We start from the raw sequence: 288,358 nt of genomic DNA, 5'->3' as shown, positions 1-288,358 counted from the left end.
ATGGATCTTTATTTTAAACACTATTCTTCATATTTTCCCTGCAGCAAACGTTGCTGCAGGGATGATATGAATCGCAGCTTCAGCACCATGCAGAGTGGGTACCACACGCTCCGTGTGGTACCCACTCGCCATACGGGCGGCACACGTGTGCCGCAGGTATGGCCTCCGTGAGTTCCCAGGCACACGGACACGGATAACTCCGGTACCGATTTATTCCGGTACCGGAATTATCTGGACGTGTGGGTCAGCCCTTATGGACTTGGATCCCGGGCTCACCTTGGCCGGTCACTGCTGTACTATCACTTGCTGCCATTTTACACTGTTTAATGATATTTTAACTTATCGCTTTATTTTTGTGACAGCCTTCAGCTTACATCTAATCATGGCTTTGTTATAAGACCGTCGTTATCGACTGAAGTGACAAGACCGTCCGATACAAATCTCCCAATCCTGACTCTCCAGCACAGATATTGACGATGTGACTGATGTAACCTATTAATCCCTTTCATGTGAGGGACGTACGGAACCTGGATATGATTCATTATCAAAGACGATGGATTTTTATGAGTTATATTAACATTTATTGATTTTCTATTTCTGTGTACGAGGTAGAGAAATACGGTCGTATTGAATTCCTGTCATAAAGGTCTTCTGTCTAATTTCATTCTTAACAGTGAGTGATGCGAGGTTCAAGGAGAACGAGAGGAAAAATTATGTACAAAATACATCCTAAGTCTATAGGATTTATCCTAAGGCTTGTATAATCCTCTACTATCTGCAAGACATTCGGTTACTTTAACTTTTATTAATGGATCTCAGGCAAAAGGATGTTGGCAGGATAGTACTTCTGTGTGACATTAAGGTTTAACTGGAATGAAAGTAGATTGGAGCAGAAATAGGCTGAGGAGTTGTGCAGTAGAGGGTGAACCCTTGTTTAAAAAGCCTGTTAGCCAAAGCAGGGAGGAAGATTTAGCATACAGTAAGTACATATCATACTTTAAGGCCTCATTCACATCTGTGTGTTTAAACATGTACGTAAAAAATGTTACCGCTCTCATCAGTGTTGTGGATCAGTGTGTCATCAGTGTTAGGTTCACTATTACTATCAATGTGTCATCAGTGTTTGATCCCTTTTACCATCAGTGTGTCATCAGTGTTAGGTCTTTTTTACCATCAGTGTGTCATCAGTGTTATATCCATTTTTACCATCAGTGTGTCATCAGTGTTATATCCATTTTTACCATCAGTGTGTCATCAGTGTTATATCCATTTTTACCATCAATGTGTCATCAGTGTTATATCCATTTTTACCATCAATGTGTCATCAGTGTTAGGTCCGTTTTACCATCAGTGTGTCATCAGTGTTAGGTCTATTTTACCATCAGTGTGTCATCAGTGTTAGGTCTATTTTACCATCAGTGTGTCATCAGTGTTAGGTCTATTTTACCATCAGTGTGTCATCAGTGTTAGGTCTATTTTACCATCAGTGTGTCATCAGTGTTAGGTCTATTTTACCATCAGTGTGTCATCAGTGTTAGGTCTATTTTACCATCAGTGTGTCATCAGTGTTAGGTCTATTTTACCATCAGTGTGTCATCAGCGTTATATCCATTTTTACCATCAATGTGTCATCAGTGTTAGGTCCGTTTTAGCCTCAGTGTGTCATTAGTGCTAGGTCCATTTTTACCATCAGTGTTTCATCAGTGTTGGGTTCATTATTACCATCCGTGTGTCATCAGTATTTGGTCCATTTTTACCAACAGTGTATCCATTTTTGCCATTAGTGTGTCATCAGTGTTAGGTCCATTTTTGCCATCAATGTGTCATAGACACATGGACACTGAAATCTCCGATACTGATTTTACGATGTTGAAATATCAGGACGCGTGAAACAGGCCTTAGGTCCATTTTTGCAATCTGTGTGTCAGCAGTGTTAGGTTCATTTTTACCATCAGTATGTCATCAGTGTTAAATCCATTTTTGCCATCCGTGTGTCATCAGTTTTTGATCCATTATTACCATCCTTGTTTCTTCAGTGTTGGGTCCATTTTTACCATCCGTGTGTCTTCAGCGTTGGGTCCGTTTTTTTACCATTAGTGTGTCATCAGTGTTTGGTCCATTTTCACCATGTGTGTGTCATCAGTGTTAGGCCTCTTTCACACGTCAGTGTGTCCATTATGTGTGATGACAGTTTTCACACATACCGGAGTCACTTACACACGCAGACTCATTCAAGTGAATGGATCTGTTCCCATGTCAGTGTGTTTCCAAGGATCGTGTGTCGGTGGGCAAAATACACTGACATGTCCATTTTCTAACAGCAGCATGGGCCACAAAAGGTCCCACAAATGTGCATACTGATGACACACGTATGATATCCCTGTGTCATCAGTGTGACATGTACTGGGTGCAGAAGATCGATCACATCATTCTCCCCTGCTCTGCTGTGATCAGTCGAGCAGGGGAGAATGATAAGAGTTGTATTCAACTGATAACAGCGAGAGCAGGCGGCGGCTGATGGAACTACTACTCCCATCAGCCTACATCTGCTGCTGTTATTAACAGTGAGAACAGGTGGCGACCGATGGGCATATCCATCAGCTGCCTCCTCTATTAGCAATTAAAAATTTAATTTAAAATTTAAATGTACAAAATGGAGTAGGTTCCCCTGTATTTTCGATAACCAGCCATACAAAACTGACAGCAGTGGGCTGCAACCCTCAGCTATCAGCTTCAGCATGGCTTGTTATCAAGAACAGAGGGTTTTTTTAAATTATTTAAATAATTTTAGAAAATGTTGTGGGGTCACCGTAGATTTCTCTGAACTCACTGAGCTGAACTGTGCTGAACTCAGTGACTTTCTCTCATGGTGCTAAGGTCACCGCAGTTCAGTGTGGCTGGTAGTGCAGCCTCTTTGACCATCGGTAACCTCTCGATGAGCTTACAGCTGGTCGCTGATGCTGCGCATGCAGCAGCTCATTCATTAGTGGTTCTCAGCCTGGACAGTTGCATCTTGTCTTCGTCCAGGTTGAAAACTATTTATCCCCAGACATGTATTACTGTGTGGGATGGAACGTCAGACAAGTGAGGGATATTGTTGTTTTTTTTATTTTTGTTTTATGACAGAAAACATTGGCTTAAATGGAATAGGCGTTAGGTGAGTATAATTGTTTGTTGCTTTTAAACAAAATGGAAAAGTGTATTTCAAATAAAAGATTTTATTCTGGCTGTGTGTTTATTTATCATGTAACTATAGGATTAGTAATGGAAAGGCGTCTTATAGACACTTCTCCATTACTAAGCCATGGGCTTGATGTCACCAGACAATACAAAGATGGCATCAACCCCACCAATTTGAACCCCACTTGCCACCACTACAGGGCAAGTGGGAAGAGCCCGGCAAACCGACGGAATTGGAGCATCTAATAGATGCACCTTTTCTGGGTGGTTGCGTGCTGCTATTTTTAGGCTGGGGGGGTCAATATCCATGGCCCCTTACCAGCCTGAGAATACCAGTCCTCATCTGTCTGCTTTAGCAAAGCTGGTTGTCAAAAATGGGAGGACCCAAAGTGTTTTTAAATTATTTATTTAAATACTTAAAAAATCGGAGTAGGAACCGCTCTGTTCTTCATAACCAGCTTTGCTGAAGCTGACAGCAGTTGAGGGTTATAGCTCGCAGCTGTCAGTTTTGCCTGGCTGTTTATCAAAAATACAGGGGAATTTGTTTATTTATTTATAGCGCAGGCGGCGACTGATGAATACTCCCATCAGCCGCTGCCTGCTCTCGCTATTATCAATTGAATATAACTCTCAACATTCCCTCCTTGAGCTGATAGCAGTGCTGGCAGGGGAGAATGATGTGAATGGTCTTCAGCATCTGGCGCCGAGGAACAGCGCTAACTGTGCAGCTGCTTCCCAGGCGCCTGTACGTGTGGTTCTCGTGCAGCACCCAGTTGCCACATATATGCCACAAGTACAACCCACACAGACACATGGACACATATCTCCAGCACTGATTTTTCCGATATCGAAATATCAGGACACGTGAAACAGGCCTTAGGTCCATTTTTGCCATCTGTGTGTCATCAGCGTTAGGGCTCGGTCCCACTTGCCATTACATTTGAATATTCAGAAACTTTCCCACGCTACAGTTCATATGAGTTCATGCCGCCAGACTGTGGAGCTTCAGTGATGTCACCGCTAGTCACCAAAGCTCCGCCCCCTGCATTTCATTAATTCCCCAGTCTTTTACAGCCAGGAGCAGTAGCATTAGCAGCGCTCCTGGTTGTAAGTGAATTTAACCCCTTGAGATGGATTACTGCGTGGGACATGACTGTACGGCAAACAGGTATGGGATATTGTTGCTTTTTTATTTGTTTTTTTTTTACAGGAGAACTAGGGTCTTCGGTTGGATTGAGCGTACAATAAAGATTTTAAAACCTGTGTCTTTCTTTCTTTCATTAAAAGACTATTCTTAATGTGTGTGTGTATTTTTAACCCTTTCCTACTATTGGATTAGTAATGGATAGGTGTCTCATTGACACCTCTCCATTATTAACCAGGATTGATGTCACCTTACAATAGCAAGGTGACATTAACCCCTTATTACCCCATATGCCAATGCCACAGGGCAGAGGGAAGAGAGAGGCTAAATGCCAGAATAGGCTCATCTTACAGATGCGCCTTTTCTGGGGTGGCTGGGGGCAGATGTTTTTAGCCAGGGGGGCAATAACCATAGTCCCTCTCTAGGCTATTAATATGTGCCCTTTGTCACTGGCTTTCTCTCTCTGGTGGAGAAAATTGCACAGGAGCCCATGCTGTTTTTTTCCGTGAATTAACCCTTTAATTTAACACCTAGAGCTCCCAAATTATACACACAAACACTACTAACATTATTAGTGAGGGATATATAAAAATATAACGGATATGCATGCAATGGTTTACTGTATGTAAACCATGTCTCATATCCTGACGGGTATTATTTAGCAAAAGCCGACAATTGAATTAACGGCTTTTTTGCTATCTAGCGCTGTATGAAATATAAATATATATGTGTGTCAATGACACACATATATATATATATATATAAATATCCCTATATTGTGTGTAGACATTTATTTTATCTATTCTATTTTAACTTGTCAGTGTGATTTTACTGTACACCTCACTGAATTGGCGGCTTTTCTATAGAACACCGGTGCGTATTTCTCGCAAGTCACACGTGTGGTCCGTGTATAATCCGTATTTTTCTTGCCCCCATAGACTTGCATTGGCGTATTTTTGGAGGAATACGCTGACAATCGCAGCATGCTGCGATTTTTTCAGCCCGTAAAATACGTCCGAGAAATATACGGCTGATGGGAGCTGCCCCATAGAGAAACATTGGTCCGAGTGCAATGCGTTGTTTTTGCACTTCTCATACGTCCGTATTTCTCTCTGGTGTGACCCCGGCCTTAGAGTGTGACAACAGCCCAACAGAAAAAAAACAATTTAAATCTCATATCGCTGTAATCGCACCAACCCAAAGAATAAAGTCGTCTAATCACTTATACCGCATGAGGAAAAGCGTAAAAATTAAATAAAACCAATTATTCACGTGCTGTTGATCTGTCATTCTTCCTCCCAAAGATTCCAGCTCATGATTCATTGTGTGCTCTGCATTGAGAGCTTACACTGGGGGTTTCCATGTAAATCTCTGAAATACGTGATTCAGACAGAGCCTCCGGTGCAAGATATCCTATAATGCAGCAGATGGAGGCACTGTGGACGCTGTATGGCCTATGATCCGGCAGTGTCTGTCTTTTTAAGACTTTTTTTTTTGCATAAAGGCACTGTTAGCCTCGGTTTTGTGCACCTCTGAAAAGAAGGACACTGCTGAACAGAGGCCAGATGGGGTCCAGAGTAATGCTGGTGCCTCATTATGGTGAATAGATCTCTCAGGGGTTTAATCTGAATCATGTAATATGGAGATTTAGATGGAAACCCTGATGTAACTGATCAGCGCAGAGCGCAGATACAAAATGTTATGTAAAATATCTCCAGTAAAAGTTTCAACTCAATCCACAAAAATCCCCACTCAGGTCCATAATCTGTCAATGGAAATATAGGGGGCTTCCATGCCACTGTTAGTGTAAGATCAGGTGACAATACTCCTGAGAAACCCCGGAACTGTGTGTCATCGGTGCGAGAAGTCTGCCACCTACTGTCCGGTAGGGACCATGTGGAACTAACAAACAGGAAAAGTTGCACGGGCGAAGAGTTAAAATGTAACATCCAATCAGGTGCCATTGATGACGAACTTCCTGAATATAAAGGGGCTGTGTGCGAAATCGAAGCAGTTTTTGGCATCAAAAGTGACATGCAGACGTGCACAGAAGTAGACAGGGCTCAGCAGGAAACGTGTCCCAGCAGGGTGCTGGCTGCTTCCAGACAGGACACAGATGACACTAAGCCAGATCCAGAGCCTTGACTTCGCCGGTCAAGACCCGAGGACCCGATCTACGCTGTTCAAGACCCAAAACCCACACTGTGCCAGTCAAGGCACGGATGCCAGACCTGCGCTGGTCAAGATCCAGATCGCAGATGACGCCAGTCAAGAGCCAGAAACCAGACCTGTTATCTCCAGACCCAGGAGATACCCACTGTCGGTCAAGCACTGAAGATCCGTAAGGAGACTTCACCCTGAATAGGATACCTACGGTGGCGGAAGGAAGACATGAGTGAGCAGAGCCGTCTCTTCCAGCACTGACATGCGGTACAGGGGTCTTCCTGGATTAAGACAGTGGACAGGGTGGGGAGCGATTGGAGCGAAGGAGGCTCAACATACTTTGGTAGACTATCAGGAGGACTTGCGGCCTAGCGGGAACACCCGGTGACCACCGTTAGGGCCTTTGCTTCAGAAGCAGCCAACTTAGTAGCTCTCACAGTAACGGGTATGTCACCTCTATGAGAGGGAGACAATTGCAATCCCTAAGAGACTTCTTTATTGTTAAACTGAACTCTAAGATTCATTATATGTTCCATATTGTATAATTTACTTGTTATCATTATTCTCTTTCATACTGTTTAACTGTTTCTAAGCTACCTAAAGTTCCTGCCATATTGGAGGAAATAAATAGTTCATTGATGACTGTTCCCACCTCGTGTCTATCTGCGTATTGCATCTGGCACCTGCTTTACAGTAGTGCAAAGGCTCGGAAAAGCACTGTGACTCCTTGTCTCCCAAAAGAAATCCAGCAAATTCATAGCTCCCAAATCCAAATGTCCCCATCCCTTCTGAATCCAATAGCATGCCTAAACCGCATTTAGCGTCCATATGTTTGGCATTACTGTAGTGAGGCGAGACCGCTTCATTTACGGGGTCCATGTCTACAGAAGCAAGTGCTGGTCATGATGTATTGGTACTACAATGTATGGGCACTACAACGTACTGGTCACTAGAATATACTGGGCACTACAATGGCAAATTTGCAATTTTCACTCACCAACATCCACTACTGCTTTTTCTGGAAACAACCATGGAGTCAAAATCATTACTACACCTGCAGATTAATTAAGCAGTACTGTACAGTCACATACGGGGTATTGCCATGTTCAGCTGAAGTTGTGTCACTTGTGTGACAAATTTTGGTGCTGTTTTCCCCATTTCCCCATGTGAATATGTAAAATCTGGGTCTGAAACACATTTTTTGTAGTAAAAATTTAATTATGTTTTCTTCACTGCTCAATGATATAACATTGTGTAACACACCAGTAGTGTCATTATGATCACTGCACTCCTAGATGAATTCATTGAGAGATATAGTTTGTAAAATGTGGTCACTTATAAGGGGTTATGCTGTTTTTGTGTGGAAACAATGGTATATTTCCATTTACTTAGCCCAGTGTTATACAATTCTGTGAATTGCCTGAGAGTTAAAAATGCTCACTACACCCCTAGATGAGTTCCTCGAGAGGCAGGGCCGTATTTGCCACTAGGCACTTGAGGGCACGTGCCTAGGGCGCCAGGATGCGGGGGGCGGCACCTGAGCAAGGTTTTTGTTTTTTTTTTATCCGGGCTCACCGCCAACACCACCCCCCGCCCCCCCCCCGCACCCCGCCTATACCGCCTCCCCACCTCCTGGAACTCAGCGCTGGCAGCTTCTTCCTGTGCTGAGCGGTCACATGGTACCACTCATTAAGGTCATGAATATGGATGCATATTCATGACCTTAATGAGCGGTATCACGTGACCGCTCACTCAGGAAGAAGCTGCAGCGCCGGGACCCAGGTGCAGGGACTTTCGGCGTGGTGTGACTGAGAAAGGTGAGTATGAGGGAGGACAAAGGAGAACGGAGGAGGACGACGGGGGAAGGACGACGTTGGGGAGGACGACGGCGGGGAGGATGATGGGGGAGGAGGGGGGATGGATGGGGAGGAACAGAGCCATCAGCCATGCATACAAGATGGGACTGGGGGGGAACAGAGCCATTCATACAAGATGGGACTGGGGGGACAGAGCCATGCATACAAAATGGGACTGGGGGGAACAGAGCCATGCATACAAGATGGTACTGGGGTGTGGGAACAGAGCCATGTATACAAGATGGGACTGGGGGGAACAGAGCCATGCATACAAGATGGGACCGGGGGGGAACAGAGCCATCCGCCATGCATACAAGATGGGACTGGTGGGGGAACAGAGACATGCATACAGGATGGTACTGGGGGGGTAACAGAGCCATGCATACAAGATGGGACTGGAGGGGGGAACAGAGCCATACATACAAGATGGGACTGGGGGGGACCGAGACATGCATACAGGATGGTACTGTGGGGGTAACAGAGCCATGCATACAAGATGGGACTGGGGGGGAACAGAGCCATGCATACAGGATGGGACTGGGGGGGAACAGAGCCATGCATACAATATAGGACTGGGGGGAACAGAGTCATGCATACAAGATGGGACGGGGGAACAGAGCCATGCATACAAAATGGGACTGGGGGGGAACAGAGCCATGCATACAAGATGGGACTGGAGGGGAACAGGGCCAAGCATAAAGGATAGGACTGGGGGGGAACAGAGCCATGCATACAAGATTGGACTGGGGGAAACAGAGCCATGCATACAAGATGGGACTGGAGGGGGCTAAAGAACCATGCAAACATGATGGACTGGGGGAGGAACATAGCCATGCATACAAGATGGGACTGGGGGGAACAGAGCCATGCATACAAGATGGGCCTGGGGGGAACAGAGCCATGCATACAAGATGGGACTGGGGGGGAACAGAGGCATGCATACAGTATGGGACTGGGGGGGAACAGAGCCATGCATACAAGATGGGACTGGGGGGGGAACATAGCCATGCATGCAAGATGGGACTGGGGGGAACAGAGCCATCAGCCATGCATACAAGATGGGACTGGGGGGGAACAGAGCCATGCATACAGGATGGGACTGGGGGGAACAGAGCCATGTATACAGGATGGGACTGAGAAGGAACATAGTCATGCATACAAGATGGGACGGGGCAGAGCCATGCATACAAGATGGAACTGGGGGGAACAGAGCCATGCATACAGGATGGGACTGGGGGGGAACAGAGCCATGCATACAGGATGGGACTGGGGGGAACAGAGCCATGCATACAGGATGGGACTGGGGGGAACAGAGCCATGTATACAGGATGGGACTGAGAAGGAACATAGTCATGCATACAAGATGGGACGGGGCAGAGCCATGCATACAAGATGGAACTGGGGGGAACAGAGCCATGCATACAGGATGGGACTGGGGGGGAACAGAGCCATGCATGCAAGATGGGACTGGGGAGGAACAGAGCCATGCATACAGGATGGGACTGGGGGGAACAGAGCCATGCATACAGGATGGGACTAGGGGGAACAGAGCCATGCATACAAGATGGGACGGGGGGCAGAGCCATGCATACAAGATGGGACTGGGGGGGAACAGAGCCATGCATACAAGATGGGACTGGGGGGAACAGAGCCATGCATACAAGATGGGACGGGGGGCAGAGCCATGCATACAAGATGGGACTGGGGGGGAACAGAGCCATGCATACAGGATGGGACTGGGGGAACAGAGCCATGCATACAGGATGGGACTGAGAAGGAACAGAGTCATGCATACAAGATGGGACGGGGGCAGAGCCATGCATACAAGATGGAACTGGGGGGGAACAGAGCCATGCATACAGGATGGGACTGGAGGGGAACAGAGCCATGCATGCAAGATGGGACTGGGGAGGAACAGAGCCATGCATACAGGATGAGACTGGGGGGAACAGAGCCATGCATGCAAGATGGGACTGGGGAGGAACAGAGCCATGCATACAGGATGAGACTGGGGGGAACAGAGCCATGCATACAGGATGGGACTGGGGGAACAGAGCCATGCATACAGGATGAGACTGGGGGGAACAGAGCCATGCATACAAGATGGGACGGGGGGCAGAGCCATGCATATAAGATGGGACTGGGGGGAACAGAGCCATGCATACAAGATGGGACTGGGGGGAGCAGAGCCATGCATACAAGAGGGGACGGGGGGAGCAGAGCCATGCATACAAGATGGGAGGGGGGAGCCGAGCCATGCATACAATAGGGGGAGCCACACAGAGCAGGACAGGATGGGGGAACCACACATACTGGGATAGGAATGAGGGACAATAGATACCCAGCTTATAGTCGAGTCAATAAGCTTACCCAGTTTTCTGTGGCAAAATTAGGTGCCTCGGCTTATACTCGGGTCGGCTTATACTCGATTATATATGGTATGTAATATATACACATGTATGTGTGTGTGGTTATATATGTATAGCTTTGTCGCCATAAAAGGAGGGGGTCCCAGACACAGTTCTTGCACAGAGGCCCCAAGCTGTCAGTGTCCGCCCCTGCCCAGGGATCAACTGTACTCGCATCTTTCAGAAATGAGTGCAATTGAGGCTCTGACTGCCGGGTCAGAGTGACATGAGCAGCATGATCAGATCATGTGATCACACTGCAGATGTCGCTCACTTGCGCTGCAGAGGCCAACACTGGTGATAAGTGCTCCAGTGGAGCAAAAGACACCGAAGATTAAGTGCACGGGGGGAGGGGAATTGGAGTGGGGATGGGGAGATTTATTATGTGTGGAGAATTTGAGTGGGGATGGGGAGATTTATTGTGTGGGGATGGGGAGATATATTATGTGTGTGGAGAATTTGAGTGAGGATGGGGTTATTGTGTGTGGGGAGATTTGTAGTGGGGATGGGGGGCTTTAATGTGTGGGGGAGATTTGAGGACACAAAATGAAGAGCAAAGGGGGAGGTGGGGAAACAGTACAGGGGAATGGGGGGCATGTATGAGGAAACAGTACTGGGGAATAAAGGGCATGTATGAGGAAACAATATGGGGGAATGGAGGGCATGTATGAGGAAACAGTACAGGGGAATGGGGGGCATGTACGAGAAAACAGTATGGGAGAATGGGGGGCATGTATGAGGAAACAGTACTGGGCAATGGGGAGCATGTATGAGGAAACAGTACTGGGGAATGGAGGGCATATATGAGGAAAAAGTACTGGGGAATGGATGACATGTATGGGGAAACAGTACAGGGGAATGTGGGGCAAGTACGAGAAAACAGTATAGAGGAATGGGGGGCATGTATGAAGAAACATTATGGGGCAATGGGGGCATGTATGAGGAAAGAGTACAGGGGAATGGGGGGCATGTACGAGAAAACAGTATGGAGGAATGGGGGGCATGTTTGAGGAAACAGTATAGGGGAATGGGGGGCTTGTATGAGGAAACAGTATGGGGGCATATAGTAGAAAACAGTATGGGAGAATGGGGGGATGTATGAGGAAACAGTACTGGGGAATGGGGGCATGTCTAAGGAAACAGTATGGAAGATGGGTGCAGACAGTATGGGGAGTGAACGGGGGAATGTATGTGGACACAGTATGAGTAGTGATGTGAAAAATGTATGTGTACAGAGTACGGTGAGTGAGGGTGATGGGATGTGTGCAGGCACAGTGTGGAGAGTCAGGTGAGCAGGCAGTATAGAAAGTGAGGGGGGTAATATATGAGGCAGTATGGTGAACAGGAGGGATGTGAGAGGAGACAGTATGAAGAAGGAGGGGAATAGTGTGAGGAGACAGTATGGGGGGAGAAAAGTGAGTGGGCACAGAATAGAAACTGATTAGTGGAGGCGTAGCATGGGGGGACAGTGTAAGGGCACAGCCAGGAGGGGACAGTATACCTAGGAGGGGAGTGTGATGACAGAGTACAGTATAAATACTGGGCCCTATAGGGGGGACACAGTGTAAGAGGACAGTGTGAAGAGGGGGCCGGTATGGAAAGGAGAGGTCAGTGTGAAGAGCATGAACCATAAGAGGGACTGTGGGGGTCATATTTTGTGCAGACAATATAGTGAGGGGCAATTTTTTATTCAGGAGCATTATAATGACACTTGTATCTTTAACCCCTTCACCCCCAAGGGTGGTTTGCACGTTAATGACCGGGCCAATTTTTACAATTCTGACCACTGTCCCTTTATGAGGTTATAACTCTGGAACGCTTCAACGGATCTTGGCGATTCTGACAATGTTTTCTCGTGACATATTGTACTTCATGATAGTGGTAAAATTTCTTTGATATTACCTGTGTTTATTTGCAAAAAAAATGGAAATTTGGCAAAAATTTTGTAAATTTTGCAATTTTCCAACTTTGAATTTTTATGCCCTTAAATCACAGAGATATGTCACACAAAATACTTAATAAGTAACATTTCCCACATGACTACTTTACATCAGCACAATTTTGGAACCAAAATTTTTTTTTGTTAGGGAGTTATAAGGGTTAAAAGTTGACCAGCAATTTCTCATTTTTACAACACCATTTTTTTTTAGGGACCACATCTCATTTGAAGTCATTTTGAGGGGTCTATATGATAGAAAATACCCAAGTGTGACACCATTCTAAAAACTGCACCCCTCAAGGTGCTCAAAACCACATTCAAGAAGTTTATTAACCCTTCTGGTGCTTCACAGGAATTTTTGGAATGTTTAAATAAAAATGAACATTTAACTTTTTTTCACAAAAAATTTACTTCAGCTCCAATTTGTTTTATTTTACCAAGGGTAACAGGAGAAAATGGACCCCAAAAGTTGTTGTACAATTTGTCCTGAGTACGCCGATACCCCATATGTGGGGGTAAACCACTGTTTGGGCGCATGACAGAGCTCAGAAGCGAAGGAGCGCCATTTGACTTTTCAATGCAAAATTTACTGGAATTGAGATGGGACGCCATGTTGCGTTTGGGGAGCCCCTGATGTGCCTAAACATTGAAACCCCCCACAAGTGACACCATTTTGGAAAGTAGACCCCCTAAGGAACTTATCTAGAGGTGTGGTGAGCACTTTGACCCACCAAGTGCTTCACAGAAGTTTATAATGCAGAACCGTAAAAATAAAAAATCATATTTTTTCACAAAAATTATTTTTCGCCCCCAATTTTTTATTTTTCCAAGGGTAAGAGAAGAAATTGGACCCCAAAAGTTGTTGTACAATTTGTCCTGAGTACGCTAATACCCCATATGTGGGGATAAACCACTGTTTGGGCGCATGGTAGACCTCGGAAGGGAAGGAGCGCCGTTTGACTTTTCAATGCAAAATTGACAGGAATTGAGATGGGACGTCATGTTGCGTTTGTAGAGCCCCTGATGTGCGTAAATATTGAAACCCCCCACAAGTGACACCATTTTGGAAAGTAGACCCCCTAAGGAACTTATCTAGAGGTGTGGTGAGCACTTTGACCCACCAAGTGCTTCACAGAAGTTTATAATGCAGAACCGTAAAAATAAAAAATCATATTTTTTCACAAAAATTATCTTTTCACCCCCAATTTTATATTTTCCCAAGGGTAAGAGAAGAAATTGGACCCCAAAAGTTGTTGTACAATTTGTCCTGAGTACGCTGATACCCCATATGTGGGGGTAAACCACTGTTTGGGCGCATGGGAGAGCTCGGAAGGGAAGTAGCACCATTTGACTTTTCAATGCAAAATTGACAGGAATTGAGATGGGACGCCATGTTGCGTTTGGAGAGCCACTGATGCGCCTAAACATTGAAACCCCCCACAAGTGACACCATTTTGAAAGTAGATCCCCTAAGGAACTTATCTAGATGTGTTTTGAGCACTTTGACCCACCAAGGGCTTCACAGAAGTTAATAATGCAGAGCCGTAAAAATAAAACAAAAATTTTTTCCCACAAAAATTATTTTTCTGCCCCCAGTTTTGTATTTTCCCGAGGGTAACAGGAGAAATTGGACCCCAAAATTTGTTGTCCAATTTGTCCTGAGTGCGCTGATGCCCCATATGTGGGGGGAAACCACCGTTTGGACGCATGGAAGGGCTCGGAAGTGAAGGAGCGCCATTTGGAATGCAGACTTAGATGGAATGGTCTGCAGGCGTCACATTGCGTTTGCAGAGCCCCTAATGTACCTAAACAGTAGAAACCCCCCACAAGTGACACCATCTTGGAAAGTAGACCCCCTAAGGAACTTATCTAGATGTGTGGTGAGTGCTTTGACCCACCAAGGGCTTCACAGAAGTTTATAATGCAGAGCCGTAAAAATAAAACAAAACTTTTTTTCCCACAAAAATTATTTTTCAACCCCCAGTTTTGTATTTTCCCGAGGGTAACAGGAGAAATTGGACCCCAAAAGTTGTTTTCCAATTTGTCCTGAGTGCGCTGATACCCCATATGTGGGGGGAACCACCGTTTGGATGCATGGGAGGGCTCGGAAGGGAAGGAGCGCCATTTGGAATGCAGACTTAGATGGAATGGTCTGCAGGCGTCACATTGCGTTTGCAGAGCCCCTAATGTACCTAAACAGTAGAAGCCCCGCACAAGTGACCCCATTTTGGAAACTAGACCCCCCAAGGAACTTATCTAGATGTGTTGTAAGAACTTTGAACCCCCAAGTGTTTCACTACAGTTTATAACGCAGAGCCGTGAAAATAAAAAATCCTTTTTTTTCCCACAAAAATTATTTTTTAGCCCCCAGTTTTGTATTTTCCCAGAGGTAACAGGAGAAATTGGACCCCAAAGGTTGTTGTCCTATTTGTCCTGAGTACGCTGATACCCCATATGTTGGGGTAAACCCCTGTTTGGGCACACGGGAGAGCTCGGAAGGGAAGGAGCACTGTTTTACTTTTTCAACGCAGAATTGGCTGGAATTGAGATCGGACGCCATGTCGCGTTTGGAGAGCCCCTGTTGTGCCGAAACAGTGGAAACCCCCCAATTATAACTGAAACCCTAATCCAAGCACACCCCTAACCCTAATCCCAACAGTAACCCTAACCACACCTCTAACCCTGACACACCCCTAACCCTAATCCCAACCCTATTTCCAACCGTAAATGTAATCTCAACCCTAACCGTAACTTTAGCCCCAACCCTAACCCTAACTTTAGCCCCAACCCTAACCCTAGCCCCAACCCTAGCCCTAACCCTAACCCTAATGGGAAAATGGAAATAAATACATTTTTTTTATTTTTCCCTAACTAAGGGGGTGATGAAGGGGGGTTTGATTTACTTTTATAGCAAGTTTTTTAGCGGATTTTTATGATTGGCAGCCGTCACACACTGAAAGACGCTTTTTATTGCAAAAAATATTTTTTGCGTTACCACATTTTGAGAGCTATAAATTTTCCATATTTTGGTCCACAGAGTCATGTGAGGTCTTGTTTTTTGTGGGACGAGTTGGCGTTTTTATTGGTAACTTTTTGGGCACGTCACATTTTTTGATCGCTTTTTATTCCGATTTTTGTGAGGCAGAATGACCAAAAACCAGCTATTCATGAATTTCTTTTGGGAGAGGCGTTTATACTGTTCCGCGTTTGGTAAAATTGATAAAGCAGTTTTATTCGTCGGGTCAGTACGATTACAGCGATACCTCATTTATATTATTTTTTTATGTTTTGGCGCTTTTATACGATAAAAACTATTTTATGGAAAAAATAATTATTTTTGCATCACTTTATTCTCAGGACTATAACTTTTTTATTTTTTTGCTGATCATGCTGTATGGCGGCTCGTTATTTGCGGGACAAGATGACGCTTTCAGCGGTACCATGGTTATTTATATCTGTCTTTTTGATCGCGTGTTATTCCACTTTTTGTTCGGCAGTATGATAATAAAGCGTTGTTTTTTGCCTCGTTTTTTTTTTTTTTTTCTTACGGTGTTTACTGAAGGGGTTAACTAGTGGGCCAGTTTTATAGGTCGGGTCATTACGGACGCGGCGATACTAAATATGTGTACTTTTATTGTTTTGTTTTTTTTTATTTAGATAAAGAAATGTATTTATGGGAATATTTATTTTTTTTTTTTCATTATTTTGGAATATTTTTTTTTTTACACATTTGGAAAAAATTTTTTTTACTTTTTTACTTTGCCTTAGGGGGGGACAATACAGATCGGTGATCTGCCAGTTTGCATAGCACTCTGACAGATCACCGATCTGCGAGAAGTGCAGGCTGCTTCACAGTGCCTGTTCTGAGCAGGCTTCTGTGAAGCCACCTCCCTCCCTGTAGGACCCGCATCCGCGGCCATCTTGGATCCGGGTCTGGAGCAGGCAGGGAGGGAGGTAAGACCCTCGCAGCAACACGATCACATCGCGTTGCTGCGGGGGGCTCAGGGAAGCCCGCAGGGAGCCCCCTCCCTGCGCGATGCTTCCCTGCACCGCCGGCACATCGCGATCATGTTTGATTGCGGTGTGCCGGGGGTTAATGTGCCGGGGGCGGTCCGTGACCGCTCCTGGCACATAGTGCCGGATGTCAGCTGCGATAGGCAGCTGACACCCGGCCGCGATCGGCCGCGCTCCCCCCCGTGAGCGCCGCCGATCGCGCTGGATGTACTATCCCGTCGGCGGTCATACGGGCCCACCCCACCTCGACGGGATAGTACGTCGGATGTCAGGAAGGGGTTAAGGGTATCATGTGGAGATTTTCTGCAAAAGAGCGGAGAAGATGGAAGTCTGCAGAGATGGCTGTGGATGACAAAACTCATCATGGGGTCTGGACAAGATGAAGTCATCTATAAGGTACCTGGATGTAAATGTTATTTGTGATACTGACTAACTCTCATGTTTTTATTTATGTTAGGAGCATTAAAGGGGATGTCCAGGTTTGTAATGAGTCTGCAGTCATTCTTTGTGACTGCAGACTTCTGACTTCTCACAGTGCACACTGCATGCTGTCAGGATTCTCTCATGCTGGCGATCTACATACATGCAGTCACGTGCTGACTAGACATGTGTGGCCTCACTCAATGAAAATGAACTGAGCGAGGCCGGGCAAGTCTAGTCGGAATGTGATCAGAAGTATACAAATCGCATGCTTGTGACTGTCCACCGGCAAGGGAGAATCCTAAAAGTGAGCAGTGCAATAGTTGTGAGAATTCAGAAGCTGCGATGTCAGGATTCAGCTCTGCAGGTTCCAGTAGTCGTCACATGGACACTTCACTCATATGTGACTTTCATACTTATGGTCCTGTGACACCGAGCTTCTCTTCCTGCTTCTCTGTTTTTACTGAACATTGAGAGCATTAGGGAGAGGAGCTCGTGGGCACATTACTAAGTGTGAAAATCCCATATGTCCTTGGCGGTGGGGGGTAGGCCAAAATGAATTATTTCCCTGGGTGCCAGAAACCCTAGATACACCTCTGCCAGAATGCTACTGCGAGCGTTGATTACCGGGTCCGGTGGAGGGATGTCTGTGCACAGGGCAGTACAGGCAGTGAGGCAGGAACTGAGGGTGTGCACAGAGAGAGAATGGAGACCCGGAGACTGCCTGTTCCTGTCTACGCCGTAGCCTGAAGCCCTCATTATCGTAGGAATATGTCAGTTAAAGTGTTTTTCTAAAGCTTTATAGTGTAGTTTTAGGTCAGAGATGGATGGTTAGGGATGACAGGGCAAGGTGCAGGGACAGTTAGTGATGGCTACTTGCGGACATGTGCGGCACTTGCAGTTTTGCACTTGCGGTGAGACAAAAAAACACTGCTAGTAGCATTTTTTTTCTATTGCTGCAAGTACTGCATTTGCCGGATCGCGGCAAAACCGCAAGTGCTGCACATGTCCGCAAGTCCCATAGGGAATGAATGAGGCCGGACGCAGTGTTGCCGTAAATGATCCGTTACATGGCAGATGCGGAAAAACTGCCGGATCTGCTGCAAAAGGCGACTTTCACCTCAGAGATTATTGCCAAAGTCACTGCCGATAGTGTCATACTCACCAAAGGGGGAGGCGGCACTTAAAGTGCCTAGGGCAGCAGAAACTCTAAATACGGCCATGTCGAGAGGTGTAGTTTCCAAAATAGGGTCGCTTGTGGGGACTTCAGCTGTTTTGGCATGTCAGGGGCTCTTCAAATGTGACAAGGCAACTGCAATCTTTTAATATAAAATTTGCACCCTAGAATTGAATTGGCGCTCCTTCCAAGCCCTGCTGAGCAGTATCTGTGTACTCAGGAGAAATTGCACAACAAATTATATGGTTCATTTTCTCCTACTACCCTTGTAAAAATTATTTTTACATTTTCAGGGCTCAACGTTAAAAATTTTTGTGAAGCACATGCAGGTTTAAGGTGCCCATCACACCTCTAAATAAATTTCTTGAAGGGTGTTGTTTCCAAAATTGGGCCACTTTTTAGGGGTTTCCGTTATTCCTCCTAATTCCTTCAATTCCCATGAAGCACTTAAAGGGTTGGATGTGGTTTTGAACACTTTGAAGGGTGCAGTTTTTAAAATAGTGTAACTTTTTGGACACATAGACCCCTCAAAGTCATTTCAAAGAACCCCAAAAAAAATTGGTTTTGTAAATTCTGTTGGAAAAATGAAAAATTGCTGATCAACTTTTAATCCTTCTAACTAACAAAAAAAAATGGTTTAGCCCCTTACTGCCATCGGATGGAATAGTACATCCGATGGGAGTACCCCTGCTTTGATGCGGGCTCCGGTGGTGAGCCCGCATCAAAGCCGGGACATGTCAGCTGTTTTGAACAGCTGACATGTGCCCGCAATAGGCGCGATTGGAATCGCGATCCACCCGCACATATTAACTAGATAAATGCCGCTGTCAAACTCTGACTGCTCTGTCAGAGTTACAGAAACAACATAGCAGAACGAGCTATGATGTTGGCATAACTCCCGAGTTGTTGACATAGGTGTGCTAGGTTGTTTCCGTAACGTGCACTCAATTCTTTGGGAGCTATGTAAACAGCGCAGGGCAGCTGCACTCATCTGTTTTTGTAACTCCACCTCAGATGGCAGGGACCTAGAAGCAGCTAATCCCATCTTGGTCACAAATGGCATAAATGGCAATAATCTTTTAAAAATTGTATGCAACCAAAGTACTGCTACCAAAATACTGCTGCCAAACTACTGCAGCCTAACAACTGCCACCAAACTACAGCTACCAAAGTACAGCTACTAAACTACTGCTGCTTAAAAACTGCTGCCAAGCTACAGCTACCAACAGGGTAGGACTGGCCTGGCGGAGTATCGGGGAAATACCCTGTGGGCCCTTTCAGTGGACCCAATAGAGGAGGGAAGAAGACATGAGGAAGAAAAAAAAGTCTGCGGTTTTTAGGGCCCGGGCCCTTTACAAGCACAGGCAGAGTATGTGCAGGGGCGTGCGCGCGCAGCGTTCATTACCTGAACTGCTGCGGTGCACGTCCTGATGAGAACTGCCTAATGTGCCCCTGTCGTCACTGGCGTATGACGTCAGTGTCATGCACTGCATGTCCCGGGTGCCCATACACAAGTCAGCCGTCGGCCTCTGCTAGGTCGGGGGCCATCTTAATATGAGCCTGCAGAGGAGGACGCCACCCGGCGCCAGGAGCGCAGGTAGGTAAGAGGATTTTTTCTTAATTATTTGTGCATGCGGCATGGTACAGGGGCCAGGATAAATATATATGGGGGGGGAGCAGGACAAGTGACTAGGTTGGATTTATGGGGGGAGCAGGACAAGGGGCCAGGATGAATATATATGGGGGGAGCAGGACAAGGGGACAGGATGGATAGGGAGGGCAGGATGGATTTATGGAGAGGCCAGGATGGATATATAGTGGGGAGGCAAGATGGATATATAGGGTTAGCCACGATGGATATACGGGGTGAGCCACAATGGATATATAAGGGGTGAGCCACGATGGATACATAGGGTGATCCAGGACAGCTATGTGGAGGAGCCAGGATGGATATATGGGGAGGGGGTGCCAGGACAAGGGACCAGGATGGATATAGGGGGAGATTCAGGAATGTATATATATGGAGGGGCCAAGATGGATATATGAAGAAGCCAGGATGGATATATGGGGGGAGCCAGGATGGATATATGGGGAGTGGGTGCCAGGACAAGGGACCAGGATGGCTATATAGGGGGGGGGGGGTTAGGACAAGGGGCAAGGATGAATATACTGGGGGAGATGAATATATGTAGGGGCCAGGATGGTTATACAGTGGGGAAGCAGGATTGATTTATGGAGGGCCCATGATAGATATATGGGGTGAGCCAGGATGGATATTTGGGGTGAGCCAGGATGGATATTTGGGGTGAGCCAGGATGGATATTTGTGGAAGGGGGTGCCAGGACAATGGCCCAGAATGGATATGGGGGAGCCAGGATGGATATATGGGGGCGATCCAGGATGGGTATATGGGGTGAGACAGGATGGATATATGGGAAAGGGGCTGCCAGGACAAGGGACCAGAATGGATGTAGGGGAAGCCAGGATGTATATATCAGGGGTGTTAGGACAAGGGACCAGGATGTATATATGGAGGGGTCAGGATGGATATATTGGAGGAGCCAGGATGGATATATTGGGGAGCCAGGATGGGGTGGGGATGGGGCGTTTCAGGATGAGGGACCGGGATGGATATATGTAGGGGGCAAGATGGATATATGGGGGCCAGGATAGATATATGGGGGGCAGTACAAGGGATATATGGGGCCAGTATGGATAGCTGGGGGGTGGCAGGATGGATATCTGGGGCCCAGGCTGCAGATATTGGGGTCAGGCTGGACAAGGGATATAGGAGGCCATGCTGGGGCATAATATAAAATAGAGGGTGCCAGGCTGGGCGAGATTATAAAGGGGGCCAGGATGAGGGACTTAGATACTGTTTGGAAGCCAGAATGAGGAACATGATGTATTAGTTTATGGTGACATGTGGGGAACATAATTTCTTTAGGGTCCAATTAGGGACATTATTACTATTGTAATATAATTAACATTTTAGGAAACTGTTTTCCATGGAGGGTAGAAAAGGAGGGTCCTGTTACTGTGCAGGGAAGCACTACGTTGTTTTATTTCTTTATCTGACATAGTGTAGAAGTCAGGGAAAAAGTGGGGAATGAGCTCTGGAAGCGATCAGCTATTGATGACTGTGTGTTATTTTTTGCAGAGACGAGTCCTGGCTGGAAGAAGTGATGACTGTCTGTGCTGCATGAAGAAAAAAAGCGAAGATGAAGAATTTCAACTACAGATGTCACTGGTGAGTCAGTGTATTACATGTACATGCACACCAAACACTATATACTGTGTACAGAGTTCCTGTGATCACTGTATTACCTTACCTGTACAATGACACTATATACAGAGCTCCTGTATATAATGTCACTGGTGATGCCTGTATTACCTGTATACAATATACAGATCTCCTGTGTATAACGTCACTGGTGATCACTGTATTACCTGTATACTATATACAAAGCTCCTGTGTATAATGTCACAGGTGATCCCTGTATTACCTGTACAATTACACTAAATACAGCGTTCCTGTGTATAATGTCACTGGTGGTAATAACGGTGTTGTTAGTATTGTGGTTTGTATTCATGAACAGTATTGTAGTATTTGATCACTATGTGGTGGTAATTTGTGGTCTGATCACAGTGTGGCAGTATTTATCCCTTGTATGTGGTATTATTCGATCACTATGTGGTGGTAATTTGTGATCTGGTCACAGTGTGGCAGTATTTATCCCCTGTATGTGGCATTATTCGGTCACTATGTGGTGGAATATGTAGTCTAGTTATGGTGTGTTGGTATTATTTGGTCGCTATATGCTGGTAAGATATGGTATTATTCGGTCACAATGTAGTGTGGTTATGGTGTGGTATCATGGGTCTTGGTTTAGTGGATTGTACGGTGTATGGCGGTCATTTGTTCTCTCTGATATTAGTTAGGAGAACTTTCTTTATTTCCATTAGATTAAATACTTGGTACACAGCGGCAGAAATGCACTTACAGGGGTTCTCCTGTGAAAAAAATAATCACTTTTCCACAGGATAAATGATAACATATTGATTGAGTTCAAGCAGTCAGACCCCCACCAATTGGCAGAATGAGGAGCTTTTATCCCCAGTAGACTGCAGTGGCATGTTCGACTTGACCACTGATCCATTCATTCACTCAGTGGCTGCGCGCCCTGCTCTTGTTTTTTTCTGGAAGCCGCAAAGAGAATGAAAGGAGCTGCGGTCAGACATCCCACCTGCCGCTGCATTTTAAAATGTCCTATCAGGGATAAAACTTCCTCATTCTTCTGTTTCATGCTATTTCTAATGGTCAGACCTAAGCGATCACCTATCCTGTAGAGTCCATGGATCGGTGATGACTTGTTTTAACCAAATAACCACTTTAATGTAAACTACCATAATTGTGCATCACAGTTATGGTGGTATATATGCAGGAGCCGCTTGTGTTTTACAGTCGATTCTCCATTATAACAGGGATAATGGCTTATAGATATTTGCATACACCAGTAGGGTGGGCCCCTAAGGTCAATTCCTCCTGTGGACCCCAGACACCCCAGTCCAACCCTGGCTACCAAAGTACAGCTACCAAACTACTGCCAGCAAACTGCTACTGCCTAAAAACTGCTGCCAAGCTACAGCTACCAAACTACTGGCAGAAAACTACTGATGCCAAGCTATTGCTATCAAACTACTGCCAGAAAACTACTGATGCCAAGCTATTGCTATCAAACTACTGCCAGAAAACTACTGATGCCAAGCTATTGCTATCAAACTACTGCCAGAAAACTACTGATGCCAAGCTATTACTATCAAACTACTGCCAGAAAAGTACTGTCAGAAAACTACTGCTGCCAAGCTGTCAGGCTATAGCTACCAAGCTACTTACTACTACCATACTACTGCTGCCAAACTACTGTCCCAAACTGCTGCTGCCAAACTACTGATACCAGACCACTGCCACAAACTACTGCTGCCAAATTGCTGATGTCAAATCACTGCTACCAATCAATGACTCCAAAATTGATGCCAGCAAACTACTGCTACCAAACTATTGCTACCAAACTACTGCTGGCAAACTACTATTACCAAACTACTGCCCCTAAATTGCTGCCACCAAACGACTGCTGCCAAACTACTCATGTCAAACTACTGTTGTCCAACTACCGCTACCAATGATGGCATGAGTAACATGGCTTTAACTTACCAGGACATGCAGAAGTTGTGTAAAGTAGCATAGTGTTCGCAAGACTTTTTCTAATACGTCTTTCTTCCTTCCCTTCCCTTTTAACAGCTATACCTATGTGTACACACATGTAGATCATGATTTGCTTGGGGGCTAAATATCATTTCTGCAATTTGGTTTCTTTTAAAAAAAAATTGCCTTCAATAACATTTTACAGCCTCTGTGTTGCATGGTCTTTTTCTGGCTTTTAGAATGAGTTAACTGTGAATACATAAGTAATCTTATTCTGACTGTCTGACAGAGATTGTAACTCTTTTATCTTTCTTTTTCTGAGCTTTTCTCACCTGCTCTGCGACAACCGACCACATCGAAGTTGATACGCAGAAAAATTAAGAGCCTGTGAAAGTCAAATGATGTAACAGTATTAACGAAGCTCGATTTCAAAAGTGATTTTCAACCTGAAATAATGCATTTAAGTAAAAAAAAATGTCCTCAAAGGTGGAAATCACCTTTAAAGCAGACTGCTGCAGATCTCAGCAGTGAGCTACCCTGTGATCAAATTATTGTAAGGAGACCCTCCACATAAACAGGGATAGCCAATAGCAGAGAGCCCCTTTTAGTTCTAAAGGAAGAAATTACATGATAACGAGTTATTCTTTGTCACATTCTAATATTTCCTTACCGATATGATGACTATCTAATTCAGAAAATGACTTTGAGAAAATATGCAGTGATGTTCCCTAATGTGAATGGATGCTTCCTAATAGGCCATAAAAGTAAAATATATCAATGTTCCCTGCTCGCGTCACATTAATTGCAGAAGAAGGCAGATCGTGATTCATGTTGTAAAGCGTTAGAACAATGACAGGTAGAAAAGTGCTTGTAGTGAGGCCGTAATCATTCATCACTACATACTTGTAAGTCAATGCTCCATTCTCCTAGGGAACCAAGTCTCTGTATCATATTACTTCAATGGAGAGATCCAAATGACTCTTTGCCAGGTCTAATATATGCAGTCACATTCTGGATCTGATTTAAAGTGCACCTGTAATTTCAGGCATATTTTTGGAATAATCTGTCCTGTGTATGTCCCTGAGGAATAACACATAAGTCATTATATGGCTTGTATCCTGCATTTTTAAGCAGTGTCCCCCTTTGCAGGCTTTATCTCAAATTTTCAGTTCTCTCTGAGCTAGTGAGTGGAGACAGGCTGCCATGATGTTTCCCATACACAGCGCACACAGAGACAAATTACTGCTCCTCTTTCTCTGTATCACGCAGAAGCGGCAGCAGCATGGAGGACATTATACAGAAGTACTGAGCTGTGTGGCTGTGAATCCAATATGTATGCAGGAAACACCTCACTGACTTGGCAATTTACCTTTCTTTGAGCATTTTACAATTTAAACATTTTACAATTTACACATTGTGATGACAAAGCGTGGTTGAATTATTCTTAATTATGCCAGTCAAATTGTAGTTTGTTCAGTAGGTACAGGAACATGAGCAATTGCTTCATATGAGTCTGTCTGTTAACCCTTGTTGTATGTTAATTTGTGGAATGCCTGCTGATTACATACTGTATCAGTCCACTGCAGACAAGTCTACACAATTTTGGACAAATATGCAGGTTAATTGAACAATCAAACAATGAGGGATTACCTCCCCCACTTTCCCCCAATCCTGTGGGAGAATTCCCTGCATGGGAGCTGTGGGTATAAAAGGTGTATGTCTCCCTCGCAAGAGAGACTCTAAAAGATCAGCTCAAGGGACCATGGCTCCTGCTTGTAGAATACAGATCTGCTACACTGCCCATCACTGAACCCACAAAGATGTTTGGAGAACCCCAGATGGGACTGTACTATATGTAGTTGATGGCTGGAGCTGGATATATGCTCTACAGCCGTGGTATCCCTCATCTTGAGAAGCATGAGCTGTGACTGCAGATTATATTGGCAGAAGATACAAAAGCTGTGGACCAACTAAAAGTTGGTAGACAGTGGGTATCGTCTGGTACAGGGGCAGTCATCATGACCAAATATTTTGAGACTGACGCAAATTTTTGATTTTTACAAAGTTTGCGGCTTCATTGTTATTAGATCTTTTAGTCTGTGTCACATCTGTCAGAGACCAAAGATTCAAAAAGGCTACCTCAGACAGTCTAGGCACAAGCCACACCATCTGGCAGATTCCAGAGAAATTATAAACATCACCCACTGGTGGACACCAACGGAAAAGGGCCCCTGGCAAAAGCAATATATGGGCCCTTTGAAGTAAAATAGCTCCTAATAATGCATAATTCCACCTATTTTGGAGGAGAAAATGGGTCCCTGTTCCCTTGGTCCTATCTGCGGCAGCACAGGTTGCACCAATGATATGTCCGTCCCTGCCTTTATCCCTTAACCGATGTACAATGGGGGCCACTGGTTTACTTCCACAGAAATGATGCTGGCAGGAGAAGAGAGGTCATCATGCAGGGTCAGTACGGAGAAGACATGTCAAGGACAAAATCAGAAGTCAAGCGGGAGTTCAAATCTGAAGCCGGAGTTAAAACATGGGAAATACAAAACAGCACACAGGAGCCAAGTAACAGAGGTCCTATGTCTAGCTAAACTAATAACTAGCAACTAGAGACTGTCTGCCGGGTTTTAAATATAAGGGATCCCCGCCCATAGCTGCCAGAAGAGCTAATTACCTACCACAAACAGCCGCTCAGTGGGGGTGCCGAGGGTAGGACCTCCACCTATCTGATATTGATGCCCTATCTTAATGGAATTTAGTCATCAGGTTTTTAAGACCTAATCTGAGAATGGCATTATGTAGGGGTCAGATACCCCAATTCCAGTGATGTGTCACTTACTGAGCTGCTTGCTGCAGTTTGGATAAAATCACTGTTTTATCAGCAGGAGATTATCATTAGAGAACTAGTAAACTTGCTGCCATATAGTCCTCTATGCTCATGAGCTCTGTATAACCCCTCCTCCACCACTGATTGGCTGATTTCTGCCAATGTACAGTGAGCACTGAAGGCCGCCAATCAGTGGTGTGGGCGGGGTTATGCACAGCTCAGCATTCAGAGAACTGCAACAGAGAAAACATTGAATTTTATCAAATCTATAGAAGCAGCTCAGTATGTGATACATCACTGGAATCAGGGTCTTTGCCCTCGCTGCTCTCACAAGGGGTAGCAAAATGCTGATGAAAGATTGATATTTTAAGTCATCAATACCAAAATCCTGGACAATCCCTTTAAGTATGAGACTACACATTTGAAGCTCTGTAGCATAATAAACTGAGCTCCAGCCCCTATAACTATATGCACAATAAGATATTTGTCATCGCAGAATTTTGAAGCCTAAACTAGACGTGATAAAAGAAGTAGAGTCACTTTATGTCTGACTAGTGATATTTAAGTTGTCACATGTAATGATATAAAGTAACTTCATTGCCATCAAAGCAAATTATAGTAAACTATTCTGAGCACTCAGAGTAATCAACGTAATCATGCTGCAATCAAGGAAATGAGAATCGGACCAGCGCATGGCAAGAGTTGTGCAACAGAATAATGTAATATTTGCTACACAAATCCCATCAGTCAGGTATGAGCTGCATTCACAAATTATATACCTGGTAAACCAGTTAATGGGTCCTCATCATTTCTGACACTGATGTTATAGCTCAGAATAAATTATATGAAATATTCCGGAGAAACATCTTTTGCTTAAATAAACTAAACAAACATTAAAGGGGTTTTACTGTTTTGGAATAACACCCCCTTTTTCCAGCTGCAGTTTGCTTAAGAAAGAAAAAAATGCTTTACCAGGGGTGTAACGATCATGGCCACAGAGAGTGACAAAGACCAAGCCTGTCCGGAAAGGGAGCCAGTACCTACTTCAGCTGGATGTGCGTCTGAGGACTCACATTCAGTTGAAGTGTACAGCAGAAAGGGGAGCCTCGGGCTCCCTACACTGTAATGCATGTCCATGGCCAGTCAGGGGCAGCTGACGTTGGCATGGCAGTCACAAGCGGTGCACGGCAGTGACATCATGCGCTGCCCGTGCCGACACACTGAGCTACAAAAGAGGACGCCGCACATCGTTGGAGTGGAGGAAGGTAAGAATAATTTTTATTTATGTTTCAGAAAAGAGAACAGACATTATACCAGTAAGGACCCCAGGATGTGGGTCATTATATGAAGAAGGGGCTCAGGATGAGGGCAATTATACCATAATGGGACTCAGGACGGCGATCATTATACGAGGAAGGGGCCCAAGATGATGCACATTATTATAGGATGAGGGACAGTGTATCAGGAAGGGGTCCATGATGGGGGATATTATACAAGGTTGTGGATCATTATACAAGGAAGGGGCTCAGGATAGGGGTAATTATACCAGAATGGGATGCAGGATGGGGATCATTATACAAGGAAGGGGCCCAAGATGGAGGACATTATGCAAGGATGGGGAACATTCTTATAGTCATGGGCCAGGATGGGCATATTATTACAGTTAGGGGCCCAGGACAGGGGACTTTATACCAGGTAATGGGCCAAGGATGGAGGAGACACAGTATACTACTGGAAGGGGCCAGGATGGGGACATTACATCAGGGTGGGGGAAATTATTTCAGGATGGGGGACATTATTACAGAAAGAGGCCAGGACAGGCAACATTATTACAGAAAGGAGCCAAGTATGGAGGACTTTATTACAGGAAGAGGACAGGATGGGAGATATTAGTACAGAAAGGGGCCAGGACGGGGGACATTATTACAGGAAGGTGCAATGATGGGGACACTTACACATATGTCTTTATAGGATCTTAAATACTGCAAAGGCCCTTACATCTAACCAACATGGAGGTGGGAGTCTAGGTACAAATTTTGCACTAGGTCCCGTGGAGATCTAGTTTTGCCACTGTCCAACACTGAGTCTCAGGCTGTCGTCTTGTCAACAGTGCTGTAGCCAATTACTGATATCAGCTCTGCGGCTCTGCTACTGAGCTCAATTATTGGGTGCTGCGCTGTTGACATGACATCAGTGCTGCAGACAGCGCCAGTAACGATGGAGACTCAGCGCTGGACCCACGGAGAATGTGTAAAGCAGTTTGTTTTATTAAACCAAACTGCAGCGGGGGGACAGGGATTTTATGTACCTGGAAAACCCCTTTAAGAGTTACTTGTATTCATGAGTAGATGAGTTGGCAACTTAATGTTTTTACTTTTTCTGCATTATACTCCCTCAAACAAGCAAGGTAGTGGGAAACGTCTAAATCTGGGTGATTGTCGAGGAGGTCACCCAGACTTTTAGGTACCTTTTTACTCCTTTGATAAAGTGCTGTTAAACTCGGAACTGTGGTTCCAGAACCTATGGTTTTCTACATTGCTTTCATTGACTGTGGGTCTGCAGCCACCTTCTGGTTCTTAAATTTGGTTTAGGGACAGTTAGATTAGAGAGACCCATTAAAATTGTCGCCATTGACAGGTCACCGTTCTCCAGAAATTCACACTTAGTGACAACACTTCCCCGCAGTCCATCTCTTGCTTTGTTTTGGACAATTTACCTGCAGGATTGATATTGGGTTTTCCATAGCTGCGCATTCACAATCCTGTTATCAATTGGTGTCAGAAGGAAATTGTTAAGTGGAGCCCCAATTGTCATAAGAAATGCATTAGTTCTGTACAAATTTGCTCCGCTAGATGAGTTCTCAGAAAAAGAGGCAGATATACTACTTCCCCATCGTCCTTATGATTGTGCTATTAATCTTATACCTATTGTAAAATTACCTAAAAGGTCACCTGTACAATTTGTCAGGACCTGAACGTACCACCATGAAAGAATATGTAAATGAAGATTTGCGGAAGGGTCATATCCGTCCTTCCTCCTCGACTACAGCTGTTTTGGTATTTTTGTTAAAAAGAAATATGGGGGTCTCCGTCCTTGCCTCAATTTCCGTGAATTTATCAAAATTACAGTTAGGGTATGGGCACACGTTCAGGATTCTTTGCATTTTTTTTGCGTTTTTTCATCCGTTTTCCACGGAAAAGACGCTAAAAAAACGCATAAATAAGCATCCCATCATGTTCATTAATTTTGCGGATTTTTTGTGTTTTTGCCAATATATTATTGCATTGGGATGCTCTGGAAAAAAATGCGATTTCCTGCAGAAAAAGTCCGGATTTTCTCAGGAAAATTCTGCACACTTTCCTGAACGTGTGCACATAGCCTTAAGAATACTTACCCTCTTCCACTCATCCCCGACCTATACAAACAGCTTACTGGTGCTAAATGGTTTTCTAAACTTGATCTTAGAGAGGCTTATATTTTGATACACATCTGGAAGGGTGATGAGTGGAAAACCAGGGTCTGAGGGTTTATTTGAAAATCTTGTCATGCCTTTTGGGTTAAGCAATGCGCCAGCAGTTTTTCAAAACTTTATGAATTACCGTATATCTTTTCTAATTTTATTGGAAGGTTTATTGTGGTTTACCTTGATGAAATCCTATTTTCTCTTGGTCTGGATTCGCACTATGAACATGTCCGTTTTGTGTTACAAATGCTTTCTGTTCAAGAAATATCGTTCCTGGGGTTCATTGTATCTGGTGAAGAGTTTAAGATGGATCCAATGAGGTTGCAGGCTATAACTGATTGTGTTTGACCTTGTGATCTTAAAGTATTGCATTATTTTCTAGGATTTGCCAATTAATGTAGAAATGTATTAGGTGTTTTTCCCAGATCGTTAAACCTCTTACTGATCTTACACATAAGGGAGCGGATCTTAAAGTTTGGTCACTGGATGCTATTAGGGCCTTTATTAAATTGAAAGAGTGTTTCATGTCCGTTCCAGTTTTAATCCAACCCGATCTCTAGAAACTGTTCATTCTGGAGGCGGATGTCTCAGTGGTTGGGGTAGGGGCTGTTTTGTCCCTAGGTCCCAAAACTCTGACCAACTTGTGGCCATGTGCATTTTTCTCAAGGAAAATTTTCATCTGCTGAGAAACATTATGTTGTTCGGAATCGCAAGGTTCTTGCTGTCAAACTAGCTTCTGAAGAATGGAGACATTTTTTGGAGGGAGTTATTCATCAGGTCATTGTTGTGGCAGATCATAAAAATTTAACTTATATTGAATCTGCTAAAGGTTTAACCCCCAAGACAAGCCAGATGGTGCTTATTTTTGTTATTTGTTTCAATTTTTCTATCATGTTTTGGCCTAGGTCAAAGAATGTGTGTGGATGTTTTATCATGCAGCCTTGATTCAGATTCTCCCAGAGACCCTCCATCCTCCATTCTAACTCAAGGTATGGTGATTTCTTCGGTATCCTCAGTGTTGGAAGCAGAGATCCGCGAAGTTCAGTCGTTGGCTCCTTCTGCTACTTCATGGTTCAAATTATTTGTGCTGGTGTATCTAAGATTATGTTTGTTGCAGGAGTTTCATGATTCTGTCTGACTCTTGAGTGGTCTTCTTGGGGTCAGAGAAACGCAGAAAGCTATTGCTAGACTCTTTTGGTGGACATCCATGCCGAATGATATTAAAGATTTTGTATCTGCTTGTGATGTTCCTTCATGCGCTAAAGTCTGTCATAACCAGCCAGTCGGGGTTTGCTCCATTGGCAGCTCCAGATTTCATGACATTGCTATTGGTCGATACCAGAAGTAATTATCCCCTTCTTTACTTAAACATCCCCATATTTTTCGATGAATGACCCACCAAAATAACGACAGACTCCAAACTTGCATAATAATTGGCCACAGTGGCCTTTATTATAAACATACAATAACAGTAAATAACGTAGGGAGGAGTCCTTGAAGCTCCAAACTGGTGGTCAACCATAATAGAGAGTGGACAAAAACATACCATAAATTTACTCCCAGCCGTTACCACCCAGGCTCGGGAGCACCAAAATACCCCGAAGGGTTAACCATGTCCGCTTAAAACCTGGGAATCCGGCCCACTGTTGCCAAGATCCCCCCCGAACCACCAGACCCGAAACCAAAGTTTACACCAACTGAAGAATCCGTACCCCGACGGATCCCACAGGCCAATTTATCACCAACTCCAAGGACCCCTCCCACCACCTTGAGCCACTATGACCCCAAAACAACTACCCGAAAAAATACACAATACAAAAACACAAAAAACAGGGCGGGAGGGCAGGATCATCCTGAGGCTTCCAGAGCGGGAACTGGTAAGCCCCACCCCCCCTTACCTTATAAACCCCCTCCTCATGCATACGGCCCTCCTCCCATAATTAACCCCTACCTCTTCTGACCTTCTGCTCCCAAACCCCTGTCATGACGGCCTGCACGTACGCCGTCTGTGGGGGAGGGGTCGGCTCGCTCCGGCCTGCTCTTTATGGATTTGCCTTTGTCTGGAGGGAAGGCTGTTACATGGGTGGAAGTTAACTGATTAGGTGAACAGGTTAATTTTGTTACTTTATCAGGGTTACCAATTGCTGAAACACTTTTCAGGTTGTTTATCAGTCATGAAATCCCTCTGAACATTGTGCCTGATATGTGGGTACAATTTGTCTCCAAGTTCTGGAGAGCGTTTTGTAAGAAATTGGGTATTCATTTGTCATATTCCTCTGCCTATCACCCTGAAACCAAAAATCTGAAAGAAAGGTCAAATCAATTGTTAGAACAAATTTTAAGTTGTTTTGTTGTGTTTCAGCAGGAGAATTGGTGCTCATTTTTACCTCTTGTTTAGTTTGCCTTTAACAGTTGGCTTAAACAGCCCACTGGAATCTCGCCTATTTTTGAAATTATGGTTTTCATCCCCATTTTGGTGAATTCTCTGATTAGTTTTGGTTGTCCTGGAATAGAGATTGCTATACAGAAACAGAAGGCACATAGGAATTGTTCAACGGGTCCTATATTCAAAGTAGGTGATAATGTATGGTTGTCTTTCAAAAATATTAAAGGAAACCCGTCACTCCCAAAATCGAAGATGAGCTAAGCCCACCGGCATCAGGGGCTTATCTACAGCATTCTGCAATACTGTAGATAAGCCCCCGATGTATCCTGAAAGATGAGAAAAAGAGGTTAGATTATACTCACCTGGGGGACGGTCCGATCTGATGGGCGTCGCAGTCCGGTCCGGGGCCTTCCATCTTCTTACGATGACGTCCTCTTCTTGCCTTCACGCTGTGGCTCCTGCGCAGGTGTACTTTGTCTGCCTTGTTGAGGGCAGAGCAAAGTACTGCAGTGCGCAGGCACCGGGAAAGGTCAGAGAGGCCTGATGCCTGCGCCCTGCAGTACTTTGCTGTGCCCTCAACAGGGCAGACAAAGTACGCCTGCGCAGGAGCCGCAGTGTCAAGACAAGAAGAGGACGTCATCCTATGAAGATAGGAGGCCCCGGACCGGACCGCGACGCCCATCGGACCGGACCGCAGCGGGAACGCCCCTGGGTGAGTATAATATAACCTCTTTACATCAGGGGCTTATATACAGCATTACAGAATGCTGTAGATAAGCCCCTGATGCCGGTGGGCTTAGCTCATCTTCGATTTTGGGGGTGACAGGTTCCCTTTAAGTTGAAAGTGCCATCAGCAAAGTCGGGTCCTGAAGTTCATTGGCACGTATGAGATTTGGAGGTAGTTAATCCAGTGGCCTTTAGATTAAAACGCTCTTCATCTTTTCACATTCCAAATGTGTTCCATAAGTCACTGCTAAAGGAGTTTGTCCCTTAGGTTTTGTCTCCCTCATCCCCTCAGGTTTCTGTCAATGACAGTTTAGAGCAGTGTTTCCCAAACTCCGTTCCTCACGGACCCCACAGGTCATGTTCTCAGGATTTCCTTAGTATTGCACAGGTGGTGGAAGTATCATCAAGCCCTCGGGAATTTTCTCACCTGTGCAATACTATGGAAATCCTGAAAACATGACCCGTGGGGTCCGTGAGGACTGGAGTTTGGGAAACACTGGTTTAGAGTATGAGGTACAAAAAATTAGAAAGGATACAGACTAGAGGAGAGATTTTGGGTGCCAGCTCGAACCGTGAAACCCAATCATCTGGTCAGGGCCTTCCATCATAGGTTTCCTGAGAAGCCTGAGAGTCCAGTGGCCCCTTAGAAGAGGGGGTACGGTCACGATTCCACCACTCAAAGTGTTGTATGGATGTTGTGAAAGACAACCCTATGGAATCAATTGCTTGCTGAGCTATCAGGATTGTGAGTGAAAGCTCAACCGCCAAGTCTGAGGCAGAGGTGTGAGTATTGTAGATGAGAGCTCAGCTGTTCTATCTGGCTGGGTCTGTGGGATCACCTCCAGGTGTCATCCATTCTGGGTAAATAAGGCTATTTTGCACTCTGACAATTGTCAGACCATTGCCAATTGTAGCTTTGCTCAAGTGATGTGTGTTTGCTTTGTGCTCTGAGTTGTATTCTGATCTCCATTGCTGACCTTGGATTTACCTTTTGACTTACTCCATTGTTTTGATCCCGCTACCTTCCTGATTCTCTGACCTTGGAATGAGACATGACTACGCTTTTATCTTTAGCCTTTATGTATTATCAGCCCTCTTGGTACCCAGACCGGACCTCTTGACTATCCTGCCTCACGGTAAATCCTTGAGTAATGATTAGAGTCACATTGAGTAGTGACTAGCATCAAAGAGACATCTATATTTGCCACCGTTATGGGGCATTTGTACCTGACACAGTTAGGGGGGACATCTATATTTCACAAGCTAGATTGGGGGCATTTGTACCTGGCACACTGCCATGGTGGGACATCTATACTTGACACACTGGTTTGGGGGCATTTGTACCCGGCACACTGTCATGGTGGGACATCTATACTTGACACACTTGTTTGGGGGCATTTGTACCTGGCGCACTGTCATGGTGGGACATCTATACTTGACACACTGGTTTGGGGGAATTTGTACCTGGCACACTGTCATGGTGGGACATCTTTACTTGATACACTTGTTTGGGGGCATTTGTACATGGCACACTGTCATGGTGGGACATCTATACTTGACACATTGGTTTGGGGGAATTTGTACCTGGCACACTGTCATGGTGGGACATCTATACTTGACACACTTGTTTGGGGGCATTTGTACCTGGCGCACTGTCATGGTGGGACATCTATACTTGACACACTGGTTTGGGGGAATTTGTACCTGGCACACTGTCATGGTGGGACATCTTTACTTGATACACTTGTTTGGGGGCATTTGTACCTGGCGCACTGTCATGGTGGGACATCTATACTTGACACACTGGTTTGGGGGAATTTGTACCTGGCACACTGTCATGGTGGGACATCTTTACTTGATACACTTGTTTGGGGGCATTTGTACATGGCACACTGTCATGGTGGGACATCTATACTTGACACACTGGTTTGGGGGAATTTGTACCTGGCACACTGTCATGGTGGGACATCTATACTTGACACACTGGTTTGGGGGAATTTGTACCTGGCACACTGTCATGGTGGGACATCTATACTTGATACACTTGTTTGGGGGCATTTGTACATGGCACACTGTCATGGTGGGACATCTATACTTGACACACTGGTTTGGGGGAATTTGTACCTGGCACACTGTCATGGTGGGACATCTATACTTGATACACTTGTTTGGGGGCATTTGTACATGGCACACTGTCATGGTGGGACATCTTTACTTGACACACTGGTTTGGGGGAATTTGTACCTGGCACACTGTCATGGTGGGACATCTATACTTGATACACTTGTTTGGGGGCATTTGTACATGGCACACTGTCATGGTGGGACATCTTTACTTGACACACTGGTTTGGGGGAATTTGTACCTGGCACACTGTCATGGTGGGACATCTATACTTGATACACTTGTTTGGGGGCATTTGTACATGGCACACTGTCATGGTGGGACATCTATACTTGACACACTGGTTTGGGGGAATTTGTACCTGGCACACTGTCATGGTGGGACATCTTTACTTGATACACTTGTTTGGGGGCATTTGTACATGTCACACTGCTACCTTTAGTTTATTCTTGGAGACAAAAATCCTTTGACATAGTTTAAAATTCACAAATTTAACATTTCCTCTGTTTCTAACAATGGATGTCATGTTTGCTCAGAACAGAATTGTTCCATGTCACTTTCCCATTTTCACGTCGTCATGGGACATTATGTTTTATTTATGTCTGTTAATAAAAAAAATCCAGTCCTGGAGTCTTTTCCACTTTTCATCCTGAAATATGAATTTTTAACCTTGTTTTGTGACCTGACTATTAACCCTTGCTATGAAATCAATCTGATACTTGACCTTCATCGTACATTGGAGTGTTTCTCATTCATTTTACAGGTCTGTTGCAGTCTTGAGGGAAATGCTTGAATTAACCGTGTCTTATTACTATTGCTGGGATTTAATTAGGATTAAAGAGGGAACACAGGTACCGTAAAAATGCAAATATTGCGTGTAATTACATCTAGTATGCAGAGGAATGGGGAGAGATCCTATTACAAAATGCTACAATAATGGTTGCACCATAGCAGCATATGGTATAATGGGACACAGGGTATCTCTACACTACACAAGTAATAAAGGATTGCGATATTTTCACAAATGCAAAATCCCTTCCCCGACAGACACAAGAGACAAAACATCCAGCACATGAAACACGTCAGATAGGACACCAATGTGCTGCCTACCTTTCTTTATGGCGTTTATTTTATTATACATAGGAATAAAAGAATGGAAATGTTACCACGTGCACTGGGTTTTCCATTTCTTCTCCTGTGATGCCTGCACTCGCCAAAGGTTAATCACAAGCCATATAGAAGAGGTGAGCTGGTGTTCAAAGTCTGCAGAATCTGTCAGTAGATTTGTTCTATGCAATCCGACAGCAGCATGATGTAGGGGCAGAAACCCTGATTCCGATGATGTATCACTTAGTTTACTGCATGCAGCACTTGTGATAGAATCATAGTTTTTTCTGACGCAGATCTCTAGCTGCTGAGCTCTGTATCACCCGCCCACACCGCTGATTGGCAGATTACTATGTACACTGTATAGTGACAGAAAGCTGATAAACAGTGTCTATCCATGGTTGGACCAGGAGGCATGAGACACCGAGTCCTGTAGTGATAATCTCATGCTGATAAAACATTGTTTTGAAACAGCGAAACACAGCCTAGTAAGTGACCCTAACTCCAGTGATGTATCAGTTACTGGACTGCTTGCTGCAGTTTTGATAACATCACAGAGGTTTCTTTGCTTCACATATACCAGTTCTCTTAATGCTGAGCTGTGTATGACCCCGCCCACAAAACTGATTGGCGGCTTTCTGTGTACACTGTGCATAGGCAGAAAACTGCCATTCAGCGGTGAGGGTGCGGTTATACAGAGCTCATGATTATAGAGGCAGCAGGTTTACTAGTCGTCTGATGATAATCTCCTGCTGATAAAACAGTGATTCTATCAAAATTACAGCAAGCAGCCCAGTAAATGACACATCTCTGGAATCATGGTCTTTATTTTTACATTATGCTGTATCTCAGGCACAGGAGATTTTTCTGCAGAAATGCCAGCACCATTAGGTTGCTAGCAGTGGGGGTAAGTAAGCTCTTTCTACTATGGTGTGCCATCCTGGAGCTTATCCATGTAGGATCATATGAAAAGTTGTACGGTCTAGTCCAGGCGAAGGAGACCAGTCTACCTGCATAAGAGAGCTACCATTAGGCTATGTGCACACGTTCAGGAATTTTCGCGTTTTTTTGCTTTTACACGCTATAAAAATGCATACATTAAGCATCCTATTATTAGAATGCATTCTACATTTTTTGTGCACATGTTGCGTTTTGTTTCACTGCGGAATCACATTCCGGAAAAAACTGCAGCATGTTCATTCCTTGTGCGGAATTGCGGGGATTCCACACACATAGGAATGCAATGATCTGCTTACAGTACTTTCTGCATGTGGCTATGCCCACCATGTGGGAAGTAAGCGGATCATGTGGGGTTGGTACCCAGGGTGGAGGAGAGGAGACTCTCCTCCAGACCTTGGGAACCAAATAATTGTTTAAAAAAATAGAATTAAAATATAAAAATTATTATATTCTCACCTTCCGGTGTCCCCGGCAGTCTTCCCGCTCCTCGCGATGCTCATAATTTGGCGTAGTCGGCAGGGTACGCAGAAGGCTCAGAAGTTTTTTATAAAAATTAACAGGACCCTGTGTGACAGTGTGATATTGGCGAAAATTTTGCAAATTTAGCAATTTTTAAACGTTTAGTTTTTATGCCCTTAAATTAGAGTCATATCATACAAAATAGTTACTAATTAACATTACCCACATGTCTGCTTTACATTAGCACAATTTTGGAAACATAATTTTTTTGTTAGGAAGTTATAAGGGTTAAAAGTTGACCAGCGATTTCTCAATTTTTACAACAGAATTTGCAAAACCATTTTTTTAGGAACCACCCCACACTTGAAGTGACTTTGAGGGGCATATATGACAGAAAATGCCCCAAAGTGACACCATTCTAAAAACTGTACCCCTCAAGGTGCTCAAAACCACATTCAAGAAGTTTATTAACCCTTCCGATGCTTCACAGGAATTTTTGGAATGTTTAAAAAAATTGAACATTTAACTTTTTTTCACAAATTTTTTACTTCAGATCCAATTTGTTTTATTTTACCAAGGGTAACAGGAGAAATTGGACCACAAAATTCGTTGTACAATTTGTCCTGAGTACGGCGATACCCCATATGTGGGAGTAAACCACTGTTTGGGCGCATGGCAGAGCTCGGAAGGGAAAGAGCGCCATTTGAATTTTCAATGCAAAATTTGCTGGAATTGAGATCGGACGCCATGTCACGTTTGAAGAGCCCCTGATGTGCCTGAACAGTGGAAACCCCCAACAAATGACCCTATTTTGGAAAGTAGACCCCCTAAGGAACTTATCTAGATGTGTGGTGAGCACTTTGAACCCCTAATTGCTTCACTAAAGTTTAGAATGTAGGGCCGTGAAAATTAAAAAATCATTTTTTTTTCCACAAAATGATCTTTTAGCCCGCAATTTTTTATTTTCCCAAGAATAACAGGAGAAATTGGACTCCAAAATTTGTTGTCCAATTTGTCCTGAGTACCCAGATACCCCACATGTGAGGGGAACCACCGTTTGGGCGCATGGCAGAGCTTGGAAGGGAGGAAGGCTGTTTTGGATTGCAGACTTTGATGGAATGGTCTACGGGTGTCACGTTGCATTTGCAGAGCCCCAGATGTACCTAAACAGTATAAACCCCCACAAGTAACCCCATATTGGAAAATAGACCCCCAAGGAACTTATCTAGATGTGTTTTGAGAACTTTGAACTACCAAGTGTTTCGCTAAAGTTTATAATGCAGAGCCGTGAAAATAACAAATATATTTTTTTCCACAAAAATGATATTTTAGCCCCCAAATTTTTATTTTCACAAGGCTAACAGGAGACATTGGACTGCAAAAGTTGTTGTCCAATTTGTCCTGAGGACACTGATACCCCATATGTGGGGGGGAACCACTGTTTGGGCACATGGCAGAGCTCAGAAGAGAAGGAGCGCTGTTTTGAAATGCAGACTTTGATGGAATGGTCTGCGGGTGTCACGTTGCGTTTGCAGAGCCCATAATGTACCTAAACAGTAGAAACCCCCACAAGTGACCCCATATTGGAAACTAGACCCCAAGGAACTTATCTAGATGTGTTGTGAGAACTTTGAACCCCCAAGTGTTTCACTAAAGTTTATAACGCAGAATCATGAAAATAAAAAATATATTTTTTTCCACAAAAATGATATTGTAGCCCCCAAATTTTTATTTTCACAAGGGTAACAGGAGAAATTGGACTGCAAAAGTTGTTGTACAATTTGTCCTGAGTACGCTGATACCCCATATGTGGGGGAGAACCACTGTTTGGGTGCATGGCAGAGCTTGGAAGGGAAGGAGCGCTGTTTTGGAATGCAGACTGTGATGGAATGGTCTGCGGGTGTCACATTGTGTTTGCAGAGCCCCTGATGTACCTAAATAGTAGAAACCCCCACAAGTGACCCCATATTGGAAACTAGACCCCAAGGAACTTATCTAGATGTGTTGTGAGAACTTTGAACCCCCAAGTGTTTCACTAAAGTTTATAACGCAGAGGCGTGAAAATAAAAAATATATTTTTTTCCACGAAAATGACATTGTAGCCCCCAAATTTTTATTTTCACAAGGGTAACAGGAGAAATTGGACTGCAAAAGTTGTTGTCCAAATTGTCCTGAGTACGCTGATACTCCATATGTGGGGGAACCACTGTTTGGGCGCACGGCAGAGCTCGGAAGGGGAGGAGCACCATTTTACTTTTTCAACGCAGAATTGTCTGGAATTGAGATCGGACGCTATGTCACGAGAGCCCCTGATGTGCCCAAACCGTGGAAACCCCCCAATTCTAACTCCAACCCTAACCCCAACACACTCCTAAGCCTAATCCCAACCATAACCCTAACCACACCCTTAACCCGAACACACCCCTAACCCTAATCCCAACCCTAACCATAACCCTGACCACACCACTAACCCCAACACACCCCTAATCCTAATACCAGCCCTAATCTTAACCCTAACCATTACCCTAAAAACACCCCTAACCCTGACACACCCCTAACCCTGATCCCAACCCTAACCCCAACCGTAAACATAATCCAAACCCTAACTTTAGCCCCAACCCTGACCCTAACTTTAGCCCCAGCCCTAACTTAAGCCCCAACCCTAACCCTAACTTTAGCCCCAACCCTAACTTTAGCCTCAACCCTAACCCTAACATTAGCCCCAACCCTAACCCTAACCATAATGAGAAAATGGAAATAAATACATTTTTTAATTTTATTATTTTTCCCTAACTAAGGGGGTGATAAAGGGGGGTTTGATTTACTATTTATAGCGGGTTTTTATGTTTGGCAGCTGTCACACGCTAAGAGACGCTTTTTATTGCAAAAAATAGTTTTTGTATCACCACATTTTGAGAGCTATAATTTATCCATATTTTGGCCCACAGAGCCAAGTGGGATCTTGTTTTTTGCGGGACGAGTTGACGTTTTCATTGGTACCATTTTCGGGCACATGACATTTTTTGATCGCTTTTTATTCTGATTTTTGGGAGGCAGAATGAACAAAAACCAGCAATTCCTGAATTTCTTTTTTTTTTTTGGGGGGGGGCGTTTATACCGTTCCGCGTGTGGTAAAATTGATAAAGCAGCTTTATTCTTCAGGTTAGTACGATTACAGCGATATCTCATTTATATCATTTTTTAATGTTTTGTCGCTTTTACACAATAAAAACTATTTTATATAAAAAATAATTGTTTTTGCATCGCTTTATTCTAAGAGCTATAACTTTTTTATTTTTCTGCTGATTACACGGTTTGGTGGCTTTTTTTGCTGGACAAGATGACGTTTTGAGCTGTACCATGTTTATTTATATCTGTCTTTTTTATCACATTTTATTGCACTTTTTGTTCGGCAGCATGATGATAAAGCATTGTTTTTGCCTGTTTTTTTTTTTTTTTTTGCGGTGTTCACTGAACGGGTTAACTAGTGGGATAGTTTTATAGAGCGGGTCGTTATGGATACGGCGATACCAAATATGTATACTTTTATTGCTTTTTTTTTTTATTTACATAAATAAATGGATTTATTGGAAAATATTTATTTATTTATTTTTTTCTTTATTTGGGGATTTTTTTTATACATTCTATTTTTTTTTTTTACTTTATAACATTGTCACATGCTGGGACATCACCATATTACATCAGATCGCTGATCTGACACTTTGCATAGTACTGTGTCAGATCAGCGATCTGACAGGCAGTGCAGGAGGCTTTCCGGCGTCTGTTCTCAGCAGGCGCCGGGAAGCCACCTCAATTCAGGACCCAGAAGGAGCCCCGCAGCCATTTTGGATCCGAGGACTCCATGGAGAACACCGGAACAATGCGCTGTGCAGGGAGCCCCCGTCCCTGCGCGATGCCCCTCTATGTCGCTGTCACTACTGACAGCGGCATCAGAGGGGTTAAATGCCCACGATCAGCGCTAGCGCCGATCGTGGGTATTGCTGCGGGGTGTCAGCTGTCACATACAGCTTACAACCGCACGCGATCGCCGCGGTGCTCACCGTGAGACCGCGCGATCGTGCCGCCGTACTAGTACTGCGGTTTGCGGGAACTCAGTTCCCACAGAGCAGTACTAGTATGGCGCATGTCGGGAAGGGGTTAAGAAAAAGGTGGCTGTGAGTGAGTCTATTGAGATTGCTTTTTGGGAACAGGCTCCCTGTCATATTCTGGCAACCAAGTGGTCTCACAATGTTGGTTTGGGTGAAGCATGGGACAAATGTTTGAAGGATGCTGAACCTGTTGATGTGGTTGCATGCTTACAGAAAGTGAAAGTGGACAAAGGTAAAGAGTTGGGCCCTGTTGGCATGCTTGGATGGATCATGAGGAAAGAATACGTATGTTAACAAAAATACACGAATTGGAAAACCAGATGTGAGGCCTAGAATGCATTGGTTATAGCACAATGTCAGAATAAGTTATTAATGGACAAATGTGATGGATATCAGCATGTTGCAGAAAAGGCCGCCATACATGTAGCAGAGTATAAATACTGAAAGAGGCGTGAGGGAAGGTGAATAAAAAGAAAGTAGCTTTGGTAGTAGCCAAGGAAGGGATAAAGTGAAAATGGTACATTCAGGACAGAGCAAAATCGGGAGTTAGTGGGGTCTCAACACTGCATGAGAAGGTAATCAAAGTCCCTGCGGGACTTCAGTCGCAGGATATGTGGAAGTCAACTCAAGAATCCCCGGTAAAATGGGGGGTACTCTTTGAACAATTGACTCCTGGGCAAAGGAAATACGCCTGGTTTACAGATGGGTTAGCTAAGTACCAAGATATCAGCCGTATGTGGAAAGCAGTGGGCTATCAGCCTACAAGTAACAGTATGCTTGTGACCACTGGGTAAGGAAAGAGTAGTCAATATGTAGAACTATATGCGATTTATAGTGTTTTAAGGCAAGAGTCACTGAGTGAGTGTCATCTGTATACTCATGGTCAGTATCATTATAACAAGACCAGAATACATATTTGAAAAAGGAAGGGAATTTTTACACCATGTAGTGAAAAGAAACCCAAAGCCAAAGGCAAAAGCAACCCACTCCATAGTTATACTGTTATGATCTGGTGACCTTGGAGCCGCATGAAACTTTCTCTGGAGTCGGTGGAACCTGTACTGACCGCAAATCCTGAACTAACACCGCAACTAGAAGTAGCCGTGGGGTGCGCCTAACATACCCTAGACACCTCGACACAGCCAGAGGACTAAATACCCCTATAGATGGATATAGGAATGCTATCTTGCCTCAGAGCAGACCCCCAAAGGATAGGCAGCCCCCCACGAATAATGACTGTGAGTAGGAGAAGAATAGACACACGCAGGTAGAAAACAGGATTTAGCAAAAGAGGCCACTCTAGCTAAATAGGAAAGGATAGGACAGATTACTAGGCTGTCAGTATTAAAACCCTTCCAAAAATATCCACAGCAGATAATACAAAAAGTTCCACAATCTAACTAAAGACATGGAATGTATATCTGCCACTCCAGAGAATCCAGCAAGACTGAGAAAATACTGACACAATCTAAGCTGGACAAGAAAACACAAAGAATAGCACTGAATTGTGAAGCACACAACATGTGTGCCACAGGGAAAAAAAAACAGACACTTATCTTTGCTGATTTGGCAGAAAGGCAGGAGGAACCAGGCAGAGGTCCTACACCTCCCAACAACAATTGACAACTGGCAAGGACTAATGAATCCTGCACGCCTAAATACCCCAGTCAGAACTGCAATCAGCAGATACACCTGACCAGGACTGCAACTCAGGGGCAACTGCATTACCACCTACAACCACCGGAGGGAGCCCAAAAGCAGAATTCACAACATTATACTAGACAAGGAGAAAAGGGAGTATATAGGTTTAAAAGTAGCAATGCTTTATTTAATTTACAAAAAATCCATTAGTCATACATGAATAAATACATGAATCAATACAAAAGGTACAAAAGGTTATCAAATGCAGTGCATCAGAATGGTTTTAAAGAGCAGGCATCCCCCGGTGTGCAGAGCCCAATGTGTCAATATATACAAAGGCAGTGAGCTACTGATGGTATATAACCTAAAATCCCAAATAGTGCATTTATAATAGGGCAGCAGCGCTTACCGGTCGAATGAAGGGCGACAGAACACCGGACTAGAACCGTGGAATGAAAAGACCCCCGACGCGCGTTTCGCTTCTGGTGTTGTGCTTTCTCAAGGGGAATATAGTGCCAAAAGGACCTTAAAATGTGATTGGGCAGTGTGCATGTGACCGATCACGTGTTGGGTCACAACCAATGAAAACGGCACTAGCGGCGCATGCGCATGCCGATCCGCAGGTCCTACATCAGAGAACGGCATCATGCGTCACCGCACGCAAGTGGGGAGGAAAGCCCCAGTCATGTGCAGGAGGCAATGAAGACGTCGCTCGGATGCAGTGCAAAGCGGACCCGCATAGCACATGCGCACTGCCGCAACCATGATGTAAGTATGTCCCAATATCCAAAATGATTCCCCAAAATATAATCAAATATAATTAATGCCTCATATAATAGCAATTTTGTCAGGGCATAAAAGAAGGAGAATACAAGCAAGGGACAAAGCACACCCCAAAATACAACAGGGCAAGATAGATGAACATAGCCAATAATACTGCCAGTAATAAACTGACCGAATTTACCTAAAAAAGGGGGCCACCAATATGTAATAGAATATCATACATGCATCAAATTATAATAACACTATCAACAACAACATAACATCTGTAATATAACAAATATGGTTGTGCAGGAAGACATGATGCATACAAGAATGAATTCCTTGTCCTTGGTTGCTGGCCATATGGTATCCTGTAAGATGGCATAATATCCAAACCGCCCATAGGTAGACAAAGTAAGATACGTCCAATGTGGCTCATTAGAGTGAATGGAAGGAAACTACAGTATCAAATGGGTTGAGCACATGGTTACCAACTTGGACACAAAATGATTGCAGAATATATAGCAAAGAAGTATGGGGAAAAGAGACGTGGCAAGATATCTGGGCAACTGTACAAAGAAGTGACTGTGTTCCATGTTGATGCTCATTGTGCTTCAGATACACTGGAAAGACTCTTCAACTCAATCGCAGATGAAAATTCTAAAATATCAGTCGCTGAATCCAGTAAACAGACTGACACCACTGAGGGACTACTCGGATTGACTCAGTGGGCAAACCAGAAATATGGAGACCTGGGAGAAAAAGCTCTTACCAATGGACACAGAAACAGAGGAGTGCCCATTCAGTTAAATTTGATAAAGGAAACCATCAAGAATTGTCCAGTCTGCCAACATTCACAACAAAAAACAATCTATCATGTGGTGAGAGGCCAGATAGCTCGAAGAAAACTTTTCCTGGGCAAATTTGGCATATGGACTACTTTGGCCCTCTTCCACAGGATGGAGGATGTGTATACGTGTGTATGGCTGTGGATACGTATTCTGGGTATAAGTTGATTTGTCCCTGTAAAATAGCCAATGCTAACACTATTATTAAGACTTTGTAAACAATGCTATTGTTCTACGGTATCCCAATACAGATTCAAAGTGACAATGGAAGTCCCTTAAAAAATAGGAAAGTTGCAGGATTTTGCTCAAAGTGTAATATTGAGTGGATCTTTCATATTCCATATTATCCGCATGCCGCCGATTTGGTTAAATGGATGAATGGATTATTGAAACAACAATTAAAGAAACTAGGCAGTGGTACCTATAGAGGGTGGATAAAAAAAACTTGAATGAGGCTCTTAATATTCTTAACAATCGTCCAGTTGGAGAACAAGAATCCCCACTTATGCGAATGATTACCCTAAATCTGCAGATCATTCCTTTAAAAGCCATGACCTCAGAACACACACAGTAGTCTATTGGGAATTGTCGTCAGGAGCTCTAGGACCATTTAGCGCAGTGTTTCCCAAACTCCAGTCCTTACGGACCCCACGAGATTTCCATAGTGTTGCACAGGTGAGACAATTCCTGATGCCTTGATGATACTTCCACTACTTGCGCAATACTAACGAAATCGTGAAAACATGACCCGTGGGGTCCATGTGGACTGGAGTTTGGGAAACACTGATTTAAAGCTACCCCACAGGCAGCAGGACTAGACCTACACTCCCATGAGGAATTGGGATCAGAAAAAAGGAGTTGTAAAGACAATCAGGACTGCTATAGGATTGCAAGTGCCACCTGAGCATTTTGGTCTTATAGCCCCAAGGTCAGGCTTGGCCATAAAGGGGATTCAGGTAATGGGAGGAGTGATAGACCAGGATTATCAGGGAGAAATTAAAGTTCTTTTAATGAATAGTGGAGAAAGTGACATGTTAATACAGAAGGGAGAAAGGAAAGCTCAGTTATTGCTACTGTCTATTCCTAAAATGCAGGTGGTCAGAGGAAGGGCCCCTACAGTTGTGACAGTCAGAGGAGATAAAGGATTTGGATACTCGCATCCTATCAATGATGGTGAAAAATCTGGGTGAAACAAGTGGGTGACACTGGTCCTCCAGAACCTGCTGAAGTAATTGCTCGTAGAGCAGATAACTTGCTGATAGCTATGAAACCCGGACAAGAGAAGTAGGAACACATCCCACATGAGAGGTGTTTATCTCAGAGAATAATATATATTTTTCCTTTAGATCAAAATCTGGAAATGGTGCATCATTGCAGCCACCGTGTTCATGGTCCTTTCAACTTCCGTCACTACCCAAGAGATCTTCCGACCAAAAACCGAGAGACCAACCATGGACAATGGGGCTTTATGGAATACCAAACAGAATCTGTGGATTTATTTGGCTCAGGTGATGAACACTAACCATTTTTGTATGACAAAGACTACTGCTGCTATATTAGAAACCTGTCTGGTGGCGGTACCGAACCCTTTACAGTTATAGACAAAGCTGATAGGGGTATCTACTCAAGATGAAGACATACAAGAAGAAGATGTGACCCAAAACTTCACATACAATCCATATTATGCCTGTATGAACTGTACTGGGGAAAATTTTATAACGAAAGAGATGATTACCCTAAGGACTCAAAGTATTACACCAGCTGATTTATGTTATCAAATGACCTGTGATAAAAACAAAACTGCAGATGTCAACAATTAAAAATACAGAATCAGACAAAGAATGGGGAGATTGCTCTTATCTGTGGCTCTCATTCAGATAAAAAGTGCAAAAATATGAGGGCAGGAAAAGATATGAGATGTAACAATATGGTGACTTCTCCATCATATGCACAATATGTGAAGTTGCCTAGAGGGTGGATGTTTTCCTGTGGAAATGCCACTTTTAATTATATCCCGGCTAATATAACTGGTGGGCCGTGTGCTATTTCTAGATTAGGTTTAATGATGTATCCCTTATTCCCAGCTCATAAAACTCCCCGCATAAAATGGGAATTTTCCCTCTTACCTGAAAACTGCAATTATGATGTAAAATTGTTGACTGAATCAGAAAAACTAGGATTATCCCTAATAATTCTAGGAACTCCCTCTGAAACAGCATATGCTGCTAAAGAAGTAGGCCGATTGTCTTGTTTGGTGGCTACATCCATCAATACCACAAGTAGAGCCCTGGAAGACATTCTACTAGATATGCAAAGTTATCAATAGGCTATTTTGCAAAATAGAGCAACAATAGATTATTTACTCAGCGTGAATGTACAATTTTCATTGTCATGAAAATACAGAAAAGTCTTTAAATGAGAAGGTGTGTCCAAACTTTAGGTCTGTACTGTATCTGATCACAGCAGAGATCTTCAGTTCCAAATAGATCAATTAAATGATATTAATCACATCACACAAGATGACGGTAGATGGTGGGACTGGCTATTTTTGTGGTTACCTAATTTTGGATATGTGCGTTATATACTAGGAGTAATTGTACACTTCCATTATTATCTTTGTCAGTCATCCTCTTAAACCATCCCCATAGGTTATGGTACCTTGTATAAATAATGTATGGCTCGAAATAGCCAAGGGTGGATTATAGTGTGAATATAGAAATGGATATTGAAATATACAGAATGCATTCAAACCACGACAGAGCAGCATTGCTGGTCATACATTTACAGACAATGCTCATAGTGACAAAACCTTGAGAACTGTTTACTCCCTTTGTCTGAAGGTTTTTACCTCACAAATAGTCCTATGTTTATTGTTTGTTATTGTAAAACATGAAGATTAATTTAACCTCGGTCGGCTGTTGATTTATGTTATCCTTGGGAGCTTTTGAATTGTGTGGGTATATTGCCCCATTGTCTGATGCTTGCCTTGTATCTCTGATTCATCTTATTCCAAAGGCTGGCCACTGGAGAGCAAGGGTGAACGAGACTTACCACATAGTGCAAATCACTATATAAGGCCAGAGAAACATGACTATGACAGAAGCAGAAGCTGTGTACCTGTACTTTTACATGTACAGTATTGTAATACCTGCATAAGTGGGGACGCCCATGCAGTGTTGTGACTTTTCCAGGAATTCTCTGTCTTGGTTGTTGCTTCTCTGATATTCCAGACCTATGATGTTTAAAAAGCTTCTTGGTGATGATGTGAGTATATGTAGTTAATCTCTATACATACTTATTCTTTATATATACTTAACCTCTGTATGTTAAAATATACAAAACTTTACACAATCATACTATTCCTTTAATTTTGTACTTTGAAATAAAATTGTGTTATATAGCAAGTAATAGCCTTCTTTAAAGCCGTTTCTGAACCTTAGTGTTAAAAACTTGGCAATATAGGGGGGGAGGAATTAGAACTTCTGACGTAGGACCCCTTGATTTCTCATATGCCCTTGGAGGTGAGTATTACCCATCCATTAATGCAAATAATTTAATCTTACTGTTTAATCGAACTGGTATCAATGTATTTGAATGAGAGTTCCAGTGTTGGTCCACATTTGATCTCTCATTTAAATACATAGATACTAGCTTACTAGCTGGATTAAACAGTGAGATAATAATTTTAGTTCTCTAGCATCAACAAATTCCGCAGCACTTTACAATTAAGCGGGACATGTACAGATGATAAAAACATCACAAAGTAACACATAATTGAATAGTTACAGGAGGAGTGCGGACCCTGCTCTCAAGCTTCCAATCTAGGAGCAAATACGGGAAACACGAAAGGTAGAAAGTGTTCGTCATATATGGTTTAGCTATCAATATAATAAATGGGGTATAATCCTGTCATTAGCCAGTATCTGTCTAGGTAGTAGAGTTGTCCAGTGCAATTGGGTGCAAGGAGGATGTGGACTCAGATGAATAAGAGGGACCAGGTACTGAATGCAATTTGGAAAGTGGGAACAGGGAAGAGTTAGGCTGGTGGGCCAGTCTAAAGAGACGTGTTTTTAAAGACGTGGGGGCAAGGGTAGGTGATAGACAGAGATGAGGGAGGAGATATAGGGTGGTGCAGATCTGTGGAGCGCTTTGTAAGTGAGAGATAAGTTTGCATTGTATTCTGTAGTCAATGGGCAACCAGTGCAATGGCTGGCACAGTGAGATTGAACTATTTGCATTTATGTATGAGTTATACTCATCTCTTACTGGCACTTCTTGAGGGATGAGACTGAGGGGCATCATACTGTGTGGGATCCAATGTGGGAACATCATACTATGTGTTGAAGCGGCAATGTTGGGTATAGTATTGTGTGTTGTAGGAAATGTGGTGGTATCATACAGGAGGGGAACTGTGGGCATCATACTGTGTGCTGGAGGCAATGACAAGGCATCATATTGTGTTATGAAATGTGGGGGCTTCATAATGTGTGTGGCTGACTGTGGGGGCATCATACTGTGTGGGAGGCTATAGACAAATCATATTGTGTGTGGGGTCACCGTGTGGGCATTATGATGTGTCTTCGCAGACTTGTGCCTGCATGTAATAGACTGTGATATTGTAGCTGTAAATGGTATCCCACAATTGTCTGCACAGTGCTTAAGCTAAAACAGAATATTGCTAATATAGAGAAGTGACCAAGAGATGGGCTGAGACCAACCAGAGAGTGCAAGCTCAGCGGCTGAAGAACTCACACAGAGACTGTTCTAGTTTGAAGGAGGTGTTGCTGAAGAGAGTGGCAGTAAAGTGACGGAATTGTCATATTTGTAAACTGACAAAATTGTAAACATCTACCTTTGTGCAAGTCAACCTGTTACAAATTTGTTGCCTCCTTGTAAGGCCTCACGGATATTTCATGGATACCACACATACCCATTATTCCCAGGGGCTGCTCAATTCACCATGTTTTTACACAGGTCGTGTGTCCATGCAAACCACACAGAGCTGTGTCCGTTTTTCTTCTGGCAGCTCGGATGACAAGGGCCAATACAAGTCTATGGGTCTGTGAAAAACACGGATGGCACACGGATGGCATCAGTGTACAATATGTGTGCTGTACATATTTAACATTGCATAGGATAGAATAAGCTTTGTAATTTAAGTCTTTCTTCATACTGGAAAAACAATGATGACACACTGATGAAAAACACTGATTACAGCGATATCATGTTACAGACGTGTTAAGGAGGCCTAAATAACGTTCTTCAACTGACTATTGTGTATGTCATCCCTGAGTCGGAACCACTCTACTACCAGGGGCCATAGAAGGGGAATGTTCTACAGACATCAACCAAACAAATCACCGCTTACATATTATGTGCACTGCCACCATTCATCTGTATCGCTAAACCAATGTTCTTTAATTGCAGATATCGGGGAAAAATTCACTTTTCCCTCAAAGCTCTGTGTTTTGGAATTGCGTTATTAAAAACAAACCTCCAAAGAGCCATAACTTGTTTTGGTCTTGCTTACCTAATCATTATTTTAATGAGTTATTAATTCACAACATAAAAGTTATCACCTACATATTCAAAGGACATGTGGGATGCTGGGGGTCCGACTGCTAGAACTTCCATGGATCCTGTGAACAGAGAATGAATTGAAACCTAACATGACACCTTAATTTCCAGTGTTGCCTCTAAGCTCAGCACTCTGAAATGGAAAGTAGTAAAGAGGTTGTTGAGGCTTGGTGCTCAAGTCTGCAGTTACTCTGTGTGACTGCAGATTTGTGATTCCTCACAGCGCACACAGTGCGCGCTGTCAGGAATCTCCTGTCCCGGGAGTGGGCAATCATGTGACTGCAAGTCTGAAATTTGCATACTTCTGCCACATTCCGACTAGACGTGTATTGTATTAATTCACTTGTATTGAGCGTGGCCGCATCTTGTCAGCGCATGACTGCATGTATTAGAATTGAATACTTGTGGTCACGTACCTGCCAATTTCCAGCATCGGAGAATCCGACGGCCTGCACTGCGCATGCTGTGAGGATTCAAAAGTCTGCAATAACTCCAGACTTGAGCACCAAGCCTCAACAACCCCTTTAAAGGTTTATTCTCAAAGTAAAATTGAGAGCAAAAAAACAAATCAGAGCATACCATAGGATGGTACAGTTATATGAAAAAGTTTGGGCACCCCTATTAATCTTAAGCTTAATGTTTTATAAAAAATTGTTTTTTTTTGCAACAGCTATTTCAGTTTCGTATATCTAATAACTGTTGGACACAGTAATGATTCTGCCTTGAAATTAGGTTTATTGTACTAACAGAAAATGTGCATTCTGCATTCAAACAAAATTTGACAGGGGCATAAGTATGGGGACCCTTATCATTTTCTTGTTTTAAATACTCCTACCTACTTTTTACTGACTTACTAAAGCACTTTTTTTGGTTTTGTAACCTCATTTGAACTTCATAGCCAGGTGTATGCAATCATGAGAAAAGCTACTTAAAGTGGCTACTTGCAAGTTGTTCTCCTGTTTGAATCTCCTCTGAAGTGTGGCATCATGGGCTCCTCAAAACAACTGTCAAATGATCTGAAAACAAAGATTATTCAACATAGTTGTTCAGGGGAAGGATACAAAAAGCTGTCTCAGAGATTTAACCTGTCAATTTCCACTGTGAGGAACATAGTAAGGAAATGGAAGAACACAGGTACAGTTCTTGTTAAGGTCAGAAGTGGCAGGCCAAGAAAAACATCAGAAAGGCAGAGAAGAAGAATGGTGAGATCACTCAAGGACAATCCTCAGACCACCTCCAGAGAGCTGCAGCATCAACTTGCTGCAGATGGTGTCACTGTGCATCGGTCAACTATACAACGCACTTTGCACAAGGAGAAGCTGTATGGGAGAGTGATGCGAAAGAAGCCGTTTCTGCAAGCACACCACAGAGTCGGCTGAGGTATGCAAAAGCACATTTGGAGAAGCCAATTTCTTTTTGGAAGAAGGTCCTGTGGACTGATGAAACCAAGATTGAGTTGTTTGGTCATACAAAAAGGCGTTATGCATGGCGGCAAAAAAGCAAAGCATTCCAAGAAAAACACTTGCTATCCACAGTAAAATTTGGTGGAGGTTCCATCATGCTTTGGGGCTGTGTGGCCAATGCCGGCATCGGGAATCTTGTTAAAGTTGAGGGACGCTGTTATGGACTGGTAATTTAGGAGCGACATGCGACTAGCTCTGGGCAGGTGGTAACTATACAGACCGCAGTTCCTGATCTTAACACAACACTAGCAGTAGCCGTGGAATGTTCCTGTCACTCCCTGGACATCTCGTCACAGCTGGAGAACTAGCTACCCCTAAAGGTAGAAACAGTAAAGCTATCTTGCCTCAGAGAAAATCCCCAAAGGATAGGACAGCCCCCCACAAATATTGGCTGTGAGAGGAGAAGGAAATGACATACGTAGTATGAAACAAGATTTAGCAAAGGAGGCCAATTCTAGCTAGATAGACAGTAAGGAAAGAAACACTGTGCGGTCAGTAATAAAAACTAGAAAAAGTCCACCGCAGAGATATGTGTTGTGAATTTACTTTTTGCTTCCTCTAGTGGTTACTAGTTTTTTGACTCTGGTTTTTCTGTCATTCCTTTTATCCGCACCTGGGTCGTTAGTTAAGGGTGTTGCTATTTAAGCTCCCTGGACCTTCAGTTCAATGCCTGGCAACGTAGTTATCAGAGCTAGTCTGCTGTGCTCTTGTCTACTGATCCTGTTTCCAGTTATATCAGCTAAGTCCGCTTTTTGCTTTTTGCTATTTTGTTTTGGTTTTGTATTTTTGTCCAGCTTGTTCCAAATATATATCCTGACCTTTGCTGGAAGCTCTAGGGGGCTGGTGTTCTCCCCCCGGACCGTTAGACGGTTCGGGGGTTCTTGAATTTCCAGTGTGGATTTTGATAGGGTTTTTGTTGACCATATAAGTTACCTTTCTTTATTCTGCTATCAGTAAGCGGGCCTCTCTGTGCTAAACCTGGTTCATTTCTGTGTTTGTCATTTCCTCTTACCTCACCGTTATTATTTGTGGGGGGCTTCTATCCAGCTTTGGGGTCCCCTTCTCTGGAGGCAAGAAAGGTCTTTTGTTTTCCTCTACTAGGGGTAGCTAGATTCTCCGGCTGGAGCGTGTCATCTAGAATCAACGTAGGAATGATCCCCGGCTACTTCTAGTGTTGGCGTTAGGAGTAGATATATGGTCAACCCAGCTACCACTGCCCTATGAGCTGGATTTTTGTATTCTGCAGACTTCCACGTTCCTCTGAGACCCTCGCCATTGGGGTCATAACAGTTTGCCAGGCCAGTATTAAATGTTTAATGCATTGCAGAAGAGGGATTATAAGAAAGAAGATTCTGAGTTTTTTTTTTTTTTCTTCTTCCCCTTTACCTCAGAGTGGCTATGCTTGCTGCAGACATGAATGTCCAGACCTTGATTACAAGTGTGGACCAGCTGGCTACTCGTGTGCAGGGCATACAAGACTATGTTATCAGTAATCCTAGGTCAGAACCTAAAATTTTGCGTGAAAATTCTTTGTTTGTCAAGGGCTCAAAGTGTCTCTTTGGTGTACAGAAGGTTCCCTTTTTGGGGTTCATTTTTTCCCCTTCTGCTGTGGAGATGGACCCAGTCAAGGTCCGAGCTATTCTTGATTGGACTCAGCCCTCGTCAGTTAAGAGTCTACAGAAGTTCTTGGGTTTCGCTAACTTCTACCGTCGTTTTATCGCTAATTTTTCTAGCATTGTGAAACCTTTGACGGATATGACCAAGAAGGGCTCCGATGTAGCTAACTGGGCTCCTGCTGCCGTGGAGGCTTTCCAGGAGTTGAAACGCCGGTTTACTTCGGCGCCTGTTTTGTGCCAGCCCGATGTCTCACTTCCCTTTCAGGTTGAGGTGGATGCTTCAGAGATTGGAGCAGGGGCCGTTTTGTCGCAGAGAGGCCCTGGTTGCTCTGTTATGAAACCTTGTGCCTTTTTCTCTAGGAAGTTTTCGCCTGCCGAGCGAAATTATGATGTGGGCAATCGGGAGTTGTTGGCCATGAAATGGGCATTTGAGGAGTGGCGTCATTGGCTCGAGGGTGCTAAGCATCGTGTGGTGGTCTTGACTGATCACAAAAATCTGATGTATCTCGAGTCTGCTAAACGCCTTAATCCGAGACAGGCCCGCTGGTCATTGTTTTTCTCCCGCTTTGATTTTGTTGTCTCGTATTTACCAGGTTCAAAGAATGTGAAGGCCGATGCTCTTTCTAGGAGCTTTGTGCCTGATGCTCCTGGAGTCGCTGATCCTGTTGGTATTCTTAAAGATGGAGTTATCTTGTCAGCTATTTCTCCGGATCTGCGACGTGTGTTGCAGAGATTTCAGGCTGATAGGCCTGAGTCTTGTCCACCTGACAGACTGTTTGTCCCGGATAAGTGGACCAGCAGAGTCATTTCCGAGGTTCATTCCTCGGTGTTGGCAGGTCACCCGGGAATTTTTGGCACCAGAGATCTGGTGGCCAGGTCCTTTTGGTGGCCTTCCTTGTCAAGGGATGTGCGGTCATTTGTGCAGTCCTGTGGGACTTGTGCTCGAGCTAAGCCTTGCTGTTCTCGTGCCAGCGGTTTGCTCTTGCCCTTGCCTGTCCCGAAGAGACCTTGGACACATATCTCCATGGATTTCATTTCTGATCTTCCGCTATCCCAGGGCATGTCCGTTATCTGGGTGATATGTGATCGCTTCTCAAAGATGGTCCATTTGGTTCCTTTGCCTAAGCTGCCTTCCTCTTCCGATCTGGTTCCTGTGTTTTTCCAGAACGTGGTTCGTTTGCACGGCATCCCTGAGAATATTGTGTCAGACAGAGGATCCCAGTTCGTTTCCAGATTCTGGCGATCCTTTTGTAGTAGGATGGGCATTGATTTGTCGTTTTCGTCTGCTTTCCATCCTCAGACTAATGGACAGACGGAGCGAACCAATCAGACTTTGGAGGCTTATTTGAGGTGTTTTGTCTCTGCTGATCAGGACGATTGGGTGACATTCTTGCCGTTGGCTGAGTTTGCCCTTAATAATCGGGCTAGTTCCGCCACCTTGGTTTCGCCTTTTTTCTGCAACTCTGGTTTCCATCCTCGCTTTTCTTCGGGTCATGTGGAGCCTTCTGACTGTCCTGGGGTGGATTCTGTGGTGGATAGGTTGCAGCGGATCTGGAATCATGTGGTGGACAACTTGAAGTTGTCACAGGAGAGGGCTCAGCGCTTTGCCAACCGCCGCCGCGGTGTGGGTCCCCGACTACGCGTTGGGGATTTGGTATGGCTTTCTTCCCGCTTTGTTCCTATGAAGGTCTCCTCTCCCAAATTTAAACCTCGTTTTATTGGGCCTTACAAGATATTGGAAATCCTTAATCCTGTATCTTTTCGTCTGGATCTTCCTGTGTCGTTTGCTATTCACAATGTATTTCATAGGTCCTTGTTGCGGCGGTACATTGTGCCTATAGTTCCTTCTGCTGAGCCTCCTGCTCCGGTGTTGGTTGAGGGCGAGTTGGAGTACGTGGTGGAGAAGATCTTGGATTCTCGCCTCTCCAGGCGGAGGCTTCAGTACCTGGTCAAGTGGAAGGGCTATGGTCAGGAGGATAATTCCTGGGTGGTCGCCTCTGATGTTCATGCGGCCGATTTAGTTCGTGCCTTTCATGCCGCTCATCCTGATCGCCCTGGTGGTCGTGGTGAGGGTTCGGTGACCCCTCACTAAGGGGGGGGTACTGTTGTGAATTTACTTTTTGCTTCCTCTAGTGGTTACTAGTTTTTTGACTCTGGTTTTTCTGTCATTCCTTTTATCCGCACCTGGGTCGTTAGTTAAGGGTGTTGCTATTTAAGCTCCCTGGACCTTCAGTTCAATGCCTGGCAACGTAGTTATCAGAGCTAGTCTGCTGTGCTCTTGTCTACTGATCCTGTTTCCAGTTATATCAGCTAAGTCCGCTTTTTGCTTTTTGCTATTTTGTTTTGGTTTTGTATTTTTGTCCAGCTTGTTCCAAATATATATCCTGACCTTTGCTGGAAGCTCTAGGGGGCTGGTGTTCTCCCCCCGGACCGTTAGACGGTTCGGGGGTTCTTGAATTTCCAGTGTGGATTTTGATAGGGTTTTTGTTGACCATATAAGTTACCTTTCTTTATTCTGCTATCAGTAAGCGGGCCTCTCTGTGCTAAACCTGGTTCATTTCTGTGTTTGTCATTTCCTCTTACCTCACCGTTATTATTTGTGGGGGGCTTCTATCCAGCTTTGGGGTCCCCTTCTCTGGAGGCAAGAAAGGTCTTTTGTTTTCCTCTACTAGGGGTAGCTAGATTCTCCGGCTGGAGCGTGTCATCTAGAATCAACGTAGGAATGATCCCCGGCTACTTCTAGTGTTGGCGTTAGGAGTAGATATATGGTCAACCCAGCTACCACTGCCCTATGAGCTGGATTTTTGTATTCTGCAGACTTCCACGTTCCTCTGAGACCCTCGCCATTGGGGTCATAACAGATATGCAAAAATCTCCACACCTGACTAAAGGTGTAGAGGGCAAAAACTGCAGCCCAGAGCTTCCAGCTTAGCTGAATAGATCCATACTGATAAGCTGGACAAATGAACAAAACATAGAATGTGCTGAACAATAAGTCCACAACAAGTGGACTGCAAAAGGACAAAAGGACTTATCTTTGCTGAACTGGACAGAGTGTCAGAGAAATCCAAAAGAGCAGTGGCTCCAAGCAGGAACAATTGACAACTGGCATTGATTGAGGAATAAGGCCAGACTAAAATAGCCGAGCCAGAAAGACGATCAGTGGGAGCAGCTGCTGATGCTAAATCCAAGAAGCAGCTATACCACTCAAAACCACAGGAGGGAGCCCAAGAGCAGAATTCACAAAAGTGCTACTTACAACCACCGGAGGGAGCCCAAGAGCGGAATTCACAACAGTACCCCCCCTTAAGGAGGGGTCACCGAACCCTCACCAGAGCCCCCAGACCGATCAGGACGAGCCAAGTGAAAAGCACGAACCAAATCGGCAGCATGGACATCGGAGGCAACCACCCAAGAATTATCCTCCTGGCCATAACCCTTCCACATAACAAGATACTGAAGCCTCCGCCTCGAAAAACGAGAATCCAAAATTTTCTCAACCACATATTCCAACTCCCCCTCAACCAACACCGGGGCAGGAGGATCAACAGAGGGAACAACGGGTACCACATATCTCCGCAACAAAGATCTATGGAAAACATTGTGGATGGCAAAAGAGGCTGGAAGGGCCAAACGAAAAGACACTGGATTGATAATCTCAGAGATCTTATAAGGACCAATAAACCGAGGCTTGAACTTAGGGGAAGAAAACTTCATAGGAAAATGATGAGAAGATAACCAGACTAAATCCCCAAAACGAAGCCGAGGACCAACACACCGACGGCGGTTAGCAAAACGCTGAGCCTTTTCCTGAGACAATGTCAAATTGTCTATCACATGAGTCCAAATCTGCTGTAACCTGTCCATCACAGAATCTACACCAGGACAATCAGAAGGCTCAACCTGCCCTGAAGAAAAACGAGGATGGAAACCAAAATTACAAAAAAAAGGCGAAACCAAAGTAGCCGAACTGGCCCGATTATTAAGGGCAAACTCGGCCAACGGCAAGAAAGCCACCCAATCATCCTGATCAGCAGACACAAAGCATCTCAAATAGGTTTCCAAGGTTTGATTAGTTCGCTCAGTTTGGCCATTTGTCTGAGGATGGAACGCCGAAGAAAAAGACAAATTAATGCCCATCCTAACACAAAAGGCCCGCCAAAACCTGGAAACAAACTGGGAACCTCTGTCAGACACAATATTTTCCGGAATGCCATGCAAACGAACCACATGCTGAAAAAACAATGGAACCAAATCAGAGGAGGAAGGCAATTTAGGCAAAGGTACCAAATGGACCATTTTAGAGAACCGGTCACAAACCACCCAGATAACAGACATCCTCTGGGACACAGGAAGATCCGAAATAAAATCCATGGAAATATGCGTCCAGGGCCTCTCAGGGACAGGCAAAGGCAAAAGCAACCCACTAGCGCGGGAACAGCAAGGCTTAGCCCGGGCACAAGTCCCACAGGACTGCACAAAAGAACGCACATCCCGCGACAAGGAAGGCGACCAAAAGGACCTAGCCACCAAATCTCTGGTACCAAAAATCCCAGGATGACCGGCCAACACCGAACAATGGACCTCAGAAATTACCTTACTTGTCCATCTATCAGGAACAAACAGCTTCCCCACAGGACAGCGGTCAGGTTTATCAGCCTGAAATTCCTGAAGCACCCGCCGTAAATCAGGGGAGATGGCAGAAAGAATCATCCCTTCCCTAAGAATGCCAACCGGCTCAAGAACTCCAGGAGAATCAGGCAAAAAACTCCTAGAGAGGGCATCCGCTTTAACATTCTTAGATCCCGGAAGATATGAAACCACAAAATCGAAACGGGAGAAAAACAGGGACCATCGAGCCTGTCTAGGGTTCAGCCGCTTGGCCGACTCGAGGTAAATCAGATTCTTATGATCGGTCAAGACCACAATACAGTGCTTGGCCCCCTCAAGCCAATGTCGCCACTCCTCAAATGCCCACTTCATAGCCAACAACTCCCGATTGCCGACATCATAATTGCGTTCCGCAGGCGAAAACTTTCGGGAAAAGAAGGCACATGGTTTCATCAAGGAACCATCAGAATTCCTCTGTGACAAAACGGCCCCTGCCCCAATCTCAGAAGCGTCAACCTCAACCTGAAAAGGAAGAGACACATCCGGCTGACGCAAGACAGGAGCAGAAGTAAATCGGCGCTTAAGCTCCTGAAAGGCCTCAACAGCCTCAGAGGACCAATTTGTCACATCAGCGCCTTTCTTTGTCAAATCGGTCAGGGGCTTAACCACACTGGAAAAGTTGGCAATGAAACGGCGATAAAAATTAGCAAAGCCCAAAAATTTCTGAAGGCTCTTCACAGATGTGGGTTGAATCCAGTCATGAATGGCCTGGACCTTAACAGAATCCATTTCTATAGACGAAGGAGAAAAAAAACCCCAAAAATAGAGACCTTCTGAACTCCAAATAGGCACTTAGACCCCTTCACAAATAGAGCATTATCACGAAGGATCTGGAATACCATCCTGACCTGCTTCACATGAGACTCCCAATCATTGGAAAAAATCAAAATATCATCCAAATACACAATCAAGAATTTATCAAGATAATTGCGGAAAATGTCATGCATGAAGGACTGAAATACAGAAGGAGCATTAGAAAGCCCGAAAGGCATCACCAGGTATTCAAAATGGCCTTCGGGCGTATTAAATGCAGTTTTCCATTCGTCACCCTGTTTAATACGAACAAGATTATATGCCCCTCGAAGGTCAATCTTGGTAAACCAACTAGCCCCCTTAATCCGAGCAAACAAATCAGAGAGCAAAGGTAAAGGGTATTTGAATTTGACCGTGATCTTATTAAGAAGGCGATAATCAATACAGGGTCTCAAGGAGCCATCCTTCTTGGCAACAAAAAAGAATCCCGCTCCCAATGGTGATGAAGACGGCCGAATATGCCCCTTCTCTAAAGACTCCTTAACATAGCTCCACATAGCGGTATGTTCTGGCACAGACAGGTTGAAAAGTCGGCCCTTAGGGAACTTAGAGCCTGGAATCAAGTCAATAGCACAATCACAGTCCCTATGTGGAGGAAGGGAACTGGACTTGGGCTCATCAAATACATCCTGGAAATCTGACAAAAATTCAGGAACATCAGAAGAGGGGGAAGAGGAAATTGACATTAAAGGAACGTCACTATGTACCCCTTGACAACCCCAACTAGTCACAGACATCGATTTCCAATCCAACACTGGATTGTGTACTTGTAACCATGGAAAACCCAGTGCAACAACATCATGTAAATTATGCAATACCAGAAAACGACAATCTTCCTGATGTGCTGGAGCCATGCACATAGTCAGCTGAGTCCAATACTGAGGTTTATTCTTGGCCAACGGTGTAGCATCAATACCCCTCAAAGGAATAGGGCTCTGCAAAGGCTTCAAAAGAAAAACCACAGCGCCTGGCAAATTCTAAGTCCATTAAGTTCAGGGCAGCGCCTGAATCCACAAATGCCATGACAGAGAAAGATGACAATGAGCAAATCAGGGTCACAGACAGGAGAAACTTAGGCTGTACAGTACTAATGGTAACAGATCTAGCGACCCTCTTAATACGCTTAGGGCAATCAGAGATAGTATGGACTGAATCACCACAGTAAAAACACAGCCCATTCTGACGTCTGTATCCCCTCTGTTCCGCTCTAGTCAGAATCCTATCACATTGCATAGGCTCTGGACTCTGTTCAGAGGATGCTGCCATATGGTGCACCACTTTGCGCTCGCGCAGGCACCGATCGATCTGAATGGCTAGAGACATAGATTCGCTCAGACCAACAGGCGTGGGGAACCCCACCATAACATCCTTAAGGGCTTCAGAAAGACCCTTTCTGAAAATTGCCGCCAGAGCGTCCTCATTCCATTTAGTGAGCAGAGACCATTTTCTAAATTTCTGGCAGTATAATTCTGCCGCTTCCTGACCCTGACACAGGGCCAACAAGGTTTTTTCCGCATGATCCACAGAGTTAGGTTCGTTATACAATAATCCGAGCGATTGAAAAAATGCATCTACATTAAGCAATGCCGGATCCCCTGACTCAAGGGAGAATGCCCAGTCCTGAGGGTCACCACGCAGCAGAGAAATAACTATTTTAACTTGCTGAGTGAGGTCACCAGAGGAACGGGGTTTCAGAGCAAAAAACAATTTGCAGTTATTTTTAAAGTTCAAAAACTTAGATCTATCCCGTAAAACAAATCTGGAATAGGAATTCTAGGCTCTAAGGCTGGAGTCTGAACAACATAATCTTGGATACTCTGAACTCTTGCAGCAAGCTGATCCACACGAGAAAACAAACCCTGAACATCCATGTCCGCGCCCAAATCCACCCAGAGATTAAGAGGAAGGAAAAAGACAAAACAGACTAAAGAAAAAAAAAATGGCTCAGAACTCTTTTTCTTTTCCTTCTTTTGAGATGCATTCAACTCATTTTTGGCCAGTTGTACTGTTATGGACTGGTAATTTAGGAGCGACATGCGACTAGCTCTGGGCAGGTGGTAACTATACAGACCGCAGTTCCTGATCTTAACACAACACTAGCAGTAGCCGTGGAATGTTCCTGTCACTCCCTGGACATCTCATCACAGCCGGAGAACTAGCTACCCCTAAAGGTAGAAACAGGAAAGCTATCTTGCCTCAGAGAAAATCCCCAAAGGATAGGACAGCCCTCCACAAATATTGGCTGTGAGAGGAGAAGGAAATGACATACGTAGTATGAAACAAGATTTAGCAAAGGAGGCCAATTCTAGCTAGATAGACAGTAAGGAAAGAAACACTGTGCGGTCAGTAATAAAAACTAGAAAAAGTCCACCGCAGAGATATGCAAAAATCTCCACACCTGACTAAAGGTGTAGAGGGCAAAAACTGCAGCCCAGAGCTTCCAGCTTAGCTGAATAGATCCATACTGATAAGCTGGACAAATGAACAAAACATAGAATGTGCTGAACAATAAGTCCACAACAAGTGGACTGCAAAAGGACAAAAGGACTTATCTTTGCTGAACTGGACAGAGTGTCAGAGAAATCCAAAAGAGCAGTGGCTCCAAGCAGGAACAATTGACAACTGGCATTGATTGAGGAATAAGGCCAGACTAAAATAGCCGAGCCAGAAAGATGATCAGTGGGAGCAGCTGCTGATGCTAAATCCAAGAAGCAGCTATACCACTCAAAACCACAGGAGGGAGCCCAAGAGCAGAATTCACAAAAGTGCTACTTACAACCACCGGAGGGAGCCCAAGAGCGGAATTCACAACAGGACGCATGGATTCCTCTCAGTATCAGCAGAGTCCCCAGACCTGAATATCATTGAACATCTGTGGGATCATTTGAAGAGGGCTGTCCATGCTCGGCGACCATCAATCTTAACTGAACTGGAATTGTTTTGTAAAGAGGAATGGTCAAAAATACCTTCATCCAGGATCCAGGAACTCATTAAAAGCTACAAGAAGCGACTAGAGGCTGTTATTTTTGCAAAAGGAGGATCTACTAAATATTAATGTCACTTTTCTGGTGAGGTGCCCATACTTATGCACCTGTCAAATTTTGTTTGAATGCAGATTGCACATTTTCTGTTAGTACAATAAACCTCATTTCAAGGCAGAAACATTACTGTGTCCAACAGTTATTAGATATATGAAACTGAAATAGCTGTTGCAAAAAAAACCAATATTTATAAAACATTAAGCTTAAGATTAATAGGGGTGCCCAAACTTTTTCATATAACTGTATATACAGTATGTTCAAAATATGTTGAAAACTATGAGGTAGATGAAAGCAGAGGATAATAGCGGTGGTGCTCACCTGGTTTGGTTGTGCAAAGGTGCAACATTCGGAAACCTGTTTAATCCAACATATGTCTTTTGACTCAGTGAATATGACCCTGTTTATCATATCCCAGAACGAATGCATACCACATCCACCAAGCAAGTAAAACCCATACATAAAGTATTAAGTTGTTGTATGTAATAAGGGAGTATACTATGGGAGGATACTTTATATACACTGTGTTCCAAGTTATTATGCAAATTGGATTTAAGTGTCAAAACAATTTAATTGTTTTGTTTTTCAAATAAACTCATGGATGGCATTGTGTCTCAGGGCTCAATGGATCACTGTAATCAATCTTAAACACATGTGATAATTAGTTTTCCAGGTGATTCTAGTTAAAGGAAAACTTCTTAAAAATGATGTTCCACATTATTAAGCAGGCCACAGTTTTCAAGTAACATGGGAAAGATAAAGGATCTCTCTGCTGCTGAAAAGCATCAAATAGTGCAATGCCTTGGTCAAGGGATGAAAACATTAGATATTTCTTGAAAATTTAAACGTGATCATCTTACTGTTAAGAGATTTGTGGCTGAATCTGAGCACAGTCGTGTTCGTGCTGATAAAGGCATAATAAGGAAGGTTTCTGCCAGGCAAGTTCATCGGATTAAGAGAGCAGCTGCTAAAAAGCCATTACAAACCAGCAAACAGATATTTGAAGCCGCTGATGCCTCTGGAGTCCCTCGAACCTCAAGGTGTAGGATCCTTCAAAGGCTTGCTTTGGTTCATAAACCTACTATTCGGCCACCCCTAAACAGTGTTCACAAGCAGAAACAGTTGCAGTGGGCCCAGACATACATGAAGACTAATTTTCAAACAGTCTTGTTTACTGATAAGTGTTGAGCAACCCTGGATGGTCCAGATGGATGGAGTAGTGGATGATTGGTGGATGGCCACCATGTCCCAACAAGTCAGCAAGGATGTGGAGGAGTCATGTTTTGGGCTGGAATCATGGGGAAACAGCTGGTAGGGCCCTTTAAAGTTCCTGAAGGTGTGAAAATGACATCTGCAAAGTATATAGAGTTTCTGACTAACAACTTTCTTCCATGGTATAAAAAGCAGAAACGTGCCACCAGGAGCAAAATCATCTTCATGCATAACAATGCACCATCTCATGCTGCAAAGAATACGGTACCTCTGAGTCATTGGCTGCTATGGGCATAAAAGTAGAACTGTGTTGGGAAAAACTGGACAAACAAACAAGTGGAGATCTGGTAATGACCCCAAACCCTGAGGAAGGCTATCGCCGAAACGTGCGTCGGGGTGGATGCCACCCAGCTGCGGGAGTTTCTCATTACCTCCATTTACTTCAGTAAGTGCAATCATTACGTATTATTACTGGGATTTTGAACCAATATTTTTTTCTTATATGGTACTTGTGAACTTTATGACATACAGTGGGTTCGGAAACTATTCAGACCCCTTTAACTATTCTTCACTCTTTGTTTCATAGCAGCCATTTGGTATATAAAAAAAAAAGTTCATTTTTTCACATTAATGTACACTCTGCACCCCATCTTGACTGAAAAAAACATAAATCTAGTAATTTTTGCAAATTTAATAAAAAATAAAAACTGAAGTAATTAAAGTATTACACAGCAATCCATTTATTATGTTCACCTCTTGGGTCCTCCAGGCACAGAGATGCTCTTTGTTACTAGTTGTTTTCCCAGGACGTCCCCCTGACAGCACTCTGGAGGACGTCCTTCCTCCTCCTTGCAGGGACAGGAAAAACAACACGAGAGGTTAAAAGGTCCCACTCCACCCCCTTTCCTTCAGTGTTTTTCCTGTCCCTGCATGGAGGGACACACGAGAGTAGCAGAAGCTTACCGGACCGGAGGGCTCAGGGGGATCGTGCGGCTGGTCCAATATCTTTTGCCCTCGTCGGTAGCCCAGGGCAGATACTTCCCGGGTGGGAGTCCCTCTGCCCCAGAGACCAGTCGAGCGGACGAGCTCCTGGGTGAGCCGCTTCCTCCCAGGCTCAGGCGCCATGTGGGAGAAGAGGCGCCGGCACCAGGAAGGAGCAAGCGCAGGAACACACATGCTCAATGAGCATGGAGAGGTCAGCAGAACCTCCGGAGGCAGCCAACCAGCGTGTGTTCCACAGTGTGGAATGCGGAAGTAAGTGATTAGAATGGCCGTAGCATCATTTCCGGTGACGTCAGCGGACGTCATTTCCGGGGACGGCGGCAACCTAGCAGGCGTTCCACGGTGTGGAGCACAGAAATAGCCATAATAATCGAGCGCTGATCCGTGCGATAGCAGCGCATATTCGTCCAGCGTTCCACAGGAGGAGCGGCGGGTGCCAAATTTGAATTAGGTCGTGCAGACTTCCGACCACAGGGATTTGTGGTAACCCAGTCCGGAGTCACGAGGTGGCGCAGGGACTGGAGCAGAGGTTCTACAATGCCGGAGACAAAGGGTGAGTGCAGCGGTGCTGCTATAACCTTTTGTCAGGGGATGTCATACTTACCCAGGCCTGATGGTTGTTTTTTTAACAGATGATATGGAACTCAGGATTGAGGAGGCGGGGGTAAGGGCACATAGCGCAGATGCACCTACTCACATATTCCTAGACACTAAGCAGTACCTATTCTTATGCTTAGGATAAGGAGGTCCCGCAGACACCACTCCCAACGACAAAAAAGTCAGGCAAGGCATTGGCAAAGACTAGACGGTGCTCCATATGTCATGTAAAACTGCCAGAAGCATATAAGAATGATCTTTGCACATCCTGTATCTCTAAGGTTGTAAGAGAAGAACAACCAACATTCTTATCAGAGATGAGGAGTCTAATTCGGGAAGAGGTATGAAGCTCGTTAGCTACCATGACTCAGCAGTATCCTTCCAGCCCAAGTCCGAGTCGCAAGAGACCACGAATGGACCCAGAACAAGGAGATATGGATATTTCTTCTAGAGAAGAATCAGACTTTAGGAGTTCGGATCAGGAAGAAGGAGAACTGCCTCTAGGAGAACATGAACAAGGAAGGAAGTTTCTTTTTCCGGTAGAAGACACAGAAGAATTGGTTCAAGCAGTAAGAAATACGATGCAGATAAAGGAAGACCCACGTCCAAAGTCCAGGCAGGATTTGGTGTTTGGGGGTCTTATATCTCAAAAACAGACGGTGTTCCCAGTGAGCGAACACATCAAACTTATGATACTGCAAGAATGGAAGGATGCTGAACGTAGACTGGTGATGTCCTGAGAATTTAAAGGCCGTCTACCGTTTGACCCAGAGGATATCAAAACATGGGAGGAGATCCCGAAAGTCGACGTGCCTGTGGCCAAGGTTACAAAGAAAACAGCTATTCCCTTTGAGGATTCGTCAAGCCTCAGAGATACCATGGACCGCAAGGCAGATATTCTCTTGCGTAGAGCTTGGGAAACATCGGCAGCTCTGATAAAGGCTAACATAGCTGCTACGTCTGTGGCCAGGTCCATGTATTTATGGATGGGACAGTTAGAGGAACATTTGGTTAATAAGACCCCGCGGGCTGATATAATTTCTTCCCTACCCATCATAAAATCTGCCACAGCCTTCATGGCTGATACATCAGCGGAATCAGTAAGATTTGCAGCCAGAAATAGTTCCTTATCTAATGCAACCCGTAGGGCGATATGGCTTAAATCTTGGTCAGGAGATAATGCCTCTAAAAATAAGTTATGTGCCATTCCCTTTTTAGGTTCCAGGGTATTTGGACAGGCATTAGATGACATTTTAGAGTTCGCGTCGGATAATAAAAAAAGTTTTCCCGAGGATAAAACTAAGAAATTTCAGCCCTTTCAGAAAAGACCCCCACCTCGAGGTACCTATAGAGGCAAACAACCTGACTATAGAGAACAGTGGAGATCCAGCAGAGGGGCATATAGAGGATCCTATGCTTAGAGCAGAAGGGGAAGAAATTCCCTTTTTGGGTCAAGCTCTAGATCTAGGAGACAATGACGCCATAGGTATAGGGGGCAGACTCAGTCTCTTTCTGAACAACTGGAGGCGTATCACAAAGAACGCATATGTCCTCAATATAATATCCGAGGGTTACAAGATAGAACTTATATCTCACGCACCACAGAGGTGTATCTCACCGACAATGGCGGCAAACAATTCTCCAATGTTAGCAGACCTTCAGAAACTGTTCAGCTCTCAGGTCATAATATGGGTTCCCACAGCAGAAATAGGCAGAGGTCACTACTCTTCCCTATTCTCAATCCCAAAACCGTCAGGAGAAACAAGCACGATAATAAACCTAAAACCGTTAAATGTGTGCGTCAAATACAAGAGGTTCCAAATGGAATCAATAAGGTCAACCATCCACCTTATAGACAGAAATTCGGTAATGTGTACTCTCGACCTGAAGAGTGCATATTATCAGGTTCCAATCCATTCAACTTCTCAGGAACTTCTGAGGTTTTCGGTAAGATTTCCGGACCAAACCTGCCACCTCCAGTTTCAGTGCCTCCCGTTCGGCCTTGCCTCAGCGCCAAGAATATTTACGAAGCTGGTAGCAGAGGTAGTGGCATACTTAAGAAACGAAGGAATTACAATAATTCCTTATTTGGACGATTTTCTCCTGGTAGCCAGGGCAAGAAACGCTTTACTCCTACACAGAGACCGAGTTATATCAGTGTTGGAACACCTGGGTTGGGTCGTAAATCGAAAGAAGTCACACCTAAAGCCCGAGTCTCGGAAGGTATTCCTGGGAGTTCTTCTGGATGCTACCTCAAGACAATCCTTTCTGCCAAGAGAAAAGCAGGAGTCAATGAGAAAGCTGATCATAGAATTCCTGAGGCATCAGGTTACTATAAGATCAGCCATGAAGATCTTGGGAAAAATGACGGCTTGTATCACTTGTGTAAGATGGGCCCAGGCTCACTCAAGATTATTACAAAGTCAGGATCTCTCGGTATGGGATCGTCGTCAGTCGTCTCTGGACAGGATAATTCAACTATGAACGACAGTAAAGAGATCATTGCGGTGGTGGACACAATGCAACAACCTAAGAATAGGTGTTCCATGGACTTTGACCCCTTGTGTGGTGATCACCACAGACGCCATTGGGGATGGGGAGCGCATCTAGAAGGAACTTTCGTCCAGGGCAGGTGGCCCGAAGACATCAGCCACAAATCATCAAACTACAGAGAGCTTTACGCGGTTTGGGAGGCCCTAAGAAGAAATCGTTCTCGCCTAAAGAACAAGCATGTTAAGATACTAACAGACAACATGACAGCTGTATCCTTCATAAAACACCAGGAAGGTCCCAGACACAAACCGCTTCAAGAATTAGCGCAAAGGATATTTGTTTGGGCAGAGAACACAGTTCTGTCAATTACAGCAGTGCACTTAGAAGGATCTCAGAATGTCCTGGCCAATTACCTGAGCAGGAAGAAAGTCTGTCCAACAGAATGGGAACTAAATCAAGAGATCTTCCAACTATTATGTCACCGTTGGGGGACTCCCAAAATAGATTTATTTGCCACAAGAAAAAATTCGAAGGTGGCCAGATTCTATTCCCTAAACCCTGGGGACATGCCGGAAGAAGTCGATGCCTTAAGTCAAACATGGGACAAACCACTCTTTTATGCGTTTCCTCCACTAGCACTCATTCCGATGGTTCTCAGAAAAATTCAGGAAGACCAGGCAACAGTTCTGATGATCGTACCATTCTGGCCAAAAAGAAGCTGGTTTCCGTTGCTGGGATCCATGACAACAGAGAACCCAATCAAACTTCCTCTATGGAAGGACATCACTCATCAAGGTCCGGTTTTACATCAAAACCCAGAACGATTACACCTTTCAGCATGGATCCTGAGAGGGACATTTTGAAAGCCAGAGGTTTATCCGATTAAGTCATTTCAACCATTCAGGCTAGTTGGACCCAGTAACTTCAGCCATTTACTGCAAAATCTGGAAGAGATTCTGTATGGAGGGTGGCAGGTCGGCCGTGATGCCGGAGACCCCGGACGGTCCTAGAGTTCTGGATTTTCTCCAATCCGGTTTCAATATGGGACTTAGACCCAGTACCCTTAAGGTTGTCTCCCACTTGGGACTTAAATCTAGTTATCAGGGCTCTATGTAAGAACCCTTATACCCTTGAGGAAGACATGCCTATTGCGGTTCGTAGATGGAAAACAGTCTTTTTGGTAGCGATTACAACAGCCAAAAGAGTGGGGGAAATTCAAACCCTGTCTATTAGGGATCCAGACCTTCAGATTCGTGACGACCATATAATCTTAAAATTAGATCCATCATTTATCCCTAAAATAGCTTCAGTATAAAACAGAAACCAGGAAATAATTTTACCCTCCTTTTGCGAAAACTCCTCTAATGCAAAAGAGCAATCTTTATGGAGCGCCCCCACACCGCCGCAGGGCCGAGCGGTACCCGGAGCCGGGCCTCTGGGTCTCAGTCCTGGGGTTGTCACGGTGGCGAGACCCGGTCCGTGGCCCTGTCTGTCAGTGGGGGACGTCCGGTGCAATAAGTGGTGTTGTAACGGTGCAGTTGTGGGGTGCAGGTCGCGGTAAATAACGAGGACACCAGGTTGCAGTCTCTTTACCTCTTTACTGGAGATCTCTGAGTCCTCAGTCCAGAATACGGTTCACCAGGCTGCGCAAGTCCGGCCGGTCCAATGGCACCTCCAGAGTTCACTTCACAGGTGGAAATCGGTGCCTTCCTTCTTAGCGCTATGTGTTGTAGTCCTCCCTTGCTGTGCCCACGGAAAGTACCCCACAACCGTCGTGTCTGTTTCTTAAGTTCCCTCACAACTCGATTAAATGATGTTCTTCTAATCTTCCGTCCCTTCCTGATGTTACAGTTAGAACGGCACCCGTTTGTCGGATAGGCCTGGAGTTCTTCCGGGACCCTAGAGACGCCCCTCTCCCGCAATTGCCTCCCAAGACTTCATAGGTGATATGTGTTAGACAGCCCGCCTTAAACTGACTGTCCTGCCGCTGTTTAGAGTATTGCCTGAAGCTGAATGTTATAATACTCCCTCGGCGTTCCGGCCACCGGTAGTGCGCCTCAGTAGGGTGTTGCTCTGGTCTTACAGCACGACCCCTACTGGAATTCTCCTATTGCTTGATCTCGTTTCTCACTCAGCACAATCTATCTCGCTTCTAGTCCTTTCTTGGGTCCCGCCGCTTCCCGGAGCTGGCGCGGACCCGTTACGTTCTTTTCAATGCCAAGCCTCTGTCAGGATCCCACCCCTGACAGAGACCCTACTGTCTCTTCCTCCACAACACCCTCTGCCACTAGGTGTTGCTTCGTCCAATCCAGTCAGCTTTCTAATCTAACTTCCTGCCTGACCCCCAGTTTACCCACTATGGTGGGGAGTGGCCTAATGAATAGCACCCTTAGCTCCCCCCGGAGGCCCGGCTGTGAAATGTATTGGTGTCTGTGATACCTGATCAGATGAACTCCTTCAGTGCCATCGGACGCACCATAGCTCCCCATAGTGGCGGAGCCACAGTACTGCAACGACCAGGACTCTGGGGCGCTGCACTCCCCCCTGGTTAAACACAGTACTCTGGGACTGGGAAGAAAACAACAATACAAGTTTAGCAAAAAGACATACAATTTTTGTTGAGTGCAAATAACAATACGTATACTTGAACAAGCTTCCCTTTATGGGAGGTGAGGACACTTGAACGTTACAAAACATGGTTAACATTAAACATTATAAATTACAGGCTATAAATAACTCCTGTTACCCAACCGGGTCTTCTACTAAGTGCAAAAATTGCTGAACAATACTTTAACATTGCCTTTAAGGACATACACTCTGTATCCACCAAAGACCTTCCTATAATCACATTATAAGGTAAGTTAACTTTTTCATTCTCCTTCTTTGAATCTGCAGGACCGCCTGTCCTATCGGCACCAGACCTACTGCCTCTCCTTTCTGTTACAGGACCGCCCCGTTCAGCCAGGGCCTACTGCCTTTTCAACTCCTATACACAGTACAGATCATAACATTACTTTAAGTTTTAGAAGCACTGAGCCATCTACGTATGGCTCCTAGGAGGACTCACTACCTAACCCCTACGGGTTCACTTTCTGTCCTCTGTAACACATTATTAACTCTTTCTTTACAATAACTAACTTACTATGGAGGACTCAGGGTCTACCTTCTATCCCCCCTTTTCTATCAACATTATTAAATATCGAACTTCCATCTTTACTCTTCTTACTACCGACTATGCAGGACACTGTGTCTACCCCTACGGGCCTACTGCATCTTTCTTCTAGCTCTCATTCTTTCTTCTAAAGGACATTATCAACATTTCTTTGTCTTACAGCCAACTAGTTCAATACAAGTAACTTCAACATATAAGCATTATCATCACATTACTGTTCTAAAACAGTATCACTCATAAGTACACAGTTGAGCATCCCCTTTAAGAGAGGATCGAGTCTTTATGAGGTAGCGTATCTCCTCAGGCTACCAGTCCTTACTCAGCAAAGGCTCCGGTATGGTATCTTCGCAAAGAGTCTCTTTCCAAGTAAGACCAGTAGGAAGCGCCTTTAAAAAGGTGCAAACTATATACAGGAAGTTTGTATCATGCACTGTTCATGATTACGGCAGTTCTTATAACATTGTGGAACAAAAAAGCAAAAATGAAAGTGAAAGCAAAAATAAAAAGCAATAGGGATCCCGGGTAAACAAAGGGATCCCTTTAAGAGTTAACCCAGGACGGGTTTTAGCAGCAAAATAGCAAGGAAATAAACAGTTAACTATTTACAGTTTCAGGTTTCCGAGGCTTAGTTGGACGGCTTCCAGGGCTGCACCTGGCACTTAACCCTTCTTGGCCTGGGCAAAGTGAGGTCCAGGGTCGCACCCAGTGCTGGACACACGCCATTAATCCGTCTTTCATGTACGGTTAGGTCATGCACAGCGTTGGAGGTCTGCGCAGCTTGAGTATGGGCATTTGCTGCAGCAGAGGTAGCGGCTGCTGCAAGATCAGTCACTGGAATGGAGTCAGCAGTTGTGGCACTAGCAGTCACTGGAGTGGTGTCGGTTGTCAGGGCAGGGTCGTCCTTCATACCTGCTTCAGATGCGGTCCCTCCGGTACCGGTCTGCTCCGTCTCCGCTGGGGTCTGGAACGCTGTTTGCAGGGCCTTGTGCTGCGACATTGTCATCTCTGCTTGCAGCATACCCCTTTCCGGCAGGGCCTTGCTTTCCATCTTCGGAGCGCTGGGACTTCTTCTCTGCTCCGGACCAGATGAGGCTGCCGACAGATGTCCGGTGAGGCTCCTGATGATGGTCTTCTTCCACCCGGCCCCAGTGCTCAGCTGCGTCCGCCGGGGTCGGTCGCTGAGCTCGTCCACTCCGGCCTGCAGGAATTCAGCATCAGCGGTGGAGGCCTGGTTGCGGTGCCCCTCCGGGTGGCTGGGGGAGTCCTCTGCTCCGACCCCACGCTCCGGCTCCGGGCGGCTGGCCATGGCGTCCTCCATGTTGCTCGCTTCTTCTTCCTGGTCCTTTTCCCGCTCTCTCCTTCGTGGGCGGTTTCGTTTTCTCTGTCTCTGCCCACCATTGAGGATCAGGAGGCGGATCTCGGCTGCTGACGGACACGTCCTCAAGGGGCCGAGATATTTAGACTGGGCGGCCATTGTCTTTCGCGCTCTTCAGCTTGTTCACGCCCACTTCCATGCCCTTCTTCTTCTCCTGCGCTCTCCTTAGCGCTGTAATGGCGGCGGTTTTGGCGCGAACTTTTGGCGGCAAGTGACAATCCACAGTCTTTGCAATAAAGTACAGTCCAAGCACAGTAAATCACAGTTCCAAGGCACACATGACCTGATTCTTCAGGCTTAAGTAGATCCTGTTCGTGACGCCAAGTTTGGAGCGCCCCCACACCGCCGCAGGGCCGAGGGGTACCCGGAGCCGGGCCTCTGGGTCTCAGTCCTGGGGTTGTCACGGTGGCTAGACCCGGTCCGTGGCCCTGTCTGTCAGTGGGGGACGTCCGGTGCAATAAGTGGTGTTGTAACGGTGCAGTTGTGGGGTGCAGGTCGCGGTAAATAACGAGGACACCAGGTTGCAGTCTCTTTACCTCTTTACTGGAGATCTCTGAGTCCTCAGTCCAGAATACGGTTCACCAGGCTGCGCAAGTCCGGCCGGTCCAATGGCACCTCCAGAGTTCACTTCACAGGTGGAAATCAGTGCCTTCCTTCTTAGCGCTATGTGTTGTAGTCCTCCCCTGCTGTGCCCACGGAAAGTACCCCACAACCGTCGTGTCTGTTTCTTAAGTTCCCTCACAACTCGATTAAATGATGTTCTTCTAATCTTCCGTCCCTTCCTGATGTTACAGTTAGAACGGCACCCGTTTGTCGGATAGGCCTGGAGTTCTTCCGGGACCCTAGAGACGCCCCTCTCCCGCAATTGCCTCCCAAGACTTCATAGGTGATATGTGTTAGACAGCCCGCCTTAAACTGACTGTCCTGCCGCTGTTTAGAGTATTGCCTGAAGCTGAATGTTATAATACTCCCTCGGCGTTCCGGCCACCGGTAGTGCGCCTCAGTAGGGTGTTGCTCCGGTCTTACAGCACGACCCCTACTGGAATTCTCCTATTGCTTGATCTTGTTTCTCACTCAGCACAATCTATCTCGCTTCTAGTCCTTTCTTGGGTCCCGCCGCTTCCCGAAGCTGGCGCGGACCCGTTACGTTCTTTTCAATGCCAAGCCTCTGTCAGGATCCCACCCCTGACAGAGACCCTACTGTCTCTTCCTCCACAACACCCTCTGCCACTAGGTGTTGCTTCGTCCAATCCAGTCAGCTTTCTAATCTAACTTCCTGCCTGACCCCCAGTTTACCCACTATGGTGGGGAGTGGCCTAATGAATAGCACCCTTAGCTCCCCCCGGAGGCCCGGCTGTGAAATGTATTGGTGTCTGTGATACCTGATCAGATGAACTCCTTCAGTGCCATCGGACGCACCATAGCTCCCCATAGTGGCGGAGCCACAGTACTGCAACGACCAGGACTCTGGGGCGCTGCATTTACATTCTCTTGATGTCAGACAAGAGGTGCTAGACTATCTAGAAGCTACTATTACCTGGAGAAAAGATCCCAATCTATTCATCCTATTTGGGGGAAAAAATAGGGGTAAAAAAGCTTCCAAAACCTCTATAGCTAGATGGATCACAACAGTAATTGCTAAAGCCTACTCATCAGAAGGGGTAGATTGTCCAGTAGGAATTAAAGCCCATTCTACTCGGGCCATTTCAGCATCATGGGCTGAACGAGCAGGGGCGTCACTAGAACAAATTTGTAAAGCCGCATCTTGGGCCAGGGTGAACACATTTTGCAAACATTATAAACTAGACGTGTTAGCAGCCCAGCAAACGTCATTTGGGAGAAAGGTTCTCCAGGCAGTTGTCCCACCCTAAAGAAGGTTTCTTTGGTATTCTCCAGAGTGCTGTCAGGGGGACGTCCTGGAAAATGGGTATTAGACCTACCGGTAATTTGGTTTCCAGGAGTCTATCCTGACAGCACCGTTACTTCCCCCCCCCCCCCCATGTATACTATTTCATATGCTGCAATATGTTTTGGTTAATAAAGAATTCAAATTGTATCTATCCATGGTGTGGTAATTGTCAAAACACTGAAGGAAAGGGGGCGGAATGGGACCTTATAACCTCTCGTGTTGTTTTTCCTGTCCCTGCAAGGAGGAGGAAGGACGTCCTCCAGAGTCAGGATGGACTCCTGGAAACCAAATTACCGACAGGTCTAATACCCATTTTCTTCTTGCTGATAAATTATCCGTTTTATTAACTCAAAATAAAGCAAAAAAAAAGAAACATAAAAAAATATATAGTTCTACTTTGACCAATACTTTCTGTCATCACAGATTAAATTAAAAATTTGAAATCTTCATCCAGTCCTATCTCCATCATAATTACATTCTGTACTGACATGGAGCAAAAATTCTTAAAGAGGACCTCTTGCTGTAAAAATGTAATTATTATACCTGGTGCAAACGCCGCAGGAATCTGGAGTTGTTTTTTTTTGTTCCTGTACCTCTCTGTTCCTGAGATATAGCCCCCTTATCCATGCATGTAAATATTGTATTGTTAGACAAATGGCTGTGTTCTTATCTTCCTCTATGTGGGTGTATTCTTGTAGACCACACCCATATGATTTAAAAGACTACATTTACATACAGTGTGGCCATATGTCAGGAAAGGTGTCGCTATGTCAGTCTTTGGTAAGGAAGGGGGTCAAAACTGTCCCTAAAACTGGGATCCTAACTATCCTTGTCCAGAAGGTACTCTTGAAGGTAGAGAGGCCTGGGTCTCCGACCTTACTATGCACTTGTTATCCCTTGATCTGCCCCACCCCATCAGTCAAACAAGACACAAAGACAAAACAGGGATAACAGAAAGCAACAAACAAACACTCACCAAAGGTAAAGAGGTATAAAGGGAGGGATAGGAATTTACCATCCAAATGGGAATAGGGACCAGCAGATAAGCACACACATGTAGTATAGCAAACTAAAGATCACCACCGCAACAACTCCACGCCAATCACTTAGCTTTAGCATTCAGCACAGGAAGACGAATCTTCAGTAGAAAGAACAATTTCCTATTCAGCACAGTGTCACCAAATAGCTAGGAAGCAAAGCTTTCACTGGCAAGGCAGAGAGGGTCTGGCCAGGTTTTATGGGGAGAAGTAATGACCAGATCAGAGACAGCTGAAACTGGAGCTGCAAGTTTCTGACCTGCATAGAAAGGGTTGTTAACCTCTTCAGCACCAAAGGTAACCAAATCCATTTAATATGGACACAAACAGACATACTAAATGGAAGATCTGCAATTCACGATACGTAGTGATTTTCTACCCCCATATCTCCCAGGTTAGCATGACACGTTCGTAACAAATGGAGAGGAGCAGGAACAAAAGAAAAACAATGGCAGATTCAGGAGAATAGTGGTATTTATGCCAGGTTGAAAAAAAAACATATTTATGACAAACTACAGGTTCTCATTAAACAGTGCCAATGGTGTCTCTCGTTTGGGTCAAGCTTTAATGCCCTTTTTACAGGTTAGCTGTCTACAGGTGGCGCTAAAGTGACAGTATTTTACCTACCTTTTGAAATAGATCTGTTTTGCACAATTTTCCCATGGTGCATTGCAATAAAGACTGCCTAGCATCTAAATCTCCATTAGAAGACCATTAGGAGGGCATTATCCAGTAACTGCAATGGTTAACATGTTGACTTGCCACTGCATAACATTAATGAAAGTATAACTAGACCATTTTCACTTAGGCTTAATTAAATATATAAATATTTAATTAAACGTTCCCCTTCAAGCTAATTTGGTGCTGTACAATTAAGTCAGAAGAAAAAAAAAATGATTTTTTTTTTCTTTTCGTTAATGAAAATGTCTACAAATAAAAAATAGTTAATAAAAACCCGGGAGGAACATGGTATAATGCCATCATTTCATGGTCACCTCTGCCAGTACTGTACATTGTCTCTGAGGAACTAGGCTGGTGGCATAGGAAATCTGGTGCTGAAAATGGCATCATACGTACACGGAAACCTACAGGAGCTGCCAGCGTCTACCGGTGTCTCATTATCATCAGTGTCACTATCCTGCATTTATTTACACGGGTGGAAGTTGGAGTGTTTTTGTTTTTTTGCGTCAAATTTAGTGAAAGGATTTCACACAGTAACATCCATGCGTGATATAAGCAAGGATTTGTGTGAAATTTGTAAAAATGTTTGTTTCTCTGTTAAAGAGAATCTGTCACCAGATTTTTCCTACTTCATCTGAGAACAGCATAATGTAGAGACAGAGCCCCTGATTCCAGCAATGTCTCACTTAGATTACTGGGTGCAGCCGTTCTGACACAATCAGTTCTTAGGGTGCTTTCACACTGCGTTTTGCCACCCGTTCATTGGTTACATCGGGGTTCATGTCCGAAGCACCCGCAAAATGGGTGTTGGCAGGGATATAGACTATAATGAAGCCGACAGAGCTCTGACGTGCATCATTTTTGGGATTCTACACCTACTGGAGGCGGACACTCAGCTGCAGTCTATTTTTTCTAGGTGTCTGGAGCACCCCCAGACACAGGGCCACGGGGTACTCGGTACCGGGCCTCTCTGTCTCTGTCTTGGGGTTGTCACGGTGGCTAGACCCGGTCCGTGACCCTGCTAAGGGGCATCTAATGAAAGGTGATGGTGCGTGGTGCAAGGCGCGATGAATAACGAGGACACAGGGTTGCAGTCTCTTTACCTCTTTACTGAAGGCTTCGGGATCCGCAATCCAGAGCACTGCTAACAGGGCTGGCTGAGACCGGCCGGTCTGAAGGCACATCCAGAGTTCCCTTTGCAGGTGGAAATCAGTGCCTACCTACTAGCGCCTGTGTGTTGTAGTACCTCCCTGCTGAGCACCACGGGATAGTCCTCACAACTGTCGTGTATGTTTCTGTTCTTTCTCTCCGTCCCCCAGATGATATGGATAGGACGCACCCGTATGACGGGTAGGCCTGGAGTTATTCTGGGACCCTAGAGACGCCCCTCTCCCACAATTGCCTCCATTGTCTTCATTAGGTGATTTAGGTGAGACAGCCAACCTATAATTAACTGCCCTGCTGTGGGTTTGAAGTAATGCTTAGAGCCCAATACTTCCTCGGCGTTCCGGCCACCGGCTACGCGCCTCAGTAGGATGTTGCCACGATCTCGGGGCACGACTCCTACTGGTTCTCTCGCCTTTGTGCTGTGATCTCGTTTCTCACTTCTCCACAATATATTTCGCTTCGTGTCCTTCCTTGGGATGCCGCTGCAAGGTAGTGCAGGCGCGGCTCCGTAACGATCTGTCCTGTTCGCTAGGTCACTGCCAGGATCCCACCCCTGACAGAGACCCCCCTAAATCTTCCCAGTAACTCCCTCTCTCACAGGATGTTGCCTGGACAAAACCCAGTCAGCTTCTGCCTAACTTCCTATCCAGCCCCCAGTTTTACCAGAGTGTGAGGAGTGGCCTAATACATAGAACCCTTTGCTCCCCCTGGTGGCCGGAGTGTGAAGTGTAATGTGTGACTGTGATACCTGGTCAGGTGAACTCCTTTAGTGCCATCAGACGTAACATCACTCCCCTTAGTGGCAGAGCGACATTACTGAAACGATCAGGACTCTGGGGCGCTGCATGTCCATATCCAGTAGGCGTACACACCCGAAAATGATGCCCATCAGAGCACACTTTCACTCTGTTGGCATCATCATAGTCTATGGCCCTGATGGTGCATACATCTGAATCCTGTTTTGTGGGAGAGTTCGGACATAACTCCCTATGGGATCAAGAATGGGTGGAAAAATTGCAATGTGAAAGGACCCTTAGATGTAACATGAAGCAGAGCTGAGGAAGCTAACACCACACCAGGCTCTCTGTGTACATAGTCTATTGACAGTGAGCTGCTAATCAAAGGAAGAGGCGTGGTCAGACTTGGCATGAAGAAGCTATTCTGGGAAGCGATAATCTCCAGGTCATAAAACATTCATTATATGGAAACAGTACACAGTCTAATAAGCAACACATCCCTAAAATCTGTGTTTTAGCTTCTACATTATTACATAGCAAAAACGTGATGACAGATTCCCTTTAAATAGGCCACATAGCTAGAGTACAGTTCAGTTTGTGGGGCACGAGCTTTCCCCAATGCCTCAAATTTATGAAGAGAAACGCACCTTTGTGACTTTTTACTCCTGTGCTCTCTTGATTAAGACCATTGTATGAAACGGTGGTCTTCTCTATACCGTAATAATTGTCTTCTAATAAGTATGTTCTTAAAAATAAATATCCTTAAACTATTAAGAATGATGTAAAGAAAGGGAAACAATGTCACAAAAAATGTTCACTCCCTTCCTGACATTTTTTTTTATTCAACCCATTAAAAAGGACCTGTCACTAGATCTACAGTGGCCAGTTTTTTTGTCTTATTTACTTTCTGATGATCACAGTCACAACTATCTGTGACTGCAGACTTGTGATTCTTCATAATGCGCTCACTGTGAGGATTGTCTGATGCTGGGAGAAGGCGGGCACGTGATTTGCATACATGTGGTCACATTTCGACTAAACGTGAGCAGCGTTACTTAATGTAAGTGCATTCACTGAGGCTGGACAAGTTTAGTCGGAATGTGGCCAGTAGACGTATGCAAATTGTATACTTGTGGTCACATGACTACCCACTCCCTGTGAGTCGCCCGCCAGGGCCGTGGGGTACCCGGCACCGGGTCCGGTGTCCACAGGGGGTTGTCATGGTGGCGACCCGGTCCGTGGCCCTGGGCACCCATGTAAAAGGGATAATTGAGTAAACTTTATGTTCATGACGCCACCTGTGGTATTCGGTCAGTGGGGACCGACGCTGCTTTAAGGGGTCCTCTGGGGTGATGTTATGGCAGCTAGATGGTATAACTTCCCACAGGTGAAGTGTATCCCCAGGGCTCCCGGTTTGTAGATGGAAGATGGTGAATTATGCAGTAAAGAACGAGGACACAGGTTTGCAGTCTCTTTACCTGGTTTACTGAAGACTTCAGGCAGCCGCAATCCAGGGTACCAGATCACAGGGTAGGCAGGGTTCGGCCGGCTTGGAGGTGAATCCAGAGTCCCCTTTACCAGGTGGAGTTAAAAGCCTTCCTCTAGCGTGGTGGTGTTGTAGTCCCTTACTGCCTATGGCTTCAGATAAGGTCCTCACAGTTCTTCTCTCTGTCCCCCATATAGGATAAGACATAACCCGTATGACTGGTGACTTGAGCCTTTCTATAGGGACTCTAGCACACCCCGGGCTCTATATGTGTCACTGTGCCTCCTGGGTATTAAGGCGGACAGGTAACTTGCAGTTCAGCTGTCCTACCGGTCTCTGATGTAAGTCATAGAGTTTCTTACAACCTCGGTGGTCTGGCTACCGGATATCTGCACCTCAGAGGGAGGCAGCCTGCTCTTATCTGGTCTCCCCTGATATTACTCTCCTGTGCTTCGCTCTCCTGCACGCTCACTGAACAATGTTCAGCTTTCTGTATGTCTCCTTCCAGGAGCTGTAGTGCTTCAGACTACATGGCCCCTTCAAACCTTCTGACCCTCTAGGTCGGTTTGCTCCCTTCTGTCTGTGTGACAATCTAATCTCTCTTTCCCTCCAAACCTCAATATATATAGTGGAGTCACCTAGTAAATAGGATCAAAAGCTCCCCCTTGTGGCCTGGAGTGTGAACATGTTGTGTGTATGGTGGTTACCTGATAAGAGTTATCCTTCATCGCTTCCAAACGTAACATCACTCTCCCCCAGTAGCGTAGCTAGCAGGGGGGCAGAGGGTGCGGTCGCCCCGGGCCCACCACTCACAGGGGCCCACCGGAGCTATGCATTGCTACACTTAATTATATCAGCGTGCACAGCCCGCCGATATAGTTACTGTAAGCTCCGTGGTAGAGAAGAGGGAGACATGATCTCCCTGCACTACCGCAGGCAGTGGCTGAAGAGAGAGGAACAGATTCCCCAAAGCGCCCCCCCCCCATGCAGTGCCAGCACTGTACCTGACAGCTGCCTGCCTCCAGTATACTGAGGACACGCCCACATTGCACGGTGAGTGGGCATGCCATGTCTGCTGCAGAGCAGACAGGAAGGAGCATCTTTTTCCAGTGAGTGAGAGAGGAGCAGGAGTCAGGACACAGGGGTGTAAGTACAGCTCACACTTCGACTCTACTCTGCTGCTCTCCTGATAAGACCCAGCAGGATTCCTGCTCTGTATCTGCAGTTTTTAAGGCACTGAAGATTTATGGGGGCTGGTCAGTAATGTGATGTGCACTCACCCTGGCTGCAGGACCCCACAGAGGAGGATATACGGTATGTCTCTTTCCTATATATACCATATATGGGAAAGGGTCAAATATCCTCATGTGTGGGGCCCTGCAGCCAGGGTCACGTCCATGAGTGCACATTACTGACCAGTCTTGTCAGTATATATATACATATATACAGGGGCGGATTATCAGAGGGTCAATATGGGCAGTAGCCCAGGGCCCAGTGGCTTGGGGGGGCCCTGGGCCACCGCAGATTGACCCTCTGATAATCCGCCGGAGTGTGACTGAATGCCCGGCCCGCCGGCATTTATGTGCCCCGCCCCCCGGACCTGGTGGGCAGAGAGAGGGGGCCCGCATCGGGCCCCTTCTCATCTGCTCACCGGGCCCCTTCTGGCGCTGCGGCGCTTTCCTATTGACGTGCGGGCGCGCGCCCGCACGTCAATAGTTAACAACAGCCGCCAGCCAGCCAATTGGAGGCTGGCAGCTGAAGTCGGCCGCAGCGCACACGTCACCGGCGTCTGACGTCATTGTCAGTCGCCGGCGAGTGTGCGCTGCTGGAGGGAGCTCGCCGCGTGGAGCGCTGGTAAGGTGAGGAGACTGTTTTTTTTTGTTTTTTTTTATATAAGTTAACGGTGGACTGTGGACACATTGAGGGCAATGCTGTAGACACTGGGGCAGATAGCTGTAGACACTGGGGCAGATAGCTGTAGACACTGGGGTAGATTGCTGTAGACACTGGGGCAGATTGCTGTAGACACTGGGGCAGATTGCTGTAGACACTGGGGCAGATTGCTGGACACACTTGGGGCAATGCTGGAGACACTGGGGCAGATTGCTGGAGACACTGGGGCAATGCTGGAGACACTGGGGCAATGCTGGAGACACTGGGGCAATGCTGGAGACACTGGGGCAGATTGCTGGACACACTGGGGCAGATTGCTGGAGACACTGGGGCAATGCTGGAGACACTGGGGCAGATTGCTGTAGACACTGGGGCAGATTGCTGTAGACACTGGGGCAGATTGCTGTAGACACTGGGGTAATGCTGTAGACACTGGGGCAGATTGCTGGACACACTGGGGGCAATGCTGGAGACACTGGGGCAGATTGCTGGAGACACTGGGGCAATGCTGGAGACACTGGGGCAATGCTGTAGACACTTGGGCAATGCTGTAGACACTGGGGCAGATTGCTGTAGACACTGGGGCAGATTGCTGGACACACTTGGGGCAATGCTGGAGACACTGGGGCAGATTGCTGGAGACACTGGGGTAGATTGCTGGAGACACTGGGGCAATGCTGTAGACACTGGGGCAATGATGGAGACACTGGGGCAATGCTGGAGACACTGGGGCAGATTGCTGGACACACTGGGGCAGATTGCTGGACACACTGGGGCAATGCTGGAGGACACACTGGGGCAGATTGCTGGACACACTGGGGCAATGCTGGAGGACACACTGGGGCAGATTGCTGGAGACACTGGGGGTAATATGCTGGAGACACTGGGGCAGATTGCTGGACACACTGTGGGCAATGCTGGACAATTGGACATACTGGGGCAGATTGCTGGACACACTGGTGGTAATATGCTGGACACACTGGGGCAATATGCTGGACATACTGGGGCAGATTGTTGAACACACTGTCTGGGGGCAATGCTGGAGATACTGGGGCAATGCTGGAGACAGTGGGGCAATGCTGGACAATTGGACATACTGGGGCAGATTGCTGGACACACTGGTGGTAATATGCTGGACACACTGGGGTAGATTGCTGGACACACTGGGGCAGATTGCTGGATACTGGGGAAATATGCTGGACATACTGGGGCAGATTGCTGGACACACTGGGGGTAATATGCTGGACACACTGGGGGCAGGACTGGAGGCATGGGCAGAATGTAGACACGGGGCAGAATGAAAGACATGGGGCAGGATTGGATCATGGGGCAGGATGGATACGATGGAGACAGATGGGGCAGGATGGGGAGATCACATGGGGTAGAATGGATACTCATGAGGGCAGGATGGGAGAACATATGTCTGGAGCCAGGAATGAGACACACGGGGCCAGGGTGTGGGAATATTATTACCATAGGGGCTAATTAAGGGATATTATTACTGCAGTGATGTATTTATTTTATTTTTTGAGTATATATACTGTTTTAAATGGGGGGGCGGTCCTGTTACTGTGGAGAGTGACACTATATCGCCTTTTTTTCTCCATGTGATGTAATGTAGAAGTTGTGAAAAATTAAGTAATGTGTTCTGCAAGCAGAGCTCGAGATAACTGTGTTATTTCCTGCAGAAACGAGTCCTGGCTGGAAGAAATGATGACGGTCTGTGCTGGATGAAAGATGAAGGACTTCACCTAGAGACGTCACTGGTGAGTCAGTGTTACCAATACACTGACACTATACACTGTATACTATATACAGAGGTCCTGTGTACAATGTCACCAGTGATCACTGTATTACCTGTACACTATATACAAAGCTCTTGTGTATAATGTCACAGTGATCTCTGTATTACCTCTACACAGACACTGCATACTAAGTACAGATCTCCTGTGAATACTGGCACTTATGGTGATAGTATTGTGTTGTTTTTTTTAAATTACTGATCAGTATTGTAGTATTCAGTCACTATGTGGTGGTAATATGTGGTCTGGAAATGGTGTTGTGGTATTTGTCCCTTAAATGTGCTATTTGGTCACCAAGTGGTGGTAATATGTGGTCTTGACATGGTGCGGTGGTATTTGTTCCTTGTATGTGATATTATTCGATCACTGTGGTTGTAATTTGTAGTCTGGTCATGGCGCGGTGGTATTTGTTCCTTGTATGTGATATTATTGGTCAAAATATACCTAAATTGTATTGCAGATTTTAACAAATATTTAATAGGTTACAGTAGAGTAGGGCCCGGCCATTTTTCTGGAATAATCTGGTTCGGGTATCACATGACCCCCATCACATGACCCCCGTCACGTGACCCCCGTCACATGACCCCCGTCACATGACCGGGGGGGGGGGCCCACAGTGTCTGAACAGCCCGGGGCCCTGGCTACCCTTAATCCACCCCTGCATATATAAATATACGCATACGCACACACACACAACCCCAACCCATTTATATGTTCTATCCTGTAGCCTGGGTCAGGATCCCATCAGACCAGTATCTGCAGGATTTCATATCAGTAAATCTAAGGTTGTAAACATGAAAAATACAAAACACGAAATATGAAAAATAAAAGGTAAAACCTTTTATTAAAAAAAGTTGAGGATGAATATATATTTACTATATGGAGACCCGATGCTATCGCTTCGGGAGGGCGGTAATGTCACAATGGGGGCAGGCTTTGTAGTGTTGAGAATCTCCCCCCTATGTGCTCACCCACCTATCCACTCTCTCTTTCCCCCATCTGTGCTCTCTTCTTTGACCTGTCTACCCCATGTGCTATGCGCTCCTCTTGTACAAAGATGGCAGCGGTCAGTGATTCATTCGGCTGATTCCGGCAGTGGCATGTTTGCAACAGTGTTCCGCTGGTGGTACCGCGCAAGAGGATGAGTATAAAGTGTGTGTGTGTGTGGGTGTGGTGCGTATGGCGTATACTGTGTGTGTGGTGCGTACGGCATATACAGTTTGTGTTTGTGTGTGTGGTGCGTACGGCGTATACAGTGTGTGTGTAGTGCGTATGGCGTATACTGTGTGTGTGGTGTGTATGGTGTATAAAGTGTGTCTGTGTGTGTGGTGCGTAGGGTGTATACAGTGTGTGTTGCGTATGGCGTATACTGTGTGTGGTGTGTACGGTGTATAAAGTGTGTCTGTGTGTGTGGTGCGTACGGTGTATACAGTGTGTGTGTTGCATATGGCGTATACTGTGTGTGTGGTGTGTACGGTGTATACAGTGTGTTTGTGTGTGTGGTGCGTACGGCGTATACAGTGTGTGTGTTGCATATGGCGTATACTGTGTGTGTGGTGTGTACGGTGTATACAGTGTGTTTGTGTGTGTGGTGCGTACAGCGTATACAGTGTGTGTGGATGTGTGGTGCGTACGGTTTATATAGTGGGTGTGGTGCGTATGGTGTATACGGTGTGTGGTGCGTACGGCGTATACAGTGTGTGTGGTGCTTACGGTGTATACAGTGGGTGTGTGGTGCGTACGGCGTATACAGTGTGTGTATAGGTAAATGGGTGCGGGTCCATTTACATATACTCAGTCTAGACCACAAGATCCCCAAGGGGGAGAAGAGGAAAGAGGAACAGAAGAGCCAGGGGGTGTACTTTTTTCTTTAGATTGGTAATATTCTACCTCCCCCTCTTTTTTCTGGTTCCCTCATTTCCGTTTCCCTCTTTGGGTTCTTGTCCAGACAAGGGTGTTCCTTTAGGGTTACCTGGACACATTCAGGGAGCTATACCCATATGATGGCCTCTATACACACCCACTGGCAGTTTCTTCTATTTAGGTCTTTGTCATATATTTCAGGGCTGTGCAAGTATCAGCCCACAGAGAGGGACAGACAGTGACCAGAATCCAAGGAGTGGGAGCTACAGCGGGTTCCATTATACAGCGTGGAAGCTAATGCGGAGGTCATTATACAGCGTGGACACTAATGCGGGGGTCATTATACAGTGTGGAAGCTAATGGAGGGGTCTTTATAAAGTGTGGTAGATAATGTGGGGGCCGTTACACAGCGTGGGACCTAAGGCAGGAGTCATTATACAGTGTAGAAGCTAACGCAGGGGTCACTATACAGTTTGAAGGCTGCTGTCGGGCCATCATACAGTGTAGGGCCATCATACAGTGTGGGGGCCTGTAAAGAGTTTGGGGCTACCGTGAGAGCTCAAAGGAGACATTGTACTATGTAAGGGCACAGTGGTGGCATTACTATGTGATGCAGTATGAGGAGCATTGCATTTGTATCACACAGCAGGAGCAGTGAGGCTATGTGCACACTTTGCGGATTCCACTGCGGATCCGCAGCAGTTTCCCATGAGTTTACAGTACAATGTAAACCTATGGGAAACGAAAAACGCTGTGCACATGCTGCGGAAAAAGCCGCGCGGAAACGCAGCGGATTACATTCCGCAGCATGTCACTTCTTTTCTGCGGATTTTCACCTGCTCCAATAGGAAAAGGCAGATGAAAAACCGCAGAAGAATCCGCAGTAAAAACCGCAATAAATCCTCAGTAAAAACCGCGACGGGTCCACGACGTGTTTTCAATGCGGATTTTGGAATTCCGCTGCGGAAAAATCCGCAGTGGAATCCGCAAAGTGTGCACATAGCCTTATAGGGACACATACGGCAGCAGCGGCTCAGTATTGGGATATCAGCAGGATGAGGAGTTTGTGCAGGTTGGGGATAGATGGTGATGGCTGGAATATGAGAAGTGAAACGTGTCTTTGTTGTATTCTCTGCAGCTGAGTCCTGGGTGGAAGAAGTCGCCATGTCGGTCTGGGCCAGATGGAAAAGACGGGAAAAGTGAACGATTCCATCAGAAAGAACGTCAGCGGTAAGACATTATCTGTAACTGTGCAATGATCTGTTATATGTTCTGTAGGACTGGTATCTACCCCTATATGGTCACAATATGGTGGTAATATCAGTATTGGTCTTGTGGAGATGTTTTTTTTTTGTTGAAGCAGGATCATCTGATGAGGTTCTCCTACGTCCACTATTAGGGTGCATCACCATAGTTGTAATCAAAGGTTAGGGGCCCACTCAGATGTCTCGCCCCCCCTGAGATGAACCCCTAGCTACGCCTCTGCTCTCCCCATGAGGAAAGCAATGCTACTGTGACGACCAGGACCCTGGGGCGCCACACCTGACCCGGAGAATCCTCACAGCGTGCAATGTGCACGGATTCACAAGTCTGCAGTCATATATAATGACTGCAGGCTTGTATCCTACAGCCAGACAACCCCTTAAACACAAGCAACATTGCAATTTACCTACAAAATTCGATAAAAAAAGGATTTTTTATTTTGTTGTTTACTCCAAGTTGCCTAGGTTACGACTACCTCTGTTATCTATAAGAAGTGACTGATCTTCTAAGCAAGGAGCTCAGCGCTTACAAGCTCTTTCCAATACATTTTGTAGGTGCTGCTTTGAAGCTGGACAGCCCCAGTGACTCTGCGCTGCTCTGATGTGGCAAAGCCAAAGCTGCCCCTACTAGCAACAAAGGAGGTGGCAGGTGCAGGGCAGGATGACGCTGGACTAAACTGTCATTTAATCAGGAGTGCAAAAAATACGCTGAAAAGACTGAGAATACACACAAGTTGTTTTAACAGTCTGTTTATTGGTTTGAGTGTTTGGTTAACGCTTTTTCAGGCAGTTTTCGGAGATGACCCATCTGAAAAAAACATCCTGTGTACATACCCTAATTCCAGCTGCTAAATTACTCAGATTTCCCTACACTACATTCTAGAACTGACTTCTTGAACCAGATATTTTACTCAGGGCTGACCCACACGTCCAGATAATTCCGGTACCGGAATAAATCGGTACCGGAGTTATCCGTGTCCGTGTGCCTGGGAACTCACGGAGGCCATACGTGCGGCACACGTGTGCCGCCCGTATGGCGAGTGGGTACCACACGGAGCGTGTGGTACCCACTCTGCATGGTGCTGAAGCTGCGATTCATATCATCCCTGCAGCAACGTTTGCTGCAGGGAAAATATGAAGAATAGTGTTTAAAATAAAGATCCATGTGTCCGCCGCCCCCCCACCCCCTGTGCGCCCCCCCCGCTGGTCAGAAAATACTCACCCGGATCCCCCGTCGGCAGTCGCTCCTTCCTGGTCTGGCCGCGGCTTACTGTATGCGGTCACGTGGGGCCGCTCATTTACACTCATGAATAGGCGGCTCCGCCCCTATTGGAGGTGGAGCCACATATTCATGAGTGTAATCGGCCGCATACAGTAGAGAAGCCGCGGCCAGACCAGGAAGGAGCGACTGCCGACGGGGGATCCGGGTGAGTATTTGCTGACCAGCGGGGGGGGGGGGGCGCACAGGGGGTGGGGGGGCGGCGGACACATGGATCTTTATTTTAAACACTATCATTCATATTTTCTCGGTAGCAAACGCTGCTACAGGGAACATATGAATACCGGCTTCAGCACCATGTGGGGGGGGACAGCGCTTACTGTAGCGCTGTCTCCGGCACGCCACACGGACCCCAGACGGAGAATGTCCGTGTGAGGTCCGTGTTTTACACGGACCCATTGACTCTATTGGGTCCGTGTAATCCGTGCGCTCCCACGAACACTGACATGTCTCCGTGTTTGGCACACGGAGACACGGTCCGCACACGGTCCGCACAAAATCAATGACATCTGAACAGATGCATTGATTTTTATGGGTCTACGTGTGTCAGTGTCTCCGGTATGGGAGGAAACTGTCACCTCACGTACCGGAGCCACTGACGTGTGAAACCGGCCTTATAGGAAGTTGTAATGGTGAAATCCATATACAGTTGAAACATCAAGTTTACATACACTGTGTAAAAAGTTATATAGTTTGTACAGATGAACGAGGCACCTTCTGGTATCTTGAAATTGTACCCAAGGATGAGCCAGACTTGTGCAAGTTCTCTTCTTGATATCTTGGCTGATTCCTTTAGAATTTCACATGATGCTATACAAAGAAGCAGTATGTTTCATGTGTGCATTAAAATACATCCAGAGTTGTGTCTCTAATTATCTCAGATGTTTCCAAAAAACCAGAAGCTTCCAAACACATGACATTATCGTATGGGCAGTCCAGAATTGTTTAAAGGCATAGTAATCTTAGTGTATGTAAACTATTGACTTTGCAGTAAGTAATAAAAATGCCTTAAAACATTCTCTCTCTCTCATTATTCTGGCATTTGGCAAATATTATGGGATGCATAATGTATGCATTTTTTTTCGCATTTTTATAGCGAAAAAACACGAAAAATCTGCAACGTGTGCACACAGCCTTAGCCTCCGCTTTTCAAATGCTAATTAGCCCTTTGACTAGTCAATGGGGCCTTAGTTTCCCCAGAGTAGTCAGTCCTCTTTCCATGTTATCACGCTCCTGTGGGAGTGATAACATAATTTGCATGAGCCAGCGTCATTGCCAGCTCATACTAATCTCGCGCCTGCGCCCCACTCATTTCGATAGCGTCACTGCGTCTCTGTAGCCAAGTGTACGCTTTCCGGCTTCAGAGGCTCACTGCACGTGACCGTAAGTGCAAAAGATGGCTCACGGTCATGCACAGTGCGCCTCTGAAACCGGGGAGCATACACTACACTACACTACAGAGGCGCAGTGACGCTGCTGAAATGAGCGGGGCGCATGCACGAGATTAACATGAGCTGACGATGATGCCGGCTTGTGAAAATTATGTTAAATGGAAAGTGGGCCAACCAGTCTGGGGAAACCAACGCCCCATTGACTAGTCAAACTCAAAGCCCTAAATAGCATTCGAAAAGCGGAGGCTAAAACTACTTCCTTTAAACATAGATTTCAGTGATATATAGTCATATATATGTGAATGTTGCTGGGTGGGAAGGCATGGGGGTCCTGACAGGTTCCCTTTAAGATACCTGGTCCTGACAACAGGTGTTCTGATGAGCTGACTCTCTCTTTTTTCCCCTTCCCTATAACTTTTTTTTGCGTTTTTATGATGTGTTATTTATAAATCTACTTTATTAACTTTCTTACCTTAGAGGAAAAAAATATAGAAAAGTAATAATATAGTAAACCAAAAAAAACAGTAAAAAAACTGTTGTACAATTCTGTCTGAACCATACTTACTATCTACACAGATAAAAAATGGCTCAGGAATATTGTTCCTACACCTCGGTGATGCATGGTACATGGCCACCGGTCCAGGATGAGCGTCAGCTGATTTATTGTAGATTTTTATTGCCGCTCAGCCTTTCGAATGGACATATTTAATAACTGGGATTTTTTTTCAATGTTAAATAAAAAATGCTGCTGCATTATGAAGACTAAACAGCCCAGAGGTCAGGCTGCCATTAATAAAACATTGCATTTATGTGAAAATTCCATTAAAATGATGTTTTATTTAAGTGTTCCTCTAAAGATGCATTTACATTTTTGGAGGCATTTTTCTTCTGTGTCAGCAGTGCTCTTGTTTCCAGTCTCCATTTCTCCCCGTAGTGGTATGTACAAAGATAATCACCTCGGGCAGTATTACCTGCAGACGTGGGCAGTTCTGGGAAGCAGCGGGGCAACCGACATAGTGCCCAATGGGTATAACCTAATGTCTCCAGGCCCTGACGCAAAATATACAGATACATACCTCTGCACCACTGGTGGCCAAACAATCCCCAGGGTAGGGGGTCCTGGGCCCTTCCGACTCATCATTCCTCATGGCAGTTATTATTGCACTGACCTGGTCCTGGAAGAATAAGCCATTCCCGGAGAGGATTGTTGGAAGTTACTGGCATAGGCTGCTATTGATACATTATCTGTGCGCCGGTTGGGAGCAAATTACCCATAGATTAATTGGAGAGCAATAATTTGGGTATTTTTTAGGCTCTTAAGGCTATGTGCACACAGAGTTTTTTTGAGGGTCAAAAATGACAACTTTTTTAGTGGAAACCGATTCAGCCAATGTTCCTACTTTGGTAAGTTTTTGACCGATTTTTTTTTTTTTAATTTCTAAGTTGTGACAATTCAAAAAGTTTTCCAAGTGTTTTTTGCAGAGTTTTTTTCCTAATATGTTTTTTGCAGCCTTTTGGTTAGACGGGGCCTAGTTTAGAGATTTTTCCATCAGGAGACACTTCTAATAAGTGACATGCACTTTCCTATCTCCCACCAGGTGTATTTCCAAATCAGAAGCAGAAAAAAACATTCAAAAGACTAAACATATGATCCAAAGGGGTACATGTGAATAGAAAGAGTTTTTCAAGCATTTTTTTTTTTTTTTTGGTGAGTTTCCAGACGTTTTTTGGGAAAGTACTGTCCCAAAAGTCCTCTCAGAAAACTTTGTGTGACATCCTCTAATTATGTTTTTGGATGTTGTTGAACGTGAGTGTTCAAGGGAAAAAATGGATGAGGATAAAGAATTAAAAGAGCTTTCTGAAACCTTAGATGTAGGAGTATAAAATATGTTTAATAAAATATTGCAAGTTATAATTAGGGGTTAGGGGGCTTATTTTATTGCATTCTTCTTCCACTCCTGTTGCTAAATGGAAACCAACACTAAGCAGTCTAGTTGAGCCACAAAGTACGGTACATGTATTAAAGTTAAAGGGGTTGTCCGGTCCAAAACGATAAGTCTGCAGTCACCCTGTGTGACTGCAGACTAATGAATGACCTCAACGCCTGAACTGTGCGCTGCCAGGATTCGCCACTTTCTGACCAGGGACCAGAGGATATGTATGAGTTATACATATTCCCGGCCAGAGCCTGACTAGAGGGCACAGCCTCGCTCCATACAAGAAAATATCTATCTATCTATCTATCTATCTATCTATCTATCTATCTATCTATCTATCTATCAATTATCCATTTATCTATTATCTATCTATCTATTATCTATCTCATATCTATCTATCTATCCATCCATCTATCTACAGTATCTATCCCATATCTATTTATCTATAGATCTATCTATCTATTACACTGGTCAACAGCATTTTTGGTGCCAAAGATATTTCATCGAATTTAGGGTATTTTTGGGGTGCTGATTCTGAATATGTCATCAGTTTTGCCAGATTGGCTCAAGTTTTTGAGATTTTTGGTATCTTATTTATAGCACTTGTTGGTAAATGCGACGCATCATCTCATTAATTTCTTTGGATTAGTACTTGAACTGAGCAGTTCTCAATATAGTTTTGTGTTAATTAGTGTTCTAAAAGTTTGTTCATAGCTTGATTTTTGCACTAACTTTATGTTGTTGTCTGTTTTCCAGTGAAAAGCATGAACTCATCAAGAAGAAGTTGTCTTAACGATCCAGACTCATTCTGTTACATTTGTGGTGAATACACACTGCCAAAACATAGAAGAAACATAACAGACTTTGTAAAAAAAGTGTATTTTGCCTATTTTGGGGTTATGCTTGGGGACCAAGACAAGTTTTGGGCACCACACATAGTGTGCAAAGCATGTATCGAATTATTACGAAAATGGAGCAAAGGACAAAGAAAAAGCTTCAAATTTGGTGTTCCAATGGTGTGGAGAGAGCCAAAAAATCATCATGATGACTGTTATTTCTGTGCAGTGCAAGTGCAAGGATTCAATAAGCATAAGAAACGAAAATGGGAGTAACATGGAATCTGCAAGAAGGCCTGTCCCTCATTGTGAAGATGTGCCTGTACCTGTGTTTACCATAAATAACAGTCATCATGATGATTTTTTGGCTCTCTCCACACCATTGGAACACCAAATTTGAAGCTTTTTCTTTGTCCTTTGCTCCATTTTCGTAATAATTCGATACATGCTTTGCACACTATGTGTGGTGCCCAAAACTTGTCTTGGTCCCCAAGCATAACCCCAAAATAGGCAAAATACACTTTTTTTACGAAGTCTGTTATGTTTCTTCTATGTTTTGGCAGTGTGTATTCACCACAAATGTAACAGAATGAGTCTGGATCGTTAAGACAACTTCTTCTTGATGAGTTCATGCTTTTCACTGGAAAACAGACAACAACATAAAGTTAGTGCAAAAATCAAGCTATGAACAAACTTTTAGAACACTAATTAACACAAAACTATATTGAGAACTGCTCAGTTCAAGTACTAATCCAAAGAAATTAATGAGATGATGCGTCGCATTTACCAACAAGTGCTATAAATAAGATACCAAAAATCTCAAAAACTTGAGCCAATCTGGCAAAACTGATGACATATTCAAAATCAGCACCCCAAAAATACCCTAAATTCATTAAAATATTTTGGACACCAGAAAAAACATTTTTTTTTGTTGACCTGTGTTATCAATCTCATATCTATCTATTATCTATCTATCTATCTATCTATCTATCTATCTATCTATCTATCTATCTATCTATCTATCTAACAACATACCAATTTTGCAATTTTCACTTTGCAGACTACTCTAGAAGAAAATGACTGCAGCCTCACGTACGAATTCTGTAGATTATGAATTGTTGGTAAAATAACAGCTTTTCTGCTAGTAATAGATAAGACTTATTTGGAAACTCCTGTATTCAATCCATTAAACGGGTTCCATAGCTGAATGTAAGACTGCAAATCAATTCTGCAAGCCACGCCATTCATCAGCTAACCTGACTGTTCCTTGGAATCCTTCCATATCAATGTGCATTCATTAGCCGCTATACACTGCTATACACATGATATATATTATTGGAAAACCAACTGCAGCACAATGGTGGCTTTCTGACACAGTTTGCTGCAGCATATACGTATGATGATCTCTTCCTACTGTTAGAAGACAAAAAAAAGTTCCGAAAGGCAGCCGCCTCATTGCAGAACAGAATTACCCAGCAAATGACTGATCGGGGATTCAGTGCACACAGTCTTCCTGCGGTATTAATATACATAACTATTGGAAGGAGATTGCGGTTCTCTGCTGGGATGAAAAATTATTGACACTATGTTATGCTTAGGATAACCTTCCTGAAATACAGACCATTACAAGAAGGACAGAAGTTCAGCTGCTTCTCCAATGTAAAAGCTCTATAGAATTGATGGGATACTAGAATATCTCTTTTACTGATGCATACAGTGCTGCAGTTAGTCACCGCTGCAGCCAATCAGTGATCAAAATATTGGCGGTCTATTCAGCCAGCAGGACAGAGACGTGTCGGGGGATTCAGAAATGACTGTGCGGTTTCTTTTATTTAATAACACACTGAGACCATATGGCAATTAATAGAAAGCGGTGGAAACCCCATTTAAAGAGAGTCTGTCCGCAGATTTTTGCTATGTAATCTAAGAACAGCATAAGATAGGGGTTAAAACACAGATTTCAATGACGTGTCACATGTCCGGTTGTTTGCTGTTGTTTACTTATATTGAAGGTTTTATCGCCTGGTGATTATCACTGCCTGGACTGCAGCAGCTCATGCATTATAGTTTGTCTCCGCCCCATCTGTGATAAGCAGCTTATTGTCTATAGATATTGTACATACAGAGCCTGTGGTGGGCGGAGTTAGCTCTCGTTTCTGGTTTGTGATACACCTAAAGGCTCTGATTGTGTCAGAACGGCTGCATCCAGCAATCTAAGTAATACAGCATTGGATTCAGTTCCTCTTTGCCTACCTCAGGCTGCTCTCAGATAAGGTAGCAAAAACCTTCCGACAGATTCCCTTTAAAGCGCTTCACACTTCTGTATCGGCTAGTAAACCTAATGACGTAGGTATGTGCAGACACAATGTCATCAGTGACAATCAATTCCGAAACTAAACTGAATCTCTCAACACAACCCTCTGTAAATGACTGCCATTTGGGAAGGGAGAGACTCTGAGTGGAGTGACCAATGACTGATCGTTCAGCCCGACGGCATGGCTGAGACGCTTACACAAACTGCCCACTAAGTGATGTTGTTGGAAGAAGCAGCTTCAGAGGCACACAGGGGCTCTGATGCTGGCCGTAACCAGTCAATCAGCCAGCATAAGTGGCCTACTGGCAAACTTTACTGCAAAGAGCTTGCAACTGCGCACTCCTTGCTGAGAAAACCGACCACCTTTGATGTGGCCGGTAACCTAGGTGATGAGCAGTTTATTACATAATTAAAAATCCTTCCATCCTTGAGAACGGAAAGGATATTTAATAGAAGGTAATGTCACGTAGTGACTAGGAACTGTGGGCACCTACCCAATCCCTTGAACTAGGGGGCGCTCTAGGCTAACCTTGTCTCCCAGATTACCCAGGAAAGTGGAGATTCCATGGTCACATACCTTGCTATTCTCCTATCATAACCCTTATTTGTTCCCTTCCCCACCCAGGGAGGTGAGAGGCTGAAGTGTATAGGATTACACTAATCAGACTGACAGGGGTAGACAGACAGGGATAAAAGATAACTACAATCATACAAATACACTCACAAAGCAACAGAACGGGAAATGGGAGAAATGGGAAGGAGAAACCAAATGAGAGAGGATGAGGATAAACATGCAAATCAACATCACACAGAAATCTCCTGAAAAACTCTCCAACTGCCTACTCCAAACACTGAACTTCTCCTTCAACACCAACAACTAGGAAGTGTAAACCACTGGCAATTCCCAAGTACCAGTGGTGAGCATATATACGAGAGGGGAGTGGCAAACCCAGAACAGCTGAGACAATTCAGGGTGGCGAGCTTCAGGAGATCAACTGAACTGATTAACCCTTGCAATGACATAGCAAGAACAAACCTGAACTGTTTAATAGGATAGTGAAGCAGTTCTAATCAGTGCAGGAGATTGTGTAACCAGACACGGCGATCTTCTGACACATTTCTGTTGTGGTATTCCCTTGACAGGTAAGCTGCAAAGTTGCTGGTTTCTACAAACCCTTTACAGTTGTACCCATTTATTAAAGGGGTTATCTTGGACTTTGTTTTTTTTTGCTTATGGGGATAAGTACTAACTGGCAAGTAGTTGCTGACTATCTGCCTGTCCTGTCCAGTGATGATCTCTCCCAGCTCAAAGTGGTCATTAACCGCTCAAGAAGGTGATTCTGCCATGTTAGCAGGGCAGCTCCTTCTCTTCCAATCTGCTCTCTCAACAGGCATCACTGCTGATGTCATGCTGATTGACAGCCAGTAACTGCTGCCTAATTGCGTAGAGCCAGCTGTCAATCAGTATGACATCAACAGTGACTGCTGACATAACAGAGCAGCTGCTCTGACCTGTTGAACTCTCCTGTTGAGGAGAATCGTCTAACCAAAAAATAACACGTCGGACCTACTGAATGACTGATGTAGATATCGTGGTGCTCAATTGTGGTGACAATTGTATTAAATTCTTCAAAAATAGAAAAAGTGGCACTCACCACTCATAAAAAATTCTTTTATTATAACGTCATTAAAAAGGTGCTGGGGAGGAAATGGGATGTGTTATGCAAGACGGCTGTTTTGAGTGCAGAAACGCTTCTACATATCTCAATTATTGGGACAAAAGATTAGATCCTGAAGAAGCTATTATGCACGCAAAATGGCTGTCGTTTATAATGCTTCCCATTATAAACCTCCCTAAAGGAAACCTATCATGTAAAATAATGCTATTAACATGCAGATATGGGGTTCATCTGTAGGTCAATAGCGTTCTGACATTGTTTGATGCCGGCACTGAAAGAACGCTGCCGAGAAAAAATTAACTTTATAACCCCCGGCAGTGTTTGGCTTTCAGTCATAGGCGTGGCGCTGGCGTGGTTTTTGTCACCACTCTGTGTATTGAGAGCGATGGCTCTAACGCTATCCACCGGCACTGTCTGACAGCCGGCTATAATGCTGGTCTTATTGTCAGTCAGTGCTGGGAGTGCGATTACACAGAGCGGTGACTGAACCTACTTTGGTGCTACTTCTGTGACTGGGGTAAAGTTAATTTCCTCCTGGCAGTGGGGCTCTCAGTACGGTGGCTGCACGGTGTCAGAACACCATTAACCTGCAGATTAACCCCATAACTGCATGGTAATAGCATTATTTTACATGACAGATTCTCCTTAATGATGCTATAATAAAAGTATTTTTATGGCTGGTGAGTGCCACTTTTTCTATTTTTGAAGAAGAATTTAAACAGGTTGTCCAATACCTAGACAACACCTTATTATTCCCCATGTCTGGCCCCAATAAAATAAAAAAGTTTATACTCTCCTTCAATGCTGGCGCCATTCCAGCGGTAAAAGCAATCACTCTCCTGGGTCTCACATGAGATGGTTAGGACACATGAGCCCGGCTTCCAATCCCAACTGGCATCACTGTCCCCATCGAACATATTAGTAATCAAGGGGCAGTGAAAGAGCAGCTGCAGCTCTGACGTTCTTTTGATTTTGTACACGTCTAAACACGGGGACAGTGACGCCAGCGGTGATTGGGCGCCGGGCTCACGGGTCAAAACAAGCGCACGTGAGCTCCGGAAACCGCTGAGGCTATCTATGCCACCCTATCTACTAAACAGGACCTCCGCATCCAACGCCACCAGCTGCACCACACAAGTAGATCTATTGCTCCAGACCTTCTCCTCTACGCTGGTCTTGATCGTTTTGGCCACCGTGATCTTCTGCCTGGTAGTCCTTTCTCTTAGCACTTTTCACCTGCACAAAAGCAATATGAAAAAAACACAAAATAGAGAAAGCCCAAGAGGAATATGAAAGAGATCACTGCAGCCCTAAGGCAGAAAGAGGCCATATATATGACAGGATAAACAGACAACCAAGTAATAACATCCAAGACAGTGGCATCTACAATTCACCACACATCCAGAGGAAAGAACCGAGCACCCCAAAGCAGGAGCCCAGGATTACCGAGCAGCCTCACCAGGACGCCTCAGCATTGGACAGAGGGGACCTACTGCAATCTGTGGTCGTGTCATGATCCGGAGGGTGCCACCCATGGGCACTACTGTATTGTACATATTTGGTGATACCGTCCCAGACAATTAAAAGTCATAACAACAAGTCATGTCCCCTGAAGAAGGAGTATTCTGAAACGTGCGTAGGGGCGGGCGAGTCGACCACAGGGGATTCCACTGCTACCACTGTCAGGTAAGCAATGATCTGAGCATTTTAAAGGGAATCTGTCACCTCATTTTTCATTCTGTAATGATGTAGATAAGCCCCGATGTAACCTGAAAGATAAGAAAAACAAGTCAGATTATACTCACCCAGGGGCGGTCCCGATGCGGTCAAGTCGGATAGGCGTCGCACGTCAAGGTCCGACGCCTCCCATCTTCATGCGATGACATCCTCTTCCTTTCTTTCTGCTGAGGGGAGAGCAAAGTACTGCAGTGCGCAGGCGCCGGGAAGGTCAGAGAGGCCCAGCGCCTGCGCACTGCAGTACTTTGCTCTGCCCTCAACAGGACAAAGTATGCCTGCGCCGGAGCCGCAACAGGAAGCAAAGAGGTGGACGTCATGGTATGAAGATGGGAGGCCCCGGACTGGACCGCGACGCCAATCGGACAGGACCGCACCGGGACCGCCCCTGGGTGAGTATAATATAACCTGTTTTTCTTATTTTTCAGGTTACATCGGGGGCTTATCCACAGCATTACAGAATTCTGTAGATAAGACCCAAATGGCGGTGGCCACAGCTTATAGGCAAAAAATGAGGTAACAGATTCCCTTTAATATACCGTGGAATTTTTGGATTTATGTGATTGCACTGCATTTACTCTATATCTATCTACTGTATATGCTATGTATCATTACTTGGCTATGTCTGTGCAGACTATATACAGTTATATGAAAAAGTTTGGGCACCCCTATTAATCTTAAGCTTAATGTTTTATAAAAATTGTTTTTTTTTGCAACAGCTATTTCAGTTTCATATATCTAATAACTGTTGGACACAGTAATGTTTCTGCCTTGAATTGAGGTTTATTGTACTAACAGAAAATGTGCAATCTGCATTCAAACAAAATTTGACAGGTGCATAAGTATGGGCACCTCACCAGAAAAGTGACATTAATATTTAGCAGATCCTCCTTTTGCAAAAATAACAGCCTCTAGTCGCTTTCTGTAGCTTTTAATGAGTTCCTGGATCCTGGATGAAGGTATTTTTGACCATTCCTCTTTACAAAACAAATCCAGTTCATTTAAGTTTGATGGTCGCCGAGCATGGACAGCACTCTTCAAATGATCCCACAGATGTTCAATGATATTCAGGTCTGGGGACTGGGATGGCCATTCCAGAACAGTGTAATTGTTCCTCTGCATGAATGCCTGAGTAGATTTGGAGCGGTGTTTTGGATCATTGTCTTGCTGAAAGATCCATCCCCTGCGTAACTTCAACTTTGTCACTGATTCATGAATATTATTGTCAAGAATCTGCTGATACTGAGAGGAATCCATGCGTCCCTCAACTTTAACAAGATTCCCGCTGCTGGCATAGGCCACACAGCCCCAAAGCATGATGGAACCTCCACCAAATTTTACTGTGGGTAGCAAGTGTTTTTCTTGGAATGCTTTGTTTTTTTGCCGCCATGCATAACGCCTTTTTGTATGACCAAACAACTCAATCTTGGTTTCATCAGTCCACAGGACCTTCTTCCAAAAAGAAATTGGCTTCTCCAAATGTGCTTTTGCATACCTCAGCCGACTGTTTGTGGCGTGCTTGCAGAAACGGCTTCTTTCGCATCACTCTCCCATACAGCTTCTCCTTGTGCAAAGTGCGTTGTATAGTTGACCGATGCACAGTGACACCATCTGCAGCAAGTTGATGCTGCAGCTCTCTGGAGGTGGTCTGAGGATTGTCCTTGACTGATCTCACCATTCTTCTTCTCTGCCTTTCTGATATTTTTCTTGGCCTGCCACTTCTGGCCTTAACAAGAACTGTACCTGTGTTCTTCCATTTCCTTACTATGTTCCTCACAGTGGAAATTGACAGGTTAAATCTCTGAGACAGCTTTTTGTATCCTTCCCCTGAACAACTATGTTGAATAATCTTTGTTTTCAGATCATTTGACAGTTGTTTTGAGGAGCCCATGATGCCACTCTTCAAACAGGAGAACAACTTGCAAGTGGCCACTTTAAGTAGCTTTTCTCATGATTGCATACAACTGGCTATGAAGTTGAAAGCTCAATGAGGTTACATAACCAAAAAAAGTGCTTTAGGCTACTTTCACACTAGCAGTTTTTTGCATATGTCGCAATGCGTCGTTTTGGCGAAAAAACGCATCCTGCAAAGTCGTCTGCAGGATGCGTTTTTTCCCTATAGACTAATATTAGTGACGCATTGCAACGTATTGACACACGTCGCAACCGTCGTGCGACGGTTGCGTCATATTGTGGCGGACCGCCGGCAGCAAAAAATGTTACATGTAACTTTTTTTGTGCCGACGGTCCGCCATTTCCGACCGCGCATGCGCGGACGGAACTCCGCCCCCACCTCCCCGGACCTTACAATGGGGCAGCGGATGCGTGGAAAAACAGCATCCGCTGCCCCCGTTGTGCGGCGCTTGCACAGTATGCGTCGGTACGTTGGGCCAATGCAGCGCGACGGCCCCGTACCGACGCTAGTGTGAAAGTAGCCTTAGTAAGTCAGTAAAAAGTAGGTAGGAGTATTTAAAACAAGAAAATGATAAGGGTGCCCATACTTATGCACCTGTCAAATTTTGTTTGAATGCAGATTGCACATTTTCTGTTAGTACAATAAACCTCATTTCAAGGCAGAAACATTACTGTGTCCAACAGTTATTAGATATATGAAACTGAAATAGCTGTTGCAAAAAATTTTTTTTATAAAACATTAAGCTTAAGATTAATAGGGGTGCCCAAACTTTTTCATATAACTGTATTGTTGGAATATGGTGCAGTGGATCCTCTTTAATGGCGGTGAACATAACCATCTGGTAGACTGATATAACAATATAGTTGGTATCACCTGCCCTCCGCACTGCATGGCTGTGTGGTTATCCGCCTTTCCTCTTCGTCTGCCTTAACTTGTTCATTTGATTAATAAAGACAATTTGTAGTTATACATATGGACTCTATGATGGTATTTTGTCCTGGTAGTGCAGAATCGGAAGAGGTATCACAGAGCAGAATAGTGAGCATCTACTAAAATAAAAAAAATCCCACATAATCCCTTTTAAGGCTTTTAACAAAATTGAAGGGTGGACAGTACACATCTATGGAAATGATCAGCTGACCCTTGTCCTTCCATTAATGACAGATTTAGACTTTGTGTCCTTGATGGCATCGGACCCCCAGGACTTGTTCTTGGAGTCAGGGCTCGGGGATGCCCATCATGGATGTGAGAGGGGCACAGGATGAGCTGAGAGGGGCACAGGATGAGCTCAGTGCTGCAGAGGGGAGCTGCAGGGTCACCATGTGAGTCTATGAGGAGCAGCAGCTTCCCTGCCTCTCCCATTGTGCGCTGTGAATGCAGCTCCATGGGTTACACAGGACCAGGGTCTCGCAGGGGGTCTCCGGGCAGGGAGTCACCCACCGGCTGGGCACTGAGGGGGGATGCACTGCTTGCTGCAGGCGCCGCCGGAGCCATCGGGGCAGAGGCAGGGTGACGTCAGCACAGCGCAGAGCGGCGATAGGCTGCGGCTCCCGAGCTGCCCGAGCCTCAGTCGGTGCCTGCTGCAGCCGGGAGCGGCAGAGCCGGGGACTCCAGCGGCAGCGGCGGCAGCAGCCAGGACGGCTCCAGCACAGGTAAGTGCTTACATAACAGCAGGCACAGGGCTGGAGATGGACCCTGGGCAAAGTGCCTAAAAGGAGGAGGAGGACACATGAGGATGGAAAATAGAACCTATATATATATATATATATATATATATATATATATATATATATATATATATATATATATATATATATATAAATAATATTTTTGTCCTATGATGATCTATAGGCTCTAACTATACAGTGACTATACAGTGACTTTTATGTCTTTCCAGGTTGAGGACTGCAGGCAACTTCAAGATTAACACTTGTCAGCCCAGATTTCCAGCTTTGGTTCCAGTTGTAAGAGGGAGGCAGGCTGTATCCTGCCTTGTATTTTTTTTTTAAGACCCCAACCTTCTCAATGAGTTCCAGCACCTCCAAACAGCTGAGGCTATCTATGCCACCCTGTCTGCTAAACAGGACCTCTGCATCCAACGCCACCAGCTGCACCATGCAAGTAGAGCCATTGTTCCAGACCTTCTCCTCTACGCTGGTCTTGATCGTTTTGGCCACCGTGATCTTCTGCCTGGTAGTCCTTTCTCTAAGCACCTTTCACCTCCACAAAAGCAAGATGAAAAAACGCAAAATAGAGAAAGCCCAGGAGGAATATGAGAGAGATCACTGCAGCCCTAAGGCAGAAAGAGGCCATATATATGACAGGATGAGCAGACAACCAAGTAATAACATCCAAGAGAGCGGCATCTACAATTCACCAAACATCCAGAGGAAAGAACCGAGCACCCCAAAGCAGGAGCCCAGGATTACCGAGCAGCCTCACCAGGACGCCTCAGTATTGGACAGAGGGGACCTACTGCAGTCGGTGGTCGTGTCATGATCTGGATGGTGCCACCCATGGGCACTACTGTATTGTACATATTTGGTGATACCGTCCCGGAAAATGAAAAAAAAATATATATATACATATATATCAATCAATAAGTATCCATCCAAACGCATGACTGCGAGCCCACATTGCGTTCCCATTGAGTGATATAACGAGGGGTAATTATTAGTCTTTCTCTGGAGGGGAAAGGCGCACAATGCTACCAAATGTCATGTCATCTGCCTGAGGAATCCCATCCTGCTGTATATAATGACCACCCAGGAGATCACTATGAGTATGAGCTATATCGTATGTGAAACACCACTAACATAAAGCAAAACCTCCTCAACATTAAGGAACCGGGTGACGTCTTCATGGCCAGAGATGGATGAGGGTTCTGAAGAATCATTTCTGGACCACAAAATAAGAACTTTTAGGAACATAAAGAAAGCAAATAATAATGATGAATATAATGGATATTTTTCCTTTTTTGTCTTTTTTTTTCTCTTCTCTATTATAACATTTGCCTTGTGGAGCTTAAGTCAAGTATTGGTAGGTTCTCCTCCAGCTGCACCTTGCTTCTACTGCAATCCCTGCCAGGAGCTGTCCACACTCTCCCGTGCTGAAATCCCCTGCAGTCTAGTCTATGCTTCAGCTCTATGGTTCCAAGTTCTATCTTCTTCCCTCTTTTCCTGTCTTCATTTCCAATGATCCTCTGCTTCTCTTACTGTATATGAACGGTGCCGGAACACCAGAGATTACAACCTTTTGTACAATGACTGGGTGATGTGCGGTCCAGAAGTGCAGTCATACAGTGACTCCGTCCCCGGTATCGATGGCAGGATGCTACTACCAGCTCCTTATTTCATTCTGTTGGAAGAACATGTGCCCTTGTATTCTCTCCCGAGGCACACATAGGCTCTGTACTATGCACTCTTTAATGTATGCTTTTGTTTTAGTGCTACTGAGGTGAGGGGGAGGGTGGGAAACCTGCAACCCAATTCAGTGGCATGGAATTAGCTTCTCTTGTTATAGGAATAAATTTTATATCTTAAGCTATTCTGGGTACGCTGGTGTTTTATGCAGAGTACAATCTGATCGTTACATGTGGGAAGGGTTAGCAATGTGGATCTTGGATGTGTAGGGAGTATTCTCTATAGTTGTATATATGTGGATAGGGTATCATTATATACTTTATTGTATCGCTGATCATCTTTACACAGTATCAAGCTATGGAAAGCTCGAGATCTGCTGAAACAATTGGATCAGTGTGATATAATAAAGAGTTAAGGTTCCACCTTCCGTGATTTTGCAATATTTACCCGTGCACCACCAAAAACGATCATTTTGCCATTTTAGGGTATCAATATATAGACTGAGATGTTGCACCACTGAGTTCGTGTTTTGGCATAAAGAGTGATCATCATTTTATTTATTTACTAATTCAATGGTAAACATGAAAATAAGAAACTATGCAATGTATCGGAGAAATCTGCTTCTTTATCCTCCAGGATTGATCATTTGTGATCAATAATATTCTCAATTCCCGGGAAAAAATCTTTATTTAGTAAACACAGACTTTCCCATTACTGAGATAGGAGATAACGACTGGTGCTCTTAATGTTTTGTTTTTTTTAATTATTATTTTTTATTATTTATTTATTTATTTATTTATTCTTCCCCTTTCCATAAAATTTTAAAGCACCAATTGTCATCTTCTATCTCAGTAATGGGAAAGACTTCACTGAAGACAGATTTTATCAATGAAGTGTCAGTGGAAGATCTCTCTTATAAGATATATTACAGAATTGCTTATTTTCACATGTAGTATTGATTTATGAAATAAAAATTGAAAGGACGGTTACTCTTTAGCTTATTCTGGTGTCGTGCTGGGATATCTGTGGTTATTATATAGCTGCTCCATAAGCTGAACACTGTTACATTGCAAATTCAGCTCTTCTATAGCAATGCAGAGCAATGTGTATAATAACAGTAAATGGCTATATACAAAGTATATATAATTATGTGGCTCCATGTAATGATAGCTTTCTATAGGAGCTGTGCACATGCATAAGATTGTGCAGTGGGAATGGGGCTGAACAGAAATGTGCATCCATTGAGGAGCAGCAATATGTATAGGAGATGGTAAAGTGTCCGATGGATTCAGGACAAGATTATTTCTGGTACAACTTCGTAGATTACCAGATTAGAGGACCGGCACCTATTGGGTTACTGTAGACAGATGATTTTTCGGGAAGTCCAGGTACAATAGGTGCCAGTCTTCTCCTGCCATGGATTGATGGCGGACAGTTTGACAATGCTGGAGACTTGTAACTTTTATTTTATGTTTGCCAATTTTAATATCTACGATCATCAATGGAATACACTGTATTGTCACATGGATTTGTGATATTTGCCTCCTCACATGGGCTAATAACTGCTTACGCTGACATCCAGTGATCTGATCAATGGTAATATGGCCCCGGGCTGAAGACTGACGGGATTAAGAGTCAGCCGGGGGCAGGGCTCTGGGGTTGTCAGTAAAATGACGCTGCACAACACTGAAACTGTAGCGTGGTGACAAGACTCGCAAGGCTTTGCCGTAGATCCATAGACATTGATTATTGTGCAGGCTATATCTAGGGCCGGAGTAGTAGGGAATGTCACATTATTATGTGGATCACGTCTTGGCTGTGGATGCTGTGTGCTACGTGCAGCAGAGCTGGGGGACTCTGCGCGGCTTCTGCTTAATGCTCATGAATGTGGAGTAATTACACATCATTTATCACAGAGTCTTAATCCCTCATTCTTAGTGTCATGTTATCTGGACGGCTACCATTAGCCTAACCGACATATATACTACCACTTACATTGACCTTACCCTTCCCGCCTACTTCCGTCCCAGATTTTCATTTCTTTTTTTTCCTCATATCTGTTTTTACTTTCCTCCTTTCTCCCTTTCTCTCTTCTTTGTCATTTGTCTTTCTTTTTCTTTCTTTTTTCTTCCTCACTTCATCCCTTCCTTCCTGTTTGATCCCACTTTCCCATCTTCTTTTCCTTCCCTGCTAACTTCACTCCCTTTTCTGTTCTCCTTCCTCTGCATTATTTATATTACTGTCATCATCCTTTTTTCTCTCCTTTCTTCTTCCCTTCCTTCTTCCTCTCTCCATCCACCTTTCTTTGTCTCTCTTTCTCTCTTTTTTCTTTCTTTCTTTTTCTTTCTTTCTTTCTTTCTTTTCTCTTTCTTTCTTTCTTTCTTTCTTTCTTTTTCTTTCTTCCTTCTTCCATCACTTTCTTCCTTTCATCTCTCTTTCCTATCTTCTTGTCCTTCCCTGCCACCCTCACTCCCTCTTTCATTCTTCCTTCCGTCGACCCTACAAATCTCTCACTTTCTATTTTCCTTCTTCTGCCGTACTTCCTTTCTCTTCTTTCTTTCTCACTCCATCCACCCTTCCTTCTTTCACCTCCACTCGTTTCCTTCCATCCACCCTCCCTCCCTCCCTCTCTCCCGGTCTCTTATTTTATGTTATTCTGCATCGTCATTTCTCCACACCATCTTTAAAGTGGGGAAAAAAAGTATTTAGTCAGCCATCAATTTTGCAAGTTCTTCCCCTTAAAAAGATGAGAGAGGCAGGCCTGTAACTGACATCATAGGTAGACCACAAATATGAGAGTCAAAATGAGAAAACAAATCCAGAAAATCACATTGTCTGATTTGGCAAGATTTATTTTGCAAATTATGGTGGAAAATAAGTATTTGGTCACCTAAAAATATGCAAGATTTCTGGCTCTCACAGACCTGTAACTTCTTCTTTAAGAGGCTCCTCTGTCCTCCACTCATTACCTGTAGTAATGGCGCATGTTTCAACTTGTTATCAGTATAAAAGACACCTGTGCACACCCTCAAACAGTCACACTCCAAACTCCACTATGGTGAAGACCAAAGAGCCGTCAAAGGACACCAGAAACAAAATTGTAGCCCTGCACCAGGCTGGGAAGACTGAATCTACAATAGGCAAGCAGCTTGGTGTGATGAAATCAACTGTGGGAGCAATAATAAGAACATGGAAGACATGCAAGACCACTGAAAATCTCCCTTGATCTGGGGCTCCACGCAAAATCTCACCCCATGGGGTCAAAATGATCACCAGAACGGTGAGCAAAAATCCCAGAACCACGCGGGGGGACCTAGTGAATGACCTGCATAGAGCTGGGACCACCATAACAAAAGCAACCATCAGTAACACACTACGCCGCCAGGGACTCAGATCCTGCAGTGCCAGATGTGTCCCCCTGCTTAAGCCAGTACATGTCCGGGCCCGTCTGAAGTTTCTTAGAGAGCATTTGGATTATTCAGAAGAGTTTTGGAGAATGTCATATGGTCTGATGAAACCAAAGTAGAACTGCTTGGTAGAAAAAAACTTGTCGTGTTTAGAGGAGACAGAATGCTGAGTTGCATCCAAAGAACTCCATACCTACTGTGAAGCATGGGGGTGGCAAAATCATGCTTTGGGGCTGTTTCTCTGCAAAAGGACCAGGATGATTGATCCGTGTACATGAAAGAATGAATGGGGCCATGTATCGTGAGATTTTGAGTGCAAACCTACCATCAGCAAGGGCATTGAAGATTAACTGTGGATGGGTCTTTCAGCATGATAATGATCCCAAGCACACCACCAGGGCAACGAAGGAGTGGCTTCTTAAGATGCATATGAAGGTCCTTATGTGGCCTAGCCAGTCTCCAGATCTCAACTCCATTGAAAACCTTTGGAGGGAGTTGAAAGTCCGTGTGGCCCAGCGACAGGTCCAAAACATCACTGCTCTAGAGGAGATCTGCATGGAGGAATGGGCCAACAAAATATTGAGATGAACTTTTGTTAATTACCAAATACTTATTTTCCACCATAATTTGCAAAATAAATCTTGCCAAATCAGACAAGGTGATTTTCTGGATTTGTTTTCTCATTTTGATTCTCATAGTTGTGGTCTACCTATGATGTCAATTACAGGCCTCTCTCATCTTTTTAAGGGGGAGAACTTGCACAATTGGTGGCTGACAAAATACTTTTTTTCCCCACTGTATGGTTTTTTGCTCTTTTTCTCCATGTCCAGTCTTTCTTTCTTTCTTTCTTTCTTTCTTTCTTTCTTTCTTTCTTTCTTTCTTTCTTTCTTTCTTTCTTTCTTTCTTTCTTTCTTTCTTTCTCCTTTTACTCTCCTGTCACCCTAACTCTTTCTTTCATTCTTCCTTGCATTATGTCCAGTATTATCTTTCCTTTCTCTCTTTGATTTTCCTCACTCATCCACCTTTCCTTCTTTCACCTCCACTTCCTTCCTTCTTTTTCCCTGCTCTGCATTTTTTTGTTTCTCTACTCCAACTTTATTCTTTTTTCTCCATTTTCATCATTGTCATCATCTATACATTTTACTTCTCTTGTATCAGAACCCATAGTTGCTGTGTCAATTGTTGTTTTTTTTTAATTAATATAATTTTTTATTAAATAGTAAATGAATAATCCATTTTATATAAAGCTGATGTGTAAATATTGTGTTCTGCAGTTATTCTCTAGGAGTATAGCTGCATTATCAGCAGACTATATAATAGGAGTAGCAGCGTACATGCTCTAATGCCAAATGTAGACCGAGTTCAGACGCTATTAAACCATACTGTTTTGGCAGATACCAAACTAACTACGTTATTTACTGCTCCACTAATGCAGCTGTAATGTATATTCTGCACACCAGTGATTGAAAAAAAAGTTTATTAATGTCCGGAAAAGAAGGAAAAATCACACCATTTAAAATTGCATTGATATCCATTAGTCCATTAGTAACACTGGTCAACAGCATTTTTGGTGCCAAAGATATTTCATCGAATTTAGGGTATTTTTGGGGTGCTGATTCTGAATATGTCATCAGTTTTGCCAGATTGGCTCAAGTTTTTGAGATTTTTGGTATCTTATTTATAGCACTTGTTGGTAAATGCGACGCATCATCTCATTAATTTCTTTGGATTAGTACTTGAACTGAGCAGTTCTCAATATAGTTTTGTGTTAATTAGTGTTCTAAAAGTTTGTTCATAGCTTGATTTTTGCACTAACTTTATGTTGTTGTCTGTTTTCCAGTGAAAAGCATGAACTCATCAAGAAGAAGTTGTCTTAACGATCCAGACTCATTCTGTTACATTTGTGGTGAATACACACTGCCAAAACATAGAAGAAACATAACAGACTTTGTAAAAAAAAGTGTATTTTGCCTATTTTGGGGTTATGCTTGGGGACCAAGACAAGTTTTGGGCACCACACATAGTGTGCAAAGCATGTATCGAATTATTACGAAAATGGAGCAAAGGACAAAGAAAAAGCTTCAAATTTGGTGTTCCAATGGTGTGGAGAGAGCCAAAAAATCATCATGATGACTGTTATTTATGGTAAACACAGGTACAGGCACATCTTCACAATGAGGGACAGGCCTTCTTGCAGATTCCATGTTACTCCCATTTTCGTTTCTTATGCTTATTGAATCCTTGCACTTGCACTGCACAGAAATAACAGTCATCATGATGATTTTTTGGCTCTCTCCACACCATTGGAACACCAAATTTGAAGCTTTTTCTTTGTCCTTTGCTCCATTTTTGTAATAATTCGATACATGCTTTGCACACTATATGTGGTGCCCAAAACTTGTCTTGGTCCCCAAGCATAACCCCAAAATAGGCAAAATACACTTTTTTTTACGAAGTCTGTTATGTTTCTTCTATGTTTTGGCAGTGTGTATTCACCACAAATGTAACAGAATGAGTCTGGATCGTTAAGACAACTTCTTCTTGATGAGTTCATGCTTTTCACTGGAAAACAGACAACAACATAAAGTTAGTGCAAAAATCAAGCTATGAACAAACTTTTAGAACACTAATTAACACAAAACTATATTGAGAACTGCTCAGTTCAAGTACTAATCCAAAGAAATTAATGAGATGATGCGTCGCATTTACCAACAAGTGCTATAAATAAGATACCAAAAATCTCAAAAACTTGAGCCAATCTGGCAAAACTGATGACATATTCAGAATCAGCACCCCAAAGATACCCCAAATTCATTAAAATATTTTGGACACCAGAAATTTTTTTTTTTTTTGTTGACCTGTGTAATATGCCGCTGCGATAAATATTGGACAAATGTGCTGGGTATAATTGCTATTCACTAGGGTTCAGTGATCATAGTTTAATTGAAAATCGGCAGCTATAATTCATGTACAACGCCTGCAGTGTGTGTCCATTATAGCTAAAAAGACCACGGTTCAATGACTACAAAAGAAAACACAACGCACCACCAACATGTTTCACGTTCACAGCGGCTTCATCAGGGGTAGTGGTAATGATGAAGTCAGTGTGAAGTGTGGAACATGTTGGCGGTACGTTGTGTTCTCTTTCGAAGTCATTGAACCGTGGTCTTTTTAGCTATAATGGACACACACTGCAGGCATTGTACATGAATCATAGCTGGCGATTTTCAATTAAATACAACTATGGTCATTGAATAGCAATTATATCTAGCACATTTGGCCAATATTTATCATAGCAGCATATTACTAATGGACTAGTGGATATCAATGTCATTTTAAATGGTGTGGGGGGTTTCTGTACATTACAAAAATCTGACATTTATTAATGACAGAAGTGCAACATGTACATTATAGTGGAATTATTGGAGCAGTAGATAAGGTAGTTAGTTGCTCCCTTGGCAAAATGGTATGGTTTGGTAAAGTATTCAATTTGTCACTGGAGCTACTTTATGGATAACTTGATATCTCTCCATATATATTATCTCTATATATGTGTTACTTGGTGGTACCATCTATGTCTTTTCCTTTCTTAAAGGGCTGGAGACGCAGCAGAAACACTCACTCCTGTGATTAAACAGGCAGGGAAATGTGTTACCTCTGGCAGGGAAATGTGTTACCTCTGGCAGGAAAATGTGTTACCTCAGGCAGGGAAATGTGTTACCTCTGGCAGGAAAATGTGTTACTTATGGCAGGGAAATGTGTTACCTCTGGCAGAGAAATGCATTACTTCAGAAAGCAGCAGCTGTGAGACCCTGATGTAGCAAGATGACTTATTCTTCCATTCCTGGCCAGGAACTGTGGTGTGTTCTAAATTTGAACTGGGGCAGCTCTGTGCAGTCGAAGACGGCCATTACACAGTACACAGCAGGGACACATTTATAAGATGATCTCAGTACAGGAACATTTTGTTAACTTATTATTATTTTTATTTCAAGATCTATTATTAAGTGTATTTTGCTCATTTTAATTGTGTCCACCAGAAGCTGACACCATTTTGTGTAACCTATGAAATGTTTGACTGTGGCTAATTATTATGTGAAGACTTGCCCAAGACAATGGTGTGATACGGTGGTGTGATACAGTGGTGTGATATAATGGTGTGATACAATGGTGTGATACAACTAGAGCTACATTTTATAACTTTCACGCAGTTTGAGTTGGATAACTTTATTTTTTAGAAGTTGAAGGACAAAACCTATTGCATAAGAGCCACAAGTCATTCACAATTTCTTCTCATTTTTTAGTATGTAAGATGTATCTGTCTTACAAGAAATTTCACGTTCACAAAAGTTGTGGTCAGCATCTACTGCTGCCGAGGCTGAAGTTACTGAGTATATAAAGTCTCAAAACACATTGGGGGAGATTTAATATGCAAAATGAGCAATCAATCTGTCTCAAATTGCATAAAAAACTGGTATACGTGCGGTGCACCACATTTATTATGCATTCTAGACTTTTTTATGCTTTAACAGATAAGTTTGAAATCTTTCTATCAAATGTGGAGTTATAAAATTCATTTTATTTATTAAGTGGCGCAGTGATTTGGTGCAAATTACTAGTGTATTGTAATTAAGTATTGAAGAAAGCCAGCCAAGTGACTTCATAGGGAAGTGAAAAGTGTCTCACAGGAGTGTCCAACCTTGCTTGGTCCTATGGCCTCACTGCCATATGGAACCAGTTCTTAAAGCAGCATTAAATTCTAAAGGGGTTTTCTGGACAGTAGATCCCAGAAATATCTGGTAATTAGGGTGTTACATTTATTGGCTTTTACTTGTATGAAGAATTGGAATCACTTGGACATTTGATAATCTGGAGACATCAAGATGGACACATATGTGCAGCTATCCACATAGTAGCAATTCACATCCACCAGAAACTACAACTGAACTAGTGATTTTCATACACAAAAGTCATTTTTCCCATGTAATACTGAGCAAAAAGGAGAAACAAATATGGATAGATTTGGGCCTTGTGTGAAATAGCACAATGGGTCAAGTGTGGCCCCTGGGCAGCAAGTTATCCATCTTTGATCTAACATGTCTAGCCAAATGTAGGGAAAATTATCATCTAAAACGCACTACTAAATTATCACAGAATGTACACTACTAAATCATCACATAGCCTGCACTAGTAGATTATAACATATCGTACACAACTAAATTATCACATAGCACTACTAGATTATCACATAGCATGCACTACTAGATTACCACATAGCACTATTAGATTATCACATAGCGAGTAGTACCAGATTATCACAGTGTGCACTACTAGATTATCACAGAGCGAGCAGTACTAGATTATCACATAGCGCGCACTACTAGATTATCGCATAGCGAGCACTACTAGATTATCACATAGCAAGTAGTATTAGATTATCACATAGCATCCACTACTAGATTATCACAAAGCGAGCATGACTAGAATATCACATAGCGTGCACTAATAGGTTATCACATAGCGTTCACTACTAGATTGTCACATAGCGTGCACTTCTATATTGTCACACAGCATGCACTACCAGATTTTTACATAGCGAGCAGTACTAGATTATCACATAGCGTGCACTAATAGATTATCACATAGTGTACACTACTAGATTATCACATAGTGTGCACTACTAGATCATCACATAGCGTGCACTACTAGATTATCACATAGCGTGCACTACTAGATTATCACATAGCGTGTACTAATAGATTATCACATAGTGTACTGTACACTACTAGATTATCACATAGTGTGCACTTCTGTATTGTAACATAGTGTGCACTACTAGATTGTCACATAGTGATCACTACTAGATCATCACATAGCGTGCACTACTAGATTATCACATAGCGTGCACTACTAGATTATCACATAGAGTGCACTAATAGATTATCACATAGTGTGCACTACTAGATTGTCACATAGCGTGCACTACTAGATCGTCACATAGCGTGCATTACTAGACTATAACATAGCGTGCACTACTAGATTGTCACATAGTGTGCATGCTAGATCGTCACATAGCGTGCACTACTAGATTGTCACATAATGTGCACTACTAAATTACAATGTAGCGAGCAGTACTAGATTATCAAATAGTGTTGCCTTCTAGATTATCACATAACGTGCACTACTAGATTATTAATTTGTGCGCACTACTAGATTATCACATAGCGTGCACTACTAGATTATCACATAACGTGCACTACTAGATTATTAATTTGCGAGCACTACTAGATTATCACATAGCGTGCACTTCTAGATTATCACATAGCGAGTGAGCACTACTAGATTGTCATATAGTGTGCACTACTAGATTGTCCCATAGCGTGCACTACTAGATCGTCACATAGCGTCCACTACAAGATTGTCACATAGTGTGCACTACTAGATTGTCACATAGCGAGCATTACTAGATTGTCACATACTGTGTACTACTAGATTATCACATAGTGTGCACTACTAGATTATCACGCACTACTAGATTATCACATAGCGTGCACTACTAGATTATCACATAGCACGCACTACTAGATTATCACATAGCGTGCACTACTAGATTATCACATAGTGAGCACTACTAGATTATCATGTAGCGCACTACTAGATTATCACATAGCGTGCACTACTAGATCATCACATAGTGAGCACTACTAGATTATCACATAGCAAGTAGTAATAGATTATCACATAGCGTCCACTACTAGATTATCACAAAGCGAGCACGACTAGAATATCATGTAGCATGCACTAATAGAGTATCACATAGCGTGCACTACTAGATTGTCACATACTGTGTACTACTAGATTATCACATAGTGTGCACTACTAGATTATCACGCACTACTAGATTATCACATAGCGTGCACTACTAGATTATCACATAGCACGCACTACTAGATTATCACATAGCGTGCACTACTAGATTATCACATAGTGAGCACTACTAGATTATCACGTAGCGCACTACTAGATTATCACATAGCGTGCACTACTAGATCATCACGTAGTGAGCACTACTAGATTATCACATAACAAGTAGTAATAGATTATCACATAGCGTCCACTACTAGATTATCACAAAGCGAGCACGACTAGAATATCATGTAGCATGCACTAATAGAGTATCACATAGCGTGCACTACTAGATTGTCACATAGCGTGCACTTCTAGATTATCACACAGCGTGCACTACCAGATTTTCACATAGCGAGCAGTACTAGATTATCACATAGCGTGCACTAGTAGATTATCACATAGTGTGCACTACTAGATTATCACATAGCATGCACTTCTAGATTGTCACATAGTGTGCACTACTAGATTGTCACATAGAGTGCACTACTAGATCATCACATAGCGTGCACTACTAGTTTATCACATAGCGTGGACTATTAGATTGTCACATAGTGTGCACTACTAGATTATCACATAGCGTCCACTAGTATATTATCACAAAGGGAGCACTACTAGATTGTCACATAGCGTGCACTATTAGATTGTCACATAGCGCGCACTACTAGATTATCACATAGCACGCACTACTAGATTACCATGTAGCAAGCAGTACTAGATTATCAAATAGTGTTCCCTACTAGATTATCACATAACATGCACTACTAGATTATTAAATAGCGTGCACTACTAGATTATCACATAGCGAGTGAGCAGTACTAGATTGTCATATAGTGTGCACTACTAGATTGTCACATAGCATGCACTTCTAGATTGTCACATAGTGTGCACTACTAGATTGTCACATAGAGTGCACTACTAGATCATCACATAGCGTGCACTACTAGTTTATCACATAGCGTGGACTATTAGATTGTCACATAGTGTACACTACTAGATTATCACATAGCGTCCACTAGTATATTATCACAAAGGGAGCACTACTAGATTGTCCCATAACGTGCACCACTAGATCGTCACATAGTGTGCACTACTAGATTGTCACATAGCGAGCATTACTAGATTGTCACATACCATGTACTACTAGATTATCACATATTGTACACTACTAGATTATCACATAGCGCGCACTACTAGATTATCACATAGCGTGCACTATTAGATTATCACATAGCACGCACTACTAGATTATCACAGAGTGAGCACTGCTAGATTATCACATAGCGCACTACTAGATTATCACATAGTGTGCACTACTAGATTATCATGTAGCAAGCAGTACTAGATTATCAAATAGTGTGCACTACTAGATTATCACATATCAAGTAGTACTATTTTATCACATAGCATGCACTACTAAATTATCACATAGCGTGCACAACTCGATTGTCACAGTGTGCACTACTAGATCATCACATAGTGTGCACTACTAGATTGTCACATAGTGTGCACTACTAGATTACCACATAGTGAGCATTACTAGATTGTCACATAGTGAGCATTACTAGATTGTCACAAAGCGTGCACTACTATAACCCCAACAAAAATTATGGAATCACCGGCATTGGAGGATGTTCATTCAGTTATTTAATTTTGTAGAAAAAAGCAGATCACAGACATGGCACAAAATTAAAGTCATTTCAAAGGGCAACTTTCTGGCTTAAAGAAACAGTAAAAGAAATCAAGAACAAAAAATGTGATAGTAATCCTTACCTTTTTACAAAGCATAGGGAAAAAATTATGGAATCCCTCAATTCTGAGGAAAAAATTATGGAATCACCCTGTAAATTTTCATACCCAAAAATAACACCTGCATCAAATTAGATCTGCTCGTTACTCTGCACCTAAAAAGGGGTGATCACACCTTGGAGAGCTGTTGCACAAAGTGGACTGACTGATTATCAAACTCTTAAAAGAGGGTAAATCACGCAATGTTGGGAAAGATGTTGGTTGTTCACAGTCAGCTGTGTCATGATCTCCATGGCCAGAGAACTAGCATAAGCCTCTATAGGAACAAGCTCTTGGAAGATGTAACTATACTGACCATGAACTAAACCTACCGCATCATCTAGAAGTAGCCAGGTAGCATGTCCTACTTTTTATCCCTATATGCCCAGCGCCGGCCGGAGAACTAAATAATGCTAGCAGAGGGAAATATAAGACCTGACTCACCTCTAGAGAAATGCCCAAAAAAAAAGGAGACAGAAGCCCCCCACATATATTGGCGGTGATATGAGAAGAAACAACAAACGCAGCAGGAAAATAGTTTTAGCAAATTTGAGGTCCGCTTTCTAGATAGCAGAAGACAGAAAGCATACTTTCATGGTCAGTAGAAAACCCTAACAAAACACATCCAGAAATTACTTTAGGACTCTGGCATTAACTCATAATACCAGAGTGGCAATTCCTGATCAACAAGAGCTTTCCAGACACAGTAACGAAACTGCAGCTGTGAACTGGAACCAAAATACAAAAACAAAACATGGACGAATGTCCAACTTATCTAGTAGATGTCTGGGAGCAGGAACAAGCACAGAGAGGCTTCTGATAACATTGTTGACCGGCAAGCATCTAACAGAGAAGCCAGGTTATATAGCGACACCCAGATCTAATCAGAACAGGTGAACAGGGAAGATGATGTCACAAGTTCAATTCCACCAGTAGCCACCGGGGGAGCCCAGAATCCAAATTCACAACAGTACCCCCCCCTCAAGGAGGGGGCACCGAACCCTCACCAGAACCACCAGGGCGATCAGGATGGGCCCTATGAAAGGCACGAACCAGATCAGAGGCATGAACATCAGATGCAGTGACCCAAGAATTATCCTCCTGGCCATATCCCTTCCACTTGACCAGATACTGGAGTCTCCGTCTGGAAACACGGGAGTCTAGGATTTTTTCCACAACGTACTCCAACTCACCCTCAACCAACACCGGAGCAGGAGGCTCAACGGAAGGCACAACCGGTGCCTCATACCTGCGCAATAACGACCGATGAAAAACGTTATGAATAGAAAAGGATGCAGGGAGGTCCAAACGGAAGGAAACAGGGTTAAGAATCTCCAATATTTTATACGGACCGATGAACCGAGGCTTAAACTTAGGAGATGAGACCCTCATAGGGACAAAACGAGAAGACAACCACACCAAATCTCCAACACAAAGCCGAGGACCAACACGACGGTGACGGTTGGCAAAAAGCTGAGTCTTCTCCTGGGACAACTTTAAATTGTCCATCACCTGCCCCCAGATATGATGCAATCTCTCCACCACCGCATCCACTCCAGGACAATCCGAGGATTCCATCTGACCGGAGGAAAATCGAGGATGGAACCCCGAATTACAGAAAAACGGGGAAACCAAGGTGGCAGAGCTGGCCCGATTATTGAGGGCGAACTCCGCCAATGGCAAAAAAGCAACCCAATCATCCTGGTCAGCAGACACAAAACACCTCAGATATGTCTCCAGGGTCTGATTAGTCCGCTCGGTCTGGCCATTAGTCTGAGGGTGAAAAGCAGACGAAAAAGACAAATCTATGCCCATCCTAGCACAAAATGCCCGCCAAAATCTAGACACAAATTGGGTTCCTCTGTCAGAAACGATATTCTCAGGAATACCATGCAAACGAACAACATTTTGAAAAAACAGGGGCACCAACTCGGAAGAAGAAGGCAATTTGGGCAGGGGAACCAAATGAACCATCTTAGAAAAACGGTCACACACCACCCAGATGACAGACATCTTCTGAGAAACAGGCAGATCTGAAATAAAATCCATCGAGATGTGTGTCCAAGGCCTCTTAGGAATAGGCAAGGGCAACAATAATCCACTAGCCCGAGAACAACAAGGCTTGGCCCGAGCACAAACGTCACAAGACTGCACAAAGCCTCGCACATCTCGTGACAGGGAAGGCCACCAGAAGGATCTTGCCACCAAATCCCTGGTACCAAAAATTCCAGGATGACCTGCCAACGCAGAAGAATGCACCTCAGAGATGACTTTACTGGTCCAATCATCAGGAACAAACAGCCTATCAGGCGGACAACGATCCGGTCTATCCGCCTGAAACTCCTGCAAGGCCCGCCGCAGGTCTGGAGAAACGGCTGACAAGATAACTCCCTCCTTAAGAATACCTGTGGGGTCAGAGTTGCCAGGTGAATCAGGCTCAAAACTCCTAGAAAGGGCATCCGCCTTAACATTCTTAGAACCTGGTAGGTACGATACCACAAAATTAAACCGAGAAAAAAATAATGACCAGCGCGCCTGTCTAGGATTCAGGCGCCTGGCGGTCTCAAGATAAATCAAATTTTTGTGGTCAGTCAATACCACCACCTGATGTCTGGCCCCCTCGAGCCAATGGCGCCACTCCTCAAACGCCCACTTCATGGCCAAAAGCTCCCGATTCCCAACATCATAATTCCGCTCAGCGGGCGAAAATTTACGGGAAAAGAAGGCACAAGGCCTCATCACGGCGCAGTCAGAACTTTTCTGCGACAACACTGCCCCAGCTCCGATCTCAGAAGCGTCGACCTCAACCTGAAAAGGAAGAGTCACATCAGGCTGACGCAACACAGGGGCAGAAGAAAAACAGCGCTTAAGCTCCTGAAAGGCCTCAACAGCATCAGGGGACCAATTAGCAACATCAGCACCCTGTCTAGTCAAATCGGTCAATGGCTTAACGACATCCGAAAAACCAGAAATAAATCGACGATAAAAGTTGGCAAAGCCCAAAAATTTCTGAAGACTTTTAAGAGAAGAGGGCTGCGTCCAATCACAAATAGCTTGAACCTTGACAGGATCCATCTCAATGGAAGAGGGAGAAAAAATATATCCCAAAAAGGAAATTCTCTGAACCCCAAAAACGCACTTAGAACCCTTGACACACAGAGAATTAGACCGCAAAACCTGAAAAACCCTCTTAACTTGCCGGACATGAGAGTCCCAGTCATCCGAAAAAATCAGAATATCATCCAGATACACTATCATAAATTTATCCAAAAAATCGCGGAAAATATCATGCATAAAGGACTGGAAGACTGAAGGGGCATTAGAAAGACCAAAAGGCATCACCAAATACTCAAAGTGGCCCTCGGGCGTATTAAATGCGGTTTTCCACTCATCCCCCTGCCTGATCCGCACCAAATTATACGCCCCACGGAGATCAATCTTAGAGAACCACTTGGCCCCCTTTATGCGAGCAAACAAATCAGTCAGCAACGGCAATGGGTATTGATATTTAACCGTGATTTTATTCAAAAGCCGATAATCAATACATGGTCTCAAAGAGCCGTCTTTTTTTGACACAAAGAAAAAACCGGCTCCTAAGGGAGATGACGATGGACGAATATGTCCCTTTTCCAAGGACTCCTTTATATATTCTCGCATAGCAGTATGTTCAGGCACAGACAGATTAAATAAACGACCCTTTGGGTATTTACTACCCGGAATTAAATCTATAGCACAATCGCACTCACGGTGCGGAGGTAGTGAACCAAGCTTGGGTTCTTCAAAGACGTCACGATAGTCAGACAGGAACTCAGGGATTTCAGAGGGGATAGATGATGAAATGGACACCAAAGGTACGTCCCCATGAGTCCCCTTACATCCCCAGCTCAACACAGACATAGCTCTCCAGTCAAGGACTGGGTTGTGAGACTGCAGCCATGGCAATCCCAGCACCAAATCCTCATGTAGATTATACAGCACTAGAAAACGAATAGTCTCCTGGTGATCCGGATTAATACACATAGTCACTTGTGTCCAGTATTGTGGTTTATTATTAGCCAATGGGGTGGAGTCAATCCCCTTCAGAGGAATAAGAGTTTCCAAAGGCTCTAAATCATACCCACAACGATTGGCAAAGGACCAATCCATAAGACTCAAAGCGGCGCCAGAGTCGATATAGGCGTCAGTAGTAATAGATGACAAAGAGCAAATCAGGGTCACAGACAAAATAAATTTAGACTGTAAAGTGCCAATGGAAACAGATTTATCAAGCTTTTTAGTACGTTTAGAGCATGCTGATATAACATGAGTAGAATCCCCACAATAGAAACACAACCCATTTTTCCGTCTAAAATTCTGCCGCTCGCTTCTGGACAGAATTCTATCACACTGCATGCTTTCTGGCGTCTTCTCAGTGGACACCGCCAGATGGTGCACTGGTTTGCGCTCCCGCAGACGCCTATCGATCTGAATAGCCATTGTCATGGACTCATTCAGACCCGCAGGCACAGGGAACCCCACCATAACATCCTTAATGGCATCAGAGAGACCCTCTCTGAAAGTAGCCGCCAAGGCACACTCATTCCACTGAGTAAGCACAGACCATTTACGGAATCTTTGGCAGTAAATTTCAGCTTCATCTTGCCCCTGCGATAGGGACATCAAAGTTTTTTCTGCCTGAAGTTCCAAATGAGGTTCCTCATACAGCAAGCCCAAGGCCAAAAAAAACGCATCCACATTGCGCAACGCAGGATCCCCTGGTGCCAATGCAAAAGCCCAGTCTTGAGGGTCGCCGCGGAGCAAGGAAATCACAATCCCAACCTGCTGTGCAGGGTCTCCAGCAGAACGAGATTTCAGGGACAAAAATAGCTTACAATTATTTCTAAAATTCTGAAAGCTAGATCTATTCCCTGAGAAGAATTCCGGCAAAGGAATTCTCGGCTCAGATACCGGAGCATGAATAATAAAATCTTGCAAATTTTGTACTTTCGTGGTGAGATTATTCAAACCTGCAGTTACACTCTGAAGATCCATTATTAACAGGTGAACACAAAGCCATTCAAAGATTATAAGGAGAGAGAAAAAAAAGAAAGACTGCAGCATAGACAGACTGGCAAGTGATCCAATCAAGAGCACAGAAAAAAAAAAAAAAAAAAAAAAAAAAAAAAACTCTCAGCAGACTTCTTATTTCTCTCCTTTCTCAGCCAAGGATTTTAACCCTTTAGTGGGCCGGTCAAACTGTCATGATCTCCATGGCCAGAGAACTAGCATAAGCCTCTATAGGAACAAGCTCTTGGAAGATGTAACTATACTGACCATGAACTAAACCTACCGCATCATCTAGAAGTAGCCAGGTAGCATGTCCTACTTTTTATCCCTATATGCCCAGCGCCGGCCGGAGAACTAAATAATGCTAGCAGAGGGAAATATAAGACCTGACTCACCTCTAGAGAAATGCCCAAAAAAAAAGGAGACAGAAGCCCCCCACATATATTGGCGGTGATATGAGAAGAAACAACAAACGCAGCAGGAAAATAGTTTTAGCAAATTTGAGGTCCGCTTTCTAGATAGCAGAAGACAGAAAGCATACTTTCATGGTCAGTAGAAAACCCTAACAAAACACATCCAGAAATTACTTTAGGACTCTGGCATTAACTCATAATACCAGAGTGGCAATTCCTGATCAACAAGAGCTTTCCAGACACAGTAACGAAACTGCAGCTGTGAACTGGAACCAAAATACAAAAACAAAACATGGACGAATGTCCAACTTATCTAGTAGATGTCTGGGAGCAGGAACAAGCACAGAGAGGCTTCTGATAACATTGTTGACCGGCAAGCATCTAACAGAGAAGCCAGGTTATATAGCGACACCCAGATCTAATCAGAACAGGTGAACAGGGAAGATGATGTCACAAGTTCAATTCCACCAGTAGCCACCGGGGGAGCCCAGAATCCAAATTCACAACACAGCTGTGCCTAAAATCTAGACCAAATACAAACAACATGGGAAGGTTGTTAAAGGCAAACATACTGGTAGACCAAGGAAGACATCAAAGCGTCAAGACCGGAAACTTAAAGCAATATGTCTCCAAAACAGGAAATGCACAACAAAACAAATGAGGAACGAATGGGTGGAAACTGGAGTCAACGTCTTTGACCGAACTGTAAGAAATCGCCTAAAGGAAATGGGATTTACATACAGAAAAGCTAAACTTAAAAGCAATATGTCTCCAAAACAGGAAATGCACAACAAAACAAATGAGGAACGAATGGGTGGAAACTGGAGTCAACGTCTTTGACCGAATTGTAAGAAATCGCCTAAAGGAAATGGGATTTACATACAGAAAAGCTAAACGAAAGTCATCATTAACACCTAAACAGAAAAAAACAAGGTTACAATGGGCTAAGGAAAAGCAGTCGTGGACTGTGGAAGACTGGATGAAAGTCATATTCAGTGATGAATCATGAATCTGCATTGGGCAAGGTGATGATGCTGGAACTTTTGTTTGGTGAAGTTCCAATGAGATTTATAAAGATGACTGCCTGAAGAGAAAATTTCCACAGTCATTGATGATATGGGGCTGCATGTCAGGTAAAGGCACTGGCGAGATGGCTGTCATTACATCTTCAATAAATGCACAAGTTTATGTTGATATTTTGGACACTTTTCTTATCCCATCAATTGAAAGGATGTTTGGGGATGATGAAATCATTTTTCAAGATGATAATGCATCCTGCCATAGAGCAAAAACTGTGCAAACATTCCTTGAAAAAAGACACATAAGGTCAATGTCATGGCCTGCAAATAGTCCGGATCTCAATCTAATTGAAAATCTTTGGTGGAAGTCGAAGAAAATGATCAGAGAAAGTTGGAGCCAGACTGATGAAGAGTACTGTTTGACACTCATTAAGTCCATGCCTCAGAGACTGCAAGCTGTTATAAAAGCCAGAGGTGGTGCAACAAAATACTAGTGATGTGTTGGAGTGTTTTTTTGTTTGTTTTTCATGATTCCATTATTTTTTCCTCAGAATTGAGTGATTTCATAACTTTTTCCCTATGCTTGGTTAAAAAAAGTAACCATTAGTGACTACCACATGATCACATAACATGCACTTGTAGATTATCACATAGTGCACTCTACTAGATTATCACATAGCGAGCACTACTAGATTATCATATAGTGAGCACTACTAGAGTATTACATAGTGTGCACTACTAGATTATCGCATAGCGAGTAGTACTAGATTATCACATAGCGAGCGCTTCTAGATTATCACATAGTGCACTCTACTAGATTATCACATAGCGAGCACTACTAGATTATCATATAGTGAGCACTACTAGATTATTAAATAGCGTGCACTACTAGATTATCACATTGCGAGTGAGCAGTACTAGATTGTCATATAGTGTGCACTCCTAGATTGTCCCATAGCGTGCACCACTAGATCGTCACATAGTGTGCACTACTAGATTGTCACATAGCGAGTATTACTAGATTGTCACATACTGTGTACTACTAGATTATCACATATTGTAAACTACTAGATTATCACATAGCGTGCACTATTAGATTATCACATAGCACGCACTACTAGATTATCACAGAGTGAGCACTGCTAGATTATCACATAGCGCACTACTAGATTATAACATAGTGTGCACTACTAGATTATCATGTAGCAAGCAGTACTAGATTATCAAATAGTGTGCACTACTAGATTATCACATATCAAGTAGTACTATTTTATCACATAGCATACACTACTAAATTATCACATAGCGTGCACAACTCGATTGTCACAGTGTGCACTACTAGATCATCACATAGTGTGCACTACTAGATTGTCACATAGTGTGCACTACTAGATTACCACATAGTGAGCATTACTAGATTGTCACATAGTGAGCATTACTAGATTGTCACATAGCGTGCACTACTATAACCCCAGCAAAAATTATGGAATCACCGGCCTTGGAGGATGTTCATTCAGTTGTTTAATTTTGTAGAAAAAAGCAGATCACAGACATGGCACAAAATTAAAGTCATTTCAAAGGGCAACTTTCTGGCTTAAAGAAACAGTAAAAGAAATCAAGAACAAAAAATGTGATTGTCAGTAATCCTTACCTTTTTACCAAGCATAGGGAAAAAATTATGGAATCCCTCAATTCTGAGGAAAAAATTATGGAATCACCCTGTAAATTTTCATACCCAAAAATGACACCTGCATCAAATTAGATCTGCTCGTTACTCTGCACCTAAAAAGGGGTGATCACACCTTGGAGAGCTGTTGCACAAAGTGGACTGACTGATTATCAAACTCTTAAAAGAGGGTAAATCACGCAATGTTGGGAAAGATGTTGGTTGTTCACAGTCAGCTGTGCCTAAAATCTAGATCAAATACAAACAACATGGGAAGGTTGTTAAAGGCAAACATACTGGTAGACCAAGGAAGACATCAAAGCGTCAAGACCGGAAACTTAAAGCAATATGTCTCCAAAACAGGAAATGCACAACAAAACAAATGAGGAACGAATGGGTGGAAACTGGAGTCAACATCTTTAACCGAACTGTAAGAAATCGCCTAAAGGAAATGGGATTTACATACAGAAAGGCTAAACGAAAGTCATCATTAACACCTAAACAGAAAAAAACAAGGTTACAATGGGCTAAGGAAAAGCAGTCGTGGACTGTGGAAGACTGGATGAAAGTCATATTCAGTGATGAATCATGAATCTGCATTGGGCAAGGTGATGATGCTGGAAGAAAAGAGAAATGGGAATTTCCAGCACGTCCATCCAGTGTAAGTAAAATAACCAAAATTTATTAGAACATTTTAAAAAACAATTTAAAAAAAAGAGAGAGAACCCTCTTTGCCTGACGCGTTTCTGGCGCACCACAGCGCCCTTAGTCATAGGAACTGACTAAGGGCGCTGTGGTGCGCCAGAAACGCGTCAGGCAAAGAGGGTTCCTCTCTCTTTTTTTAAAATTGTTTTTTAAAATGTTCTAATAAATTTTGGTTATTTTACTTACACTGGATGGACGTGCTGGAAATTCCCATTTCTCTTTTCTTCTACTTCAGCTGAAAATCACCAGCAAGGTACGGCACCCACCAGTTACATTCATTTGCAACGGCTCTCAGATGTATGTCTCGGCGTGTCAAGCTTCAACCCTTCCCCCTCCCCCCTCCTCCCCTTTCTGAATTGTCTATGTGATGATGCTGGAACTTTTGTTTGGTGCCGTTCCAATGAGATTTATAAAGATGACTGCCTGAAGAAAAAATTTCCACAGTCATTGATGATATGGGGCTGCATGTCAGGTAAAGGCACTGGCGAGATGGCTGTCATTACATCTTCAATAAATGCACAAGTTTATGTTGATATTTTGGACACTTTTCTTATCCCATCAATTGAAAGGATGTTTGGGGATGATGAAATCATTTTTCAAGATGATAATGCATCCTGCCATAGAGCAAAAACTGTGCAAACATTCCTTGAAAAAAGACACATAAGGTCAATGTCATGGCCTGCAAATAGTCCGGATCTCAATCCAATTGAAAATCTTTGGTGGAAGTCGAAGAAAATGATCAGAGAAAGTTGGAGCCAGACTGATGAAGAGTACTGTTTGACACTCATTAAGTCCATGCCTCAGAGACTGCAAGCTGTTATAAAAGCCAGAGGTGGTGCAACAAAATACTAGTGATGTGTTGGAGTGTTTTTTGTTTGTTTTTCATGATTCCATTATTTTTTCCTCAGAATTGAGTGATTTCATAACTTTTTCCCTATGCTTGGTTAAAAAAAGTAACCATTAGTGACTACCACATGATCACATAACATGCACTTCTAGATTATCACATAGTGCACTCTACTAGATTATCACATAGCGAGCACTACTAGATTATCATATAGTGAGCACTACTAGAGTATTACATAGTGTGCACTACTAGATTATCGCATAGCGAGTAGTACTAGATTATCACATAGCGAGCGCTTCTAGATTATCACATAGTGCACTCTACTAGATTAACACATAGCGAGCACTACTAGATTATCATATAGTGAGCACTACTAGATTATTACATCGTGTGCACTACTAGATTATCGCATAGCGAGTAGTACTAGATTATCACGTAGCGTGCACTACTAGATTATCACATAGCGTGCACTACTAGATTGTCACATAGTATGTGCTACTAGATTGTCACTGAGCCTGCACTACTAGATTATCACATAGTGTCCACTCGAAGATTATCACAAAGCGAGCACTACTAGACTATCACATAGCGTGCACTACTAGATTGTCACATAGCGTGCATTACCAGATTTTCACATGGCGAGCAGTACTAGATTATCACATAGCGTGCAATACTAGATTATCATGTTTAAATCAGTACTAGATTATCAAATAGCATGCACTTCTAAATTGTCACATAGCGTCCACTACTAGATCGTTACAAAGCGTGCACTACTAGATTGTCACATAGTATGCACTACTAGATTGTCATATAGCGTGCAGTACTAGATTATCACATAGCGCGTACTCCTAGGTTATTATATAGTATGCACTACTAGATTATCACATAGCAAACACTACTAGATTGTCACAGCGTGTGCTACTAAATTTTTTGCCTAATGTGCACTAATAAATCATCACATAGCACGCACTTATATATTATCATTCAGAGTGCACTACTAGACTATCACATAGAGTGCACTACTAAATCATCACATAGCAAGCACTATTAGATTGTCATACAGCGTGCACTACTAAATTACAACATAGTGTACACTAATAAATCATTACATAGTACAACTTCTTCCTGCCATGTCTAGTTTCCTGCAGACTAACAGTAGGAAAGTAATAAGAAAACCCCTTCATTCATTGTTGTACCTACGGTAAAGCTACTTTATGAAACCCATTTTCAAATACAGTAGCAGGGAGTTCAGTGTGAATAGGGGGAACCTCCATCCATTAGCTGGAATGGAGACTGGCATTCAAAAGGCTCCAGCTTGGGAGGACACAACACATTTTGACATTACACGTCCAGATAATTCCGGTACCGGAAAAATCGGTACCGGAGTTATCCGTGTCCGTGTGTCCATGTGCTCACGTGGCACATCAGTGTGGCACATGTGCGGCAGCTGTGTGCCGCCCGTGTGCTGACTGAGTACCACACGGACCGTGCAGGAGACAGCACTACAGTAAGCACTGTCCCCTGCTTCGGGTGCTGAATCCGGAATTAATTCCTTCTTCCCAGCAGCATTCGCTGGAGACAAGGAATGAAAAATCATTGCTTTTTTTTTGTGTGTGTGTGGTTAAAATAAAGTTCCCGGTAACCTACCCCCTCCCACCCCCTGTGCGCCCGCCTGCTGGAAATAGCATAGGGGTGGAGCCGCATATTCATCACTGTAATGAGCGGTACCACGTGACCGCGCATACAGGACAAGCTGCGACGCTGAGAGGAAGCATCGAGGGAGCTGGGTATTTTATTTCCAGCAGGCGGGCGCACAGGGGGTGAGGGGCGCACAGGGGGTGGGAGGGGGTAGGTTACCGGGAACTTTATTTTAACCACAAAAAAAATAAAAAAACAATGATTTTTCATTCCTTCTCTCCAGCGAACGCTGCTGGGAAGAAGGAATTCCAGCTTCAGCACCACACGCAGGGGGGGACAGCGCTTAACTCTAGCGCGGTCTCCTGCACTGTCCGTGTGGTACTCAGTCGGCACACGGGCGGCACACGGACAGCATCCGTGTGCGGTACGTGTTTACACGGACCCATTGACTTTAATGGGTCCGTGTGATGCATGCGCTCCCACGAACACTGACATGTCTCCGTGTTTTTCAAATGGACACACGGTCCGTGAAAACACGCTGACATGTGCAGAGACACATTTATTTTAATGTGTCTACGTGAGTCAGTGTCTCCGGTACGTGGGAAAACTGTCACCATATGTACCGGAGCCACTGACGTGTGAAACAGGCCTTACATTGCAGTGTGTAATGCTCCATTTCTCCTGTGGTGGCGCTGTGGAAGAAGTGAACACTTGCTGTCAAGTTTCTCTGAGAATTTTAGCGAATCACTCCATCGAAATGTATAATGCGCGACCCATGGTAGTATAAAGGAATATTCTCTGCAGGGTAATGAGGGTTACCGTGTGGTTTAACTCTTCTCAATGGTGAATGAATCTGAATGAAAAGTGTCTGATACTGAATGCCACCCATGCCATGGTCCCACATATCACACGGTAACAGTGAGGCTGATGCGTATTGCTATTGAGTCTGATTTCCTTCAATGATTGTCGGCTATTTCTTCTCTAGTAAACAATTCATTCTTCATTCTGTGTTGGTACAATGGAGCGAGTTCTGCCTCATGATACATTATTCATTATTCCATTTTTTTCTTCTTCCTCTTCTCCAAAATAGCTGGCTTATTAACAAAATGTATTCAGCAATTTCCCGAGGTGACAAATACTGCCAAGTATTCGTCACCGAACATCATAACAACGTTGCATCCTTGTAAGCAGATATCATAGAAGATACAAATGTTTTACAGATGTGACACGGCTGGAATATGTTGTATCATCACAAATGCTTAAAGCTTCCTAAGAATAAAAAGAAAAAGGAAAACCATTATACAAACTTGCAGAAATAGAAGCATTTAATGTTATCTATAGCGTCTAAGAATAAAAGTTCTGCTTGTTACTACCAACTGCGCCACTCTTGCCTATGGGCTGAACCGGGTATTCTTAGCCAGTGGCGTAACTAGGTTCCGATGGGCCTTGATATAACATTTTTACCTGGACTATCACCTACATTTTGGTCAGATGTATTAGCCCTTGTAGCATTCTAAAGTCTAGAATGATATATGTGTTGTTTACCAATAACGTAATAATATCCCTCATCCTGTACTAATGTCACTCATCCTGGGCCCCTGTCACGGGGATACAAGGAGGGCGAGAGCTAATAACCCGGGCCCCTGCAATTTCCCTCAGACTAGGGAAACCCTGTCTGACCCTCTACCTGAAGTTTACACTGAAGGTGTGCATGTTCAGGCCTCCACCCTCACCCTGACTCCTGATTCAGCCCTAGACTGAACACCACCGCCCACCACCCAGTGAATGCAATAGACCAATACCCACAGTCAGGAATACACTATAAAGGTGCAGGGCAAAATAAATACAAATATAGGAAGGAGTAAATAAGACAAAGGAAAATACACCACCAGCAACAATTCTCCAACAACCAGCTCTCCACTCCGGACCGAGATAACTACGGATAAGACAGAACCTATAATCGGCGATGCCCAAAGATCAGGAGAACCATTTAAAGGAAATGGGCATGGCCCAGCTTCCAATCCGAGGATCAGATAAATTAACCCCGGAGCAGCCAGACGAAAACTAGCCAACGCCAATGAGCAAACAGTGGTCAAACGTGGAACTACCGCTGTCTGTCAGACGACCTGGTCTGAACAGTGTCCGACATGACAGTACCCCGCCTTCTACGAGGGACCCCAGGGCCCTCACGGCTTATAGGACCCGGCTTGTCTGGATGGCGATGATGGAAACACCTGAAAAGCCGATCCGCATGAATGTCCGAGGCTGGTACCCAGGACCTCTCCTGAGGCCCATAACCTTGCCAGTGTACCAAATATTGTAAAGTGCGGCGCACCACACAAGAGTCAACCACCCTGGAGACTTTAAATTCTGGGTTACCATCCACCAAGACTGGAGGTGGCATAGACGCCGCGTCCACAGAACCCACCACCTTCTTAAGAAGAGACCTGTGGAACACGTTGTGTATTTTATACACCGTAGGGAGCTCCAGTCGGTACGCTACTGGGTTAATGACGGCGGTGACCCTAAATGGACCAATAAACCGTGGACCCAATTTAAGGGATGGTATCTTGAGTCTTATGTTTTTTGTGGATAACCACACCCAGTCATCCACACTCAGGTCCGGACCTGGCACACGCCTACTGTCAGCCACACGTTTGTACCTAGCACCCACACTCAACAGGCGCTGTTTCACTCTCCTCCAGACTGATGACAATTGTGTTCCTAACTGGTCTTCCTCCGGAACGCCGGAAGAGCCTCTCTGACTCAATGTACAAAACTGAGGATGTAGCCCGTAAACACAAAAAAACGGAAACTCCCCAGATGACTCCTGGCGGTGATTATTGATGGCAAACTCAGCCAAAGGAAGAAAGGTAGACCACTCCTCCTGGTTATCAGAGACAAAGCAGCGCAAGTACTGCTCCAAATTTTGGTTCATACACTTGGTCTGACCATTTGACTGGGGATGAAACGCAGACGAATGAGACAACTTGATCCCCAGCCGTGAGCAAAATGCTTTCCAAAATTTTGCTACAAACTGAGTACTCCTATCTAACACGATGTCAGACGGAACTCCATGAAGCCTGACCACCTCCTGCACAAACACCTGAGCAAGAGTCTTAGCGTTAGGTAAAGAAGGCAAAGACACAAAGTGCGACATTTTTGAAAACCGATCCACAATCACCAAAATGACCGTGTTCCCAGCTGAGGGAGGCAAATCAGTGATGAAATCCATGGAGATTTCCGTCCATGGCTTACTAGGTACCTCCAGAGGAAGTAGTGTGCCAACAGGACGGGAGCGGGGCGTCTTCGCCCTAGAGCACGTGGTGCAAGCTGACACATATGAGACCACGTCCTGTCGGATTTTGGGCCACCAAAACCGACGTGACACCAACTCCAAAGTACCTCTAACTCCTGGGTGGCCAGCCAGGACAGTATCATGATGCTCCGCCAACACCTTTAGGCGGAGATGAAGCGGTACAAAAGATTTGTTGATGGGAAGCTCAGATGGTACCTCCTCCTGAGCCTCGGCAATCTCAGCCTCAACCTCGGTAGTGAGGGCTGAAACCACAACACCCTTTTGGAGAATGGGTACTGGGTCTTCCCGAGGTTCTCCCCCCGGAAAACACCTGGACAGAGCATCCGCCTTAGTGTTTTTAGACCCTGGTCTGTAAGTGACAACAAAGTTGAACCGCGTGAAAAACAGTGCCCAGCGAGCCTGCCTGGGGGACAGACGCTTGGCAGACTCCAAATACAGCAGATTCTTATGGTCAGTAATAACAGTGACCTGATGTACCGACCCCTCCAAGAAGTGTCGCCATTCCTCAAAGGCCAACTTAATAGCCAACAACTCCCTGTTGCCGATATCGTAGTTACGTTCAGGGGACGACAGCTTTTTGGAGAAATAGGCGCACGGACGCAAACCACTCAAGGATGAGCCTTGAGATAGTACCCCCCCACACCAACCTCAGATGCATCGACTTCCACGACAAAGGGTTTAGATACGTCTGGCTGCACAAGAATGGGGGCTGAAACAAAACTGTTCTTGAGAAATTCAAATGCGCGAACAGCAGCCTCAGGCCAAACGGAGAAATTGGTACCCTTTTTAGTCATGTCAGTTAGCGGTTTAGCAATGATAGAAAAATCCTTGATAAATTTCCTATAGTAGTTAGAAAACCCAAGGAACCGCTGAAGAGCTTTCAGGTTATCAGGCCGTTGCCAATGCAGCACCGCCTGCACCTTAGCGGCGTCCATTTTAAAACCAGAAGCAGACACAATATAACCCAAGAACGGCAACTCTTGAGCAAAAAATACACATTTCTCAAGTTTAGCATACAGCTTATTCTCTCTGAGAAGCTGTAACACCTGCCTGACATGATCTAAATGAGCATCACGGTCGCAAGAATATATGAGAATGTCATCTAAGTACACGATAACAAATTTCCCCAAAACATGCGAGAACATGAAAATGATGAAATGTTGGAACACTGCAGGTGCGTTAGTTAACCCAAAAGGCTTCACCAAATTTTCAAAATGACCCTCAGGGGTATTAAAAGCCATCTTCTACTCATCACCTTGACGGACTCTTATGAGGTTGTACGCCCCCCTGAGGTCAAGCTTGGTAAACCACTTAGCACCTGTCACCTGGTTGAACAAGTCCGGTATCAGTGGCATAGGGTATGGATCACGAACCGTAATCTGGTTCAACTCCCTGAAATCCAAACATGGGCGTAATCCGCCATCTTTCTTCTTCACGAAGAAGAACCCTGCTGAAACCGGCGAGGCTGACGGCCTGATGTGCCCTTTGCTCAAACTTTCAGAAATGTAATCCTTGATAATAAAGACAACACCAGGCCCACACGTTGAGCCTCATTACCTGAGGAGATCGGGCGCATACGAAAATACAGTTTGCAAGCTTCACGAAAAGAAACAAATTTACTGCGTTCCCCAGCAAATTTTTCAGGCAAAGGAGAATCCTTCCAGTAATAATATCCAACATCCAGGGCCCCTTCCTGGTATAGTGTCCGCATCCTGGCCCCCTTCTTGCTATAATTCCCCTTAACCTGAACTCCTTCCTGTTATAATATTCCCCCATCCTGAGCCTCTTACTCTAATAATGTCTCTAGCCTGACCCCTTCCTGATATAATGTCCCCCATCCTTGGCCCCTTCCAGTAATAATGTCCCCCACCTGGTATAATGTCCCTTCCTTGACCTCTTCCAGTAGTAATGTCCCCATCCTGGTATAATGTCCCTTATCCTTGACCTCTTCCTGTAATAATGTCCCCCATCCTGGTATAATGTCCTTTATCCTTGACCCCTTCCAGTAGTAATGTCCCCATCCTGGCGAATGTCATGTCCATGTTCTTAGCTCCTCGCAGTGGAATAGCGATAAACTGCATTACCAGAGAAATATCATCTAATATATTTGCTAGGGCATATACAGTCATGGCCAAAAGTGTTGGAACCCTTGAAATTGATCCAGAAAATGAAGTATTTCTCCCAGAAAATTATTGCAATTGCAGGTTTTGTTATACACATGTTTATTTCCTTTGTGTGTATTGGATCAACAAACAAAAAAGTGAAAAAAGGCAATTTGAACATAATTTCACGCAAAACCCCAAAAATGGTCAGGAGTCTCAGGACAAAATTATTGGTACCCTCCGCTTAATATTTGGTTGCACACCCTTTAGAATAAATAATTGCCATCAATTGCTTCCTATAAAACTATCAACAAGCTTCTTCTTACACCTCTGAACTGAAATTTTCCACCACTTTAATTTTGAAAATTGCTCCAGGTCTCATATTTGAAGGCGCCTTCTCCCAACAGCAATTTTAAGCTTTCTCCATAGGTGCTCAATGGGATTTAGATATCGACTCATTGCCGGCCACTTGAGATCTCTCCAGCGCTTTGTTTCCATCAATTTCTGGCTGCTTCTTGAAGTATGTTTGGGGTAATTGTCCTGCTGGACGCAAACCCAGCTTTCTTACATTAGGCACTACATTGCAACCAAAAATCCTTTGGGAATCTTCAGATTTCATGATACCTTGCACACAGTCAAGGCACCCAGTGGCAGAGGCAGCAAAACAACCCCACCAACCTCCAGCAGATTTGACTGTAGGCCTTCATTCCATTTTAGGTCAACAGTAGAATGATGTGCTTTGCCAAAAAGCTCTATCTTGGTCTCATGTGTCCACAAGACGCTTTCCCAGAAGGATTTTGACTTACGTACATTTTCGATACCTGCAGTCTACATTTTGTTTATGTCTCTATGTCTGCAGTGGGGTCTTCCTGGGTCTCTTACCATAGCATTTAATTTAATTTCATGTCATTCAAATGTTGACCGATAGCGCGCGCTGACATTGATGCACTCTGAGCCTGCAGGACAGTTTAAATGTCTTTGGAACTTGATTGGGGCTGCTTATCCCCCACTATCCTGTACTATCTTATGTTGCAACCTTTCATCATTTTTTCTCTACCGTCTACGTCCAGGGAGATTTGCTACAGTGCCATGCGTTGTAAACGTCTTGATTATGTTGCCTACCGTGGACAAAGGAACATCAAGATCTCTGGAGATGGACTTGTAACCTTGAGATTGTTGATATTTTTCAACAATTTTGGTTCTCAAGTCTTCAGGCAGTTCTCTTCTCCTTTTTCTGTTGTCCTTGTTTGGTGTGTTACACACAGACACACAATACAATAGTTAAGTCAAATTCTCCCCTTTTTATCTGGCTTCAGGTGTTATTTCATATTGCCCACACCTGTTACTTGCCACAGGTGAGTTTGAATGAGCATTGCATGCTTGAAACAAAGTTGTTTACCCACAATTTTGGAAAGGTGTCGCCAATTTTGTTTGGCCCATTTTGGGTGTTTTGTGTTAAATTATGTCCAATTTGCCTTTTTTTTTCACAGATTTCTGTGTTGTTCCAATATACACAAAGGAGATAATCATGTGTAATTGCAGTCGTTTTCTGGGAGAAATGCTTAATCTTCTGGAACAATTTCAAGGGTGCCAATACTTTGGCCCTGACTGTAGCTCTCTCGCATATTGCATACTTTTTGCCAATAAGGGAAGGTATCAACAGAAAATGACCTATTGTTTAAATCAGGTTTTGTGCTAAATGTATGGGCATTTTATTGTTTTTTTCTAATATTACTATATGAAAAAAATAAAAGCTTGCAATTTTCACACTGGTTACAGGGGCATTTTAGACTCCTACCTCCTTTTGTTTCAAGAATTCAACATGTACATTAGCATTAGTCATCTAACTCACACCCTATCTTTTGTATTAAAGCATCCTGGAGGGAGCGTGCAATGGTCATTGAGATGAGATTGGAATGAGAAGCAGCGGTGTCTGTAAAATCACTTAAGGTACCGTTACATTAAGCGACGCTGCAGCGATATAGACAACGATGCCGATCGCTGCAGCGTCGCTGTTTCGTCATTGTGTGGTCGCTGGAGAGCTGTCACACAGACGGCTCTCCAGCGACCAACGATGCCGAAGTCCCCGGGTAACCAGGGTAAACATCGGGTTACTAAGCGCAGGGCCGCGCTTAGTAACCCGATGTTTACCCAGGTTACCAGTGCTAATGTAAAAAAAAAAAAACACTATATACTTACATTCCCGGCGCTGTGCTTTCCTGCACTGACTGTGAGCGCCGGCCGGAAAGCACAGCGGTGACGTCACCGCTGTAATCTGCTTTACGGCTGGCCGGCACTGACAGTGCAGGAAAGCACAGCGCCGGGGGACAGACACCGGAATGTAAGTATATAGTGTTTGGTTTTTTTTACATTTACACTGGTAACAAGGGTAAACATCGGGTTGCTAAGCGCGGCCCTGCGCTCAATAACCCAATGTTTACCCTGGTTACCAGTGAAGACATCGCTGATTCGGCGTCACACACGCCGTTTCAGCGATGTCTGCGGGAGTCCAGCGACGAAATAAAGTTCTGCGTGTCAAACTCAATGATATCGCTAGCCAGGACGCTGCAACGTCACAGATCGCTAGCGATATCATTCAGTGTGAAGGTACCTTTAGGGCTCTTTCACACGTCTGTGTCTCAGCACGTGTGGTGACAGATTTCACACATACCGGAGACACTGACACACATTGAAATCTATGTTGTTGTGCACATGTCCATGTGTTTCCACGGACCGCGTGTCCCTGTGACCCATACGTAGACATGTCCATTTTTAATCAGCAGTACGGGCTGCGAAACGTCCCGCACATGTGCACATGGATGACACACTGGGATGTTCTGGTGCCTGAGAAGTAGCGGTACAGTAAGCGCTGTTCTCCGGCTGGCTCTCATCATTCTCCCCTGCTCTGCCGGCGATCAGCTTGAGCAGAGGAGAATGATGAGAGTTGTATTCAAGTGAGAACAGTGACAGCAGGCGGTGGCTGATAGGACTATTACTCCCATCAGCCTACGCCTGCTGCCGCTAGTAACAGTGACAGCATGAGCACCTGATGGGAGTATTCATCACCCGCCGCCTAAATAAATTAAGTAAAAACCTGCGTGGGTTCTCCTGTATTTTCTATAACTAGCCAGGCAAAACTCACTCACAGCTGGGGGCTAGTATTCTCAGGCTGGTAAGGGGCCATTGATATAGCCCCCCCAACCTAAAAATAGCAGCCCGCAGCTGCCCAGAAAAGACACATCTATTAGATGCGCCAATTCTGGCACTTTGCCCATCTCATCCCACTTGCCCTGTAGCAGTGGCAAGTGTATTTGTAGGGTTGATGTCACCTTTGTATTGTCAGGTGACATCAACGCCACGGCTTAGTAATGGAGAGACTTCTATAAGACACCTATCCATAACTAATCCTATAGTTGTCTGGTAAATAAAGACACAGCAAGTATATAGTTCTTTATTAGAAATAAAACAAAACACACTTTTCCATTTTTAGTTAAAACAGTATTCCTCACCTGTCCGTCGTTCTGTCCCACGCCGTTATCCATGTCTGGGAGATAAATAGTTTTCAATATGGACTGTGCCAATATGCGACCGTCCAAGCTGAGAACCACTGGTGTTTGTTATTTTTAAATAAAAATGGATCTTGTACCGATACTTTGCCATGCGGGCCACCCATCGTTGTTCCAAGGCCCCCAATTTTGCATTTTCCAGGTGAGCTAGGGGATTGTTGTCGGTGCGCACCAAGACTTCGGACCCCGACAGGTATTCGGCAAACTTTTCGGTCATCGCCCACACTAATGCTAGCAGTACCAGCTTGAAGGAGCTTGAAGGAGCTGTAATTGTCCAGGTTCCGTTCCGAGTCATGGAGAGACCAGCTCGCATAGGCAATCACTCGTTCCCTTCTTGCATTTGCGATAGCACGGCCCTCAGGCCATGTGCTCCAGGTACTCGATTTGCATACGGAAAAGGTAACATTTTTGGGGCTTCACTCTCAGGCTGTGCTTCTGTAGTTGACTCAACACTTGCTCCAGCTGCCGGAGGTGCTCTTCAAAGGTGGCTGCATAGACAATGATATCGTCCAGATAGATAAGTGGTGCTTCGAAGTTCAGATCCCCCAAGCATCTTTCCATCAATAGCTGAAATGTCCCAGGGCGTTAGTCAGGCTGATTAAATTTAAACAACCCCATGAGCAGTATGAATGCTGACTTCGGCCGATCATGTTCAGCCATGAGTTCAGAAAAAATCACTGCACACGTACAAGAAAAATAATGCTTCAGGTGAGTATTTGATGCTGATAGGTGAAGCGACAATTTAAGACGTTTCGGACAATTAATGGCCTTTATCATATAGTCGCTGGAAAAAAAGGCAAAATAAAACAACCATAAGAAAAATAGAACAATAGAAGTATATATACAATATTTACAGATATGATTATTTACAATAGGTACCTCACATGTTCAGCCATGGGCACCTGTCGGTATAACGACTCCTCGATTCGGGGTAAGGCATAAGAGTCTCGCACCGTACAGGTATTCAGTCATCGGTAAACGTCACAGAAGCGTAAGGTTCTATCCTTTTTCCGGACTAAAACATTGGAAGTCGCCCACGGGCTCTGACTCTCCCGCATGACTCCACTCTGCAGCATGTGAACCATCATCTCCTTTACTTCTTTGTACATCTGAGGCAGTATCTGCTGATATCTCTCCCAGATTGGGGCAGCACTTCCTGTAGAGATTTCATGGGCTATAGCTGTGGTGCACCCAAAGTCATCTTCATGACGAGCGAAGACCTCCTGGTAGTGCTCCAGTAGAGCTTCCACCTGTTGCACCTGCTGTGGGGAGAGTCCCGTCAGTTCGGCCCGCATCTGTTCCAGAATTCGGTGACCCTCCTTCAGGCCTTCAGGCGGATGTTCTGGCATCATCATGACGACTGGGGTCCAAGGGTCCTCTTGCATGGCTGCCAATTGTACGGCATCCAGTTGCATCAACTCTTCCGGCATTCGCAACACCTGGGCCACTTCACTTTTAGGCGAGAGGGTGAGATCTTCTTCCACCAGAGTAACGCACTGCACTACCATGTTACCATCATGGACTGTGGCTAAGGTCCGAGCGACGAGGAGTCCCGAGGGTATCTGATCCACTACGGTTGGCTCGATCTGCACCTCCACCCCTTCGAGAGGCATACAAGCCCGTACTGGCATCAAGAGCACGGTCTGACCAGGTAGTAGAATGAGTTTAGCGGCTGCTGGGACTATCACCTTTCCTAGAACCTTCCCTTCGCTTGACGTTTCCTGGGCCTGGGCAACCCGCATCAATTGTTTAAACACCTTCCTCTTGGGACTACGTGGACTCCATCAGTCCAGAAAACCATCTCGTGACTCGCTGATCAAGATGGGTTCTGAGTTCCTTCAGCACGAGTCACCGCAGGGCCTTTGCCAGTGTCTCCGGCACTAACACGACTCCTTTCCAGCCCCCATGTTTGCTGCACATCCTAATCTGCATCCAGACCACCCCTGCGACCGGGATGAGCAACTGATTGGCTGCCGTCAGCTTGATTACTGGCCCCATTCTGGCCGCATCACCTCAGGAAAATAACATCTGAAATACGTTTTCGGCATGGTGGTTACCTGCGATCCGGTATTGACCAAACAGCGAATGGCTCCTCCATTCATCTTAGCCCATATGAGGGGACTCATAGAAATTAAACTTTCGGGACTGTCTTCTCTCCTCCTTGGCCTTTCAGGCTCCGGGCGGCATCCCCCAACCATTGGCTAAACTAGTGGACTTCCCAACCATGGCGCATACTAGTTTAACGGCTGCCGAGCTAGGGGCCACCCCGTATCGTGCACCCTTAGACATAGTGTCCGATGTCCCCGCACTTGAAACGGGTCGGATTCCTCTCTGTGCGGAGTTGTCCCATTCCTTGGTGCTGTTCAACTAGCAAGCGGGGCTTGGAGTCACTCCTGTCTCTAGGCACATTAGGAGCTGCAGTGGGGACTCCTCTGAGGCTGGACCACTCTTCTCGCATGTCCTGCATTTCCTTCCAGATTTCTCAGGCCCACTCTGGTTCTGTCAAGGTGAAAATGTATTTTCTTATATACCTTTTATACTTTTATAAATCTTTATACACTTTTTGTACTGTTATACTTTTATACTGTGAAACAATAAGTTTTTCCTATCTGCTAGCTAATGCAAATGTAATTGTATCTAAAGATGGCTGCCAGTGTTCATTGTTCATTTCAGTTTAGAATGTGAAGAGTTAAGTTTATTTCTCCTGAAAAAGATAACTCTGGAATGTGAAGAAAGTAACCATCGAAGATGTCCTGACGAATGAGAGAGAGAGACTGAGCACTAGATGTATGCTGCTTAAACTCCGCCTAATGCATTCCTTTTTCCTAAACAATAGTACTGTGTATTCAATAAAAAAATAAAGTAGTTGCTGCTCGGCTCTGGACACAGGTGAACGCAAGAGCGTCAGCAAAGATTGAATCAGCTACGTGTCTGAATCATTTCTTTTTCCGGTACCAGAAGTTCTGCGTTCACATTACAATTTGGAATGACTGGTGAATGAGGATTAATTGTCGTTATTACGGCCCCGACAATTTTGGCAGCCCAACGGGGGGCGTGGCCAGCGATCCGAGACTCTCTGGACCCATGCCTGGATGTCTGTGGATGATACCCGTAGTGGCTGACCTCGAGGACTGATCACCCTCCGTACACGGTAAGTGGCGATCATATACACTGTATATGTCACACTTGCTAGTGTCTCAGCCGTTATTGGTTTGTCTGTAGTCTCCTTGGGTCCGGGAGGTGAATGATCGAGTGGTGAGATCAAACGTGATCCTGTGCCACGCTCTGAACCAGCAACTGAGAGAATGTCGCATTCTGTGCGATCTCTGTACACCACACCTTCTCCACCGGTCATTGTACTCCATTCAACCATCCTACCTGTGACTATTGTCTAGTAGTGAAGTGGACTGAAAAATTGAGCCAGATTGTAGATTGTGGGGCAGCTTAGAGAAAGGGATAGGAGACGCAGCCTCTGTGATATTGTGCTGACAGGTAAATAAGACGTTCCGTGAGGGGACCACCTGTCCAGGCAGGTAACTAAGGCGTTCCGTGAGGGGACCACCTGTCTAGTTAGGTAACTTAAGACGTTCCGTGAGGGGACCACCTATATTTTTGTGGAGGGGTCTCATTAGGAGGCTGCCTCCCGACTGTTTGGGATATCGTGGCAGGATAGTCTGTAATCACTGTGTTCAGGTTAGGGACAGGAAATATTGAGCGCGAGGCTCTTTTCCTAGTACGTCGAACGTGAGGCTCCGTACTGTGGAACTCAGCGTTGACGATCGCTGCCAGTGGTTTACTGCAGAAAACCATAGTATCCTGGGAGCCAAGCTGCGTATCTTAAAGCAGAAGAAGTCTGTGCCCCACAAGTTAGATGAGGATGCCGTGGAAGTCAAGACAATGGTCACGGGAGGGCAAGAGACAGTCAAGAAGCTTATCTGCGAGTTGCGCGAAGCTTAAAGAACAAAGGATGAAAATAGGTTGATGGAGAGGAAGGATCAGACAATGTAGAGCCCGTGTTTGGTTATAAAATGCCTTTGAACTGTGATGTTATAGATTGTAAAATGGCCGCCGTGCCACTGATGATGAAAATGCAGTCTCAGCCAGCGCCCTGTAATGGCGGCGGAAAGAGCTCTCCAGATGTGTAGGTGTGTCCTGTTTGTGTTGTGCAGAATCCAACCTGGGTGGAGACCTGCCTTGTGTGTGTGTACGGACTGTCCTTGGGGCTCCGCCCAGCCCACGGAGGATTATAGGAAAGTTTTGTAGAAATTAAGTCTGAAAACTGCTGCCGTTTGTGATTGTAGAGGATACGGAGCTTTGTATCAGTGCTGTGTACTGTGGGGGGAGGGGCGAGGCAGACCGCTGCAAGATTTCTTTGTCAGTTCTTCTTCTTTCTCCTTATCTACGCTACAAGCCGGAGAGAGGGGGGCAAGGTGCTGGGTTTCGTTTCTCCCTCTTGCGCTGTGGATTGCAGTGAAGGTTCTTATCTCCCTGTGTACTAGATGGGAGGGGCTGAGTGAATCCCTGCGCGACTTGCTTGCAATTTTTCCCCTCGGCGCTGCGGGCTACAGAAAGGGGGGCTATGTATTGCATTCCAAAGTTTTCTCTGTCCTTGGTTTAGTAAAGACAAGGGGTTAAATCACTAGCCCCCACCTTTGCAGCTGCGAAATCAGTGTTTCTTATCTCCATGGGCAAACACCACTGCCCCCTCCTATTGTACATGCAAGTCCAGCTTCACACTCCGATATCCCTTTTAACCCTGTCTGGGAATCTCCCTCCCCAGCCCCATGTCAATTCTCAGATCAAGAGCTTGTTTTAATTAGAGTGGATGACAGACCTAATAAATATACTCTTATAAAACCTATCCCTGTGGGACCTTTCCCTGAAGTTACTGCTCAGTTCGTAATCTTTTCTATATGTTCGGTAAATTTACTGGGGGCAGATTTATTATTACAGTTCTGCTCCAGGATATAATTCCAAGATGATGGTCAGATGGTCCTTGCGTTATATAACTCCTATGCAGACGAATATAAAGAGATGTGTATCCTACTTGCCCTTCCCACAGTTATGATGGTCCTGATAGACCCAGATTCTCCCCCAATAATGCCTGTAGAACCAGTAAAAGTGTTTCTCAAACCTGGTGTCCCTTTTTCTAAAGTCCATCAATACCCTTTGAAATATGATCAGGAGCAGTGCCTCAAAGGGCAAATACAAATGTTATTCAATAATGGTGCCCTGATACCCTGTGTTTCCCCAGGTAACACACCCGTGTTTCCCGTTAAGAAACAAAAGGGGGGGCCAGTTATAGCCCAAGAGTGTCAGGCCTACCTTGCCGCTTATGGCCCCTTGCATCCAGGAGACGCTATGTCCACCCAAAGAGGGAATTTGCCCTGTGATACAGTGCTACACATTGCAGGCACTATATATGATTGCAAGACACCCGAGCACTGCCGTACAGTATTGCAGACTGCCTTGCAGACAGAGCTCACCTATGCAGGACATGCTACAGGTGTGCTGATTCAGCTTCATGGAGACAAACAGAGACCTGTTGCTTATTATAGTGGCCGCCTGGATACGGTGGCAAGAGGAAGTCCCTCCTGTATTTGGACTGTGTTGTCTGTCCAGCTGTTGCTACACAAATCTTCAGAGATTGTTTTGAATTACCCACTGATGGTCCACACCCCACACGATGTACATAGTATCCTTAACCAAGTACAACCTGGCCACATGTCCATGGCTGGACAGCTGCGACTTCAGTGTGTTATTCTCATGTCTACTAATGAGACTTTGAAAAGGTGCACTGTCCTGAACCCCGCTACTCTTCTCCTAGTTCCCCTGGATCCAAAGGGGGGAGAAGTAGGTGTCATGAAAAAGGACACTCTTTTTCTTTCTAGAATGGATCCAGAGGAACAAGATTAGGTTTCCAAATCATATGATTGTCTAGAATTGATGTCTCAGGAAACGGCTGGTCTCTAGTGTGCCCATTCTAATGCTGATTTTGAGCTTTTTGTAGATGGATCCCGTCACCAAGATGACCAAGGACGCTTCTGTACCAGATATGCTGTGGTCTCAGAACATGAGGTAATCAAGGCAGAGTTAATGCCAGCTCATATGTCTGCACAAGAGGCAGAGCAAACTAGCAGAAGGTAAGACTGTAAATATCTACACTGATTCCAGGTATGCTTTTGGCATTGCACACGATTATGGGCCTATCTGGAGAGCCAGGGCTTTCCTGACAGCAAATGGCCACCCCTTTAAATATGCTGAGGCAGTCCAGCAACTTATGAATGCACTACAGTTTCCCACCCAATCAGGCATCATAAAGGTAAAGGCACATAGCAAAGGCACTGATGGACGGACAAAAGGGTAACGCACTGGCAGACCAGGCTGCCAAGAAAGCAGCGAGCACTCCTGTGGCCTCTCAAGTACATCACCTAGACACCCCACCATCTCCAATTGTGTTGAAAGACATCTTAGCCCGGTTACAAGAACAGGCAAGTAAGGAGGAGAAAAATAGGTGGCAAAAAGATAGGGGCTTGCTCTGATACCGTCACTGGACTATGGGGGAGGGGTGAAAAGGTCTGCCTACCACAGGTACTGTACCCAATGATGGCACAGGTTCTGCACGGGAATGTGCACCACTCGAAGACGGCCATGTGTGACACCTTACAGAAATAATGGATTGCCCCCGAGTTTTCCACCTGCGCAGAAAGGCAGGTACAGAGCTGCATGATATGTGCCACACATAATCAGAGTAGGACAGTGAAAACCCCATCCAAACATACTCCCCGGCCCCTTTAACCAATTCCAGAGACTGCAGAATGATTATATTCAGTTACCCAGAGTAGGGACGTATGAGTATGTGTTGGTCTGCATTGATTTATTTTCAGGTTGGCCAGAAGCCTACCCAGTTGCCAAAGCTACGGCTAAGACAACGGTGAAGAAACTGATGGCTGAGATCATATGCAGGTATGGAGTTCCTGAAGTCATTGAAAGCGATCGGAGTTCCCATTTTACTGGAGAGATCATGTCAGAGGTAATGGCAGCACTGGGGGTAAGTCAAGCATTGCATACTCCATCCGCAGAGTAGTGGAAGAGTGGAGAGACTAAATGGAACTCTTAAGCTTAAAATCCAGAAGGCAATGGCAGAGACTGGTAAACCATGGACAGAATGCCTTCCTCTAGCTTTGTTTTCAGTAAGATATACCCCAAACAGGAAGACAGGACAGTCACCGTATGAGATTCTGTTTGGCAGGAGCCCCAATCTTGAATGTTTCTTTCCACAACAGTTGCAACTCAAGTACCAGGGCTTGACTAGCTATGTGCAGGCCTTACATGGACACCTTGCCAAAGTGCATTTAACCGTTTTCAGTTCTCTTCCAGACCCAGACAAGGTTCCTGGACACCATCCCTTTGTGCCAGGAGACCTGGCGTATGTGAAAAAGTTTGTGCGCAGAGATTGTCTCCAGACAAGATTTGAAGGACCTCACACGGTGATCCTGGTCACCCCCACTGCAGTAAAACTTGAAGGAAAGAGCACCTGGATCCATGCCTCACACTGTAAAAGAGACCGAACCAGTGTTTAGTCACAGAAGTGACTGAAGGGAAATGTTGCTGTTGTTTTTGATCCTGGAACTGAGGGCCATCCTCGCCCCTACCTCTTCGGCCCCTATTGTAAATAAGAATTCTGGTCCCATTATTCTCTGGATAAACCTGACAGCCCCGGTGAATATCTGGCGATTTGATTTCTGTGATGTAGTCAAGTGCCCCGAGACTGAATGGGCGGTAGAGGGAACTATCCAGTTTTATATGTGTTACCAGAAATGACAACAATAATTGTTATTATTGGACAGATGCTGCCTGGAACACGGGAGATGATTGGGGATATAAACCTAGTGAAGCCATGTTCCCAAGGATGGGACGGGTAGGAGTCTTCGTGAGAGAATGCATCTAACAGCCCTTCTGCAACCACTTAGGGGCTGTAAATGGGGTAAAAGTTGTCACCCCCTCCTCCTAAATCTTGAAAGCCCCCAATCTGCTGATCTGCAGACGTTTGTACTGGGAAGGCATTTTAATTATGTATTTAATAGTGGATACCATGGGAATTTAGGCCATATACAGCTCCACGATATTAGTTTCAGACCAACCAAGGCCCCTGTTACCAGTACACCTAAAACAGGCCCAGGTGAGCATTTGCAAAATATAGTTAATGAAGTAATCCCCATTCCAGGTCTTAGTTGGCAAGAGGTTTTCTCCATAGAAACACAAACAGCCCCAAGGAAAAACCTATGATTAGAATGGGTGAGATACAATGTAAAAGTCCAGAATATCTCTGTAGGATGTATTGCTTGTTCTGCTGCGAATACATATCTCTACACATATGCATTGCTTTTTCCTGATGACAACACTACTGCCTGTGTCATGAATCTGTTGAAAGGTTTGAAGTCCACTGATTGCCCAGATTATGTCCCACTATTTCATAGGGAACCCAGACTAAAGGTCCTAGGAGAAGTAATCGTATTAGCTGACAATTACACCTGCTATAATTCCCACGACACCACAGGTACACCAGTAGGGATCTTCAAGACAAGTTTCTGCAAAGAGAACAGTTCTCTAGATACTGATTTGCTAATCAAACATACACAATATATGTACACCAAAGATACCTGATGATGAACCTACCAGAAAGAGGAGAAGTTTTGATCAGCTCCACATGAGTTATGAAGAAGATCCACTAGTATATATTGATGCCATTGGAGTGCCAAGGGGGGTGCCTGACCAATTTAAAGCCCAGAACCAGATTTATGCTGGCTTTGCTTCTATAGTACCACAGATGCAGATTAATAAAAATGTTGAATGGATCAAATATATATATTACAGTGAACAAAGATTTGTCAATTTTAGCCAAGATGCCTTCCAGGGTATAGTTGAGGATTTGGGCCCTAACACTTGTATGACCCGTGCTGCAACCCGACCTAAGAGAATTACACTGAATCCTGTCCAGACAAGATCACATGCAGTGATATAAGAAGCTGACACAGGATTGTGGTTGGTGGATAGTGGGGACATTAATTTTTGGAAGTAGGCTGACAGTAATCCTTTTGGGAAGGAGCTGTAGACCAGCATGTCATGTCGCCCCCACCACCAGAGAACCAACCACATCAGGTAGGGTAAGACAGATACAGGAGTATTATCGCTGGAGGCCCTCTGACTAGCTAGCTACGCAAAAAACATTTGGCTGACCCTGGGAACCAACCTTTCTCATTCTACAGACAAATAATAACCATATGATAGATATATAAATCCACCTGGGCAGGCCTAGGTAGTTAGTGAGCACAAAAACAGGTGACGTGCTAGGACGTAAGTTAAGACTTTTTACAAATGTGACAAAGGAGAGAGTGTAGAGCTATACTTTGGACGGTTACAGCTGAAATAGGAAGACATGGAGTACAGTCCCATAAACCCACTTGATGTTAGAGTATTGGTAAATACATTCATTGACGGTATGACCAAAGACATACGAGACGAAATATAGACAGCCAGGCCTGAATGGCGAAATGTAGATCCAAAAGACCTGAAGGTTTCTAAAGAAGTTGAACAAATTAGGACAATAAGACGACGTGTCATGTATGCTGGAGCAGACACATCTTTCTTCTCCAGTTGGTTAGGTGGGATCAAGAGATTCCTTCAATAAGTTTGTTTAGTACTGATTGCCCTCCTCATAGTTGAATCGATAATTCTCTGTTGTGTTATTCCCTTGTATAAAAGGTTATTGTCAAAGCAACTCCGACTGGCACCTTCCTCAATCAAGAAGTAGACCCACCAGAGTACGATGGTACTGATCCAGGGGAGATCCCTAAGTATATTCCTCTCAAGAGAGTAGACAAAACCCCCCATTCTCAGATGATGCTAAGAGATTTAGTTTAGGGACAGTGGGAGAACTCCATGTGAGGTTAGTGAAGGGTTCAGCTGCCTGGAGGCCTCTCGCTAGGGGAGAGTTTCTGAGGTGTCTGGATGAAGAAATCCACCTCCCCTTTTCCCATCACATGGACAGTCTCGAAGGATCCTTCTTTAAGGGAAAAACTTAGTGTTTAGGGGGGATTGTCAAGGTGAAAATGTATTTTCTTATATACCTTTTATACTTTTATAAATCTTTATACACTTTTTGTACTGTTATACTTTTATACTGTGAAACAATAAGTTTTTCCTATCTGCTAGCTAATGCAAATGTAATTGTATCTAAAGATGGCTGCCAGTGTTCATTGTTCATTTCAGTTTAGAATGTGAAGAGTTAAGTTTATTTCTCCTGAAAAAGATAACTCTGGAATGTGAAGAAAGTAACCATCGAAGATGTCCTGACGAATGAGAGAGAGAGACTGAGCACTAGATGTATGCTGCTTAAACTCCGCCTAATGCATTCCTTTTTCCTAAACAATAGTACTGTGTATTCAATAAAAAAATAAAGTAGTTGCTGCTCGGCTCTGGACACAGGTGAACGCAAGAGCGTCAGCAAAGATTGAATCAGCTACGTGTCTGAATCATTTCTTTTTCCGGTACCAGAAGTTCTGCGTTCACATTACAATTTGGAATGACTGGTGAATGAGGATTAATTGTCGTTATTACGGCCCCGACAGTTCTGCTGCGGGCAAAGCAGATACCCCATTCCTCCAGACCATCCCTGTCAAGCCTGCTGTCCCCTGCTCCTGCTCTCTTTTGCGTGCTTCTGCCTTAGCTTCTAAGAAAGTCATACGTGGCCTAGCACGCAGGCGCTCCTGCAAAGCTTGCTTAAGCAACTAAGGGCAACGTGTCTCTGAGGCCGGCCACAAACTGTGGTTCCTCAATATTATGTCAGGGGGCCCCACTCCTATTACCCCCACATTGTCCCTCCGGGCAATATGCACATGTATTTCCTGTAATGCATTAATGTATTGCATCACTGACTCCCCCTCCCTTTGGACACGGCTGAACAAGCGCATCCGCAATTCTCCAACATTGGTGGGGTCTCCATGCATGTCTTCCTGAATCTGGAACACCTTGGTCAGCATGTCCCATTCAGGGGGATGAAACATCACAGAACATCTAGCCTCACCATCCAGGGCCATCAGAGCAATCTCTGCCTGCATAGCAGGGGTTATGGGATGCATCCTTAACATGCCTTTAACTCACACAGTCAAGTCCCACAGCATAATATTACTCCCTGTAAATTTAGGGAGATTGCTGAGCATGGCCCCCAGGGGCAAGCTGGACTTTGGGGAACCCATGACAGCTTCTGAGCACGTGGACTGCATTCTGCCGACTACGCCAAATGTAAGCAGATTCGGAAATGCAGTAACGCAGGGATTGCAGAACAATGCTGTATAACAATATTATTTAATTTTTAACAAAAGGATGAAATGATCTCGCAGGGAGTTAATAAACAGGAATCAAGGGAAGTAAATAGTTAACACAACCAATGTCGGACTGGGGAGCAAAGGGCCCACCTGTGACCAACTCCAGGGCCCTACTTTTCAGGTACATACAAATGTGACATTATCTTTAATCACAAATTTATATAACGATGAACTGGGTATATTCGTAAATTAATAAGATGCTTTGTTTATCTGTACATAGTGATTCAAGTATATTGTGCCAAGTACTGCTCATATAAGAGGGTGGGGCCCACCGGAGGATTCTCCTGTTCTCCTGTGGGCCAGTCCAAGCCTGAAACAGTCTGATAGTTAAACGGCACTTATCGTAGTCTTACCTGATCCTCATCCGCATACAATCTGATGGGAGTTGGAGTACCGGCAACAACCGGCGTAGTGTCCTCAGATGGATCCCAACAAATCACGGTCCAGCTTTTGGCGGCAATGGCCTGTCACCGGTTTTGCCCGCTGAGCTCCTAGTCCATAAATCTGTGCAGCCAAAGTGGGGAGTGCTGCAGTAGTCTCTGTCTCACATGTGTGCGGCTGCTGTGCATATACAGTTATATGAAAAAGTTTGGGCACCCCTATTAATCTTAAGCTTAATGTTCTATAAAAATTGTTTTTTTTTGCAACAGCTATTTCAGTTTCATATATCTAATAACTGTTGGACACAGTAATGTTTCTGCCTTGAATTGAGGTTTATTGTACTAACAGAAAATGTGCAATCTGCATTCAAACAAAATTTGACAGGTACATAAGTACGGGCACCTCACCAGAAAAGTGACATTAATATTTAGCAGATCCTCCTTTTGCAAAAATAACAGCCTCTAGTCACTTCCTGTAGCTTTTAATGAGTTCCTGGATCCTGGATGAAGGTATTTTTGACAATTCCTCTTTACAAAACAATTCCAGTTCAGTTAAGTTTGATGGTCGCCGAGCATGGACAGCCCTCTTCAAATGATCCCACAGATGTTCAATGATATTCAGGTCTGGGGACTGGGATGGCCATTCCAGAACAGTGTAATTGTTCCTCTGCATGAATGCCTGAGTAGATTTGGAGCTGTGTTTTGGATCATTGTCTTGCTGAAAGATCCATCCCCTGCGTAACTTCAACTTTGTCACTGATTCATGAACATTATTGTCAAGAATCTGCTGATACTGAGAGGAATCCATGCGTCCCTCAACTTTAACAAGATTCCCGGTGCCGGCATTGGCCACACAGCCCCAAAGCATGATGGAACATCCACCAAATTTTACTGTGGGTAACAAGTGTTTTTCTTGGAATGCTGTGTTTTTTGGCCGCCATGCATAACGCCTTTTTGTATGACCAAACAACTCAATCTTGGTTTCATCAGTCCACAGGGCCTCCTTCCACAAATAAATTGGCTTCTCCAAATGTGCTTTTGCATACCTCAGCCGACTCTGTGGCGTGCTTGCAGAAACGGCTTCTTTCGCATCACTCTCCTATACAGCTTTTCCTTGTGCAAAGTGTGTTGTATATTTGACAGATGCACAGTGACACCATCTGCAGCAAGTTGATGCTGCAGCTCTCTAGAGGTGGTCTGAGGATTGTCCTTGACTGATCTCACCATTCTTCTTCTCTGCCTTTCTGATGTTTTTCTTGGCCTGCCACTTCTGGCCTTAACAAGAACTGTACCTGTGTTCTTCCATTTCCTTACTATGTTCCCCACAGTGGAAAGTGACAGGTTAAATCTCTGAGACAGCTTTTTATATCCTTCCCCTGAACAACTATGTTGAATAATCTTTGTTTTCAGATCATTTGACAGTTGTTTTGAAGAGCCCATGATGCCACTCTTCAGAGGAGATTCAAACAGGAGAACAACTTGCAAGTGGCCACTTTAAGTAGCTTTTCTCATGATTGCATACACCTGGCTATGAAGTTCAAAGCTCAATGAGGTTACAAAACCAAAAAAAGTGCTTTAGTAAGTCAGTAAAAAGTAGGTTGGAGTATTTAAAACAAGAAAATGATAAGGGTGCCCATACTTATGCACCTGTCAAATTTTGTTTGAATGCAGATTGCACATTTTCTGTTAGTACAATAAACCTCATTTCAAGGCAGAAACATTACTGTGTCCAACAGTTATTAGATATATGAAACTGAAATAGCTGTTGCAAAAATTTTTTTTTATAAAACATTAAGCTTAAGATTAATAGGGGTGCCCAAACTTTTTCATATAACTGTATCAGTAACGGGGAATGCACCTTAGGATCCGGCCACTGGCACCTGCTCCTCCGTGCGAGCACTGCACTCTGCTTGGCTGGGCGTGCGGCGCTTTGAACACTCACTGGCTCACTGAAGCCTTCACCTAAGCTCTTCCGGGGGACATTTCTGCACAGCCCCAGTAACTGCAGAGCGCGACACACACATCTAAGTTGCTCTCCCCGCAGGCGGAAAACTGAGGGCTCTTTCCCGCGCTTCCTGCTCACTGGCCGGCTTAGCCACTCCCCCTCTACCCGAGTCATGGCACCTGTCCGGTCTCCCATTCTTCTACCTCGTCAATGCTGGATGCAGCCTCGACTAGGGTTGAGCGACTTTCATTTTTTTAAGATCGAGTCGGGTTTTGTGAAACCCGACTTTGTCCAGAGTCGAGTCGAGTGCAGTCGGCCGATTATCGCTAAAAGTCGGGGATCGACCGAAACGCGAAACCCAATGCAAGTCAATGGGGAAGCATAGTCGGCAGTGAGTGGAGGCCAGGAAAACACCTACAGTGCCCATTTTAATGCCAAAAACATCCATTCTTGTTTCTGAAGCTTGTCAATCTTAATTAACTTTATAATAATAGTTGGGCATAGGAAATTGGGGGTCATTTGGCAAAAGTTGTGGGGGGAGTAGGGCTGGCTCAAGTTTTTCGTGGGCCCAGGAAATGCGGACTACGTCACGGCGGTGTTGCAGGGAGAGGTAAGTATTTCAACATTGCAAGTGCTGTGATCCTGAGCAAGCAGGGGGGGCCCACTCGTTCGCATTGGCACTGGCACAGGGCCCCTCAAAGTACGGCGGTGTGTTTGCATGGCGGGGGCGCCTCCCACCAGCAGCGACACTTTTGCGTACTCTGAGGGGCCCTGTGCCAGTGACATCGCCAACGAGTATGCCCCCCCACCTGATGAAGGAACCTGCACTTTCATCTGCACCTTCCTCTTTGTCCCTGTGTAAGGTGGTATAACATGCGGGAAGGGGAACCTTACTTTCAGCAGGGTCAGATTCTGGCTGTGTAGAGTACAAGGGGAATGTAGTGGTCTAGGTCAATGTACCAGCAGACTCATCTAGCAGTGGCTGGGCAATGGGCAGGATGAGGAGGAAACAGATATAGGGCCAAAGAATAAAGTAGGCTAAATGCAGTTCAAAATTGGTAACAGGACTAAACAGGCGGCATTGCTTTGTTCAGTGGAGTAGCAAACCCAAGAGCAGCAGACACTGTTTCAAGGGCCTAACCACACTAGTAGGCCAAATGCAGTTTAATATCTGATAGTATAGGCCGAAAGCCAGAATGTGGAAGCTCAGCTTTGTTCAGTTGAGGACAACACCAGGCAGGGGCAGACACCTTTAGTAGGCCGGAACAGCCAATTTTTTATAAAAACAGCAGTTAATAAGAGGCAGAAGGTAGAAGCTCAGCTTTATTCAGTTGAGGACAACACCAGGCAGGGGCAGACACCTTTAGTAGGCCGGAACAGCCAATTTCATTTTTAACAATCGTAATTTGGAACAGAAGGTTGAAGCACAGCTTTATTCAGTTGAGGACAACACCAGGCAGGGGCAGACACCTTTAGTAGGCCGGAACAGCCAATTTCATTTTTAAAAATCGTAATTTGGAACAGAAGGTTGAAGCACAGCTTTATTCAGTTGAGGACAACACCAGGCAGGGGCAGACACCTTTAGTAGGCCGGAACAGCCAATTTCATTTTTAACAATCGTAATTTGGAACAGAAGGTTGAAGCACAGCTTTATTCAGTTGAGGACAACACCAGGCAGGGGCAGACACCTTTAGTAGGCCGGAACAGCCAATTTCATTTTTAAAAATCGTAATTTGGAACAGAAGGTTGAAGCACAGCTTTATTCAGTTGAGGACAACACCAGGCAGGGGCAGACACCTTTAGTAGGCCGGAACAGCCAATTTCATTTTTAACAATCGTAATTTGGAACAGAAGGTTGAAGCACAGCTTTATTCAGTTGAGGACAACACCAGGCAGGGGCAGACACCTTTAGTAGGCCGGAACAGCCAATTTCATTTTTAAAAATCGTAATTTGGAACAGAAGGTTGAAGCACAGCTTTATTCAGTTGAGGACAACACCAGGCAGGGGCAGACACCTTTAGTAGGCCGGAACAGCCAATTTCATTTTTAACAATCGTAATTTGGAACAGAAGGTTGAAGCACAGCTTTATTCAGTTGAGGACAACACCAGGCAGGGGCAGATACCTTTAGTAGGCCGGAACAGCCAATTTTTTAAAAAAACAGCAGTTAATAAGAGGCAGAAGGTAGAAGCTCAGCTTTATTCAGTTGAGGACAACACCAGGCAGGGGCAGACACCTTTAGTAGGCCGGAACAGCCAATTTTTTAAAAAAACAGCAGTTAATAAGAGGCAGAAGGTAGAAGCTCAGCTTTATTCAGTTGAGGACAACACCAGGCAGGGGCAGACACCTTTAGTAGGCCGGAACAGCCAATTTCATTTTTAACAATCGTAATTTGGAACAGAAGGTTGAAGCACAGCTTTATTCAGTTGAGGACAACACCAGGCAGGGGCAGACACCTTTAGTAGGCCGGAACAGCCAATTTCATTTTTAAAAATCGTAATTTGGAACAGAAGGTTGAAGCACAGCTTTATTCAGTTGAGGACAACACCAGGCAGGGGCAGACACCTTTAGTAGGCCGGAACAGCCAATTTCATTTTTACCAATCGTAATTTGGAACAGAAGGTTGAAGCACAGATTTATTCAGTTGAGGACAACACCAGGCAGGGGCAGACACCTTTAGTAGGCCGGAACAGCCAATTTCATTTTTAACAATCGTAATTTGGAACAGAAGGTTGAAGCACAGCTTTATTCAGTTGAGGACAACACCAGGCAGGGGCAGACACCTTTAGTAGGCCGGAACAGCCAATTTCATTTTTACCAATCGTAATTTGGAACAGAAGGTTGAAGCACAGCTTTATTCAGTTGAGGACAACACCAGGCAGGGGCAGACACCTTTAGTAGGCCGGAACAGCCAATTTCATTTTTAACAATCGTAATTTGGAACAGAAGGTTGAAGCACAGCTTTATTCAGTTGAGGACAACACCAGGCAGGGGCAGACACCTTTAGTAGGCCGGAACAGCCAATTTTTTAAAAAAACAGCAGTTAATAAGAGGCAAAAGGTAGAAGCTCAGCTTTATTCAGTTGAGGACAACACCAGGCAGGGGCAGACACCTTTAGTAGGCCGGAACAGCCAATTTTTTAAAAAAACAGCAGTTAATAAGAGGCAGAAGGTAGAAGCTCAGCTTTATTCAGTTGAGGACAACACCAGGCAGGGGCAGACACCTTTAGTAGGCCGGAACAGCCAATTTCATTTTTAAAAATCGTAATTTGGAACAGAAGGTTGAAGCACAGCTTTATTCAGTTGAGGACAACACCAGGCAGGGGCAGACACCTTTAGTAGGCCGGAACAGCCAATTTCATTTTTACCAATCGTAATTTGGAACAGAAGGTTGAAGCACAGCTTTATTCAGTTGAGGACAACACCAGGCAGGGGCAGACACCTTTAGTAGGCCGGAACAGCCAATTTCATTTTTAAAAATCGTAATTTGGAACAGAAGGTTGAAGCACAGCTTTATTCAGTTGAGGACAACACCAGGCAGGGGCAGACACCTTTAGTAGGCCGGAACAGCCAATTTCATTTTTACCAATCGTAATTTGGAACAGAAGGTTGAAGCACAGCTTTATTCAGTTGAGGACAACACCAGGCAGGGGCAGACACCTTTAGTAGGCCGGAACAGCCAATTTCATTTTTAAAAATCGTAATTTGGAACAGAAGGTTGAAGCACAGCTTTATTCAGTTGAGGACAACACCAGGCAGGGGCAGACACCTTTAGTAGGCCGGAACAGCCAATTTCATTTTTAACAATCGTAATTTGGAACAGAAGGTTGAAGCACAGCTTTATTCAGTTGAGGACAACACCAGGCAGGGGCAGACACCTTTAGTAGGCCGGAACAGCCAATTTCATTTTTAAAAATCGTAATTTGGAACAGAAGGTTGAAGCACAGCTTTATTCAGTTGAGGACAACACCAGGCAGGGGCAGACACCTTTAGTAGGCCGGAACAGCCAATTTCATTTTTACCAATCGTAATTTGGAACAGAAGGTTGAAGCACAGATTTATTCAGTTGAGGACAACACCAGGCAGGGGCAGACACCTTTAGTAGGCCGGAACAGCCAATTTCATTTTTAACAATCGTAATTTGGAACAGAAGGTTGAAGCACAGCTTTATTCAGTTGAGGACAACACCAGGCAGGGGCAGACACCTTTAGTAGGCCGGAACAGCCAATTTCATTTTTACCAATCGTAATTTGGAACAGAAGGTTGAAGCACAGCTTTATTCAGTTGAGGACAACACCAGGCAGGGGCAGACACCTTTAGTAGGCCGGAACAGCCAATTTCATTTTTAACAATCGTAATTTGGAACAGAAGGTTGAAGCACAGCTTTATTCAGTTGAGGACAACACCAGGCAGGGGCAGACACCTTTAGTAGGCCGGAACAGCCAATTTTTTAAAAAAACAGCAGTTAATAAGAGGCAAAAGGTAGAAGCTCAGCTTTATTCAGTTGAGGACAACACCAGGCAGGGGCAGACACCTTTAGTAGGCCGGAACAGCCAATTTTTAAAAAAAACAGCAGTTAATAAGAGGCAGAAGGTAGAAGCTCAGCTTTATTCAGTTGAGGACAACACCAGGCAGGGGCAGACACCTTTAGTAGGCCGGAACAGCCAATTTCATTTTTAAAAATCGTAATTTGGAACAGAAGGTTGAAGCACAGCTTTATTCAGTTGAGGACAACACCAGGCAGGGGCAGACACCTTTAGTAGGCCGGAACAGCCAATTTCATTTTTACCAATCGTAATTTGGAACAGAAGGTTGAAGCACAGCTTTATTCAGTTGAGGACAACACCAGGCAGGGGCAGACACCTTTAGTAGGCCGGAACAGCCAATTTCATTTTTAAAAATCGTAATTTGGAACAGAAGGTTGAAGCACAGCTTTATTCAGTTGAGGACAACACCAGGCAGGGGCAGACACCTTTAGTAGGCCGGAACAGCCAATTTCATTTTTAACAATCGTAATTTGGAACAGAAGGTTGAAGCACAGCTTTATTCAGTTGAGGACAACACCAGGCAGGGGCAGACACCTTTAGTAGGCCGGAACAGCCAATTTCATTTTTAACAATCGTAATTTGGAACAGAAGGTTGAAGCACAGCTTTATTCAGTTGAGGACAACACCAGGCAGGGGCAGACACCTTTAGTAGGCCGGAACAGCCAATTTTTTAAAAAAACAGCAGTTAATAAGAGGCAAAAGGTAGAAGCTCAGCTTTATTCAGTTGAGGACAACACCAGGCAGGGGCAGACACCTTTAGTAGGCCGGAACAGCCAATTTTTTAAAAAAACAGCAGTTAATAAGAGGCAGAAGGTAGAAGCTCAGCTTTATTCAGTTGAGGACAACACCAGGCAGGGGCAGACACCTTTAGTAGGCCGGAACAGCCAATTTCATTTTTAAAAATCGTAATTTGGAACAGAAGGTTGAAGCACAGCTTTATTCAGTTGAGGACAACACCAGGCAGGGGCAGACACCTTTAGTAGGCCGGAACAGCCAATTTCATTTTTACCAATTGTAATTTGGAACAGAAGGTTGAAGCACAGCTTTATTCAGTTGAGGACAACACCAGGCAGGGGCAGACACCTTTAGTAGGCCGGAACAGCCAATTTCATTTTTAAAAATCGTAATTTGGAACAGAAGGTTGAAGCACAGCTTTATTCAGTTGAGGACAACACCAGGCAGGGGCAGACACCTTTAGTAGGCCGGAACAGCCAATTTCATTTTTAACAATCGTAATTTGGAACAGAAGGTTGAAGCACAGCTTTATTCAGTTGAGGACAACACCAGGCAGGGGCAGACACCTTTAGTAGGCCGGAACAGCCAATTTCATTTTTAACAATCGTAATTTGGAACAGAAGGTTGAAGCACAGCTTTATTCAGTTGAGGACAACACCAGGCAGGGGCAGACACCTTTAGTAGGCCGGAACAGCCAATTTTTTAAAAAAACAGCAGTTAATAAGAGGCAAAAGGTAGAAGCTCAGCTTTATTCAGTTGAGGACAACACCAGGCAGGGGCAGACACCTTTAGTAGGCCGGAACAGCCAATTTTTTAAAAAAACAGCAGTTAATAAGAGGCAGAAGGTAGAAGCTCAGCTTTATTCAGTTGAGGACAACACCAGGCAGGGGCAGACACCTTTAGTAGGCCGGAACAGCCAATTTCATTTTTAAAAATCGTAATTTGGAACAGAAGGTTGAAGCACAGCTTTATTCAGTTGAGGACAACACCAGGCAGGGGCAGACACCTTTAGTAGGCCGGAACAGCCAATTTCATTTTTACCAATCGTAATTTGGAACAGAAGGTTGAAGCACAGCTTTATTCAGTTGAGGACAACACCAGGCAGGGGCAGACACCTTTAGTAGGCCGGAACAGCCAATTTCATTTTTAAAAATCGTAATTTGGAACAGAAGGTTGAAGCACAGCTTTATTCAGTTGAGGACAACACCAGGCAGGGGCAGACACCTTTAGTAGGCCGGAACAGCCAATTTCATTTTTAACAATCGTAATTTGGAACAGAAGGTTGAAGCACAGCTTTATTCAGTTGAGGACAACACCAGGCAGGGGCAGACACCTTTAGTAGGCCGGAACAGCCAATTTCATTTTTAACAATCGTAATTTGGAACAGAAGGTTGAAGCACAGCTTTATTCAGTTGAGGACAACACCAGGCAGGGGCAGACACCTTTAGTAGGCCGGAACAGCCAATTTTTTAAAAAAACAGCAGTTAATAAGAGGCAGAAGGTAGAAGCTCAGCTTTATTCAGTTGAGGACAACACCAGGCAGGGGCAGACACCTTTAGTAGGCCGGAACAGCCAATTTTTTAAAAAAACAGCAGTTAATAAGAGGCAGAAGGTAGAAGCTCAGCTTTATTCAGTTGAGGACAACACCAGGCAGGGGCAGACACCTTTAGTAGGCCGGAACAGCCAATTTCATTTTTAAAAATCGTAATTTGGAACAGAAGGTTGAAGCACAGCTTTATTCAGTTGAGGACAACACCAGGCAGGGGCAGACACCTTTAGTAGGCCAGAACAGCCAATTTCATTTTTACCAATCGTAATTTGGAACAGAAGGTTGAAGCACAGCTTTATTCAGTTGAGGACAACACCAGGCAGGGGCAGACACCTTTAGTAGGCCGGAACAGCCAATTTCATTTTTAACAATCGTAATTTGGAACAGAAGGTTGAAGCACAGCTTTATTCAGTTGAGGACAACACCAGGCAGGGGCAGACACCTTTAGTAGGCCGGAACAGCCAATTTTTTTTAAAAACAGCAGTTAATAAGAGGCAGAAGGTAGAAGCTCAGCTTTATTCAGTTGAGGACAACACCAGGCAGGGGCAGACACCTTTAGTAGGCCGGAACAGCCAATTTTTTAAAAAAACAGCAGTTAATAAGAGGCAGAAGGTAGAAGCTCAGCTTTATTCAGTTGAGGACAACACCAGGCAGGGGCAGACACCTTTAGTAGGCCGGAACAGCCAATTTCATTTTTAAAAATCGTAATTTGGAACAGAAGGTTGAAGCACAGCTTTATTCAGTTGAGGACAACACCAGGCAGGGGCAGACACCTTTAGTAGGCCAGAACAGCCAATTTCATTTTTACCAATCGTAATTTGGAACAGAAGGTTGAAGCACAGCTTTATTCAGTTGAGGACAACACCAGGCAGGGGCAGACACCTTTAGTAGGCCGGAACAGCCAATTTCATTTTTAACAATCGTAATTTGGAACAGAAGGTTGAAGCACAGCTTTATTCAGTTGAGGACAACACCAGGCAGGGGCAGACACCTTTAGTAGGCCGGAACAGCCAATTTTTTTTAAAAAAAGCAGTTAATAAGAGGCAGAAGGTAGAAGCTCAGCTTTATTCAGTTGCAGCTTCTTGGCAATAATATAAAGAAGACGCGACAGGACAACACTCGGTGGATGCCATATCTGTGTTTTCAATGGAAAAAACCTTTCAGTTAACTACTTGCAGGAGAAAGTTTTTGTAGCTGGTGGCCAATTTTTTTTAAAAAAAGCAGTTAATAAGAGGCAGAAGGTAGAAGCTCAGCTTTATTCAGTTGCAGCTTCTTGGCAATAATATAAAGAAGACGCGACAGGACAACACTCGGTGGATGCCATATCTGTGTTTTCAATGGAAAAAAACATTTCAGTTAACTACTTGCAGGAGAAAGTTTTTGTAGCTGGTGGCCAATTTTTGTACTGTACCAGTTTTTTGTTGTATGTGTTTTTGTTTTTAATGTTAAAATGTCTGCATTTGATATCTCTCCAGTATTTTCTTTTTTATAAGCAAAATACTGCAGTTTTACATCGGTTACATGGATACACAGGCAGCTTGGTGGTCAGTGGAGGAGTATTTAAAGTAGGGACCGCAGACAGGCTATCAAAGGCCTAAAATAACAAACAATAGGCTCATGGCAGTTTTACATCGGTTACATGGATACACGGGCAGGCAGCTTGGTGGTCAGTGGAGGAGTATTTAAAGTAGGGACCGCAGACAGGCTATCAAAGGCCTAAAATAACAAACAATAGGCTCATGGCAGTTTTACATCGGTTACATGGATACACGGGCAGGCAGCTTGGTGGTCAGTGGAGGAGTATTTAAAGTAGGGACCGCAGACAGGCTATCAAAGGCCTAAAATAACAAACAATAGGCTCATGGCAGTTTTACATCGGTTACATGGATACACGGGCAGGCAGCTTGGTGGTCAGTGGAGGAGTATTTAAAGTAGGGACCGCAGACAGGCTATCAAAGGCCTAAAATAACAAACAATAGGCTCATGGCAGTTTTACATCGGTTACATGGATACACGGGCAGGCAGCTTGGTGGTCAGTGGAGGAGTATTTAAAGTAGGGACCACAGACAGGCTATCAAAGGCCTAAAATAACAAACAATAGGCTCATGGCAGTTTTACATCGGTTACATGGATACACGGGCAGGCAGCTTGGTGGTTAGTGGAGGAGTATTTAAAGTAGGGACCGCAGACAGGCTATCAAAGGCCTAAAATAACAAACAATAGGCTCATGGCAGTTTTACATCGGTTACATGGATACACAGGCAGCATTGTGGTCAGTGGAGGAGTATTGCAAGGAGTGTCTGTCCCAGTACTCCCAAAATATAAATAGATGTTAATGTCTCGCAAAACAACCAAAAAAAAAAAAAAGGTGGCATACTTAGGTACAGGGGTGGGCTCATCTGCTGAGTTTCTGACATAGTAATTTGGCAGTAACTATTTAATGGTGCCAATATAGGACACAGACACAGACTACTTTAAGTTGCATCATAGATGTCTACAAATTTGTATTGTCAGTGCCAGACACTGAATGATGTCAGCGAATAGACTAAACATTGGTGGAGCTGTGCGACATAATTTTTCACGTGGTAGAGCACAGTTTGAGCTGGGGGAGGGGGGAACTCTCTTGAGGCCGGCGGGACCGCCCCAGGGCCCCTCATGTTACAACGGTGTGTCTGACGTTGGGTGCGCACCACCACCGCCAGAGACACTACATTGTACTATGAGGGACCCAGTAGCAATGCCGTCAACCAAAAGCGAGCACACCCACCTCTTCAGACAAACAGCAGTCTCACGGGTGCTTGCGCCAAGTCGCGATACCACGGCCCCGTGTGGGGAGTTTGGCCATTTAGGGAGGTGTAAACATGTCGTATGCTGTACAATCAGCTGCAGCAAATTAGACATTAGAAAAGTAATTCACAGGCAAGAGCTTTTCATAGGAAAGCTAGGTGTCGGCCGGGCAAGGTGGGGCAAAAGATTTCGAAATCCAGTTGTGGTTCATTTTAATGAATGTTAGATCGTCAACATTTTGGGTAGCCAGACGAGTCCTTTTTTCGGTTAATATTGAACCTGCAGCACTGAATACTCTTTCTGATAGGACACTTGCTGCCGGGCAAGCAAGCTCCTGCAATGCATATTCTGCCAATTCTGGCCAGGTGTCTAATTTTGATGCCCAGTAATCAAATGGGAATGACGGTTGAGGGAGAACATCGATAAGGGATGAAAAATAGTTAGTAACCATACTGGACAAATGTTGTCTCCTGTCACTTTCAATTGATGCAGCAGTACCTGTCCTGTCTGCGGTCATAGCAAAATCACTCCACAACCTGGTCAGAAAACCCCTCTGTCCAACGCCACTTCTGATGTGTGCACCCCTAACACTCCTAGTCTGCTGCCCCCTGGAGCTCGTGTGAGAACGATCACGTGCGCTGTGTGCTGGGAATGCCTGAAGCAAACGGTCAAGAAGAGTTGATTGTTTGGTTGCTAATATTAGTTCCAAGTTCTCATGTGGCATAATATTTTGCAATTTGCCTTTATAGCGTGGATCAAGGAGGCAGGCCAACCAGTAATCGTCATCGTTCATCATTTTCGTAATGCGTGTGTCCCTTTTTAGGATACGTAAGGCATAATCCGCCATGTGGGCCAAAGTTCCAGTTGTCAAATCTCCGGTTGTGATTGGTTGAGGGGCAGTTTCAGGCAAATCTACGTCACTTGTGTCCCTCAAAAAACCAGAACCCGGCCTTGCCACGCAACCAATTTCCAGTGCCCCCGGGAAAGCTTCCGCATTAAAAATATACTCATCCCCATCATCCTCCTTGTCCTCCACCTCCTCTTCGCCCGCTACCTCGTCCTGTACACTGCCCTGACCAGACAATGGCTGACTGTCATCAAGGCTTTCCTCTTCCTCTGGTGCAGACGCCTGCTCCTTTATGTGCGTCAAACTTTGCATCAGCAGACGCATTAGGGGGATGCTCATGCTTATTACGGCGTTGTCTGCACTAACCAGCCGTGTGCATTCCTCAAAACACTGAAGGACTTGACACATGTCTTGTATCTTGGACCACTGCACACCTGACAACTCCATGTCTGCCATCCTACTGCCTGCCCGTGTATGTGTATCCTCCCACAAAAACATAACAGCCCGCCTCTGTTGGCACAGTCTCTGAAGCATGTGCAGTGTTGAGTTCCACCTTGTTGCAACGTCTATGATTAGGCGATGCTGGGGAAGGTTCAAAGACCGCTGATAGGTCTACATATGGCTGGCGTGTACAGGCGAACGTCGGATATGTGAGCAAAGTCCACGCACTTTGAGGAGCAGGTCGGAGAACCCAGGATAAGTTTTCAATAAGCACTGCACCACCAGGTTTAAGGTGTGAGCCAGGCAAGGAATGTGTTTCAGTTGGGAAAGGGAGATGGCAGCCATGAAATTCCTTCCGTTATCACTCACTACCTTGCCTGCCTCAAGATCTACTGTGCCCAGCCACGACTGCGTTTCTTGTTGCAAGAACTCGGACAGAACTTCCGCGGTGTGTCTGTTGTCGCCCAAACACTTCATAGCCAATACAGCCTGCTGACGCTTGCCAGTAGCTGGCCCATAATGGGACAACTGGTGTGCAACAGTGTCATCTGCCGATGGAGTGGTTGACCGACTGCGGTCTGTGGAAGAGCTGTCGCTTCTGCAGGAGGACGAGGAGGAGGAGGAGGGGGTGCGAACGCCTACAGCCAACTGTTTCCTAGACCGTGGGCTAGGCACAACTGTCCCGAAATTTATGTCCCCAGTGGACCCTGCATCCACCACATTCACCCAGTGTGCCGTGATGGACACATAACGTCCCTGGTCATGCCTACTGGTCCATGCATCTGTAGTCAGGTGCACCTTTGTACTCACAGATTGCCTGAGTGCATGGACGATGCGCTGTTTAACGTGCTGGTGCAGGGCTGGGATGGCTTTTCTTGAAAAAAAGTGTCGACTGGGTAGCTCGTATCGTGGTTCAGCGTACTCCATCAGGGCTTTGAAAGCTTCGCTTTCAACTAACCGGTAGGGCATCATCTCTAACGAGATTAGTCTAGCTATGTGGGCGTTAAAACCCTGTGTACGCGGATGCGAGGATAAGTACTTCCTTTTTCTAACCAGAGTCTCATGTAGTGTGAGCTGAACTGGAGAGATGGAGATCGTGGAACTTGCGGGTGTGCCGGTGGACCTGGCAGACTGAGAGACGGTTGGAGACGGTATTGTTTCCGCCGGTGCCCTAGATGCAATATTTCCTCCTACAAAACTGGAGATTCCCTGACCCTGACTGCTTTTGGCTGTCAAAGAAACCTGCACAGATACTGCCGGTGGTGCGGAAAATGGTGGCCTTACAGTGACGGAAGGGATGTTGCGTTGCTGACTAGCTTCATTGGCCGAGGGTGCTACAACCTTAAGGGACGTTTGGTAGTTAGTCCAGGCTTGAAAATGCATGGTGGTTAAGTGTCTATGCATGCAACTAGTATTGAGACTTTTCAGATTCTGACCTCTGCTTAAGCTAGTTGAACATTTTTGACAGATGACTTTGCGCTGATCAATTGGATGTTGTTTAAAAAAATGCCAGACTGCACTCTTCCTAGCATCGGATCCCTTTTCAGGGATTGCAGACTGAGCTTTAACCGGATGGCCACGCTGTCCTCCAACAGGTTTTGGCTTTGACACGCGTTTTGGGCCAGATACGGGCCCGGCAGATGGAACCTGTTGCGATGTTGATGCCTGCTGCGGCCCCTCCTCCACCTCCGCTTCTGAACTACTGCCGCCTGCACCCTGTTCCCCCAATGGCTGCCAATCGGGGTCAACAACTGGGTCATCTATTACCTCCTCTTCGAGCTCGTGTGCAACTTCGTCTGTGTCACTGTGTCGGTCGGTGGTATAGCGTTCGTGGCGGGGCAACATAGTCTCATCAGGGTCTGATTGCGGATCAGTACCCTGAGAGGGCAATGTTGTGGTCTCAGTCAAAGGAGCAGCATAGTACTCTGGCTGTGGCTGTGCATCAGTGCACTCCATGTCAGAATCTACTTGTAATGGGCATGGCCTGTTAAGTGTTTCACTTTCTAAGCCAGGGACGGTATGTGTAAAGAGCTCCATGGAGTAACCCGTTGTGTCGCCTGCTGCATCCTTCTCTCTTGTTGTTGTTTTTGCTGAGGAGGACAAGGAAGCGACTTGTCCCTGACCGTGAACATCCACAAGCGACGCACTGCTTTTACATTTACCAGTTTCAGAAGAGGAGGCAAAAGAGCTAGAGGCTGAGTCTGCAATGTAAGCCAAAACTTGCTGTTGCTGCTCCGGCTTTAACAGCGGTTTTCCTACTCCCAGAAAAGAAAGCTTTCGAGGCCTTGTGTAGCCAGACGACGAAACAGCCTCCACAGCTCCAGACTTAGGTGGAATATTTTTATCCCCACGACCACCTGATGCTCCACTACCACTACCATCATTACCAGCTGACAATGAACGCCCACGGCCACGACCTCTTGCACCAGACTTCCTCATTGTTTGAAAAACTTAACCAAATTAACTTTATTTGTTGCTGTCAAACAACTTACACGTTGAGCTATAACTTCAGTATGATTTCAATATCCCTTAACAGGTTGGTGAGATCACAAGGAAAATCAGGCACAATGTTACACACTCTGTTTTCTGTGGCACCAAATCACAGAGATGACACACACGCAGGACTGTCACTCAAGCACAAATGTCAATATTAATCTCCCACCTATTTTTTTTTTTTTTTTCTCAGGGAGACTTTAGAAACCAAATAAGATAAAATGTTTTTTTCAGGGAGACTTTAGAAACCAAATAATAAAATAATAAAAAAAGGCTTTCTATGGCCCACTGAATGAGAGATGGCACACACAGGAGTGGCACACAAGCCCTGACTGAGGCCAATATTTTTCTCCCACTGATTGATGTAGTGTTTTTTTTAAAGGTAGATTTTAGAACCCAAATCAAGCAAAAAATAAATAGGCTTTCTATGGCCCACTGAGTGAGAGATGGCACACACAGGAGTCAGGAGTGGCACACAAGCCCTGACTGAGGCCAATATTTTTCTCCCACTGATTGATGTAGTGATTTTTTTAAAGGTAGATTTTAGAACCCAAATCAAGGAAAAAAATAAATAGGCTTTCTATGGCCCACAATTTGAGAGAGAGAGGTGGCACACCCAGGAGTCAAGACTGGCACACAAGCTGAAAGGGCAATATTAATCTCCCACTGTTTTTTTATTTTTTTTATTTTTTTTCAGGGAGACTTTAGAAACCAAATAATAATAATAATAAAAAAAGGCTTTCTATGGCCCACTGAGTGAGAGATGGCACACACAGGAGTCAGGAGTGGCACACAAGCCCTGACTGAGGCCAATATTTTTCTACCACTGATTGATGTAGTGTTTTTTTTTTCAGGTAGATTTTAGAACCCAAATCATGGAAAAAAAAAAAAGGCTTTCTATGGCCCACTGAGTGAGAGATGGCACACACAGGAGTCAGGAGTGGCACACAAGCCCTGACTGAGGCCAATATTTTTCTCCCACTGATTGATGTAGTGATTTTTTTAAAGGTAGATTTTAGAACCCAAATCAAGCAAAAAATAAATAGGCTTTCTATGGCCCACTGAGAGATGGCACACACAGGAGTGGCACACAAGCCCTGACTGAGGCCAATATTTTTCTCCCACTGATTGATGTAGTGTTTTTTTGTTAAGGTAGATTTTCGAACCCAAATCAAGGAAAAAAATAAATAGGCTTTCTATGGCCCACTGAGTGAGAGATGGCACACACAGGAGTGACACACAAGCCCTGACTGAGGCCAATATTTTTCTCCCACTGATTGATGGAGTTTTTTTTTTTAAGGTAGATTTTCAAACCCAAATCAAGGAAAAAAATAAATAGGCTTTCTATGGCCCACAATTTGAGAGAGAGAGGTGGCACACCCAGGAGTCAAGACTGGCACACAAGCTGAAAGGGCAATATTAATCTCCCACTGTTTTTTTATTTTTTTTATTTTTTTTCAGGGAGACTTTAGAAACCAAATAATAATAATAAAAAAAAAAAAAAGGCTTTCTATGGCCCACTGAGTGAGAGATGGCACACACAGGAGTCAGGAGTGGCACACAAGCCCTGACTGAGGCCAATATTTTTCTACCACTGATTGATGTAGTGTTTTTTTTTTCAGGTAGATTTTAGAACCCAAATCATGGAAAAAAAAAAAAGGCTTTCTATGGCCCACTGAGTGAGAGATGGCACACACAGGAGTCAGGAGTGGCACACAAGCCCTGACTGAGGCCAATATTTTTCTCCCACTGATTGATGTAGTGATTTTTTTAAAGGTAGATTTTAGAACCCAAATCAAGCAAAAAATAAATAGGCTTTCTATGGCCCACTGAGAGATGGCACACACAGGAGTGGCACACAAGCCCTGACTGAGGCCAGTATTTTTCTCCCACTGATTGATGTAGTGTTTTTTTGTTAAGGTAGATTTTCGAACCCAAATCAAGGAAAAAAATAAATAGGCTTTCTATGGCCCACTGAGTGAGAGATGGCACACACAGGAGTGACACACAAGCCCTGACTGAGGCCAATATTTTTCTCCCACTGATTGATGGAGTTTTTTTTTTTAAGGTAGATTTTCGAACCCAAATCAAGGAAAAAAATAAATAGGCTTTCTATGGCCCACAATTTGAGAGAGAGAGGTGGCACACCCAGGAGTCAAGACTGGCACACAAGCTGAAAGGGCAATATTAATCTCCCACTGTTTTTTTATTTTTTTAATTTTTTTTCAGGGAGACTTTAGAAACCAAATAATAAAAAAAAAAGGCTTTCTATGGCCCACTGAGTGAGAGATGGCACACACAGGAGTCAGGAGTGGCACACAAGCCCTGACTGAGGCCAATATTTTTCTACCACTGATTGATGTAGTGTTTTTTTTTCAGGTAGATTTTAGAACCCAAATCATGGAAAAAAATAAATAGGCTTTCTATGGCCCACTGAGTGAGAAATGGCACACACAGGAGTCAGGAGTGGCACACAAGCCCTGACTGAGGCCAATATTTTTCTCCCACTGATTGATGTAGTGATTTTTTTAAAGGTAGATTTTAGAACCCAAATCAAGCAAAAAATAAATAGGCTTTCTATGGCCCACTGAGTGAGAGATGGCACACACAGGAGTGGCACACAAGCCCTGACTAAGGCCAATATTTTTCTCCCACTGATTGATGTAGTGTTTTTTTTTAAGGTAGATTTTCGAACTCAAATCAAGGAAAAAAATAAATAGGCTTTCTATGGCCCACAATTTGAGAGAGAGAGGTGGCACACCCAGGAGTCAAGACTGGCACACAAGCTGAAAGGGCAATATTAATCTCCCAGTTTTTTTTTTGTTTTTGTTTTTTTTTCAGGGAGACTTTAGAAACCAAATAATAAAATTAAAAAAAAAAAAGGCTTTCTATGGCCCACTGAATGAGAGATGGCACACACAGGAGTGGCACACAAGCCCTGACTGAGGCCAATATTTTTCTCCCACTGATTGATGTAGTGTTTTTTTGTTAAGGTAGATTTTCGAACCCAAATCAAGGAAAAAAATAAATAGGCTTTCTATGGCCCACTGAGTGAGAGATGGCACACACAGGAGTGGCACACAAGCCCTGACTGAGGCCAATATGTTTCTCCCACTGATTGATGTAGTGTTTTTTTTTAAGGTAGATTTTAGAACCCAAATCAAGCAAAAAAATAAATAGGCTTTCTATGGCCCACTGAGTGAGAGATGGCACACACAGGAGTGACACACAAGCCCTGACTGAGGCCAATATTTTTCTCCCACTGATTGATGGAGTTTTTTTTTTTTAAGGTAGATTTTCGAACCCAAATCAAGGAAAAAAATAAATAGGCTTTCTATGGCCCACAATTTGAGAGAGAGAGGTGGCACACCCAGGAGTCAAGACTGGCACACAAGCTGAAAGGGCAATATTAATCTCCCACTGTTTTTTTATTTTTTTTATTTTTTTTCAGGGAGACTTTAGAAACCAAATAATAATAATAAAAAAAAAAAAAGGCTTTCTATGGCCCACTGAGTGAGAGATGGCACACACAGGAGTCAGGAGTGGCACACAAGCCCTGACTGAGGCCAATATTTTTCTACCACTGATTGATGTAGTGTTTTTTTTTTCAGGTAGATTTTAGAACCCAAATCATGGAAAAAAAAAAAAGGCTTTCTATGGCCCACTGAGTGAGAGATGGCACACACAGGAGTCAGGAGTGGCACACAAGCCCTGACTGAGGCCAATATTTTTCTCCCACTGATTGATGTAGTGATTTTTTTAAAGGTAGATTTTAGAACCCAAATCAAGCAAAAAATAAATAGGCTTTCTATGGCCCACTGAGAGATGGCACACACAGGAGTGGCACACAAGCCCTGACTGAGGCCAGTATTTTTCTCCCACTGATTGATGTAGTGTTTTTTTGTTAAGGTAGATTTTCGAACCCAAATCAAGGAAAAAAATAAATAGGCTTTCTATGGCCCACTGAGTGAGAGATGGCACACACAGGAGTGACACACAAGCCCTGACTGAGGCCAATATTTTTCTCCCACTGATTGATGGAGTTTTTTTTTTTAAGGTAGATTTTCGAACCCAAATCAAGGAAAAAAATAAATAGGCTTTCTATGGCCCACAATTTGAGAGAGAGAGGTGGCACACCCAGGAGTCAAGACTGGCACACAAGCTGAAAGGGCAATATTAATCTCCCACTGTTTTTTTATTTTTTTAATTTTTTTTCAGGGAGACTTTAGAAACCAAATAATAAAAAAAAAAAGGCTTTCTATGGCCCACTGAGTGAGAGATGGCACACACAGGAGTCAGGAGTGGCACACAAGCCCTGACTGAGGCCAATATTTTTCTACCACTGATTGATGTAGTGTTTTTTTTTCAGGTAGATTTTAGAACCCAAATCATGGAAAAAAATAAATAGGCTTTCTATGGCCCACTGAGTGAGAAATGGCACACACAGGAGTCAGGAGTGGCACACAAGCCCTGACTGAGGCCAATATTTTTCTCCCACTGATTGATGTAGTGATTTTTTTAAAGGTAGATTTTAGAACCCAAATCAAGCAAAAAATAAATAGGCTTTCTATGGCCCACTGAGTGAGAGATGGCACACACAGGAGTGGCACACAAGCCCTGACTAAGGCCAATATTTTTCTCCCACTGATTGATGTAGTGTTTTTTTTTAAGGTAGATTTTCGAACTCAAATCAAGGAAAAAAATAAATAGGCTTTCTATGGCCCACAATTTGAGAGAGAGAGGTGGCACACCCAGGAGTCAAGACTGGCACACAAGCTGAAAGGGCAATATTAATCTCCCAGTTTTTTTTTTGTTTTTGTTTTTTTTTCAGGGAGACTTTAGAAACCAAATAATAAAATAAAAAAAAAAAAAGGCTTTCTATGGCCCACTGAATGAGAGATGGCACACACAGGAGTGGCACACAAGCCCTGACTGAGGCCAATATTTTTCTCCCACTGATTGATGTAGTGTTTTTTTGTTAAGGTAGATTTTCGAACCCAAATCAAGGAAAAAAATAAATAGGCTTTCTATGGCCCACTGAGTGAGAGATGGCACACACAGGAGTGGCACACAAGCCCTGACTGAGGCCAATATGTTTCTCCCACTGATTGATGTAGTGTTTTTTTTTAAGGTAGATTTTAGAACCCAAATCAAGCAAAAAAATAAATAGGCTTTCTATGGCCCACTGAGTGAGAGATGGCACACACAGGAGTGACACACAAGCCCTGACTGAGGCCAATATTTTTCTCCCACTGATTGATGGAGTTTTTTTTTTTTAAGGTAGATTTTCGAACCCAAATCAAGGAAAAAAATAAATAGGCTTTCTATGGCCCACAATTTGAGAGAGAGAGGTGGCACACCCAGGAGTCAAGACTGGCACACAAGCTGAAAGGGCAATATTAATCTCCCACTGTTTTTTTTTTTTTTTTTTTTTTTTCCAGGGAGACTTTAGAAACCAAATAATAATAAAAAAAAAAAAAGGCTTTCTATGGCCCACTGAATGAGAGATGGCACACACAGGAGTGGCACACAAGCCCTGACTGAGGTCAATATTTTTCTCCGACTGATTGATGTAGTGTTTTTTTGTTAAGGTAGATTTTAAAACCCAAATCAAGGAAAAAAATAAATAGGCTTTCTATGGCCCACTCAGTGAGAGATGGCACACACAGGGATGGCACTCTAGCAGAAATGCCAATCTTAATCTCCCCCCCAAAAAAAAAAAAAAAAAAAAACAGGGACTGTCCTACAATTACTATCTCCCTGCAGTAATCTCAGCCAGGTATGGCAGGCAGCAATAGGAGTGGACTGATGCACAAATTAAATAAAAAGTGTGGACAAACAAAAAAGATAGCTGTGCAGAAAGGAAGGAACAAGAGGATATGTGCTTTGAAAAAAGCAGTTGGTTTCCACAGTGGCGTACACACAGCAATACAGCTATCACGGAGCCTTCTAGGGCAGCCCAATGAGCTACAGCGCTGAGAGAAAAAAAAAAAAATTAGCTTCCACTGTCCCTGCACACCGAAGGTGGTGTTGGACAGTGGAAATCGCTACAGCACAAGCGGTTTGGTGGTTTATGGACCCTGCCTAACGCTCTCCCTGCTTCTGACGAAGCGGCAGCAACCTCTCCCTAAGCTCAGATCAGCAGCAGTGAGATGGCGGTCGGCGGGAACGCCCCTTTATAGCCCCTGTGACGCCGCAGACAGCAAGCCAATCACTGCAATGCCCTTCTCTAAGATGGTGGGGACCAGGACCTATGTCATCACGCTGCCCACACTCTGCGTTCACCTTCATTGGCTGAGAAATGGCGCTTTTCGCGTCATTGAAACGCGACTTTGGCGCGAAAGTCGCGTACCGCATGGCCGACAAGCACAGGGGTCGGATCGGGTTTCATGAGACGCCGACATAGCCAAAAGTCGGCGACTTTTGAAAATGAACGACCCGTTTCGCTCAACCCTAGCCTCGACAGTTCCGGACCCGGCATGACGTAGGTACACGCAGCCAGTCTTCCTCCTTACAGACATGCTGATTAAAAAGTAAAGAATTTTTGAAAACCCCTTTTACAAATCGCTATTTCAAACTTTTCTCTACAGAGGGTGCCATCAATTCATAACTATATCTTTGTGTACCACGCAGACTGCGGAGCGATATGGCGCAGTCTGACACCTGTAAAAGATTTGGTGTATACTGCACAAGATGATCCCAAGGATTTAGAAGCCATATTCCATTACAGCCTGGGGGAATCTATTATTTATGAATGAATGGCTTCTACCATCGAGTATAATGGGCAATGAGATCCCAATATGTCATTATTCATCATGGTCCCAGTCTCAGCTCCATTTCTCATTTTTCCTCTGGCGCTCTATGTTAAGTATTCAGTAGTAGTGATGCAAGCTATACATCTTCATAATGTCACATCCTCTCCTGTGTAAGAAGAATGAAGTCACCACTCTTATTGAGTAGAGCATATCTCGGTGCTCTGCCTAGGACAGTATTGTTCCATTGTAGTCGAAGCATATAGAAAATCACTTAGTCATATACCTGTATCTCAGTAAGTGAACGTTTATGCATGCAGCCATATACATCTGGGTTGTTCAATCCAATATTGGACACCTATAGAAATGTATGGGCCCGTATTCGGTATGCAGGCTATTTCTCATATCTAGAATGCATGAGAAAGTCTGGTCCCCTGGAAAAAATAAATGTCAAGGGGATAATATATTAAGAAGAGGCATAATGGTAATAGTGTGACGGCTTCAAGATGACATGAGAATTCTCAAGGCAGAGCGGGTTCCCGAAATCACATACAAAAGAAGAAAGAATTCAGCTGACCATCTGGTTTACCTATTACTATTCACCTCAAATACCAACAACCATTAGTATGTTTGGTTGGGAAATTGAACCAAAAGGGAACATTTAAAGGGAATTTATCATAAAAAAATATTAAGCAATTTAAAAAATGTAAAGTTAATGTTTTAATTTAAATATGCTGTATATATATTTTTTTATTGATGTAATATATGAAAATTGATTCAAAAAGGTTTAGGAGGAGCAGCTGCTGACATTTGTCATGAAACCTAGTGTACTGCTAGCTCACATTACGACTGCAGTAAATGTGGGCGGGGTCTGATCACGTGTGTGTGATGTCACTCCTCCACTCCCTTTATGGGTGTTTACAAAAGGATAAGGGATGATGAAGGTGAGTATTACAGTGAGGAGCCATTTTGTTGGTGATTGCAAAGTGATACTAACAAGAATGCTGGCAGGGACAATTCTATCACTACAGCTACCTGAGGCAAAAACTGAAATGATACAGTGAATAAATGCAATTCCTTCTTTTGGGGGGGAGTAAAAGGATGGTAGTTAGTGGGTGGGAGATGTGCTTTCTTGGTATTTATTGTATACTAAAAATGATCTACAAAAATGTTACAAATCCAGCAGAGCTTCTGTTCCTGCTCCTGAGAGCTTTCCCTGCTCTACCTCCCTTCTTTCAATGTTAGTGATAGGAGGGGAGAGAGGGGAAATGGCTTGTACACAGATCTATAATGGAGAGGGGACAGAGTATTATTATTATTATTTATTTATATAGCACCATTGATTCCATGGTGCTGTACAAGAGAAGTGGTTACACAAATTACAGATATCACAGGAAGCAAACTAACAATTACAAACTGATACAGAGGGGAGAGGACCCTACCCTTGCAGGCTTACATTCTACAGGATAGTGGGGAAGGAGACAATCGGTTGGGGGATTGCAGAAGCTCCGGTTGGTGAGGCAGTAGCTCCGGTAGTGGTGAGGAGGCAGCAGGGCCAGTGCAGGCTGTAGGCTTTCTTGAAGAGGTGGGTTTTCAGGTTCTGTCTGAAGGATCTGAATGTGGTTTATAGTCGGACTTGTTGGGGAGCAGAATTCCAGAGGATGTGGGATATTCGGGAGAAGTCTTGGAGGCAATTAGGTGAGGAGCCAATAAGTGTGGAGGAGAGAAGGAGGTCTTGGGAGGACTGGAGATTACGTGAGGGAAGATATTGGGAGATTAGTTCAGAGATATATGGAGGAGATAGGTTATGGATGGCTTTGTAGGTCAGTATTAGTCATTTGAACGCGATACGCGGAGGAAATAGGAGCCAGTGAAGAGATTTGCAGAGGGGAGAAGCGTAGGAGTAGCGAGGAGAGAGATGAAATAGTCGGGTAGCAGAGTTATGGATGGACTGGAGATGTGCAAGAGTGTTAGCAGGGAGGTCACAGAAAAGTATGTTGCAGTAGTTGATGCGGGGGATGATGAGGGCATGCACAAGCATTTTAGTAGATTTGAGAGTTGAGGAAAAGACGGATTCTGGAAATATTTTTGAGCTGGAGGCGACAGGAGGCGGAAAGAGCTTGGATGTGCGGTTTGAAGGACAAGGCAGAGTCGAGAGTTACTCCCAAGCAGTGGACTTCTGGTATGGGAGAAAGCGTGATTTCATTAATTGTGATAGATCAGGTAAGGAAGATCTGTGAGATGGAAGAAAAATAATGAGTTCAGATTTGCCATCATTGAGTTTGACGAAGCGAGAGGAAAAAGAAGGAGGATACGGCTTCTGGATCCTGGATTCTGGACAGCAGATAGGTGATGTCTGGGCCAGAGAGGTAGATCTGAGTGTCATCAGCATAGTATTTTGGGGACACCAAAAACAGTATATAGACAAGGACAAAAGCAAATGAAGAGAAAATTAATGCAGTCTTGGAGCTGTTCTGAAACATGAAAGCAAGGGAAGACAGGAGTACACTGGATGCACACAGAGCTTACATCCAGTTTATATTACTGGAAGGGTCACTCCTACGAGAGAATAATCTGAAACTTGGAAGGGCAGTGGATGAATGAATTAATGAGTCTGTATCGGTTACCTCAACAATAGGATTCCTCAACTCAGAAAGATAGAACGCTGCTCCACCAGCTTCACCTTCAGAGCTGCTTTCCATTTGGACACGGTGATTAGCTGCATCTGCAGGAGTTGGTCGCTGAGCTCCTCCACTTCCACTTTCAGGAACTCCGGGACCTCTGTTGATGGCTTGCTGCGGCTTTCACCTTGGATGCTGGGGGAGACCTTGGCTTCCACCCCATGCTCTGGGTCCTGGCCACTCGTCATCTTGTCATCCAGGTTCTTCTCTGTCTCTAAGTCCGGTTCCCGCTCTCTCCTTCATGGGCAGAGCTTCTTCTTTCTCCCACCATTTAGGATCAGGAGGTGGATTTAACTTGCTCACTGGCATGTCCTTAGGGTGCAGAAGTATTTATAATGGGCAGCCATAACTTTCGCGCTCTTGTTCTGGTGCTGCCCACGATGACACGCCCCCAGCACACCGTATTGGACAGCAATGGCGGTAATTCAACAGTTCACTAATTTCTCAATAAAGCACAGTTTCTGAGGTACACAAGACCCGATTTCTTGGGTCGGTCCATCCTGTTCGTGATGCCAAGTTGGAGTGCCCGCCAGGGCCTAGAGGTACTCGGTACCAGGCCAGTTCTTACAGGGATGTGTCATAGTGGCAGTGACCCGGTCCATGGCCCTGGACGTCCAATAAAAGGGGTTGCAGTAAATGGGAAATAAAGTTTATAAAGTTTGTTCGTGATGCAACCTGTGATATTTGGTCAGGGATAACTGACGCTCCTTAAAGGGGTCCACTGGGGTGATGTTATGGCATCCGGCATGGTATGACTTTCCATGGGTGAAGCTGAGTCCCCAGGGCTCCCTATGTATTTGGCAAAGATGGTGTGGTGCCAGAAAAAAACAGAAGACACAAGGTTGTAGTCTCTTCACCTTTTTACTGTAGAGTTCAGGCAGCCACAGTCCAGGGTACCGGATCACAGGTATTGGTATGGTCCAGCCGGCTTAGAAGCGAATCTGGAATCCCCCTAACCTGGTGGGGTTGAAAGCCTTCCTTCTAGCGCTGTGTTGTAGTCCCTTGCTGCCTTAGGACTCACACAATGTCCTCATGTTCTCTCTGTCCCCCATTAGGTAGAACACTACCCGCATGACAGGTAACTTGAGCCTTTTTACAGGGTCTCTCAGATGACGCCGGGCTCTATCTGCTACTGTGTCTTTGGGTGTTAATGGTGGACAGGTGACTTGAAATCTAGCTGTCTGCCGGTTTCTGCCGTGGGGCATAGAGTTACCCCCACAACCTCGGTCTTCCGGGTACCTGTATTCTGCGCTTCATTGTGGAGGATGCTCAGTCGCAGCTTCCCTCCAGCTCCTTACTCTCCTGCGCTCCACTTGCCCTCTCAGTCTCCTATAGACTGCTCTGTTCTTGTCCCTTCCAGGAGCTGCAGCACCTCACGGTTGCAGGGCCTCAACTTTCCTCTCAGACTCTCTCCATCTGCTTCCACTCTGCTCTGTCAGACTCCTCTCTCTGTCTCTCCCTCCGACAGGCAGGCTCCTTCCATGTATCTGACAGACTAACTAACTCCTCCCCCAGGCCAGAATACATATTATCTAGGGAAGAATCCCTAAAACTGGGTTGAGAGCTCCCCCTTCTGGCCTGGAGTCAGAACAGTGATGCATGTGCTGAATTTCTGATAAAGGGATCCTTCCTCGCTTCCAAGCATGACATTACTCTCCCCGTGAGGAAAGCAATGCCACTGTAACAACCAGTTACCTGGGGTGTTACAAATGCAAAGTCCATTGTCACCCATAAAGTATAATGTACAGCCCATAGTCACCCATAAAGTATAATGCACAGCCCACAGTCATCCATGTAGTAGTATGGCCACTGATTTAAAACTAAATAAACACTCACCTTCCCTCCACTCCCCCACCACACAGCTTCTTCTTCTGAAGGCGGCAGCTGACTTCAGAGTGTGACATCACTGCCATACTCCCCCAGTCACGTGCATGTGGTTGTCAGCTGCTGGCCCCTGATTGGCCGGCAGCGTGTATTGCGGACCACAGACCAATGGGTCAGTGCGTCCAAGGACGAACATACAGTTGAAGTTTCTGATGGCATTGGCGGACCCCTGACCAGCTGGGCCTGGTCACAGCGGTGACTGCTGCAACTGCAGTTGCTGTCCCACTGGTCTATAGATAAAGCAATGTGGAAGCACTATATCCCAGAACTATACTGAATAATCCTGTGTTCCGCAACCCAAATCATTCCCACGTGTTGTCTCAATACGAGCTGCAACCTTACACGGTGTCCGTCCTTGGCATCATACCACAATAGGTATCTGTATATAAACTTATAAAGAGTGTCCACATGGCCAGACAGGACATACCCCTGAGCCTAATTAACCAAACCAACAAAAGAAGAGAACAGGATCTCTAATATACAGAATCAAAACAAAATCCTCAGACCGTGCTGATGAGTAATGTAATTACAAGATCCGAATAAAAATGAGGGGATTTATCATAAATAAATTTGCATTTTATTACACACAATATAATCAACAAAAAAATAAAGGTATAAAGGTGAGTTATAAATAGCAGCTAAAGATACCGGTACTCACACAAAGTAGTGGATGGCAAATAATGCACCAGAAGGAGAAACACGTGTCTCACATGGCACGTCTGCATGAAATGATTAACTTAGTAAGTATTAGTTCACAAAGGGTTAAACAATTTTCAGACTGATAAAAATAAAGATAACTTTCCATGGATCTCAATACAATAGGTACTGTGTTATGATCTGGTGGCCCAGGAGTAGCATTGGACGTACTCTGGAGAAGGTGGTATCTATACTGACCGCGGACCCTGAACCTAACACCGCAACTAGAAGTAGCCGTGGGATGTACCTACTGATCCTAGACACCTCGACACAGCTGGAGGACTAATTAACCCTATAGATAGAAAAGGGAAAACTATCTCGCCTCAGAGAAAATTCCCAAAGGATAGGCAGCCCCCCACAAATATTGACTGTGACAGGAGAGGAAAAAACATACACAGGCTGAAAACAGGATTTAGCAAAGGAGGCCAATCTAGCTAAATAGGAAAGATAGGACAGAGAACTATGCGGTCAGTATTAAAATACTAGGAAATATCCACCACAGAAAATACAAAAACTCCACATCTAACTAAAGATATGGAGGGTATATCTGCCTCTCCAGAGATTCCAGCTTGACTGGATAAATCCTTACACAGATTAAGCTGGACAAGAAAAAACATGAAATGCACTGAACAATGAGGCCACAACATGTGGGCTGCAAAACAAGCAGAACTTATGTTGGTGAAAAGACCAGGAAGCAGGAGAAACCATGAAGGGATGTGAATCCTCCAGAATACAATGGACAACTGGCACTGACTAAAGGGTGAGGCCAGACTAAATAGCCCAGTCCAGAGTGGACACACCTGATAACTGCTGTGAAGAACAGACAGCAGCGCTACCACTTATAACCACCGGAGGGAGCCCAAGAACAGAATTCACAACAGTACCTCCCCCCTTGAGGAGGGGTCACCGAACCCTCACCAGAGCCCCCAGGCCGATCAGGACGAGCCAAATGAAAGGCACGAACCAAATCATCAGCATGAACATCAGAGGCAACAACCCAAGAATTATCCTCCTGGCCATAACCCTTCCACTTGACAAGATACTGAAGCCTCCGCCTTGAAAAACGAGAATCCAAGATCTTCTCAACAACATACTCCATCTCCCCATCAATCAACACCGGGGCAGGAGGATCAACAGAGGGAACGACGGGTACCACATAATTCCGCAACAAAGATCTATGAAAAACATTGTGGATGGAAAAAGAGGCTGGAAGGGCCAAACGAAAAGACACTGGATTGATAATCTCAGAAATCCTATAAGGACCAATAAACCGAGGCTTGAACTTAGGGGAAGAAACCTTCATAGGAACATGACGGGAAGACAACCAGACCAAATCCCCAACCCGAAGCCGGGAACCCACATGTCGCCGACGGTTAGCAAAACGCTGAGCCTCCTCCTGAGACAAGACCAAATTGTCCACAACATGAGCCCAAATTTGCTGCAACCTGTCAACCACAGAGTCCACCCCAGGACAATCAGAAGGCTCAACCTGCCCCGAAGAAAAACGAGGATGAAACCCAGAATTACAAAAAAAAGGTGAAACCAAGGTAGCAGAACTAGCCCGATTATTAAGGGCAAACTCGGCCAATGGCAAGAAAGCCACCCAATCATCCTGATCGGCAGACACAAAGCATCTCAAATAAGTTTCCAAAGTCTGGTTAGTTCGCTCGGTTTGGCCATTTGTCTGAGGATGAAATGCGGAAGAAAAAGACAAATCAATGCCCAGCCTAGCACAAAAGGCCCGCCAAAACCTGGAAACAAACTGGGAACCTCTATCGGACACAATATTCTCCGGAATGCCATGCTAACGAACCACATGCTGAAAAAACAGCGGAACCAACTCAGAAGAGGAAGGCAATTTAGGCAAAGGTACCAAATGAACCATCTTAGAAAATCGGTCACAAACCACCCAGATATCCGACATCCTCTGGGAAACCGGAAGATCTGAAATTAAATCCATAGAAATATGCGTCCAAGGCCTCTCAGGGACCAGCAAAGGCAAAAGCAACCCACTGGCGCGTGAGCAGCAAGGTTTGGCCCGCGCACAAGTCCCACAGGACTGCACAAAGGAGCGTACATCCCATGACAAAGAAGGCCACCAAAATGACCTACTAACCAAATCTCTGGTACCAAAAATCCCAGGATGGCCAGCCAACACAGAACAGTGAACCTCAGAAATTACTTTGCTAGTCCATCTATCAGGAACAAACAGTTTCCCCACTGGACAGCGGTCAGGTTTATCAGCCTGAAATTCCTGAAGAACCCGTCGAAAATCAGGGGAGATGGCAGAAAGAATCACCCCCTCCTTCAGAATGCTGACCGGCTCACGGACCCCAGGGGAATCAGGCAAAAAACTCCTAGAGAGGCATCAGCCTTAACATTCTTAGAACCCGGAAGATACGAGACAACAAAATCAAAACGGGAGAAAAACAGGGACCATCGAGCCTGTCTAGGATTCAGCCGTTTGGCAGACTCGAGGTAAATCAGATTCTTATGATCGGTTAAGACCACAATAAGGTGTTTAGCCCCCTCAAGCCAATGTCGCCACTCCTCAAATGCCCACTTCATAGCCAACAACTCACAATTACCGACATCATAATTGCGTTCCGCAGGCGAAAATTTTCGAGAGAAGAAGGCACACGGTTTCATCAAGGAACCATCAGAATTCCTCTGAGACAAAACGGCCCCTGCCCCAATCTCAGAAGCATCAACCTCAACCTGAAAAGGAAGAGAAACATCCGGCTGATGCAACACAGGGGCAGAAGTAAATCGGCGTTTAAGCTACTGAAAGGCAGAAACGGCCGCAGAGGACCAATTCGTGACATCAGCGCCTTTCTTCGTCAAATTGGTCAGGGGTTTAACCACACTGGAGAAGTTGGCAATGAAACGGCGATAAAAATTAGCAAAGCCCAAAAATTTCTGAAGGCTCTTCAGGGATGTGGGCTGGATCCAATCATGAATGGCCTGAACCTTAACCGGATCCATTTCAATAGATGATGGAGAAAAAATGAAGCCCAAAAAAGAAACCTTCTGTACTCCAAAGAGGCACTTAGACCCCTTCACAAACAAGGCATTATCACGAAGGATCTGAAATACCATCCTGACTTGTTTCACATGAGACTCCCAATCATCTGAAAAAATCAAAATATCATCCAAATATACAATCATGAATTTATCAAGATAATTCCAAAATATATCATGCATGAAGGACTGAAACACAGATGGAGCATTAAAGAGTCCGAATGGCATCACAAGATATTCAAAATGGCCCTTGGGCGTATTGAACGCAGTTTTCCATTCGTCGCCCTGCTTAATACGAACAAGATTATATGCCCCTCGAAGGTCAATCTTAGTAAACCAACTAGCACCCTTAATCCTAGCAAACAAATCTGAGAGCAAAGGCAAAGGGTATTGGAATTTGACCGTGATCTTATTCAAGAGGCGATAATCAATACAGGGTCTCAAGGAGCCATCCTTCTTGGCAACAAAAAAGAAACCTGCTCCCAATGGAGAAGAAGATGGCCGAATATGCCCCTTCTCCAAAGACTCCTTAACATAACTCCGCATAGCGGCATGTTCTGGCACAGACAGGTTGAAAAGTCGGCCCTTAGGGAACTTACAGCCTGGAATCAAGTCAATAGCACAATCACAGTCCCTATGCGGTGGAAGGGAACTGGACTTGGGCTCATCAAATACATCCTGGAAATCTGACAAAAACTCAGGAACTTCAGAAGAGTGGGAGGAGGAAATTGACATCAAAGGAACGTCACCATGAACCCCCTGACAACCCCAACTAGTCACAGACATAGATTTCCAATCTAATACCGGATTATGCACCTGTAACCATGGGAAACCCAGCACAATAACATCATGCAGATTATGCAACACCAGAAAACGACAATCTTCCTGATGAGCTGGCGCCATTCACATGGTCAGCTGTGTCCAAAACTGAGGTTTATTTTTAGCCAATTGTGTAGCATCAATACCCCTCAAAGAGATAGGACTCTGCAAAGGCTGTAAGGGAAACCCACAACGTCTGGCAAATTCTAAGTCCATTAAATTTAAAGCGGCGCCTGAATCCACAAATGCCATGACAGAAAATGACGATAATGAGCAGATCAGGGTCACAGATAACAGAAATTTAGGTTGTACAGTACTGATGGTAACAGAACTAGCGATTCTCTTGACACGCTTAGGGCAATCAAAAATAACATGAGCAGAATCGCCGCAGTAAAAACACAACCCATTCTGACGTCTGAATCCTTGTCGTTCAGCTCTAGACACAATCCTATCACATTGCATAGGCTCAGGACTCCGCTCGGAAGACAACGCCATAGTGTGCACAACTCTGCGCTCACTCAAGCACCGATCAATTTGAATGGCTAGAGACATAGAATCACTCAAACCAGCAGGCGTGGGGAACCCCACCATAACATCTTTAACGGATTCAGAAAGACCCTTTCTGAAAATTGCCGCCAAAGCATCCTCATTCCATTTAGTCAACACAGACCATTTTATAAATTTCTGGCAATATGATTCTGCCACTTCTTGACCCTGACACAGGGCCAACAAGGTTTTCTCAGCATGCTCTACCGAGTTAGGTTCATCATACAATAACCCAAGCGCCTGAAAAAAGGTGTCTACATTAAGCAACGCCGGATTCCCAGGTTCCATTTGCCCAATCCTGGGGGTCGCCACGCAACAGAGATATGACAATTTTAACCTGCTGGATGGGATCACCAGAGGAACGGGGCTTCAGAGCAAAAAACAGTTTACAGTTATTTTTAAAGCTCAGAAATTTAGACCTGTCCCCAAAAAACAGATCAGGAGTTGGAATTCTAGGCTCTAAAGCTGGAGTCTGAACGATATAATCAGAAATACCCTGTACTCTAGCAGCAAGTTGATCCACACGAGAAGCAAGTCCCTGAACATCCATGTCAGCGCCAAAATCCTGAACCACCCAGAGGTAAAGAGGGAAAAAAAAGCACAACAGAGTACAGAAAAAAAAATGGCTCAGCACCTTCTTTCCCTTCTTCTGAGATGCGATTAACTCATTGTTGGCCAGTTGTACTGTTATGATCTGGTGGCCCAGGAGTAGCATTGGACGTACTCTGGAGAAGGTGGTATCTATACTGACCGTGGACCCTGAACCTAACACCGCAACTAGAAGTAGCCGTGGGATGTACCTACTGATCCTAGACACCTCGACACAGCCGGAGGACTAATTAACCCTATAGATAGAAAAGGGAAAACTATCTCGCCTCAGAGAAAATTCCCAAAGGATAGGCAGCCCCCCACAAATATTGACTGTGAGAGGAGAGGAAAAAACATACACAGGCTGAAAACAGGATTTAGCAAAGGAGGCCAATCTAGCTAAATAGGAAAGATAGGACAGAGAACTATGCGGTCAGTATTAAAATACTAGGAAATATCCACCACAGAAAATACAAAAACTCCACATCTAACTAAAGATATGGAGGGTATATCTGCCTTTCTAGAGATTCCAGCTTGACTGGATAAATCCTTACACAGATTAAGCTGGACAAGAAAAAACATGAAATGCACTGAACAATGAGGCCACAACATGTGGGCTGCAAAACAAGCAGAACTTATGTTGGTGAAAAGACCAGGAAGCAGGAGAAACCATGAAGGGATGTGAATCCTCCAGAATACAATGGACAACTGGCACTGACTAAAGGGTGAGGCCAGACTAAATAGCCCAGTCCAGAGTGGACCCACCTGATAACTGCTGTGAAGGACAGACAGCAGCGCTACCACTTATAACCACCGGAGGGAGCCCAAGAACAGAATTCACAACAGTACTGTATCTGGCATACTAACACAGTTTCACAGAACTACAACCCCTGGCAAAAAATTATGGAATCACTGGCCTTGGAGGATGTTCATTCAGTTGTTTAATTTTGTAGAAAAAAAGCAGATCACAGACATGGCACAACACTAAAGTAATTTCAAATGGCAACTTTCTGGCTTTAAGAAACACTAAAAGAAATCAAGAACAAAAAATGCGGTAGCCAGTAATGGTTACTTTTTTAACCAAGCATAAGGGAAAAACTATGGAATCATTAAATTCTGTGGAAGAAATTATGGAATCACCCGGTAACTTTTCATTCCCAAAACTATCACCTGCATCAAATTAGATCTGCTCGTTAGTCTGCATCTAAAAAGGAGTGATCCTACCTTGGAGAGCTGTTGCACCAAGTGGACTGACATGAATCATGGCTCCAACATAAGAGATGTCAATTGAAACAAAGGATAGGTTTATCAAACTCTTAAAAGAGGGTAAATCATCACGCAATGTTGCAGAAGATGTTGGTTGTTCACAGTCAGCTGTGTCTAAAATCTGGACCAAATACAAACAACATGGGAAGGTTGTTAAAGGCAAACATACTGGTAGAACAAGGAAGACACCAAAGCGTCAAGACCGGAAACTTAAAGCAATATGTCTCCAAAACAGGAAATGCACAACAAAACAAATGAGGAATGAATGGGTGGAAACTGGAGTCAACGTCTGTGACCGAACTGTAAGAAACCGCCTAGAGGAAATGGGATTTACATACAGAAAAGCTAAACGAAAGCCATCATTAACACCTAAACAGCAAAAAAACAAGGTTACAATGGGCTAAGGAAAAGCAATCATGGACTGTGGATTACTGGATGAAAGTCATATTCAGAGATGAATCGCGAATCTGCATTGAGCAAGGTAATGATGCTGGAACTTTTGTTTGGTGCCGTTCCAATGAGATTTATAAAGATGACTGCCTGAAGAAAACATGCAAATTTCCTCAGTCATTGATGATATGGGGCTGCAAGTCAGGTAAAGGCACTGGGGAGATGGCTATCATTACATCTTCAATAAATGCACAAGTTTATGTTGATAGTTTGGACACTTTTCTTATCCCATCAATTGAAAGGATGTTTGGGGATAATTAAATCATTTTTCAAGATGATAATGCATCCTACCATAGAGCAAAAACTGTGAAAACATTCCTTGAAAATAGACACATAAGGTCAATGTCATGGCCTGCAAATAGTCTGGATCTCAATCCAATTGAAAATCTTTGGTGGAAGTTGAAGAACATGGTCCATGACAAGGCTCCAACCTGCAAAGCTGATCTGGCAACAGCAATCAGAGGAAGTTGGAGCCAGATGGATGAAGAGTACTGATTGACACTCATTAAGTCCATGCCTCAGAGACTGCAAGCTGTTATAAAAACCAGAGGTGGTGCAACAAAATACTAGTGATGTGTTGGAGTGTTTGTTTGTTTGTTTTTCATGATGCCATAATTTTTTCCTCAGAATTGAGTCATTCCATAATTTTTCCCCTATGCTTGGATAAAAAAGTAACCATTACTGACTACCACATTTTTTGTTCTTGATTTCTTTTAGTGTTTCTTAAAGCCAGAAAGTTGCCATTTGAAATGACTTTAGTTTTGTGCCATGTCTGTGATCTGCTTTTTTTCTACAAAATTAAATTGAAGGAACATCCTCCAAGGCCGGTGATTCCATAATTTTTGCCAGGGGTTGTATATATAAATCCATTTTATACCTTTTTTGGCTGAATTGTTTTACTCCTGGAAAAAAAAAATCAATAAGACTGAAAATGTGTTGCAGAACATTAAAGAGCCAGTATTGCTGGAAAGTTGTAGTATTAATCCAGTCTTTTTTTGTATAATTATTTTCTATTGGCAAAAGAAAAATGTAAGTGCAAGCTCAGCACGATTTGGGCTTCACAGATTAGCATATGCTAACTAAATATTGACTTTAAGGAAAATATGTAATAGAAATCACATCTTGAATCTTTACTGGTCCGGATTGTCCAACAGATCTACACTCGGATTAACCCCATTGTGGATCAATATTAACCTTGCTGAGGATATAAATTTCAGTAGAACTTAAAAGCCCCGAATCATCATAGCAATTTTGGTAAATTCTGGCATAAATTGCTTTGAAAAGTTAAACTTTTTTTGCACAGGAAAGTTGATGCTTTCTCCCAACGGTGGGATGGTGACATGTGATGCCACAGCTTGTCTGATTCATGATGAGCTGTAGTGTTCCTTACCAGTGATGAGCGAGTATGCCCGAAAGTGCTTGGTGCTCGCCTGAGCATCTCGCTTCTCAGGATGCTCGGCGAGCACCAAGCATTTCCTGGGTTGCTGGGCGGGAGCTCTGGTCCCCGCCCTGCATGTTTGGCACTCTTTAGAGTACTCCACATCGGATTATGTAAAGAGTAAAACCTTCTATACAAGAAATTACATGTTGCTTCATTTCGCTAAAACAAACAGTGCAAAAGTATAAAATGTTAATTCAGAATTGGCAAAATGGAATTCAACATGTGGGGATTGTCTGCCACACGCTGTAATGCTGCAGCCATGTTGGTTGTGGCATTACAGTGATTGGCTGGCCGCAGAGCGTCATCAGGTGTATATTAGACCTGGTGCCGCCCTGCTCATCATAGTCAGCTCTGGAATCAGCCAGTGTAGAGAGAGGTGCTGCTGAGATAGGGAGAGAATTGCAATTGTATTAGTTAGTGTGGGTATACCATATTGAATACACACATCCATGTAAACCAACAGTCCTTCTGAGGACTAATTACGGTGTATATAGATATCAGTGCTAGGTAGGCTAGGCAGGCATTGTATGTGGAATACTTCATTGCATACAGCAAGAGAGTCCATTCCATTACTGTCTGCTGCTGCCTATTACAGTTATTTATCGTATATACAGAGCCCCATGTATCAGTGTCCAGGAATATTTTTTTTGTATCTTAATCCTGATTATTTTCTTCAAAAGCAATCCAGAGTACACTTTTTTTTGCTCCATTTACTTGTTGGCAGTGCAGAATACAGTCAGATCCTTTCCATAACAGCGTGAAAATCCAGCTATTTTCAACAGGGGTTTGGTTGTCACATCAATCACATCTGAGTGCGCAGACAATTCTGTCCTTTCTAGGATACTGTAAAATTTTGTTGGAGTGTCTCATACAAGTTATTGACACCAGTTTGCTGAAAAAAATAGTTAACTACAGGGCATTTATTTTAAACAGGGGTTTGGCCATCACAGCGATCACATCTGAGTGTGCAGAAAATTCTGCCATTTCTGAGCTACTGCAATATTTTGTTGGAGAGTCTAGGGGAAAGTGTCACAAGAGGTGGACGATGATGAGCAACAATTGCCAGAAAGTCAGGAGGAGGAACAGGGTGCGGAAGTGAAGGACGACGTGGTGGATGATATAGTAACTGACCCAAGCTGGCAGGAGAACATGCAGACCAAGGACAGCAGCACACAGGGGGATGGAGGCATAGCACCCCAACAAGCAGAAAGAAGCAGTGTGGTGGCCGAAGACAGAAGGTGGGCAACCATTCCCCGTAACACCGTCACGACGGAAGTTGCCAGTCCAACTGTTAGGTCTTCCAGAGTCTGGTTGTTTTTTAGAGACTCTGCCGATAACCCCAAAAAGGCTATTTGCACCACCTGCCATGCCAGAATCAGCAGGGGTAGCAAAACTACCAGCCTAATCAACACCAGCATGATCAGGCACATGGCAGCAAAGCACCCGACTTTGTGGGCCGAACCCCAGGGTCAACGAACAGTGTCTGCGGGTGACACCACTGCTTCTTCCGCTGTTGTGCATGAAAGCCAATCCCCTGTCCATGGTGCATGCGAAGATGCCTCCTGCCCTGCACCTGTCGTTGCACCCACTCAACTAGCACCATCATCAAGCACGTCCACGTCCTTGTTCCAGCGCAGCGTTCAATTGTCCATACCCCAGTCCTTGGAACGCAAGAGCAAAAATGCGCCCAACGGCCCACAGGCCACACTACTAAATTCACACATTTTTCATCTGCTTGTGCTCGAAATGTTGCCTTTTAGGCTTGTGGAGATGGAAGCTTTCCACAACCTGATGGTGGCGGCAGTCCCTCGGTACTCAGTCCCCAGCCGCCTCTATTTCTCTAGATGTGCCGTCCCCGCATTACACAAGCACGTGTCCCACAACATTAGCCATGCCTTCAACAATGCAGTTACTGGGAAAGTCCATGTAACCACGGACACATGGACAAGTGCTTGTGGGCAGGGATGGTACATCTCACTGACAGCACATTGAGTTAACATAGTGGAAGATGGGACCGAGTCGGACCTTGGTATTGAACATGTCCTCCCGACGCTGAGGATTGCGGGCTCTAGGTCAGTCAGGGTTGCCCCCACAGTCTACAGCTCCTGCACCTCATCCCCCTTCCTTTTCAGCCTCCATTCAAAATTACCACATCAGTCACAAGCTGGAAGCACTGCAGCACTGCCTCAGCCAAGCAGCAATAGGCTGTGCTGAAGCTAATATGCATAGGTGACAAACAGCACAATGCTGAAGAGTTGTGGACAGCTCTGAAAGAGCAGGCAGATCTGTGTCTGACACCGCTGAACCTACAGCCAGGCATGGTCATGTGTGACAATGGCCGGAACCTGGTGGTGGCTCTGAGGTGAGGTGTGCTCACACACGTACCATGCCTGGCCCATGTGCTTAACCTTGTTGTTCAATGCTTTCTCAAAAGTTGTCAGACATATGTACCATCCTCCAAAACTTTGGGGACTTCACCAAGATGGTGAGCCGTGATGACACCATAATTAGCGTCACCATCCCACTTCTCTGTGTTCTGAAATGCTCTATGCTCACAATCAAAGAGGATGCATTGCAGGTGGAGCATGATGAGATGGAGCAAGGAACCATACAGGAGGATTACACACAGCACAGCCTCATCTCATCCCAACATGGATTGGGTGACAATGAGGAAGAGGAGGAGGAGGAAGAACAGGAGCTACTTTAATGCGCTATAGACGGTACTACAAGTACAACTATCATACTGTGTGTTCAGTGTAGATGGCCTGAGGACAGAGAGGAGGAGGAGGAGAGCAGGGTCAGTTGTCATCTTGGTGAGGACACAGAAATCTTGCCTGTTAGCAGTCTCGCATGCATGGCTGAGTTTATGCTATGCTGCCTTTCCCGTGACCCTCGCGTTCTCAAAATTTTGGGTGACAGTCATTACTGGATGGTGACACTTCTAGACCCACACTACAAGGAGAACTTTTTATCTCTTATTCCAGATTCAGACAGGTGTGCTAAAATGGTGCAGTACCAGAGGGCCCTTGTTGTGGAATTATTAAAAAAAATTCCCATCTGAAAACGCTGGTGGCAGAGGTCACAGTTCATTGGAAAACCAAAGAGTACATGCGAGAGAGACACAAATCAGATCAAGTAGAGGCAGGGGAACCCTGGCAAAGTTCTGGGAGAGTTTTCTCAGACCCTCCCATCGCACAGGCCCTGAGGCGCGGGGTACTCTCACAAGGAGTGCAAAGTTTTGGAAGATGATCAGGGAGAACCTTGCTGACCGTACCACTGTCCTCCATGATTCCTCTGTGCCTTATAATTATTGGGTATCCAAGCTGGACACGTGGAATGGACTGGCTCTCTACGCCTTGGAGGTCCTGGCCTGCCCTGCTGCTAGCGTTTTGTCAGAACGGATATTTAGTGCTGCTGGTGGAATTAGAACTGATAAGCGCATCCGCCTGTAAACTGAAAATGCTGACAGGCTGATTATTACAAAAATGAACAAGGGCTGGATTGGGCAACACTTCTCAACACCACAGAATGATAGCAGCGTACCATAAACTGAAATCCAGTGTCTTTTTTTGGGAGGGATATTCCCATGCACCTCTTCACACCCACTCATGGGTATACGCTTCCTGATTTGGCCTATTTGCTGTTGTCCTCCTCCTTCTCCTCATCCACCACCACTATGTCACCAGGGTGACCATGGTCCGTGATGCAACACCCACATTATTGTATTAAAGGGTGCTTATGATGCCCGTAAACAAAATGTTTAGACAGTATGTTGATGTATACCCCCCAGGGGGAAATGTTTGTCAGCCCATACACTTACTGCATGGGCATTACAAGTATAAAGGTACCTTCACACTAAGCGACGCTGCAGCGATTTTGACAACGATGCCGATCGCTGCAGCGTCGCTGTTTCGTCGTTGTATGGTCGCTGGAGAGCTGTCACACAGACAGCTCTCCAGCGACCAACTATGCCGAAGTCCCCTGGTAACCAGGGTAAACATCGGGTTACTAAGCGCAGGGCCGCGCTTAGTAACCCGATGTTTACCTTGGTTACCAGTGTAAATGTAAAAAAAAAGAAACACTACATACTTACATTCCGGTGTCTGTCACGTCCCTCGCCGTCAGCTTCCCGCACTGTCTGTGAGCGCCGGCCGTAAAGCACAGCACAGCGGTGACATCACCGCTGTGCTTTACGGCCGGCGCTCACAGTCAGTGCGGGAAGCTGACGGCGAGGGACGTGACAGACACCGGAATGTAAGTATGTAGTGTTTTTTTTTTTCAACATTTACAATGGTAACCAGGGTAAACATCGGGTTACTAAGCGCGGCCCTGCGCTTAGTAACCCGATATTTACCCTGGTTACCAGTGAAGACATCGCTGGATGCAGCGATGACAGCGGGTGATCAGCGACCAAAAAAAGGTCCTGATCATTCACAGCGACCAACGATCTCCCAGCACGGGCCTGAGCGTTGGTCGTTGTCACGCATAACGATTTAGTTAACGATATCATTGCTACGTCACAAAAAGCAATGATATCGTTAACGAAATCGTTATGTGTGACGGTACCCTTAGACTCTGACAACATTGTTCACAGCTGTGACCTTTGAGTCAGAAATGCTTCCAGGGGTCTTCCCCATGCTGTTCCCATGTCATTTGAGCAGTGTTCCCATCGATTTCCGCAGTTTATAGACCCTCTAAAGAACCCCGGGGGAGGGGGGTAAGCCGTTTCAAAAATGCTCGAGTTTCCCATAGACTTACATTTGGCTCGTTGCTTGGGTCGAGCACCCAAGCATTTCAATATGCTCGACCCGAGCAACGAGCACCCAAGCATTTTAGTGCTCCCCCATCACTAGTTATAAGCTTATTTTTGGCTCAATTAGGCTACTTTCACACTAGCGTCGTTTGAAATACGTCGCAATGCGTCGTTTAGGAGAAAAAAACGCATCCTGAAAAGTTGTCTGCAGGATGCGTTTTTTCCCCATAGACTTACATTAGCGTCGTGTTTTGGCGGACCGTCGGCACAAAAAAATTTACATGTAACATTTTTTTGTGCGTCGTGTCCGCCATTTCCGACCGCGCGTGTGCTGCCGGAACTCCGCCCCCTCCTCCCCGGACATTACAATGGGGCAGCGGATGCGTTGAAAAACTGCATCCGCTGCCACCGTTGTGCTACTTAACACATTGTCCATCGGTACGTTGGGCTGACGGTTTGCGACGGCCTGTACCGATAGACTAGTGTGAAAGTAGCCTTAGAGGCAGTGTTGCATTTTTGGAGGAAAATTTAGCAAAGATGGCAAATTCAAATTTCAAACAATCCATCCAGCTTTCCCAGTGATCTTTATTTAAAGGGAACCTGTCACCTGAATTTGGCGGGTCCTTTTTTGGGTCATATGGGTGGTGTTTTCGGGTCTTTTATTAACCCCTTTCTTTCCCGCTGGCCACACGCTGGTGTAGAAATTGACTTGACGTTGATTCGCTTTCCTCCCTAGTTAACGCATGCGCAAAGCAATCTTGTCTTGTGCACGCGCGGTATGCTTTGCCCAACTGCGGGCAAAGCCGAAAACCATTAGTGCGCATGCGCCGGCGCACTATGTCCCGGAACACAGCTAAATACTTCCGGGACATAGTGCGCCAGCGCATGCGCACTAATGGTTTTCGGCTTTGCCCACAGTTGGGGACAAATATCGCCACACCAGGAAGTGAAGGGCATACTGAACCAGATGTTGCAGGCTGGTATGATTAGGGAAAGCCAGAGTCTGTGGGCTGCTCCAATTGTTAGTGCGGAAGAAAGACTGCACCTTGCGTTTTTGTGTGCACTACTAAAAACTCAACGCCTGTACTATGGAAGACTCGTATCCATTGCCCCGGATTGAAGAATCCCTGTCCACTCTGGGGATAGCCAGGTTCTTCTCGACACTGGACCTCGCCAGTGGCTACTGGCAAGTACCCATGTCTGAACAAGATCAAGCAAAGACTGCCTTTATTCTTCCCATGGGCCTGTACGAGTTCAACCGAATGCCGTTTGGCTTGGCCAATGCTCCCGGAACTTTTCAACGTCTCATGGAGAGGTGCCCGGGGGATCTGAACTTTGAATCCATGCTTATCTACCTGGATGACATTATAGTCTATGCGGCTTCATTTGAGGAACACCTGCAGCGCTTAGAACAAGTGTTGGCCCACCTTCAAAGACATGGACTAAAAGTGAAGCCCCAGAAGTGCTATTTGTTTCGCACGCAAATTGAATACTTGGGCCATGTTGTTTCTGCTGAAGGAATAGAGCCCTCCAGAGAAAAGGTTGCCGTGATTCAAGACTGGCCCACTACAGAGACTGTGAAAGATATCCGGGCATTTCTGGGAGTGACCGGATATTACAGGTGCTTTGTGAAGAACTTTGCAAGACGGGCAAAGCCTTTACTGGAGCTGTTGAAAAAGGTTCCCTCGGGTGCCTAGAACTGGAAGATCTACTGGAAGGAGTCCCAAGAAGAGGCTTTTCAAGTTGTCAAGAGAGCACTCACAGAAGCCCCTAACTTGGCTTATGCGGATTTCTCGCAACCGTTCATTCTCCATACTGACGGAAGTCTACTGGGACTTAGGGCTGTGTTGTCACAGATGCAGGATGGAAGAGAGAGGGTGATCGCTTATGCTTTTTGAATTTCCACAAAAATTTAAAATAACCAATAAATTTCGTTCAACTTCACAATTGTGTTCCACTTGTTGATTCTTCACCAAACATTTACATTTGATATCTTATGTTTGAAGCATGATATGTGGGAAAAGGTTAAAAAGTTCCAGGGATCTGAATAATTTCGCAAGTCACTGTATCTATCTGGCTCCGAAGTGTTGGTGCACACTGATAATAACCCGCTGGCGCACCTGGAAAATGCAAAACTGGAAGCTCTGGAGCAGCGATGGGTTTCATTATAAGATTGCCTATAAGAGGGTGGCAGAAAATACTCATGCCGATGCCCTGTCCAGGAGGAGAAGTGCCAAGCCAGAGCGGGACAGAGATGAAGAACTGGAAAAGGATGAAATCCCTAAATTCCTGAGCCTTGCCAGGACGGTGGTGGCAACGCAGAAGCACACCTCAGCTGAAGGAGGCATACTTGGACAAACTTGAGATCAGTGGGTTCAGCTTCGACAGGAAGATAGTGAACTGGCCTTACTGAGATGGTGTGTGTCTTCTCAGAGACTCCCTAGCTCGACGTTGAGAGGTACCTTGTCTCCAGAGGTGTTACGGATCTTTCAACAGTGGGAACAACTTCAGATGAAGAACGGCTTATTGTATCGGAAAGCACAGTTACGGACTGAGCCGAGTGTGACCTGACAAGTCCTGGTCCCAACAGCGTTGTTATCCGAAATTGCTGTCAACGCACATGAGCAAGGAGCCCACTTTGGTTCAGACAAAACCTTCCAATGGTTACAGCAGTTCGCCTATCACCCCCCGTTTAAGACAGAAGTGGAAGAGGTCTTTAGAATGTGCTGAACATGTGAACTGGCAAAGCCGCCAGAGCAAAGAGCTTCTGTCCAGTCCATTGTAACCTCTGCTCCCCTAGAACTCTTGATGGTGGACTATCTGACCATTGGCCCAGCCCATCAGGGCTATGAGCATTGCCTAGTGATGGTGGATCACTTTACAAAATTTGTCGTGGTAACTCCAACTCGGGACCAGACCGCAGAGTCCGCTGCGTATGTAATCTGCAAAAACTTTATCCAACTCTATGGATGCCCGAAAAGAATTCTCTCTGATCAGGGAGCCTGTTTCTTGGGAAGAGAAATGGATGAGCTGCATCGCCTATACTGAATCGACAAGTCCCGCACCACACCGTGCCACCCTCAAGGTAATGGCGCCTGTGAATGGTTAAACCCTACACTAATCCAGATGCTAAGAACTCTACAGGAAGATCGGAAGTCCCGGTGGCCTGAGTACGTTCCTGAACTGGTATGGATATATAATAATTGAGTACATCAGACCACGGGATATACACCTTACTCCCTTCTGTTTGGCCAAGATGGAAAAGGAATCACCAAGTTGGCATTGGATTGAGAAGAGGACTACGCACGGACGGGGGTGTCCTCCTGGTTTGGGAACATCGACACCGCCTCCAGACCTTACATCGGTTGGTCCAGACCAGATTACAGAAGCTAGAACATGCAGAGAAGACCCCATCCGGAGCAACAGAGTTCTGAGTTGAAGACCATGTCTTAGTGCGGGAGAAGCGTCCTCGAGACAAGCTGAAAAATCGTTGGGAGAAAGACCCGTATCGGGTGAAGAGAAGAGTTAGTCGAGAGGGACCTGTGTACGAAGTCCAGCCTGAAGGAAAAGAAGATGCCCCACTTGAGCTCTTCACCGGAATATGCTCCAACTCTGCCTATCTAAGAACCCTGTCTGAGTAGAAGAGGAGCCTGAGGCCCCTGAGACGGTCCATATGTCAGTGGAAGAAGAGGACGAAGAAGGGGGTGAAGGATTAAGCTCCGAGAGGTTGGAACCAGAGGATACAGACTCACCCATGGCTCTCCTCCCACAGCCGGATTCTGCCCACAAGAGAACTCCTCTACTTCTGATCTGAGATGCTCTGAATGAACAATGGCTGGCAAACCCCTCAATCGCTATGATCAAGAGAATTTTGTTTGACAGCAAGCCACACAAAAGAAAAGACAGTCACGCTCTCCTCGAAGAGTCTCGCCCATGGAATGGAGAGCAAAAAGAGTGAGGGAGTGTAGGGAGGTGGATCAGGCTAACGATCCCTCTTGCGTGTCTAAGCTGGAACTGTCGGGACTGTCACCATTATTCTGGGGGAGATTTCTGACCAGAGCAGTTCAGGACACCTGACTGGTGGGGGCGGGTCCGATATAAATAGCTGTGTGTGGGGGAAGACAAGACTTTTGGCGGGGAATCAGCATGTGAGCACAGAAACGGTTGACTCTCTCTCGACTGACCCACACCAGCTACCCGGGCTGCTTCATCCGGTTAGCAGACTTATCCAGGTGGGCATCACACATTCCATAGAGACCCCTGCACTGCTCAGTGACCAATCCAGGGTGCACAGTGACATCCGCTGACTACTGCGGAGGCACCGTTCAGTACTATCCCTGCGGTGCATGCTGAGTGCTGGACTGCGCCTGCTGCTGTGACTGCTGAACTGTGTACTCCACCTGCGGCCTTCACTACTGAACTGTCTGTTCCTTCCGGTGTGCTGCGGACCTCCATCTCTACTCCACTGTGTGCCCGGACCAGGAGACCATGTGCCGAAGGACCCAGAGGATTCATCACCGCAAGGAGACAGTGCATCGCCTTTCTGCCGGACTGGATCGGAGACATCTCGCAATGCCTACGGGGTCACCAAGGGATCTTCCAGCCACCTTCCTCCAGTGCACAGAGACTGATAAGTTAACCCGTTGTTACCTGCTGTATTTGTCTTTCTCCCATCGTCAAACTCATATCCTTTACCCCCTGCTTATTCCATCACTGTTTTACATAAAGAACCTGTTAACCCTTGCTCTGTTTCCTGTGTGTCACTGCATCCTACACACCTGCTATCATCCTACACTTGCAGTGGCCAATCTTGACTCTAGGCTTAGAGATGGCTCATGAGTTGATGGCAAAAAGAAATACTTCATCCACTGACGATATCTTCCTACAGGTAGCACCTGCATATAAAGGCTCTGTTTTTTAAGCTTTACACTTAAAGGTATTTTCCCACTAGTACAGTCTCCTTTTATATTATTGCTCAGTTCATGGTTGTGATGAGTCCTCCAATCCAAGTGTCACTTCTTTTAGTGACTTTCCACCACACTGGCTAGAAAAATGATTCATGGCAGGTTTAGGTGGTATGGTATGCATGTAAGGTGGCCAGGGTGGTAGCCGTGGCAACAGGGGTTAGCGTTCCCCCACCCTGGCGTCTCACAGGTGATATATAAAGTTCCTTCAGCTGCACATGCAGCATAACACTTACGGTTCCTGCCATTCTGGCTTCAGGGTCCCAAGTTCCAAGAATTACTGAGGAGTCACAGTCCTTTGCAAACATTTAAACTTTGCTGGAAACACAGGCACATAACACTTTGGCAGCATATTTCAAACAAGGTTTTTTCTCCTGTCCTTTCCCTGGCTTCCAGGCGAACTCCAACTCTCCTGTGACCTCTCCTTCCTTTCTCTCAGTCATCCCAGCTGCTTCTGAGAACACTTCTTGTCCCATCTGTCCTCTCTGCATCACCAGCTCTCTGTTATCCCCTTGTCTGGCTCCAATGGGGAAAGGCATCGGGAACACTATTATAACTGCTCCCGTCCTGGTCATAGACCCCGGATCCTTCCTGGAGATAGTTTTACTAAGTTGGTGCCCATCCACTCTGGCCCCTCTCCTCCATAGCAGCTCTTCCTTCACAGCCTGAGGCTGTCCCTTAAGCAGTATGCCCTCTGCCCTTGGGCAAGATGCATGGGCTTCTCTCCCTCTAAACAGGAAGCATCCTAATATATTCCCTGCTCTGTGCTGTACCTCCCTCTTAGATTAACCCCTGGTCTGCCTGTACTCTTATTATCACTCTATGCCTTAACTCTATAATGCCCCACTATACTCTAACCCTTATTGCTCTATGTCAGCTTCTATTCTTTCTTATTCCTAATCTTAGACATATTAAATACACCACATCACAATATATAACACACATTAAATAACAGTAGGGAACCACACATTACATTAGTATTACTAACACCTTAGTGTTCAACACGTGACACATATGTACTTGTTCAGGAGGCACGTGAGGAACCGGGTTACCCCCTTACACGCGCAATTGTTTCTCCCAAAGAAACATTTCCCAATGTTTTTAATAGGCCATTATGATTTGGATTAGTCCAACATATAATGGACAATAATGCTAATTTTTGTCATTCCAGGGGTTCTTTTTTAGGTCCAGATGCTGCCCCACTTGGACCTGATGCTATACAACATCAGGGCATAATATGCAGCGCCACACAGTGTTTTACCCTCTCCACAACTGTTCTCAGGGGAAGAAAAGACCCAGGAAGGTTAAGTGTATGAGTTTGATCCAGGGTCTGAACTGACTTAAGGGTTCTGTCATGTACTTGTGGTGGTACATATTTAATGGTTCTGGAGTTACTTAGGAATCTGTTGGCCTGATCTCTGACTTCTTTAGAAGTCTGGTCTGAAGTTTGAATTTATTTAGGAGTCAGGTCTAAAATCTGAATTATTTAGAGGTCTAGTCTGAAGTCTGAATTAATTTAACGTTCTGGTCCGAGGGTCTAATTTATTTAGGGGGCAGGTCTGTGGTCTATATTTATGTAAGGGTCTAGTCTGGGATTGAACTAATTTAGGAGTTTTATCTGAGATCTGTATTAATTTTAGGGTTTGAGATAAAAATGTATTTTGTGGGACTGGATTTACTTGTTTTTACCATGAAGGAGATCAGGATGGCAGCAAAAGTAAAGAGCAGATGTCTAGGTAGTCAACTCTGCAGTTGTCAGGAGAAGGTGTCTTGGAGGTCTGGGCTGGGTGAAGAAGATAAGGAAAGTGAGACACTCCAAATCAGAGAAGATATCTTCTGTGAGTCATGGGATGTACCAGTCCAAATGATGTTTGAAATACCAGTACCGGTAAATAAAATTCCAACTTTAAAATTTAAAAATTCAATTTAGGCTGATATATGGGTAGACTGAGTGATATAAGTCCCTTTTTAAATCAGTATAGCCATGATTCTCAGGAGTTCTCACATCCAACTTGCTTACACTGATGGAGTGGAAAAAACATTAATAAAGGTAAAAAAAAAATGATATATAAATTCAAATGCACAAAAACAGCACTTACACTTTTTGAGGGACTTATGACCACCACACGTAAATATTCCAAGGAACTTATTCCGTTTTTCTCCAGTTTGCGCACAGAGAAAACTAAAATGTTTTTCCGAAAAAATATAGCACCACAAAAGATAGCCACTAGTGATATCAATGTCCTCATTACTCACTCAGGTGAAGAGAGCTAGGCTCCTGCTCTCATCTCTTAGGGCTCATTCATACATACATGCAAATCAGTTGAAATGCGGACTACAATGCACGAACTGGCAGCGGCTCCTCTGACTGGTGCATGACAGTCTCATGTATTTCTATGAGGCTGTCACGTTCAGGTTGGGATAGCCACAGCACGTCCATGTATTGCAGTCTGTCCTTGGACTGATTTACATGGACATTTACTTGACCCCTAACTCGAACAGCACTTCCCAAGCCTGACAATCCAGATGGTTCCATCTTTCTAGCCCAGACAGCAAATATGATCCACATTCAAAAAAATGTTAACTTCATAAAAACAACTTTAGAATACTTAAATTACTTAATAGAACAGAATACAAAGATTTGCGAATACATCCAATGGGTTTTGTGGTGAACCTCTTTATTGAGGACACATATCAAATAAAGCTAATAATAATCAAAATGTATCCTTAATACAGGATACACTCTGAAACGCGTTGGTGTATATACACAATTTTTTTATGCTGTTTTAACCCCTTATTGACAACCCCAATTTTGACCTTAATGACCAGGCCAACTTTTCAATTCTGACCACTGTCAATTTATGAAGTTATAGCTCTGGAACGCTTCAACAGATTCCACTGATTCTGAGATAGTTTTTTCTCGACATATTGTTCTTCATGTTAGTGGTAAAATTTCTTCTATATGACTTGCGTTTATTTATGAAAAAAACAGAAATTTGGCCAAAATTTTGAAAATTTGGCAATTTTTAAACTTTACATTCATGTGCCCTTAAATCAGAGAGTGGTGTCACACAAAATAGTTAATTAATTACATTTCCCACATGCCAAATTTATATCAACACAATTTTGGAAACAAATTTTTTTTTGTTAGGAATTTATAAGGGTTAAAACTTGGCCAGCGATTTTTCATTTTTCCAGCAAAATATACAAAACCATTTTTTTAAGGACCACCTCACAATTGAAGTGAGTTTGGGGGGTCAATATGACAGAAAATATCCAAAAGTGATGCCATTCTAAAAACTGCACCCCTCAATGTGCTCAAAACCACATTCAACCACATTCAAGAAGTTTGTTAACCCTTCAGGTGCTTCACGAGAACTAAAGCAATATGGAAGGAAAAAATTAATATTTTACTTTTTTCACAAAAAATTTAATTTAGACCCAAACTTTATTTTCACAAGGGTAAGGGAGAAAATGGACCACAAAATTTACTGTGCGATTTCTCCAGAGTACGCAGATACCCCGTATGTGGTGAAAATCCACTGCTTGGGTGCATGGAAGTGCTCAGAAGGGAGGGAGCACCATTTGACTTTTTGAACGCTAAATTGGCTGTAATCAATGGCGGGCGTCATGTCGCGTTTGGAGACCCCCTGATGTACCTAAACAGTGGAAACCCCCAATTCTAACTCCAACCCTAACACAGACCTACCCCTAACCCTAATCCCAACCCTAATCCTAATCCCAACCCTAATGCTAACCACAACCATATCCCCAACACAACCGTAACCCCAACACAATCCTAACCCCAACACAACCCTAACCCCAGCACCACAACTGTAACCCCAACACAACGTTAACCCTAACTCCAATGCCCTAACCCTAGCCCCAACCCTAACCCTAGCCCCAATCCTGACCCTAGCCCCAGCCCTAACCCTAGTTCTAACCCCAACCCTAACCCTAGCCCCCAACACTAACACTAACTGCAAAGAATTGAAAAATATATATATTTTTTATTTTATTATTTTTACCTAACTAAGGGGGTGACAAAGGGGGGTTTGATTTACTTTTTTTTTATTTTGATCACTGTGATAGGGTCTGTCACACTGATCAAGATGAACCAATAGGAAAAATCTCCTATTGTTGCCGGGTACCGTCCGGCAGATCGTGGCAGGCACACTGCGCATATGGCCGCCATCTTCTTCCAGGAAGAAGACACAGAGGGCCCGGAGACAGAGCTATAGGGTCCAGGGATGCCAGAGATACAGGGGGGTCTCGGGGGACCCCATTTCTCTCTCCTCTGGTATGCTCCTATAGTACCCTTATTTCTCTGCGCCGTGGAATAAGTAACCTTAACTGCCGCCGTTAAAAGGTGTATCGGCGATCATTAAGGGGTTAATAAATTAAGGTTTCTTCTTAAATTACCATTTTTTTTAAATATGGATCCTGTTCACTGTCTGGGCTGGAAAGATACAACCTTCTGGATTGTGTGACTTGAGAAGTGCTGTTCCGGTTTGAGAGGAGAGCAGGAGTTTCACTCCTCTCACTCGCCCCAGTGAGCAATAAGGAAACTAATACATCCAGTGGCTACCTATTGTGGTGCTATATGTTTTCTCCATTTTTGCAGAAAATTTTCTTTTGTTTTTTTTTTTATATGCCTTGCTTCAATGTACAATAGTTACTATGGATGATGCTGAGTCTTCACATGCATACATTACATCTAGGAATGTTTCAAGAAGTCTTTTTCTGTGGTGAAGAATAGATCATATTCTATTTTCCATCTATATGTAACATTTACCTCTCAATGTTTAGCAATCAAAAAAACACAGAATTAATTATCTCAGGTTCCAAGGCAAAATAGGTGTAACCTGAAGCTCTGAACCCCATAATTACTACTCAACCAAATGGCCTTTTTTTTTAAACACCCATCTAGTATCATGTTGGATCTCCATTGGCCGTCAGGACATCATCATGTTCTACATTTTACCAGATGTTGAAATTGGTCTGCAAAAATATCGGCATAAGTAAATATGACTATCAAAAGACTGATCATCTCTTCCAAGCAGAAAACTATTGTGTACAGGTGCATACTAAGAGTAGCCATCTCCATAAATAACTAACAAATAAAGTAGCACTCTGTAACGCTATAGCACGTAAACAAGAAATATCTAAAATTTGAATTGCATTACTGCTCTAGAACATAGGAAAAATGAAGATACTTGGCACATAATTTGGCAATTCATGCATGCCCAGCAGCCACGGAAAGGTGACCTTCCTTGCTGGGAACCTATCTTAATGTGAATCCTCTCCTAGGCTGAAGTCTACATTTATATGGGTAAGTAGGATCCTGCTGTAATTAAAAAACACCCAGGTTAATGGGTGGAGTGCTCAGTCAGAGAGCCTATGTATACAAAAATCAAAAGACTGAACTTCACTTCGAAACAGAAAACTGATGTGTACAGGTGCATGCTAAGAGTAGCCATCTCCATAAATAACAACTAAAGTTGCACGCTGTAGTGCTATAGCATGTAAACATAAAATATATGAAATTTGAATTGCCAAATTATGTGCTAAGTATCTTCGCTTTTACCTATTTTCTAGAGCAGTAAAGCAATTCAAATTTTCTATATTTCACATTGACATGCTGTAAAGCTGCAGAGTACTACTTTGTTAGTTATGTAAATAGGACAGCTTCACATAGATACTGACATGTTCTAACAGCCCGTTCTGCCTTAGCCCCAGAGATGAAGAAATATGGGGAAGCAAAGCAGGCTAGATGTCATATTCCTGGAGCCAAATTATGACTATACAATGCTTCGCGTGGTGCAAGGTCTTGGTGAAAGTGTGCTTATGCCATAGGGTACCCAGCTACTATGAAGGGATAAGATTCATCAGCTACAATGCTTCGATTAGTCCGAATGAGCATTGTTATGATCCTTAGTGGTTGAGAATCACAAATTACTCCAGCAAGGTGACTAAACATAGGACAAGCTCTAGGGAGGTGGAAAACTGGACTGACCGCAAAACTGAACCTATCCAACCACACTAGAGGCAGCCGGTGAACGTGTCTAAAATCCTAGACGTCTCGAGCCAGCCTGAGGAACTAACTACCCCTAGAGAGAAAGAAAGACCTCTCTTGCCTCCAGAGAAATAATCCCCAAAAGATATAGAAGCCCCCAACAGATAATAACGGTGAGGTAAGAGGAAGGCACATACACAGGGGTGAAAGCAGATTCAGCAAAAGAGGCCCACTAATTCTAGATAGCAGAAAATAGAAAAGGGGTCTATGCGGTCAGTAAAAAACCCTTACAAAATATCCACACTGAGATTTCAAGAACCCCCACACCAACTAACGGTGTGAGGGGAGAAACTCAGTCCCCTAGAGCAACCAGCAAGTAAGAAATCACATTTTAACAAGCTGGACAAAAAACATGATGAACGCTGATAATCAGAAACTGAACAAACAAAAACTTAGCTTGTCTTGGAGAGACTGGGAGCAAGGTAGTCACCAGGAATCTGAAGAGCACTGAATACATTGATAGCAGGCAAGGAACTGAGTATCCAGGTGAGCTAAATAGGAAACCAACCAAGGATAACGAACCAGGTGATGAAGCCAACCTGCAGAAAGACAACACTACACAGTACCGCTTGTGACCACTAGAGGGAGCCCAAAAATAGAGTTCACAACAGTACCCCCCCCCTTGAGGAGGGGTCACCGAACCTTCATCAAGACCCCCAGGACGATCAGGACGAGCTGCGTGGAAGGCACGAACCAAATCGGCCGCATGAACATCAGAGGCGACAACCCAGGAATTATCCTCCTGACCATAGCCCTTCCACTTAACCAGATACTGAAGTCTCCGTCTAGAGATACGAGAATCCAAAATCTTCTCCACCACGTACTCCAATTCGCCCTCGACCAGCACCGGAGCAGGAGGCTCAACAGAAGGAACCACAGGTACCACATACCTCCGCAACAAAGACCTATGGAACACATTATGGATGGCAAACGATGCCGGGAGATCCAAACGAAAAGACACCGGGTTAAGGATTTCCAAGATCTTATAAGGACCGATGAAGCGAGGCTTAAACTTAGGAGATGAAACCTTCATAGGAACATACCGAGAAGACAGCCACACCAAATCCCCAACACGAAGTCGGGGACCCACACCGCGGCGGCGGTTGGCAAAGCGCTGAGCCCTCTCCTGTGACAATTTCAGATTGTCCACCACATGGCTCCAAATCTGCTGCAACCTATCCACCACAGAATCCACCCCAGGACAGTCAGAAGACTCAACCTGACCCGAGGAAAAACGAGGATGGAAACCAGAATTGCAGAAAAAAGGCGAAACCAAGGTAGCAGAACTAGCCCGATTATTAAGGGCAAACTCGGCCAATGGCAAAAAAGTCACCCAATCATCCTGATCAGCAGAAACAAAACATCTCAAATAAGTCTCCAACGTCTGATTAGTTCGCTCGGTTTGGCCATTAGTCTGAGGATGGAAGGCCGACGAAAAAGACAAATCAATGCCCATCTTAGCACAAAAAGTTCGCCAAAACCTGGACACAAACTGGGATCCTCTATCAGACACAATATTTTCAGGAATGCCGTGCAAGCGAACCACATTCTGAAAAAATAGAGGAACCAAATCGGAGGAGGAAGGCAGCTTAGGCAAGGGCACCAAATGGACCATCTTGGAAAAACGATCACACACCACCCAGATGACAGACATTTTCTGAGATACTGGCAGATCCGAAATAAAATCCATGGAAATGTGCGTCCAAGGCCTTTTCGGGACAGGCAAAGGCAAAAGCAAACCGCTGGCACGAGAACAGCAAGGCTTAGCCCGAGCACAAATCCCTCAAGACTGCACAAAGGAACGCACATCCCGCGACAAGGAAGGCCACCAGAAGGACCTAGCCACCAAATCTCTGGTACCAAAAATCCGAGGATGACCCGCCAACACCGAAGAATGAACCTCGGAAATAACTCTGCTGGTCCATCTATCCGGGACAAACAGTCTCTCTGGTGGACAACGGTCAGGTCTATCCGCCTGAAATTTCTGCAGCACTCGTCGCAAATCTGGAGAAATGGCAGACAAAATCACTCCCTCTCTGAGAATACCAGCCGGCTCAGAAACTCCCGGAGAGTCAGGCACAAAACTCCTAGAAAGTGCATCAGCTTTCACGTTCTTCGAACCAGGCAGGTATGAGACCACGAAGTTGAAACGGGAGAAAAACAACGACCAACGAGCCTGTCTAGGATTCATGCGCTTGGCAGACTCGAGGTAAATCAGATTTTTGTGATCAGTCAGGACCACCACACGATGTTTAGCTCCTTCGAGCCAATGTCGCCACTCCTCAAATGCCCACTTCATAGCCAACAACTCCCGATTACCAACATCATAATTTCGCTCGGCAGGCGAAAACTTTCTTGAAAAGAAAGCACACGGCTTCATCACAGAGCCCTCAGAGCTTCTCTGCGACAAAACAGCCCCTGCTCCAATCTCGGAAGCATCAACCTCGACCTGGAAGGGGAGAGAGACATCTGGCTGACATAAGACTGGAGCTGAAGAAAACCGGTGCTTAAGCTCCCGAAAGGCCTCCACGGCCGCAGGAGACCAATTAGTCACATCAGAGCCCTTCTTGGTCAAATCCGTCAAAGGTTTAACCACACCAGAAAAATTAGCGATGAAATGACGGTAAAAATTAGCAAAACCCAAGAACTTCTGAAGACTCTTAACAGACGTGGGCTGAGTCCAGTCATGAATAGCCTGGACCTTGACTGGGTCCATCTCCACAGTAGAAGGAGAAAAAATAAAACCCAAAAAGGAGACCTTCTGTACTCCGAAGAGGCATTTTGAGCCCTTCACAAATAAAGCATTAGCACGCAGGACCTGAAACACCATCCTGACCTGCTTCACATGGGACTCCCAATCATCAGAAAAAACCAAAATGTCATCCAGATAAACAATCATAAATTTATCCAGATATTCTCGGAAAATGTCATGCATGAAGGACTGAAACACAGAAGGAGCATTAGAGAGTCCAAAAGGCATCACCAAGTACTCAAAATGGCCTTCGGGCGTATTAAATGCTGTTTTCCATTCATCTCCCTGCTTAATGCGCACAAGATTATACGCACCACGGAGATCTATCTTGGTGAACCAACTGGATCCCTTAATCCGAGCAAACAAATCAGACAATAGTGGCAAAGGATACTGAAATTTGACTGTGATTTTATTCAGAAGGCGATAATCTATACACGGTCTCAAAGAACCGTCCTTCTTGGCCACAAAAAAGAATCCTGCACCAAGAGGGGAAGAGGATGGGCGAATATGTCCCTTCTCCAAAGACTCCTTTATATAACTCCGCATCGCGGCATGCTCCGGTATAGACAAATTAAAAAGTCGTCCCTTAGGGAATTTACTACCAGGAATTAAATTTATAGCACAGTCACAATCCCTATGAGGGGGCAGGACACTGGACCTGGGCTCATCAAATACATCCTGGTAGTCAGACAAAAACTCAGGGACCACAGAAGGAGTGGAAGACGCAATAGACACCAATGGAGTATCGCCATGAATTCCCTGACAAGCCCAACTAGACACAGACATAGCTTTCCAATCTAAAACTGGATTATGAGCCTGCAGCCATGGCAGACCCAAAACGACAACATCATGTAAATTATGCAGAACAAGAAAGCGAATCACCTCCTGATGAACGGTAGTCATGCACATGGTCATTTGCGTCCAATACTGAGGTTTATTCTCAGCCAATGGCGTAGCATCAATTCCCCTCAGAGGAATAGGAAATTCCAAAGGCTCCAGGACAAAACCACAGCGCCTGGCAAATGACAAATCCATCAGATTCAGGGCAGCACCCGAATCCACAAAGGCCATAACCGAGTAGGACGACAAAGAACAAATCAAAGTAACAGACAAAATAAATTTAGGCGGTATAGTACCAATGGTGACAGGTTTAGCAACCTTTTTTAAGCGTTTAGAGCATGCTGAGATAACATGAGCAGAATCACCACAGTAAAAGCACAACCCATTTTGACGTCTATGACTTTGTCGCTCAATTCTGGTCAGGGTTCGATCACATTGCATAGACTCAGGTCCCTGTTCAGAAAATACCGCCAAAGGATGAGCAGATTTGCGCTCCTGCAGCGCCCCAGAGTCCTGGTCGTTGCAGTACTGTGGCTCCGCCGCTAAGGGGAGCTATGGCACGTCTGATGGCACTGAAGGAGTTCATCTGACCAGGTATCACAGACACCAATACATTTCACAGCTGGGCCTCCGGGGGGAGCTAAGGGTTCTATTCACTAGGCCACTCCCCACCATAGTGGGTAAACTGGGGGTCAGGCAGGAAGTTAGATGAGAAGCTGGCTGGGTTGGAACCAGGCAACACCTTGTGGCAGAGGGTGTTGTGGGGGAAGATACAGTAGGGTCTCTGTCAGGGGTGGGATCCTGACAGAGGCTTGGCAACTTGAACGAACGTAACGGGACCGTGCCTGCTCAGGATAGCGGCGGTGCCCAAGAAAGGATCAGAAGCGAGATAGATTGTGCTGAGTGAGAAACGAGATCATAGCAATAGGAGAATACCAGTAGGAGTCGTGCTGTAAGACCAAAGCAACATCCTACTGAGGCGCATAACCGGTGGCCGGAATGCCGAGGGAGTATTATAATATCCAGCTTCACGCAATACTCTAAACAGTGGCAGGACAGTCAGTCTAAGGCGGGCTGTCTAACTCAAATCACCTATGCAGTCTTGGGGGGCAACTTGTGGAGAGGGGCGACTCTAGGGTCCCGGAAGAGCTCCGAGCCTACCCGTCAAACGGGTGCCATCCCAACCAGAACATAAGGGAGGGACGGAGGATTAGCAGAACATCATCTAATCGAGTTGTGAGGGAACTTAAGAAACAGTCACAACAGTTGTGGGGTACTTTCCGTAAGCACAGCAGGGAAGGACCACAACACCTAGCGCTAGGGGGAAGGCGCAGATTTCCACCTGTGAAGAGAACTCTGGAGGTGCCATTGGACCGGCCGGACTTGCGCAGCCTGGTGAACCGTATTCCGGACTGAGGACCCAGAGATCTTCAGTAAAGAGGTAAAGAGACTGCAACCTGGTGTCCTCGTTATTTACCACGACCTGCACCCCACAACTGCACCGTTACCGTCACCACCATCTACATCTACCTACCTATTCACTGTGCGCCCCACGGCAGGGTCACGGACCGGGGCCTAGCCACCGTGACAACCCCAGAGCAGAGGCTCAGAGGCCCGGTACCGGGTACCCCTCGGCCCTGCGGCAGTGGGGGCGCTACACTCCCGCAAACGCCGATCAACCTGAATGGCTAAAGCCATAGAATCACTCAGACTTGTAGGGGTGGGGAACCCCACCATAACATCCTTAATGGCTTCAGAAAGACCTTCTCTGAAATTTGCAGCCAGGGCACACTCATTCCATTGAGTAAGCACTGACCATTTCCGAAATTTCTGACAATACACCTCTGCTTCATCCTGCCCTTGAGAGAGGGCCAGCAACGCTTTTTCTGCCTGATTCTCAAGATTAGGCTCCTCATAAAGCAATCCAAGAGCCAGAAAAAATGCATCCACATTAAGCAATGCAGGATCTCCTGGCGCCAGAGAGAAAGCCCAATCCTGCGGGTCACCACGCAACAAGGAGATAACAATTTTTACTTGCTGAGCGGAATCACCAGAGGAACGAGGTCTCAGAGATAGAAATAACTTACAATTATTCTTAAAATTCTGAAACCTAGATCTATCTCCAGAAAACAACTCAGGAATGGGTATCTTTGGTTCTGACATAGGGCTATGAATAACAAAATCCTGAATACTTTGCACCCGTGCAGCAAGATGATCCACACTAGAAGTCAGAGTCTGAACATCCATGTCTGCAGCTGAGCTCAAAACCACTCAGAGTTCAAGGGGATGAAAGAAGCTAGACAGACTGCAGCACAAAAAAAAAAAAAATGTACTCAGGTCTTCTTTTAATCCCACTTCTGCGATGCAAAAAACACTTTTTGGCCTGCTATACTGTTATGATCCTTAGTGGTTGAGAATCACAAATTACTCCAGCAAGGTGACTAAACATAGGACAAGCTCTAGGGAGGTGGAAAACTGGACTGACCACAAAACTGAACCTATCCAACCACACTAGAGGCAGCCGGTGAACGTGTCTAAAATCCTAGACATCTCGAGCCAGCATGAGGAACTAACTACCCCTAGAGAGAAAGAAAGACCTCTCTTGCCTCCAGAGAAATAATCCCCAAAAGATATAGAAGCCCCCAACAGATAATAACGGTGAGGTAAGAGGAAGGCACATACACAGGGGTGAAAGCAGATTCAGCAAAAGAGGCCCACTAATTCTAGATAGCAGAAAATAGAAAAGGGGTCTATGCGGTCAGTAAAAAACCCTTACAAAATATCCACACTGAGATTTCAAGAACCCCCACACCAACTAACGGTGTGAGGGGAGAAACTCAGTCCCCTAGAGCAACCAGCAAGTAAGAAATCACATTTTAACAAGCTGGACAAAAAACATGATGAACGCTGATAATCAGAAACTGAACAAACAAAAACTTAGCTTGTCTTGGAGAGACTGGGAGCAAGGTAGTCACCAGGAATCTGAAGAGCACTGAATACATTGATAGCAGGCAAGGAACTGAGTATCCAGGTGAGCTAAATAGGAAACCAACCAAGGATAACGAACCAGGTGATGAAGCCAACCTGCAGAAAGACAACACTACACAGTACCGCTTGTGACCACTAGAGGGAGCCCAAAAATAGAGTTCACAACAGAGCATATGTCAATTCAAAGGTAATTTGTGCATCCAGGATATGCTAATAAGGCATTAACCACACAACCAGCCTGAACTACTGATACCTCACAGAAAGGGTTGATAGATTCATGCTGCCTGTACGAAATACTGACCGGTGCCACAGAAATGTGGATACCTCTTACCAGTTTATGTTTTTCTATTGGTCAATGATCCCGTTTTTGTGCTCTTTTGTCCTCTGGAACGTTGCCTTTCTTTTTTCCTTAGACAGTAATGGTGTTTGAACTCATTGTCTACTGTAAAAGCTTAATCTTGCTAACTAACCAGTCGTGCTTTCCGAACCCTTAGTTGGAGCACCATATATTGGGCAATTTGCTTGACTTTGCAGGACATCAGAATAAGTCTTCAGGTTCTCCTCCTACCTATTTGTAAGCGTCCACAGAATCCCCTTCTGTTGGATGTTTTTCCTTCATGGCACCATTCTCCATATACTGAAACAGATACACGGAAAATACACATGATTTTATGCTGCACTCTAGGATCATATTTCTAATTTTCAAGACCGGCCCGTTCCAACCGTCAACGGACAGGTAGACGGTAGAAGGGTCTCGTGCATCAAGTGGACTTCAATGATTAAAGACGCCAGTCTGAAATGCATTTGCTAGATATCCCTATATAGGGGTCGTGACTTATATTTACCTAATAAATAGTGTTTTTAACTGATGATCTTGATGCTGGAATCCATTCCTTCTTCTTGGAAGGGTCTTTGGTCCTCTCAAGCTCCATGGTCCAGTTACAACTATTGCACCACCTATAACTCTTCTAACTCTTCTTGAAATATTGAAATTCGTCTTTGGTCCTGCATGCTGCTCTTTCTTTGTAACCTTGTGTACGATGAGTAAGTGAGTCGTTGGCCATGTGTCAGGATACTTACCAGTAGTCTGGACATTTTGATTGCTTTCCCAGTAGATATTGATTTTTACTGTACGTGTGAATTTGAAAGTAAAGCCCCTTCAGCAGTTTTTGGCAGTTCAGCTTTATCATGCAGCTAACCATTTAGAAACATTAGTGACATCAAAAATGTTTGTCACGCAGGTCACAATTCACTGGGCACTTAGTGAAGTTAAGTATCTGCCAAAGATCAACACATAAAATAACGACATATCTATTTAAAAAGGAAGATTAATATTTTAGTAATGTGATAGACACAAGCTGTACCTGGATGAAAAAGAGATCATTACGAGATGCATTCAAGAAATGGAGCACAGAGACAAGGGACACTTACAATCAATGCATCTATTGTATTATGCAATGTGTTCATAAATGTATGACCACTGGGGATCTGACTACTGGGACTCCCGACGATCACGAGAATGCCAATTGCTATGTGAATGGAGCGACACTGACCATGTGCGACCACTTCTCTATTTATGGTCTAACGAATATGTTTGCCACACAGGGGAATTTGGACACTGTGTTCCTGAGATTGGTGGGAGTTTTACCAGCCAGAACACCTAACAATATACTTATTATCTATACTGTAGAAAGGTAATAATAAACTGGGCTTAAGTAACACACTTGTTAAAAGGAATCTGTCAGCAGGTTTTTGCTGTGTGATCTAAGAACACCATGATATAGGGGACAGAGATCTTGATTCCATTGATGTGTCACTTACAGGGCTGTGTGGGCTTGTTGAATAACATCAGTGTTTTATCAGCAGGTTTTCACTACAGAACACAGAAAGCAGCCAATCAGTTATGTGGGCAGGGTTTTGAGCACTGTTGGATCTGCAGCAGATAAAACTGTGATTTTATCAAAATGACAGCAAGAAGCCCAGTAAGTGACACATCACTGGAAACAGGATCTTGGCCCCTACACCATGTTACTGTCACATTACATAGCAAAAACCTGGTGACAGATTCTCTTTGAGGACCATTGAACCCAAACGTTACATTTTTACCTTTCTTAAATGGTCTTTAACTCTTTCATTATCTTTGACATACATGTACATCAAAGGTAGTGTCCCTGCCTTTGATGTTAGCTTGCATGTCGTGGCTGATAACCAGTTAAATCCCACTGTTAATCACTGACTGCGGGATTTAACACAAGCCGGCCATAAGCGCATGACAAATCCCACCCATCGGTGCCCCTTTCACATGATCGCGGGGTTCCGATGGGTTGTCATGACAGCTGGGGGTCTGCAGAAGACCCTGTGCCTGTCATTATGATAGCCCTGTGAATGCAGGCTCGTGGTCGGCGTTCATAGGAGATCATGATTTCTGCTATACGTACTGTGCTGCAGCCCTGCTATGAATAGTTCAGGCAACCGGATGACTGCAGCTTCACGTCTCTTATGGGAACTTTTGAAGACAGTGAAAAAAGAAAAAAAAGAAACACAAATGTTGAAATCACCCACCTTTTGCCACATTGAAAATAAAACAATAAATTTTTTTTTTTAAATTAAACATTTAGTATCGCTGTGTTCATAAATGTCTGATCTATCAAAATATAAAAACAATTAATTAATTAATTAAAAAGGCAGCACAGTGGCTCCCTGCACAGTAACAGGACCGTTCTTTTGTTCCCCCATGAGAAAAGTATTCTAAAAAGTACATTATATTACAGCAATAGTGTTTCCTAATTGGCCCCTACAGTAATTATGTGTGACTTGCCACCATAAAATAATAATGTAGGTTCCTCATTTTGGCCTCCATACAGTAATTAAGTCCCTCAACCTGGCCTTTTTAATTAATGTCCCCCATCTTGGGCCCCTCTGTCTCTGGTGATGATGACCCCTATGTTGTTGGTCCTAGACCCTATGTCCTTAGTGCTGACCTCCTGTCCCTTGTGCTGACCCCTATGTCACTTTGTGCTGGCCCTAGTCCTAGCCACTTTGTCCCTTGTGCTGGTCCCTTGTCCTGGCCACTATGTCTCTCATGCTGGTCCCTATGTCCCTTGTGCTGGCCCAATGTCCCTGTTCCTGGTCCAATGTCCCTGGTGCTGACCCCATGTCCCTGGTTGGCCCCATGTTCCTTGTGATGGCTACATGCCCCTGGTCCTGGCCCCACATCATGCTGCATGCACAGAAGAAGAAGAAAAAAAAAGATTCTTCTTACCTGCGGCGTCCTCTCCCTTCAGACCTGGCGTAGTCTTGTTAAAATTGCCACCGATCTATCACAGGCCGGTGGGTGGCGTCAGTGCGCCCGTCGAGGACACTTTTATGTTTCGCCAGCAACGGGCACACTGACGTCAGCCGCCGGACTCTAATAGGTTGGCTGCCATGTTAACTATTGTGGTGCAGACTTTCAGCACCGCAATACATTTCAACTGAATGTGTGTCCTCGGACGCACAGTCAGTTCAAACCAGTGGGTCCCTCTCAGGGGCCCGCCGAGGACCCAGGGCCACCAGAGAATCGTCCGGTGTCTCGGTGCTCCTGCCACTACAATAGACATAATAGGTCAGGCAGAAAACACCACCATGAATTGATACGCAAATAACTTAATAGATCTTTTTGATGACATGTCCTGTGAGAGGGCCATATCTTAGGAGCATTTTTTAGGATTTAAAGAAAACGAAACATCCACAAATCTCATTAAAAAAAAAATTTAATAAGGGCGCTGAGATGCAAGAAACGCATCAGTGAAATTACGTACCATGCTATGTGGATTATAATATTTTTTCTGTTTATTATGGATAAACGATATGTTTTTTTAATGCGATTTCTGCATGTGCTGTTTTCCTTCAGTCCTCCAGAAATTCATAATCAGAACTACCAGCAGTGCAGAAATACATCTGTATAACCCCCTCAGTACAGAAACACATAGCCAAAAGCACCATCAGTACAGAAATATGTCACTGGCCCACCATCTGTAGAGAAATACATTACCAGAACCACCATCAGTACATGAATTTATCAACAGAACCACCATCTGTACATGAATACATAACCAAGCTCAGTACAGCAATCAACTGTAATGTCATGTCAGCCCCATATACAATTGTACCACATGAACCTACAGCTCCCAGAATGTCCTTAATAATAGTAAGGTGGTACAGGGAGTTGTTGTTAACAGACTGCGGACCATACAAATAAACATTTACATCCAGGTACCTTATAGATGAGGTTGTCTCTGATTGTAGTCATTGTCTTTCTTTTCTTCTTCATCTTGTCCAGATACTATGATGACTTTTAGCATCTACAGTTAATCTCTGCATACTTGTATCTTCTCTGTTCTGTGGCAGCACTGACCCAATGCCCTTAAAAATAGCAGCGTGATTATAATGCTCGAGAATATAAGTATATGCCCTACACTATGTCCCTGAACAAATAATTGCCCCTCACCATGCTTCCAGCGCAAAATATAACACCATACTGTCAATTTTATGGTTCATGCCATCCACATTTCCCCCTCCTTTCCATACTGAGTTCCCTCTTCACCCCAAAAGTGCCCAATCACTGTACTGTACCCCCTGAATCACACTCCCCCTCCCCGGCATACTGTCACCTCCTTGCTGTGCCCTTACGCTGCCCAACCATTCTGTCCCATCTCTATACTGTACCCCACACTACACAGTCTCAATTCTGGGACCCCTCACACTTCTATCCCGCCATATTGTCACATCACACTATTCCCCTCAATAGTCTCTTCATGCATTCCCCCCTCACACTCCAAACTGTCTCCTTATACATCTCCACTCCCCATACTGTTTCTGCTCCCAGTTCTTTTCATACTGTTTCATCACATATTCCACACTCTCCATACTGTATCCTCACAGATCCTCCTTGCTCCTCATACTGTGTCCACACCAACCCCACCACCTCCTCCTCATACTGTGCCTGCACACCAATACCCCCAGAAGACTGCAAAAGGGGTCCAGCCTATTTTAGTTCTCACTTGGGAGCTTGAGGAAGGTGAGTTTCAATGCTCCTTTCATTTGGTGTTGGAGCTGTGTGGCGGCCATTATTGCTGTGGTTTTGTGCTTGTGGGGCGGTGGAGTCATGTGGAATCTTGCAGCATGGGCACTGTCAAGCACTAGGCCACCCTCTCTGTTGGTGCACTAATACTGCGGCAGTGGTTTGCGTACAACGCTGCTCCTTTAAAACGATATGGACCCACTGAGAGGTTCGCCATGACATGGCAGTGGGCTTCATACAGACTGATCAGAATGTTAAACTAAGACTCTCATGTTCAGTAATATATATTTTTGCCTGGCGGCATTAGATCAACGTATGATTTTTTGGAGGTGCGGTCCATGCTCTTTTTTTTGTGTACTGCATGTTCACTCCTCCCATTTGGCACAGGTGATTTTAAATTAGCAGGAGGCTGCAAAAGGGTCCAGTTTATTTTTGCTGTCACTTGAGAGCTTGAGGAAGGTGAAAGTCAATTCCCCTTTCATTTAGTGTTGGTGCTGTGTGGCAGCCATTGTTGCTGTGGTTTTGAGCTTATGGGGCAGTGTGATCTGGAGTCATGGGGTCTCAGTCTTGCAGCAAGGGTGCTGTGAGGCACCAAGCCGCCCACCCTCCCGGTGCATTTTCACTCCGGCAGTGGTTGGCGCACGATGCCGCTCCTTTAAGGCGATAGAAATCAGGACCCACTTAGAGGTTTGCCATGACGTGGCAGTGGGCTTCATACAGTCTAATCAGAATGTTAAACTAAGAACCTCATATTCAGTAATATATTTTTGCCTAGTGGCATTAGATCAACGTTTGATTTTTTGGAGGTGCAGTCCATGCTATTTTTTTAGCGTTGCTAATCCAAATAGTTTGTGACAAAAACTGTGTTGCAGTGAGAAATCAGAAGGCCACATTTCCTCTTAAAAATCATTAGGTATAAGGGTGTTGTTCAGGCACACTATCAAAGAAAATAAATTGTGATTGTTCATTTAGTCACAGGTGACTGCCAGGTGTGGGCCTAAGGGTACTGTCACACAGTACCATTTTAATCGCTACGACGGCACGATCCGTGACGTCGCAGCGATCGTATGATTATCGCTCCAGCGTCGTAGACTGCGGTCACACGTTGCAATCACGGCGCTGGAGCGATGCCGAAGTCCCCGGTAACCAGGGTAAACATCGGGTAACTAAGCGCAGGGCCGCGCTTAGTAACCCGATGTTTACTCTGGTTACCAGCGTAAACGTAAAAAAAACAAACAGTACATACTTACATTCTGGTGTCTGTCCCCGGCGTTCTGCTTCTCTCCACTGTGTAAGCGCCATAGCCGGAAAGCAGAGCGGTGACGTCAGACGTCACCGCTGTGCTCGCTTTCCGGCTGGCAGACGCTCACACAGTGGAGAGAAGCTGAGACGCCGGGGACAGACACCGGAATGTAAGTATGTACTGTTTATTTTTTTTACGTTTACGCTGGTAACCAGGGTAAACATCGGGTTACTAAGCGCGGCCCTGCGCTTAGTTACCCGATGTTTACCCTGGTTACAAGCGAACACATCGCTGGATCGCTGTCACACACAACGATCCAGCGATGTCAGCGGGTGATCAAGCGACGAAAGAAAGTTCCATACGATCTGCTACGACGTACGATTCTCAGCAGGATCCCTGATCGCTGCTGCGTGTCAGACACGGCGATATCGTAACGATATCGCTAGAACGTCACGAATCGTACCGTCGTAGCGATCAAAATGGTACTGTGTGACAGTACCCTTAGGCTGTGAAACAGCAGGTTACAAGATGGGAAGGGTAAATACAACAATAGTGGGAAAAAGTGAGGTCATGGTAGAATGGGGAATAGGCTTGGCGTTCGACATCTATGCGGGTTAGGTGTTAATGTTAATGAAAGCTCAACTGAACAAACATTGTCTCCTCCTATCCAAAGACCTCTAACAACACCTGTCACTGGACGAGCTACTCCACTCCATTTCTTTGCTAGCCGCACAGCAGTATGCCTTGAAGATGAGGGCCAGAAAGTGTATGTGCTTCAGTGGATAGCAAGAGCTGCATCAAGTGGCCTCTCCTCCTCTTCCTCCATCTTAACATCACACAGAATACAATCCTCAAAGGTGGCACCCCAATCACCCTTGTTTCCCCCACGTCACAAATTTCCAAACGCCCAACTGACTGTGCCATTCCGCAGAGATATTCACATATTCTATTCCATGGGCATCAGAAGTCTGCTCCAAAGATTCACAGAATCCAGAGGAGGAAAGCATCTGCATCGATGTCCAAAATCTTTTCATGTTGGATTCGGGGCTGGACGAAGTAGGGCAGGAAGAGGAGGAGGGTGACTCTCAGGGTGAGGTGTGTGAGAATAGAGTGGATGACAATGAGGTTGTAGATCCCACTTGGTGTGAACCCAGAGGTATGCAGCTGAATAGCTCAGCAGAGGAGATAGAGGAGGAAGAAGATGAGTAGGTAATATTGCTGCTTCCCGCAAAGACACAAAGTAATGCAACCACGACAAACACTGCATCGTCAGCCACAACACTAGCCATGGCCAGCTGCAGTTGTGAGTGTACAGTTCACAGGGATGGCAAGGGTTGAATAGCCTGGGCCTTTTTTGATACCGCAAAGGATGACCCAACTCCCATTATCTGACAAATTTACCAAAAAAACTCAGTAGAGGCAAAAATTGCTATAATTTGACAACTATATGCATGATCAACATGCCTTAGTCTGGAAATCTGACTTAGCTATAATGCTGACTAGGGGGCCTTGCAAACCACTGGCCATCCCATCAACCATATCTGCTGTTTTTTCCTCCGTCACCATGCCAAGTGTTCCCACACATGTCTCCGGCCGTAGAAAATTCACTTGTTTACCCCCTACAGTCTGGGTGAGAGCTCGTCAGCTGTTACAGAAGTGGACATGACTGCTGTTTTTGTGTCGCCTAGCAGAACAAATCTTTTTCAATCCACCATAACATCTCTGCCTGCACCTCAATGACAGTCCAGCAGTTTGTCTTGTTCACCCTGCTCCACCGTCTCTCAGTAGAGCAGCCTGCCATCACTCCCTCATTAGTGGTCATTTGAAAGAATGTTTCCTCCTACACATGACAAAGCTAAGAGCTTGGACTCCACATCTCCAAGTTGTTAGCCATGGAAACACTGCCTGTCCGCTTGGTGGATACAGATGGTTTCCAAAAGTTGATGGCTGTCGCAGTCCCCCAGTATCAGTTGCCCTTTACTTCTCTAAGAAAGCTTTGCCTACTCTACACCAGCAAGTCGCAGACAACATCACCCATTCCCTGAAAAAATCTATGTCTGCTAGGATGCACTTTACCACTGACAACTGTAGAAGCAAACATGGGAAGGGAAGGTTACATCATGCTGACTGGGCACTGGGTGACTGGTGGCTGTGGGGACAGGCAGTTATGGGGCTGCTCCTCAAGTCTTTGAATTCCCAAAGCTTGCAGGACAAACCTCTGTATCTATCACTTCCTCCACTACTTCTAGCTTCTACACCTCCTTTAGGGCCTCCACCTGAGCCCTAAACCTCTCACTTAATCAGATGCACATTCTAACAGTATATAACAGATACAACAGATATAATCCCCAACACCTCCGTACTGCACAGCCATGGCTCACCGCAATCAGGCAGTGTTAAAATTGATATGCTTTGGAGATCGCAGTCACACCGCTTAAGAGTTGTGCACAGCTATGCAGGCCGAGTTAGAGCAATGGCTGTCTCCACTGAACCTGGAGCCAGGGAGGGCCGTGTGCAATAATGGTGCCAACCTGGTGGCGGCCCTACACCATATCAACCTCACACATGTGTCTTGCATGGCTCACATTCTCAACCTGGTGGTACAGCAATTTCTCCACCACTATCCCGGCCTGGATGCGCTGCTGAAGAAAGCATGGTCGCTGTGTGGTCACTTCTGATGATTGCACCCCGCAGGTCATTGAATTGCATCCCTACAGAGGTATTTCATCCTATTGGTTAACCATTTGATTTGTGATGTTCCGACACTGTGGAATTCCACTCTGCACATGTTGCAGCAACTGTGGTAACAGTGACGAATACAGGCGCAGTATGTTCTTTTGATGCAAATCACGCATAGATGAAGGACCTCTGCACGCTTCTGCACAGTTTGGAAACAGCTACTAAAGCTAGTTTCACACTAGCGTTTGGAGGAGCTGTGGAGGGCTGCGGACTTCCTCCGTGAAGCCCTGCCCTCGGCCGCACCCCTGCCGCAAGCTCCGCCTACTTCTGCATGCGGCCGGCATGCGGCCTGTGTACGTATCTTTAACATTAGGTACGCAGGTCATGCTGCTGTATGCGGATGCTTCCGCATGCGTCGTTTTGATGATGCGGAAAAAAAAATTGCTACAAGCTGCGTCCTACGCTGGCCGCCGCATCGTCAAAACGACGCATGCGGAAGCATCCGCATACAGCGGCATGACCTGCGTACCTAATGTTAAAGATAGGTATGCAGGCCGCATGCCAGCCGCATGCCGAAGTAGGCAGAGCTAGCGGTGGAGGTGCGGCCGAGGGCTGGGCTTCACGGAGGAAGTCCGCAGCACTCTGCAGCTCCTGCAAACGCTAATGTGAAACCGGCCTAAGATATTTAGCACTGACAATGCCATCATCAACATCACTATTCTGGTCATCTACATGATGGAGCACACTTTGAATAGTCTGGGTGAGGAGGTGGTCCCAGAGGAAGAGATAGAAGCAGAGGAGGATGCGGAAGGGATAACAATATCTCAAAGTTACGGACTGTCGTCACGACAACAAACAGGAGATGAAGAGGATAATGATTCCCTCTCTGTTGTCTGTGGTTGGCGGGAGGGGACGGAGGAAGCAACTTGAGTGTTACCTCGCCACCAACACACCATGGACTTGGACCTCATGGAAGCGTCTGAAACATGAGCGCCTTCTTGCTGCACTTCAACATGATGCCCGAATTCTTAGGGTTAGAAATAGTACTGACTACTGGGTTGCCACTCTGTTATATCCATGGTACAAGAGTAAATTTTGCCAGATGCTTGCCCATGGAAAGGGACGTACGCATGCTGGAGTATAGATGAAGCGCCCCCAGACGCAGGGCCGCGGGGTACTCGGTACCGGGCCTCTCTGTCTCGGTCCTGGGGTTGTCACGGTGGCTAGGCTCGGTCCGTGACCCTGCTAAGGGGCGTCCAATGAAAGGTGTGATGGTGGTACGTGGTGCGAGGCGCGATGAATAACGAGGACACAGGGTTGCAGTCTCTTTACCTCTTTACTGAAGGCTTCAGGATTCGCAATCCAGAGCACTGCTAACAGGGCTGGCTGAAGTAGGGCCCCCACTGCCGCAGGGCCGAGGGGTACCCGGTACCGGGCCTCCAAGTCTCTGCTCTGGGTTTGTCACGGTGGCTAGATCCAGCCCGTGACCCTGCTGAGGGGCGTACAGTAGTAGATGTGGATAGTGGTGGTGGTGCGGTGCAGTAAATAACGAGGACACCAGGTTGCAGTCTCTTTACCTCTTTACTGAAGGTCTCTGGGTCCTCAGTCCGGAATACGGTTCACCAGGCTGCGCAAATCCGGCCGGTCCAATGGCACCTCCAGAGTTCTCTTTGCAGGTGGAAATCTGTGCCTTCCTGCTAGCGCTATGTGTTGTGGTCCTCCCCTGCTGTGCTTACGGGATAGTCCCCACAACTGTTGTGTCTGTTTCTCGTGTTCCCTCACAACAACTCGATTAGATGATGTTCTGCTAATCCTCCGTCCCTCCCTGATGTTACGGTTGGGACGCACCCGTATGACGGGTAGGCTCGGAGCTCTTCCGGGACCCTAGAGTCGCCCCTCTCCACAGGTTGCCCCCTATGTCTGCGTAGGTGATTTAGGTGAGACAGCCCACCTGTGACTGACTGTCCTGTCGTTGGTTTAAAGTATTGCTTGGAGCTAGATACATAAATACTTCCTCGGCGTTCCGGCCGCCGGCTGTGCGCCTCAGTAGGATGTTGCCTCGGTCTTACAGCACGACTCCTACTGGTATTCTCCTTCTTGCTTTGATCCCGTTTCTCACTCAGCACAATATATCTCGCTTCTTGTCCTTTCTTAGGGCACCGCCGCTATGCTGAGCAGGCACGGTCCCGTGGCATTCTTTCCCGTTGCCAGGCCTCTGTCAGGGTCCCAAACCTGACAGGGACCCTACCGAATCTTCCCCCACAACACCCTCTGCCACAAGGTGTTGCCTGGTTCCAACCCAGTCAGCTTTCTGTCTAACTTCCTGCCTGACCCCCAGTTTACCCACACGGTGAGGAGTGGCCTAATAAATAGCACCCTTAGCTCCCCCTGGAGGCCCGGCTGTGAAATGTATTGGTGTATGTGATACCTGGTCAGATGAACTCCTTCAGTGCCATCAGACGTACCATAGCCCCCCTTAGCGGCGGAGCCACAGTACTGCAACGACCAGGACTCTGGGGCGCTGCACTCCCCCCCGGTTAAATCCAGTACTCCTGGACTGGGAAGAAAACAACAATACATGTCAGCAAAAAGACATACAATTTTTGTGAGTGCAATAACAATAAGCATGATTGAACAGAGCTTCCCTTTATGGGAGGTGAGCACACTTAAACGTTACAAACATGGTTAAATACTTTTAAATAACTTTTCTTACCCAACCGGGTATTCTACTAAGTGCAAAATTTTTAAACATTAATTCAACATTGCCTTTAAGGATGTACACTCTGAATCCACTAAAGACCTTCTTATAACACATTATAAGGCTTAAGCAACTGTGCTACATTCTCCTACTTTACGTCTGCAGGACCGCCTGTCCTAAACGCTCCAGACCTACTGCCTCTCCTTTCTATTACAGGACCGCTCCTTTCCGCCCGAGCCTACTGTCCTTCCACTACTATACACAGTATAGAACATGTTTTTCTTTCAGTTTGAGATCACTGAGCCATCTCTATATGGCTCCTGGGAGGACTCACTAACTAACCCCGTACGGGTTCACTTCTCTGTCCTCATTCTTCTATCAACATTATTGAACATTTCTTACAATCAACTAATTGGTTACATTTAACTTTCACATATCAACATCATCAATACTTTCTTTTCAGGACATTATTGCCATTCAACCATCTTAAGGCAACACTGTTCATAAGTGCAGCATGCGAACATCCCTTTTAAGAGGGGACCAAGTCTCTATGAGGTAGTGCAACTTTTCAAGCTGCAAATCCATATGCAGCAAGGACTCCAGTACAAGTTCCAAGAACCGTATGTTCGCAAAGAGTCCGTCTTTTATATAAAACCAGTAGAGAGCACCTTTAAGAAGGTGCAAACTATATACAAGGAGTTTGTATCATGCACTGTTCATGATTCCAGCAGTTTTTGGGAAGTTGTGCAAAAATTAGAAAACAAACCAAAAAGCAATAGGGATCCCGGGTCAACAAAGGGATCCCTTTAAGAGTTAACCCTGGACGGGTTTTAGCAGCAACATAGCAGGAAACAAACAGTTTGAAGAACTATTTACATGTTATGCAGAGTTTTAAGATCTTACTCTTGTGCTGGCGGTGCAGGGGATGGCCTCCGGTCCCTGGCCGATGCAATGTCAGCAGCGGTGGTTGGTCCCTCAGGTGCTGTCAGATCACCCGGTGTCTGGATTTGAAGGCTAACCCTACTTGCAAGTTCAGTAGCCGCTACAAGGCGTACGGTGGTGATAGTAACAAGATCTGGCAAATCTGGATCAGTCATGATCGGGGCAACAGGTGGCGCTCTCTCAGGCTCACACCGTCGAACATTCCGGGCGCACCATCCTTGTGCATTCCGATGACGGGTGTAAGTCACCTGATCCCCTTTTTGCAATGGATCCCCATCTCGGCTGCAGCAGGGAGTTTTCACGTTGTAACTAGTAACAAAGACATCAGTTGGTAGCCCCGGTTCCTGTATGGAGCCCCATCCCCTCTTCGGGTGGTAGGCCAGCACAGTTCCCCGCTTTACCACGTCTTTCCTGCCGTGCGCAGACTTTCTACGTTGTGTATCATGTTGTTCGGTCTCGTCTCGATCTTTCCAGTGTTGGATTAGACATTGCTTATACTGTTCCCAGGTAAGTACCGCAAGGGTGAGGCTCTCCTCCGGAGCTCCATACGGCTCGTTCCAGGGGGTGTCCCACCGGAGGATCACCCCGTCCGGGCCTACATCTATGGGTTCCCCCATCTTGGTCGGTAGTGGAGGTACCAGCTTCCCCATCGTGTCGGGGGTGAGGACTACCCGCTCCACTGAGAGGAAACGGTTATTGTTGCTGGGGTGAGGAGCGGTCACAGGAGCGGGATCGGTCAGGGGAGCCGGATCGGTCGGGAGAGCAGAATCGGCTGGGGGAGTAGGGGTGGCGTCCATACCTGCGCCTGATGTGATTCCACCGATGTCGATCTGTTCCATTGACGAGGACACTGGAATCGGCTGCAGCCCGGACCGCGGCTCTTCCGGAGTCGCCTCTTGATGTGGCTCCGCCCTCCATGGCTCCGTGGCTGGGATAGGTAGGCTCGGCTCCTCCACTGGCGGCTCCAAGGAGTTCAGGTCCTTCACCGGCGGTGGACGCGAGTCCGCCTCTGATGGGTGAGGGCAAGCCAGGATCACCTCGCCGTTGCTCGGGCACTTGCTGCTCATCGTCGCTGTCTGGCATTCGGCGGCAACGCATGCACCTGGCTCCGCCATTTCTCCGAGGTCGGGCTCCTTCTTCACCTCGTTCCCGCCGTTGCAAATCAGGGGGCGGTTCTCCTCTGCTGCTGGGTAGGTCGTCCTCTCGCAGCAGGAGTCGGAGGGGGCGGTCGCTACTTCTGGCACCGCTTTGGTAGTCTCCTCCCATGGCACGCCCTTCTTCTTCCTCTGCGCTCCCTGTGACGCTGCAATGGCGGCGACTTTTGGCGGGAACTTTTGGCGGTAAATGGCAACACACAGTCTTTGCAATAAAGTACAGTCCAAGCACAGTAAATCACAGTTCCAAGGCACACATGACCCGATTCTTCAGGCTTAAATAGATCCTGTTTGTGACGCCAAGTTGTAGCGCCCCCACTGCCGCAGGGCCGAGGGGTACCCGGTACTGGGCCTCCAAGTCTCTGCTCTGGGTTTGTCACGGTGGCTAGACCCGGCCCGTGACCCTGCTGAGGGGCGTACAGTAGTAGATGTGGATAGTGGTGGTGGTGCGGTGCAGTAAATAACGAGGACACCAGGTTACAGTCTCTTTACCTCTTTACTGAAGGTCTCTGGGTCCTCAGTCCGGAATACGGTTCACCAGGCTGCACAAATCCGGCCGGTCCAATGGCACCTCCAGAGTTCTCTTTGCAGGTGGAAATCTGTGCCTTCCTGCTAGCGCTATGTGTTGTGGTCCTCCCCTGCTGTGCTTACGGGATAGTCCCCACAACTGTTGTGTCTGTTTCTCGTGTTCCCTCACAACAACTCGATTAGATGATGTTCTGCTAATCCTCCATCCCTCCCTGATGTTACGGTTGGGACGCACCCGTATGACGGGTAGGCTCGGAGCTCTTCCGGGACCCTAGAGTCGCCCCTCTCCACAGATTGCCCCCTATGTCTGCGTAGGTGATTTAGGTGAGACAGCCCGCCTGTGACTGACTGTCCTGCCGTTGGTTTAAAGTATTGCTTGGAGCTAGATATATAAATACTTCCTCGGCGTTCCGGCCGCCGGCTGTGCGCCTCAGTAGGATGTTGCCTCGGTCTTACAGCACGACTCCTACTGGTATTCTCCTTCTTGCTTTGATCCCGTTTCTCACTCAGCACACTATATCTCGCTTCTTGTCCTTTCTTAGGGCACCGCCGCTATGCTGAGCAGGCACGGTCCCGTGGCGTTCTTTCCCGTTGCCAGGCCTCTGTCAGGGTCCCAAACCTGACAGGGACCCTACCGAATCTTCCCCCAAAACACCCTCTGCCACAAGGTGTTGCCTGGTTCCAACCCAGTCAGCTTTCTGTCTAACTTCCTGCCTGACCCCCAGTTTACCCACACGGTGAGGAGTGGCCTAATAAATAGCACCCTTAGCTCCCCCTGGAGGCCCGGCTGTGAAATGTATTGGTGTATGTGATACCTGGTCAGATGAACTCCTTCAGTGCCATCAGACGTACCATAGCCCCCCTTAGCGGAGGAGCCACAGTACTGCAACGACCAGGACTCTGGGGCGCTGCACTGAGACCGGCCGGTCCGAAGGCACATCCAGAGTTCCCTTTGCAGGTGGAAATCAGTGCCTACCTTCCAGCGCCTGTGTGTTGTAGTACCTCCCTGCTTAGCACCACGGGATAGTCCTCACAACTGTTGTGTCTGTTTCTGATGTTCTTTCTCACAACTCGTATCTCTTCTGATGTTCTTCTCCGTCCCCCAGATGATATGGATAGGATGCACCCGTATGATGGGTAGGCCTGGAGTTCTTCCGGGACCCTAGCGTCGCCCCTCTCCCACAATTGCCCCCTATGTCTGCTTAGGTGATTTAGGTGAGACAACCAACCTATAATTAACTGTCCTGCCACTGTTTGAAGTATTGCTTGGAGCCTAATACTTCCTCGGCGTTCCGGCCACCGGCTACGCGCCTCAGTAGGATGTTGCCTGGATCTTAAGGCACAACTCCTACTGGCTTTATCTCCTTTTTGCTGTGATCTCGTTTCTCACTTCTCCACAGTAAACCTCGCTTCGTGTCCTTTCTTAGGATGCCACCGCAACGGGTGCAGGCTCGGCTCCGTAACGTTCTGTTCGCTAGGCCACTGTCAGGATCCCACCCCTGACAGAGACCCCCCTGAATCTTCCCCTGCAACACCCTCTGCCACAGGATGTTGCCTGGATCCAACCCAGTCAGCTTCTGACTAACTTCCTATCTGGCCCCCAGTTTTACCAGATTGTGAGGAGTGGCCTAATACATAGAACCCTTTGCTCCCCCTGGTGGCCAGAGTGTGACGTGTAATGTGTGACTGTGATACCTGGTCAGGTGAACGCCTTAAGTGCCATCAGACGTACCATCACTCCCCTTAGTGGCGGAGCATCAGTACTGCAATGACCAGGACTCTGGGGTGCTGCACTCCCCCCCCGGTTAAATCCAGTACTCCCGGACTGGGAAGAAAACAACAATACATGTCAGCAAAAGACATACAAAATTTTGAAATGCAATGAACAAGTAAATATAACAGTGCTTCCCTTTATGGGAGGTGAGGACTCTTGAACGTTACAAACAAAACATGGTTAAATATTTTAAATAACATACTATAAATAACTTCTATTACCCAGCCGGGTATTCTACTAGGTGCTAATTCTGAACAATAATTTAACTTTTCCTTTAAGGGCCTATAAGCTGAACCCACTAAAGGCTTACTATAAAACTCTAAAATATAAATTAACTTTTTCTCTATTTCTCTCTTCTAAGTGCAACACTCTTCTTTTCACTCTCTGATTTTTCATATGCAGAACCGCCTGTCTATCTGCCCAGGCCCACTGCCTTTTTTCTTAGTACAGGATCAATGAGCCATATCTGCATGGCTCCCAGGAGGACTCACTAACTAACCCCTACGGGTTTACTTTATTGACATTCGGCTTTCAACTCTTTCCTGTCCTCATTCTCTAGCAACATTATTAAACATTCTCTAACTGTCTAGCTAACTACATATTACTTCTATGTAAAACATTATTACCATCTACTTTCTTTAAGGCAACATTATACTTTAAGTGCAACTGGTGAACGTTCCCTTTAAGGGGGAACCAAGTCTCTTTGAGGTAATGCAGACTCTCTCTATCTGCAAGTCTGGATAAGGCAAGAGCTTCCATGCTTTACTCAGGAACAGTCTCTTCAAAAAGCTCTCTCTTTTGTAAAACCAGTAAAGGGCACTTTTAAGAAGGTGCAAACTATTTACAATACAGTTTGTGAACCATTCACCGTCCATGATTCGGCAGTCTTTGTAACCAATGATGAACAAAAAAAAAACAAAAATAAAATAAAACAAGAGCAAAAATAAAAAGCAATAGGGATCCCGGGTAAACAAAGGGATCCCTTTAAGAATAACCCATGTCGGGTATTAGCAGCAAAAAGCAGGGAAACAAACAGTTAACTATTTACATACTCGTGGTTCCGAGGTTTATCCTTACAGGAGGTTACACTGCATCAGCTGGTGGCGGACACGCTCCGGCCGATAAGGCTGCGGTCCTCTGTCCACGGCGGATGCAGGATCGATGTCATTGGCTGGTCTCCCAGGCACGGTCAGATCACCCGGTGTCTGGATTCAAATGTCAGCTGTGGTTGCAAGTTCAGTAGCGGCGATAATACACACCGTGGCGACAGTAGTAGCGTTTGTCAAATCATGGTTAGTCGTAGTCAGGACAGCAGGTGGTGCTACTGCCAGCTCGCATCGTTGGACGTCTCAAGCGCACCACCCCTGCGCACTCCGGTGGCGAGTGTAAGTCACCTGGTCCCCTTTACATGGTAGCTGATTGTCACATCTATGGCGGGACACATTGTAGCTGGTAAAGAAGATTTCAGTCGGCAGTCCCGTTTCGTGTATAGAGCCCCAACCCCGCAACGGGTGCAGGCCCGGCTCCGTAACATTCTGTTCTATTCGCTAGGCCACTGTCAGGATCTCACCCCTGACAGAGACCCCCCTGAATCTTCCCCTGCAACACCCTCTGCCACAGGATGTTGCCTGGATCCAACCCAGTCAGCTTCTGACTAACTTCCTATCCGGCCCCCAGTTTTACCAGATTGTGAGGAGTGGCCTAATAGATAGAACCCTTTGCTCCCCCTGGTGGCCAGAGTGTGACGTGTAATGTGTGACTGTGATACCTGGTCAGGTGAACTCCTTAAGTGCCATCAGACGTACCATCAGTCCCCTTAATGGCGGAGCGTCAGTACTGCAACGACCAGGACTCTGGGGCGCTGCATAGAAACATGCTTGTAGACAATCTTAAGGGTGGAAGAGTGGAATGTCAAGGAGTAATGGCAAAACCATTAGCAGCTGTGTAAGTGGCATAAGCAATTTCTGTGAGTTGTTTCACACATTTTTTAGACCAGCCCGAGCACCAGCAGAACAGAATACAAGTCTAACACGTTATGAATGACTGGAGAGGATGGTACAGGAGTATCTGGAGCTCAGTATCAATGCCATCAGGGGAGGTTTGGACCCTTTTGCATTTTGGTCTTCAATAATTGAAGAGTGGCCTGAACTCGCCTGTCATGCCTTTGAGGTTTTGTCATGCCTGGCAACCAGCGTTCTCTCCGAACCTGTCCTGATGGATAAGCACATCTTGCTGTCCCCCGAAAGTGTAGACCTCCTAACTTTCATCAAAATGAACAAGTCATGGATCTGCAGTGCCCCAGAGTCCTGGTCGTTGCAGTACTGATGCTCCGCCGCTAAGGGGGGCTATGGTACGTCTGATGGCACTGAAGGAGTTCTTCTGACCAGGTATCACAGTCACCAATACACTTCACAGTCTGGCCTCCAGGGGGAGCTAAGGGTTCTATTTATTAGGCCACTCCTCACAATCTGGTAAAACAGGGGGTTAGGCAGAAAGTTAGACAGAAGCTGACTGGGAATCGAACAGGCAACATCCTGTGGCAGAGGGTGTTGCGGGGAGAGACTCAGGGGGGTCCCTGTCAGGGGTGGGATCCTGACAGAGGCCTAGCGAACAGAGAGAACGTTACGGGACCACGCCTGCACCTGATCGCGGCGGTACCCTAAGAAAGGACAAGAAGCGAGGTTCATTGTGCTGAGTGAGAAACGAGATCAACGCAACAAGGAGAAATACCAGTAGGAGTCGTGCTGTAAGACGAGGCAACATCCTACTGAGGCGCGTAGCCGGTGGCCGGAACGCCGAGGAAGTACTAGGCTCCAAGCAATACTTCAAACCTACGGCAGGACAGTCAGCTATAGGCGGGCTGTCTCACACAAATCACCTACGAAGACACAGGGGGCAACAATAAGAGAGGGGCAACGCTAGGGTCCCAGAAGAACTCTGAGCCTACCCGTCATATGGGTGCGTCCTAGCCATATCATCTGGGGAACGAAGAGGAACATCATAATCGAGTTGTGAGGGAACTTCAGAAACAGACACAACAGTTGTGGGGACTATCCCGTAAGCACAGCAGGGGAGGACCACAACACACAAGCGCTAGAAGGTAGGCACAGATTTCCACCTGCAAAGGGAACTCTGGAGGTGCCATCGGACCGGCAGGACTTACGCAGCCCGGTTAACCGTATTCCGGATTGAGGATCCAGAGGCCTTCAGTAAAGAGGTAAAGAGACTGCAACCTGGTGTCCTCGTTATTTACTGCGACTGACCTGCACCGCACCACCACAACATCATCACCATTCCCTCCACCTTTATTGTACGCCCCTCAGCAGGGTCACGGACCGGGCCTAGCCACCGTGACAACCCCAGAACAGAGACTCAGAGGCCCGGTACCGGGTACCCCTCGGCCCTGCGACAGTGGGGGCGCTACAACTTGGCGTCACGAACAGGATCTACTTAAGCCTGAAGAATCAGGTCATGTGTGCCTTGGAACTGTGCTTTATTGTACTTGGACTGTGATTTGGTGCAGAGACTGTGCAGTGCCACTTGCCGCCAAAAACCGCCGCCATTACAGCGCTGAGGAGAGCGCAGGAGAAGAAGAGGGGCGTGGAGTAGGCGTGGACCAGCTGAAGAGCGCGAAAGACAATGGCCGCCCAGTCTAAATATTTCTGCACTGTGAGGACGTGTCCGTCAGCAGCCGAGATCCGCCTCCTGATTCTAAGTGGTGGGCGGAGACAGAGAAAACGAAACCGCCCACGAAGGAGAGAGCGGGAAAAGGACCAGGAAGCGACCCATGCGGAGGACGCCATGATGAGTCGCTCAGACCAGGAATGCGGGGTTGAAGCCGAAGGCTCCCCCAGCCACCCGGATGAGCCCAGCGGCCAGCTCCCCGCGATTGGGGCCGGCCTCCTGCAAATGGAGATGGAGGGCCTGATCGAACAACTCCTCCAGCTGCGGACGGAGGCGCCAGCGGAGCCGACCGAGGAGGAGGGGCACGCACCGACTGGTGAGTCTGCCGACCCTGTCCCGCTGGCTGAGGGTCTGTTGATAGGCCCCGTCGCGGCACCCCCTCTCCCTGGGACCCATAGACTCCAGCGCTTGTTACCGTGGGAGGAGACAACGGGTATGGAACACGTTTTGAAAGCACCGATTCCACCAACTATCCCGCTGAGTGAGGTCCATGCGGAGCGTACAGTGTGCCGCTGGGTGAACCCAGGGCCCGACCTTATGGGATTCCCCGGGGTGAAGACACAGGAAGGGGAGATGGTGCAGTCCCTGAGCTGGGAGGAATACCAGGCCCAGCTGGAACAGCAGTGGGAGGAGAAGGAAAAGGCGTACCAGGCCGGGCTAGAGGCCTACCACCAAAGGGACTTGGCGGTCAAGGACCGGGCCCGCAAGGACCCCACCGCTCACCAGGCCCCGCGCAGGCAGGGCACCGTCGTCGCCTTCAAGCTCTGCGGAGGCTGGGGCTTTATAAAAGAGCCGGGCCTGTACGCCGAAGTTTTTGTCAACCGGCGGGATGTGGAGTCTCATCTCAGGGAAGGCCACCCAAACCGGGATCTCTACCCGGGGGACGACGTCACTTACACCCGGCACTTTGGGGAGAAGGGGTAGTTCGCCCTGAATGTTCATAAGTAGCGAAACCCAGTGACACCCCCGACTAAGGTGCCGGTGAAGCTGTTTCCCGTAGCGAAGGTGCCCCCTTGTGGTCAACCCGCAATCATCACCAAGACCACCGTGGCCACTCCAACGTGCACCATTATCAAAACCACGACCTGCAGCATCGTCACCTCAACCACCGTTGTGTAGGGTTGAGCGACTTTCATTTTTTTAAGATCGAGTCTGGTTTTGTGAAACCCGATTTAGTCCAGAGTCGAGTCGAGTGAAGTCGGACGATTATCGCTAAAAGTCGGGGATCGACCGAAACACGAAACCCAATGCAAGTCAATGGGGAAGCATAGCCGGCAGTGAGTGGAGGCCAGGAAAACACCTACAGTGCACATTTTACTGCCAAAAACATCCATTCTTGTTTTCTGAAGCTTGTCAATCTTAATTAACTTTATAATAATAGTTGGGCACTGGAAATTGGTGGTCATTTGGCAAAAGTTGTGGGGGTAGGGCTGGTTCAAGGTTTTAGTGGGCCCAGGAAACATGGACTACGTCATGGCGGTGGAGCAGGGAGAGGTAAGTATTTCAACGTTGCAAGTGCTGTGATCCTGAGCAAGCAGGGGGGGCCCACTCGTTCGCATTGGCACTGGCACAGGGCCCCTCAAAGTACGGCGGTGTGTTTGCATGGCGGGGGCGCCTCCCACCAGCAGCGACACTTTTGCGTACTCTGAGTGGCCCTGTGCCAGTGACGTCGCCAACGAGTATGCCCCCCCACCTGATGAAGGAACCTGCACTTTCATCTGCACCTTCCTCTTTGTCCCTGTGTAAGGTGGTATAATATGCGGGAAGGGGAACCTTACTTTCAGCAGGGTCAGATTCTGGCTGTGTAGAGTACAAGGGGAATGTAGTGGTCTAGGTCAATGTACCAGCAGACTCATCTAGCAGTGGCTGGGCAATGGGCAGGATGATGAGGAAACAGATATAGGGCCAAAGAATAAAGTAGGCTAAATGCAGATCAAAATTGGTAACAGGACTAAACAGGCGGCATTGCTTTGTTCAGTGGAGTAGCAAACCCAAGAGCAGCAGACACTGTTTCAAGGGCCTAACCACACTAGTAGGCCAAATGCAGTTTAATATCTGATAGTATAGGCCGAAAGCCAGAATGTGGAAGCTCAGCTTTGTTCAGTTGAGGACAACACCAGGGAGGGGCAGACACCGTTAGTAGGCCCTAACCACCATTTTGTTTTTTAAAAAACACTTAATGAGAGCCAGAAGGTTGAAGCTCAGCTTTATTCAGTTGAGGGCAACACCAGGGAGGGGCAGACACCGTTAGTAGGCCCTAACCACCATTTTGTTTTTTAAAAAACACTTAATGAGAGCCAGAAGGTTGAAGCTCAGCTTTATTCAGTTGAGGGCAACACCAGGCAGGGGCAGACACCGTTAGTAGGCCGGAACCACCATTTTGTTTTTTAAAAAACACTTAATGAGAGCCAGAAGGTTGAAGCTCAGCTTTATTCAGTTGAGGGCAACACCAGGCAGGGGCAGACACCGTTAGTAGGCCGGAACCAGCAATGTGTTTAAAAACAGCAGTTAATCAGAGCCGGAAGGTAGAAGCTCAGCTTTATTCAGTTGAGGGCAACACCAGGGAGGGGCAGAAGCCGTTAGTAGGCCCTAACCACCATTTTGTTTTTTAAAAAACACTTAATGAGAGCCAGAAGGTTGAAGCTCAGCTTTATTCAGTTGAGGGCAACACCAGGCAGGGGCAGACACCGTTAGTAGGCCGGAACCACCATTTTGTTTTTTAAAAAACACTTAATGAGAGCCAGAAGGTTGAAGCTCAGCTTTATTCAGTTGAGGGCAACACCAGGCAGGGGCAGACACCGTTAGTAGGCCGGAACCAGCAATGTGTTTAAAAACAGCAGTTAATCAGAGCCGGAAGGTAGAAGCTCAGCTTTATTCAGTTGAGGGCAACACCAGGGAGGGGCAGAAGCCGTTAGTAGACCCTAACCACCATTTTGTGTTTTAAAAAACACTTAATGAGAGCCAGAAGGTTGAAGCTCAGCTTTATTCAGTTGAGGGCAACACCAGGCAGGGGCAGACACCGTTAGTAGGCCGGAACCAGCAATGTGTTTAAAAACAGCAGTTAATCAGAGCCGGAAGGTAGAAGCTCAGCTTTATTCAGTTGAGGGCAACACCAGGGAGGGGCAGAAGCCGTTAGTAGGCCCTAACCACCATTTTGTTTTTTAAAAAACACTTAATGAGAGCCAGAAGGTTGAAGCTCAGCTTTATTCAGTTGAGGGCAACACCAGGCAGGGGCAGACACCGTTAGTAGGCCGGAACCAGCAATGTGTTTAAAAACAGCAGTTAATCAGAGCCGGAAGGTAGAAGCTCAGCTTTATTCAGTTGAGGGCAACACCAGGGAGGGGAAGAAGCCGTTAGTAGGCCCTAACCACCATTTTGTTTTTTAAAAAACACTTAATGAGAGCCAGAAGGTTGAAGCTCAGCTTTATTCAGTTGAGGGCAACACCAGGCAGGGGCAGACACCGTTAGTAGGCCGGAACCACCATTTTGTTTTTTAAAAAACACTTAATGAGAGCCAGAAGGTTGAAGCTCAGCTTTATTCAGTTGAGGGCAACACCAGGCAGGGGCAGACACCGTTAATAGGCCGGAACCAGCAATGTGTTTAAAAACAGCAGTTAATCAGAGCCGGAAGGTAGAAGCTCAGCTTTATTCAGTTGAGGGCAACACCAGGGAGGGGCAGAAGCCGTTAGTAGGCCCTAACCACCATTTTGTTTTTTAAAAAACACTTAATGAGAGCCAGAAGGTAGAAGCTCAGCTTTATTCAGTTGAGGACAACTTGAATTAGGGACTGCATACAGACTTAGCAGGCTGTCCCCTGTGTGGACCATGCATCCAATACATTAACCCATTGAGCCACAAAGGACACGTAACCTTCCGTGGCCATGCCTACAGGTCCATGTGTCTGTTGTCAGGTGTACCTTTGTCAGTGTAGGCCTATTGGAAGGAGGGACCGCAGACAGGCTTCGAAGGCCTAACACAATAAAATGGGCTGGCTGTAGGCACTTTAAAATTGGTTCCAGGGGTACACGGGCAGCAGTGGTCTGGTCAGTGGAGGCCTAGTGGAAGGAGGGACCGCAGACAGGCTTCGAAGGCCTAACACAATAAAATGGGCTGGCTGTAGGCACTTTAAAATTGGTTCCAGGGGTACACGGGCAGCAGTGGTCTGGTCAGTGGAGGCCTAGTGGAAGGAGGGACCGCAGACAGGCTTCGAAGGCCTAACACAATAAAATGGGCTGGCTGTAGGCACTTTAAAATTGGTTCCAGGGGTACACGGGCAGCAGTGGTCTGGTCAGTGGAGGCCTAGTGGAAGGAGGGACCGCAGACAGGCTTCGAAGGCCTAACACAATAAAATGGGCTGGCTGTAGGCACTTTAAAATTGGTTCCAGGGGTACACGGGCAGCAGTGGTCTGGTCAGTGGAGGCCTAGTGTAAGGAGGGACTGCAGACAGGCTTCGAAGGCCTAAAATAACAAACAATAGGCTCATGGCAGTTTTACAGCGGTTACATGGATACACGGGCAGGCAGCTTGGTGGTGAGTGGAGGAGTATTTAAAGTAGGGACCGCAGACAGGCTATCAAAGGCCTAAAATAACAAACAATAGGCTCATGGCAGTTTTACAGCGGTTACATGGATACACAGGCAGCTTGGTGGTGAGTGGAGGAGTATTTAAAGTAGGGACCGCAGACAGGCTATCAAAGGCCTAAAATAACAAACAATAGGCTCATGGCAGTTTTACAGCGGTTACATGGATACACAGGCAGCTTGGTGGTGAGTGGAGGAGTATTTAAAGTAGGGACCGCAGACAGGCTATCAAAGGCCTAAAATAACAAACAATAGGCTCATGGCAGTTTTACAGCGGTTACATGGATACACGGGCAGGCAGCTTGGTGGTGAGTGGAGGAGTATTTAAAGTAGGGACCGCAGACAGGCTATCAAAGGCCTAAAATAACAAACAATAGGCTCATGGCAGTTTTACAGCGGAGACATGGATACACGGGCAGGCAGCTTGGTGGTGAGTGGAGGAGTATTTAAAGTAGGGACCGCAGACAGGCTATCAAAGGCCTAAAATAACAAACAATAGGCTCATGGCAGTTTTACAGCGGTTACATGGATACACGGGCAGGCAGCTGGTGATGAGTGGAGGAGTATTTAAAGTAGGGACCGCAGACAGGCTATCAAAGGCCTAAAATAACAAACAATAGGCTCATGGCAGTTTTACAGCGGTTACATGGATACACAGGCAGCTTGGTGGTGAGTGGAGGAGTATTTAAAGTAGGGACCGCAGACAGGCTATCAAAGGCCTAAAATAACAAACAATAGGCTCATGGCAGTTTTACAGCGGTTACATGGATACACGGGCAGGCAGCTGGTGATGAGTGGAGGAGTATTTAAAGTAGGGACCGCAGACAGGCTATCAAAGGCCTAAAATAACAAACAATAGGCTCATGGCAGTTTTACAGCGGTTACATGGATACACGGGCAGGCAGCTGGTGATGAGTGGAGGAGTATTTAAAGTAGGGACCGCAGACAGGCTATCAAAGGCCTAAATTAACAAACAATAGGCTCATGGCAGTTTTACAGCGGTTACATGGATACACGGGCAGGCAGCTTGGTGGTGAGTGGAGGAGTATTTAAAGTAGGGACCGCAGACAGGCTATCAAAGGCCTAAAATAACAAACAATAGGCTCATGGCAGTTTTACAGCGGTTACATGGATACACAGGCAGGCAGCTGGTGATGAGTGGAGGAGTATTTAAAGTAGGGACCGCAGACAGGCTATCAAAGGCCTAAAATAACAAACAATAGGCTCATGGCAGTTTTACAGCGGTTACATGGATACACGGGCAGGCAGCTGGTGATGAGTGGAGGAGTATTTAAAGTAGGGACCGCAGACAGGCTATCAAAGGCCTAAAATAACAAACAATAGGCTCATGGCAGTTTTACAGCGGTTACATGGATACACAGGCAGCTTGGTGGTGAGTGGAGGAGTATTTAAAGTAGGGACCGCAGACAGGCTATCAAAGGCCTAAAATAACAAACAATAGGCTCATGGCAGTTTTACAGCGGTTTCATGGATACACGGGCAGGCAGCTGGTGATGAGTGGAGGAGTATTTAAAGTAGGGACCGCAGACAGGCTATCAAAGGCCTAAAATAACAAACAATAGGCTCATGGCAGTTTTACAGCGGTTACATGGATACACGGGCAGGCAGCTTGGTGGTGAGTGGAGGAGTATTTAAAGTAGGGACCGCAGACAGGCTATCAAAGGCCTAAAATAACAAACAATAGGCTCATGGCAGTTTTACAGCGGGGACATGGATACACGGGCAGGCAGCTTGGTGGTGAGTGGAGGAGTATTTAAAGTAGGGACCGCAGACAGGCTATCAAAGGCCTAAAATAACAAACAATAGGCTCATGGCAGTTTTACAGCGGTTACATGGATACACGGGCAGGCAGCTTGGTGGTGAGTGGAGGAGTATTTAAAGTAGGGACCGCAGACAGGCTATCAAAGGCCTAAAATAACAAACAATAGGCTCATGGCAGTTTTACAGCGGTTACATGGATACACAGGCAGCTTGGTGGTGAGTGGAGGAGTATTTAAAGTAGGGACCGCAGACAGGCTATCAAAGGCCTAAAATAACAAACAATAGGCTCATGGCAGTTTTACAGCGGTTACATGGATACACGGGCAGGCAGCTTGGTGGTGAGTGGAGGAGTATTTAAAGTAGGGACCGCAGACAGGCAAGGCCTAAAATAACAAACAATAGGCTCATGGCAGTTTTACAGCGGGGACATGGATACACGGGCAGGCAGCTTGGTGGTGAGTGGAGGAGTATTTAAAGTAGGGACCGCAGACAGGCTATCAAAGGCCTAAAATAACAAACAATAGGCTCATGGCAGTTTTACAGCGGTTACATGGATACACGGGCAGGCAGCTGGTGATGAGTGGAGGAGTATTTAAAGTAGGGACCGCAGACAGGCTATCAAAGGCCTAAAATAACAAACAATAGGCTCATGGCAGTTTTACAGCGGTTACATGGATACACGGGCAGGCAGCTGGTGATGAGTGGAGGAGTATTTAAAGTAGGGACCGCAGACAGGCTATCAAAGGCCTAAAATAACAAACAATAGGCTCATGGCAGTTTTACAGCGGTTACATGGATACACAGGCAGCTTGGTGGTGAGTGGAGGAGTATTTAAAGTAGGGACCGCAGACAGGCTATCAAAGGCCTAAAATAACAAACAATAGGCTCATGGCAGTTTTACAGCGGTTACATGGATACACGGGCAGGCAGCTTGGTGGTGAGTGGAGGAGTATTTAAAGTAGGGACCGCAGACAGGCTATCAAAGGCCTAAAATAACAAACAATAGGCTCATGGCAGTTTTACAGCGGTTACATGGATACACGGGCAGGCAGCTGGTGATGAGTGGAGGAGTATTTAAAGTAGGGACCGCAGACAGGCTATCAAAGGCCTAAAATAACAAACAATAGGCTCATGGCAGCTTTACAGCGGTTACATGGATACACAGGCAGCTTGGTGGTGAGTGGAGGAGTAGTGCAAGGAGTGTCTGTCCCAGTACTCCCAAAATATAAATAGATGTTAATGTCTCGCAAAACAACCAAAACAAAAAAAAAGGTGGCATACTTAGGTACAGGGGTGGGCTCATCTACTGAGTTTCTGACATAGTAATTTGGCAGTAACTATTTAATGGTGCCAATATAGGACACAGACACAGACTACTTTAAGTTGCATCATAGATGTCTACAAATTTGTATTGTCAGTGCCAGACATTGAATGATGTCAGCGAATAGACTAAAGATTGGTGGAGCTGTGCGACATAATTTTGCATGTGGTAGAGCACATTTTGAGCTGGGGTAGGGGGGAACTCTCTTGAGGCCGGCGGGACCGCCCCAGGGCCCCTCATGTTACAACGGTGTGTCTGACGTTGGGTGCGCACCACCACCGCCAGAGACACTACATTGTACTATGAGGGACCCAGTAGCAATGCCGTCAACCAAAAGCGAGCACACCCACCTCTTCAGACAAACAGCAGTCTCACGGGTGCTTGCGCCAAGTCGCGATACCACGGCCCCGTGTGGGGAGTTTGGCCATTTAGGGAGGTGTAAACATGTCGTATGCTGTACAATCAGCTGCAGCAAATTAGACATTAGAAAAGTAATTCACAGGCAAGAGCTTTTCATAGGAAAGCTAGGTGTCGGCCGGGCAAGGTGGGGCAAAAGATTTCGAAATCCAGTTGTGGTTCATTTTAATGAATGTTAGATCGTCAACATTTTGGGTAGCCAGACGAGTCCTTTTTTCGGTTAATATTGAACCTGCAGCACTGAATACTCTTTCTGATAGGACACTTGCTGCCGGGCAAGCAAGCTCCTGCAATGCATATTCTGCCAATTCTGGCCAGGTGTCTAATTTGGAGGCCCAGTAATCAAATGGGAATGACGGTTGAGGGAGAACATCGATAAGGGATGAAAAATAGTTAGTAACCATACTGGACAAATGTTGTCTCCTGTCACTTTCAATTGATGCAGCAGTACCTGTCCTGTCTGCGGTCATAGCAAAATCACTCCACAACCTGGTCAGAAAACCCCTCTGTCCAACGCCACTTCTGATGTGTGCACCCCTAACACTCCTAGTCTGCTGCCCCCTGGAGCTCGTGTGAGAACGATCACGTGCGCTGTGTGCTGGGAATGCCTGAAGCAAACGGTCAACAAGAGTTGATTGTTTGGTTGCTAATATTAGTTCCAAGTTCTCATGTGGCATAATATTTTGCAATTTGCCTTTATAGCATGGATCAAGGAGGCAGGCCAACCAGTAATCGTCATCGTTCATCATTTTCGTAATGCGTGTGTCCCTTTTTAGGATACGTAAGGCATAATCCGCCATGTGGGCCAAAGTTCCAGTTGTCAAATCTCCGGTTGTGATTGGTTGAGGGGCAGTTGCAGGCAAATCTACGTCACTTGTGTCCCTCAAAAAACCAGAACCCGGCCGTGACACGCAACCAATTTCCTGTGCCCCCGGGAAAGGTTCGGCATTAAAAATATACTCATCCCCATCATCCTCCTCGTCCTCCACCTCCTCTTCGCCCGCTACCTCGTCCTGTACACTGCCCTGACCAGACAATGGCTGACTGTCATCAAGGCTTTCCTCTTCCTCTGGTGCAGACGCCTGCTCCTTTATGTGCGTCAAACTTTGCATCAGCAGACGCATTAGGGGGATGCTCATGCTTATTACGGCGTTGTCTGCACTAACCAGCCGTGTGCATTCCTCAAAACACTGAAGGACTTGACACATGTCTTGTATCTTAGACCACTGCACACCTGACAACTCCATGTCTGCCATCCTACTGCCTGCCCGTGTATCCTCCCACAAATAAATAACAGCACGCCTCTGTTCGCACAGTCTCTGAAGCATGTGCAGTGTTGAGTTCCACCTTGTTGCAACGTCTATGATTAGGCGATGCTGGGGAAGGTTCAAAGACCGCTGATAGGTCTGCATACGGCTGGCGTGTACAGGCGAACGTCGGATATGTGAGCAAAGTGCACGCACTTTGAGGAGCAGGTCGGAGAACCCAGGATAAGTTTTCAATAAGCACTGCACCACCAGGTTTAAGGTGTGAGCCAGGCAAGGAATGTGTTTCAGTTGGGAAAGGGAGATGGCAGCCATGAAATTCCTTCCGTTATCACTCACTACCTTGCCTGCCTCAAGATCTACTGTGCCCAGCCACGACTGCGTTTCTTGTTGCAAGAACTCGGACAGAACTTCCGCGGTGTGTCTGTTGTCGCCCAAACACTTCATAGCCAATACAGCCTGCTGACGCTTGGCAGTAGCTGGCCCATAATGGGACAACTGGTGTGCAACAGTGTCATCTGCCGATGGCAGACTGCGTTCTGTGGAAGAGCTGTAGCTTCTGCAGGAGGACGAGGAGGAGGAGGAGGAGGGGGTGCGAACGCCTACAGCCAACTGTTTCCTAGACCGTGGGCTAGGCACAACTGTCCCTAAATTGATGTCGCCTGTGGACCCTGCATCCACCACATTCACCCAGTGTGCCGTGATGGACACATAACGTCCCTGGCCATGCCTACTGGTCCATGCATCTGTAGTCAGGTGCACCTTTGTACTCACAGATTGCCTGAGTGCATGGACGATGCGCTGTTTAACATGCTGGTGCAGGGCTGGGATGGCTTTTCTGGAAAAAAAGTGTCGACTGGGTAGCTCGTATCGTGGTTCAGCGTACTCCATCAGGGCTTTGAAAGCTTCGCTTTCAACTAACCGGTAGGGCATCATCTCTAACGAGATTAGTCTAGCTATGTGGGCGTTAAAACCCTGTGTACGCGGATGCGAGGATAAGTACTTCCTTTTTCTAACCAGAGTCTCATGTAGGGTGAGCTGGACTGGAGAGCTGGAGATCGTGGAACTTTCGGGTGTGCCGGTGTACATGGCAGACTGAGAGACGGTTGGAGACGGTATTGTTTCCGCCGGTGCCCTAGATGCAATATTTCCTCCTACAAAACTGGTGGTTCCCTGACCCTGACTGCTTTTGGCTGGCAAAGAAACCTGCACAGATACTGCCGGTGGTGCGGAAAATGGTGGCCTTACAGTGACGGAAGGGATGTTGCGTTGCTGACTAGCTTCATTGGCCGAGGGTGCTACAACCTTAAGGGACGTTTGGTAGTTAGTCCAGGCTTGCAAATGCATGGTGGTTAAGTGTCTATGCATGCAACTAGTATTTAGACTTTTCAGATTCTGACCTCTGCTTAAGCTAGTTGAACATTTTTGACAGATGACTTTGCGCTGATCAGTTGGATGTTGTTTAAAAAAATGCCAGACTGCACTCTTCCTAGACTCGGATCCCTTTTCAGGGATTGCAGACTGAGCTTTAACCGGATGGCCACGCTGTCCTCCAACAGGTTTTGGCTTTGACACGCGTTTTGGGCCAGATACGGGCCCGGCAGATGGAACCTGTTGCGATGTTGATGCCTGCTGCGGCCCCTCCTCCACCTCCGCTTCTGAACTACTGCCGCCTGCACCCTGTTCCCCCAATGGCTGCCAATCGGGGTCAATAACTGGGTCATCTATTACCTCCTCTTCGAGCTCGTGTGCAACTTCGTCTGTGTCACTGTGTCGGTCGGTGGTATAGCGTTCGTGGCGGGGCAACATAGTCTCATCAGGGTCTGATTGTGGATCTGTACCCTGAGAGGGCAATGTGGTGGTCTGAGTCAAAGGAGCAGCATAGTACTCTGGCTGTGGCTGTGCATCAGTGCACTCCATGTCAGAATCTACTTGTAATGGGCATGGCCTGTTAAATGTTTCACTTTCTAAGCCAGGGACGGTATGTGTAAAGAGCTCCATGGAGTGACCCGTTGTGTCGCCTGCTGCATCCTTCTCTCTTGTTGTAGTTTTTGCTGAGGAGGACAAGGAAGCGACTTGTCCCTGACCGTGAACATCCACAAGCGACGCGCTGCTTTTACATTTACCAGTTTCGGAAGAGGAGGCAAAAGAGCTAGAGGCTGAGTCTGCAATGTAAGCCAAAACTTGCTGTTGCTGCTCCGCCTTTAAAAGCGGTTTTCCTACTCCCAGAAAAGAGAGCGTTCGAGGCCTTGTGTAGCCTGACGACGAAACTGGCTCCACAGCTCCAGACTTAGGTGGAATATTTTTATCCCCACGACCACCTGATGCTCCACTACCACTACCATCATTACCAGCTGACAATGAACGCCCACGACGACCTCTTGCACCAGACTTCCTCATTGTTTTAAAATCTTAACCAAAGTAACTTTATTTGTTGCTGTCAAACAACTTACACGGTGAGCTATAACTTCAGTATGATTTCAATATCCCTTAACAGGTTGGTGAGACCACAAGGAAAATCAGGCACAATGTTACACACTCTGTTTTCTGTGGCACAAAATCACAGAGATGACACACACGCAGGACTGTCACTCAAGCACTAATGTCAATATTAATCTCCCACCTAATTTATTTTTTTTTTTTCTCAGGGAGACTTTAGAAACCAAATAATATTAAAAAAAAAAAAAAAAAAAAAAGGCTTTCTATGGCCCACAATTAGAGAGAGAGAGGTGGCACACCCAGGAGTCAAGACTGGCGCACAAGCTGAAAGGGCAATATTACTCTCCCACTGTTTTTTTATGTTTTTTTATTTTTCAGGGAGACTTTAGAAACCAAATAATATTAAAAAAACCAAAAAAATAAATAGCCTTTCTATGGCCCACTGAATGTGAGAGAGAGGTGGCACACCCAGGAGTCAAGACTGGCACACAAGCTGAAAGGGCAATATTACTCTCCCACTGTTTTTTTATGTTTTTTTTTTTTTCAGGGAGACTTTAGAAACCAAATAATATTAAAAAAACCAAAAAAATAAATAGCCTTTCTATGGCCCACTGAATGAGAGAGAGAGGTGGCACACCCAGGAGTCAAGACTGGCACACAAGCTGAAAGGGCAATATTACTCTCCCACTGTTTTTTTAGGTATTTTTTGTTTTTTAAGGGAGACTTTAGAAACCAAATAATATTAAAAAAAAAACAAAAAAAAAAAAGGCTTTCTATGGCCCACAATTAGAGAGAGAGAGGTGGCACACCCAGGAGTCAAGACTGGCGCACAAGCTGAAAGGGCAATATTACTCTCCCACTGTTTTTTTAAGTTTTTTTTTTTTTATTTTCAGGGAGACTTTAGAAACCAAATAATATTAAAAAAAACAAAAAAATAAATAGCCTTTCTATGGCCCACTGAATGAGAGAGAGAGGTGGCACACCCAGGAGTCAAGACTGGCACACAAGCTGAAAGGGCAATATTACTCTCCCACTGTTTTTTTAGGTATTTTTTGTTTTTTAAGGGAGACTTTAGAAACCAAATAATATTAAAAAAACCAAAAAAATAAATAGCCTTTCTATGGCCCACTGAATGAGAGAGAGAGGTGGCACACCCAGGAGTCAAGACTGGCACACAAGCTGAAAGGGCAATATTACTCTCCCACTGTTTTTTTATGTTTTTTTTTTTTTCAGGGAGACTTTAGAAACCAAATAATATTAAAAAAACCAAAAAAATAAATAGCCTTTCTATGGCCCACTGAATGAGAGAGAGAGGTGGCACACCCAGGAGTCAAGACTGGCACACAAGCTGAAAGGGCAATATTACTCTCCCACTGTTTTTTTAGGTATTTTTTGTTTTTTAAGGGAGACTTTAGAAACCAAATAATATTAAAAAAAAAACAAAAAAAAAAAAGGCTTTCTATGGCCCACAATTAGAGAGAGAGAGGTGGCACACCCAGGAGTCAAGACTGGCGCACAAGCTGAAAGGGCAATATTACTCTCCCACTGTTTTTTTAAGTTTTTTTTTTTTTATTTTCAGGGAGACTTTAGAAACCAAATAATATTAAAAAAAACAAAAAAATAAATAGCCTTTCTATGGCCCACTGAATGAGAGAGAGAGGTGGCACACCCAGGAGTCAAGACTGGCGCACAAGCTGAAAGGGCAATATTACTCTCCCACTGTTTTTTTAGGTATTTTTTGTTTTTTAAGGGAGACTTTAGAAACCAAATAATATTAAAAAAACCAAAAAAATAAATAGCCTTTCTATGGCCCACTGAATGAGAGAGAGAGGTGGCACACCCAGGAGTCAAGACTGGCACACAAGCTGAAAGGGCAATATTACTCTCCCACTGTTTTTTTATGTTTTTTTTTTTTTCAGGGAGACTTTAGAAACCAAATAATATTAAAAAAACCAAAAAAATAAATAGCCTTTCTATGGCCCACTGAATGAGAGAGAGAGGTGGCACACCCAGGAGTCAAGACTGGCACACAAGCTGAAAGGGCAATATTACTCTCCCACTGTTTTTTTATGTTTTTTTTTTTTTCAGGGAGACTTTAGAAACCAAATAATATTAAAAAAACCAAAAAAATAAATAGCCTTTCTATGGCCCACTGAATGAGAGAGAGAGGTGGCACACCCAGGAGTCAAGACTGGCACACAAGCTGAAAGGGCAATATTACTCTCCCACTGTTTTTTAATGTATTTTTTGTTTTTTAAGGGAGACTTTAGAAACCAAATAATATTAAAAAAACCAAAAAAATAAATAGCCTTTCTATGGCCCACTGAATGAGAGAGAGAGGTGGCACACCCAGGAGTCAAGACTGGCACACAAGCTGAAAGGGCAATATTACTCTCCCACTGTTTTTTTATGTGTTTTTTTTTTCAGGGAGACTTTAGAAACCAAATAATATTAAAAAAACCAAAAAAATAAATAGCCTTTCTATGGCCCACTGAATGAGAGAGAGAGGTGGCACACCCAGGAGTCAAGACTGGCACACAAGCTGAAAGGGCAATATTACTCTCCCACTGTTTTTTTATGTTTTTTTTTTTTTTCAGGGAGACTTTAGAAACCAAATAATATTAAAAAAAACAAAAAAATAAATAGCCTTTCTATGGCCCACTGAATGAGAGAGAGAGGTGGCACACCCAGGAGTCAAGACTGGCACACAAGCTGAAAGGGCAATATTACTCTCCCACTGTTTTTTTAGGTATTTTTTGTTTTTTAAGGGAGACTTTAGAAACCAAATAATATTAAAAAAAAAAAAAAAAAAAAAAAGGCTTTCTATGGCCCACAATTAGAGAGAGAGAGGTGGCACACCCAGGAGTCAAGACTGGCGCACAAGCTGAAAGGGCAATATTACTCTCCCACTGTTTTTTTAAGTTTTTTTTTTTTTATTTTCAGGGAGACTTTAGAAACCAAATAATATTAAAAAAAACAAAAAAATAAATAGCCTTTCTATGGCCCACTGAATGAGAGAGAGAGGTGGCACACCCAGGAGTCAAGACTGGCACACAAGCTGAAAGGGCAATATTACTCTCCCACTGTTTTTTTATGTTTTTTTTTTTTTTCAGGGAGACTTTAGAAACCAAATAATATTAAAAAAACCAAAAAAATAAATAGCCTTTCTATGGCCCACTGAATGAGAGAGAGAGGTGGCACACCCAGGAGTCAAGACTGGCACACAAGCTGAAAGGGCAATATTACTCTCCCACTGTTTTTTTATGTTTTTTTTTTTTTTCAGGGAGACTTTAGAAACCAAATAATATTAAAAAAAACAAAAAAATAAATAGCCTTTCTATGGCCCACTGAATGAGAGAGAGAGGTGGCACACCCAGGAGTCAAGACTGGCACACAAGCTGAAAGGGCAATATTACTCTCCCACTGTTTTTTTAGGTATTTTTTGTTTTTTAAGGGAGACTTTAGAAACCAAATAATATTAAAAAAACCAAAAAAATAAATAGCCTTTCTATGGCCCACTGAATGAGAGAGAGAGGTGGCACACCCAGGAGTCAAGACTGGCACACAAGCTGAAAGGGCAATATTACTCTCCCACTGTTTTTTTATGTTTTTTTTTTTTTCAGGGAGACTTTAGAAACCAAATAATATTAAAAAAACCAAAAAAATAAATAGCCTTTCTATGGCCCACTGAATGAGAGAGAGAGGTGGCACACCCAGGAGTCAAGACTGGCACACAAGCTGAAAGGGCAATATTACTCTCCCACTGTTTTTTTATGTTTTTTTTTTTTTCAGGGAGACTTTAGAAACCAAATAATATTAAAAAAACCAAAAAAATAAATAGCCTTTCTATGGCCCACTGAATGAGAGAGAGAGGTGGCACACCCAGGAGTCAAGACTGGCACACAAGCTGAAAGGGCAATATTACTCTCCCACTGTTTTTTTATGTATTTTTTGTTTTTTAAGGGAGACTTTAGAAACCAAATAATATTAAAAAAACCAAAAAAATAAATAGCCTTTCTATGGCCCACTGAATGAGAGAGAGAGGTGGCACACCCAGGAGTCAAGACTGGCACACAAGCTGAAAGGGCAATATTACTCTCCCACTGTTTTTTTATGTGTTTTTTTTTTCAGGGAGACTTTAGAAACCAAATAATATTAAAAAAACCAAAAAAATAAATAGCCTTTCTATGGCCCACTGAATGAGAGAGAGAGGTGGCACACCCAGGAGTCAAGACTGGCACACAAGCTGAAAGGGCAATATTACTCTCCCACTGTTTTTTTATGTTTTTTTTTTTTTTCAGGGAGACTTTAGAAACCAAATAATATTAAAAAAAACAAAAAAATAAATAGCCTTTCTATGGCCCACTGAATGAGAGAGAGAGGTGGCACACCCAGGAGTCAAGACTGGCACACAAGCTGAAAGGGCAATATTACTCTCCCACTGTTTTTTTAGGTATTTTTTGTTTTTTAAGGGAGACTTTAGAAACCAAATAATATTAAAAAAAAAAAAAAAAAAAAAAAGCTTTCTATGGCCCACAATTAGAGAGAGAGAGGTGGCACACCCAGGAGTCAAGACTGGTGCACAAGCTGAAAGGGCAATATTACTCTCCCACTGTTTTTTTAAGTTTTTTTTTTTTTATTTTCAGGGAGACTTTAGAAACCAAATAATATTAAAAAAAACAAAAAAATAAATAGCCTTTCTATGGCCCACTGAATGAGAGAGAGAGGTGGCACACCCAGGAGTCAAGACTGGCACACAAGCTGAAAGGGCAATATTACTCTCCCACTGTTTTTTTATGTTTTTTTTTTTTTTCAGGGAGACTTTAGAAACCAAATAATATTAAAAAAACCAAAAAAATAAATAGCCTTTCTATGGCCCACTGAATGAGAGAGAGAGGTGGCACACCCAGGAGTCAAGACTGGCACACAAGCTGAAAGGGCAATATTACTCTCCCACTGTTTTTTTATGTTTTTTTTTTTTTTCAGGGAGACTTTAGAAACCAAATAATATTAAAAAAAACTAAAAAATAAATAGCCTTTCTATGGCCCACTGAATGAGAGAGAGAGGTGGCACACCCAGGAGTCAAGACTGGCACACAAGCTGAAAGGGCAATATTACTCTCCCACTGTTTTTTTAGGTATTTTTTGTTTTTTAAGGGAGACTTTAGAAACCAAATAATATTAAAAAAAAAAACAAAAAAAAAAAGGCTTTCTATGGCCCACAATTAGAGAGAGAGAGGTGGCACACCCAGGAGTCAAGACTGGCGCACAAGCTGAAAGGGCAATATTACTCTCCCACTGTTTTTTTAAGTTTTTTTTTTTTATTTTCAGGGAGACTTTAGAAACCAAATAATATTAAAAAAAACAAAAAAATAAATAGCCTTTCTATGGCCCACTGAATGAGAGAGAGAGGTGGCACACCCAGGAGTCAAGACTGGCACACAAGCTGAAAGGGCAATATTACTCTCCCACTGTTTTTTTAGGTATTTTTTGTTTTTTAAGGGAGACTTTAGAAACCAAATAATATTAAAAAAAAAAAAAAAAAAAAAAGGCTTTCTATGGCCCACAATTAGAGAGAGAGAGGTGGCACACCCAGGAGTCAAGACTGGCGCACAAGCTGAAAGGGCAATATTACTCTCCCACTGTTTTTTTAAGTTTTTTTTATTTTATTTTCAGGGAGACTTTAGAAACCAAATAATATTAAAAAAACCAAAAAAATAAATAGCCTTTCTATGGCCCACTGAATGAGAGAGAGAGGTGGCACACACAGGAGTCAAGACTGGCGCACAAGCTGAAAGGGCAATATTACTCTCCCACTGTTTTTTTAGGTATTTTTTTTTTTCAGGGAGACTTTAGAAACCAAATAATAAGAAAAAAAATAAATAAATAAATAGGCTTTCTATAGCCCACTGAATAAGAGATAGCACACACAGCAGTGGCACACAAGCCCTGACTGAGGCCAATATTTTTCTACCACTGATTGATGTAGTGTTTTTGTATTGAGGTAGAATTTAGAACACAAATCACGGAAAAAATAAATAGGCTTTCTATGGCCCACTCAGTGAGAGATGGCACACACAGGGATGGCACTGTAGCAGAAATGCCAATCTTAATCTCCCACAAAAAAAAAAAAAAAAAAACAGGGACTGTCCTACAATTACTATCTCCCTGCAGTAATCTAAGCCAGGTATGGCAGGCAGCAATAGGAGTGGACTGATGCACAAATTAAATAAAAAGTGTGGACAAACAAAAAAGATAGCTGTGCAGAAAGGAACAAGAGGATATGTGCTTTGAAAAAAGCAGTTGGTTTCCACAGTGGCGTACACACAGCAATACAGCTATCACGGAGCCTTCTAGGGCAGCCCAATGAGCTACAGCGCTGAGGAAAAAAAAAAAAATAGCTTCCACAGTCCCTGCACACCGAAGGTGGTGTTGGACAGTGGGAATCGCTACAGCACAAGCGGTTTGGTGGTTAGTGGACCCTGCCTAACGCTCTCCCTGCTTCTGACGAAGCGGCAGCAACCTCTCCCTAAGCTCAGATCAGCAGCAGTAAGATGGCGGTCGGCGGGAACGCCCCTTTATAGCCCCTGTGACGCCGCAGACAGCAAGCCAATCACTGCAGTGCCCTTCTCTAAGATGGTGGGGACCAGGATCTATGTCATCACGCTGCCCACACTCTGCGTTCACCTTCATTGGCTGAGAAATGGCGCTTTTCGCGTCATTGAAACGCGACTTTGGCGCGAAAGTCGCGTACCGCATGGCCGACAAGCACAGGGGTCGGATCGGGTTTCATGAGACGCCGACTTAGCCAAAAGTCGGCGACTTTTGAAAATGATCGACCCGTTTCGCTCAACCCTACCGTTGTGGCCAAGGAGGCGCCTCCTCAGGTAGTCGGTGCCTCTGCTGCCCCAGGACTGAAGACAGTGGGTACGCAGACACCCAGATGGGATAACACTCCCCCTTACGCAGTACCAGACGGCGGGCAATATCCAGTGGGGTTGCCTCCGCCGGTGCTGCCTCCTGAGTGGTTCAAGTAAATGTTCTAATCTTCCAAACTTGTAAATAGTTAACTGTTTGTCTGCTTGCTGCTACAACCTTATCAGGGTAACTCTTAAAGGGATCCCTTTGTTTACCCGGGATCCCTTCTTCTGCTTTTTGTTTTTGTTTCCTGTTTTATCATTGTTGAAAGAACTGCTGGATCATGAACACTGCATGATTACAAACTTCTCGTAAATAGTTTGCACCTTCTTAAAGGTGCCCCCTACTGGTTTTATAAACAAAAGGACTCTTTGCGAAGAAACTGTTCCTGGAAGCAGTACCGGAGTCCTTGCTGCATACGGACTTGCAGCTTGAGAAGTTACACCACCTCATAGAGACTTGGTTCCTTCTTAAAGGGAACGTTCATCGATAGTACTTAAAGAATGATGATACTTTAAAGGAAAGTATTGATAATGTTTACGTATAAAGAAGTTATATGTAGTGAGCTAGTTAATTGTGAGAAATGTCTAATGATGTGTCAGAGAATGAGGACAGGAAGTGAACCCATACGGGGTTAGTCGGTGAGTCCTCCTAGGAGCCATACAGAGTTGGCTCGGTGATCTTGAACTGAGAGATGGATGATATGTTCTATACTGTGTATAGTGGCAGAAAGGCAGTAGTCCCGGGCTGAAAGGGGCGGTCCTGTAATAGAACGAGAGGCGGTAGGCCTGGGCAAGTAGACAGGCGGTCCTGCAGATGTAAAGATGGAAAATGAAGAAAAGTTGATTAGCCTTATAGCGTTTTATAAGAAGGTCTTTAGTGGATTCGGGGAGAGACTCAGGGGGGTCCCTGTCAGGGGTGGTATCCTGACAGAGGCCTAGCGAACAGAGAGAACGTTACGGGACCGCGCCTGCACCTGATCGCGGCGGTACCCTAAGAAAGGACAAGAAGCGAGGTTCATTGTGCTGAGTGAGAAACGAGATCAACGCAACAAGGAGAAATACCAGTAGGAGTCGTGCTGTAAGACGAGGCAACATAATACTGAGGCGCGTAGCCGGTGGCCGGAACGCCGAGGAAGTACTAGGCTCCAAGCAATACTTCAAACCTACGGCAGGACAGTCAGCTATAGGCGGGCTGTCTCACACAAATCACCTACGAAGACACAGGGGGCAACAATAGGAGAGGGTCGACGCTAGGGTCCCGGAAGAACTCCAAGCCTACCCATCATACGGGTGCGTCCTAGCCATATCATCTGGGGGACGAAGAGGAACATCATAATCGAGTTGTGAGGGAACTTCAGAAACAGACACAACAGTTGTGGGGACTATCCCGTAAGCACAGCAGGGGAGGACCACAACACACACAAGCGCTAGAAGGTAGGCATAGATTTCCTCCTGCAAAGGGAACTCTGGAGGTGCCATCGGACCGGCCGGACTTGCGCAGCCCGGTTAACCGTATTCCGGATTGAGGATCCAGAGGCCTTCAGTAAAGAGGTAAAGAGACTGCAACCTGGTGTCCTCGTTATTTACTGCGACTGACCTGCACCGCACCACCACAACATCATCACCATTCCCTCCACCTTTATTGTACGCCCCTCAGCAGGGTCACGGACCGGGCCTAGCCACCGTGACAACCCCAGAACAGAGACTCAGAGGCCCGGTACCGGGTACCCCTCGGCCCTGCGACAGTGGGGGCGCTACAGATCTCCAATGACTTTTGCACCCCAGTCGCAGACTGGGCAGACTAGGCAATGGTGTTGTTTTTAGTGTCATGCATTGATCTTGTGTTATTGCAGTCTGTGACTCCTTTGTTGTGGCTTCTGTGTCTGCTGTTGCTACTGCTGCTAATGTTACAAACTTTTTTTATATTGTGGAGACCCATAGTTGGCTCTCCATCTGGTGGGTTGCCTGTAGAAGGATTGTGAGAGGCCTATTATACTATTTCTACACTGTGTAAATTTATGCCACTTTTGTGGTGTGTGACAATAATTTTTGGAAAAGTGGAGAATTCAAGTTGGAGCTCCTTCATATATGTTTCCTGTAGAGGTAGGGTCCCAGACAGGCATGCCTGCAGTTATTTCCTCTCAACTACCTGTGTTACTTTCATTACATTTTTCTACCAATAGTAGTGTATGAAACTGATGTTTGTGCCATCTGAGTGAGTGTCACTGCAAAAAAATTTAAAAAATTGGAGGTGTTGCATGAGGTATCAGGGCTCTCAGCAAAGAACCGTTCCCTTAACCGCAAGGTCCTCATTGAAACTTCAATTCAAAGCTGTAAATGCTGGCCCAGACCCTGATACCTCATGCATGTCCCATTGCTGACTGCTGCTGTGACATTTGTAAATTTCTACTGTGGGTCAATTGATGCCACTTTTCACGATGTCTGCCCCTAATTTTAGCTGTTTGGGAAGCTTTTTGTTACCCCTTAAGGTGTTGTGTATATGTTTGGTTTGGCCTCCCACTGAATTTAATGGGGTTTCGGGTATGTTCATTAAACTGTTCAGCGAACGTCTAAACATTTGGCTAATCTAACCGAACTGAACCTTAAGGCTGTGTGCACACATTCCAGATTTTTTGCGTTTTTTTCGCGTTTTTTCGCTATAAAAACGTGATAAAACCGAGAAAAAAGCTCACAATAAGCATCCTATTAAAAGAATGAAATCCGCATTTTGTATGCACATGCTGCTTTTTTTTCCTGAGCGGAAACGCATTCCAGAAAAAAACGCAGCATGTTCATTAATTTGCGGAATCGCGGGGATTCTGCACACATAGGAATGCATTGATCCACTTACTTCCTGCATGGGGCTATGCCCACCATGCGGGAAGTAAGCGGATCATGTGTGGATGGTACCCAGGGTGGAGGAGAGGAGACTCTCCTCCAGGCTCTGGGAACGATATAATTGTTAAAAAAATAATTAAAATAAAAAATAGTGATATACTCACCTTCTAATGGCCCCCGGAGTCCTCCCGCCTCTCAGCAGTGCAGGCGGCAGCTTCCGTTCCCAGAGATGCTTTGTACGAAGGACCTGGGATGACGTCGCGGTCACGTGACCATGACGTCATCCCAGGTCCTTCACACACAGCATCCCTGGGAACGGAAGCCGCCGCGTGCACAGCTTAGCGGATCGGGGGCCGTCGGAAGGTGAGAATAACCATTTTTTTAATTTTTTTAATTATTTTTAACATTAGATCTTTTTACTATTGATGCTGCATAGGCAGCATCAATAGTAAAAAGTTGGTCATGCTTGTCAAACACTATGTTTGACAAGTGTGACCAAACTGTCAATCAGTTTTCCAAGCAATGCTACAGATCGCTTGGAAAACGCTAGCATTCTGCAAGCTAATTACGCTTGCAAAACGCTAATGTTTCGCGGGAATGCGCATGCCAATTCCGCATGCGATATACCCGCGGCAGGAGTTGCGGAATTGCCACGGAAATTTCCGTGGCAATTCTGCAACGTGTGCACTTAGCCTAAAAGGTTCTCTCATCTCTACTCCTTATATTGTGTTCGTACTATTCCCCTACTCCTCATACTGTGTCTGCACTAATCCCCCATTCCTTTTAGTGAGTCTGCACCAATCCCGCACACTCCTCATACTGCGCCAACACAAACCCCCTCTCCTCATTCTGTGCCGCACCAATCTGCGCTTACCAGTCCAGCGTTCACCACGCCTTGGCAAAGCTGGAAAGTATCTTCAGCAGTGTGATCAGATGACATGAATAAAATTGATTGCTTCTCTGAACCACAGAGGAATAGAGAGCAGCTGACTACCACTCCAAGGGGGCAAATGCAATCACCGGGGAGACACGTCAGACCGAGGCATCAGGTAGCCAGCCCCCCTTGCTGGCTGTACCACGGGGCAATTGCCCTGTCCTTTCTATAGCTATGGAAAAGACACGTGCAACAATACAGATGTACAGATGTAGTAAGCTTATATATGATCCTCCTATGCATATATCAGGACAGAGAGGAGCTAGAGCAAAAAAAAAACTTTAGGAGAACAGCAGTATTTACACCAGGTAAAAAACCAAAACATATTTATGGCAAGTGACAGCTTTTCTTTAACCAGCGGTATCTAAGCTGTGGTTCTTCAGTCATTTTACAAGTTATTACAAGTTAACTGTAATTCAATCAATATTTCATAACCTGTTACATTATTGGAATCCTTGGCTCTAAGAATATTCCGCTGACTTGCATCATCGATCAGCTATAAAACTAAAAAGTTATCAAATTTACTGCAGATTTTCACATGCTACATCACTCTTACACATTGGAAAGTGCAGATTCATCCATTATAAACCAATGCAGTGCACCATCATGCCAGATACCTCTGATTCCCACCATTTTCTGAGCCACTAGCTGAAGTTGGCTCTCTTCCAGCTGTTACAAGCTGCTAGTAGCTTTACTTTCCACGAATCTATGCCTGCGGGACATGAATACTCATGAAAAAGCTCTTTTGAGGCTGCAATTTAAAAAGAAGATTTTAGTTTTTTTTCCCATTTTTGGCTCATCAGGTCACCACAGGTATTGGAAATATTTGGCATCTTTAGCGTAAGGTCATGTTCACACATTCAGTATTTGGTGAGATTTTTACCTCAGTATTTGTAAGCCAAAACAAGGAGTTGGTGATAAATACAGAAGTGGTGCATATGTTTCTGTTATACCTTTCCTCTGAATGTTCCACTCCTGATTTTGGCTTACAAATACTGACCAAATGGTGAATGTGTGAACTTGGCCTTAGAGCAATGATAGTAGTGGTGCAGTAAAAAAAAATGCATTACTAATGGTAACCCCCCCTGGTAAAAGCATTTTACACAGTATGAAAAATGGCTCTCCTCCAGAAGGAAGAATACTCTCTCTCCAGTCCCATCTAAGAACTTGGATCGCCCATAAACGTCAAACAGGTGTGATGCCAGGGCATCTCGATGATGACTTCTATAGGTAACCAGCTGGCAGAAATCAGGCTTTCTAATAAAAATGATACCTATTTTGTAGTTTTCCGGTGTACCCGCACTGAGCAATCAAGCTTTGAAGCCACACGCAAATTAGTCTGGAAGTGCAATGAAGTCAGTTTACACTGTGCAAAAAAAGAAGCACAGTGTGTACTTTGCCAAAACTATAAGGCACTGCATTTTGGACACAGCAAAAATATGCAGTGTCAAAAACTCACCAAAAAAGCATTGAAGGCCACGTTCCCACTATCAGTATTTGGACAGTATTTTACCTCAGTATTTGTAAGCCAAAACCAGGATTGGGTGATAAACACAGAAGTGGTGATGTGTTTCTATTATACTTTTCCTCTGGTTGTTCCACTCCTCGTTTGGGCCTACAAATACTGAGGTAAAATACTGACCAAATACTGAACGTGTGGACGTGGCCAAGGAGACATTGTGTTGATGACACTGCAGGACACAATATTATTTTAAATTGCTTATATAGTGCCAACAATGCCCACAGCACATTACAGACAGAAATCATTGAAGGAGTTGTCTGGTCTTAAGCTACAAGTCTGCAGACACTGCATACTGAGAGGATTCTTCAGTGTCGGTGCTGGGAGTGGCAGGAGAGTGACCACAAGTATTGTATACATGCAGTCACATGCCAACTCGATGTGCGTGGTCTCATTCAATGCAAGTGTATTAACCAAGGCCGGACACGTCTATCTATTCGGAATGTGGCCGGAAGTGGGCAAATCGCATACCTGGGGTCACATGGCCGCTGTTTCTGGCATCAGAGAATCCTCACAGTGTGCAGTGTGTGCAATGTGAGGATTCACAAGATAATTTACATAGTGTGACTGCAGACTTGTAGCTGAAGACCATACAACCCCTTTAACTTTTCCAAGTGGATCTCAATGTCCTGTCAGTAAGGCTGCCGTCACACTAGCAGTATTTGGTCAGTATTTTACATCAGTATTTGTAAGCCAAAACCAGGAGTGGGTGATAAATGCAGAAGTGGTGATGTGTTTCTATTATACTTTTCCTCTAATTGTTTCACTCCTGGTTTTGGCTTACAAATACTGATGTAAAATACTGACCAAATACTGCTAGTGTGACGGCAGCCTATGTCTGTAGAATGTGGGAGGAAACCCCTGCACAGGGTGCACATAACTAACTCCATGGAAAATTAATACAGCTAGAGTTTATACAAGAGACCAAAGTCCATGTTATACTTGTGTGAAACCAACCTGACAGAACAAAGGTATAACGCAGAGTATTCATATTCATGAGCTGTGTATAACTCCGCCCCCACCAATGTTCGCAGCTTTCTGCCTATGCACAGTGTACACATAAAGCGGCCAATCAGTGGTGTGGGCAGGGTTATACAGGGCTCTGCATTCAGAGAACTGCTAGATCTGCAGCAGAAAAAAATGTAAGTGATACATTGCTGGAATCATGGCCTCTCCCCCTACATCATGCTGCTTTCAAATGGGGTACAAAGATTCCCTTTAACCCTCTGAGCTTTGATTGATTTTATGGAAATGACCCTTTAATGGAAGCTAAATCTTTGCAAAGGGTACCTACATAACAATGGGGAAATCTGAAATTCCCTCAGCCCAGCAGGGTTAATATTGGAAAGTTCTCATTTCAATTGTAAACCTAATGCTAGTTTTTTTGATCCTGAAACTATAGTCCTCCAGCTGCTGCAAAACCACAACTCCCAGCAGACCCTGACAGCCTGGAGACCTATCGCCTTAGGGCCACTTTTAAAATTAAAAATGTAGTTTCAATCAGAGTTTAGTTATAACCATCATCTCGGATTAATAATTTAGGGTCTGGCATAGTTTTCTTTTTTTTTACTGTCTGGGAGCTTTAATATGTCTTCTAAAGATGAGTAGATTTATTATCATAAACTCACCATTAACTCTCACCCCTGCTATCTTAAATGATGAAATGCGCTTGGGTATTTTAAGCCTGTTTTAACAGATATCTAAAACAGCTGACGCTACATTTTTCGTTCCCATCTCACTCCTTCTTCAGCATAGTTACTCTGGTGAATAGGAGAAGACGAGCTCTGACTTTTCGCTTACAGCTATGGCCTTTTGTGAGAACTAGCAGGCAGTCGTCCTACTGTATGAGTGACCTTTGGGTCCCCCCAGTGTGCAGCTGTATGCATGCACAGGCACAAATATCACCTGGGGGATCTATGTCGTGTGATGGGCTTCAATCTACAACTGAATACTGTAACAAGACCTAGGAAATGACTGAACTTCATATTACCGGCAATATGGTATCCATCCATCGTACACTTATCGGAAAACATAAGGGAGTGATAACTGGTAATCTAAATAGATAAAGGGGGTGCAGAGGTAGCAGCCGGGACATAGAGTCCAAGAGGAATATGCCAATGTGGCAGAAAGGGACCCTGTAACAGGTTTTGCATTGGGCCCTGAAAGCTTCAAGGTACAGTTACAACAACATTATCACGGACTTATGGTGTATGCAGAACTGCCATCCTTATAATTCCTCTTGCCGCCAACATATCCTAAGAAGAGAAAAACAAGATGTACAGCTTTGAAATGAAAGTACCGTCCTTTCTGGAGACTTTCATGCCATAAGGTGTAAACAAAGGTGCAATTTTCATGCCATAATGTGCAACCAGTGGCTGTGATGTGAAACGCAGCCAGTCCTTGACAATCCGAGTTGAGAAGATGAGATGAGGCTGGGCTGTGTAGCATCACTCAGTATAGTTTCTTGCACCATCTCAACTTGCTCCACCTGCAAAGTTTCATGTTTAATTGTAAGTAGCAAGCATTTCAGTAAGCAGAGAAGCAGGATGGTGACTGTCTTGAGCAGGGCTGCCATCAGGGCATTACTGCCCTTACTGCTGTATGGGGCCCAGTGAGCAGCAGTACAGAAGGGGGCCAGCTCCTGTGCTTCTACTCATCGGGCCTCAAGAGCTGTGTCATCAGGCCCCAAGTGCTGTGCGCTGTGGGCTTGCGGTGCACACGTCTGCACCAGGGTCGGGAGCTGTGAACGGCCATCTAACCTCGATGGCTGCACAGCTCCAGCTCCCTTCGTGTTCTCTGTACTTCCTGGTCAGGTGTCGGCACGTGCATGATGACGTCATCGCGCACGCGCCGACATGTACCAGATGCTGGAAGCAGAGCTGCGTTGCTGTGGAGCAACTGTGAGGTAAGTATTAAAAACTTTTTTGTTTTCTTTAAAAAATGAATTCAATGGGTGAGGGGGGTGAGGGTAACTGCAAGTGATGAAGTGGGGAGTGTAAGGGGGACTTCACATGATGGAGTTTGGAGGTGAAAGGAGACTGCACATGATGAAGTGGGGGAGTGGGGCTGCACATGAAGTGGGGGTAAAGGGGACTGCACATGATGAAATGGGGTATGGGGACTGCACACGATGAAGTGGAGGGTAATGATGACTGCACATGATGAAGTAGGTAGGTAAGAGGGACTTCAGATGATGAAGTTGGGGGAAGGGGACTGCACATGAAGTTGGAGGAAGGGGACTGCACATGATGAAGTGGGGGGTAAGGGGAACTGCACATGATGAAGTGCGTGGAGTGGGGCTGCACATGACGAAATGGGGGGTAAGGGGGACTGCACATGATGAAGTGGGGGATAGGGGGCTGCACATGATGAAATGGGGTGAGGGGGACTGCACATAATAAAGTGGGGGTAAGGGGGGCTGCACATGATGAAGCTGGGGGAAGGGGACTGCACATGATGAAGTGGGGGAAAGGGGACTGCACATGATGAAGTCTGTCTGAGGGGAGACTGCACATGATGAAATGAAAGGGGGATAGGGGCTTCAAATGATGAAGAGGCACTGCAGATGAAGTGAGGGGTTGATAGGGGACTCCAATGGATGAAGTAAGGGGACTTCAAATTAAATTGGGGGGAGTGCAAATTATGAATTGGGGGAGGGGATGGGGGACTGCAAATGATGAATTCAGTGTGAGGGACGGGGACAGCAATTTAATTGAAGGTAGGCGTGGGGAGAACAAATAATGAATTTTGAGAGTGGGGGAGTAAATGATGTATTGAATGTGGGGTAGAGCAGTTGGTAATGAATAGAGGGTGGGAGAGAAAGACATGACAATTAATTGGGGCTGGAGGGGCATGTAAATATAATGAATCGGGGTTAGGGTTAGAGCGGAAGGTACATAGTGGGGGGCGTTGAGGATGAAATGACTTTCAATGAATTGGGGGAAAGAGTACAGGTGCTAATTAATTTATATATTAAATGGGGAAAGTGACTATAGTTAGTGGGTGCACAGCGGCAGATTATAGTTTATATTTGGAATGGTGGGTTGCATAATAACCAATTATATATTGATTGTGGGTGCACCTCTGTATTCTGATGTGTAGTGTAGAAGAAAGGGAAAAAGTGAGGAATGTGCTCTGGAAGCGATGCTCTAGGTAACTGTGTTATTTTATGCAGAGACGAGTCCTGGCTGGAAGAAGTGATGGTGGTCTGTGCTGGATGAAAAAGAAAAGCAAAGATGCAGAGCTCCTGTCTATAATGTCACTGGTGATCACTGTATTATCTGTACACTGACACTATACACAGAGCTCCTGTGTACATTATCACCGGTGATAACTGTATTACCTGTACACTGACACTATACACTGTAAACTATATACATAGCTCCTGTGTACAATATCACCAGTGATCAGTGTATTACCTGTACACTGACACTATATACAGAGCTCCTGTGTATAATGTCACCAGTGATCACTGTATTACCTGTACACTGACAGTAAATACAGAGTTCCTGTGTGCAATGGCACTTAGTATTGTTTTTTTTTTTATTAATGATCATCAGTATTGTAGTATTCAGCCACTATGTGGTGGTAATATGTGATATGGTCATGGTGTGTGGTGGTATGTGTTCCTTGTATGTGGCATTATTCGGTCAATATGTGGTGGTAATATGTGGTCTGGCCATGATGTGGCGGTATTTGTTCTTTGTATGTGGTATTATTCAGTCACTATGCACTATGTAGTGGTAATATGTGGTCTGGTCATGGTGTGACGATATTTGTCCCTTGTATGTGATATTAATGGTCATTTAAAAAAAAATGTATGTGACTTATTCGCTTAAAGAAAAATACATAAAAATATATTTATTTTTAATAGTTTAGAGTAGAGTAGGGCCTGGCCAAAAGAGTCTACCATGTCATGGTGGCAGCTTAAAAATTATTTTGGCCAGAACAAAAGCTGCTGGTTATGAATGTGATCTAGTGTTTGATGGGAACTGTTAATATCTGATTGGCAAGGTCGTGACTGAAAAGTTGAGCATTTTCAAGAGTGGGCGGTGGTGGTAGGGTGGAGGCGGAGCTGGGGTGGAGCCTGTGCAGAGTCTCAAGGGGTCCAGTGCTTCCAGCTGTAGAAGGTGGGGCAACCAGGACCCGCAATCCTCAGTGTCAAACGCACGTGTTCTGTCCCAGGCTCTGACTGAGTCCCAGCTTCCACAATGTTCACCCAGTGTGCCGTCAGGGAAATGCAGCATCCCTGGCCACAAGCACTTGTCCATGTATCTATGATTAAGTGGACCTACCCAGTCACAGCATTGGTCAGGGCACAGCTGATGTTATGGGACACATGCTTGTGTAAGACGGAGACGGCACAAAGGGCGAAATAGTGGCAGCTGAGGACCGAGTACCGAGGGATGGTCATCGCCATGAGGTTGCGGAAAGGTTCCATCTCTACAAGCCTAGATGGAAAAATTTCCAGGGCAAACAGTCTGGAAATGTGGCTGTTTAGTATTGCAGCCACGTCCAAGGATGTGGTTGTTGATGGTGGCTGCAAGTGTGCAACGACAGGTGCAGGGTGGGAGGCTTCTTCGCCTACGTCGTGGACAGGGGATAGGCGTGCACATAGAATAGGGGAAGAGCCAGTGTTGTCACCTGCAGACACTGTTTCTGGGCCCCGTTGTTCGACCCAAGTAGTCGGGTGGCATGCTTGCATGTGCCTGAGCATGCTGGTGGTTGGCAGGCTGGTAGCTGTGCTGCCCCTGCTGATGCTGGCATGGCAGATATTGCAAATGGGCTTTTTTGAGTTAACAGGCCTGTCTTTAAAAAATCACCAGACTTCGGAACATCTACCCTTGACCTGGCAGCTTCACCTGCATTGGTGCTCTGGGAAATAGTTGCCTACCATGTGTCTCTGGCCACCCCACTGTCTCTTTCTGCCTGTTTTGGTGCTGCGGATCCCTCCCCCTGTGCGCTGCTGTCCTAGCTCTGCATGTCACCCTTCCAGGTTGCGTCAGCGACTTTATCGTCCACCACTTCGTCTTCCACATCCGCACCCTGGTCCTCCCCCTGACTTGCTGACTTAACAACATCACTTGTTGACAATTGTGTCTCATCATCATCCACCTCTTGCAACAGTAATTGCATTTTCCCACTGTCACCTTTTTCTGATCATGGCTGCTCAAATATTTGGGCATCGCTATTTGCGATCTACTCATGCCCCACTTGAAACGTCTATGAATGGAAATGTGAACAAAACTTCAGAGTGTCTAAGTGTGGGATCACTTGTCTCCAACCACTCAGCATGGTGGGAGGATGGAGTATCAGGGTGAGGATTATATAGTCCAGAATCATGGCTATGGAGTCTGGACCGTGTGGAAGACAGGGTGGTGCTGGCAAAGTGACTGGAAGTATTATCTGCTATCCATCCAACAAACTTTTCACACTGGTCTGGCTTCAAGAGTGGTGCTCCGCACCCCCTGAAATGTGACAGGAAGCTAGATCGACATGACGTGTGTGCTTGCTGTGCTCCCTCTACAGGCACAGTTTTACCTTGCCCATGGACCCTGCATTCACCATCACGTCCACTTAACCATCCCTTACCACACGCTTTGCTCATTTTAAATTACGTATGATACATCTCTGTTGAGAAAACATTGCAGACAGTATTACAATGTCAGAAAAATTTGCCCACCAGAGATGGACAAAAAAAACTGCAGTGTGAATATAGCTATGCAATTTATTTAACAAGGGTTTTTAATTTTTTTGTGGTTTTGAGACTCAACTGTATCATGGTAAATGCCGTCTAAAATTTTCACTGCTCAAAAAATTGCAGTATTACAATGGCAGGAAAATTAGCCAAGTTCAGATGGACTGCAGTATCACAAACAAAGTTGCACTCTGTACTGTTAAAGCATGTAAATATGAAATATACAAAATATGAATAACATTGCTGCTCTCGATAATAAGAAGACATGGAGATACTTAGCACATAATTTGGCCAATTTATGTAAGCCCAGCTGCCACCGACAAGGTGATCTCTGGTTTGCTGGGAACCTACATATCTTGTGTGAATACCTCTCTTAGGCTAAAGCCTGAATTTATGGGTAGGTAGGATCTTGTTGCAATTAAAACTGCCACAGGTTGGAGGGCAAAGTGCTCAGTCAGAGAGCTTATATGCAAATAACAAAAAACAAGTGTTATAAAGACTGCAGTATCAGTATAGCAATGCGATTTTTTAACTAACAATTTTTTGGGGGGTTGGGGGATTTGAGGCACAACTGTAGCACAATAAATACCATCCAAAATTTCACTGTTCAAAAATATTGCAGTATTACAATGCTAGCAAAATGTGCCCACTTCAGGTGGACATCTAAGACTGCAGTATAAATATAGCGATGCAATTTTTTAACAAACTATTTTTTGGGGGGATGGGGCTTTTGAAGCCCAACTGTAGCAGGATAAATGCCAGGCAAACATGCACACCTCAGATGGACACAGACTGCAGTATCAATATAGCAATGCTATTGAGATCCAACCAAGTCTGACTATGCTTTTGATGCACAACTGCTGCAGTAAAAATGATGTATAATATTTCCCTGTTCTGAAAATTTTGCAGAATTAAAAGCAAAAATAATATTATTATCCCTGAGAAGGGGTTCTGGTATGAGCTGCAGGCTGCAGCATAAAGAACATAAAATTCACCATATCCTGTCCTACACAATACCTACAGCACAATCTCTCCCTAAGTGCTGCTAACAGCAGTATTACTATTTCTTCTAATTATCCCTAAGAAGGACTGTTGTTGTACTTTAAAGGGAACCTGGCACCTCCAAAATCGAAGATGAGCTAAGCCCACTTGTATCAGGGGCTTATCTACAGCATTCTGGAATGCTGTAGATAAGCCCCCAATGTATCCTGAAAGATGAGAAAAAGAGGTTATATTATACTCACCCAGGGGCGGTCCTGCTGCGGTCCGGTTCGGGGCCTCCTATCTTCATAGGATGATGTCCTCTTCTTGTCTTCATGCTGCGGCTCTGGCGCAGGCGTACTTTGTCTGCCCTGTTGAGGGCAGAGCAAAGTACTGCAGTGCACAGGTGCTGGGCCTCTCTGACCTTTCCCGGCGCCTGCGCACTGCAGTATTTCGCTCTGCCCTCAACAGGGCAGACAAAGTACGCCTGCGCCGGAGCCGCAGCGTGAAGACAAGAAGAGGACGTCATCATAAGAAGATGGGAGGCCCCGGACCGCGACACCCATTGGACCGGACCGCAGTGGGGAACACCCCTGGGTGAGTATAATATAACCTCTTTTTCTCATCTTTCAGGATACATCGTGGGCTAATCTACAGCACTACAGCATGCTGTAGATAAGCCCCTGATGCAGGTGGGCTTAGCTCATCTTCGATTTTGGGGGTGACAGGTTCCCTTTAAATAAATATAATTGTGGTTGAATCCCCTCCTAATATGTGGTTACAATTCTGTCCCTCTCTCACCAGCACCTCTCCTTTCTCTGCCTTTTTCTGGGGTACAGTGTAACGAAAATAGCGTCACTGGTCTTATATAGACCTGATGATGCTATGCGGCCAGCCAATCACAGTAATACCACAACCATGATGGCTACAGCATTACAGTGACTGGCAGTCAATCCTCTCATGTTGATTGGCTGTCTAAAAAGCACCAAACTTGCGGGGTGGGGACTCGAGCTCACTCTCTTACATTAAAAAAATACTTGTCGAGTAACGAGCATCCCGAGTACACTGATGCTCGAGCGAGTAACGAACAGTGACAAGCACGCTCACTCATCACTATTAGCTACCACTTTTGTGATATCTTTAGTATAGCACCTCTGGCTGTTATCATCTGCTGTAAATGTGATGCAAATGTAATGCAAGGTCAGACACCAGCTTCTGGCAGCTTTCCTGAGATAATTAGCCCATTCCTTATAGGCAATGGCCTACAATTGACTAATATTCTTGGATTTGTATGCTGTAACTTCTTTCTTCAAGGTCTAGCAAAGATGTTCTATAGGGTTCAGGCGACTACAACGGCTTTGGTGGAAACTGAGGTACAGTATGTTCAGGATCATAGCCTTGTTGCAATGTCTGATTATACCCAAGCTTCAGCTTGCTCATAGAAATCATAATGTTTTCTTCTTAGATTTTCTGATGATTAACTGAATCCATCATTATTGAAACATGAGCATTCTTCACTTTAGGCATCACCCGGCCACTACCATGCTTCATTTATAAGCATCACTGACCCATTACCATGCTTCACTGTAGACATCACTAGGTCACCACCATACTTTACTGTAGGAGTTACCAAGCCATCATCATACTTTACTGTAGACATCAACAAGCCTTTACCATGCTTCACTGTAGGTATCACTGAGCTACTGCCATGTTTCACTATAGGCATCACCAAGACACCACTATGCATCACTGTTGGCATCACTGAGCTACTGTAATGCTTCACTGTAGGCATCACTGAACCACCGCCATGTTTAACCCCTTAACACCCCAATGCTGTTTTCACCTTCATGAGCAGGCCAATTTTTACAATTCTGACCACTATCACTTTATGAAGTAATGACTCTGGAACGCTTCAAAAGATCCCATTAATTCTAAGTTTTTTTGTGACATTTTATACTTCATGACTGTGGTAAAATTTCTTCTATATAACTTGAATTTATTTGTGAAAAAAATGGAAATTTGCTAAAAATTTAGAACCTTTGCAATTTGCAAACTTTGAATTTTTATGCCCTTAAATCGGAGAGATATGTCACACAAAATAGTTAATAATTAACATTTGCCACATGTCTACTTTACAAAAGCAACACGTTTGAACCAATTTTTTTTTGCTAGGAAGTTATAAGGGTTAAAAGTTGACCATCAAATTCTAATTTTTCCAACAAAATTTACAAAGCCATTTATTAGGGACCACATCACATTTCAAGTGACTTTATGAGGTCTATATGACAGAAAATACACAAAAGTTACACTATTCTAAAAACTGCACCCCTCAAGATGCTCAAAACCACATTCAAGAAGTTTATTAACTCTTCATGTGCTTCACAAGAACTGAAGCAATGTGAAAGGACAAAATGAACATTTAACTGTTTTTCACTAAAATTTTACTTTAGACAAAATGTTTTGCATTTTCACAAGGGTAACAGGAAAAAATGGATCCAAAAATTGTAGTTCAAATTTTCCTGAACATGCCAATGGGCGCCCGGCACGGTTTGGAAGGAAAGGAACACCATTTGACTTTTTTAATGCAAAATATCGCATTTGGAGAGCCCCTGATGTGCCTAAACAGTGGAAACGACCCACAAGTGACCCCATTTCGGAAACTAAATCCCTCAAGAAACTTATCTAGGTGTGTGGTGAGCACCATGAACCCCCGAGCGAAAATAAAAAAAAAAATCTAATTTCTTCCACAAAAGTTATCTTTTATACCCATTTTTTTTATTTTCACAAAGGGGTAACAGGAGAAAATGGACCCCAAAAATTGTTGTACAATTTCTCCTGAGTAAGGCAATATCCCATGTGTGAAAGAAAACCACTGTTTGGGCGCACGTCAGGGCTCGTAAGTAGAGATGGGCACACACCTGGATGTTTGGGTGTCAGAGATTGGCAGCGGCATTTACCATTTAACAGAGATTGTTAGCTGCAAGTCCTGTCTCTCAGCCATCGCCTCTCTGGTATGGGGCAGGCTTGCTGTGTGAGCCTGCTCCATACACCCACTTCAGACATGTGCCGTATATATACGGCGCATGTTGTGAACGGGTTAATATGGTTTTGAGCACATTGATGTTGACTTCTCTTGTGCTTTGGATCAGTAGAAGAGAATCGAGGCAGAGTTTAGTATGCGTCTTACACCTCAAACAGAAACTTCAGTGCCTGCAGTCTCAAAATCTTGCTGCAGGTCTTTTGCAGTAATTTCAGGATTTCTGACCACCTGCCTCTTTATGAAGCTAGTGATATGTTCCTCTTTCTGCCACGTGAAGGTAGTGTAGCCAGTGTTCCTTTCACGTTGAGCTTAAGAACTCTGTTTCAATCTGTATTTCTAGGAACATTCGATGCCTTTGTATGTCAACCTTTGCTATCTTGTATCATTTTCCTTGTCTCTACAAGGCAATGAGCTCTCCTCTTGATTGTCTGACAACTCTCTTGACACCCCAAGAATACTAGTAAACTTGACGTTTTTGTCCATAAGGAATGGGCTGAACTTCCAAAGGAATGCCACCAAAAGTTTGTGTCTGGCTATGCATTATGTTTGCAGCTGGTTATAACAGCCAATGGGGTTCTCCTAAGTACTAAAGGGGATTCTCATAACATTGGGCGAATGGTGCAGGCACAGGTTAGGAAACCACTTGTAATATCTAATTATCTCAATTTCTGGGTAAAAGGATTGCGACCTTCATAGGGATTTATTAAAAGAGAGTACACAAAATAAGATGCAAAAAAAAACATTTTAGGCTTCTTTCACACTTGCGTTGTCTGGCGGCTGTCACAATGTGTCGGCGCGACGTACCGATGGACGTTGTGAAAATTCAGCACAACGTGGGCAGCGGATGCAGTTGTTCAACACATCCGCTGCCCATTCTAAAGTCCCGGGGAGGAGGGGGAGGAGTTCGGGCCGTGCATGTGCGGTAGGAAATGATGGACCCGACGTACGAAAAAACGTTCCCTTGAACGTTGTTTCGTGACGACGGTCCGCCAAAACACGACGCATCCAGTGCACGACGGACGCGACGTATGGCCATACGTCACAATCCGTCGGCAATACAAGTCTATGGGAAAAAAACGCATCCTGCGGGCACATTTGCAGGATGCGTTTTTTTTCCCAAAACGACGCATTGCGACGGAGGCCAAACGACGCAAGTGTGAAAGAAGCCTAATAACCATAAATGTAATAAAATAAAAAGTATCATGAGAGGCCTTTTCTTAGAAAATGTTCTTATTTGTAAGAAACCCTACTTGTTTCTACAAAATATCCATAAACTTTGCTTGATTCTTTCATAAAATCTGCAAAAAACCCCTGAAAGTATGAACCTCAAAAGTGAGAACCTTCAGGCGCAATGAGAGGCCATGGAGGTCACACCTGCTCTCCGCAAGGACTTCGGCAACACTAAGTGGGGAGGTTTCTAGCAGGACCTAAAGATAGGAAGGTACTGGGAGGGTCGGGACCCCCTCATGTTTTGGAGAGGAGGGGGAAACAAAAATGTGTGAGCCGAGCCTTGCCAGGACTATTGCACCTGAAGCAAAGGTGGTATCATGTGTTGAATTTGGAAAAACACTTGTTTTATATTAGTTCTTTTGAGCTATTTATATTGTTCTTGTTTGGTTTATTGCAAACAGCAGAAATTTAGCAAATTTTTCTAAAGAAAAAATAAATTGCATTAGTTGTTGTCAACAACTTGTTGAATAACTTTGATTACAAATGTATTTGCTAAAAAGAAATAAGCCCACATGAGAATATAACATGGGCATATCTGATTAATGGGAAGTTTCAAGGTCAGGTCTTATATGTTCATATATCAGGACACAAATGGACTCCCCTAATGCACCATCTATTCCTAGAAAATCATCACACTCTCAGGGAAGAGAGGTTCCTGTAAGAAGCCACATCATTTTCACATCTGACAACTGAAGGAATCTGCCAGATTTACACACAACTTCCTTAAATCATGTCAGTCCATACAATTGGCCATGAAACAACCTGTATTCTCATTCTGCGTGACACAGCAATGGATGAGCCATAGGTCGCTGTGTGATGAGGCAGACAGCACCGTAAAATGTGATTATAGAGGATGGAGGGAACCACAGCCGGTGGCGAGGCCCCGATGGGAGCTAATAGACTAACCGGCATCTAAACATGTATTTCACCTGTGATTTTTTTCTGCAGAAACTGATAATCACCAAAATATTCAATTCCATTTCCATTGACAGGTCTGTAAATGATACATGTATGGATATACTGTGTATACCACATTCATATGACTGCACGTGATGGTAAAGAGACTGGCGGTGCTGCACCGATGCTGCTAATCTGCAATAAAAAGGCTAGAACAAATCATTTTAATAATTATCTGAACAATATATTCAGCTGCTGCAGAACATAGTACACATCTCAGCTGCTGCAGAACATCATAATACACAAATGAGCTTCTGCAGAACATTATAATACACACATCAGCTGCTACAGAACCTCATAATATACACCCCAGCTGCTGCAAAACCTCATAAAATACACCTCAGCTACCGCAGAACATTATAATACACACCTCAGCTAAGCAGAACATTATAATACACACCTCAGCTGCTGGAGAACCTCATAATACATACCTCAGCTGCTGCAGAACATTATAATACACAAATGAGCTTCTGCAGAACATTATAATATACACATCAGCTGCTACAGAACCTCATAATATACACCTCAGCTACCGCAGAACATTATAATACACACCTCAGCTACCGCAGAACATTATAATGCACACCTCAGCTGCTGGAGAACCTCATAATACATACCTCAGCTGCTGCAGAACCCCATAATACACACCCCAGCTGTTGCAGAACATTATAATACACATCTCAGCTGTTGAATGATCTTATATACAGTATATACATAGAGTTTGTAACTAGAGTCACTAGAGTTGCTGGCATAGTTTATGAAAGGAGATATGTGTCACTGCACATACTAAGGTCAGTGATGTAAAACCAGAGTGTTTTGCCTCCAGCACGCTAAGTTCTGAGAGGGTTAATAGGAACCTATGTTTTGGGTTGGTTTTAGTGGACCTTCACAGAGCGTGTGGGAAGAGGTCCACTGTATCTCCACAGAGTCCTGACAAGACCTGTGTGCAGGGCCGGCCCGAACGTATAAGCGAACTAGGCGGCCGCCTAGAGCGCCGACCCTAAGGGGGCGCTAGAGAAAAAATAGAAAAAATTATAAAAAATCTTTTCAAAAGGCAAAAAGTTTTAGGGATGGAAAGAAAAGTGTACATAAATTTTTTTACCATAAATTTAAAAGAAAAACCGTTGAGCTTCAATTTACGCACGGAAAGGAAGCGCTAAACTACGGACGTGAGTCGTTTGCATCGTCTGCTGACAGGTGTTTGATCCCGCGCGTTTATTTGCTCCTAAGTTTATTTATATGTGTCCTATAAAACTTCTCAGAAGATTAAAGAGTTAGGAGAGAGTTAATTAATAATTGTTGTTGTGGTTTATTTTGCTCCTAAATTTATATCCCAAGTTTTCATCTACTGCTAAGAATAGTAGGGGCGCAACAAAATAGTTTCGCCTAGGGCGCCGTAATCTCTCGGGCCAGCCCTGCCTGTGTGAGGTCAAGGTCATGTGACCATCACATGTGATGTTAAATACCTGGACATGAGAGTCAGGTGGGGTTGTCTCTTGGGAGAGCAGGAACTCCTACATAGCTCCAAGAGGAGCTCAGGACTGTACGAGTTAACTGCATGTAAACCCTGTAGAGAAAGGACTCATAAGCATACCTCCCAACTTTTGAAGAAGGGAAAGAGGGACAAAGGTTGCGGCGCATGCAGCGCCAAATTTTAAGCCACACCTCTGACCACACCCATTTCACAACTAGTCACACCCATATCCACATCCCAATCACACCCATTTAGCACTGCTGATCACACTGTTTCATAAACAATAATTATAAACAAAAAATTATGGCCACACAGTGCTCCATACTGTATAATGGCCACACATGATGCTCTATACTGTATAATGGCCACACATGATGCTCCATACTGTATAATGTCCACACAGTGCTCCATACTGCATAACGGCCCCACATGATGCTCAATACTGTATAATGGCCACACATGATGCTCCATACTGTATAATGGCCACACAGTGCTTCATACTGTATAATGGCCCCACATGATGGTGCATACAGCATACTGGCCCCACGTGATGCTCCATACAGTATAATGGCTCCACATGATGCTCCATACAGTATAATGGGCTCACATGATGCTTTGTACAGTATAATGGCCCCACGTGATGCTGCATACTGTATAATTTCTAGTCTACAGAACATACAAATAGTTGCAGTGACGCGTATCCACCTAGCACTCTTCACCTACAAATGTGAGACACACCCAATATTTATAAAGATATAGAATTTATTATTAACAAGATAATTGCAACATTAATAAACACAAAGGGGAAAGCCACCAAGTGGCAACAAAAAGGTGCCAAATACCATACAGGGGCATACTTTAAAGAACATACATTAAAAGACCAAATTGGATCAGATACAAACTAATTATATATTGTTAATAAATTAAATAAGTATGATAAAAATATAGTTATGTATATATATTTAACATACCGTCCAATTATAGTAATTGGTTACTTCATATGTAAATTCACCAAAGAACTATGAATAAAATTACGTGCGTCGGGCTGTGCGGGTCCTTTACTGGGGTATGTAAACCTTCGGCATCATACTACTTTAGCATTTATTTGCTTGGGCAATGATGTTTTTGTATGCACTGGCATATCTATGTATTAATAGCTGTCTTAATAGCTGGGCTATTTAATACTGTCACTTTTCTGAATCTATCAGCATTATTGATTCACTTTTTCTTATTTATTACACTTTATCTATAGTGCACAGTTCTCTATCTTTATCTATTTATAAAATAAATATTTATTTATCAACTTATATTTTTGCGCAGCAAAATATACACTCACCGGCCACTTTATTAGGTACACCATGCTAGTAACGGGTTGGACCCCTTTTGCCTTCAGAACTGCCTCAATTCTTCGTGGCATAGATTCAACAAGGTGCTGGAAGCATTCCTCAGAGATTTTGGTCCATATTGACATGATGGCATCACACAGTTGCCGCAGATTTGTCGGCTGCACATCCCAAAGATGCTCCATACAAGGCAGGATGGATCCATGCTTTCATGTTGTTTACGCCAAATTCTGACCCTACCATCCGAATGTCGCAGCAGAAATCGAGACTCATCAGACCAAGCAACGTTTTTCCAATCTTCTACTGTCCAATTTCGATGAGCTTGTACAAATTGTAGCCTCAGTTTCCTGTTCTTAGCTGAAAGGAGTGGTACCCGGTGTGGTCTTCTGCTGCTGTAGCCCATCTGCCTCAAAGTTCGACGCACTGTGCGTTCAGAGATGCTCTTAGGCCTACCTTGGTTGTAACGGGTGGCGATTTGAGTCACTGTTGCCTTTCTATCAGCTCGAACCAGTCTGCCCATTCTCCTCTGACCTCTGGCATCAACAAGGCATTTCCGCCCACAGAACTGCCGCTCACTGGATTTTTTTTCTTTTTCGGACCATTCTCTGTAAACCCTAGAGATGGTTGTGCGTGAAAATCCCAGTAGATCAGCAGTTTCTGAAATACTCAGACCAGCCCTTCTGGCACCAACAACCATGCCACGTTCAAAGGCACTCAAATCACCTTTCTTCCCCATACTGATGCTCGGTTTGAACTGCAGGAGATTGTCTTGACCATGTCTACATGCCTAAATGCACTGAGTTGCCGCCATGTGATTGGCTGATTAGAAATTAAATGTTAACAAGAGTTGGACAGGTGTACCTAATAAAGTGGCCAGTGAGTGTATATATATAACTGTATGCAAAGCCATTTTATTCATAGTTCTTTGCTGAATTTACATATGAAGTAACCAATTACTATAATTGGACGGTACGATAAATATATATATATATATATATATATATATATATATATATATATATATACATAACTATATTTTTATCTTACTTATTTAATTTATTAACAATATATTATTAATTTGTATCTGATCCAATTTGGTCTTTTAATGTATGTACTTTAATGTATGCCTCTGTATGGTACTTGGCACCTTTTTTGCCACCTGGTGGCTTTCCCCTTTATGTTTATTAACCCCTTCACCCCCAAGGGTGGTTTGCACGTTAATGACCGGGCCAATTTTTACAATTCTGACCACTGTCCCTTTATGAGGTTATAACTCTGGAACGCTTCAACGGATCTTGGCGATTCTGACATTGTTTTCTCGTGACATATTGTACTTCATGATAGTGGTAAAATTTCTTCGATATAACTTGCGTTTATTTGTGAAAAAAACGAATATTTGGCAAAAATTTTGAAAATTTCGCAATTTTCCAACTTTGAATTTTTATGCCCTTAAATCACAGACATATGTCACGCAAAATACTTAATAAGTAACATTTCCCACATGTCTACTTTACATCAGCACAATTTTGGAACCAAAATTTTTTTTGGTGACGGAGTTATAAGGGTTAAAAGTTGACCAGCAATTTCTCATTTTTACAACACCATTTTTTTTTAGGGACCACATCTCATTTGAAGTCATTTTGAGGGGTCTATATGATAGAAAATACCCAAGTGTGACACCATTCTAAAAACTGCACCCCTCAAGGTACTCAAAACCACTTTCAATAAGTTTATTAACCCTTCAGGTGTTTCACAGGAATTTTTGGAATGTTTAAATAAAAGTAAACATTTAACTTTTTTTCACTCAAAATTTGTTTCAGCTCCAATTTGTTTTATTTTACCAAGGGTAACAGGAGAAAATAGACCCCAAAATTTGTTGTACAATTCGTCCTGAGTACGCTGATACCCCATATGTGGGTGTAAACCATTGTTTGGGCGCAGGGCAGAGCTCGGAAGGAAAGGAGCGCCATTTGACTTTTCAATGCAAAATTGACTGGAATTGAGATGGGACGCCATGTTGCATTTGGAGAGCCCCTGATGTCCGTAAACATTGAAACCCCCCACAAGTGACACCATTTTGGAAAGTAGACCCCCTAAGGAACTTATCTAGATGTGTGGTGAGCACTTTGACCCAACAAGTGCTTCACAGAAGTTTATAATGCAGAGCCGTAAAAATAAAAATCATATTTTTTCACAAAAATGATCTTTTCGCCCCCATTTTTTTATTTCCCCAAGGGTAAGAGAAGAAATTAGACCACAAAAGTTGTTGTGCAATTTGTCCTGAGTACGACGATACCCCATATGTGGGGATAAACCACTGTTTGGGCGCATAGCAGAGCTCGGAAGGGAAGGAGCGCTATTTTACTTTTCAATGCAAAATTGACTGGAATTAAGATGGGATGCCATGTTGCGTTTGGAGAGCCCCTGATGTGTCTAAACATTAAAAACCCCCACAAGTGACACCATTTTGGAAAGTAGACCCCCTAAGGAACTTATCTAGATGTGTGGTGAGCACTTTGACCCAACAAGTGCTTCACAGAAGTTTATAATGCAGAGCCGTAAAAATAAAAAATCATATTTTTTCACAAAAATGATCTTTTCGCCCCCAATTTTTTATTTTCCCAAGGGTAAGAGAAGAAATTGGACCCCAAAAATTGTTGTGCAATTTGTCCTGAGTACGCTGATACCCCATATGTGGGTGTAAACCATTGTTTGGGTGCAGGGCAGAGCTCGGAAGGGAAGGAGCGCCATTTGACTTTTCAATGCAAAATTGACTGGAATTGAGATGGGACGCCATGTTGCATTTGGAGAGCCCCTGATGTGCCTAAACATTGAAACCCCCCACAAGTGAAACCATTTTGGAAAGTAGACCCCTTAAGGAACTTATCTAGATGTGTGATGAGCACTTTGACCCAACAAGTGCTTCACAGAAGTTTATAATGCAGAGCCGTAAAAATAAAAATCATATTTTTTCACAAAAATGATCTTTTCGCCCCCATTTTTTTTTTATTTCCCCAAGGGTAAGAGAAGAAATTAGACCACAAAAGTTGTTGTGCAATTTGTCCTGAGTACGACGATACCCCATATGTGGGGGTAAACCACTGTTTGGGCGCATAGCAGAGTGTCATGATCTCTGCAGGCAGAGATCATAGCAAGCCTATAGAGGGACAAGCTCTCGGAAGATGGAACTATACTGACCATGAACTAAGCCTGCCGCGCAACTAGAAATAGCCAGGTAGCATTTCCTATTTATCGCTAGATGCCCAGCTCTGGCCTAAGACCTAAATAGCTAGCAGAGGGAAATATAAGACCTGGCTCACCTCTAGAGAAATATTCCAAAGAAGACAGTAGCCCCCCACATATAATGACGGTGAGTTCAGATGAAACTACAAACGCAGCAGGAAAATAGTCTTAGCAAATTTGAGGTCCGCTTACTAGATAGCAGAAGACAGATAGTATACTTTCATGGTCAGCAGAAAAACACTAACAAAACACCATCCAGAGATTACCTTAAACTCTGGCATTAACTCATAACGCCAGAGTAGCAATCCCTGATCAACGAGAGCTTTCCAGACACAGTAACAAAACTTCAGCTGTGAACTGGAACAAATAGGCAAAACAAAACAAGGACAAAAGTCCAACTTATCTAGTAGTTGTCTAGAAGCAGGAACAAGCACTGAGAGGCATCAGATAACATTGTTGACCGGCAAGAAACCACCAGAGAAATGAGCTTAAATAGCGACACCCACTACTGATGGAACCAGGTGAAACAGGAAAGAGGATGACAAGTCCAATTCCACAAGCGGCCACCGGGGGAGCCCAGAATCCAAATTCACAACAGTACCCCCCCCTCAAGGAGGGGGCACCGAACCCTCACCAGATCCACCAGGGCGACCAGGATGAGCCCTATGGAAGGCACGAACAAGATCAGAAGCATGAACATCAGATGCATTGACCCAAGAATTATCCTCCTGGCCGTAACCCTTCCAGTTGACCAGATACTGGAGTTTCCGTCTGGAAACACGAGAGTCCAAAATTTTCTCCACAACGTACTCCAACTCACCCTCAACCAACACCGGAGCAGGAGGCTCAACTGAAGGTACAACAGGTACCTCATACCTGCGCAATAACGACCGATGAAAAACGTTATGAATGGAAAAGGACGCAGGGAGGTCCAAACGGAAAGAAACAGGATTAAGAATCTCCAATATTCTATAAGGGCCGATGAACCGAGGTTTAAACTTAGGAGAAGAGACCCTCATAGGGACAAAACGAGAAGACAACCACACTAAATCTCCAACACAAAGCCGAGAACCAACACGACGATGACGGTTGGCAAAACGCTGAGTCTTCTCCTGGGACAACTTCAAATTGTCCATAACCTGCCCCCAGATGTGATGCAATCTCTCCACCACCGCATCCACTCCAGGACAATCCGAGGATTCCACCTGACCGGAGGAAAATCGAGGGTGAAACCCCGAATTACAGAAAAACGGGGACACCAAGGTGGAAGAACTGGCCCGATTATTGAGGGCGAACTCTGCCAATGGCAAAAAAGCAACCCAATCATCCTGGTCAGCAGAGACAAAACACCTCAGATATGTCTCAAGGGTCTGATTAGTCCGCTCGGTCTGGCCATTAGTCTGAGGGTGAAAAGCAGATGAAAAAGACAAATCTATGCCCATCCTAGCACAGAATGCCCGCCAAAATCTAGACACAAATTGGGTACCTCTGTCAGAAACAATATTCTCAGGAATACCGTGCAATCGGACAACATTCTGAAAAAACAGAGGAACCAACTCAGAAGAAGAAGGCAACTTGGGCAGAGGAACCAAATGGACCATTTTAGAGAAACGGTCACAGACCACCCAGATGACAGACATCTTCTGGGAAACAGGCAGATCTGAAATAAAATCCATCGAGATGTGTGTCCAAGGCCTCTTAGGAATAGGCAAGGGCAACAGCAGTCCGCTAGCCCGAGAACTACAAGACTTGGCCCGAGCACAAACGTCACATGACTGCACAAAGACTCGCACATCTCGTGACAGGGAAGGCCACCAGAAGGATCTTGCCACCAAATCCCTGGTACCAAAAATTCCGGGATGACCTGCCAATGCAGAAGAATGTACCTCAGAGATGACTCTGCTGGTCCAATCATCCGGAACAAACAGTCTATCAGGCGGACAACGATCCGGTCTATCCGCCTGAAACTCTTGCAAGGACCGCCGCAGATCAGGAGAAACGGCCGACAAAATTATTCCCTCCCTAAGGATACCTGTGGGTTCAGAATTACCAGGAGAGTCCGGGTCAAAACTCCTAGAAAGGGCATCTGCCTTAACATTCTTAGAACCCGGTAGGTATGACACCACAAAATTAAAGCGAGAAAAAAATAAAGACCAGCGCGCCTGTCTAGGATTCAGGCGTCTGGCAGTCTCAAGATAAATCAAATTTTTGTGGTCAGTCAATACCACCACCTGATGCCTAGCCCCCTCGAGCCAATGGCGCCACTCCTCAAACGCCCACTTCATGGCCAAAAGCTCCCGATTCCCAACATCATAATTCCGCTCTGCGGGCGAAAATTTGCGAGAAAAGAAGGCACAAGGCCTAATGACGGAGCAGTCGGAACCTTTCTGCGACAACACTGCCCCAGCTCCGATCTCCGAAGCGTCAACCTCAACCTGAAAAGGCAGATTCACATCAGGCTGACGCAACACAGGGGCAGAGGCAAAACGGCGCTTAAGCTCCTGAAAGGCCTCTACAGCATGAGGGGACCAATTAGCAACATCAGCGCCTTGTCTGGTCAAATCAGTCAGTGGTTTAACGACATCCGAAAAACCAGCAATAAATCGGCGGTAAAAGTTGGCAAAGCCCAAAAATCTCTGAAGACCCTTAAGAGAGGAGGGCTGAGTCCAGTCACAAATAGCTTGCACCTTGACGGGATCCATCTCAATGGAAGAGGGAGAAAAAATATACCCCAAAAAGGAAATTTTCTGGACCCCAAAAACGCACTTAGACCCCTTCACACATAAAGAATTAGACCGCAGAACCTGAAAAACTCTCCTGACCTGCTGGACATGAGAGTCCCAGTCATCAGAAAAAATCAGAATATCATCCAGATATATTATCATAAATTTATCCAGAAAATCGCGGAAAATATCATGCATAAAAGACTGGAAAACTGAAGGGGCATTAGAAAGACCAAAAGGCATGACCAAATACTCAAAGTGGCCCTCGGGCGTATTAAATGCGGTCTTCCACTCATCCCCCTGCCTGATCCGCACCAAATTATACGCCCCACGAAGATCAATTTTAGAGAACCACTTAGCACCCTCTATACGAGCAAACAAATCAGTAAGCAATGGCAATGGGTATTGATACTTAACAGTGATCTTATTCAGAAGCCGATAATCAATACATGGTCTCAAAGAGCCGTCTTTTTTTGAGACAAAGAAAAACCCAGCTCCCAAGGGAGAAGAAGATGGACGAATATGTCCCTTTTCCAAAGACTCCTTTATATATTCCCGCATAGCAGCATGTTCCGGCACAGACAAATTAAACAAACGACCCTTTGGATATTTACAACCCGGTATCAAATCTATGGCACAATCGCACTCACGGTGCGGAGGTAACGACCCAAGACGTCTTGATAATCAGAGAGGAACTCAGGGACTTCAGAGGGAATGGACGACGAAATAGAAACCAAAGGTACGTCCCCATGAATACCCTTACATCCCCAGCTCAACACAGACATTGCTCTCCAGTCCAAGACTGGGTTGTGAGACTGCAACCATGGCAATCCCAGTACCAAATCGTCATGTAAATTATACAGCACCAGGAAACGAATAATCTCCTGGTGATCCGGATTGATACGCATGGTTACTTGTGTCCAGTATTGTGGTTTATTATTAGCCAATGGGGTGGAGTCAATCCCCTTCAGAGGAATAAGAGTCTCCAAAGGCTCTAAATTAAAACCACAACGATTGGCAAAGGACCAATCCATAAGACTCAGAGCGGCGCCAGAGTCAACATAGGCGTCCGTGGCAATGGATGACAAAGAGCAAATCAGGGTTACAGACAAAATAAACTTAGACTGAATGGTGCCAATGGAAACAGACTTATCAAGCTTCTTTGTACGCCTAGAGCATGCTGATATAACATGAGTAGAATCCCCACAATAGAAACACAATCCATTCTTCCGTCTAAAATTCTGTCGCTCGCTCCTGGACAGAATTCTATCACACTGCATACTCTCTGGCGTCTTTTCCATAGACACCGCCAGATGGTGCACCGGTTTGCGCTCCCGCAGACGCCTATCAATCTGAATAGCCATTGTCATGGACTCATTCAGACCTGCAGGCAAAGGGAACCCCACCATAACATCCTTAACGGCATCAGAGAGACCTTCTCTGAAAGTTGCCGCCAAAGCGCACTCATTCCACTGAGTAAGCACAGACCATTTACGGAATTTTTGGCAGAAAACTTCAGCTTCGTCTTGCCCCTGAGATAGTGCCATCAAAGTTTTTTCTGCCTGAAGTTCCAAATGAGGTTCCTCATAAAGCAAGCCCAAGGCCAGAAAAAACGCATCCACATCGCGTAACGCAGGATCCCCTGCTGGCAATGAGAAGGCCCAATCTTGAGGGTCACCCCTGAGCAAGGAAATCACAATCCTAACCTGCTGAGCAGGGTCTCCAGCTGAACGAGACTTCAGGGACAAATAAAGCTTACAATTATTTCGGAAATTCTGGAAGCTAGCTCTATTCCCTGTGAAGAACTCCGGCAAAGGAATTCTCGGCTCAGATACCGGAGCATGTACCACAAAATCTTGTAAATTTTGTACTTTCATGATGAGATTATTCAAACCCGCAGTTACACTCTGGAGATCCATTATTGTCAGGTGCACACAGAGCATACAGAGATTAGGAGGAGAGAGAGAAAAAAGACTGCAGCAAGGCAGACTGGAGGAAAAAAAAAAAAAAAAAAAATTCCAGCAGACTTCTTATAACTCTCCTTTCTCAACCTGGGTCTTTAACACTTTATGGTCCGGTCAAACTGTCATGATCTCTGCAGGCAGAGATCATAGCAAGCCTATAGAGGGACAAGCTCTCGGAAGATGGAACTATACTGACCATGAACTAAGCCTGCCGCGCAACTAGAAATAGCCAGGTAGCATTTCCTATTTATCGCTAGATGCCCAGCTCTGGCCTAAGACCTAAATAGCTAGCAGAGGGAAATATAAGACCTGGCTCACCTCTAGAGAAATATTCCAAAGAAGACAGTAGCCCCCCACATATAATGACGGTGAGTTCAGATGAAACTACAAACGCAGCAGGAAAATAGTCTTAGCAAATTTGAGGTCCGCTTACTAGATAGCAGAAGACAGATAGTATACTTTCATGGTCAGCAGAAAAACACTAACAAAACACCATCCAGAGATTACCTTAAACTCTGGCATTAACTCATAACGCCAGAGTAGCAATCCCTGATCAACGAGAGCTTTCCAGACACAGTAACAAAACTTCAGCTGTGAACTGGAACAAATAGGCAAAACAAAACAAGGACAAAAGTCCAACTTATCTAGTAGTTGTCTAGAAGCAGGAACAAGCACTGAGAGGCATCAGATAACATTGTTGACCGGCAAGAAACCACCAGAGAAATGAGCTTAAATAGCGACACCCACTACTGATGGAACCAGGTGAAACAGGAAAGAGGATGACAAGTCCAATTCCACAAGCGGCCACCGGGGGAGCCCAGAATCCAAATTCACAACAGCAGAGCTCGGAAGGGAAGGAGCGCTATTTTACTTTTCAATGCAAAATTGACTGGAATTAAGATGGGATGCCATGTTGCGTTTGGAGAGCCCCTGATGTGCCTAAACATTAAAAACCCCCACAAGTGACACCATTTTGGAAAGTAGACCCCCTAAGGAACTTATCTAGATGTGTTTTGATAGCTTTGAACCCCCAAGTGTTTCACTACAGTTTATAATGCAGAGCCGTGAAAATAAAAATTCCTTTTTTTTTCTTCACAAAAATGATTTTTAGCCCCCAGTTTTGTATTTTCACAAGGGTATCAGGATAAATTGGACCCCAAACTTTGTTGTCCAATTTGTCCTGAGTACGCTGATACCCCATATGTGGGGGGGAACCACTGTTTGGGCGCATGACAGAGCTCGGAAGGGAAGGAGCGCCATTTGGAATGCAGACTTAAATGGATTGGTCTGCAGGCGTCACGTTGCATTTGCAGAGCCCCTGATGTACCCAAACAGTACAAACCCCCCACAAGTGACCCCATATTGGAAACTAGACCCCCCAAGGAACTTATCTAGATGTGTTGTGAGAACTTTGAACCCCCAAGTGTTTCACTACAGTTTATAACGCAGAGCCGTGAAAATAAAAATTCCTTTTTTTTTCACAAAAATGATTTTTTAGCCCCCAGTTTTGTATTTTCCCAAGGGTATCAGGATAAATTGGGCTCCAAAAGTTGTTGTCCAATTTGTCCTGAGTACGATGATACCCCATATGTGGGGGGAACCACTGTTTGGGTGCATGACAGAGCTCGGAAGGGAAGGAGCGTCATTTGGAATGCAGACTTAAATGGATTGGTCTGCAGGCGTCACGTTGCATTTGCAGAGCCCCTGATGTACCCAAACAGTACAAACCCCCCACAAGTGACCCCATATTGGAAACTAGACCCCCCAAGGAACTTATCTAGATGTGTTGTGAGAACTTTGAACCCCCAAGTGTTTCACTACAGTTTACAACGCAGAGCCGTGAAAATAAAAAATCTTTTTTTTCCCACAAAACTTATTTTTTGGCCCCCAGTTTTGTATTTTCCCAAGGGTAGCAGGAGAAATTGGACCCCAAAAGATGATGTCCAATTTGTCCTGAGTACGCTGATACCCCATATGTTGGGGTAAACCCCTGTTTGGGCACACGGGAGAGCTCTGAAGGGAAGGAGCACTGTTTTCCTTTTTCAACGCAGAATTGGCTGGAATTCAGATCGGATGCCATGTCCCATTTGGAGAGCCCCTGATGTGCCTAAACAGTGGAAACCCCCCAATTATAACTGAAACCCTAATCCAAACACATCCCTAACCCTAATCCCAACGGTAACCCTAACCACTCCTCTAACGCAGACACACACAACCCTATTCCCAACCGTAAATGTAATCCAAACCCTAACCCTATCTTTAGCCCCAACCCTAACTGTAGCTCCAACCCTAGCCCCAACCCTAACCCTAACCCTAGCCCTAACCCTAGCAATAACCCTAGCCCTATCACTAGCCCTAACACTAGCCGTAACACTAGCCGTAACACTAGCCCTAACCCTAGCCCTAACCCTAGCCCTAACCCTATCCCCAACCCTAGCCCTAACCCTAGCCCTAACCCTAGCCCCAACCCTAGCCCTAGTCCTAACCCTTGCCCTAACCCTAACCCTAGCCCTAACTCTAGTCCTAACTCTAGCCCTAACCCTAGCCCCAACCCTAGCCCTAACCCTAGCCCTAACCCTTGCCCTAACCCTAGCCCTAACTCTAGTCCTAACTCTAGCCCTAACCCTAACCCTAATGGGAAAATGGAAATAAATACATTTTTTAATTTTTTTATTTTTCCCTAACTAAGGGGGTGATGAAGGGGGGTTTGATTTACTTTTATAGCGGGTTATTTAGCGGATTTTTATGATTGGCAGCTGTCACACACTGAAAGACGCTTTTCATTGCAAAAAATATTTTTTGCGTTACCACATTTTGAGAGCTGTAATTTTTCCATATTTGAGTCCACAGAGTTATGTGAGATCTTGTTTTTTGCGGGACGCGTTGACGTTTTTATTGGTAACATTTTCGGACACGTGACATTTTTTGATCGCTTTTTATTCCGATTTTTGTGAGGCAGAGTGATCAAAAACCAGCTATTCATGAATTTCTTTTGGGGGAGGCGTTTATACCGTTCCGCGTTTGGTAAAATTGATAAAGCAGTTTTATTCGTCGGGTCAGTACGATTACAGCGATATCTCATTTATATCATTTTTTTATGTTTTGGCGCTTTTATACGATAAAAACTATTTTATAGAAAAAATAATTATTTTGGTATCGCTTTATTCTCAGGACTATAACTTTTTTATTTTTTTGCTGATGATGCTGTATGGCGGCTCGTTTTTTGCGGGACAAGATGACGTTTTCAGCGGTGCCATGGTTATTTATATCAGTCTTTTTGATCGCGTGTTATTCCACTTTTTGTTCGGCGGTATGATAATAAAGCGTTGTTTTTTGCCTCGTTTTTTTTTTTTTTTTCTTACGGTGTTTACTGAAGGGGTTAACTAGTGGGGCAGTTTTATAGGTTGGGTCGTTACGGACGCGGCGATACTAAATATGTGTACTTTTATTGTTTTTTTTATTTTATTTAGCTAAAGAAATGTATTTATGGGAATAATTTTTTTTTTTTTTCTTTATTTAGGATATTTTTTTTATTTTTTTTTTACACACATGTGGGGAATTTTTTTTTTACTTTTTTACTTTGTCCCAGGGGGGGACATCACAGATCATTGATCTGGCAGTGTGCACAGCACTCTGCCAGATCTGCGATCTGCTGTGCAGGGCTGCAGGCTTACCAAGTGTCTGCTCTGAGCAGACACTCGGTAAGCCACCTCCCTCCCTGCAGGACCCGGATGCCGCGGCCATCTTGGATCCGGGACCTGCGGCGAGGAGGGAGGTAGGAGACCCTCAGAGCAACGCGATCACATCGCGTTGCTCCGGGGGTCTCAGGGAAGCACGCAGGGAGCCCTCTCCCTGCGCGATGCTTCCCTATACCGCCGGTACACCGCGATCATGTTTGATCGCGGTGTGCCGGGGGTTAATGTGCCGGGGGCGGTCCGTGACTGCTCCTGGCACATAGTGCCGGATGTCAGCTGCGATATGCAGCTGACACCCGGCCGCGATCGGCCGCGCTCCCCCCGTGAGCGCGGCCGATCGGCTATGACGTACTATCCCGTCGAGGGTCAGATAGGCCCAGGTCACCTCGACGGGATAGTACGTCTAAGGTCACAGAGGGGTTAATGTTGTAATTATCTTGTTAATAATAAATTCTATATCTTTATAAATACTGGGTGTGTATCACATTTCTAGGTGAGTACTGTATAATGGCACCACATGATGCTGCATACAGTATAATGGCCCCACGTGATGCTCCATACTGTATAATGGCCTCACATGATGCTGCATACTGTATAATGGCCTCACATGATGCTTTGTACAGTATAATGGCCCCACATGATGCTGCCTACAGTATAATGGCCCCACATGATGCTCCATACAGTATAATGGCCTCACATGATGCTGCGTACAGTATAATGGCCCCACATGGTTACCCCACCCCATCATTGCCCTCACACCCCCATCATTGCTTTCTCCATCACTACACACACCTACACACACACACACACCTCTCACTGCACTCCCTCACAGCAGCCGGCAGCTTCCACTCCCGCTGCACTGAATGATGTCATCCAACCGTGCCACGCCGCTGACTGCTCACATCGCTGCAGCTTTGGTATGCCACTGATACAGACCTCTCCTTGTCTCCTGTGCCAGTCAGTGTCAGAGCAAGGAGCAATATCTGCTCCGATCCGACACAGCTAGCGTCCGCTCCGTACACCTCGTACACACACATGACTCCGCTCCGTACACATTACACACACGACTCTGCTCCGTACACCATGCACCACGTGGCTCCGCTCCCTACACCTCGTACACACGCGAATCCGCTCCCTACACCTCATACACACGTGGCTCTGCTCCGTACACCTCGTACACACGCTGCTCCGCGCTGTACACCTTGTACACACAGGGCTCCACTCTGCACAGCTTGCACATGTGGCTCCACTCCGTACACCTTGTACACACACTGCTCCGCTCCGTATACCTCGTACACACACAGCTCTGCGCAGTACACCTCGTACACACACGGCTCCGCTCTGTACACCTCGTACACACACAGCTCTGTGCCGTACACACACACACACCTTGTACACACCTCGTACACACACACGGCACTGCTATATCCACACTGTAAACCTCTCCTGACCCCACACATAAACCTACGCTCATGATCCTCTTCCAGCACCATGACAACCAGCAGTCCTGAATACATACACAGAGGCCCCGATCATGTGACCCCTGACTCCACTATATGTGGTGTGCTGCTCAGCGGGTGGTGGGATGACTCCACAGACCTCCCAACCGTCCCAGATCCAGCGAAACTGTGCCGATGAGACTGAGGCTGAGATTCAGTGCAGGAAAACTGCTGTCCCGCCTGAGACCGCAGGGCAGACTGTCAAAATCGGGACTGCCCCGCCAGATACGGAACGGTTGGGAGGTATGCATAAGGACTGTGTTTTGTTTGTTTCACCGTTATGCCAACAAGGCTCTTTATTTTGCTGAACCCTGCCAAGGTTTATGTCATCACCAATAAACCAGAAGGTGATCTTCTACCAGAATGGTTCTGATGTCTACCTGCGAAAGCAGCTGAGTGTGTTAACCCCCTCACAGGGAATAAATATGGACTTCCCCACTGCTAGTAGGTAGAATGTAGATGCAGGATACATAAGGATAATTTAGTGATTTTGTATTAGTTGACGCATTTCAAAGTTTTCAAACTTCTTCCTCAGAACATATCCACATATACAGGTAGCACGATACAGACAAATTTATAAAAATGAGATTCATATACATTTATAAATTTATCTGTATGGCTCTGCCCGTACATGTGGTTATTGTCACGGAGTTACCGCAACAGAGCAATGTCAGAAGAACGCAGCGTCTGATGGCTCATGCTTCGCCGCTGAGAGGAAGCACTTCTCCTGTGTATTAAATGTGTTTGTTTTCTTTCAGCAGGACAGGGGTTAATCGGCCATGTGGAAATCCCTGCATTCTGCTGTGCTCCATTAGCCACTCCTCTCTCCTATAAAAGCTAGGCCTTCTGGCCAGGTCCTTGTCTGAGTTCGCACTTGCTAGATAGAAGTGGAGAGTTAGGAGTTGGTGTCTGGAGAGCTGGAGGAGTTTATTGTGCAGCTGTTGCTTGGTTTGTACGCTTGGAAATTCCTTACCCTCACCTGCCTTATTTTCTTCCCCCATCCTTCACACCCTGGTGAATACCTCTGTTATTTGTGAGAGTTTATTTGTGTGAGTGGAATTTTCTTTTACCCTTGTCTTTGTTCCCCTGTCTGTCGGGTTGGTGTACTGCGGTACACGGTAGTGCCTCTCTTCCACAGGTGGGGAAGGGGACAGATGCAGGGCTGCAGTTAGGAGACAGGGCAAGGGCATCCTCTCTATCTGAGGTATCCGGGGGAAAAGGGCGAGCTAGGGCGCCCCCTAGTGCTACGGCCAGGAAAGGTGCCCCTGGTCCCAGTTTACTCGCCAGTCCTATCGTGACCATTATATCCTGAGGTAGAAGTTTGAAAACTTCGAAACGCTCTATCAGATCCCTATTTATGACATTACTGGGATCCCACTAATCAGATATTTGTCTTGAACCCCGGTTCAATGATTAATTGTCTGGTACCAAAAGCACAAACCTCACCAGCCCAAATTTGTGCATCAGATACCCCGCTAACATCTGTTGTGTAACCCAAATATTCAAAGGCTAATATTTTTGTAATTGTCTAAAACAAAAATTGTGCTGTTGCCCATATTGACCAATCAGAGCACAGCGTGCATTTTCTATTCTCTCCTTGAAAGATGAAAGCTGTTCTGTGATTGGTTGTTAAGGGCAACTAAGACACTGTCTTCTTTTAGATATCTTTCACAAATCTGCCCCAATGTGGGTACAATTGCTATAAAGAACCATGTCAGCTTGGTTTCCTTGTACGATGGTGCTGAGTGCTAACTGTATAATGAAGGCTGCAGTACAATAATCTGATCTAATGTCTGTAATGCCGGCCATTAATGCCGGGAATTCAATTTAGAGATAAAGGATTTGTGAAGCTGATGAGAACATAATCTATTAAAGTGGACATTAATAGGCTTTAATAAGTTAGTACATAGAGAGGTGTTTGCTCACCAGGAGGAAGGAAAGTTAATGCAGACCGGTTGTGGGGGAGGGCGCCATTTACAGCTTCACTTCTCAAAAATACATTAAAAGAGAACCTATCACTTCTGAGAAGAACAGAAAAAAGTAACCAATTGCGAAATTATTGGACCTTTCCCAATATACATTATTAGTAAATCAGATGATTTCCATCAGTATTACAGGACCAAACATTTTACTTACACTTTTCTAAGGCTCACCAGGTAAGGTTGATCCTCTGACAAGGGTCTCAAATTGAGCCGGGTCGCACATAGAAAAAATTTGAATATGAAGGGCCATATTGTTTGCGGAAAAAGATGATGATTTCAGTGATACTATTATTTTTCTATATGACTTTTTGATCATCATCTTTTATTTTTGGCATGTTTTTTATTCTTTTTAATGGTGATAATTATATTTTACAGTTTTTGTTTAAGTGTTTCCTTTTTGACCCACGATCAACCACATACAGTAATATAGTTTTAGGCCGGGGTCACGCTTGGGAGTGCAACGTGAGAAACTCACATGAGTCTCTCGCATCAATACCCGGCACTGCCGCCGGCACTCGGGACCGGAGCGTGCGGCTGCATAGAAATACACATATTTTTTTGTCAGCAGTAATTTGTGCTTTGCATGTTTTTTTGGACATAGAGTACTTCACTTCTTTTGGTGTTTTTCAGCATTTTTCACCCATTGACTTGAATAGGTGGTGAGAAACGCTGAAAAAACGCAGGTATCATGTTTTGCTTTTTTTGTGTGTGTGCCAAAACCTGATTCTATGGAATAGGACTTTTTTTCAACACTAAACTTTATCAGCATGAACAAAATAAAAATCTAGCGCTGCCAAAACCGCACAAAAAACACATAAAAAACGCAGCAAAAAACACAAGGAAAGCATGCTTCTTTCCTGCCAAGAGATCAAGTTTTGCGGCAGAAAAAAAAACGCCTAGTGTGAACTAACCTTTATAGTATATTATCCTCCTCTTAACACAGTAACATTTTTTTGCCATCTTCGTTCCTAAGAGAATGGACTTATATGTGCTGCCCTTACATGGGACTGCTTATTCAGCTGATAGATCCACTTTCAAGTTAAGTATTAAGCATTGTGGTAATGTGTAGTTTGCATAGCATTTTTTAGTTAAAACCCTAAGGCTTGAAAGCTACAGTGGACAAAAAAAAGTCAGCTGTGATTGCCTGGAATGCAGAACCTTAGGCTTTACAAGCTTAGAATCTCAGAATTGGAGCAGCTCAGAGGCTGTTACTGTGTTACCAGTGTCCGCTAATACAGGACAGATCAGAACACAGAATGTAGCTATAGAACTACATGGGCAAGAGTTGTAACAGCAAAGAACGCATGGCGGGCAGGTTACGGTGCTCTCAACTCAATTTTGATCTAATGAGAGTCTCATTTTAGCGTTTGCTATGACTATGACACCATTTTTATTTTATGTATGTCTCTTTGGACTGTCTAATAACAATTCAAAAAAGTGCATCTAAATGAACTAAATTCTTGTCTGGCACATTTGTAAAGGTAAAGTTAGGTTTCCATTTTTTTCCATCAGTTTTACCAGAAAAAAATGTGATTTAACAGCTTCTGTCAGTCTTATCTGAAAAAACTGCAGCATATTGCACAATTATTTTTTTGTTTAAGATGACGGCCACCCAAATGGAAACCAAACTTATCCCATTAGTAGCCCTGGGCCCCGTGCTCTAAGGCTCCCACCCAGAGCTACGCTATTGTTAACTGTATCGGCATGCACAGTGCGCCCATTCAGTTAAATTCTGAGGCAGAGCAGGGAGACTCGATCTCCATGCACTGCCACAAAGCCGCTATGGGACCCGTTTATAGAGGACTATGGGGAGTGCATTATACTATGTAGAGGTCTATGGGCAGTGCATTATACTACGTAGAGGACTATGTGGAGTGCATTATACTATGTAGAGGGCTATGGGCAGTGCATTATACTATGTAGAGCACTATGTGGAGTGCATTATACTATGTAGAGGGCTATGGGCAGTGCATTATACTATGTAGAGGACTATGGGGAGTGCATTTTACCATGTAGAGGACTATGGTGAGTGCATTATGATATTGAGGACTATGGTGAGTGCATTATACTATATAGAGGCAGCTTATGGGGAATACACTATATTTTATAGAGGCAGCCTATGAGCAGTGCATTAGACTATATAGAGGCCTGCACGAAGTGCATTATACAATATAGAGGCTCATGCGGAGTGCAATATACTATATAAAAGTCTATGGGTAGTGCATTATACTATATGGAGGCCTATGGGGAGTGTATAATATTATATGGAGGCCTATGGGGAGTGCATTACATTATATAATGGCCCATGGGAAGTGTTTTATACTAGATAGAGACCTATAGGGAATGTATTATACTATATAGAGGCCTAATTGGGAGTACATTATACTATATAGAGACCTATGGAGAGTGTATTATACTATATAGAGGCCTATGGGGAGTATATTATACTATATAGAGGCCTATGGGGAGTGTATTGTATAAAGGCCTATTTGGAGTGCATTATACTATATATAGGCCTATAGAGAGGGCATTATACTATATGGATGCTATTTAGGGGGCCATCATACAGTGAGGATCCATCTTACAGTGTGGGGATTACAGTGATGGGGTCATCATACAGTATCGGAACTAATGTGGGGGTGTTTGTACAGTGCAGGGGCCATCATAGTGTTGGAGCCATCAAGCAGTTTAAGGCATACTAAAGATACTCTCACAAATAACAGAGGTATTCACCAGGGTGTGAATGACGGGGGAAGAAAATAAGGCAAGTAAGGATGAGGAATTTCCAAGCATACAAACCAAGCACAATAAACTCCTCCAGCTCTCCTTATCCACACCAGCTCCTCTCTCTCCAGGTCTATGTAGCAAGTGCTATCTTAGACAATGCCAGAAGGCCTAACTTTTATAGGAGAGAGGAGTGGCTAACTGAGCACAGCTGAATGCAGGGATTACCACATGGCCGATTAACCCCTGTCCTGCTGAAAGAAAACAAACACATTCAATACACTGGAGAAGTGCTTCTTCTCAGCGGTGAAGCAGGAGATATCAGACTCTGCGGTATTCTGGTTCAGCTCTGTCGCGGTAACTCCGTGACACACACTGAGTCACTGTGTGCTTTGTGATTTTTGGCTGTACCGGCCTATTTGAGGCTGACACCAAGACTCAGTTACTACATTATGGAGCCCATCTCAAATAGGCGTTTATGGCTTTAAATGTCCGACAGACCACGCAGTGACATACAAACGCCATATGCACATAGCCCTGTGGTACTGTGAACCTAGCCTAACATTAAAGACATTTTTATAATCACTTTCTGATCCTATGTTGGATACTTTTCAAGATACTTTCCTCAGGGGCGCACGTACCATCTGTGCCACCTTTGCTGCCGCACAGCGGCCCAATAGATGAAGGGGCCCATTACCATCTCCAAAGCAGGTGAAATTGTGCATTATGATGAGCTACTGAACAGGTACCCAATATCTTTACCTTATCTGTAGAATTGGTGAGCAGGCTTTAGAAGTTGAATCTTTAGTTATATCTAAAAATTCTGCCAGAGAATGACTTTTATGTTTCGCAAGTATCTTGAAGACATTTTAATGAACTATCCAGGGGAATTAAATGAAACAAAGGCTTGTTTAACCATGACTAAAAAGAACAAGTGACATTGCATTTCATCAAGTGAAAGGTGCAGTGATGCAAGTATTAAATAACAATGTAAATTAGGTTCTCACTTCAGACAGTATACACTGATTCCCATTGTAACTAATATACTGTCAGAGAAGAAAGATAATTACTTTAGAACAAAGGTAAGCGGATGAGCTTTATCCTTATGGTAACTGGTGATATAAATGAATGTACAAGTTCTAGTATTGGAAAGTGTCTTTCTTTGTTCTTGATCATAAACTTACTAGTTTTTCTCAAATTTCCAAGTTAATGCTTGTCTGGACTTGTGTACAGAACCTACAAGACTATAATGCTTTGGAAAATAAGTAAATCAAATGAATGAATTGACGAGGGGCCACGAGGCCCCTCGTCAAAAATAAATCATATATCATTCAGCCAACCACAAATAATAAAATGTACAGAAAGTAATACCGCCAAACTTTACCCAGATAATAGCAACATTCCATAATATCTCCATAAACTGCGCGGAGATTTTTTGCTCAGCTTTCACTATACACAATGATGCTGTGTAGTGTCACCATACAAGTCAAAATAAACATAGATTTGCAGGTGTTAACCTAGCCTAAGATATACAAATATCCATATACTGTGTATATATATCTATATATAATTGTCTAAGGTCCGTCTGTTTGTCTGTAACGGAAATCCCGCATCGCTGATTGGTCGCGCCCGGCTGCGACCAATCAGCGATATTGGGGCGGGATTTAAACACCGCTTCACTTTTTACTATTATGCATAGGCAGCATTAATAGTAAAAAGATATAATGTTAAAAATAATTTAAAAAAAAATTGTGATATTCTCACCTTCGGGCATCCACGGCAGCTTTTACCGCTCCTTACGATGCTCCGGTCCCAGTAATGCTTTGCGGTAATGACCCCAAATGAAGTAGCGGTCTCGCGAGATCGCTACATCATCATGGGTTATTGCCGCAAAGCATCACTGGGAACGGACCTGGCGGGAGCATCGCTAAAGGCCTGGGCTGGATCCGGGGGCTGCCGGAAGGTGAGTATGTAACTATTTTTTATTTTAATTATTTTTTTAACAGGGATATGATACGCACACTGCTATATACTACATGGCTGTGTTATATACTAAATGGGCTGTGCTATATACTACGTGGGCTGTGTTATATACTACGTGGGCTATGCTATATACTACGTGGGCTGTGCTATATACTACGTGGGCTGTGCTATATACTGCGTGGACTGTGCTATATACTATGTGGGCTGTGCTATATACTACGTGGGCTGTGTTATATACTACATGGGCTGTGTTATATACTACGTGGGTTGTGCTATATACTACATTGCTGTGCTATATACTGTGTGGGCTGTGCTATATACTACTTGGGCTGTGCTATATACTACATGGGCTGTGTTATATACTATTTGACTGTGCTACACACTACGTAGGCTGGGCTATATACTACGTGGCTGTGCTATATACTACGTGGGCTGTGTTATATAATACGTGGCTGTGCAATATACTACGTGGCTGTGCTATATACTACGTGGGCTGTGTTATATACTATGTAGGCTGTGCTGTTGTGAATTCTGCTCTTGGGCTCCCTCCGGTGGTTGTTGGTGGTAGTGCAGTTGTCTTGGGGTTGTAATCCGGGCAGGTGTTTCTGCTGATTGCAGCTCTATTAGGTATTTAGGTGTGCAGGCTCCATGAGTCAGTGCCAGTTGTCCATTGTACTTGGAGGGATTGCATCTCTCTCTGGCTCCTCGTGCCATGCTGCCAAATCAGATAAGATAAGTGTCTGTTTTTTTTGTCTCTGTGCACACATGCAGTGTGCTTGCAATTCAGTGCAATTTATTGTGTTTTTTGTCCAGCTTAGACTTTGTTTGGATTTTTCTGTCTACTGCATTCTCAGGAGATGCAGATATACTTTCTATGTCTTTAGTTAGATGTGGAATATTTGTATTTTCTGCTGTGTATATTTTTAGGATTTTAACCCCTTTCTGACATCTGACGTACTATCCCGTCGAGGTGGGGTGGGCCCGTATGACCACCGACGGGATAGTACATCATATGCGATCGGCCGCTCTCACGGGGGGAGCGCGGCCGATCGCGGCTGGGTGTCAGCTGCCTATCGCAGCTGACATCCGGCACTATGTGCCAGGAGCGGTCACGGACCGCCCCCGGCACATTAACCCCCGGCACACCGCGATCAAACATGATTGCGGTGTACCGGCAGTACAGGGAAACATCGCGCAGGGCGGGGACTCCCTGCATGCTTCCCAGAGACGATCGGTACAAGGTGATGTACTCACCTTGTACCGAGCGTCTTCTCCCTGCAGGCCCCGGATCCAAAATGGCCGCGGGGCTGCATCCGGGTCCTGCAGGGAGTACTTCCGGGTCAGGGTCCGGAGCCGGCTGCAGAGGAGCCTGCTCCGATGAAAGTAAGATCGCCCATCTGACAGAGTGCTGTGCAAACTGTCAGATGGGCGATCTGTGATGTCCCTCCCTGGGACAAAGTAAAAAAAGTAAAAAAAAAAATTCCTCAAGTGTAAAAAAATAAAAATAAAAAAAAAATTCCTAAATAAAGAAAAAAAAATATTATTCCCATAAATACATTTTTTTATCTAACAAAAACAAAAAAAAAACAATAAAAGTACACATATTTAGTATCGCCGCGTCTGTAATGACCCAACCTATAAAACTGTCCCACTAGTTAACCCCTTCAGTGAACACCGTAAGAAAAAAAAAAAAACGAGCCAAAAAACAACAATTTATTATCATACTGCCGAACAAAAAGTGGAATAACACGCAATCAAAAAGACGGATATAAATAATCATGGTACCGCTGAAAACGTCATCTTGTCCTGCAAAAAACGAGCTGCCATACAGCATCATAAGCAAAAAAATAAAAAAGTTATAGTCCTCAGAATAAAGCGATGCCAAAATAATTATTTTTTCTATAAAATAGCTTTTATCGTATAAAAGCGCCAAAACATAAAAAAAATGATATAAATGAGATATCGCTGTAATCGTACTGACCCGAAGAATAAAACTGCTTTATCAATTTTACCAAACGTGGAACGGTATAAACGCCTCCCCCAAAAGAAATTCATGAATAGCTGGTTTTTGGTCATTCTGCCTCACAAAAATCGAAATAAAAAGTGATCAAAAACTGTCACGTATAATTCAACAATTGTGTCCGAAATTTTTATATGGCACTTCCAAGCATAGAGACAACAAATTGGAGGTTCAGTGGAATTAACCCCTGACTCCAAAGAAGAGATCCATAAGAGACCAAATAAAGAACATAATTTATTTAGTCACATTAATAAAACCATGTGTCTGAAAATGTTACCAATAAAAACGTTAACTCGTCCCGCAAAAAACAAGACCTCACATGACTCTGTGGACCAAAATATGGAAAAATTATAGGTCTCAAAGTGTGGTAACGCAAAAAATATTTTTTGCAATAAAAAGCGTCTTTCAGTGTGCGATGGCTGCCAATCATAAAAATCCGCTAAAAAACCCGCTATAAAAGTAAATCAAACCCCCCTTCATCACCCCCTTAGTTAGCAAAAAATAAAAAAATTTAAAAAATGTATTTATTTCCATTTTCCCATTAGGGCTAGGGTTAGGGTTAGGGTTAGGGTTAGGGCTAGGGTGAGGGTTAGGGTTAGGGCTAGGGTTAGGGCTATGGTTAGGGCTAGGGCTAGGGTTAGGGCTAGGGTTAGGGTTAGGGTTAGAGTTAGGGTTAGAGTTAGGGTTAGGGTTAGGGCTAGGGTTAGGGTTAGAGTTAGGGTTAGGGCTAGGGTTAGGGCTAGGGTTGGGGCTAAAGTTAGGGTTAGGGATGGGGCTAAAGTTAGGGTTAGGGTTGGGGCTAAAGTTAGGGTTAGGGTTTGGATTACATTTACGGTTGGGATTAGGGTTGGGATTAGAGTTAGGGGTGTGTCAGGGTTAGGGGTGTGGTTAGGGTTACCGTTGGGATTAGGGTTAGGGGTGTGTTTGGATTAGGGTTTCAGGTAGAATGGGGGGGGTTTCCACTGTTTAGGCACATCAGGGGCTCTCCAAACGCGACATGGCGTCCGATCTCAATTCCAGTCAATTCTGCGTTGAAAAAGTAAAACAGTGCTCCTTCCCTTCCGAGCTCTCCCGTGCGCCCAAACAGGGGTTTACCCCAACATATGGGGTATCAGAGTACTCGGGACAAATTGGACAACAACTTTTGGGGTCGAAGTTCTCTTGTTATCCTTGGGAAAATAAAAATTTGGGGGGCTAAAAATCAATTTTGTGGGAAAAAAAAAGGATTTTTTATTTTCACGGCTCTGCGCTGTAAACTGTAGTGAAACACTTGGGGGTTCAAAGTTCTCACAACACATCTAGATAAGTTCCTTAAGAGGTCTAGTTTCCAATATGGGGTCACTTGTGGGGGGTTTCTACTGTTTGGGTACATCAGTGGCTCTGCAAATGCAACGTGACGCCTGCAGACCAATCCATCTAAGTCTGCATTCCAAATGGCGCTCCTTCCCTTCCGAGCTCTGCCATGCGCCCAAACAGTGGTTCCCCCTCACATATGGGGTATCAGCGTACTCAGGACAAATTGGACAACAACTTTTAGGGTCCAATTTATCCTGTTACCCTTGTGAAAATACAAACCTGGGGGCTAAAAAATAATTTTTGTGGAAAAAAAAGAATTTTTATTTTCACGGCTCTGCGTTATAAACTGTAGTGAAACACTTGGGGGTTCAAAGTTCTCACAACACATCTAGATAAGTTCCTCAGGAGGTCTAGTTTCCAATATGCGGTCACTTGTGGGGGGTTTCTACTGTTTGGGTACATAAGTGGCTCTGCAAATGCAACGTGATGCCTGCAGACCAATCCATCTAAGTCTGCATTCCAAATGGCGCTCCTTCCCTTCCAAGCTCTGCCATGCACCCAAACAGTGGTTCCCCCTCACATATGGGGTATCAGCGTACTCAGGACAAATTGGACAACAACTTTTAGGGTCCAATTTATCCTGATACCCTTGTGAAAATACAAAACTGGGGGCTAACAAATACTTTTTGTGAAAAAAAAAAGAATTTTTATTTTCACGGCTCTGCTTTATCAACTGTAGTGAAACACTTGGGGGTTCAAAGCTCTCAAAACACATCTAGATAAGTTCCTTAGGGGGTCTACTTTCCAAAATGGTGTCACTTGTGGGGGGTTTCAATGTATAGGCACATCAGGGGCTCTCCAAACGCAACATGGCGTCCCATCTTAATTCCAGTCAATTTTGCATTGAAAAGTAAAATGGCGCTCCTTCCCTTCCGAGCTCTGCTATGCGCCCAAACAGTGGTTTACCCCCACATATGGGGTATCGTCGTACTCAGGACAAATTGCACAACAACTTTTGTGGTCTAATTTCTTCTCTTACCCTTGGGAAAACAAAAAATTGGGGGCAAAAAGATCACTTTTGTGAAAAAATATGATTTTTTATTTTTACGGCTCAGTATTATAAAGTTCTGTGAAGCACTTGTTGGGTCAAAGTGCTCACCACACATCTAGATAAGTTCCTTAAGGGGTCTACTTTCCAAAATGGTGTCACTTGTGGGGGGTTTCAATGTTTAGGCACATGAGGGGCTCTCCAAACCCAACATGGCGTCCCATCTCAATTCCAGTCAATTTTGCATTGAAAAGTAAAATGGCGCTCCTTCCCTTTCGAGCTCTGCTATGCGCCCAAACAGTGGTTTACCCCCACATATGGGGTATCGTCGTACTCAGGACAAATTGCATAACAACTGTTGTGGTCTAATTTCTTCTCTTACCCTTGGGAAA

General features: G+C 44.8%; 1 protein-coding gene across 1 annotated transcript; it reads left to right on the top strand.

The window, feature by feature from the left end:
- Positions 1 to 100,778: 100,778 nt before the first annotated feature.
- On the top strand, positions 100,779 to 102,424 carry C3H11orf87 (chromosome 3 C11orf87 homolog). Its single transcript, XM_077298336.1, has one exon. It carries the CDS (start codon positions 100,904 to 100,906, stop codon positions 101,375 to 101,377), a length of 474 nt encoding a protein of 157 aa, XP_077154451.1. The 5' UTR covers positions 100,779 to 100,903; the 3' UTR covers positions 101,378 to 102,424.
- The last annotated feature ends 185,934 nt before the right edge of the window (positions 102,425 to 288,358 follow it).

Source organism: Ranitomeya variabilis, chromosome 3 (assembly GCF_051348905.1).
Source record: "Ranitomeya variabilis isolate aRanVar5 chromosome 3, aRanVar5.hap1, whole genome shotgun sequence".
Lineage (NCBI taxonomy): Eukaryota > Metazoa > Chordata > Amphibia > Anura > Dendrobatidae > Ranitomeya > Ranitomeya variabilis.
The sequence above is the reverse complement of the archived record's forward strand: the minus strand, read 5'-3'. Positions and strand labels throughout refer to the sequence as shown.

Excerpts from the sequence above, each read along its gene's own strand:
- C3H11orf87 (XM_077298336.1), top strand. The coding sequence starts at position 100,904 with ATGAGTTCCAGCACCTCCAAACAGCTGAGGCTATCTATGCCACCCTGT.